The sequence below is a fragment of the Mus musculus genome, chromosome 3, assembly GCF_000001635.26.
Source record: "Mus musculus strain C57BL/6J chromosome 3, GRCm38.p6 C57BL/6J".
NCBI lineage: Eukaryota > Metazoa > Chordata > Mammalia > Rodentia > Muridae > Mus > Mus musculus.
In genome coordinates this window covers 96,555,411-96,791,747 of record NC_000069.6, presented here as the reverse complement: position 1 = coordinate 96,791,747, position 236,337 = coordinate 96,555,411, and the positions used below count along the sequence as shown (strand labels likewise).

At 45.7% G+C, this 236,337-nt stretch overlaps 12 protein-coding genes, 2 long non-coding RNA genes, 1 other non-coding gene and 2 pseudogenes across 49 annotated transcripts; 8 read left to right on the top strand and 9 right to left on the bottom strand.

Moving 5' to 3' along the window:
• Positions 1-592: 592 nt before the first annotated feature.
• Positions 593-64,151, bottom strand: Rnf115 (ring finger protein 115). 3 transcript variants are annotated; one of them, NM_026406.3, is made up of 9 exons: positions 63,838-64,137; positions 37,355-37,413; positions 33,714-33,771; positions 15,907-16,118; positions 8,029-8,100; positions 6,683-6,755; positions 5,724-5,817; positions 3,063-3,178; positions 593-1,873 (listed from the first exon to the last, which is right to left on the bottom strand). In NM_026406.3, the coding sequence occupies exons 1-9, from the start codon at positions 63,937-63,939 to the stop codon at positions 1,742-1,744; spliced, it is 918 nt and encodes a 305-aa protein (NP_080682.3). In that variant the 5' UTR covers positions 63,940-64,137; the 3' UTR covers positions 593-1,741. The 3 variants fall into 3 exon arrangements, with proteins under 3 accessions (NP_080682.3, XP_030108633.1, XP_006502010.2); XM_030252773.1 differs by lacking the exon at positions 37,355-37,413 and having other exon boundaries at positions 595-1,873; positions 63,838-64,076; XM_006501947.4 differs by lacking the exons at positions 33,714-33,771; positions 37,355-37,413 and having other exon boundaries at positions 600-1,873; positions 63,838-64,151.
• A 98-nt stretch (positions 64,152-64,249) lies between these two features.
• Polr3c (polymerase (RNA) III (DNA directed) polypeptide C) lies at positions 64,250-80,228 on the top strand. Of its 7 annotated transcripts, none has more exons than XR_867239.3 (15): positions 64,250-64,399; positions 65,749-65,914; positions 67,696-67,951; positions 68,049-68,234; positions 69,123-69,208; positions 72,183-72,287; positions 72,422-72,514; positions 74,981-75,081; positions 75,268-75,319; positions 76,054-76,114; positions 76,478-76,628; positions 77,388-77,489; positions 77,604-77,653; positions 78,118-78,267; positions 79,688-80,228. XR_867239.3 is itself a non-coding variant. In XM_030252855.1 (15 exons), the coding sequence occupies exons 3-15, from the start codon at positions 67,801-67,803 to the stop codon at positions 79,767-79,769; spliced, it is 1,350 nt and encodes a 449-aa protein (XP_030108715.1). In that variant the 5' UTR covers positions 64,250-64,399; positions 65,749-65,914; positions 67,663-67,800; the 3' UTR covers positions 79,770-80,228. The 7 variants fall into 7 exon arrangements, 5 of the variants coding, with proteins under 5 accessions (XP_030108715.1, XP_006502250.1, XP_006502251.1 ...); XR_375595.3 differs by having other exon boundaries at positions 74,943-75,081; XM_030252855.1 differs by having other exon boundaries at positions 67,663-67,951; positions 75,001-75,081.
• Positions 67,348-67,483, top strand: Gm22581. The gene has a single exon (XR_003954768.1). It is a non-coding gene; the product is annotated as a small nucleolar RNA SNORA5 (small nucleolar RNA).
• A 2,603-nt stretch (positions 80,229-82,831) lies between the features above and the next one.
• Positions 82,832-85,856, top strand: Nudt17 (nudix (nucleoside diphosphate linked moiety X)-type motif 17). Of its 6 annotated transcripts, none has more exons than XM_006502316.4 (8): positions 82,832-83,420; positions 83,612-83,756; positions 83,862-83,938; positions 84,098-84,190; positions 84,448-84,546; positions 84,702-84,838; positions 85,220-85,380; positions 85,505-85,680. In XM_006502316.4, exons 1-7 carry the CDS (start codon positions 83,229-83,231, stop codon positions 85,377-85,379), a joined length of 903 nt encoding a protein of 300 aa, XP_006502379.1. In that variant the 5' UTR covers positions 82,832-83,228; the 3' UTR covers position 85,380; positions 85,505-85,680. The 6 variants fall into 6 exon arrangements, with proteins under 6 accessions (XP_006502379.1, XP_006502380.1, XP_030108762.1 ...); XM_006502317.4 differs by lacking the exon at positions 83,862-83,938 and adding an exon at positions 83,939-83,964 and having other exon boundaries at positions 82,835-83,420; XM_030252902.1 differs by having other exon boundaries at positions 82,839-83,420; positions 83,862-83,964.
• Positions 85,678-95,387, bottom strand: Pias3 (protein inhibitor of activated STAT 3). Of its 7 annotated transcripts, none has more exons than NM_018812.2 (15): positions 94,553-94,672; positions 92,095-92,328; positions 91,911-91,989; positions 91,671-91,755; positions 91,480-91,530; positions 91,169-91,259; positions 90,328-90,462; positions 90,027-90,132; positions 89,501-89,574; positions 89,231-89,391; positions 88,089-88,222; positions 87,841-88,009; positions 87,556-87,689; positions 87,362-87,399; positions 85,678-86,899 (listed from the first exon to the last, which is right to left on the bottom strand). In NM_018812.2, the coding sequence occupies exons 1-15, from the start codon at positions 94,574-94,576 to the stop codon at positions 86,633-86,635; spliced, it is 1,782 nt and encodes a 593-aa protein (NP_061282.2). In that variant the 5' UTR covers positions 94,577-94,672; the 3' UTR covers positions 85,678-86,632. The 7 variants fall into 7 exon arrangements, 5 of the variants coding, with proteins under 5 accessions (NP_061282.2, NP_666247.1, NP_001159421.1 ...); XM_030252586.1 differs by lacking the exon at positions 94,553-94,672 and adding an exon at positions 95,217-95,387 and having other exon boundaries at positions 85,786-86,899; NM_146135.2 differs by lacking the exon at positions 94,553-94,672 and adding an exon at positions 95,217-95,373 and having other exon boundaries at positions 91,911-92,328.
• Positions 95,388-100,713: 5,326 nt separating this feature from the next.
• Ankrd35 (ankyrin repeat domain 35) lies at positions 100,714-121,617 on the bottom strand. 5 transcript variants are annotated; one of them, NM_001356540.1, is made up of 14 exons: positions 121,299-121,617; positions 113,481-113,615; positions 112,480-112,568; positions 112,054-112,118; positions 111,220-111,277; positions 111,051-111,121; positions 110,680-110,786; positions 109,537-109,721; positions 108,717-108,754; positions 106,574-108,565; positions 102,513-102,602; positions 102,238-102,303; positions 101,452-101,556; positions 100,714-100,909 (listed from the first exon to the last, which is right to left on the bottom strand). In NM_001356540.1, the coding sequence occupies exons 2-13, from the start codon at positions 113,495-113,497 to the stop codon at positions 101,497-101,499; spliced, it is 2,838 nt and encodes a 945-aa protein (NP_001343469.1). In that variant the 5' UTR covers positions 113,498-113,615; positions 121,299-121,617; the 3' UTR covers positions 100,714-100,909; positions 101,452-101,496. The 5 variants fall into 5 exon arrangements, with proteins under 5 accessions (NP_001343469.1, NP_001343467.1, XP_017175005.1 ...); NM_001356538.1 differs by having other exon boundaries at positions 113,485-113,615; XM_017319516.1 differs by lacking the exon at positions 121,299-121,617 and adding an exon at positions 120,482-121,284.
• Rpl21-ps11 (ribosomal protein L21, pseudogene 11) lies at positions 124,727-125,280 on the top strand (annotated as a pseudogene).
• Itga10 (integrin, alpha 10) lies at positions 127,229-146,164 on the bottom strand. The gene is made up of 30 exons (NM_001302471.1): positions 146,062-146,164; positions 144,557-144,668; positions 144,270-144,379; positions 144,031-144,122; positions 143,536-143,650; positions 142,589-142,716; positions 142,027-142,175; positions 141,197-141,347; positions 140,432-140,597; positions 140,252-140,325; positions 139,858-140,002; positions 139,517-139,665; positions 139,131-139,274; positions 138,786-138,989; positions 138,006-138,136; positions 136,861-137,027; positions 136,613-136,755; positions 136,130-136,243; positions 135,873-135,958; positions 135,455-135,596; positions 135,215-135,304; positions 134,976-135,052; positions 134,725-134,814; positions 134,237-134,321; positions 133,981-134,094; positions 133,709-133,789; positions 133,462-133,575; positions 129,829-129,924; positions 129,040-129,153; positions 127,229-128,783 (listed from the first exon to the last, which is right to left on the bottom strand). The coding sequence occupies exons 1-30, from the start codon at positions 146,111-146,113 to the stop codon at positions 128,718-128,720; spliced, it is 3,501 nt and encodes a 1,166-aa protein (NP_001289400.1). The 5' UTR covers positions 146,114-146,164; the 3' UTR covers positions 127,229-128,717.
• Positions 146,165-146,366: 202 nt separating this feature from the next.
• Positions 146,367-156,391, bottom strand: Pex11b (peroxisomal biogenesis factor 11 beta). Of its 5 annotated transcripts, NM_001162387.1 has the most exons (5): positions 156,005-156,318; positions 154,959-155,074; positions 154,416-154,617; positions 147,733-148,173; positions 146,367-147,312 (listed from the first exon to the last, which is right to left on the bottom strand). In NM_001162387.1, exons 1-4 carry the CDS (start codon positions 156,058-156,060, stop codon positions 147,768-147,770), a joined length of 780 nt encoding a protein of 259 aa, NP_001155859.1. In that variant the 5' UTR covers positions 156,061-156,318; the 3' UTR covers positions 146,367-147,312; positions 147,733-147,767. The 5 variants fall into 5 exon arrangements, 3 of the variants coding, with proteins under 3 accessions (NP_001155859.1, NP_035199.3, NP_001155860.1); NR_027845.1 differs by having other exon boundaries at positions 146,367-148,173; positions 156,248-156,391; NR_027844.1 differs by having other exon boundaries at positions 146,367-148,173; positions 156,009-156,318.
• A 1,565-nt stretch (positions 156,392-157,956) lies between these two features.
• Positions 157,957-161,820, bottom strand: Rbm8a (RNA binding motif protein 8a). 2 transcript variants are annotated; one of them, NM_001102407.1, is made up of 6 exons: positions 161,720-161,820; positions 161,387-161,446; positions 161,194-161,271; positions 160,746-160,882; positions 160,180-160,316; positions 157,957-160,059 (listed from the first exon to the last, which is right to left on the bottom strand). In NM_001102407.1, the coding sequence occupies exons 1-6, from the start codon at positions 161,784-161,786 to the stop codon at positions 160,014-160,016; spliced, it is 525 nt and encodes a 174-aa protein (NP_001095877.1). In that variant the 5' UTR covers positions 161,787-161,820; the 3' UTR covers positions 157,957-160,013. The 2 variants fall into 2 exon arrangements, with proteins under 2 accessions (NP_001095877.1, NP_080151.2); NM_025875.2 differs by having other exon boundaries at positions 161,194-161,268.
• Positions 161,821-161,928: 108 nt separating this feature from the next.
• 6330549D23Rik (RIKEN cDNA 6330549D23 gene) lies at positions 161,929-185,086 on the top strand (annotated as a pseudogene). The gene is made up of 2 exons (NR_003619.2): positions 161,929-162,290; positions 182,621-185,086. The product of NR_003619.2 is annotated as an RIKEN cDNA 6330549D23 gene (transcript).
• Positions 166,396-190,615, bottom strand: Lix1l (Lix1-like). Its single transcript, NM_001163170.1, has 6 exons — positions 190,275-190,615; positions 177,193-177,356; positions 173,007-173,147; positions 170,344-170,439; positions 169,528-169,605; positions 166,396-168,084 (listed from the first exon to the last, which is right to left on the bottom strand). Exons 1-6 carry the CDS (start codon positions 190,564-190,566, stop codon positions 167,842-167,844), a joined length of 1,014 nt encoding a protein of 337 aa, NP_001156642.1. The 5' UTR covers positions 190,567-190,615; the 3' UTR covers positions 166,396-167,841.
• Positions 190,616-190,648: 33 nt separating this feature from the next.
• Positions 190,649-192,166, top strand: Gm52628. The gene is made up of 2 exons (XR_003954672.1): positions 190,649-191,437; positions 191,531-192,166. It is a non-coding gene; the product is annotated as a predicted gene, 52628 (long non-coding RNA).
• Ankrd34a (ankyrin repeat domain 34A) lies at positions 191,622-195,820 on the bottom strand. Of its 3 annotated transcripts, none has more exons than XM_006501710.4 (2): positions 195,335-195,820; positions 191,622-194,382 (listed from the first exon to the last, which is right to left on the bottom strand). In XM_006501710.4, the coding sequence occupies exon 2, from the start codon at positions 194,264-194,266 to the stop codon at positions 192,779-192,781; it is 1,488 nt and encodes a 495-aa protein (XP_006501773.1). In that variant the 5' UTR covers positions 194,267-194,382; positions 195,335-195,820; the 3' UTR covers positions 191,622-192,778. The 3 variants fall into 3 exon arrangements, with proteins under 3 accessions (XP_006501773.1, XP_006501774.1, NP_001020022.2); XM_006501711.4 differs by lacking the exon at positions 195,335-195,820 and adding an exon at positions 194,777-194,853; NM_001024851.3 differs by lacking the exon at positions 195,335-195,820 and adding an exon at positions 194,940-195,112 and having other exon boundaries at positions 191,970-194,382.
• A 1,746-nt stretch (positions 195,821-197,566) lies between these two features.
• Polr3gl (polymerase (RNA) III (DNA directed) polypeptide G like) lies at positions 197,567-213,876 on the top strand. 3 transcript variants are annotated; one of them, NM_027241.4, is made up of 8 exons: positions 197,567-197,664; positions 209,493-209,660; positions 209,975-210,104; positions 210,845-210,913; positions 211,242-211,298; positions 211,659-211,732; positions 211,837-211,950; positions 213,160-213,876. In NM_027241.4, the coding sequence occupies exons 2-8, from the start codon at positions 209,535-209,537 to the stop codon at positions 213,244-213,246; spliced, it is 657 nt and encodes a 218-aa protein (NP_081517.2). In that variant the 5' UTR covers positions 197,567-197,664; positions 209,493-209,534; the 3' UTR covers positions 213,247-213,876. The 3 variants fall into 3 exon arrangements, with proteins under 3 accessions (NP_081517.2, NP_001280630.1, XP_030108671.1); NM_001293701.1 differs by lacking the exon at positions 209,493-209,660; XM_030252811.1 differs by lacking the exon at positions 197,567-197,664 and having other exon boundaries at positions 209,178-209,660.
• An 11,070-nt stretch (positions 213,877-224,946) lies between these two features.
• On the top strand, positions 224,947-235,980 carry Gm15441 (predicted gene 15441). The gene is made up of 4 exons (NR_040409.1): positions 224,947-225,049; positions 231,906-232,070; positions 233,351-234,462; positions 235,688-235,980. It is a non-coding gene; the product is annotated as a predicted gene 15441 (long non-coding RNA).
• On the bottom strand, positions 229,891-233,791 carry Txnip (thioredoxin interacting protein). Of its 2 annotated transcripts, none has more exons than NM_001009935.2 (8): positions 233,263-233,791; positions 232,784-232,859; positions 232,531-232,678; positions 232,313-232,415; positions 231,903-232,159; positions 231,654-231,810; positions 231,389-231,540; positions 229,891-231,269 (listed from the first exon to the last, which is right to left on the bottom strand). In NM_001009935.2, exons 1-8 carry the CDS (start codon positions 233,510-233,512, stop codon positions 231,219-231,221), a joined length of 1,194 nt encoding a protein of 397 aa, NP_001009935.1. In that variant the 5' UTR covers positions 233,513-233,791; the 3' UTR covers positions 229,891-231,218. The 2 variants fall into 2 exon arrangements, with proteins under 2 accessions (NP_001009935.1, NP_076208.2); NM_023719.2 differs by having other exon boundaries at positions 232,784-232,856.
• Positions 235,981-236,337: the final 357 nt, after the last annotated feature.

Below are 236,337 nucleotides of genomic sequence, written 5' to 3'. Positions count from 1 at the left end.
AGCACACACATTTTGGGAATATTGAGGACTGAACATAAGTCCTTATAGATACTAAGCAAGTGTTCTACATTAAGCAATACTCCCAGCCTCTTTTTTATTTTTTTATTTTAAAATAGAGTCTCACTAGGTGGTCTAGGCTGTCCTTGAACTCACTATGAAACCTAGGCAAACCTTTACATTGTGATCATCCTGTGTCAGCCTCCCAAATAGCTGGGATTACAGGAGCCATGCCACAGGACTGGTCTCTGAACCATACCTCTAATGACAATCTTTAGCGGCAGGCTATTATGTCAGCAGCCCTCACCCCGCCAATCTCCATCTCTTTCTTTTCACTTCCCAACTTCTTCATCCTCTAAAAAAGTACAAAAACATCTTTAACCCCACACACTTACCCCCAAATCAGACTGTGAGTCAACAAAACCTGGGGAAGGACTCCTCACCAAATTATAGCGCCCTTGTTCTGCTCATTCTGAACTATGAAGCACTATAGTCACTCCACACATGGAGCTGCTGCTCGCCTCCAGGCCCTTTCTGGGCACCAACAGCTCCTCTGCGGCTCCACCGTGCGTGTCCTTTTGAGACGCTGAAGCTTAATGACATGCTCCACAATCTCCATTTATTCCATTTCAAACACGTACAGAGTATGTGTATGAGCATCGCTAGAATGTAAAACACAATCTACCTTCCCAAACTAAGTTGTTTTGGCCATGATTACATTGATCAGATTGATTCCAAGTATAGCTAGAAGTGAACAGAACAGGAAAAGTTTCAGACATGAAAAATGAGCTTTACAAACTAAAACAAGAAACATACAACTTTAATTCCTAAATAAACAATGAATTACCAAAACTGTAAACTGGTATAGAAGCAGTAATAAAATAATCCTATTTTTAATGAAGGAATTGTATTTTTGAAGGAAATTATTTTATGAAGAAAATTATTGTAAGGTTTCTAGTATGAAAGACAATAAACAATGAGTTGACAGTCATTAAGAACATTTCAGTAGTAAAATCTCCCACATCTCCCGTCTATATGCTGCTCAATTTAATGTCACAGAGGAACCAAAATCAGATTTCTACCAACCCAAGGCTAAGTAAGACATGCCATGGTGATGTTTAGGGAAACTGTGCTTCCTGAACTAAAATAAGAAAATCAAAGTATATAGTGACACGGCATTTTTCCTTCCCACTGTAATTTTCTTGATTTGCTCTCTGATCATCAAGACAGAACAGCGTTAGAGTCTCAGACCCCTGAATTAGTCTTACCTTGCTAATGGGGCCAGGAGCAGATACTTGTACTCTTATACAATTAAGAAAAAAAAGACCTTAGGGCTCTGGCTTCTTCTCTATTTGCTGTGAAATCCACTAATGGTAGGATAGAGATTGAAGGAGGAGGTAGAGACATCCATTACAAGACAACATAACAGTAGAACCCTACCTAGACTTTAAGGAATTGATTCTACTCAAGCAGGAGAAAACTGACATAATTAAGTTTCACACTTATAAAACTATCACTCAATTCAGGAACAAGAGGCATTTGGTTGTCGATACAATTCCACCTGTAAGTCCTAACTTTAAATTTAGAGAAGAAATACACTCGTTTGCATTAATATTATGGGTTGGGGGTTTCTTACATGATTCCTAAATCCATCTACTATTTTGTTTGTTTAGTTTTGATACAATTTACAGCTATGATAACAGGACTAACGCAGGCAGCCCTGGTTCAGGTGTGGTCTTTAGTTTCAGAAAGTCCATCGGTCATGTAGCTGGCTGTCATTGCTAAATCTGTTGCTTGCAGAGGCCTCAGAGCTCTGGGTTTGCCGAGTAGAGTCCTCACCATTTAAGCTCTTCCTACATACTGGGCATGTGTCATGCTGAAACAAAATGATATCAATCCATGTGAACAGCATGACCTGAGAAGCTGGAATATCAAACCCTTAAAAACCCCAAAATCAAGCTGGGGAGATGGCTCAGTCAGTAAGATGCTTACAAACAAATGCAGAACCCATGTAAGATGCCAGTGACAGATGTTTGCAATTCTGTCAGGGGTAAGGAGGCAGACACACAGATCCCTGGGGGGTGTGGCCAGCCAGGCTAGTCTGATCTGTTTAGTTCTAGGTCAACCAACCAGAGACACTGTCTCAAAAATCAAAGCGAACAGTTCTTAAGGAACAGCATCTAAGGCTGACCTCTGCCTCCCCATGCACACATATGCCTGTGTACCCACATGACACCTCACCTCCAATTATGATTTAAGGAACCTACCTATAAGGTGACAACTAGAAAAGTGCCATACCAGGATATTTCATGGATAGAATTTTAGGCAGAATGGACAGAATTCTAAGCCAAGAAGTTAATAAAAGCTAACACATTAACATCAAACAAAAGTAACTGCTAACAGTGACTTCAACTGTGACAGAAAGGTAATTACCCACCATTTCTTCATGTAGTCTCGGTGAGACTAAACCAACTTTTTCTTTAAATGGACAGAGAGGGGTTGGAGAGCGGCTCAGCAGTTGAAAGCACGCACCACCCTTGCAGAAAAATGAGTTCAGTTCCCAGCACCCAGGAGTTACAATGGCCTGTAATCAAAGTTCCAAGGAATACAATCCCCTCTCCTGGCCTCCAAGGGCACCTGTACTCATGTGTACATACCCATTCCAACCACACACATAGATACATGATTAGAAAATAAAAATTAAACCTTTAAAGGACAGAAAGTTAAATGTTCTGGGCTCTGTAGGTAGGCTATTCTACATCAATTCTGTTACAGCTTTCCAACTCTGCCCAGTCACCATGGGGACAACCACAATCAGCTAGCTGTGCTTCAGAAGCTGCTGGAGTGCCATGGGGGGGGGGGGGGGGCTGTCCTGTGGCTAGAAGCACTACGAGAGGATGATAATTAAACAAAACAATGCCAGCAGTACTAGGGTCCGCAAGGAAGTTAAAATCTCATCTACTTGGCTCTCTGAACTGCAGCCACATCTTTACTCTGAACCAGCCTCGCCCAGCCAAAGCCAGCTGGGCCAGCTGCCCTGTCACGGGACAAGCCGCTGTACTCACCAGTTCTAACCAGGGCACGATGCAGCTGCTGTGAAAGAAGTGGTTGCAGGGTAACTGCCGGACTTTCTCCTCAACTGTGTAATCTTCTTTGCATACTGGACATTCTAAACCCGTATCTGTTGGAGGAAGATGTGCACTTTTAAAGTGACAAGCAAAAGGAAGGAAGGAAACAACCAAGAGCAGGCAAGTGATGCAGGCCTATAGCCCCAGCATGGGAGAGGCAGAAGCACGGATGGTCAAGGCTAACCTTGGCTACCAAGTCTACCTCATAAACAAAAAAGAACAAAACCAAACCAGATGTCTCTAACAACCCAAGAAACGTAGGTGTCCCCCACTGTACACAACAAGGGGATGGAGGAGAAAAGTTATATCTAAGTGGTTGGCAGATGAGACGTATGAATTGTATTCAAAATGGAGACAGAAATAGTAATAGACATGCAAATGAATGGGGCCAATCCCAATAGACCTGGTAGGAATCATATAATAGGCCCAATCTTTAGTGTAATGAGTTAGAAGAATTAGCAGAGCTGGCCCAGTAAGGTGGCTTAGCGAATAAAAGGGTTGCTATCAAGCCTGATGACCTAAGTTTAGTCCCTGGGACTCACATGATGGAAGAAGAAATCAACTTCCACAGTTATCTGACCTCCACACATGCACTGTGGTACATATGCCCACATACACAAAACAAATGGAGTTTTTAAGTTAAAAAATAGGTAAGCAGGGCTGGAGGGATGACTCAGCAGTTAAGAGCACTGACTGCTCTTGCAGAGGTCCTAAGTTCAATACTCAGCAACCACATGGTGGCTCACAACCATCTGTAATGGGATCTGATGCTCTCTTCTGACATGCAGTCTTACATGCAGAAAAAGTACTCAAATACATTAAGCAAATAAATAACTAATTCTAAAAAAAAATTGCCTAACCAAACAAAACAAGCCACAAAAAAAAAAAAAAAAAAAAAAAAACGGGTGAGAAGAAACTTATTTGTCTATTAAATAGGGAAAGCATCTTGCCTAATGTGTGACAGCCTGTCAGGCAGGTCCTGCCTAGAAAACAGTGGCAACCTGTCCACCATCAGGGACTGAGCACCCTTAGTAGTGGCTACTACCTGCCTTAACTACCTGTCTCCTGTGCTTTCCTTACTACGCTCTTCAGTGTAGCTGTCCCAAGGTCCTCTGAAGCTGTTAAAGGCTATACCAGAGGACAAGTACACTCAGGACTCCAAATCAATGTAGTGAGAGCTCCAAGTGGCAAATTCTGAATTGCAGAAATGTGGTTAATAGTATAATGGTTGAGCTATGCTCCAGGCCCTGATGATGATCAAGGAGGAAGCATTTGAGGAGAACTGCCCCTTAAGAGACTCTTCCTCCCTTCTCCTCCCTCCCATCCCTCATCCTAACTCCAGCTCTCACTCAACGTCACGGCTGCGACAACCAACAGCCTTCCAGGCAGCATCCCAACTCTAACTCTAGCAATCCAAATACACACAAAACCTCACACCAGCTGACTCCCCTAACACCAACCTCAAGACAGTCCCACTCAGTTCTACGTGGACTCTCAGCTAGCACCTCAAAATCAATAAATTCAGAATTAACTGTCACAGCATCTCAGCAGACCCAGGGCCAGTTCATGATTGTCCATCACTGATGGTGGCAGTGCTGCCTTTATAAAGCTCTGGAACCTTACAATCACCTTTAATAATCCTTTGCCTCCTTCATCTTACTATGTAATCAGTAATAAAACTAACTCTTTTTAAAATTGAACTTTTCTTTCTTCCTTGCTTGCTTGCTTATCTCACAATGTAGTCCTGGCTAGCCTAGAACTCACTATGTAGACCAGGCCAGCCTTGAACTCAGAGATCTTCCTGTCTCTACCTTGATAGTGCTGAGATTAAAGTTGTGTGCCTCCATGACAATCGGAAAATCACACCTCTAAATCTGTCTTTTCCTTTCTGTCAGCATTGCAACCATCACTAGAACACAATCTGAACTCCAGGTAGAGTCTCCCCAATTCCCACTTCTGTTCTCTCTCCTCTTCACTGCATCTAACATATTTCCAGGAGAACCTTCCTAAAGATCTCTCACACCCTTGCTCTTCCATCTGAGGACCCCCTATCAGAAGGATGAGGTCATGGAAGAACGCCAGCAGGGCTGTGTTGTTTGTTGATATAAACTATTCTTTTATTAGATGTGGAATGGTCTCTGACTTGAAGAGCAGAGAGACAGTCTGACCAGATAGGGAAAGGGGGGGGGGGGGGCTTGTTTAGAACACCTTCAAACTGCAAGACAAGTTTCAATTTTAGGCGGTAAAAAAGTTTTCAAACCATGTCTCTGTTTACCTGACTGGACCTTACATGTGAAATGAATCCTAGCCTCATATCTGTCTTCTTCCTATGGGATCATAGGCCCAACACTATTTTCTACAGCTTTTTTAATCACTTAGTGAGTTTTGGTTCCAATAGTAAGTTCTTGTACTAATTATAATCAAGTTTTGTACAGACAACTACCTATTTCTTGTGGGACCTAGAAAGCAGGTATGCTAACTAGGTCCTCCATAGCTGGTAGTCAGACAGAAATGTTAGGGAACCATGCCTTTAGAAGAGAAATGCACTGAGTGATCAGATGTCATAGGAAGACAGAACAAATATGAAAGTAAACTTACTGACTTGTTCCTGAGTTACTGTAACTGTTGGGAGAGATGTGATCTTCTCCTTGTCGGCTGGAGGGGGACCCGTGTTTTCCAGCTGTCCTAGAAGCTACAAAAAGAAGATGCAGCAATGCTCATTAGCTCCGTAATTGGGGAGAGCCTTTCCAGCTGAGGACAGACAGTAAGGCACTAAGAATGCTCGCTGCTCTTAACTTGTGCAGGACTCCTACCCGGGCTGGAACACTCAGAGCTGCTTTCCAATGTCAGAGTGACACCAGTGTAAGTCATGATTATAAGGAAGACTCGTAACTGAAGTTGGGCATAAAGCACATTTAAGATACCAAAAGAGTTGTGATGTCCTGGATAAAATTATAACTTAATAAAAACCAATATAAACTGATTAGAATTTTTATTCAGTCAGAAGGAAGGCGTGGGAGTATGGAAAGCAGCAAAAAGCCAAGAGATGGATATATTACTGACTATGAGAACACTTAGAAATAAACAACGTGCTTTCTATTCTCAACAGTCCACAGGAAAATGAAAACCAATCAGGTAACAATGAGCATAAACAAGTGGAAGCATTATACTGCATGGGAAGCTCTCATCTCTGCTTCCTTCCTCTACTCTGCTTGGTCTGGCAGAAACCCCTGCTAACACGGGAGACCCTATTCTTCCGTGAAATGTCTGTTTTTCACAGGACTGAACAAGAGGACAAATTACAATGAACTTCTTGTTACAGGAAAAGTATTTACTTCTTCCAGTGGTAAAGTCATCCTCTAGAAATCCTGGGATGCCTAGTAGGAACATGGAAATTATGGATGCCCATAGCCCATCCATCCTCTTAGTAAAAACAGAAACCCAAAAGCTCACACTATCTGTGAGAGAAGAGTGACTAACATTTCAGAAAGTAGCAGGAGTCTGTGGAACCATGAGACACATCAAACAGACACCCTCTCAAAAAGACAGCTCCTCACCTGGGTTACAATGGCATCAAGGCCTGTCTGACCCCAGGCATAGTCCCCAGGGTTGGAGTGCAGCATCCCGCTCCTATACGGGAGATGAGACAGACAGGATTAGGTGGGTGACCAGGCTCTCTGCCAGAATACAGTGGATCTAGCAGTGGAGTACTGCTCTCTCTGAGCTCCAAGTCACTAGCCCTCTACAATCCAGAGGCAAGCAAAGTCTCTGTATTTGAAAAGTTAAACAGATTATTTAGAGAGATGCTTTTATTCTCAACAATTTCTTCCCTAGCTGGAACAAAATGTGATACCCTCTAGCTGCTACAGCACTCTGTGCTTTTTTTTTTAAAGTGTGTTTTGGCTGGCCCAAATCTACAGCAGACTTCCCTCATTCAAAGAGGCGGCATGTGCCCTGCACAGTAAGGACTTTTGGTAGAAAAGCAGTCACAACAGTTCCTGTGAATCGTGGCTCAGCACTTACAAAGGGACTTGGCCAGACTTCTTTCTTGGTGCTGTTGGTGCAGTGCCTTGGGTGACAGGCACAGGCTCTAGCTAGGCCACACCTAAAGTTACCAGAGGCTGTAAAGTGGAGTAGATGAGGGAAGGACTGGACAGAAAGTCCTTCTGTGGCAATATTAGAAACCGCAAATAACTGCAGGAAAGATGGCTTTAGGAAGACACTGTCTGCAAGCCCTACCATACCTAAGTGTCACTGAAACTGAACTAAGTGTGGCTTTGTTTTTTTGAGAAACTTTCTTACTTTAAGAAAAGAAGGTAGGGCTGGAGAGATGGCTCAGTGGTTAAGAGCACTAACTGCTCTTCCAGAGGTCCTGAGTTTAATTCCTAACAACACATGGTGACTCGACTCACAACCATCTGTAATAGGATCTGATGTCCTCTTCTGGTGTGTCTGAAGATAGCTACAGTGTACTCATGATATATAAAATAAATAAATCTTTTTAAAAAATGTTTAAAAAAAAGAAAAGAAGATAAAATGATATGTTGATCTCAACTTCAGGAATTCTTTCTGTGTGGTCCATAAGAAAAACTTGCAAAACAGATCCGAAGCCTGGCAGGGACCATCTCATTCCCCACCCAATATAACTCAAACCAAGACAGAAAACAACCAGGCATGACAGCAACATCTTAGGGGACCAGGCCAGCTGCCCTGAACATCAACAAGGAAAACTGAGTTCTGACTGAGTTTGGTTTGGTTAAAAAAAAAAAAAAAAGTAATCCAATATCCCAGGCACATCCACATACTCACCTATGCAAGTTTTCTTTCTATATGGTACAGAAATGCTAGCACCTAAAATGGTACTATTCAAGTAATGCAATATAGAAAAAGAATGGTCACTTACCAAGAAAAGGGGTGTGGGGATCCAGGAATGGCAGAATTTGCAAAGAATCCTGCAAAGATCTGTTGTATTATTCTGTTAAGAGAGGAAAAGTGAGATAAAATAGCACATAAGAAGTATTCCACAGGGCTGGTGAGATGGCTCAGTGGGTAAGAGCACCCGACTGCTCTTCCGAAGTTCAGGAGTTCAAATCCCAGCAACCACATGGTGGCTCACAACCATCCATAACGAGATCTGACTCCCTCTCCTGGAGTGTCTGAGGGCAGCTTCAGTGTACTTACATATAATAAATAAATAAATCTTTAAAAAAAAAAGTATTCCACAGATAATTGTGGCTGACTAGACAACAATCAACACTCCAATAGTTTCCACTGCTTGTTATACAAAAGACACCAACAGAAATCAGTCCATTACCTATGGTACATCTGTTCATTGTTGCTCTTTGTGAGTTCTGCAATTTTTAGACTAACAAAAATTTTTAAATTAGGTTAGAAAATGACCTGATGTTATGATGTGGCTTTCAAAATATTTCCTTGGATCTTTGACACCAGGATGAGAAAGGGTCCAAAGGATGCTGCCCCAATGGAGTTCTGGACCCATTTCCTTTTTTAAAGGGGCATTAAGCTAATCAACATAACTTCAGTTATGTTGATTATCAGCCAATATCAGACTATTAGACAAATATGCCTACAAATTATCCAATATTTCTCTCCCTTCAAACTTGGTTAGACTTAGTGATCAACTTCTAGATAAGATATGACTGAAGTGACTGTGGCTTGCAAGATTATAATACCAAAAGTTATCATGATTTCTTTCCTTCTCCCTCTATCTATATTAGATCATCTACTCTAAAAGAGCTGCCAAGTCACGGGGACGGGGAAAGGGCTCTATGAAGAGACACATATGGTGAGCAAGCTAAGGCTCCTGCTAATTTTCAAGAGAAAGAGCCATCTCAGAAGCAGGTCTTCTATGTCCAGTTCAAGTATTCAAATAACTATCCCACAGAAGGCATGCTAGCTATGACCTAACTGGAACCCTTCGCCAGAACCACCTAGCTAAGCTGTTCCTCAATGCCAGAGCTGCAGAAAGAATGAGACGGCAAATGTAGGCTGGGGTAACTCACACAAGGCCCTCCTGCTTACTAGGAGCGCGTGGAGTCAGTTACCACACTGGTGAACTGACAAGCAGGTAAACAGTGAGAAAGCAGCGGCAGCCCCTGAAGCTCTGCAGGCAGCCTGTTACAAATGCCGAGTCTGCCAGGGTCACCTCCTTAGCAGGGCTCATTCTCATTCTGCTCCTCACCCTCTAAAAGTCAGAAGTTGGCTCAGCTTTATCGGAAGTACCAAAGAGAGACTGCTCAGAGCGGTCCCAGTAAGTTTTGTTCAGAAATTACCGTCAGCTAATAGACACACTCTTTATACTGACTTTTCTGTTATAGTTCTTGTGGTTACATAATTTCTTTTTAAAGGTAAATGTTAAAAGTATGTAAAAGTTTGCACTTTCAACTAGTCTACAGAAGAGCAAAATAATCCCACAAATGTAGAGGGGAGTCCCACGCTGAGCCCACAGGAGACTCCTCACACAGTTCCATGGTGTGCCTGGCTCATTCTCCCAGGCCTGGTCTCTGAGTTCTGTTTTCTTTTTTTCCTTTTCTTTCTGTTGTTTTTTGTTTTTCCTTGAGGCAAGATCTCATTGTGTAGCACAGCTTAATACTTGCTATGGAATACAGAGGGCTTCAAACTCACAGCAATTCCTCTGCCTTAGTTTCTTAAGTGGTGGAAATACAGGTATAGGTTGCCATGCCAAGAAATTCTATTTTTTTTCTTGACTTCTTTTTTTTTTTAATTACGTATTTTCCTCAATTACATTTCCAATGCTGTCCCAAAAGTCTCCCACACCCCCACCCACCCACCCATTCCCATTTTTTGGCCCTGGCATTCCCCTGTACTGGGGCATATAAAGTTTGCCTGTCCAATGGGCCTCTCTTTCCAGTGATGGCCGACTAGGCCATCTTTTGTCTTGACTTCTTCTTATATCCAACTTTGTAAATTAAAATACCACAAACAGGCAATAACTTCCATATTTTATTTCCAGCCAAATGTGCTGTCTGCTCACTACCTGCACTTGACACCTCCAAACACTTCAAACTCACCATGTCCCAAATTACAAAATCACCAATGTTTTCTTCCAAACTGTTCTTCTTAGTGCTTTCCATGTCACAGTGTCCCCACTTTTCTAGTCCCTCAGGCCAGCAACCTTGTGCCCCCCTTTTCTCTTTTTCTGTTACATGCTGTAGCCCATACTCAACGTTACACCCAAGCAAGTCTTTATTATTCTCATCTAAGTCACTGGCGTTTCTAGCTCAGGTTAAGGCAGTGGCTTCTTAGGTCGCTCTCCAACTCTCTCCCTGCCCTCAGTTCTCTACTCTGCTCTACAGAGTGGACAGACATAAATTAAACCTAAGGGTCCACTCAAGTAAAAGCCCTTAGATTCTGCATGTTTGAATATCTACCTTCCCAGCCACAAGCCAAAAACTTCCCTGAGACTTCATCTCCTAATACTCGCCTCACTTAATTCTGCTCCACACCGGTGTATCTCCTTGGGGGCATGTTCTAGCTCTGTCCTTCACTTCCTTTGTTTATTCACATACTTATTTAACCTTTTCAATAAGGCCTTTGCTGAGTCCTTCAGGAACCTTTATGTCTCCCACATCCCTTCTCTCCATTCCCTGCACGCTACCTCACACTCAGCACTGCTCAACACTCAACATTTTGCCTACTTTTCCTCATTAGTACTTAAAATCCACAAAAAGACACTTTTTCATGACTGCATTCACTATTATGTGCACAACATCTAAAAGAACCATTGGTAAGAGGAAAAGCAATGTCTGTTGGATTAATTAAGAGAACCCCCTAGATGGGGACAAACTGGATGTATATGAAGAGATATGTTCATATAAAATATTAATAAAACATGTATATGATTGAGCCTATTTCAACTACATACATTGTGTATGTCTATTTAAAAGTTGGTAAGATTACAATATCAAAGTCTAACTGGGGCTGCTTCTTTGTAATGCTGTCAGTCCCAGATGACCTTGAACTCTGAGATCTCCTTGCCTTAGTCTCCTGGAATTCATAGCCACTATGCCTCCAGATCTCCATGCCAAGATCCAGGTCAGAAACTTGTATCTCCCAGCCTCAAGATTAGGATCACAGGTGAGCCTTCCAATTCTGGATTGTAGTTCATTCCAGATATAGTCAAGTTGACAACCAGGAATAGCCACTACAATCTACCCCTTGTCAACTTGACATAAATAATATCTCATGTCCACATAAAACAATAACAATATGCCTAACATGACGTAACTGTTTCATGTACAGTTGAGATTGCATTTGTAAATTTACAATGGGGCAATATCCCTTGGGAACATTCTTTTAGTATCTCAACTTATATACCAATTGATGTTAAATTGGAAGAATAGGGCTGGTGAGATGGCTCAGTGGTTAAGAGCATTGACTGCTCTTCCAGAGGTCCTGAGTTCAAATCCCAGCAACTGCATGGTGGCTCACAACATCTGTAGTGAGATCAGATACCCTCTTCTGGTGTCTGAAGACTGCTACAGTGTACTTGGATATAAAAAATAAATATTTTTTAATTGAAAGAATAACTATAACAAAATAAAACAAAACTACATCTGGTGCAGCAGCTGCAATCAGAGTTACCACCTGATTTAGTTTTCGATAGTCAACTGTCATTCTCCATGATCCATCTGTCTTCTGCACTGGCCAGATAGGAGAGTTAAAGGGAGATGTGGTGGGAACCACCACCCCTGCATCTTTCAAGTCCTTGATGGTGGCAGTAATTTCTGTAATTCCTCCAGGAATACAATACTGGTTTTTGATTCACTGTTTTCTTTGGCAGAAGCAACTCCAAAGGCTTCCATTTAGTCTTTCCAACCATAATAGCCCTCACTCTACAGGTCAGGGAACCAATATGAGAATTCTGCCAATTTCTAAGTATATCAACCCCAATTATACATTCTGAAACTGGGTAAATGGCCACAAGTTGTGTTCAGGGACCTACTGTGAGTCAGACATCAGTCAAAATTCCATTAATCACCTTTCCTCCATAAATCCCTACTTTAACTGGAGGGCCTCAATGTTTCTTGGGATCGATCTCCTGGGATCATTGTCAATTCAGAACCAGTATCCAATAGACCCTGGAAAGTCTGATTATTTCCTTTCCTACAGTGTACAGTTAGTTACCCTTATAAAAGGCTATATAGGTCCCTCTGGGGAAGAACTGGAGAAAAGACTAGCAGCAGAAATTTTAGGTTTCCTATCAAGATCCTTCCTCAGGGGAACCTGGCCACCCCTTCATTCAAGGCAAACTGGTTCAAGTCTGGAAATTGATTCACTGGCTGAGACTGACTTTTGCCATGATCCAATGTAGCCTTCACTTCATTTATTTGAGAATTTTTCTGGATTATTTTTCATTCCAGATATAGTCAAGTTGACAACCAGGAATAGCCACTACACCGTCTTTTAATCCATTTAAAAAGTAAACACTAACATTTTTAAAATAAGGGGGGAAGTTAACAACCAATGTCAATTCTTAAAACCTAAGTTGTGACTGGTATCAAAAAGCTATGATGCTAAAATTTAGGGATGACTTCTTTAAACCATACTGTGTAGGTAAAAAGCTTTCTTAGATGCAGGATAACAATCAAAGGCCTTTCTGGGTGCAGATGTACCTTAGCTAATGGAGTGCTTGCCTTGCTTGCACAAAGCCCTGGGCTAGCTCAATCCCCAACACTTCACAAACTGGGCATGGTGGTGCAAGTCTGTAATCCTTGTAATCAGGAAGTGGACGCAGGAAGATCACAAATTCAAGGCCAGGCTGTTCTATACATATAGCAAGTTATCACAAAGAAAGGAGCTTCAGTTGAGGAAATGCCTCCATGAGATCCAACTGTAAGGCATTTTCTCAATTAGTGATCAAGGGGGAAAGGCCCTTGTGGGTGGGACCATCTCTGGGCTGGTAGTCTTGGTTCTATAAGAGAGCAGGCTGAGCAAGCCAGGGGAGGCAAGCCAGTAAAGAACATCCCTCCATGGTCTCTGCATCAGCTCCTGCTTCCTGACCTGCTTGAGTTCCAGTCCTGACTTCCTTTGGTGATGAACAGCAGCATGGAAGTGTAAGCCAAATAAACCCTTTCCTCCCCAACTTGCTTCTTAGTCATGATGTTTGTGCAGGAATAGAAACCCTGACTAAGACAGTGCTCTACGTCAGTGAACAGCCACAGGAAATGCATATTTCAGAGGAACTCCTGGTTAGAACACACTGATGATCTTCAACAGCTACTTTTTGAAAAGTACTGTCTATTGAAATAGGTGAACAGGATCTTAAGATGTAGGCCATGGAAAGCGCAGCCTGACAAGAAGATTTTAAAAAGTCTAATAGGAAGAAAGATATTAATAACCTTGTGTTTTAGTCTAAACAGAACAATGTGGGAAGATTATAAGCAAAAAAAGAAAAGATTATAAGCAATAGAAAATGTGTTTAATTCCATTCTAGAGGCTGGGGATGAAGTCAATAGAGCACATCCCTCTTCGTCCTCAGCATCAGCCACACCCTCCATCCATAACTTGGAGGGTGGTTGCAGCATCTGTAAGCATGACGTCTTTGCAAAGTAAAAAACTAGTATTCTCCTTGGATCTTCATAAGAGAGCATGTGTGTGTTGGGACATGCATCCCAGATTCCTGACAGCAGACTGTTAGAGTCCCATTAGTGAAAAGTAGATTCCACATCAATTCCCTACATCAAGAACCCTTAGCAAGTAATCTGGTATTTTCTGGTCATACATAGTTCAAGAAATAGTCTCCACTTGCTAAGAAAAGTAAGAAGAAAAAAACTGCTACTGACTATATGGTCCACGTTTGGGCACATAAAAACATGCAGTCTCACTTCACAATACAACATCTAAAATTGAAATAAAATTGAAAACAGGTGGATCTATTTAAAGATATATAATAGTGATTATATAAAGGAAAGAATTCATCAAGAAATAATTTAAATGACCAAAATGTACAAAACGGAGCCAAAATCTAAACTTACAAACCTACAATGAAAATAAATACAATAAAAATCCTCAGAAGATTGCTACACATTGAAAAAAATATTGACTATACAGTACAACTCACCTGATACATGCTTTTTATTGTTGTTTAGTTTGTTGTTTCATCTAAAGGCTTGTGGAGCCTGGACTAGCCTCAAACTCACTAGAGAGCTGAAGCCAGCTTGAACTCCTGATTCTCCCAAATGCTGGGGTTACAAGCATGTGCCACCAAACTCGGTTCAAACACAGTGTTTACTCTAGTCTAAGTGATCAGCAGGCACCGCAGCTGGCTAATCATAAACCAACCTCCACAGCACCCTCCTTGCCACCTCATAGTAAAGGATACAAAGTTAACTCTCTGCTCATTTAGCTCTCCTCACATCCGTGGGCAGGAAACATTAGGACACAGAGCTCAGGAAATATTCTGAGCACAGAGTAAGGGGCAGTAGAAAAAGATTCCTTTTCCTTTAACAAAAATGTAGTACAAAGCAGGTTTGGTGGCATGCACCTAGCAACTGGGAGCCTACAGCAGGGAGCCTACAGCAGGAGGATCTGGAATTCAAAACCAGCCTGAGCTACCTGGTAGATCCAAATAGCCTATTTAAAAAAAAAAAAATGGTTTTAAGATGGAGGGTATGGGAGAGGATATGCTAGAGTGATTTCATGTTAAGTGATTTCATATTAAGTTCTCATCTACTTAAATCTTTAAATCAGATCTCTGCATTCTGCAGTAGTTTGAATGAGAATGGCCCCCAATTGTTGGAACTATTTGCGAAGAAGTATTAGGAGGAGTGGCCTCGTTGGAAGAAATCTATCACTAGGGGCAAGTTTAGGGGTTTCAAAAGCCCAAGACATTGCCACTGTACTTTCCCTCTACCTCCTCCTTATGGATGGAGATTTGAGTTCTCAGTTCCAGCCATGCTGTCCCGCTACAGTGGACTCTTAGCCCTCTGAAAACACATGCACAACTCCATGCTTTCGTTCATAACTAAGACAGATCCCAATGTTATGGGATATACTTGGTTTACCTTTTGATATCCTTCAAATTTCTTTTTCTTTTACTTTTTTTTTCTTTTTATCTATTTATCTTCTTTTTTATTTTGGAGACATGGTCTCACTATATGGTCCTAGAATTCATTCTGTAGACCAGAGTGGCTTTCCAAAAATCCATGTACCTCTGCCTCTCCAGGGCTGGGAATAAAGGTGTGTGCTACCACATTCTTTTTGAGGCATGGTCTTAATATTTAGCCCAGGTTGGTCTTGAACTCATGCTCTTCACAGCCTGCCAAATGCTTACGAGCGAGAAGTATCAAACTTAGCCTTTTCTAAAATTTGACAAATCCCCTCTGAGATGTTAATAAAAATGCTATAGAAGCTCTCTATTTTATCACCAATCCTTTTTTTTTTTTTTTTTTTTGTCTTTTTTGGGGTTTTTTTGTTTTGTTTTGTTTTGTTTTTTTGAGACAGGGTTTCTCTGTGTAGCCCTGGCTGTCCTGGAACTCACTCTGTAGACCAGGCTGGCCTCGAACTCAGAAATCCGCCTGCCTCTGCCTCCCAAGTGCTGGGATTAAATAGCCACCACTGACTAGCTATTTAATCACCAATCCTTAAATGATAATTCTTGAGTATGACATTCAGTTTAGCTTCATTTTCATCCTGTTTATATTTCTGTCTTGTTCACAAAAGTCTGAGGACTTTATAAAGATTGGATTATGCCAGTAACAATCTAAACAGCCCTTAAGAACTCAAAACAACAACTCACCCTTCGATAGCTGGCGACCTGTCGGGACGAGTACTTCCGCGAGACCTGTATCTTCTTGTCATTGGCAACCTTGGAGGCCGACTTGGTCCCCAAAAGTCAGTGTGAGTTTGGTGACCTCTCTCATTGGCTCTATTATCTTGGTCCAGTGGATTGCTACTTAGAAATGGTCTAAAATCTTGTAAAAACATTGTGTGATCCAGATGGTCCCAAAGCTAGTGGGGGAAAAAAAAGCACATTAGTCTAGAATGTAGGAGGCTCAATCCCTTGTACTGGTTGATTGTAAACAAACACATTTTAAAAACTTAAAATAATTTTCTACATAATAAGAGAGCAAATGCCTAGCTCCTTTCCTTAACACTTACCTAATATCCATATCCACATGCCTTTGCAGTCTCCTCTCCAGAAATACACTATGAGCTAAAGGCCAGCACGGCCACCCATCCCAAGCATAACTACCAGTTCAAATCAGTGTTATACATTATGTTTTGTCACACTGGATCTGCATTCCCAACAAAACAAATGTTTTTCTCCACTTGTAAAGAACACTTCATCACTATGAAGTAGAGATAGATGTCTTTAAAATACATCTTTTGACTTGACTCTGGCATCAAAGACAGGCTGGGTCAAAACTATGCCAAAGCAGTGCAGCTATGACTGATGATAGCCTCTGTTGTACACATTTTCATCATTAATATGGGAGGGAGAGGGACTGGGTAAGCAAAGGGAAAAAGGCAAGGTAAATTAACTTTTTTAAAAGATTGGTTTTTTTAAACTATGTGTGTCTCTGTGAGTAGGTTTACATAGATGAATGCAGTGTTCAAGGAAGTCAGAAGAGGGCATAGGATTCCCTGGAACTAAGGTTGTGAGCCACAGAACACGGGTGCTGGGAACCCCACACCCATCCTCTGCAAGAGTATCGCGTGCTCCTAACTGCTGAGCCATCACTCCGGTCCAAAAAGAGACTCTTCTGCTTCAAAAGAATTTTATTTTCAAGTAGAAAGATACAGACACCAAACCCAAGCAACCCCCAACCACAGAAATGTTAGAAGCTCACAAGTTCCACCCAGCCCCTTCGGGGGCTACTGAGGGAAGCCGTGGAACCAGCTGTCTCTGTGCTCCTATCTGTGATTAAATGAACGGTCTCTGCCACGTGCTCCTACTACCAGGAACTGAACTGCCCCACCATGCCTTCCCCGTCATAATGAACTCTAACACTCTGAAACCGTGAACCAGAATAAACCATTATCCCCTTAAGCTGTCTCTGATAGATGCTGTAGTCACATAGATCCAAAAATAACTAATACAGAAACCATATATGTTTAGCTAACTGTAAGTATCATAAGCAACAAAGGCTTGCATTGCCTCAGGATACCACCACAGCACTCTTTTCAGTATCAATATGTCATGGATATTTTACATAATATATTCAACACATGTAAAATAGCACATGACTAAGATGTAGAGAAGATATAAGTCCATAAGCCATTTCGTTGTTATTGCCCTAAAGCTACTGAAATGCTATCCAAATATTTTGTTTATAATTCACTGGCTTGTTTTTTCTATTTGTTATTTTTAAATGCTTATTAGCATAAATTAATTATACATGTAGATAAAGACTTTTATCACATACACTCCCCATTACAGTTTATCTCCCTTCCACTCTTGCTGGTCCCTTCCTTTTCCCAACCAGCTCCCTTCTAATTAATGTCTCTTCCACTTTGTTTTTTAATTTTGTTATTGTTTTCTTTTGTATTGTATATTTTTTTGTTGCCCCTCTGAGTTTTAGCACGGTTGCTCACAGGGCATACATGATGTTATTTACAGACTTCCAGGCGCAGGGGCACATTACAGCAGTGTACCACGGAAGGCACTGCCTCTCCCCTCTCCCTCTCCCTCCCCCCCTCCTCCTTCTCCTCCTCCGTGGGGTCCCCTTCCCCCCCCATCCTCCTCCTCCTCCGTGGGGTCTGAGGACACCCTAGTCCTCACACTGGATCAGTGAGTGCTGTGCTCACGGAGCATCCCGTAGCCCGGGTAACTCTACGCTTTCGATTACTGTCAACTGTTAGCACAGCTGAGAAAATGGAAAAGCCAGAGCACCTTCAGCATCAGCTTCAGGAACTTGGCTACTTGTTGGGAAATGAAAAGTGGCACCAACTAATGCTAATAGTGTTTTTCTAGCCTACTTTCATCCCCAGATGACAGTGTGCCCTAACCACAGCACATAGAATAAAAGAGTACATCTCAGAACTTCATCCAAACCAACATGAAGGATAAGAATAGCTCCAGGTCATCTGTCTCAGAGCAGACTTACACAAGCATAAGGGAAAAGAACTCATTAACAGAACTGGGTCTTCAGGACACAACTTACTTAAATATAAACTAACTGAATGATTACAGAGTTTTAGTAAAACATCTGAAAGAATTTCATAGTTTGACAAATTTGGTCTTGAAAAATAACAACAAAATAATTTACTCTGAATAGAAGTAAAAAGACAAAGCTTCCAGTGTCATTATAAACAAGACAGAGCTGGGGCAGCTAAGCACACATTCCACAGTGAGGACTGGGGCCTGAATGTCAGCACCCATGTAACAAGCTGAATGCTCCAGCAAGCACTTGTCTCCAGCAGGAGGGCAGAGACGGGAGGGTTACTAGGCCTTGCTAGCATCAAGCTAGCCAAGAAAACTCTGACTCAACAGAAGAGGCAGTGTGATAAGGGTGACACCTAAGGGCCTCTTTTGGCCTCCACACATGCACACACCAGCACATTCATATGCACATGCACTCACACAGAGATGCATAAATATAAATCAGCAAACCTCTTAAAATATAAATAAAAATAAACAACAGGATAGATGATGTCTTCCACTTGACAGACCATGCTCTGAGACAACTGCAATCACATCCTCCACATACTTAAATGTTAAGGTGTTCCTCAGAGCTAAACAGTTATATGACACAAGAATCTCTATAAAAATAAGAGAGCTAAAACATATCACAAAGAAACATGTACAAACATATTAATAGCAGAACTCCTCCTAAAAGCCCAGTGTAAATGTCCAGTGTCTATGGGCTAACAGAGAGGCACACAGTAAGTCACATGGAGCTAGGCCTTAGCTAGTAGACGTCCTGCCTGCTGGATACTGAAGCTGAGGGATTGATTCCCAACACCAAAAGGAAAAGAATGAATGTCTGCACAATGAATGCAGCCACACAATGAAGGAAGTAGTAATGCATGCTACAACATGGAGAAACTTGAAAACATTATGCCAAGTAGAAAAAATTCAGTTAGAAAAGGTCACATTTTATATCATACTATTTATAGCTACTGTCCTACATAGAGACAGAAAGTGGATTGGTGTTTGATTAGTGTGGGGAAACTGTGGCAAAATAAGAAGTATAAATACTTAAAAGATTGGGGGCTAATAGAAGAGTTCTGGGGAGTAGAGAAAGAGTTCCTGATGTTTACTTATATGAAGTGTTTTGCAAGCACTGGACCTAAGTTCAATCTCACAAACCCACATTAAAAAGAAAAAAAACCTAAGTGTGAAATTATGCTAGCACTGGGAAAATAGAGATAGGCAGATCCCTGGAGCTTCATGGCCAGCCAGCCTAGCCTATTTGGTAAATTTCAGGCCAGTAGAGACCCTGTCTCAAAAGAAATGAGGGACACTGCCAAAAGAACAACACATACACACATCACACTCACACACAGACAAAGAGAGAGTGTGTCTATGTCTGACAGAGACACACAGAAAGAGACGGTGTATGCTTGAGTGTGATATGTGTGGGTGCTCTGGAATTAGTGGTAACTGCTATACAATGATGTGAACATGCTACACTGGTGAATTACATACTTTAAAAAAGTAAATTACACTGTATGTGAATTCCTTTCAATTTGAAAATATCACTAGACATAAAGAAACATATAGGTCCAGATACAATCCTAGCAACTTCATAATCTACTCTCATCAACAAATAGATCATCTAAACAAATTCAACACAGAAACTTCAAGGTTAAACTGTAGCACAGATCAAATGTGCTCATCAAATCTCTAATGAAGTCTGTCTACAGCTGCAGAGCACACACCCTTCTCAGTGGCCACAGAACAGTCTGTCTACAGCTGCAGAGCAAACGCCCTCTTCAGTGGCCACGGACTCCTCCAAAGCAAATCATATCTCAGACTGTAAAAAAAAAATTCTTAACAAATATAAAATAAATGAGTTTTTATATTTTGTCAGATGATAATGGAACAGGTAGAAATAAATGGCAAGAAAAACTACACATTCTATAGAAATGATAGAGACTGACACGCACTCTTGACTGATCAATGTCCCACTGAAAGATCATCGAACATAAAAGGGTCCTACAAGCAAATAAAAATGAAATTTACCAAAACCTTGTAAACTGTGAAGGCAGATCTAAGAGGAAAGCAGATAGGTGGGAGTGGTTATATTCAAAACAGGACTCAAATAAATGACTTGAAGATGTACCTCAAGGTCTTCGAAAAAAAGAGTAAGACAAATTCAAAATCAGTAGAAGAAAATAATAAAGGTAATAATACAGGTGATAAAGCAGACACTAAGACAATACAAAGAACCAATGAAGCATAGTTGAGAGATAATTAAGACTGACAAACCCTTATCTAAATTCATCAAGAGAGAACACACCAATAATATTAGATTCAAAATGAGGATACTTCAACAAATTCCAATAAAACCCTGGGATTCACAGTGAAATACTTGAAGAAAAACTTACATTCCAAAAAACTGCAAAATCTAAAAGAGATTTCTAGATTCATATGGATGAAAATTAAACCAAGAGGCTATGGAAGCCCAGGTGTGTCAAGGCTCACGCCTGTAATCTCAATCTTTCGGAAGCTGAAGCAAGGGGATTTCCTGAGTTTAGGCCAATCTGAACTACAAAGTGAATTCTTGTGTAAAAATGAAAAAGAAGAGAAACAGAAAAGACTTAACCTTTCCTATAACATGCTACTGAAACAGTAATAAGTTGTCTCCAATAAAGAGGCCAGGACCAGACAAACTCATTCAATCATACCAGAACTTCGAAGAACTAGAAGTTCTCAAAAATTGAACAAAATAGGGCTGGAGGGATGGCTCAGTGGTTAAGAATACTACTGGCTGCTCTTCTAAAGGTCCTGAGTTCAATTTCCAGCACCCACGTGGCAGCTCACAACTGTCTATAGTTGTAGTCACATTGGATCCAATGCCCTCTTCTGGTGTGCAGGTGTACATGCAGACAAAATATCCATACGCATAAAAGAAAAATGTATTTTTAAAAAAATCTATAAAATAAAAAGGGAACATTATCAAATTTATTCTATAAAGCTACCATTACTCTGTTACCAAAACAAGATAAATACATTACAAGAAAAAAATCTAGAGATTAATTTCCTTGGTGAACACAGATATAAAATTTGTAGGAATAAAAGTCAAGTGCACATTAAGAAGCTCACACTCCCTCTAGCTGTGGTGGCGCACGCCTTTAACCCAAGCACTCAGAGGCAGAGGCAGAAGCAGAAGCAGAAGGATCTTTGAGTTGTAGGCCAGCCTGATTTACAGAGCGAGATCCAGGACAGCCAGGGCTACACAGAGAAACCCTGTCTCCGAAAACAAGGAAGAGGAGGAGGAGGAAGAGATGAAGGAGGAAGAGGAGGAGGAAGGAGTGAAGAGGAAGAAAGAAAAAGAGGAAGAGGTGGTGGAGGAGGAGCATCTGCAGCAGCAGTGGCAGCAGCAGCAGTGGCAGCAGCAGCTCACACACCATGACCAAACTGGCTTCATTACACGATGCTATGATAGTCCAACATGTACAAACCAGTAAATGGAGTGAAGCATGTAAAGAGCCTTAAGGACAGAAATCACGTGGTTACCTTGATAGATACAGAAAAAAATCTTTTAAAACTACAGTATTCCTGCATGATAACAAGCTTTGAGGGTATTAAAAGAAACCTCAACATACTAAAGAATATATATGACAAACCTAAGTCCAATATTAGACTAGCTAAGGAAGAAACTTAAACCAGGATGTCTAGTCTCTGCTCTTACTCAATACAGTGCTTACTTCTTAGCAAGAGCAGTAATGAAAGAAGTAAATGGATGTAAACAGAGAATGAGCAGGCAAAACTAATCCTAATTGTAGATAACACAATCCTACACTTAAAAATTTCATCAGAACACTCTTTGAACTAATAAACATTTTTGCAAAGTAGCAGGATCCAAAACTAGCATTCAAAAATCAGTACTGGGGCCAGCAAGGTGGCTCAGTGTGTAAATGAGCTTGCCACCAAGCTAATGACCTGAGGTTAATTCTCACGACCTACATGACAGCAGGAGAGAACCAACTCCTGTAAGTTGTCCTCTGACTTCTACACATGTAACACTGCATGCTCACATGAAACACACACACACACACAAATGCATAAGAATGTAATTTATGTAAAGTAAATGTAAAAAAAATCTTAGTTTAAAATGTTCAGTAAAGTACTAAAGAGATGTCAAAGCCAGTATTCCTTCCTGTATTCGATCCCTAGAACCCATGTGAAAAGCTACAGTGACTTGTGCTTGTAGCCCAGGCAATGGAATAGCAGAGACAGGAGGACCCCTGGGGTCTGTGAACTAGCTAGTCAGGCAGAATCTGGCAAGCTTTTAATTCAACACTAGACCCTGTCTCCGAAACTGGTGGAGAACAGCACCTACATAAAATCCTGAAGACCACATGCATCTACTGTTGGGGCTGGGACAGGAAGGAGGATCACTGGGGCTTGCTGGCACAGCTACCACCAAATAATATTTGACAAAGATGTCAAAAGCATTCGGGGACTTTAGAGATGGTTTGATAGGTAAAAGCACTTGTTCTTGCAGACCTGGTGGCTCATAACCATCTGTAAATCCAGTCCCAGGGTATTTAATGCCCTCTTCTGACCTCCACAGGCAACAAGCACGCACAATGGTACACATACCTACATGCAGGCAAAACATCCATACACTTAAATAATAAAATAAGTCAATCTAAAAAGTACATTAAAATTTTTCAGCATTTAGAGAAATACAAATCAAAACCACTGAGACTCCATTTCACCCCAGTTAGAATGACTGTCATCAAAGAAAGAGATAACACCAAATAAGACAAAGATGTGAGGACATGAACTCAACCTCCAGAACTCTTATAAAAAAGCCTAGCATGGTGGTTCATACTTTTAATGCCAGACTGGGGGCAGGGGAAATCAAGAATTGATGTTAGATTTCATAGAGCACTTTTGTTGCAAGTTTTGAAATAGGATAATCTTTTTTTAAAGTATTAATACAGTGAATTATATTAACTTATTTTTGATTGTTGAACCAACCTTACATTCTTGGGGTAAATTCTACTTAATCTTGATTTATTTCCCATTTTATATATTGCTTGGTTCTATATATTTCTTGTCAAAGTTTTATCTACTTTTTTTTATATCTATATTTAAAAAGAGATACTTTCCTTTCAATATCTCTATTTTTGTTTTCTTTTTTTCAAGACAGGGTTTCTCTGTGTGTAGCCCTGGCTGTCCTGGAACTCACCCTGTAGACCAGGCTGTCCTGGAACTCAGAAATCCGCCTGCTTCTGCCTCCCAAGTGCTGGGATTAAAAGTGTGCGCCACCACTGTCCAGCTCTCAATATCTCTATTTTAAGAACTGAAGTTACCTTTTTTTTTAATTTTATTTATTTATTTATTTATTTATTTGGTTTTTCGAGACAGGGTTTCTCTCTGTGTAGCCCTGGCTGTCCTGGAACTCACTCTGTAGACCAGGCTGGCCTCGAACTCAGAAATCTGCCTGCCTCTGCCTCCCAAGTGCTGGAAGACTTTTTATTTTTGAAAAGTACTTAAACATAATTATTCACAAAGTCCCTTAACATAGTAAAACCAATTTCCATCAAGTGTATTTATACACCCCCCCCACACACACACACACACTAGTGCATCCTTTCACATTCCAAATGTCTGTCTTAGTTACTTTTCTATGGCTATGACCAAGGCAACTTATAAAAGAAAGCAGTTACTTTGGAGGTCCATGGTTCCAGAGGGTTACAGACCTTGACCATCATGGCAGGATATATAGCACCAGGCAGGAATGGTCTTGGAGCAGAACCTGAGAGCTTACATCTGGTCCACAAGCACAAGGCAGAGAGAAAAAAGCTTAACTAGGAATGGTGTGGGCTTTTTAAACCTCAAAGCACACACACCCCTAATTTTTCTCACACAGTTCCACCTCTTTGGGAAATCTGAGCCTATGGAGGCCATTCTCATTCAAACCACCACATCTCACTTCCTGGCCCCTACAGGCTTTATAGCCATATCATACTACAAAATGCACTGAATCTATCTTCAAAAAGCTCTACAGTCTGTCAGTCTCAAGTCTAAAGTCTCTTCTGAGACTCAAGTTAATCTCTAATTGTAATCCCCTGTAATAGCAAAAGCAAGAGCAAATCACACACTTCCAATGTACAATACAATACACATTATCATTCCAAGAGGGAAGAAAGGAAGCAAGAAGAGGAAATACTGGACCAGAACAAAACCAAACAAAATACAGAAGGGAAACCCCCAAATCCTGTAAGTCCAAGTCTGATGACTTAAATGCCTCGTCCTTCCAGCTTTGCTGACAACACACTGCTTCTCCCTCGAGAACTGTCTGCAGCTCTTCTTGGCAAATATTCCACATCTCTGACATCTCTGGCATCTCCAACACCCTAGGGTCTCCAACACAATCTAGATTCCACTTTCACAGCTTCATGTAATGGCCTTTCTGGTCTTCCACATGCCTGACCTCAGCATCTTTTCTTAACCATGGAGGACAATTCCATAGTCCCTGTACTCCTGTATCTTTCATGGCTCTAAAGCCAGAACCACTATGCTGCCAAGTTCTGCTGCCTGCTTGGGATGCAGCCTGGCCCCCTCCTGGAATTACATTCATATAAGCTTTCCTTTGTTGTCGCTCTTTAGGATCAGATAATTCCTTAGGCCTTTTCTTTTCACAGATTGCAGGCTTAGCTACGTGAGAGTCTTGCTCTGTGGCTATCACTCCCCTTTTTTCCATTTCTCCTTATCTCTTTCAGCAGAAATCAAGGCCCCAACATTAAATTTCCTGGTTCTTTCTTGTTCCTCAAAGAGTACATTTTATACTTCTTTTTGCTCTGCTTTTTCATTTTCATTGTAAATCTGCATAAGAGTGATTGATCACTAATAGTCACACATATCAATATGAGGTCATCTTGAAATCTACCAATGAAATTAGAACAAAACTCTTCAATTTAGTTTCAGACAAATTATTCAGATAAAAGCAAATGTAGCAACATTCTTTGCCAAATTATCACAAAAATGATCTCTAGTTCTTGGTCTCTAGCTAATGTTCATCTATGAGACCTCTTGAGCAGGGCCTTCATAGCCCACATGGCCTCAGCAATACTTACTGTCTTCCTAACTCCTACTAGGATGGCCCACTGACGACCACTTATAGGCTTACAGCATTCAACAACTTTTCTAATTCAAAAACACAAAGTCTTTCACATTTCTCCAAACAACAGCATGGCCAGGCCTGTTACAGCAATATAACACTTTGTAGTACCAAGCTGTAGCTTTATATCATGATCAAGGCAACTTATAAAAGAAAGCATTTAATGTGGGGTTCATGGTTTCAAAGGATTAGAGTATTTACCCATCATGCCAGGGAGCATGGCAACAAGCAGGTAGTCATGGCACTAGAGCAGCAGCTGACAGCTTACATCTGATGCACAAGAACAAGACAGAGAGAGAGCTAACTGGGAACAGTGTGAGCTTTTTACACCCCAAAGCCAGTGACCAACCTCCTCCAAAAAGGCCACATCTCCTAATCTTTTCCAGACAGTTCTACCAACTGCAGACCAAGTTTTCAAATATGTGAACCTATGGGGTCATTCTCATTTACACATCACAAATCCCAGCTTATGGAGTAAGTGATGTGATTACTATGTCTTTATAATGGCTATAGATGACACTGAAAGGTAAATAGCGTCAGAGTAGCTGTTCTGTGATGGTTACGGTGACTGCTTACCTGATAGAATCTAGAATTATCTAGGACATGAGCCTTTGAGCATCCCTATGAGGCAGTATATACACTAGGTGAGTAGAGGTGGGTGGCACCATCTCATAGGCTGGGGTCCTAGACTGAAGGGAAAAGAGAAACTAAACTGAGCGACACCACCCACGTACATGTGTGTATCATAGCCAGTTGCCTCAAATGCCTGCTCCAGACTTCCCCACACAGTGGACTTTTCTCCCTTAGGTTGTTTTGTCAGGGTGTTTTATCACAACAGGAAAAGTAACTAAGAAAGAGCTAACTTTCAGCCAGGTTTTAGATACTTGAAACTAAAACCACATCTTCATCAAGTTTTTATTAGCAAATGTAAAGAAGCAAGGAGATCCCATTTGTCACAGAAATAACACTTCTACTTAGCAATGGTTAGGAGGAAGGTTGATAAAGTCAGTTAAAAAGCTAAAAGTAGCCAGGCAATGGTGGAGCACGCCTTTAATCCCAGCACTCGGGAGGCAGAGACAGGCGAATTTCTGAGTTCGAGGCCAGCCTGGTCTACAAGTGAGTTCCAGAACAGCCAGGGCTACACAGAGAAACTCTGTCTCGAAAAACCAAAATAAATAAATAAATAAAAACTTTAAAAAAAATTTTTTTAAAAAGCTAAAAGTATAATTTAAAAATCTTGTGCTTTAAAAGGTCTAGCTCCAGAAAATAACTTATTCAAAAAAAAAAAAAAATTAAAAAGCCAGGCATGGTGGTGCACACCTTTAATCCCAGCACTTTAAAAGCAGAAGGGGAAAGATCTCTGTGAGTTTCAGGCCAGCCTGGTCCACATACTTAGTTTTAGGCCAACCATAACTATAAAGCTAGACCCTGTCACACACACAAACACAAAGAGAGAGAGACAGAGAGAGAGAGGGAGAGGGAGAGAGAGAGAGAGAGAGAGAGAGAATTTTTTTAATGTATTTTACAATAAGAAAAGAACAATGGGACGGTGAAAGTGAAAGTAAAACTAAAGCCCTGGGCTCCTGGAACACAGGGCATGGCCACTCACACCCATACCCTCCCACCCCCAGCACTATACTTGGAAGCAGGAAGATCACTGAATTCAAGGCCAGCCATTTTACATGGCAAGTTCCAAAGCAGCCTGAGCTACAAGAGAGTCTTGACCAGCCCTGCCAAGATAAAAGGAACATAAAAATTAAACTGTTTGTAATATTAAGGTAATAAAAGAAAAGGACACTCCCAAAATCATCTTAAGATTGGCTACCATCATGGCAGACTTGTTTGTTTGTTTGTTTGTTTGTTTGTTTTTCCAAGTCAGGGTTTCACTGTGTAGCCCTGGCTGTCCTAGATCTCACTCTGTAGACTAGTCTGGCCTTATATTCAAAGATCTGCCTGCCTCTGCCTCCTGAGTGCTGAGATTAAAAACGTGTGCCACTACCACCCAGCTAATTTTACTTTTTTATCGAAGATTTATTTTTAATTCTATATGCGTGTGTATCTGGATGGGTATGTACACACAAGTGTATCTGCAAGAGGTCAGGAGTCAGATCCCTCTAAAGCTAGAGTTAAAAGTGGTTGTGAACCACCCAGGCAGAGGCAGAAGTAGGGAGATGTCTGTGAGTTCAAAGCTAACCTAGTCTATCTACATAGTTGCGCACCAACAAGAGCTACAAAGTAAGACCTGTTTTTTTAAAAAAGAGGAAGGAAGGAAGGAAGGAAGGAAGGAAGGAAGGAAGGAAGGAAGGAAGGAAGGAAGGAAAAGAAAGCCTACTTAATATTGTTATATCTTTCAGTACTTATGTCACAGTATATCAAGAAGGAATCTGAAAATAATACAGATACAAAATACTCTTTGGGGGTTTTTTCTTTGTTTGTCTTTTCTCTGAGATCCACTTGCTTCTGCCTCCCTAGTGCTGAGGTTAAGAGAGTGGACCACCACGACCCAGCAAACGGAGATACTCTTAATACTTTAGCACCTTTGTTTATACACCATGATTTTATATTATAAACTATAATGCATCTTATGTGACAGAACAAATTTTACTTAAATAAACTTCTCAGAGTACCCTGTCTTCTTGTGCATACCTGGAAGCTCTTTTACCTTTCTTTTAGAAAATCTGAGGTAGCAGCTATAATCAATTCACTCAAACTGTGTCTTTGACTCTGACTCCCTCTCTCCCCCTTCCTCTCTCCCCAATCCACCTCTCTGTGGTTCAGTATGCATGCATGTGTGCCTGCTTGTATGCATGCATGTGTGTGTTTGAGCGCATGCATAATCTTAGAGACGTACCCTGAGCTTTACATCTCTAGTTTCAAAGGCATTCTTGCATGTAGTACAACCAATTTAAGCTTATCCCCAACTAGCTTACACACAAATGAGACTCACACTATGGTCATTTTATTTGGCTTTAACAATTACTGTGGGTGTAACCCCTATCCTACTCTTCTCACGGCAGGCCTGGCTACCTCCCCAACGGTGTTCCCCAGTTACTTACTGTTTCTCCTGACCATGTGTTCATCATCCATCTCCCCTATGGTAGCTACCTCTCTCCCCTCCTTCTTCCTCCTCCTTCTCCTGGTCTCCTCCTCCAACCAGGTTATTCCAACCCCACATACCTCTAACCTCTCCAGTAATAGGCTATAGCCAATTTTATTTAACCAGTGTTGATAGACATTGGCAGAGTGAGAGGCCATTGCTATTCTGAGGTTGCTAATAAAAACCTGAAGCAATGAGCTCAGTTACCCAGGGATGCTCTGATTACTTAAAAGTCCCTAACACCTGGTGACATCTGCTCTCAAGAGTCAGCTTGTAAGCATCTTAAATTCACCCTCTACTACCTCTCACATGTTACTCAAGTATTGTTGCTCTGTAACTGCTAAGCATTTTCCTGTCTTCTTTCCCAACTACCTTCCCCACTCCACCCTCTCTTGAAAGATAAATAAATATTAAGTATTTTGGAAACTTTCTTGGAAAGCTTTTTTTTCTAATATATCTATTTAGGGCAGCCAAGAGATGGCTCAGCAGTTAAGAGCACTGGCTGTTTTTTCAAAGGACCCTGGTTCACTTCCCAGCACACACATGGCGGCTCACAATTTTCTGTAACTCTTGTTCCAGGAGATCCAACACCCTCACTCAGACATAATGACAGGCAAAACACCAATGCACATGAAATAAAAATAAAGAAATTAAAATTAAAGAAAAAATTAAAATTCAGCTAGTGCACATGAAATAAAAATAAAGAAATTAAAAATAAAGAAAAAGCCAGGCGGTGGTGGCGCACGCCTTTAATCCCAGCACTTGGGAAGCAGAGACAGGCGGATTTCTGAGTTCGAGGCCAGCCTGGTCTACAAAGTGAGTTCCAGGACAGCCAAGACTATACAGAGAAACCCTGTCTCAAAAAACCAAAAATAAAATAAAATAAAATAAAAAAATAAAGAAAAAATTAAAATTCAGCTAGTTATACAAAATAGTTTCGCATTATCTAAGCAACTCAGTAAAGAAAAACACAGATACAAGAGGTTCCCAGGACCCAATGGGGATGACATTAGCTGAAATACCCAACAAGGGGAGATAGAACCTGTAGAGACCATATCAGTGGTTAAGAACAGCCCATGGTTGAGGGATTAGGCCACCCACCCATCTCAAAAAGATAAACTCAGAATTGCTCCTGTCTAAAGGGAATGCAGGGACAAAGAGTGGAGCAGAGACTAAAGGAAAGGCCATCCAGAAACTGTCCCACCTAGGGGTCCATCCCATTTGCAGACACTATTGCTGATACCAACAAGTACTTGCTGACAGGAGCCTGGTATAGCTGTCTCCTTAGAGGTTCTGCCAGACCCTGACCAATACAGATGCCTATGCTCGCAGCCAACCATCAGACTGAGCATGGGGACCCCAGTGGGGTTGTTAGGGGAAGGACTGAACAGTAACTCCTGGATACACCATCACACGGGAAAAGCAAGATTTGGATCTAAAATCATTTCTCATGATGGTGATAGAGGACTTTAAGAAGGACATAAATAACTAACACTCCCAGGATCATAGGATTAGAGGTGAGGAGGTCACAACATCTGCCCCAACACCGGGAGTGACTGGGACCAGCAGGACCCAGGCACCCAGGAACTCCACCCAACCAGTGGCACAGGTTCTTTCTGGTCTGAGCCGGTGTCCTGAGCAGACCTTGGGTGCTAATTCCGCAACCAGTCCCATAATACCCAGAGGAAGCTCCACTCCCAAATGCCCTAACATGCTAAGGTCCACAGGATCTCAGGGTCCCAGGATCCCAGAAGCTTGGTCACACCAGGATCTCAGGGTCCCAGAGGCAGCTTGACTCCCAGGAGCTCTGACACACCCAGGATCTCAGGATCACAGGATCACAGAATCACAGGATCAAATAGACAGCTGGACTCTGAGGAGCTCTGACACAACCAGGATCACAGGAAGGACAGGTTCCAGTCATATATAGTGAGGGCATGTAGCACTAGAGATCATCAGATGGCAGGAGTCAAGCGTAAGAACACAAGCAACAGAAACTAAGGTTACTTGGCATCATCAGAATCCAGTTCTCCTACCACAGTAACTCCTGGATACACCATCACACGGGAAAAGCAAGATTCGGATCTAAAATAATTTCTCATGATGGTGATAGAGGACTTTAAGAAGGGTCCCAGGGTCCCATAAATAACTCCCTTAAAGAAATACAGGAGAACACAGGTAAACAGCTAGAAGCCGGTAAAGAGGAAACACAAAAATCCCTTAAGGAATTACAGGAAAATACAATCAAACAGGCGAAGGAAATAAAATCATCCAAGACCTAAAAATAGAAACAATAAAGAAATCACAAAGGGAGACAATCCTGGAGTTAGAAAACCTAAGAAAGAAATCAGGAGTCATAGATGTAAGCATCGGCAACAGAATACAAGAGATAGAAGAGAGAATCTCAGGTGCAGAAGATATCATAGAAAACATTGACACAAAAGTCAAAGAAAACGCAAAAAGCAAAATATCCAGGAAATTCAGGATACAATAAGAAGACCAAACCTAAGGATAATAGGTATAGAAGAGAGTGAAGATTCCCAACTAAAAGGGCCAACAAATATCTTCAACAAAACTATAGAAGAAAACTTCCCTAACCAAAAGAAAGAAATGCCCATACATACAAGAAGCCTACAGAACTCCAAATAGACTGGACCAGAAAAGAATTTCCTCCTGTCACATAATAATCAAAACACAGGGCAGTTGGTACATTTCTGTATCTGTGTTTCCCCATCCACTTTATGTGTTTAAACTTGCTCTCCAACTACACTGTAATACTGTGAAGGCAAGGCAACAAGAAATGTGCTTCCTGCCCCTACTTGTTTTAGAAGCAATATGTATAAAAAGTTCTCACCTAATTCTTCAAATTCCTTGGAAATCTCAATAATATCATTATAAAGACATTTTCCAGTAATAAAATGTAAAACATCATTAAAAAAAAAGTTAACCCTCAGTAGACAGAGGCAGGTGGACCTCTGGAAGATGAATGGGGCCTGGTCTACAGAGTAAGTTCCGGGACAGCCAGAGCTACATAGGGAAACATTGTCTTGAGAAAAGGAAAAAAAAAAAAGAAGAAAGGGAAAGAGAGAAAATTAAATATTGAGGCATGGTGACAAGAAAACTCTACTGAGGAAAAATGTGGCATGATTACACCTTACTACAAAGCCTGTCACTGCTAAGGAACATGAACTCACAACCATGACTGTTGAAAAATTAGTACCTGAAGGGTAGCCCAGGTCATAGTGTCAGATATAGCCCTACTAAAGTTAGAGTGCTGACCACATATACTTTCCTTCTTACTCAATGCATTTCCTCCTCGTGAATCATACATACAAAACTGACAGATCCATCTATTTCCATTTCTAAAAGAGAACCAATGCTTAAAGAAAACCAAGTGAAGTTTCTTCTGCACATGCGCAATCAGGAACAGACTGTGCTCCCACAAACAGCACACCCTGCGAAATGCTGACTCACATCGAGAAGACTGCCAGGCTCACACAGAGTATACAGACTTTCAATGCTTCTCAATCTATCAACAAGAAAACACAAATGAGTGTTCAAAATATGATCTGTCTGGAGCCAGGCTCACATCAACTCATCTTAAAGTACTTAAGAACTGACTAAAAATCTTAGATGTTAGCAATAACCATAGCCATGAACAAAAGGAAACCTCCTAACACAATTCTTGACTATAACATCATCAACAAGGGGACTGGGGGGAGAGATACATTTACATCTTAAGATAATTTTCAAAAAAAGGAAAATTCAGTGATTTATGGGCTTATTAACTATAATTCTAAAATAAAAGGGAATTCTGATTATGGGATTTAACATTGAAAAATTGTTTTGGTCATATGTCAGCTTTTAGCTCCTAAAAGCTGTATGGCATCAGAGATAGATAAGTAAAAGAAGAGAGTAAAAGTGTTTGCTGTCCAATGAGCTTGGTTTTCCCATCTGGGAAACAGTCTCCAAACCACTACAAGCACGGAGTATCAACGCCACTGAACTTAAAAACAGTTTAAGATAGCCGGTCGTGGTGGCGCACACCTTTAATCCCAGCACTCAGGAGGCAGAGGCAGGAGAATTTCTGAGTTCAAGGCCAGCCTGGTCTACAGAGTGAGTTACAGGATAGCCAGGGCTGTACAGAGAAACCCTGTTTCGAAAAACCAAAACAAAAAAGAACTAGTCATAACAGCACATGTTTATAGTCTCAGCTTCTCCAGAGGCTGAGGCAGGAGAATCAGTTGAGCTTATGAGTTTAAGACAAGCCACGGAAAATATAGTGAAACCTTATGAAACCACTTCTCTTAAACAAACGGTTCAAACAGTTACACAAGCCAAAAAGAAAGAGGTCAATGAAAAGCCAAAGTATTTTGAATTGAAAAATAAATGGTATTAAAGGACACTGACTGTTTTCAAATAAGAATTCAGAGTTTTGATTTTCTAACTGAGCTGGTGCCATATGCCTATGAATCCTAGCACCCAGGATGCTGAGGCAGGAGGATTTATGGTTTCAAGGTCAACCAATGTTACATAGTAAGTATGAAGCCTGCTTGGGCCATATAGTGAAACCTGTCTCGGGGGCAGAAGGGAGGGTGAGGAGAGACAGAGAGACAGAGACAGAGAGAGGGGGTTAGAGAAGGAGAGAGAGAATAAGAAGGAGGGGCAAGGGGAAAAGAGAGAACTCATATTTAATATATGGATGCTACATTATACAAAAGAATAGAAGTTAATTAACTAAGGGTCTCATCTTAGGATCTGAAAGGTTATAAATATACTTATTTCACAGCAACTACCATGTTAAATTCTAGAAACTTGTATGATACAGTGTTATTTTAAAACTGCTGTATTGCAATTTGGGTAATAAGTCATCAGGGCTGCCAATGCAGCGGAGGCTGCAGCACCAATGCTCTGCAAACATCACAAGCTTTTCACTCATACACAGAAAGCAGCAGCAGAAAAAGAAAACACAACCAGGGCTGCAGCGGGATATTTTGCAGGCTCTGACTTTTTCCTCTGAAGAAGCAGGCCAAACCCTTAGCTACTGAGGACACAGATCTTCCCAGGTTACCCCTGACTGCACTCTTCTCACACATCCATCCTCAGTGATTCAGCATTAGGTGGTTGGTTATCTACCTCTTTAATCCCCAGCCACACCCTAAGCAATCTCTACTGCCGAGGAGCACCGTTAGGAAAACTTACCTCTGCAAAATGTGTCGCTGTGCTATTGTCTGTCCGGCTTCCACCACCACCTAAAAAACTAAAGAGAAAAGTAATGGTGGTGACTCTCTCCCTGGGATGAGCTCCCTCCCTTCCCAGAAGCTAAATATAGGTCGGGCCAAATGAGAACAGCGCTCAATGGGGAAAGTCACTCATCCCAGCAGGACACCTGCCAGACACACCACGCCTGTAAGGTATCTTAACACAGAGAACAGTAAGAGAGGCAAATGAAAACTGGCATACCAAACAACAAAATCAAGTGGTTTTCAAATAAATTAAAGCTACATCAAATGAAAACTTAGAGAGAGGGTCACTGCACAGAAAGAAAGGCTCACAGCCAGTAGTAACACAATTCAATTAGCCTAGCAAAGAAAGAAAAGTAAATATGTATCTTCAAAGAGTCTAAGAAAACAAAACTATTTCAGCACGAAACCATTTAACCAGATAGATGATCAAGACAACTGAGGTTAGTATCTTCTGGAATTACTAAATGTATACTATAAGGGGCCTAGTCTAGATTAGCAGGTTAGAAAGAATTCAGTATGTATTTCTTCTGTGAATAGGTTATCCTGTTCTTAGATTATCCTACCCAGCCTTCAGGGCTACCTCATCCATGAACTGTTTCTGACCTCACCGACCGAGTATGACTCCTCCACATCCCTCTGCGCTGACTCTGGTTCTAAGTTCTACCTGGCATTACTAATAGATAGGATTTGCCTCAACCATCTCAACCCTTTGATCCTTTCATAAATATAAACCGAAAGGCCAAAAACTGTATTTTATAATTAATACCTCACATATATACATTTATTATTTGTCAGATGTCAACTTTGAAAACCTGGTGATGGCATATCCTACACTTGTAACTGCAAAATAAAAGTTGCCGAATTAATAGCACATGACTAATTGATAAAATACCTCTTTTCAAGGACCCAAAAGAACAGAAAGAAATTAAATCCTGCTACCCATATGAAATTTGCGAGAAGAAAGTGGCTAGCACTTTTTAAAAGAGAGGAAGAACTGAGTCACAAAAACCTGCTAGAAAGCTCTTCCAGCAACAAACAGAAGCAAGCATCCTAACCAGAGCCCTTCTAAGGACTGAAAACTGCCTTCATCTTCAGGATTACAGTACTACTCCAGACACTGCACTGAGCTCACTGAGGAAACAAACATACCCTAGTTAAGTCTAAAACCAAAGCAAATATTGTTCTTTCTGTACTTGTCTCAAGCCTTGGTCTGATGAGAAACCATCCAAAACTTGTGTTTGTTTAAAAGGTTAAAAATACTTTTTAAAAAATTATTTTAGTTATGCAATACCTATACCAAATAAATACTTGTACTTGATTCCACAATGCATGGCTGTATAGATATTTTATTGCCCAACCCTAACAGACTTCTAAGGATTATCTTCCCTAGGTTGTGCAGTTGTTGGTAGAGGTGGTGGTGGTGGTGGTGGTGGTGGTGGTGGTGGTGGTGGTGGTGGTGGTATGTGTCTTGTTTTTGAGACGTGGTCTGACCTCACAGTTCAAACTGGCCCTGAACTCACTATGTAGCCCAAACCAGCTCTTCTGCACCTTAAAAGAACTAAGCATAGAGAAGACATAATAAAAAACAATTTTCTAATAAATTTTACAAAAATTAAGAAAATTTAATGATGTCCTCTAGCATGTGTGGAAGCAGGTGGGGCCCACTATCTTATATTTACATGCAAAGACTTCATCACATTGATTTATTTTTCTGGTTGAACCTAGGGCTTCATACAAAATAGGCAAGCATGTCTACCACTGAGCTACATTTTCTCTTCTTACTTTTTCTCTAGAGACCAGATCTAAGTGCCCAGGCTGACCTGAGAACTTTACAGCCCAGGCAAGCCTCATGATCCTAGACTCATCCTGCTTCCGCTTCTGAGTAACTAGAATTTCTGGTTTGCATTGTCAGTCTCAGCTTCAATAAATTTTTACTATTCACTATTAATCACTGCAATTGCCTAAGTACTAAAGTCAACAAATACTTACAAATTTTATAAGAGGGAATAATAATTCATTGTAAGACTCTGAGTCTAAGAATAAGATTTCTTTCCTCTTTAAAACCACTGACTTCACCAGGCAGTGGTGGCACATGGCTTTAGTCCCAGCGTTCCAGAGGCAAGGGCAAGCAAATCTCTTTGAGTTTGAGGCCTGACTGGTCCATAGAGTAAGTTCCAGGTCAGTCAGGTTTTGAGGGGAAAAAAAGGGGAGGGGTCTCAAAAAAAGAAAACCACAAGAAAAACCCCACTGATTTCATTCAAAACTGACAATATTTACTTTCCAATAGTTGCCACCACTAGCATCTATACAGGATAGTCTTTGACCTATACAGGCACAAATATCAGAGTTGAGTAAAAATAGAATCCACAGAGTTCATAGTAACCTGCCAAAAAAGTTTCTAGATTCTAGCTAGTTATTATAGCCAGGTATAACTGCACTTTGTATGAGAGTTCTGTATGTCTAGGGGAATATCCATTAGTCACTCCCCGACACCCAGTACACTCTGAGTTCAACACATGCAGAGCATAAGAGCTTAAGTATTTGAGGAAATTATAACAACACACAAAAAATCCCAAATTAGCATGCTATCCACACACTACTAATTTTGCTGTCATGCTAATCTTACAAGCATAATGCTGGCATTGTTATTTAAAGCCAAAACTGTTACACCAACATCCAAGTGTTTGTACCAAACTAGTTCCCATGCCACACATTGCCCCAGAGGCTCCAACCCATTTACACATGTAATCATCAACAATTAGAACAGTAAAACCAACAGTACATACTTTAAAATGTGCAGCTTTTCCTGGTTGTGGAAGAGACCTTCAACTTTAGATTCTGCCAACAGCGATGTAAGGGAATTATGAGCTGGCATAAAGCTCCAAAGTCGCTCCAAGAGCAGTTTATAGTTTGTCAAATTGTCAAATGCTAGAATTAAATTACTACAGTTTTATTCATAAAAAAAGAAATATATTATCACTTAGAGAAAATATTTCCTCTTCTTATCAATATTATACCTTTACCAAAGGCAAGAAAACAAACCCAAATATTAATATTACAGCAGCAAGATGACAGTCTGACAACAGTAATCTTCATCTGAACCAGGGGCCTGTGGCTTTCCAAGGCAAAGCAAGAACTCAGTTTCCTGGGCCAGAATATACTGTTTGCCTTGTTAGTGTCCTTCTCAGAAGTCACTCCATAGCCCACCAACTATGTACATCAGCAATTTAACTTCCAGCAACAAAGTAGTCACTAAGAATTAATTAGTAATCCAAGAGGAACCCCAAAGAAGCAAACGAAAACTTAGTAAGTTTCCTTTGATATGGCTACAGAGGTTTTCTAGATGAGGTGGATAAAATTATACCATCATATTGATTTCCAAATTTTCTTTCCTTTCCTGTTCTCTCTCTCTCGTGTGTATGTGTGTGTGTGTGTGTGTGTGTGTGTGTGTGTGTGTGTGTGTGTGTGTCTGTGTGTGTGTCTACTCAGGAGAGGGTAAGCTACAAAACAAATCCCTTCTATTCCACTCAGTCAACACTAAGGAAAAAACAGTTTCAATACTAGAAAGTTTGGCTTATCCATAAGCTTATACAATACCTGGAATCATCTGTCACTTCCTCAATAAAGCCTGAGTCACATCTGGGACATATATATTCCTATAAAAGAAAAGAATAAGTAAATAGAAGTTTTTCATTTCATTAGGAATCTAAGCATGTGGCTTTAGAATATCATGAAGCACAAAGCTGATGATCAGCTAGCAAGATGACCCAGAAGGTAGAGGAACTCTGCTGTCTGATGATCTGAGTTTGATCCCCAGGACCCACACAGCAGAAGAGAACAGACTTCTTGCAAATTGTCCTCTGACCTCCATACTTATGCCATTTCATGCACATAACTACACACACAATAAATAAACAAAAATGTAATAAAAACTTTAAACATTTTTAGATGTATTTATTTATGTTTATAGGTATTTTGTTTGTGCCTAATGCCCATGGAAGTCCGAAGAGGACAGTGAACCCCCTGGAACTGGAGTTACTGATGGTTATGAACCATATAGGTGCTACACACTGAACCCAGGCCCTTGCAAAAGCAACATGTGCTATTAACCATTGGGAAATATCTCTAGCCCCATTTAAAAAAAAAAAAATTAAAGCTGGTTTTGAACTGTACATACTTGCCAGGCAATGGTGGCACACACCTTTGATTCCAGCATTCAGGAGGCAGAGGCAGATGGATCTCTGAGTTTGAGGCCAGCCTGTTTTCCGGAGTGAGTTCCATGAAAACCAGGGCTGCACAGAGAAACATATCTTGAAAAACAAAATGAAATGAACAGGAAGAAAGAGGGAGGGGAGGGGAGGGGAGGGGAGGGGAGGGGAGGGGAGGGGAGGGGAGGGGAGGGGAGGGGAGGGGAGGGGAGGGGAGGGGAGGAAAGGGAAAAATGTATATACTTGCTAATTTCCAGGCTGTTTTGTTTTCTAATAAACTCTAGAAAAGAATTTCACAAGATATTTACAGAATGGTGGCATAACTACCTAAGTGGCTCTCATTGAGAGGATAAGAAGGAGGGAGTGTTACTGATTTCTCTTTCTTTGGTTGTTTCTGTTTGTTTTGTTTTTAATTTGGGATGATTTGCATTTCTATCTTTTTAAATGTTTTTGGTTTGTTGTTTTGGAGGAATGATCACAAAAACTGGGTATCTGATGTCCTGGTTAGTTTTATGCCAACTTGACATAAACTAGAGTCATCAGAAAGGAGTCACAATTAAGAAAATGACTCTATGGGATTAGGTTGTAGGCAAGCCTATGGGGCATTTTCTTGATTAGTGATTGATGGGGGAAGGCCCAGACCATTATAGGTGGTACCACTCCTGGCCTGGAGGTCCTAGGTCCTATAAGAAAGCAGGCTAAGCAAGTCATGGGGAACAAACTGGTAAACAGCACCCCTCCATGGCCTCTGCATCCGCTCCTGCCTCCAGGTTCCTGCCCTGCTTGAGTTTCTGTCTTGAGAGCTCACATCTGCTGAGAGCTCTTCATTCTTCAGTCTTTCAAATGTTTGGATTAAAGACATGAGCTAAATAGATTTCCTAATATATTTTCTCAGTAGCAGTGGTTCCATGTGAAACATAATATTCTCAGCCTTTAATGAACAAGAATTCAAAGGGTTAGAGTCCAGGATGGCAGAGCAGAGGCATGGCAACAGGTAAAGCTGAGAGCTCACATCATGATCCACAAACAGGAGGCAGAAAAAGACTAACTCAAAATGGCCAAGTCTTTTGAAACCTCAAAGCTGGCCAGGAGAGACTTGCTTCCTCCAGCAAAGCCACATCTCCTAATTCTCCTAAAGAACCTCCAACTGGAGAGCAAGTATTCAAACATACGCCTCTATGCGGGCATTCTCATTCAAACCACCACAGCATACAGCTGGGCAACCCTCAATTCCATCCCAGAAACCCACATGAACGTGAAGGGGAACCTAGTCCACAAAGGAGCTCCACCTCCACATGTGTGCCCCAACACAATAACAATAAATACAATGCTTCTTAGAGGAATTTAAGTAACCCAAACAGCACCACTAATTAGTTTCTAATTATCCTTCAATAATAAATTTTTCTTTGAAAAAGGTCTCAAAGTTTGGGGCTAAGAAAGATTACACCTTAGAGACTGCTTATAGTTTTTGCAAGTTTTACCTATTTAAACATACTTAAGAAAGGCATTTTCAACTGGTTCCTTGTTCCATCTACTTTCTGAACACTAAGCTTGGTTGATCTGCGGTAGATATAGTTGTTACTATCTCAAAAAAAAAAAAAAAAAAAAAGAAAGAAAGAAAGAAAGAAAGAATAGTAACTCAAATATCCAAACAGTGTCTCAAAAGTGACGAAGCAATTTCTCTCATCAAGATTAATTTGATGAGGAGTCAGTCAAACCAAGAAACAGTAATATTTTGTAAAAAAAAAAAAGAAAAGAAAGAAAGAAAAAAAAGTGCCTTAACAGTGGACAAAGGAACAAACACTAGACTTTATCTTGAGGATCTAGAGAAGGTATTTCTAAAACAGAGATCTAAGATATTAATCTATTCCAAGAAGAAGAAAATTATGTATATAGGACTGTAGTGATAAAAAAAAAATAGCACTTGTGAGTCAGGCATAGTGGCCCATGCCTTTAATCCCAGCACCAGGGAGGCAGTAGCAGCAGGAATCTGTGATTTTTTAAACCCAGCCTAGTCTATATGTTTACAAAGCAAATTCCAGATGAAGGTACATAGTGAGACCCTGTCAAAGGAAGGGGGAGGGAAAGGGGGAGGGGAGGGAAAAGGGAGGGAAAGGGGAGGGGAGGGAAAGGAAAGGAAAGGAAAGGAAAGGAAAGGAAAGGAAAGGAAAGGAAAGGAAAGGAAAGGAAAGGAAAGGAAAGGAAAGGAAAGGAAAGGAAAGGGGAAAGGGGAAGGGGAAGGGGAAAGGGAAGGGGAAAGGGAAGGGGAAAGGGAAGGGAAAGGGAAGGGGAAAGGGAAGGGGAAAGGGAAGGGGAAAGGGAAGGGGAAAGGGAAGGGGAAGGGGAAAGGGAAGGGGAAAGGGAAGGGGAAAGGGAAGGGGAAAGGGAAGGAGAAAGGGAAGGAGAAAGGGAAGGAGAACGGGAAGGGAAAAGGGAAGGGAAAGGGAAGGGAAAGGGAAGGAAAAAGGGAAGGAAAAAGGAAGGGGGAAAGGAAGGGGGAAAGGAAGGGGGAAAGGAAAGAAAAGAAAAGGAAAGGAAAGGAAAGGAAAGGAAAGGAAAGGAAAGGGAAGGGAAGGGAAGGGAAGGGAAGGGAAGGGAAGGGAAGGGAAGGGAAGGGAAGGGAAGGGAAGGGAAGGAAAGGAAAGGAAAAAAAAAGAAGGGAAAGAAAGGAAAGGAAATAGCAGGTTTGGAGATCAGAGAGTGTATTGGTTTGAATATGTTTGGCCCATGGGAAGTGGCATTATTGGGAGGTATGGGCTTGTTGGAATGGCCTTGTTAGAGGAATTGTATCACTGTATAGGTGGGCTTTGAGGGCTCCTAGTGCTCAAGCTCCACTCAGTATGGGAGACTCCCTCTTCCTTGCTGCCTGCAAAAGAGTCTCCTTCTGGCTGCCTTTGGATCAAGATGTAGAACTCTGGGCTCTCTAATACCATGTCTGCCTGCCTACTGCCATGATAATGGACTGAACCTCTAAAACTATAAGCCAGCCCCAATTAAATATTTGCCTTTATAAGAATTGCTTTGGGGGGCTGGAGAGATGGCTCAGTGGTTAAGAGCACTGACTGCTCTTCTAGAGATCCTGAGTTCAAATCCCACCAACCACATGGTGGCTCACAACCATCTGTAATGGAATCTGATGCCCTCTTCTGGTGTGTCTGAAAATAGCTACAGTGTACATAAAATAAATAAATAAAACCTTTTTTAAAAAAAAAAGAATTGCTTTGGTCATGGTGTCTGTTCACAGCAGTGGAACCCTAACCAAGACAGAGAGGAACAAGATAAAGGTGGATACTCAGGGCAGGTCTAACGGGGAGCTGGGTTATGGAAACTTCAGGTTATTTACCCTGTGGATCAGGAGCTCTCAACTTTTTTCCTCTGTTATTCACACTGAGGATGAGACACCTTCATAACAGGTATACTGTGAACTATTGTAAAAGTAAAACAATTGAAGTCAAATAAATCCTAAATCTCTCCTGCTCTTTGAAGCTACACCCGCCCAGGGACAGTGATTCAATTCCTTTCTCCCACTTAAAAAAAGTTTATGTGAATATAAATGAGGCTGATTTTAGAAACAACTTTAAAAAAATTCAACTCAATGCCTGCAGAGACTCACTCTCCAATTCTGAGATGGGATTTCAAGGCCTGATTGTTCCAGACTTGAGTATAATATAACCAGTCCAGGAATGGTGTTGCAAGATTGGCTGTTCCAGGGCTAGATGTTCTAAGCTGGATTTTTCCAGGTCTAGTTACTCCGTGTTAGAAGATTTCTGCATATACTCACCAGGCATACCCGATGACAGAATAGAGGCCCATGTTTTCTGCAGCTAAGAAGCCCCATGTATCATGCTGCTGTTATTCTTTGGCCAACTGCTATCCTATCATTTCTTATATTTCATTGTTTGTAGCTACAGTTCAAAAATAATACAAAGTTCTTGCATTGCTAGAGGCTTAGGTGTGTCTGTCGCTGACACCTTCCACAGAACACACAACCAAGTCTGAGAGAGCACAGTGCAGATCATCTGCTTCTTTACCTGGACTTTACTATTTGCCTTGTTTACTATGCTCTTGTCTTTTTCTTTTTTGGATGTTTATTTTTATTTTTTGTGCATTGGTGTTTTGCCTGCATTTATATCTGCCTGTGTGAAGGTGTCAGATCCCCTGGAACTAGAGTTATACACAGTTGTGAGTTGCGAAGAGAATTGAACCTGGATCCTCTGGAAGAATAGCTAGTGCTCTTAACCATGAGCCATCTCTATAGCCTAACTACTCTTCTTCATAGAACTAGGTAGCTATACTTTGGGACTGATGAAGGAGCAAAGCCATCCTGAATAGCCAGTCCAGGAAGGGAGGAAGGAAGAGGGAAAAAATACTTCTGCATGGATAACCATACTACAATCCCTACATACAACCCTAAAAAGAACAAAAACAAAAACAAAAAAACAAAACCACAACAACTGGGTAGTAAGGAGGGCTCAAGGAAGGATGATGCATGAATCCCCCTCAGAAGGGGAAACAAAATACTAATCAGAGGTGAATAGAAAGGGAACTGGGTGGGAGAGGGGATGAAGGGAAACAGGAATGGCAACCAGGTGTGGGGAGGTGGTGGGGAAAGGACTGGGGTGAGCATGGAAATCAGTAGGGAGCATCTCTGGTGACAACCTGGAGACCTGGGATGGGAGGAGGCTACGGGAAGTATATGAGGGTGACCCTAGCTGAGATTCCTACCAGCAGGAGATATGGAGACTGAAGTGACCACCTTCTGTCACTAGACAGGACTTCCGGTAGAGGGAGGGAGATACACCCACAAAACCTTCAATCCAAAATTTGTCCTGTCTACAAGATACACAGGGATGAAGATGGAGTAGAGTCTGAGGGAACAGCTAGCCAATGACTGCCCCAACCTGAGACCCATTCCATGTTGAGAGCCAACCCAACACTATTAATAATACTCTACCATGCTTGCAGATAGGAGTCCAGCATAACTGTCTCCTGGGAGACTCACCCAGCAGCGGATAGAAATAAATGCAAAGACCAGCAGCCAAACATCAGGTGGAGCTTGGGGAGTCTTGTGGGAGAGTGGGGAATAGAACTGAATGAGCTGGAGAGAGGATCAAGGACACCACAAGAAGACCTACAGGGTCAACTAACTTGGGCCCAGGGGGGCTCAGAGAGACTGAACCACCAACCAAAGAGCATGCAGGGGCTGGACATTTGTAGTAGATGTGCAGTTTAGTCTTCATGTGGGTCCCCTAACAAGTGGAGCGAGGGCTGTCTCTGACTTTGTTGCCTATAGTTGGATCCCCTTCCCCTACCTGGACTGACTGGTTGGGCCTCAGCAAGAGAGGATGTGCTATCCCTGCTGGGATTTGATGGCCCAGGGTGAGTGGTACCCAAGAGGAGGGAGTAGTAGGGGAAGAGAATTGTAAGGGCAGGACTTGGAGGAGAGGGGAGGGCTGTGATCAGGATATAAAGTGAATAAAAGAAAATAAACTGGGCTGGTGAGATGGCTCAGTGGGTAAGAGCACCCAACTGCTCTTCCAAAGGTCCGGAGTTCAAATCCCAGCAACCACATGGTGGCTCACAACCATCCGTAATGAGATCTGACTCCCTCTTCTGGAGTGTCTGAAGACAGCTACAGTGTACTTACATATAACCAATAAATAAATCTTAAAAAAAAAAAAAAAGAAAGAAAATAAACTTATCTCTGCATAAAACACCTCAGCAGATGACATTTGTAAGGATGGGTATTTTCTTCCAGTCCACAAATCACAGGCATTAGTGAAGAGTCTCTATAATGCTTTGGAATAAGGTTGGATTTGAGAGAACACACCAGATCCATTCTCATGTTATAGAGATGGTGGAGGGAGAAAAAAAAAATCAAAAACCTGCAGTCTTTTAAAAAAAAAGGGGGGGGGGCTGCTGGCGAGATGGCTCAGAAATTAAGAGCACTGACTGCTCTTGCAGAGGTCCTGGGTTCAATTCCCAGCAACCACATGGTGGCTCACAACCATCTATAATTAGATCTGATGCCCTCTTCTGGCATGTCTGAAGACAGCTACAGTGTACTTATGTATAGTAATAAATAAATCTTTGGGCCTGAGCAAGCAGGGCCAACCAGAGCGAGCAGAGATCCTAAAAAAATTCAATTCCCAGCAACCACAAAATGGCTCACAAGCATCTGTACAGCTACAGTATACTCATATACATAAAATAAATAAATAAATCTTAAAAAACAAAAAGATTGTGGTGGTTGAATGAGAATGGCCCAAATAGGCTTATCTATTTGAATATTTAGTCCCTAACTGATGGACTGTTTAGGAAAGAGTAGGAGTTATGTCTTATTCAAAAAAGTGTGCCATTGGAGGTGGACTACAGGTTTCAAAAGAACATGCCAGGCCCAGTCTCTGTCTCCCAGTCTGCCTGTCTATCTATAGCCTGTATCAGATATAAGCTCTCAGTACTGTTCTAGGACCATGCCTGCCTGCCACCACCCCCCTTCCACCCTGCCATGATGATCATAGACTCACCCTCTGACACTATAAGCAAATGCCTGAGTAAATGCTTCCTTTTGTAAGTTTCCCTGATCATGCTGTTTCAACATAGCAATAGAACAATAACTAAGACAAAGCCTAGGGCTTTAAGACTTAACTATGGATGAAAGGTCTTAGAAACACATGAGGTCCCATGTAAAATGACAGAAAACTGCACTGAGTCCTTCTTGGTAACAGGAAGCAACCAGCCAATGCAGCCTATCAGCCTAATCTAAAGTGATTTCCTGTTTCCTAATTTCTCCTATGACGTTCTTACCATTCCTTTATGGCATGGAGTACAATTTACAGTTGTCTCTGTTTCAGAGTTTGTTAGCATCTTTCTCCACTTAACAAGCTGTTCCCTAATGTCAGGGCCTGGTCAGTTTTGTTTAACACTAAAATGTCCAAGGCAAACAAGTGTTAAGCACAGATTTGCTGAGGAAATATACATGAAATTACAAACTACACACCTTACTACTACAAAAAGACAAAATATCTGGATCTTGTATGGTCAGAGAAGAGGCAGCATAGAAGTAAAGGACTAAAAGATCTAAAAATTTAAGTTATGGCCTGATTATCACATGACAATAGAAGCCTAACATTTCAAAGCTAAAGCTATTAGAGATAATTACAAGGTCTAAGATATGGCTATTTCAGAAGTTTGTCTCTAAACCAGAATATCACACTTACCCAAGAAGGGGTTTTGAGATCATCTTGTTCCATGAAATAGAATGGTAAGGAGCACTACCAAACTCATTCTATGAAGCTAATATTACTTTGATACTGATTCTGACTCCACCAGAAAACGTCTTAGACCCGATACTTCTAGCAAATACAGGATGTAACATTTACAAAAATGGTGTTTCAATATTTTAATAATGAACTTGCCAAGAATGAGACTACTTTTTAAAAAAATTCTGCTCACAACATTCTCAAAAAATAAATAGGGTGGAGGTGCTGAAGAAATTGGCTCAGAGGTTAAAATCCTTGCTGCTCTTGCCTAGGACCCAGGTTCAGTTCTTAGCATCAACATGGTAGCTCATAATCAACACAGTCTGTAATTCTCGTTCCAGGGAACCCAAGACTGCCTTCTGGCCTCTGTGGGGGCTGCACACGCATGATGCACGTACATACATACATACATGTGAAATATTCAAACACATATAATAAGGACAGACACGGTGGCATGCACCTTTAATCCCAGCACTCAGGAGGCAGAGGCAGGCGGATTTCTGAGTTTGAGGCCAGCCTGGTGTACAGAGTGAGTTCCAGGACAGCCAGGGCTATACAGAGAAACCCTGTCTCAAAAACAAACAAACAAACAAACAAAAAAAAAGCTTAAACAATGAAGTTAAAGTTCTATACAATGAAAACCGTAAATCACTGAAAGAATTACAGAAGACACTAACAGATGAAAAGACAGCCCATACTTATACACTGGCAGAATATTGTGAAAATAGTTCCATTACTGAACGTGATCTATAGATTCAATGTATTTCCCTATCAAAATTTCAATGACATTTTTTTAACTAGAAAAGAAATCCTAAAGTTCATATGATAGTACCAAAGGCCCTAGATTGTCAAAGCAATCCTAAGCAAAAGAACAGTGTCAATGGTATCCAAACAACAGAGCATGCTACCAGCACAAAACAGATGTAGAGACAGTGGAACAGAATAAACACAATTACTGCCAACGACTCTTTGGAAAAGGTGTCAATACAATGTACTGGAGAAAAGACAACGCTTCAACAGGCAGCGCAGGAAGCACTAGATGTGACCATGTAGATCAAAGAAAGCATATTCCCATTTCTCACCCTACATAAAACTCAAGTCAAGCCAGGCGGTGGTGGCGCACACCTTTAATCCCAGCACTTGGGAGGCAGAGACAGGTGGACAGAGAAACCCTGTCTCAAAAACAAAAAACAAACAAAAAAACACCTCAAGTCAAAAATGAATCAAAGATCATAATGTAAGATCTGAAATTCTAAAACTGATTAAGAAAAACAGGCAAAATAGTCCAAGACACAGAGGCACAGGCAAGAATTTTGTGAAAAAGTTCCCACCTGTAAAGAAAATAACCCCCAAAATTAGATGGGGATACATAAAATTTAAAAGCAGTACTCACCAAAGTAAAATGGTAGCCTGTGGAATAAGAAAAAAAAAATCTTTGCCAACTACATATCTAACAGAATTAGTATCTAGATTCTATAAATAACTAAAAAAATAAACACCAAAAAATGTCCCCAAATTATCTAATGAATAACTGAATTGAATACCAGAGAGAGAGAGAGAGAGAGAGAGAGAGAGAGAGAGAGAGAGAAGAAGAAGAAGAAGAAGAAGAAGAAGAGAGAAGAGAAGAGAAGAGAAGAGAAGAGAAGAGAAGAGAAGAGAAGAGAAGAGAAATGAAGCGAAGCAATGTTAGAAAAATATGTTCAGTATCCTTAGCCTTCGGGAAAATCCATATCAAAACTACACTGTGATTCCATCTTACCCTAATCAGAGAGAGTACATCAAGAAAATAAGAGGCTGTAAGATGGCTCAGTGGGTATCAGGCTTGTTCTGAACCCTAAAGGCCTGAGTTTGATCCCCAGGTCCCACAAAGTGAAACCAAAAAACCAACTCAAACTTGGAAAGAAAACAAATGCTGGTAAGAGAGACTGTATGTAGAAAAAAGAAAAAGAAAAAAGAAATCCTTACGCAATGTTGGTGGGAAATCATGCAATTTCCTCAAAATACTAAAACTTAAACTACCATGGGATTCAACTCAAGCATCTGTCAGATATACTCAAAGGAATCTAAACCACACAACTGCACATCTCTGTTTATGCTGACAATAGCTGCGCTATTCGGCCATAGGAAAAGGAGGATGCAATCATATAATTTTCAGGAAAGGGGATGGGAAATTAACTGGGGAAAGATCCCAACTACCAAAGTCATCTTGCCCTTCCTATCCAAGAGAGCAGACAACCCACACAGATCTCAGTCCCTTCTGACCATGGCTAGCCATAATCAAAAGTCAGAACTTCAAGTTTGCCAGGAGTATCTTAGGAGCAAGGTTGGTAGAGCTGCACGCTCTCACGTAGCACCAAGTTCGGACTATCCAAGGAGACAACATTTCTTCAAGGTTTAAACAGTCTCAAAACAGTTTCTCAGCCTCTACTGACTGACCCCAAACATAGCAAAGGCTTTGCTGAAACATTTCACTCAAAGACAGACACAAAGGCTTCACTTTACATGTCACTACACAATTATAAGAACACGGGAGAATGCCAAACACTGGTCTTTGGCAAGGGAAGGAATAGGAATTGAATGCACTACTTTCCTTTGCCTCCAACCTTTTAGGGATCAGTTATGAAAATACAGGACATTTGACAGGACCTATTTATGTCAAGTCCTATATTGTGAAACTTCCATCCTTATACAAGTTTGTATCAAGTGTTCAGTATATTAGTATAGTGTTATGACTACATTAGCAACTCGAAATGGTTTTCTTATATCTAAAACAAAAGGCCTGTTTTCTGACCAGGCTGATAAAAGTCAAGTTCTGAGGTCCTAAGCAAACACCTTAATTCCAAGCCAAGTGATAACTGCAGGTCAAAGACCCTGCTCTGTTGCAGAATCCGGTTCCATGTTACCTTTCAGGCCAGGCTATATTTTTATCTTTTCAAGAGGATCAACTGAAAGGGCTGAAGAGATGGCTCAGAAGTTAGCTCTTACTGCTCTTGTAGAGGACCAGAGTTCCATTTCCAGCACTGTGTAAGGCAGTTCACAACCACCTGCGGCTCCAGCTCCATATCTGATGCCCTCCTCTGGTTTTGAAGGACACACACACATACATGTCAATACAAGTAAAAATGAATCATATATTTTTTTAATTTAAAAAAGGAACATCAGCTGAATTTCAAAGCAAAACAAAGACCTTCTGCATTCTATCCCCAGCTCCACCAGTGCCTAAGGGAACAGGAAAGAGATATTTCAACAACATAAACATCGTCCTCCAGACTGTTTCTCACAAACCCTAAGAAAGAAAATACTAATCGTATCTTTCTCATTCTTGCATCCAACCACTTACTTAAAGAAAAAGTGGACATGGTGTCTCACGCCTGCAATCCCAGCACTTGGGAGGGGAAGGCAAGAGGACTACCACAGGTCTGAAGCCAGCCTGGACTAATAGAGACCCTACATCAAAAAATAAAAAGCCAAAGTTCCAGGTAAGCATTTTCAGTTTTGACACTCCAAGAATAGTAACATTCACAATGTTCATTTTATTTCTCCATTCCATGTCATGACTGAACACTGACATCAGGACCCCAAACAAGACGGTATAATCAACTAACTTCCTTTACCTCACTGTGAAGAAAGAGAAAAGCAGGTCACGGGATAAAGTATTACTGGACTCAAGCCTGGTTGGATGGACAATAAGCCAAACTTTCTTTAAAAAATTAAAAAGCTAAATGGTAAGAATTAATCAGAGAAGAAAAACAAGCAAACAACAACAAAACAGGGTGGTACTCATCTCCAGCACATGAGGTTAAAGGGGCAGGCCTGAGAATAAAAAGGTGGAAAGCAAAGCAGAAGAGCTGACTTCACATCCCAAGCATCCACTTCAGAGAGAGAGAGAGGGGGGGGGGGGAGGGGGGAGGAGAGGAGAGGAGAGGAAAAGGAGAGGAGAGAACAGGGGAGGGGAGGGAAGGGGAGGGAAAGAGAGAGGAAGGGAGGGGAGGGGAAGGGAAGGGAAGGGAGGGGAAGGGAAGGGAAGGGAGGGGAGGGGAGGGGAAGGGAAGGGAGGGGAGGGGAGGAGAGGAGAGGGGAAGGGAAGGAAGGGGAAGGGAAGGAAGGAGAAGGGAAGGGAAGGGAAGGGAAGGGAAGGGAAGGGAAGGGAAGGAAGAGGAGAGGCAAGGAAAGGCAAGGCAAGGCAAGGAAAGGAAAGGAGCTGGACACAACTGTGTGCCTATAATCTTAGTGCTGGGAAGACAGAGACAGGATAGGAGGATTCTTGGAGCTGGCCTCTATTGGTATGAACACACACACACCTAGAAAAAGTTAACTTCAGGGCTAGAGTTAAGAACACTAACTGCTTTAGAGGTCCTGAGTTTAATTTTAAGCAACCACATGGTGGCTCACAACCATCTGTAATGGATCTGATGCCCTCCCTCTTCTGGTGTGTCTCATGAGATCTACAGTGTAAATAAATAAATACATTTTTAATTTTAAAAAAGAAAGAAAAAGAAGAAGAAAGAAAAAGAAAAGTTAACCTTATATAACACAACACAGTCAGAATTTAAACTTATTATTAATGTGAGTGAGCACATGTGCCATAGTGTCCACGGGAAGGTCAGAGGACAACTTTGTGAAGTCAGCCTCTCCATCCACCTTTACCCAGTGTGATGGCTATTCTGGTTGTTAATTTGACTATATCTGGAATGAACTACAATCCAGAAATGGAAGGCACACCTGTGATCCAGATCTTGAGGCCGGAAGACTCAGGCTTCTGACCTGGATCTTGGCATAGAGATCTTGAGGCATAGTGGCCATAAAAAGCTTAGGCCCAGGCAAGGTAGTACATGCCCTTAATCCCAGGAGACTAAGGCAAGCAGATCTCTGAATTCAAGGACAGCCCGGGACAAAACAAGTTCCAGATCCAGGCACGGTAATACACACCTTTCATCTAGGCCACACCTTCTGCTGGAAGCCTACATGAGGACACTGGAAGATGGAAGACTCTCACTCGTTCACCTGCTTTCATTTACTTGCCATTGCCAGCACATCTGTGGGAAGCTACCTCTTCAGGATTCCAGCTTCTACAGAAGACCAGCTGAAACAACTAGCCTCATGGGACTGAGCATACTAGATTCTTAGACTTCCATTCACAGCTGCCCATTGTTGGGTTAGTTGAACTACAAACTGTTAAGTCATTACAATAAATTCCCTTAATATATAGAGACATTTCATAAATTCTGTGACTCTAGAGAACCCCCATTAATATACACAGGTTTCCCAGGAACAAATCAAGTTGTTGGGTTGGCACAGTGCGTGCCATGGAGCCACCTCACCACCCACAAGAGTTAATTACAATGTTTTTGCTTAACACAAGTTAAAGTAACAACTCAGTAATAGAGAATATGGTAACCAATACAAAAGAATAAATATCCCATGTTTTTTAAACTCCTGATTGTCCTGCCTCTACTTTCTGAGTATAGAGGTTACTGGTGTGCTACAATACTCAGCTAAAACATATGTTCCATAGTAGTTCAAAGACAGATTTTAACCAGTTTAGCTAAAAAGAAACTTTTTTCAAAACTGATAACATTTATTCACTCAGCAAAATATACTGCAAACCCTGTTTCCTAAGCACCGTTCAGAAAGAAAAATAGGAATTAAAAGTCACTGAAATCATCTATTAAGAATACAGCTGTGCCGGGTGGTAGTGACGCATGCCTTTAATCCCAGCACCTGGGGGGCAGAGACAGGCAGAATTCTGCGTTCGAGGCCAGCCTGGTCTACAGAGTGAGTTCCAGGACAGCCAGGGCTATACAGAGAGACCCTGTCTCGAAAAACCAAAAAGAAAGAAAGAAAGAAGGAAGGAAGGAAGGAAGGAAGGAAGGAAGGAAGGAAGGAAGGAAGGAAGGAAGGAAGGAAGAAAGAAAGAAAGAAAGAAAGAAAGAGAGAAAGAAAGAAACCAACTAGCTTATCAGGCTGGAAAGATGCTTCAGGGGTTAAGAGCACTAGCTGCTGAGTTTAATTCCCAGCAACCACATGGTGACTCACACCCATCTATAGTGGGGTCTAATGCCCTCTTCTGACATGTGGGTGTATGTGCAGATAGAGCACTCATTCATAAGAGAAAGAAAAGAAAGAAAGAAAGAAAGAAAGAAAGAAAGAAAGAAAGAAAGAGAAAGAGAGAGAAAGGAAGAAAGACTAAAACAAAGAGAACAAAAAGAATACATCCTATCATTAAGATAGAGGAGACAGTGAAATGGGTAAAATGGAAGTATAGAGGGAGAATACTGGGGGTGGAAAGGCTCAAAGATGAAGAAGGATAGGGAATGAAGACATGAGGAAATGAGGGAAGGTAGGGTGTGTGTAAAAGCTATGTGGAAACCTACACTCTTGCAACCAAATGAAAAATACAATCAGAAGGGGCAGTGGAATCAGTAATATGAAGGAACAGGGAGAATATTCCAGGTTAAAAACTGCATGGAGTTGAGGGTAGGAGATGTGAGTAAGCAGGAGAAGCATATGGGTTAGCCAAGACAAAGAGGTCTATGGAAACCCAATAGCTTGTAAGCTAATTTTTAAAATATAATAGAGACTAGAGATATGGCAGTTGGGAAGAACCTATAGGTGTTGTTTATACCCACAGAGTTGTGCTGCTCTCGAATGTCAGCTTCTTCCATCCAAGGCTCAGAGAACAAGGAGGAAGAGTGAGCAGATGAGAGAGAACATGGGAAGGGGAAAGCTGAGAAATGCTGTCTTCTACATATAACATCAACAACACACCAACTCTAACAATATGCCTACTTCATAGCAGCTGTGATTGTGTACAAAACCAGTACAAGACCAAGCCAGTCAAAATTCCATCTTGGGGGCTGGAGCGATGGCTCAGTGGTTAAGAGCACACACTGCTCTTACAGAGGATATGGGTTTGGCTCCCAGCACCTACCTGGTGGCTTATCACCCTCTATAATTCCAGTTCCAGAGGATCTAACACTCTCTTCTGACCTCTACACAGGCATGCAGACAAAATACTCATACACATTTAAAATTTATATATTAAACATATATATCTTTTTTTTTTTTTAATTCCAGCATAGACTAGGGAAGAACTCCTGAGGTCCAACTCTGAGGTGGGGAACCACTGGCAATTGACAGCAGCTGAGGAGAAAGTCACTTTTTTTTGAGGATGTGGCTGCTAGTAGGTTGCCCATGCCCCAGTGAATGGCCCACACTAATGACCATATGGTCAACACTAACTGCACTACCACTAAAAATAATAAAAGAAAACATGAAGTTAGAGGGAGATCAGATGAAAGGGTCCTGGAGGAAGTAGGAGGGAAGTAGTAGTTGGTGGATAAAATCAAAATGCATTATACATGAGGACTGGAAAGATGGCTCAGCAGTTAAGAACACTGGCTGCTCTTCCAGAGGAGCCATGTTCAATTTCCAGCATCAACACAGCAGCTAATAACTATTTGTAACTCCAGTTCCAGGAGATCCAATGCCTTCTTTTGGCCTCCCTGGACACCAGGCACACAAGCAATGCATATACATATATGCAGGCAAGATACCCCCACACATGCAACCACAGCACTTGGAAGACAGAGGCAGACGGCCCTCTGTGAGTTGAAAGCCAGCCTGTACTTCACAGAGTGAGTTTCAGGACAGCCAGGACTACACAGAGAAAGTCTATCTCAGAAAAAAATTTAAAAAATTTTAATAACAAAAACAAATATGCCCAAAACACATGTTATATACATATGACATTTTTCAGAGTAAATTTTACTCTTTAAAGGTATGGTAGCACAGTCTTTAATCCCAGCACTTGGGAGGCTACATGCAGATCTTTGTGAGTTTAAGGACAGCATGGTCTTCATAACAAGTTAAGGACAGCCAGAACTACTTAATGAGACACTGTCTCAAAACAAACAAAAAATATGTTCTATAAAAGCACACTTTTAAATATACTATAGAAGTTAGGGAAGTAAAAGCACACAAAATGAACTTTTCTGAATATCCCCATTTTAGGTACTTTACCACAAAATAAGAATTGAACCATGTTTCTGAACAGCCTAAGCTATCAAAAGTAAGGAATCTGAAACTACTCAAAGCAGGACTGGTTATCATTTCACTGTGTAGGTGCATATCAAAGCATTATGGTGGTAAACACCTAGAATTCTAGTTCTAGGCAACAATGATTCCCGCTAGTCTGAGATCAGCCTGCCCTACATCAAGGAGCTGGAGAGAGAGCTCAGCAGTTAAGAACACTGGCTGCTCTTCCAGAAACCCTCAGCTTGGATTCCTAGTGAACCCATCTGTAACTCCAGTCCCAAGGGATCAGATGCCTTCTTCTGGCAGTCATGGGTACTTCATGCACATGGTTCACAGACATTCCTAACTCAGGTTCCAGAGGATCTGATGCCTTCTTCTGACCTCTGCAAGCACCAATCACACACATGGCACACATACATATGCACTACACTCACACACATAAACTAAATAAATTTAAATAGAAAAACAAAGGGTATAATACACACACAATAAGTAAGTAAATGTAATTTTAAAATCTTTTCAAAAAAAAAAAACTTTTGAGCTACCAACAAATTAAGAAAAGAATTATATAAATCTTTTGGCCTTTAACCTCAACTTACATATTGGAAACTCTAAGAATAATCTGAAATATTTCTACTTTGATAAGGGTCCTTCCTTCCTTCCTTTTTAAAGCTCTTTCCTTACAGTGTCCATGTACTTCCTTTCAATTAAGATTACGCAGCTCCATTCCTAAGACAGACCTACTTCTCTCTGGGCACTAGGCAGGTACAGAGCATTGTCAAATACTTTCAAAATCTGTTGTGACTGCTGCTAGTCCTAAATTCTCTAAGTTTATATTGTAAGCACTCTTCCTTATGTTTGGTTTCCTGAAAATAACAAGAACACTAATGACAGGACACTCTGACTCACTAATTAGTCATTCTTACACTCTCTTTAAGTTGCCTTGAGCAAAGCACTGTCAGTCAAACAGTACTACAACTGATGATTGGGTCAAAACAAAAGCATCAGTGACTGATTAGTGTGGGAGGAAAGGTGGACTGCCAAACAAACAGTGTGACAATGAAAACACCATCTCCTAGCCTACAGACTATAGACAACAGGGGCTCAGGTTCACTCAGAGTCTGCTAAGAACCTTCCTGTGCTACCTCCTCTAGTATTCCAATGTAAGGCCTAAAAACGAGTTCTACTGCATGGACAAGCTCAGCTGGAAACAGAAATGCAGCAGGGGCAAGCAGCCATGGACAAAGCCAATCCATGGGTACACTGAGAGTTGCACAGTACTTGGCAGCTGCACCAACACAATCATGGCACTGGGCCTGAAGTGCAACTTGTACCTGGGTGCTGTCTGTACTTCCAGGTTGACCTTAACCTTAAACCTCTCAGCTCCAAGCAGCTTCTGATCCCCAATCCTGGGTTCCTGTACAGTCTGCTTAAATAGGACCAATACCTGGTTTCTGAGCACACTGAGTCTGGCTTTCCAGTACAAAACACCCACAACCATTTAATAGCTGAAGAAACAGCAGAGACAGAGGCCCTGGCAAAGAAGCACCTGCCTAAAGAGATCTCAGAACCACTGGCTGCACCCACAGACCTGCATTCACATTGTGCTGCCCATGGGATTCTGTTGGGGATCTCATTCAATTACAAGATCCTGCCTTGGTAGGAGGGGATACCTGCACCTATGCAATCTTGGCTGCACACAGTACCAGTTCCTAGACAATTCTCTATATGTACCCAGGACTGCCCTTCATGCATCCTGGCTGTCTACCTGTTGGTTCCTAACAGTGGCAACAGTTTAAGAGGAGCCAAGGTAGAAGGAAGGGAAGTGGAAACAGAGACCACAGGAGAGCAGGAAGCTGGTAATGGTTATTAAGGAAGCAGAGAGAAAACCTGCAGGTGTCAGTCACCATAAAGTTCCAGAGAGCTGTGAAGTCTCCAAGGCCAATCTCAGATATCTGAGTTCTATAACAATGGCCTTCTGAAAAGAGCCAAGGATTCCAATACCCAAGCTGGCATTCAGACCTGTAACATTGGGGTGCCACTTGCCAATGCTTCTGCCTGACTACTACTGAAACTTGCTGCTATCTATAAGACACTCTGTAAATAAAGAAGCTGCTGGCCCTGCCTGCCTCCCATTATCTCTTTCCAGGTGGAGGAAAGACCCCCTCAGCAGCTGACTCCAGCTTCTAACCGGTATCTCTAAATTCACTTTCTATCACAAGAAGAATCAGTGTTAAAAGGAAGACTGATAATCAATTCACCCTTTCAATGAGGAGTTTAAAGAACTAAAAACTCAAGAATACCATCTCCTGTGCATCTGAAATGTTTGGAGAATTGTGAGAGACAAAAGAACACAATACTAACATAAATGACAAGAAAAAGTTACTAGTGCTCTATTTTTCCTTTTGTTTTCAAACTGAATTCCCAAATGTTTTACTAAATTACTCACACTTACTAAATTTCCAACCAACAAAAAATTGGGGGGCTGGTGAGATGGCTCAGTGGGTAAGAGCACCCGACTGCTCTTCCGAAGGTCCGAAGTTCAAATCCCAGCAACCACATGGTGGCTCACAACCACCCGTAATGAGATCTGATGCCCTCTTCTGGTGCGTCTGAAGACAGCTACAGTGTACTTACATATAATAAATAAATAAATAAATCTTTAAAAAAAAAAAAAAAAAAAAAAAATTGGATACTTTTAGGTTACAGTGTGTAATCTTAGGTGAGTAATTTAATACCTCTGGTCTCACTAAGCTCAGAGAGAAAAGGAACCTAACAGATCTGCTCTCATGTAATGGCAGCCACCAGCCACCCAACTCCAGTCCCTGTCCTAAAAATCATTTCCCATGAGGGCTCTGGCAAAAATTATACTGTCTCAATTATTTTACTGAAAATTCTCTTCAGGATCTCAGGTCAGAAATAAAAACCTACCCTGGGGAAAAAAAAAAAAAAAAAAAACCTTAAGTGCCACCCGTACACACAGACAATGCCCACGGATTCATCCTTTTGTTCATTATCAGGGTTTCTCACAGCCTCAGCACTCTTGACATTTGGGCCTACAGCAGGTTTAGGAGCAGCTCTGTCTGCTACTTACCAAATGACAGCTGGAGTCCTCCCTCTTCCCCCAGCTATAAAAGCAAAACTGTCTACAGAGATTACTAAATGTTCCCTGAGGAGCTAAACAGCCCCACTCAAACTCCACTGATATAGTTCTCCTTCATTTCTTGGAACTAAGCTAAAAAACAATGAAATACACACTTATTATTAAATCCTTAATAATTTAACAATACGAAGAAGAAGAAGAAGAAGAAGAAGAAGAAGAAGAAGAAGAAGAAGAAGAGGAAGAGGAAGAGGAAGAGGAGGAAGAGGGGGGGGAGGGGGAGGGGGAGGGGGGAGGAGGAGGAAGAGGAGGAAGAGGAGGGAGAGGGAGAGGGGGGGAGAGGGGGAGGGGGGAGGAGGAGGAGGAGGAAGAGGAGGAAGAGGAAGAGGAAGTAACCCAGCTCTCCTTGCAAGGTGGCTGCCTGAACCTGAACAGAATAAAGGTCAGTAAAAGCCAGCTGACCATAAAGAAACACAAAGTATGACTATCCTGTCAGCATTTATGCTCCCAAAGGAGCTTTACCTACAATAAACTTACAGGGTTTCTTTTCCTTCCTCATACTGAGAAAGTCCTCCAAAATTTCCCAGTATACACATATGTGCTAGTTAGAATATTGAGACCATAACTAACCTCCCACCCTCAAAAATACAGATTTGCTAGGCAAGGACAATCCTAACACAGATAAGAAGACTGCTAAGAGTTCAAGGCAACCTAGGCTACATATTGAGATAATGAGTTCCAGATCAACCTGGACTACAGAAACACTGTCTAAATAAACAAGTAGAATGCATTGGAGCACATCTCTAATCCCATCACTCTTGCTGAGGGAGTGTTGGAGGTGTAGGCACAGGACCTTGGGGTCAAGGTTATATCCTGAGTTACACAGTGAGTCTAAAGCCACACAAGCCTGATGACCAGAATTCAATCCCTGAAACTCACAAGAAAATGAACTAGCTCCCAAAAGTGTCATCAGACCATCACACATGTGCCATGATGTACATGTCCACACATACTTCTCATACACACACATACACAGGAGACAAAATAATATTATTTCTTGATCAGAGGTGGAATGCAGTTGCTGCACTTTATCTTCAAACTCAGCATTGTATTTTATTTTTACTAGAGCCTTGTGGGGAGGTAGAGGCAACAAGGTCACATGTGTCCCAGGCTGACCTTGAACTCATTGCATAACAAAGAATGACTTTGAATTCCTGATTATCCTGCCTCTACCTCCCAAGTGTAATACAGGCATACAGCACCATATCCAGCTAAAGTTAGTAGGGATTGAACCCAAGGCCTTGCACATAGTAGACAGGAGCTCTGCCCATTAAACCATATCTCCAGCCCCTATTACAGCTTCTTAAAGATCCCAAAAGAGCAGTGTGGTATCGGTGGTAGTGGTATTAGTACATCTGTAATCCCAGGAGGAGATAAGAAGTTCTAGACCACTCACCACTATAAGTTTGAAAGTAGCCAATTTACATGTGACCCTCTCTCAAAAAAATAAATTATGGGCCAGCAAGATTGCTCAAAATATAAAGACACTTGCCACCAAATCTGACAACCTGAGATCAATCCCCAGGACCTGAATAATAGAAGGAAGGAACTAAGTCTCACAAGTTGTCCTCTGACCTCCACACATACACCATGGCATAAGCACACTGACACACACACACATACTCACTCTCTTTCTCTCTCTAAATGAATATATAAATAAATAAATAAATGTAAAACAATTTTTAAACAAAATATAAAAAAGCTCTCAAAATACCAACATTATCCCTGATAGATACTAATCATGTAGACAGTACAGATTTTAAGTCACAGATAATAGAGTTCAAGGTAATCCAATGATTAGCATCTTTGAAATTTATCTCAAATCAATAATTTTTCCTCTAGTTTAGTAGTATGAATTTTTGAAGAAGGACACCACTTAGCTCCCCTTATTATGAGATGATCAGAATGTTTTCCTACATTGGAGCCATTGTAAGTACAACACAATGATTAATACCTGGGTAAGTAGCTGGGAAAGAGCCAAATAAGATAGCATTACTTACTAAAAAGGACATTTATTAGCTCAAAGAAGATGATATAACAGAGAACTAGGAAGTGAGAAGCCCACCAGTCCCTTCTGGATGAGCCAGAGGTGAGCAACATCCCAGCAGACTTTAATTAGACTTGTCTTTCATCTGGATTTCCATGGAACACTTAAGAACCACATTAGTCTCATCAAAATGCAAAGCAGGCTACTCTGCTACATAATTATCACTCTGGAACTCCACCTTGAAAGAGCATAATTTAAAGAAGAATGGGGTACTGATAGTATGCGGGAGAAAGCACACCTTTACACCCCTTCAAACAGTCCTGCGTGGGGTTCTGTCCATCACTGTAGTGTAGTAACTCTATTAGTTTTGGCCCCATATTTGCCTCTCAATAAAATAGTGAGATAAATTAAAAGCTTCTGGAAATTTCCTTCAAATATTTCTTCTATCATCTGATGATTGATACACACACACACACACACACACACACACACACACACACACCACACACATAAAATGTCATTCTACCCTGTCAATCTGGAGCTGGGCAGTGGCACAAACCTTTAATCCCAGCAGTCAGGAAGCAGAGGCAGGCAGATCTCTGTGAGTTTGAGGACAGTCTGTTCTACATAGTAAGTTCCAGGACATCCAGAGCTACATAGTGAGACCCTTTCTCACAAAAGGAGAGAGACAGACAGACAGACATGAACTATGCAGGAGCAGCTCTACCATCCCAGCACTCTGGAGGCAGAGACAGGAGGATAAGGCCAGCCTGATCTACATATTAAGCTCCAAGACAGCCAGATCTACAGAGAGACCTTGTCTCAAAACAAAAATACCCACCCCCAATCCCAAGTATGCTACTTACCACTTTTTGCTAGAATTATTTTCATCATAAATATGAAAACTCATCTAGAAGAGCAATTCCTACATGATTCATTTAAGAGAGTCCTCTTTGAGGCATAAGGAGGTAATAGGGCTACTGAATATACTTTTCTTTTTAAATTCCCTTTAATGCTTTTTTCTCATTCCATGGTACCATATTTCTAAAGTAACCTTCTGTCCTCTTCTTGGGATCATACAAATTAAAGACAACCAGTTAAGAGAGGGGAGATGAGGAAGAGCAGTGAGAAATATTCATTCCCACCAAACGAAATGACCTCAGCTCACATGACTGACCACATAGCATTAGGGATACTTCATTCTCAGTCCAAAGTAATGAACCCTAAAGTTTGTTAGGTACATGTAGCCTCCAGAGAAAAATGATAAACAAAACCTAAGGGCAGTTTCAGGGATAGCTTTGGATAAGCTACTGCAGTTGCCTTTCAGTACTTAAAAATATATCAAGAAATAGGCGCAGTTGATGGAATGCTTGCCTGGCATGAATAGGCCCTGGGTACCACATAAACAAGGCGTAACAACAGCATATGCTTTATCTAACACCTATATCCTAGCATTTGTGAGATGGGGCAGGAGGACCAGAAATTCAAGGTCATACAGAATTTGAGGCTAGCTTGAGCTATGTCAGAATCAATCAATCTCTCTCTCTCTCTCTCTCTCTCTCTCTCTCTCTCTCTCTCTCTCTCTCCCCCTCCCTCTGACTCTCCCCCTCCCCTTCCCCTCTCCTTTCCTCTTCTCTCCCACTCTTCTCTCCAACATATAGGAAGGAAGGGAGGGAGGGAGGGAGAGGGGAGAAGGATGGAGGGACAGAGGGAGGTGGGGTGACAAACACACCCTAGATTGGGAAGGGAGAAGAAGGGAGAAGAAACAAGAGCTGTGACCCTTATAAGCTCTCAATTGTAGAATACTTGCTTAGCATGTCTGAGACCTAGAGTTCAATCCACAGGCCCACCCACCCCATAAAGCAAAGATAAGGCTAATGTAAGGTGGTGTCCAGTCAGTGCATTAGTAAGTGACGGTTCTGGACATCCAGCTATTACAAGGGTCAGTGTCCTCTCAGTATCCACTAGGGTTGTGAACTCAGTTAAGACAATGAGAAACTGTATCCATGATACATTGAGTCTGCTTATCCTCAAAGGACAGTCAGATTCCCCACACCATTCACCCGATTTAAGGAATTATGCATGCCTACTTAGTCTGGGTCCCTGCAATGAGATTCAAGTCTACAATAGAATTTATCTTTTTCAAACCCTCCCACGTGCCCTCTATAGATGTAACCCTATGAAGACCATGTCAGCAGGGTTTGAGTCAGTTCACCAATCACAGCAGGGTTTGAGTCAGTTCACCAATCACAGCAGGGTTTGAGTCAGTTCACCAATCACAGCAGTGTTTGAGTCAGTTCACCGATCACAGAGACAGACTTGTACTCAACTGACTTGTATTTTCTGATAAACGTTTCCAAGATAACTGCCTGAGACTACAGACTTAAAATGCCCACGAAACAAAATCAAAGCCACTAGCTCCCACATAAATCAAAACTAAATCTGGCCAGGCATAGTGCCACACACCTTTACCCTCAGCACCGGAGTAAGGCAGAGGCAAGAGGATCTCTGAGTTCAAGACCAGCCTGGGCTATATATTGAGTTTTTTAGGCCAACCAGGCTTATGCAGTAAAACTCTGTCTCAAAAAACAACAGCCAGACACAGTGGCATCCACCTTTAACCCCAGTACTTGGGAGGCAGAGGCAAGATTTTTCTGAGGGTTGGAGGCCAGCCCAGGCTACAGAGCTAGTTTCAGGACAGCCAAGGCTACCTAGAGACCCTGTCTCAGGAAAAGCAGTAAGTCTGACCTTATCACACCTTTTCCTGAAAACACAGAACAACACTGATTAGCTACTTACTGAGCACCACAGTGACTAAAAGTAACATAGACGTTAAAAACAGCTAAAGCAGCAGACTCAGTGAAAATCATGTGAGACAGGGCTGGCTCGCCAAGCCTCCCCCTCTGAGTTTGACCCCCACAAGATCCATGTGGTAGAAGGAGAGAACTAACATCCAAAAGCTGTCTTCTGGCCAGTGGCACTATGGTACACATTCATACACATAAACACACACAACAAACAAATGAAAATAAAAACTGAAAAGAGGAAGATAATATATGTTAAACTCAAATAGTTTGATTTAGCCATTCCATGATGTACTCATATCAAATATGATGTACTCCATAACTACAATTCCTCCTGGTCTTGCATATTCTCAAGCTAAATTATACCTATCCTTGAAAATTCAATCTAATTCCATCCACCTCATATGTCATAGGTCTCCAATAACACCGATTCAACCATGTCTTCCTTTCTGAAACTGAAACCATGTATTATCTGTCCTCATTTATTTTGCTGCAGTGACTTTGGATAGACTACACAGGGTAATTCCACTAACAGTCAGGTTGCTGGGGTTGGAGTGTAGGGGTGTTACCTGTAATTCCAGTAACAGGAGGCTCAGACAGGAGGTTCTTGAGTTCAAAACTAACCTGAACTATATAAGACAGTTTACTGATAGAGCTCTTACTTACCTAACAAGTACGAGGGCCTAGGTCAGCCCTCAAACCTACGTTGCAAGTGACACTGCATCCATTTTAGTTTATCTAAGTAGATTCTGCAAAGGCTGCACAAGGATGAAAATCACCTAACTGTATTTCTCAGAACTTGTCCCCATCCTTAAACAACGCATGATGATTGCTAATTTTTCCATGTTTGCCTTGTCTTTCAAAAAAAAAAAAAAAAAAAAAAAAAACCTAAAACTGCAGTCCTTAAGATCAAGACCACATCTGCTTTCACTCACCGCTAGGGCATCCTGTAGAGAACCCTGTCTTTTGCAGGCAGCCTTTGGTTATATTACACACTGATAAGCTTCAACTTACAAGTCAGGCTTAACAAGCAATGAGTCAGAGTTAAAAAAACAAACAAACCAGCAAAGATCATCCATTCGTCTAACTAAGTCTTATAAAAATACCTAAAAAGCCTTAACCAAATTATCCTTTTGAAGTGAAGATTTCAGGTAAGAAAAAGAAAAAGACATTTACATTATGTCTTCTCACTCTGAAAGGCAAATCCTTGAGTGCACACTTACAGATCCAAGGGCTAATGTTTTAAACAGGGCATCCATCACATTCAATAACATGTCACTGATCTTACACACACAGTGGCTCAATTCCAGACTCCCTCTCTAGAGTGTGAGTTCTAATATATGCTGGGGGAAAAAACTTTCCCAAGTTGAAATATGGCAGACAGCACATCAGCATAAAGCAAAGGCAGCAAATGAAACCAACCCACAGTAGATATAGCTAATTATGACACAGAAACTTAGTCGGCCTTCTCTTAAGAGTGTATTCAAAGCCAGGAATGGCGGTGCACACTTTTAATCCCAACCCTAGGAAGGCAGAAGCAGACAGACCTCTGTGAGCTCTAGGCCAGCCTGATCCGAATAAGCAAGTTCCAGGACAGCCAGGACAACATGGTGAGACTTTGGTGCAAAAAGCAAACAAAAAACAGAAAGACACCATGTATTCAAGATACTGTGATTATAAAATAAATTATGACATAGCCACTCGTTTTAAGAAATGTCGCCACCGAACAAGAAAAAGGCTTATTATAATTGGGGGCGCTGGCACTGGCTAGCATGCTGCAGAAACCTTTTCTTAAAGCATAGCCCTACCTCTCTATTGGCTGACAGCCTGGCAGAGCCAATTTTATATCAGAGAAAGCAGTCCCAACATTCTGTTCTTTTTTTGTTTTCCTGGGCAGAAAAAAAAAAAAAATGGAGGGGGTGGGCTAGGAAAGTGGAGCTAAAGACACTGGCAACGTGATATCCAAAATAAGTTGAGACAGTACGTCCTACCTTCTTCCCAAAGCCATTTCCTTCGATAGCAACAGGGAGCGCAGTCTGCAAGTCATTGGTACACTGCTATTTTCACTTTCACAAGAACCCAAAAACCACTGAAGAACAAAATCTCCCTCTTCCCTGTTACCTTCCAAACCTCCTCTTTCTGTACTTCAACAAAACCTACTAAGAAGTCCTCAGCAATATGCTATTTCGGCTCACTGAGGATGCAGAAGGGGGGAGGATCTGGTTGAGAAGTGGGAAGAAAAATAAAGAGTAGGTGAGCCGCAAAAACGGAAAGAGTACAGGGGATAGGTCATCGCGAAAAGACAAGGAAGGGGACTGAGAGCAAATTGGACGCAGATTTGCCCGAGAATTCACCGAGGAGACAAAAAAAGATGGGGGTGGTATTAAAGAGCGGAAGCGAAATGAGGGGCTGATTGGAGACGCCGCGGAAATGAGGGATAGGCAGGACCCTGGCCCTGATGCCCAGGGTTTGCGACCAGTGCCCGGAGACAGCGGGCAGCAGGTACCGAGAACACCGGTGTCAAGGGAATCACGGGTGTGCGGGCAGCCTAAGACCCGGTTTCCAGCCCTAGGAGCCAAGGACCTACGCGGCGCCGGAGCGCGGGACACACGGGGCTCTTACCGGTAGTTTGGGATTGACCTCGCCCTTACAAAAGTGGCAGAAGAAACGGTGTGCGGCGACAGCGGAGCCCGCGTCCGCCCCCGCCGCCGAGGCCTCCGCCATGTTTCGCCTCCGCCGAGGATGTCCGAAAGGGCGGCCGGCGGTCCCTCCCCAGGCCGCTACCTCCCGTGCTGCGGTCGCCACCGCCGTCGCCGCCTCCTCTGGGCGGCCCGCCGCTCCGAGGCCCGCAAGGGTCACGTGAGTCCGCCCGGCCCCGAGAGGCCCGCCCGCCAGCGGCCACGCGACCCGAGGCCCGCCTCCCGGCACCAAAGGCAGAGGAGAGCCCGCCCGCCGGCACCTCAGACAGCCCCTGGCCGGTCCTCCAGCCTCCCAACGAGAGGAGAGAAAGAGCGTCCCCGGAAACCACCGACACTGTCGGCTAGAGCGGCCCGTGCTCTGACCCTTCCGCGTCCGCCTGGATGGTGCTCTACTTCTAAGAAGGGGCGATGGGAAGCTCATGAGCTGAGGCTGCTGGCCTCGGGAGGACAACATTTGGAGCTTCTAAATTAGCCCCGACCCTGAGGTTAGTGAAAACGCTGCCGGAATGAGGAGGCCCTGACTCAGGGCCAAGAAACAAAGTCCGGAACAGAAACTTGCATGAAGGGAGAGGAGCCAGGAAATGCATTCAAGGATGGCAACTGGTCTAAGGATGTTTCTCCAAAGACGTGTGTGTGGCTAAGTGAAATAGTCTTCTCTGCGACACTGTGGCAAGAGGGACAAAAATTTAGGTTCGAGAGAGTTGGAGCTTGTGATAGGGAGGTAATTTCAAAATCAACTACACCCATTCCTGCTTGTGTCTCATGATGTAAAAATTTAATATGGTTCTCAATGGAACATAACTTCATCTCCTAATTGAAATACCCTAAGAAGCTCTTTTTTTACTTTATCTATCTAAGTCGTGGTTTATGGCTTGGGAATAAGTTGTACCCCACTGGGTCATGAGCCTTAGGTCTTTGTATCTGTGACAGAAAGTTATTCGCACTTTCCCTCCCCCTTTGCTTTTAAAGGTCTCACTCTGGACCAGATTTGCTTGGTATTTATTATGTAGCCCAGGCTGGCCTTCAGTTTATGACAGTCTTCTAGCTTTAGTGCTGGAAATACAGATGTTAGCCACCATACCGAGATGAATCCAGTCTTTAAAGATTATTGGAACCACAAACCACATATATTCCCATTAAAATAAATGGCATATATAGGGGAGGATGGCTTGCCTTTTTTTTTTTTTTTTTTTTAATTTTAATAGGATCTCATGTAGCCAACCTGGTTTTGAACTCAATATGTAACCATGAGCTCCTGACCCTCATACTTCCACCTCCTAAGTGCTGAAATTGTAGGCTTGCACCACCATACCTGGCTTTAGAAAACAAATTTGATGTCTAGTTTTCTAGTTCTTTGTTTTGGTGGGTGGTGGGTGTATTACCCACCAGAGTCTTGCTGTATAACACAGGCTGGCTTTGAACTCACTTTGTGCCCAGGTTGACCTGGAACTATTGATTCTTTGACTTTGGTCTCCTGTGTGCAAGAATTACAGGCAGTGTACACCATCATATCTGACCATTGCAATTACTAAATGACAACACATTAGGAATATTTTATGGTAGTTATATTGTATGAAGTCATTTTAAATGTTGGCATAGTATACTCTCTTAAGGTTATACTATAATTTATTGATAGATGCTAGATTATTTATGTCAATGCCAGTATTGTGAAGAGAACTCATGGCATGGTTTTTACTACATCCTTGGAACAAAGGATCTCAACTTATAAATATTAAGGCAAATATATGCCTTAATATATAGAGGGTTTGATTTATATTGTCAAGTTGCCCTCTAGAAAAAAAATATGTGAATTTATATTGTTGTTCTTTCCTAGTTCTGAGGCTCTAAGAACGATGACTCAAGCAGAGATTAAACTGTGTTCTTTGTTGCTGCAAGAGCATTTTGGTGAGATTGTAGAAAAAATTGGAGTCCACCTAGTCAGAACTGGAAGCCAGCCACTTAGAGTAATTGCCCACGACACAAAAGCATCCCTGGACCAGGTATGTTTAGATAAGAGAGTCTGTTCCTCTTCAACTTCTTCAATCATTTCCTTCAAGTACCTTTGGACAGGAGAACTCCTTCCCCTAGAAAGTATGAACAGAGACCGTCTGCCCTGTGGTCAGTACCACAGTGGGTGGGGTGGGGTGTGGTATTGTACTTAGGCCCCGTGTACTGCCGCTTGTGGTGTTCCTAGCTCATCTTGGCTGTTCCCATGCCACACTCATTTATTCACAGTAAGTCTACTGGTGGGGTATGGCCTTTAAGGAATACAGTGATAGAACAAAGTAAGCTGGGCTGCCCATCCTGGCCCAGAATGTAGCTCAGTTGGTAGAGTGACTACATTGTAGTGACAGTTTGAGGATTTTGGTTTCTTTAAAAATACAAAAATAGAGCCGGGCGTGGTGGCGCACGCCTTTAATCCCAGCACTCGGGAGGCAGAGGCAGGTGGATTTCCGAGTTCGAGGCCAGCCTGGTCTACAGAGTGAGTTCCAGGACAGCCAGGGCTGCACAGAGAAACCCTGTCTCAAAAAAACAAACAAACAAAAAATACAAAAATATTATAAGAATATTTTTTCATTTTAATCCCAAGTATGCAGATATGGGGCTGCTTCAGACTGTCTATGATTTGCCTCATGTTCTAGCAGAGGCATGGTTCTGCCAGCTATAGATAGTTCCTGTGATTGTGCAGTGTCTGGGATTCTGGGAACTTTTCAGAGTGTGTATAAATGCCAGCCCCAATATGTGGAGTCGGGGGGTTGGTGGTCATTTAGGGAAGTTGTGATTTACTAGTAGTGTTGGTCAAAGAAGAAACGAAAGAAATTAAATTCAGGGATTTTCCTAATTCCTCCTTGTTTCTCTCTTATGAAGTGTTAGAGGGTGAAACCCGGGTGGGGATGGGAGTGGGAAGGGAGTATCAAGGGTGGGAAAAAGAAGAACCCACAAAGTAGCAAAGACCATTCACACTGCATAGCAGCTAAAATGTCCTGCTTTGATCTCCAACACTGTATAGAACTGGGTGTGTTTATGTTTATGATCCCACGACTTGAAAGGAGGGGCTGGGAAGTTCAAGGTCACCCTCAGATACACAACAAGTGTAAGGCTTCCCTGGGCTCCAGGAGAACCACATTCAAAACAGAAAACTAGAAGAAAGATAAAGATCAGACAAAATAAGCCGGGCGTGGTGGCACACAGGCCTTTAATCCCAGCACTTGGGAGGTAGAAGCAGGCGGATTTCTGAGTTCGAGGCCAGCTTGGTCTACAGAGTGAGTTCCAGGACAGCCAGGGCTACACAGAGAAACCCTGTCTCGAAAAACCAAAAAAAAAAAAAAAAAAAAAAAAATCAGACATAATAGGAACATCACAGCAAAGAATTCTCTTGATTTCCTGCACTGACATTGGCTACACTAACCCACAGAGGAAGTAAGATTCTATATGCAGTCAAGTCAAATTCAGTCCCTGCCCTGTCATGGTGGGAACTGGCCTAGATGGCTGCCACAACAAGTTCTGCTGCTCATGGGCCCCGGGTCTCCTGTCCTGGAACCTGGGGATAAGTTTGGCTGCAGACACTATACTCTAAACATAGGGGTTCTCAGGACAGACAAAAGGCAAGTCCTGTTTCAACTCAGGCCCAGTTGCTTTAAAAAATAAAACTAGAAAGAGATTCACTAGACTCTGCTGGTGATCTGTTGCTTACTAGGCTCTGGGAGGTGTGCCGTGTTGCCAGCAGTAGGGAGCTATATAGCGTCAGGTCTCTCCTGTCTTTCTTTTGGGTCCTATCTAGGTGAAAAAAGCCCTTTGTGTCCTCATTCACCACAACCTGGTCCTCTATCATGTGCACAAGCGCGGTGTGGTGGAGTATGAAGCCCAGTGCAGCCGGGTACTGAGGATGCTTAGGTATCCCCGGTACATCTACACCACCAAAACGCTGTACGGTGACACCGGAGAGCTGATTGTTGAGGAGCTCCTGCTGAATGGCAAAATGACAATGTCAGCTGTTGTGAAGAAAGTAGCCGACCGACTCACAGAGACCATGGAGGGTCAGTACTGGATCTAAGCTCTTAGCAAAGCCAGAGGTCGGTTAGCCGCTCTATTGTCTTGGGCCCTCTCGCCTCCCTCGTTCCTCCTGTTCTACAGATGGCAAGACCATGGACTACGCTGAGGTATCAAATGCATTTGTGCGACTGGCAGATACTCACTTTGTACAGCGCTGTCCCCTGGTTCCTGACACTGACAGTTCTGACCGTGGGCCACCGCCACCCGCCCCAACCCTTGTCATTAATGAAAAGGACATGTACCTAGTTCCCAAACTGAGCTTGATAGGTAAGGACTTTACATCCTAAAGCTGATTTGCCTTAATTGGGGACTCTTCTTTGCTGATTTTCATGTCAATGAACATCTTGATTGTTTACCAGTTCCTTGGTGTGTGCCAGTCATTGTAGTATGTAATAATGTAAAAGCCATGATCCCTGCCCAGAAGACATTAATCAGCCACATAGATATGTTATACAGGGTCTGAAGAGATGGCTCAGTGGTTAAGAGCACTGGCTGCTCTTCCAGAGGACCCAGGTTCAATTTCCAGCACCCACATGGCAGCTCACAACATCTGTAACTCCTGTCCCAGGGAATCTGACTCCATCACGCATGCAGGCAAAACACCAATGTACATAACATCGGAAGAAAAAAAGATATGCTATGTACTTGATAAGAACTCTGGGAGAGCCAGCTATTACAAAAATATGTAAGGAAGGACTGGATTTGTGCAGGGCGTGAAGGGTTATGTTTTTCTGAGAAAGTGGAATTTGATCTGGGTCTTAAAGCAGAAGTAGGAACTACCCAGTGAAGTGACAGAAGATGGGTATTTTTTAGGACTAGTGTGCAGTAAGAAAAGGACATAGAGCATTAGAGAAAGTGAAAGGTCAGAGTCACAACAAGGTGAGCAAAGCTCTGAGAAGCATGGGAGAAGGCTGGAGAGGGGAGGACCAGGCAAACAGGACATTGCAGGGCATCTGCTCTCCAACCTGAGCAAAGGAGGCGGCTCAGACGGGAAGCAGGGAAGCCACAGGCTCAGATTTCTTATAGCTCCTCAGCCTCCGAAACAGCACCTGAAACAGGCAGCTGCAGATGTCTTTGAGATGAGGGGGTACCAGCTTTGCTTCCTGCCATCATATGATATATATAGTCTAATTGTTCAGTTATTTGATTTGGCAGGAAAAGGTAAGAGGAGGAGATCATCTGATGAAGATGCTACTGGAGAGCCCAAGGCCAAGAAACCAAGATACACAGATAACAAGGAGGTAATGTGGCCTCCTGATTAGCAGTCCTCACCCTAGAGCGAGCGGTCCATAAATAGCCCTCAGATAACAAGCTCAGACAGAACCTAAATGTCCCTTGCTAAGAAGCAGTAGGATTGTGAACTTCAGTCCATTGCTCAGGGGCAGACCAATGAGGACAGAGTGCTCCTGCTGTCTCTGCCCACTTCTCCTGCCCCCTTTATACTGAGGAACAGTGAGAACCCTGGGAGTCTGGGGCACTTTCATGGAAGGAGTGCTCTATTTTCCTTCTGAGCCCTAATGTATTTCACTAAATAGTCGTACTAACTTATTCATAAGAGAAAGCAGGGCTGGGTGTGGTGGTGCATCCCTTTAACTCCAGCACTTGGGATGCAGAGGCAGGAGGATCTCTATGAGTTCAAAGCCAGCCTGCTTCTACATAGTACAGTGGTTCTCAACCCGTGGGTCACAATCCCTTTAGGGTGAAACAGCCTACAGGGATCACCTAAGACCATCAGAAAACACAAATACTTACATTATGAATCATAACAGTAGCAAAATTACAGTTATGAAGTTGCAACGAAAATAAATTTATGGTTGAGGGTCACCACAACACAAGGGACTGTATTAAAAGGTCACAGTGTTAGGAAGGTTGAGAACCACTAACATAGTGAATTCCAGACCAGCCAAGGCTCCATAGTGAAACCTTGTCTCAAAAAACAACAACAAAAGGGGGGTCGGGGGAGAGGGAGGGAGAGAGCCCTTTGGCTGGGGATGTAGCCCAGTTGGTAAGTTGCTTGTGGCATGCAGGAATCCCTGGGTTTCATTCCCCAGGACCAAATAGAAGCAGAAATGGTGCCCAGCGTGATGACCTATGCCTTTAACTTTGCAACACTTGGAAGGCAGAAAGTAGCAGATTTCTGTGATCTGGAGGCTAGCCTGGTCTAGAGAGTGAGTTCTAGGATAACCATAGTGAGGCCCTGTCTCAAAAAAACAAACCAGAAATGGCACTACATAGCTATAATTCTAAGACTCTAAGGTAGAGACCAGAGAATCAGAAGTTATCCTTGACTGCAAAGTAAGTCTAAAGCCAGCCTGGCCTACATGAAACCCTGGCCCCCAAAAAACAACAAACCAATCAGCTCCTAACAATCCTTCCCCTTACAATGCTGGAGTTCCAGGCAGGTGTGAGATCATACCTGGCTGATGATGTGAATGCTCGGAGCCAGACTCAGCTCCTTACGGTTGCACAGCAAACGTCTTTAACGACTGAGCCGTCTCTCCTGCCTCCGGGACTGTCTGTCATCTGTCGGCAGCACTTATCCAGAACTCTCCTCAGGGGGCTCCCCTCTTGCATTCTTACCTATTTAGTGGCCAAAATTACTTTTTAGCTAGATGTGTAGTGATAAATGCCCATGATCCTAGCACTTGGAAGGTAAAGGCAGGAAGGTCCAGAGTTCATTGTGACCCTCGATTATTTAATAAGTTTGATGCCAGCTAAGCTTCATGAGACCCTATTTTTTTTTTTAAAAAAAAGAAAGCAAAGGTAAGATTGTATTAAAATATGCAAACATGATCTATCAGACGTGTTTAATCTGCAGGCCCAACACAAATTCACAGGAAGGTCCTGGGGCTCACCAGCCATCTTGGCCTACTTGTTAAGTTCAAGCCCAGGGAGAGATCCTATCTCAAAAAATAAATAAAAATAGATGTCTAGGACGTTGAGAGATGGCTTAGCAGTTAAGAGTACCTCCTCTTCCCCCAGACGACCAAAGTGTGGTTCCTAACACCTGTGTCTGTAATTCCAGCTCTGAGAGAGCTACCACCTTCTGGCCATCTCGGGGCCTCTGCGCACATGTGGCAGGCACATATACATAATATGAATTAAAGAAAAAAATCTTGTAGGGCTAGAGAGATGATTCAGCAGTTAGGAGGACCCAAGTTCAGTTCTAAACACCCTATCTTCAATTCTAGGGGATCTTATATCCTCTTGTGGATCCACAGGCTCCAAGCATGACACTGGTGCAGATGCAAGTACACAATCACACAGATACATAAACTCAAAACTAAATCTTTCTGGTTGGATGTGGTGGTGCGCACCTTTAACCCCAGCACTCAGGAGGCAGAGGCAGGTGATCTCTGTGAATTTGAGGTCTACATAGTACATTCCAGGACAGCCAGGGCTATGTAGAGAGACTTTCTCACAACAACAACAACAAAGAAAAGTAGATATTTAGCTAGTCCTGGTGTGTCGCAAAGCTTTAGTCCCTGTACTTAAGGAGGTAAATTGAGAAAATGTCCTATTATGTCACTGAAACAGTCAAATAAGATCAGGCCTGGGAAGTATCCTCCAAGCTTAGCCACAAGGAGGCTCTTGAGGACAGTGGTGGGTCTGGAATACCAGTAACAACTGAAATTTCATAAGAGAGGTGGCTGAGCAAAGCCAGAGCTGGCATAGATAGCCAGGAGGGAAAGGAAGCAGGGAAGCATGGGGTGGAAGGAGAAGTCATGACCTGCGCAGGGTAAAAGCTGATGAACAGAGCAGTACAGGAGCCTTGCAGCCTCAGGACAGGAAGCAAAGGGCCTGGATCCTGAGGCCCAGGGGAACGACATGATCTGAAACAGCAGCATGGCCCTTGCCCTTAGGTAAAAGGACAAACGTTCTCCTGGAGAGAGGGAAGAAGGAAAGTGGGGGATAGTAAAGATATTTACACAAAGTTAAATGAGTTCTGGCCTCTATTAGAGGAAAGAAGGTGTCAAATGAGAGATTGGAGAGTAATGGAGAAGAATTAACCAAGGAAGAAGGTGACTTTGTGGAACCTGAAGTTAGACTTCCTTGGGACACACTAATCCACACTCTTGAATGCTTTTCTCTAGCCCATTTAATTGCTACAGTGTGACAAAACAAGTGGAGCTTTACTGTATAAACAAAACAAGCAGAGCACCCTGGGGATGGCGGGTGCTGCATCTCACCGCCTCTCTATCCTCCTCTCCCCAGCCCTCACCAGACGATGGGATTTATTGGCAAGTCAACCTCGACAGGTTCCACCAGCACTTCCGTGACCAAGCAATCGTGAGCGCAGTGGCAAACCGAATGGACCAGGTAATATCCAAGTGGGTCAGCCAGTGATCAGCAAGGAACAAGGTCTGTCATTGAGATGGATGTCAGATGTAGCCACTGGCTCAGGGCCAGGGCCAGAGGCAGTGAAGGTATATTCTGAATTGTCTGTTTTTCAGACAAGCAGCGAGATCGTGCGGACGATGCTCCGGATGAGTGAGATCACCACTCCCTCTAGCGCCCCCTATACTCAGCCGCTGTCCTCCAATGAGGTACGCTTCAGGGTTCTTTCTGGGGGGGGGAGGAGTTGTTTTGTTTTGAACTTTCTGTGTAGCCCCTGGCTGTCCTGGAACTCACTACTGCTGAGCTTAGAGGTGTGCACGCCTGGTTTAGCTTTGTATTTCTGTGCTAGCTTTCTGCTAGGCGTAGATATTGTAGCAGTTATTAGACGTGACTTGTAGATTTCTGATGCCTGTGCCTTGCGTGAAAAGGAGGGTTTTGTTGCTTGCAGTGGGGCAAGGATTTCTTGGAAATGTTAAGCACTGAAATGTTTGACCACCTTAGAATCCAGCTTTTAAAAATGCTAAGCCATGGAGACTAAAGAGATAGCTCAGCAATTAAAGGAACTGGCTGCACTTCCAGAGGACCCAGGTTCAATTCTCAGCACATACAAGGCAGCTCACAACTGTCTGTAACTCCAATCCAAAGGGGTCTTTCTCCTGGCTTCCTTGGGCACTGCACATACATGATACACTTACAGTCATGCAGGCAAAACACATATACACATAAAAATAAATAAGTAAAAGAGAGAAAGTCAGGTGTGGTAACACATACCTTTAATCCTAGCACTCAGGAGGTAAAGGGAAGTAAGTCTCTAAGTGTAAGGCCAGCCTTGTCTACAAAGCATTTTCTAGGACAGCCAAGACTACACAGAGAAACCCTATCTCAAAAAAACAAATAAATAAATAAATCTTTTAAAAAAATGTTGTTAAGCCATTAAAATTATTATAGTCAAATATCTGTCAAGTACAGTTTATTTCTAATTATTTTAAGAATCTACTAGCCAGGTGTACTGGCAAATGCCTGAAATCCTACCTAAGGCTTCAGGGATTGCCTGCCTGAGCTCAGGAGTTCAAAGCCAAGCTGGGCAACAGCATTAGCTCCGATAAAGGCTATCTTACAATATATACATGTTTGGCCGGGCGTGGTGGCGCACGCCTTTAATCCCAGCACTCGGGAAGCAGAGGCAGGCGAATTTCTGAGTTCGAGGCCAGCCTGGTCTACAGAGTGAGTGTTCCAGGACAGCCAGGGCTATAAAGAGAAACCCTGTCTCGAAAAAAAACAAAAAAACAAAAAACAAAAAACAAAAAAAAAAAAAACAATATATACATGTTTGGATTCTGATGAAAGTCTTGGCATTTAAAAATTACTTTTTTGTTGTTGTTTTGTTTTGTTTTTTTGTCTTTGTTTTGTTTTGTGTTTGTTTGACAGGATTTCTCTGTGTAGCCCTGACTGTGTCCTGGAACTCACTCTGTAGACCAGGCTGGCCTCGAACTCAGAAATCCACCTGCTTCTGCCTCCTAAGTACTAGGATTAAAGGCGTGTGCCACCACTGCCTGGCAACATTACATTTCTACTGCTTTTATAATTATACTTACTTAAATATTGCTATTATGTTTTATATTGTTTCTAAAGTTTTTGTAGTTGATTGATTTGTTTGTTTTAAAGACAGGGTCTCTGCTGGCCTCAAACTTGCCCTGTAGACCAGGCTGGCCTCTGTCTCCCTAGTGCTGTGATCAAAGGCCTAACTTTCTGAATTCTTGTCCCTTGTAAATTTCATGAGCTTCTTGAGCCTTATACGTTGTAGCTTCCAGAGTCTTAGAAGCCTCCCTCCAGAGTAGAGTGTTTACCTTTGGAGGCCATAGCTACGCAGTAACCCACAGTCTTCCTCCCTAGCCTCTGGGGAGCTGGTGTTAAGTACAGGCATATACCACTACACTTGGTTGTAGTTTAATTAATTATTTATCACTGGACACTTGGGTTTTTTCTCCTTCTACTCTGTTTCTGTCAGGGTCTGACTGTGTAGCACTGGCTATTTAGAGCTCACTATGTAGACTAGACCCCAAATACAGAGATCTACCTGCCTCTGCCTCCCAAGTTTTGGGATTAAAGTTGTGCAGCCCTCTTGGCCTCTTTACTCTTATAAGCAATGATACTATGAATATTTCTTTTTTTTTTTTTTTTTTTTTTTTTGGTTTTTCGAGACAGGGTTTTTCTGTGTAGCCCTGGCTGAATATTTTTTTAAGATTTATTTATTTTACGCCGGCATGGTGACGCACACCTTTAATCCCAGCACTCAGGAGGCAGAGGCAGGCAGATTTCTGAGTTCAAGGCCAGCCTGGTCTACAAAGCGAGTTCCAGGACAGCTAGGACTATACAGAGAAACCCTGTCTCGAAAAAAAAAAAAAAAAAAAGATTTATTTTATGTATATGAGTACACTGTAGCTGTCTTCAGACAGAAGGTGGCACTGGATCCCGTTATAGATGGTTGGGAGCTACCGTGTGGTTGCTGGGAATTGAACTCAGGACCTCTGGAAGAGCAGTCAGTGCTCTTAACTATTGAGCCATCTCTCTAGCCCATGAATATTTCTTAAATACTTTTATGTTTTTGAAATCTAAACTTAGGACATCTTGTTTCAGTTACATTTAGCAATTCTGCGTTCTGACCCTGTTTCCAGCATCTCCTTCTGTCCCACAGATCTTCAGGTCCCTGCCCGTCGGATATAACATCTCTAAACAGGTTCTCGATCAGTACCTCACGCTGCTGGCAGATGACCCAGTAAGTCTCTTGCCCCCTTAGTCTGATCACAGTTTCTCTCCTATAGCCTTCTTGTGTACTTAGCCATCCCAGACAAAGTCCCTTCACCCAACAGGAAAGCTACCTGCTTCAGTCTCTTGACCAGATGTGCTCCGTGGGAAAGAGAATTATGCAGTTAACACCGTTCACTCTCTTTCTTCTTAACAGCTAGAGTTTATTGGAAAGTCTGGCGACAGTGGCGGAGGAATGTTTGTCATCAGTATCCTTTCAGCTGCCTGTCCTGTCAGGACCTCTGAGTTAGGAAGCAGGGCCTGGGAAAGATTGTTCTGGGTTTTTGTTGAGACAGTCTCTGTAGCCCAGCCTGGCCTTGAACTCACTGTGTAGCCTAGAAGTTGGCAGTAAAGTCCTGATCCTCCTGCCTTTACCTCCCAAGTGCTGAGTTAGACACATGTGCCACCTTAAGAAAAGAGTTTGTCAATGCTTAATATACTAAACAAGTTTTAAAAATGAACTTTCTATTAAGTTTTCTGTGAATTTCAGTGAGTTACATTAATGAAAATAAAAAAAGGCTCCAGCTGCCACTCAGTAGCACCACACTTACTGTTCTAGGTTCTGGGCCAGATCACCAGCATTGCCACAGACAGGAAGAGGGTGGGGTGGGCGGGGAGCTAAGAAAGGGAGGAAGCTGGGGAGAGGCCAGTGTGGTAGTAAACCCTTATAATCAGAGCAGTTTAGGGGCCGAGGCAGAAAAGTTTAATGGTCAAAGTCAGTCTGGCTACATAGCAAGACCCTGTCTCAAAAAAGAAAAGATTTAAAAAGAAAAAGAAAAAAAAAAAAAAAAAAACACTTAAGCAAACCCTACATATCAGACCTGAAATGTGAAAGCAAAATAGCAGTTAATTTTTAGTTTTAAATTAGGAATTTAGTCATGAAACTAAGGTAATAGTGACCAGGCTAAAACATTACTAGATGTCCTTAATCCTCTACCTAAAGACCTCCATAAAGCATTAGCGTCCCTAGCCACTGCAACTCTGGAGTCTGTCATCCAGGAGAGGTAAGAGGCTCCTTGACTGGGGTTGGGCTCAGACACTTGCTATCCACACCCCACTGAACAAGTCATTAGGTTTTTATGGCATACCCCTGCCACACTTGGTCTCATCTCTCCCATAAAGTTAATTCCTAGTTAGGCAAATTAACCAGCCACCCTAAAGCTCTGTAATACAAGCACTGTGGAGTAGGTAGGAGTAGGTAGGCATCTGGTAACGAGTTAGAGGAACAGTGCCATCACCAACCTCAGGAGCTGTGTCAGAACGGATGCAGTTTTCCTCTCGGGTCCCGATTCCACACGTAGACTAGTACCTCCACGCTCTGAGACTAGGAGCTAAAGCATGCCACGCGCTTCTTTGTCCCTTTCCAGATTCGGGTCTCGCTGTGCCAGGATATTCCGTCTGGTATTGCAGAAGAAACACCTTGAGCAGAAGCAGGTGGAGGACTTTGCAATGATCCCTGCGAAGGAGGCAAAGGACATGCTGTACAAGATGCTCTCGGAAAACTTCATCCTGCTGCAGGTGACCACAGCCCCAGTGCATGCTGAGCAGCAGGGCTGACCTTGACAGCCTGGGCCCCCAGACAGACACCATAACCACCTCTGAAGCAGAAAAAAGATTAACACAGACATAGCAAATCCTCCAAGGATCATGTAGACTTTAACTGGCCTCTCAGAGAGACAGACAGGGTGCACCAAGAAATCAGCTCACAATTATAACTTCCCTGCTCTTTCTAGCCTCCAGCCCATTATTCCTGACCTCTCTCAGCCTAGATCTTTAATAGAGTAACTTGTTCAGCATAGCTTGGATTCTGTAGTTCTGTATTGAGGACCCTTTGAAGACGTAGGTTGATAGATTTTGGAGTCAATTCACCAAGCAAGTCAACTACCATCCTCTTCATATCTGTAAAATGGTGGTGGCTGCTGAAATAAAAGCAGTGCTTTGCACCAACCACAGTAATGCATACCTATGATTCGGTACTCAGGAGAGTAAGGCTGAAGGACTGAATTTATTTATTAATCACTGTCACAGTTATTAATAAAGGCTTGTGTAGAGTTTGCTCAGTAAATATTAGTTGCCTTTCCTTTCTTCCACCCAGGATGCTGATAGACAAATGGAAACTGGGCAGCCTGCTCCATGTGACTGATTATGTCATAACCATAGCCCCTGATTGGCTAAGAAGGAAAGAAGATCAGTGCTGACAGTACCAAGTGGATGGCTGTTTATCTTGCCCATTCCAAATAACGTACAATTTCTCTCTTTATTTCTGTGGACAAACAGGAAATTCCTAAGACGCCAGACCACGCCCCGTCCAGGACCTTCTATCTGTACACTGTGAATGTGCTCTCAGCTGCCAGGATGCTGTTGCACAGGTGCTATAAGGTAACGTGTGGGCCTCCTCCTCGTCCCTCACACAGTCGCGCCCTTTACCTCCTTAGCCCACTCTACCCACTTAACAGAACGGCGTGCATTTCTCTCTGTCTTCTCTTTCCTCAGAGCATAGCCAACTTGATAGAACGGCGACAGTTTGAAACAAAGGAGAACAAGTGAGTGCAGCCTCCCGTGAGTCATGTTCAGTTTGGTTTTGGGTTTTAAAGCTGATCCAATAACTAAAAGATGATGTGGTCCATTTCTCCTTTACCTCGTACCCGTGGGCCCCAACACCCACATTAACATTTCCAAGGTCCAGAGCCTGAGGGAAAACTTGCTACAGAAATGGAGACCATAGCCCAATACCCAGTCTAGTTGCACTGAGTCATAGGTTTGCATTGGCATAACCATGCCTCAGTTTACCCTTGCTGACCATACCACCAACTAAATTACCTTGCAGATTTATGAGGCATGTGCTTGACCCCGAGTTTTAAGTGCTACTGAGAGGCAGTAAATGTTTCAGAAACAAAGTTCTATTTGTAATTAGGTTTATGGAAAATGTCTTTAGAGGAAAGATAGAAAGAGCTAGAGAACCCCACAGTTAAGGAGCGTCCCTCTCAGAGCTGTGTCTGTCTGATAGGCGGCTACTAGAAAAGTCTCAGCGGGTGGAAGCCATCATGGCATCCATGCAGGCCACGGGTGCAGAGGAGGTGCAGCTGCAGGAGATAGAGGAGATGATCACAGCCCCCGAGCGGCAGCAGCTGGAGACACTGAAACGCAACGTTAACAAGTAAGCCTCTCGAGTCCAGACCTGCACTTAGCATTGCCTTTCAAACAAATACGGCTTCACAGCCCAGCCTTCTGCACCTTAATGTGAGCTAGCCTGACTACAGCTTCGCTTTCCCTAGCCTAACTAAGAGAATTGAACCTACCAGCAGTGATGCACACACCTTCAATCCCAGCACTCGGGAGACTTAGATCTTCCAGTTCGGGGCCAGCCAGGGAGACCCTGTCTCAAGAGTATGGAACCTGCCTATTTTTTGGTCAGCATTCTGAGGCCATCACGCTTGGCTATAATCTCCAAGTACTGAGACTTTTACCTCAGTCTCGTGTGGCATTCCATCTTGGCCCTTGCACAGACTTTCATTATCTCTTGCCTAGAACTTTGCAATTACCTCATCCTACAAACCATGTGTCACAATGCACTCAAGGTAGGGGTGTGCGTGTGTGTGTGTGTGTGTGTGTGTGTGTGTGTAAGCACACACATGCCATGCATGCATATGGAGGTTATTCTGGGACTCCAAGCTCAGGTCCTCACACTTGATGGGGGCATTTTACCCACTGGCCCATCTCCCCAACCCCAAGTTACTTACTGTCTTTAAAGTCATAGGTGGCAAGCATCACTCTCCTAGTTAAAGTGACTTACTGGCTTCCTTGCTGGTGTATACGTCCATCTGGCCATCCTTCGGATGGGGAAGCAGTTATGTTTTTGACTAAAGGTCTCATAGTCCACATTGGCCTTGAAATGATTTTACTGCTCAAACCACCTCCACCCCCAAAGTGCTGGGGTCACAGATGTGTATCGCCCACCATAGCTGGCTGAGACAGTTTATTGGTTTTTGGGTTTTTTTTTATACAGTATGAAATCCAAGTTCATTGCTGTGCCGTGGGACCTTTCACAGTTTCATAGCAGTGACCTTGGTTTCCCTTACTCAGTGGGGATTATGTAAATGTATTAGTTGGGGGAGGATTATTTTTATGGATTCCTAGAGATTGTCTGTATTTGTGAATAGTTCTACCTCTTCTCAATCTGGATTCCTTTCTGCCTAATTGCCTTGATTAGCACCTTGGGTAAAAGGCTGTGCCCCTGATGGAAGGAGGAAAACTGAGTTTCTCACCATTAAGTGCAGTGTTAGCTGCGGTTCTGATTCCTCAGAGTACGGAAGTCCCTTCCTCTTCCCAGGTGGCACTAACTCTCTGATTGCTCGTGGCTGTAAAGCACTCCACCTTTGCCTCTCCTTTCCCTGTTCTTTCTCATGGTTGCAGGTGAAACGTTAACACTGTCTGCGGCCTCAGGAGCTCTGTGGCACCTGGCATGGGAGGGATGTAATGGAATTATCTACTGGGTAACTCACCTTCTGTCTGCTCCAGTCTGGAATATGGTAATGAGCACTGCTGACCCCAGCAAATGCTTTCACTCTTTCCCTCAGGTTGGACGCCAGTGAGATCCAGGTGGATGAAACCATCTTCTTACTGGAATCATACATTGAGAGCACCATGAAGAGGCAGTGACCCAGAAGAAGCAATGCTGGGATCAAACTCAGGGCCTTTCACATGCTAGTCAACTGATGTTCCACTGAGCACATCCCCAACCAGAAACCAGCATCCTTCTCAGAAGATCTAGCAGATCGAGGAGGACGAGGACGAGGAGGAGGAGGAGGAGGTGGTGACTAGATGAGTTCTTTGCAGTGAATTTTTGTTTGTTTCTTTTTCGAGACAGGGTTTCTCTGTGTAGCCCTGGATGTCCTGGAACTCACTCTGTGGACCAGGCTGGCCTCAAACTCAGGATCCTCCTGAGTGCTGGGATTAAAGGCGTACACCACCATGCCCAGCTCGGCTGCAGATTCTTGTACTGACCCCCTATTCCTGACTTTCCCAGAGGCTCATGATAGACCTGAAAGAGTGTATTCTCCTCTCATCAAGTCCTCACAGTATGAGGAACCCTAAATAAATGAGAACAATCATAAATTATATGTATCTGTTCTTAGCAAGAAGTCAGCTAGGGGTCAGCACGATAAGGAGACGAGCTACTGGGTACAATACTGCTCAGGCATGAGAACATGAGGTCAGATGCTCAGGAGTGTGTGCTGGGGACCCTAACCCTGGGAAATGGTCCTATCTCTGAAACTCATTGGCTAGCTCTGAAACAAATTGATGAGCTTCTGGTTCAGTGAGACCCTATCTCAACAAATGAGGCGCAGGGCCAGCAAGATGGATGGCTCAGTGGATAAAGGAGCTTACCACCAAGGCTGATGACCCAGCCCAGAATCCATATGGTAAAAGAGAAAAAACTAACAGTTTGTCTCCTAACCTCTATCTGGACACCATGGCACATAAATACACATAAATGTAAAAATAGTAAGGAAGCAATCAAGGTAAGATGCCCAAATATTGACTTCTGATCTGAACACACATGCTCACACCTATACAACACATATATACACCACACATACAAAAAGAAGTCCACCACAGCTGGGCATGAAGACACCTGTGATCCCACCAATAAGGATGACGGATGACTGCAAGGTCAAGGCCATCTCGGGCCTCTTGATGAGTTTCAGGCGAGTGGAGGCAATAGAGTGAGAACTTGTCTTAACAAAACACAAGTCAGCCAACCCCATGTTGAAACACCCCTGATTTACTCTTCTTTATGATAAAATATCGTGACCAAAGAACTTGGAGAAGACCCTTATCTGGCCTTACAGTTCCAGAGTGACCAAGCTAGCTCAGTCAACAGGTTCTTCAGGGCAGGAGCAAGAATTAAAGAGAAAAATGACAATTAGACAACACTGTAGCTTGACTCCAGCCAGTTCTCAGGCTGAGGCAGGTTTATTTTTTCCCAATCTGCTTTTGTAGCATTTTAATTACATGTAAGTAATAAGGTCAATTCTGAGTTAAAAAACAAGGCCATAAACAAAGTCCCCTGGTCACTGTTTCTAGGGCTCATCAGGGTGATCAAGACATCTGAGCCTACTTCCCTGTCCTAGCCCAAAATTATATTCTTGCCTGAAGCCTACTTCTTGTTCTAGCCAAAATCAGATTCCTGCCTGAGCTTACCTCCCTGTCCTGCCCATTATCAGATTCCTGCCAAGCGGCACCAAAAGCTCTCCACACAGAGAATCAGAGTTCAAGATTGTGGAATGAAGGCATGGTGGCAGGAGCCGGAAGCCTACCCCAGTGACATCCTCCAGCGAGGCCACACTTCCTAGTCCTCCCACATAGTGCCAGCAATTGGGAATCAAGTGCTCAAATGCCCAAGGGAAGCCGTGAAGCATCCCAGCCTCGCACACTTCTTCCTAAGCAACAATCCCACTTGCTTATGTCTTGTTCACCGAGTTGTAACATTTAACACATGTGCACACGGTGTACACAATGTCAAAGACTGCTGTGGAAGGAAGCAAAATACTCTTTGTTGTTGGTTTGGGGTTTTGTTTTGTTTTTGTGACATGGTCTTGCTCTATGGCTAAGCTAGCCTGGAACTCACTGTAGAGACCAGACTGGCCTCACACTTGCAACGGTCTTCCAGCTTCTGGTGCACATATACTAGGGTTAAAATGTGCACTGCACACCCCGCAAGAAAACCAGTGAGAGTCCATTAGAAAACTAAGTTTTTGCCCTTGCACACAGTTATCAATTGTGATAGCTTCCAGGTTAAGGATGGGGCATGTGTCTACTCCTCAGAGTCATCTGGCTTAGACCTGCACAGGTCCTGTGCATGTAGCCGTCCATAATCTGTGAGTTCATATGTGTGCCAGTCCTGCTGTGTCAGACAGCCTTGTTTGCTTGGTGTCCTCCACCCTCTCCAGCTCTATGATCTCCAGCTCCTCTTCCACAGAGTTTTCTGAGCCCTTAGGGGAGGGGTTTGATACAGAAATCCCATTTAGGACTGAGTGTTCCAAGGTCTCTCACTCTCTGCACATTGCCTAGTTGTGGGTCTCTGTATTTGTTCCCATCTCTGATGATGGCTGAATAGGACACAAACCTAAGAATATACCAGAATGTTGTTAGTAGTCATTTTATTGCCATGTTCCTTTAGCAGATTGTAGTATTTGGTTTCCCCACTAGGTCCATGGCTTACTGGGTCTCAGGTTCTTGGCCATCCCAGGAAGCACTGGGCGAAAACTCCAGCTCATGGAGTAGGCCTTGATTCCAATCAGACAGCGACAACCTGAGGTTCCCCCCTGGACTCACATTATGGAAAGAGGAAACCAACTTTTCTGACCTCCACAGCCTGCCATGGCTGGTGCATGCCCGCCCTTCCCCCACATTGACATAAATAAATGTGATTGGATATTTTAAAGGTAAAAGGTTGTGTCTGCCTTCAAGCTACTCACCATCACTTAATAAGCATGGATGCATGAGGCCCGGGGGTTTGAACCTCAGAACTGCACAAACCGGCCATGTGATGCAGAGGGACATGGAAGCCAGCTAGTCAAAAGGCCAGCCAAGATCAGTTTTGGCTACACACGTTTGAGGCTAGCCTGGGTTACAAGAGACCCTGCTTTATCTAAATAGATAGATAGATAGATAGATAGATAGATAGATAGATAGATAGATAGATAGATAGATAGATAGATAGATAGATAAGCAAGCCTGTTAGTGTATGACTTGGGAGCATAATTAATTTGAGGTGTTCCCTGCTGAGAGGTGAACAGAGGCTTAAGTGAAGGTCAGTCAGCCCTGGGCTGGTGGGGAATAACACGCCAGTCCAGAAATCATTCTGCCTGGAAATTACTGACCAAACAGAGAAGTCAGAAATAACTCTAAAGGAAGTGAGAAACTGGAAGATTTATTTGTGCTTTATGAACATTACACCCAGGGATTGTCCCCAAAAATTATCTAAATTTCCAAGCGGGACTAGAAAGCCTGGCTGGCGTGGGCCGGCCGGAAGCTGCACGCCTCCGCGAGCTGGGCCACCAGGGGGCGCCAGGCAAGCGGTGGCCAGAGCTGCGCGGTGACCAGAGCTGCGCGATGGCTGCCGCACGGTTGCTGTTGCGCCTCGCCGGGCGCCTGGAGTCAGTGAGCTTCACACAGAGCGTGTGTGGACTCCTGGGTGCGGGGCAGAGACCCGGGCCGTGGCACACGCATTGCAGCTTGGAGCGAGGACAGCTTGTCCTCTCTAGCAATCCATTCCCCGGCGCTTCGGAGAGGCTTCCAATCCAGGTTGGGACAGGGAACCAGCAGGGAACGTGAAGGCAGTTTGGGGATGGGACGGGGCGAGTGGCGACAGGCCAGCTCCCACCGTGGGCACCCTTAATTTATGGAAGTGCCATCCTGCTTCCGAAGTCTTAGCCCGGCCAAACCCCTCTTGTCAGAGACCTCTTTTCTGCCCTTTTGCGGCTCTGGACCAGCAGCCTGAGGTCTCCAAGACAGAGCCGCTCACAAATAGAGGTGTGGATCTGGGTGTGGCGGTCATTCTTCAGTCCAGTGACCAGACTGTACTGTTGACCCGAAGGACATGCACTCTCCGCATTTCCCCCAATCTGTGGGTCCCTCCAGGTGAGCACCTACGAACAGGGTCTATGGGAGACAGGTGCCCTTTCCCTCCACAATGTTATTGGGCAGTTTCATACAGTGGTGACCCAACGTCTGTGTCCATAACAGACTTCCTCTGCCCACTGGAGAATGGGGTCCCTGGTGGAAGACAACAACCGTTCACATTGGGCCCACTCCTCTTGCAGGTGGGCACATGGAACCTGATGAGGAGGTACCGGCCTGCCGACCCAACCAAGAAACCTGAGTGGAGTCACCTTGGGTGTGGGCTGAGGGAGGGAGGGACAAAGAAAAGGACTTGGTAGGTTGAGCTTTGGATACTCTGACCGGCTCCCTTTGACTTCCAGATACTGGAGTGTGGATTTCGAGAGCTCTGGGAAGAGTGTGGACTACAGCTGCCCAAGAACCAGTTTTCTTGTGTCCTTCTGGGGTTATGGGAGGTGAGACAGAACGACCCCCAAAGCCCATTGAATAATCCTTGCCTGCCTTGGGCACTGGGAAAAAGTGTGGATGGACTGGAGTCCCCAAGTCATAGCTCTCACTCATGTCCCCCTTACCTGTCACCTACCACCCACTGCTTTGGCTTTGGACCAGCATTTTGTCTTCCTAAAGCCTCTTAACAAAGTCTCAAAGATAGTCGGTTTCTCAATATGCTATATTGGCTTTGTCTGCTCTTGTTGATCTTTTTCTTCTTCAGTCTGCCTACCCTCCTAGGCTGAGCTGGGGCTTCCCCAAATACCATCACCTCATTCTCTACGTACTCGTGATCTCCCAGGAGTCCCAGGAGCAGCTCCAGGTAGGCTTGGCGGTAGGGAAGACGGGACATCTGGCCTGGCTGTGACTGTGAGTAGAAGGGGAGGGAATCAAGCACCAAGCTGCCCTGCCCTGCGCCTGCCTCCTCCCCACCTGTGGCCTCTCCCTTAAGTGAAGAATCAACATGTCTGACCCCAGGCCAGGATCCAAGTAAACCCAAATGAGGTGAATGCTTTTATGTGGCTGGGACCAGATGTAGCGGCAGCTGTGGTTGCCACAGAGGATGGGACAAGGACACCCGGACTTTTCTCCCAGGACCTACCACTCTCTGTCTGGTGAGAACTTTTCCTTTAGCTATCAGCATATGACATACATACATAAGCATGCGTGGGAGGGTGCAGTTTAGAGTTTCGTGTTGTGAAAGAGATTTAGGGAATGAGTTTGTCTACTGATAAATCAAAAGACCATCTGAGATCAAAGACTAAATGTTAAGGGTTTGTGCTCCGACTACTAGCTAGCATTGAAGACCTTGGTTTAAGCCCTTACTCTCCCATAGGACAGAGTCGCTTAAACCTCCTTGAATGTGTTTCCTTTCTGTCAAGTGAGGTTAACACTCACTTGCCTTCTGCAATACTTGGGAGGATTAAACGGCTCAATATACTAAAGTTCGTTGTAAGCTACAAGGCACAACCCAGACAGAAACTGTTATAATCCAGTGCAACCGAACTGAAGGACGATGGAGGAACCCAACCTCTGGTCCTGCCCATGCCCACACTCATGCGGACAACCCCAACCACAGCAGAGGAGGACAAAGAGAGGATCGGCGCTGGAACCAAGTTTGCCCTCCAGCTCTGGTTGCAACATCTGGGCAGATGAGGTAAGGACCGACTTGCGGGTAGCATAGTCTTGGTACCAGATGATGTTTTTAGGGACATCAAAGAAACAAAGAGAAAGCAACTGCTCTTGGCTATGCTTGTGCGAATGCCCACACTCCCTCCCAGGTAAAAGTGACGTCCACACAGACCACAGACCAGCAAAGGAAGCCTGTCAACCCAAGACCTGGGATGTCCTTCGAGATGGAAGGAGAGGCCCTACTCCATAAAGCTGCCCTCTGACTTCCACGTGCAAAACCATGGTGCACGTGCCCGCATACACAGTAATAAACACTTTAAATGTTCTTTTTTTTTTTTTAAGTGAAAGGATGGAACATGGACCCTCTGCCCCACAAACCCTGGGTCTGGAAAGCGAGGTACAACATCCCTTCCCCTCCATGACGCTCACAGAACATTCACAACCTTTATTGTAGGCGAGAACTCTGCTACAACTTTGGGAATAAAAGTAAAATCACATCACAGGGCCTTGGCCCTGAAGGAAGGGGCCTGAGTATTGGGGAGGAGAACACAGAGCCCCCATGTCCCACAAAAGGTGCAAGAGTAATCCAGGCCTGAACACAGGCCACTAGACGCTTCGCCCCTTGGCTGTTTAGCATAAAAACATTGTGAACTTAAATATATAAATAGAGACCCAGGCAGCAGACAGGCCACGCCTTGCTCCCCAGCCCCTGGGAATCACAACTAAGGCCTTGTTTCCTCCTCGAGTCACACTGGGGAGTGAAAGGCAAGGGATTTCATCTTTGGATGCTTTGGAGTTTTCTTATTTATGTACAAAAAAGAAATCTGCAATCCAAAATAGAGTTCTCTGTCCATCTCTGACCTGTCGCCCGACTGTATGGTCAAAGAGAACGGAATGGATGTCAAAGACCAGATATTTGGGTTTGGGTAGGGAACGGAGAGTCTTGGGAGAGGAGGCAGGAAAGTGCCTTTCCCCAAGAGGCTGAAGATCTGGTAAAGGCTAAGGACCCCCTCATCCCTCAGTCCCTATCCCATCTGCCTCCCACTGCCTAGGTTACCATACCCAGAGGAATGTGCCACCATAAAAAGGTTAAATGTTAACCCTGTGAGTACTGGCCTGTTAGGCAGCGATAAGGCCAAAAGCAGGTATCCATGAAGCTCTGGCCTGGCCTTTGGCCAATGACCCCTGAGGGATCAGAGCAGCCAGGGGTTCGGAACCCACAACGTGATCTGCTCAGTGCTGGGGCCAATGGAGATTGATTTCATAATCCAAAAAGCTCAGTCCAAGGAAATGACGTCTGACCGACAGCCAGTCAAAGAGGGACCTGAAGGCAGGGGTCCTCCATGCCCTTCCCTCAAGGAGCTCCCAGGAGCCACAATGCTGCTGACACGACCAGGAGGGGGCGCTGGAGTGGAGCTGCGGTGAGAGCTCCCCAGTGTGGGGGCCAGTGGGCCCAGGAAGTGGGAAGGGGTTCCCCGGTACTGGAAGAAGTGGCCAAGGGTGTCCTGTTCATCTAGCGAAGTGATAACTGAAGGGCCGTAGTGCTGGAGAGATGAAGGGCACAGCTTGACGTGTTGTCTTGACTCAGCACCTCACTCACCTCAGAACCACCTCGTGGGGTACCAGCCCTCAGGGATCATACAGCATTCTTGAGAAGAAAAGCTGGGAACCTCTGCCTCCACCCTACTCCCCCAGACCCTTCTCCTGTGCCTTGCCTTGAGACAGCCCCTTCAGACATCCAGTTCTTGGCCTTGTGGGTGTCTGAAATGTGTGGAACATCCACTAGGGAAGGTTCTGAGTCCGTGTGGGGGTGAGTGAGCAGGAAGAGTGGGGCTACGAAATCACAGGTGTGACTATGGAGTGACGGGGGCAGGGAAAGGACCATGTTCTCCCCTCACAGGAAAGCATTTTTAAATCCCTAGGGACACTGGGCAGGGGAAGAGCACATCATGTGTCTAGAATGGACTCTTCCGAGATCTTGGATCTTCCTAAACATGGCCACTTACCTGACTCTCAGTCTGAAGGAAAGAAAATAAATCTAAACCTGGTAGGAAAAGAAAAATCAAAATCAACTCCCTTCTGACTCCTTCACCACAAGGGGAAAAAAAAATCCCCCTGTCCCTGGGGCTCGGCAAAGAAACAGGTCTGGAGAGGGTGACAGGGAACGACCCTCCCCTCCACCTTAGGGTCAGTGTTCTACCTTGGATGTCAGCCCCCAGTGGGAAGGCAGGTGGGTACTCATGTAGCGGGAGACTAGACAGGAAGTCACTGCCCAGTGTGCCCATTGCAGGGCTCCGCAGCACCGAGGATGGCTGGTGACCAGAGGTCAGGGCTCTGTGAGTGGAGAGAAAGAGCCGGAGAGCTAGCCAAGCGCAGATGCCCCACGTCCCACTCCGCCTGCTCTTCCCTGTCCCAAAGCTCGACCTGTGGCCAGAAGGCAGTTCTGACTTCTGTCCCTCTGCTATGGGAGCAACCTTTCTCATACCCTTTGCTTCCAGGAAGGGCTGGAATGGCCGCTGAGGTGACAGGGCAGTGCTTCTTGGTGGGGGGCAAATCCTCCTCATCTGATGAGCTTTCGATGGTCAAGTCAATGACTTCGACCCTCTTCTTACTCTCTGGCTGAATTCCCTCCTGGACTGCGCTGTACTGGAGACCTGTGGGTGGTTAAGAAGGCTGTCTCAGAGAAAGGGCCAGCCATGACTTAGCTCAATTGGGGAGCAGGGGGTCACTCACCATCCAGCCCATACCCTGGCGGGGGGCAAACCTCTGATGCCTCCTTCTTGGGTTTCATCGGACACCAGGATCCATCTTCCATGAACTGGATCTCATCACAATCCGAACAGGAATTAAGAATTTCCATGAATAAACTAGGGAGGAGGACATGTGGATTCACGAGGCTGGACGCGGCTGGAGCCACCCACGGTGTTCTGACACTCACTTCCTATGCTTTAGTCACCTCATCTGCATCACCCACCCTCCTGGACCTCCCTGAGCTGCTGCTGGGATAGAATACAGCTGGGACTGTAGCTCAGTAACAGAGCACCTGCTTAGCCTGCAGGCTGAGTCTGATCCCTAGCACTGTGGGGGAGAAAGGATGTAAGAGAGCTTCAGAAAGCTCAGGCCCCGCCTTTAATCCCAGCACTTGGGAGGCAGAGGCAGGCAAATTTCTGAGTTCGAGGCCAGCCTGGTCTACAGAGTGAGTTCCAGGACAGCCAGGGCTACACAGAGAAACTCTGTTTCGAAAAAACAAAACCAACCAAAAAAAAAAAAAAAAAAAAAAAAAAAAAGAAGAAGAAGAAAAGAAAAAGAAAAAGCAAGCAAGCTCAGGCCCAGGGTTAAACCTTCCTAAGAGAGAATGTGTGAACCCTAGTAGAGGAAGGGGAAGGGAACTAAGGTCACTTAGGACCAAGAATATCACTTGCTTATTAGGCTAGGGTGAAAGTCTAGCTATATAAGTACATCCAGGACCTCAAAAACAAAACAACAAAAAAAAAAATCCTTATTTCATCAATCTAATAAATGCTTTTGTAATAGGAAAAATGAAGAGGAGCCCAGCCACTATGCTCTGTGGGAAGGTCGGGTAGTTGTCAGCAATGCCGTGGAACAATTCAATGCACTGCTCTGTCACCTACTCATGTGACCTTCTGCCCTAGGTTCCTTTCCTCATCGATCGTGACGGCACCTATGTCGTGGGGCTATCATGAGGACTGATGAGAAAATGCATTCAGGGTGCTGAAGTCCTTAATGTCACACACATGGTGGATGGTAGAGGAGATGGAGGGGGTGAAAGCTGTGATTTATGGGAAGTAAGCCATAAAGAGGGGAGGGAGGCCTTAGTGACCGTCCTAGGAGAGAGGGAAGCTGAAGAGCCCTACCCATCAATAATCAGCGACTCATAGGGAGCCTTCTTGTCACACACAGGACACGTCCATGTCGGCTTCTTCTCATTCATCTGTAGATAAAGGGCAGCATCGAAACTCTGCAGATGGGCACAGGTGAGGGCACGACACGGGACAGTCAGGCGCATCTTCCCTAGCTGAGGAGAGGAGAGTTCACGCTAGCAAACCTTGCTCTAGTATCCAGAGAAACCCTCTTCAGAATGTAACCCAACCCCCCTCCCACTTCCTATCCCGCCTCGTACCCACCGGGCACATGAGTGACACCCGGAGACTTGTAGTAGCCACTTCACTGTCGGGGTCAGCAGTCAGTTTCTCCTTGACTAAAACAAGAGCAGGGCTAGGGGTCAGCAAGGCCAGCAGCAGCCTGGCAGCAGACAGCCCCAGCTGACAGCAGCTGGGTAGAGGCGGGGACTCATGGTATATCACAGGAGTGGAGAAGAGATGTCTGCGTCCCTGAAGATGCTTAGACAATGCAAGGTAAACCATGGGCTACATTAGGGATGATCTAGATGGGAGGGAAGCATCATGGGAAGATCAGATGGAATGAACATCAGGGCTTTTCAGTACAGAGAACTCAGATCTTAGTAGGGTGGGATTAGAGCCTTTGAGATACAAAGCTGTTGTGTGATTGGCAATGCAAGCTCTTCCCACTCCTCAGCTGAGACTGAGGAGAAAACCAGGGAGACCATATGAAAGAGCTGTTCCTGATAAAGCCTGGAGGACGGCAGGAAGCCCTGAGCCCAAGCGGAAGGAGGAAAGAACGGTAACTCACTCAGTGCCCGGGAATGGTCTGGATTCCGGATCCCCTTGGCTCTGAGTTTTTGTAGAAGGGTCCCTGCAGTCAATTGCCTCACCAGGTACACGGACAAGGAGTAATTCTACTTGGGGAAGGGAGAGGGACCATTAGCTTCTGCTTCCCAAGCCGCCTCTTTCCCCATAGCCTTTGTCTCGCAGAGACCAGAGATGGTAGCCTTTATCAGAGAGGCCTACGAAGAGCAAGATGAATCCCCAACCCAAAACTAGATGGCTCCCTGTAGCCTCTCTGCGGGCCTTACAGCCTCAGATATGCTCACCCGTCCAAACTCAGATGACCAATTAACTACGATGGTGTTGGGGACAGTGGCTGAGAGTCGAGCCAAGGGTGTGATGTTGATCGGACGGCTGGGCCTCTTGGGCTCAGCTCCATTCTTGGTTGGAGGGAGGTAACCCTGAGGAAAGGAGGGATTTGTTAGTGGAGAGGGAGCACTGGGAGGGGTTCAACTCTAACAACAGAATTCTGGTCTCAGATTACTCTCTGGGGGGGAGGTCAGCTCACACACTAGCAAATGAATAGGAATCTGCTGCACAACAAGGCCCTCATGGGGCCAGGCTGTGTAAGGGGTTCACTTGAGGGGTAAAAGGGGGAGTTTATTGACCAAGGAACTAGGAACCCAGTCACTGAGTCCCATGGGTCCACTTCATCTGCTGTCACCTTTTAGAGGTCTTTTCTAAACCTTTGTATTAAACTGGTGTCCCTCTCCTGGGTTCTGACAAAAATTATTCAGTCCTATTTTATTTCACTCATATTTTTTTATTCTTTGAGAGTATCATACAGTGTGTTTTGATCCTATTCACCCGGTCCTCAATTCATCCCAGAGCCACCTCTCTTTTCCATGCACCCAACTTTGAGCCGCCTCCCTCTTATTAACATATCAAGTACAGTTTGTATTATCTATATACTCTTAGATAGGTGGCCTATCACAGGAGCACGGTCGACCTACTCGTCAGCCCTATTTTAATAATCTCTAGATTATACTGATTTCCTCAATAAACTGAGCAACTACTACGTGCCAGGCACTACTCTAAGCAGTTCTTTTCATAAGAGGTTTTTACTTAACATTTATCCGCTGCCAAAGGGAAAGACTCTTTACCTACCGGCAGGGGGCAGAGTTTCCCATTAACCTTAACAAAGAGGTTAGGGGGGAAATAGTCCTCCTGAGGGCAGCTGGTCTCACAGAGACAGAATCTGGCGAGAAAGGACAGATGAGTGGGGTAAGTGGCAGTTTTCTGAGGTGAATCTAGCACTAAAGAAAACTCCAGAAAAAAAGGAAAAAAGAAAATCAGTCATAGTTATTTGTAGCCATCAGCATCCAGAAAAGTCTCGGGCCAGAGTGGACTGGGGCTGGGGAGGAGGAGGATGCCCCCCCCCCTTGTCCAGCACCCGCCCTTAATAAGACGCAATTCACCTGAGCTGCACTTGTATGGTGTAATCACACTTGGCTCCTGGCAGAACCTCCCTGCAACAAAGAAGAGCGATGTCAGTTCAGAGGGTGAGCAGAAGCTGTCCAGGGCACAGAGAGGAGACAGGCAAAAGAACGAGACAACACAGGACAGAGAGGACAGTCCCCAGGGACAAGGCAGAGGATGAGAGATGTACCTGGACGTGAGAATCTGCTGCAGCTGCTGGGGAGTGAGCGCGAAGGTGAAGTGGGCTTCCTCGAACCTCTGGCTGGAGGTGGACGCTGCGAACACAAAGACACAGTTAATCCCAAGCCCGCGCCTGAGAAGCTTCCGGCTTCCATCCCGTAGTGCCGATCCTACAAGGGTAAAACCTAAGAGGAAACACTCCAGCCTGAGCCAGAATCCAGAAAGCCTGAGGGAGCATAGTCAGCCATACCAAGGGTGGTGGGTCGGATGAGCTCCCCATAGACTTCATAGAAGGGCAGTGGCTTCATGGTGACATCGGGGTGCACAGGCTGCGGCAGAGGAGGATGCATGTCCACCTCACGCTTAGGGCCTAGCAAGGTGCCAGGGGTCAGAAGGGTGGGAGGGATGGGAGCAAGGGGGCCGGGGGAGCCTACAGGAGAGGTGCCAGGGGGCAAAGAAAGCAAGGAGAGATCAGAAGGCCCCAGGGTCTTCCGGGGAAAGCGCCTGCGATAAAGTTCTTTGATCTTCATCTGGACGCTGGGGGCGCAGCTAGACTTGAGGAGGTGCAGGGCCTTGGCCAGCAGCTCGTGTTTCCGCCCACTCTTGTTCCTGCCAGCGAAGCCGAGGAGCACCTGGAGCTCAGACACTCGGAAACTCATCACCATGTGCTGCGGGGAAGAGCACAGAAACGATCCGGCTTCAAAAGGGCCTGTCCTGCTGGTGACATGGAAGCTGAGCTACTGGGCGGCAGTGCCGCTCCTCTCGGTCCCCAGTGTTGAAAAGTGCTCTAAAGCTAGTGTACCACCTCTGAGTACCTCTGACCTGACAAGCTGAACCCACAAGCACCACCTAGCCCCCATCCCTACCCCTAATCCAGAGATTCCCTTAAGCTGATTATTGTCTCTCAGGGCTCAGACTCTCAGAGCCCTAGCCTCCTGGGAAAAAGATAGGACACAAGGAAGGAGAGGATTCAGGGCAGACAGCCCATGAGAGAGTGGCCAGGTGACAAGAGGATTGTATCCCACGGCCACCTCCCTATCACCTGATCCATCCTGTTCTCCCCGTGCTTCTGAATTGAAACTTTTTAAAGTCAGGGCTTTAAGCCAGAGTTCAACACTCCATCATCATCATCATCACCACCATCATCATCATCATCCACACCTTTTCATTGCCTACATGCCCATACTCCTTTAGTCTTGTTTACTAGAAGATAGCTACCAAAATGTGTAGGGGAGAAGTCCCCAAGTCTCAGTAATTGGCCAGACTTACTCCATCTGTCAGTGATCGCTAATTTCTCTGCCAGTGAAATGAGCCAATTCAAGCCAAATTAGATTAGATTAAAGGTAAATTTGCCGGGCGTGGTGGCGCACGCCTTTAATCCCAGCACTCGGAAGGCAGAGGTAGGCGGATTTCTGGGTTCCAGGCTAGCCTGGTCTACAAAGTGAGTTCCAGGACAGCCAAGGCTACACAGAGAAACCCTGTCTCGAAAAAAACAAAAAAACAAAAAAAAACAAAAACAAAAAAAAAGTTAAGTTTATTAGGAAGCTGTCCTAAGGGAATCGCCATAGGGTGGAGGAAAGGGGGGGGGAACGCACAAAATGTCTGGATTATATAGGGAAGAACCTTGGGGGAAGGGCAGCCCAGCCCCTGGGCTGGAAAGTTTAGGGTTGAGGCCTTAGAATGCCAGGTAGGGACTGAGGGATGCTGGGAGAACCTGGAGGCCAGGGCTGCTTTGAGATGTAAAATATGCACCTCAGCCCCCTTGTCCTGGGGTCTGAAACCAAACAGTCCAGAACTACCATCTTCCTTCTTTCTCTCATACATGGTATATTCATAGATAGCCACCAGGGTGGGAACCAAGGCAAACTTCTCAACAGAGACCCCAAGAGAATGAGAATGGGGTCTGTGAACCAAAGCACAGAAGTCAGCTCTTAAACGTGGATGGCCCAATGGCTAGAACTCAGGCTTACTCGGGACAAGGATGGGGCGAAGCCAGAAGATGGGGGAATGAAGGTCTAAGGTTCTGTAGGATATCTTCTGGTGTGGTTCCTTGGAGACTGTGTTGTGGTGGGGCAAGATCTCTCTCCTTCTAGGGCTCCCTTCTGTGAATGTCTAGAAGACCTAGTCACGGGTGGACCATTAGCTCTCCCAAGTTCTTTTCCTCCTGGTCTCCTTTTCAGGAATGTGATGAAAACCTTGTCCTTCTCTCTACCTTTCCATCCTTGGCTCCTCCTACTTGTTTTTATTTCTCCACTGGCTCAATAACTTTTTTTCTATCCAGTGGTTCACACTTCTCTACCTCTCCAACCACAGGACCTCATTAGGACAGTTCCTTACTCTAAGCCTCCAGGATGCTCCTGCCTCATCTCTTAAGGTACGCTCCTGTACAGCCCCGCCCCCTTACGTCTCAGCCCCCCTATCGGTACTGCCCAAGGCTCGGATGCCCACAGCAGCCCCAAGCCTAAGCTTCAGGTCCCCGGGAGCTTGATAACATCTGGTCCTCGGGTCCCATCCCTACGGCTCCCCCTCACTGTCACACCTCTTGGCCTGATGGACTCACCCCTACGCCTCTAGAGGAGCTTTCCCTCGCCCGCCTGTACCCTGCAACTACCTACTACTAAAAGCGGCTACGGCCCCGCGTCCCCGCCCCTTGTGCCTCGGCCCTCCGGGGCGACAATTCCCCCCTCCGCCCCACCCCTGCATCTGCCCTGCGGCCCCGCCCCCGGGGCGCCACCGCAGCCCCTTTTCGCGGCCGCTGCCCGCGCATCCCTGTAGCCAGTCCCTGCCACGTCGCCCGCACCCACCCCATCCCGCTGCGCCCAGCCTGGTCGCCTCCCCGCCTCAGCGGGCAGCCGAGCGAGTCCTGCTGGGGCTGGGGGAGGGGGCCGGTACCTTTAACTCGCCCAGCTCCGCCATCTTGAGACATCGCAGGCGCCCCAGCCCGAGCCGGAGCTCAGGCCCAGGGACCGGCGCAAACTCTCCGCCCCAGCGCCGGCCGCAAAGGCCGCCTGCTCCGCCCCGTCCGGCCCCCTACACCTCCCCTTCCCGGCCCCGCCCGCCGGGCTCCGGACCGCCGCCGGCCTCGCCCCTTCTCCTGCAGCCGGATGGCCGGGGCAAGTCTCCCGGCGGCGGGAGACACGGTGGCCCCGCAGGGAGTGTGCAGCCCGGGGATCTCGGGGCCCTGCGGGTAACGACGAGAAGGCGGACCCGAAGGGATGGGCTTTTAGGCAGCCAAGGATACTTGAAAGATGGAGGGAAAGTATCCGGAACTGCCGGAGCTCCGAGGGATGGGGGAGGGGCGGCGAAGTTGGAGCCCCTGTCCCCCGGAGATCTCCGCCGCAAGTTTAGTTAGCGAAATCCCAGAGTCCCGCCAACTCTGAAAGTGATGCTCTCCTGTCCTTTTTGGGGGAAGTTGGGGACTTGCGAACTGTTGGAGACGGCTGTTCCGAATTCTTCACCTCCCCCGAACACAGCAATTACAAGCTTAGGTCCTGCTAGCGCCATACGACTCAAGGCTTGACAGGCAACAAAGTTGGGTGCGGAAAGCAGGACTTACCCGCAGAGTTGCGGGGGTGAGCCCCGGTGCAGAAAGGGCTCGCGCAGCTCCGGCAGTCTGCTGCACGGCTGGAGTTCAGTCGGGCAGCTGGACGCTGCAGCCGCAGCACCGCCCGGGCCTGAGCTCCGCCCGGCCAAGCGTTGCTGCTGGGGCCGCCCCCTCCAGGGTAAGCCCGCCAGGACCTCGGAGAGGGGAGAGGGGCGGAGCCCAGGAGCCGGGCGGGAGTTATTAACTCCTCTGAGCGCTGAGGAGAGAAGAGATTCTGGGCATTCAAAGTTTGAGTAGTCCTTTGATCCCTTGCGGGAGGGAGTGTAGAGCCTGGACTGGGCTGGACTGGGACTATGTGCATTGGGACTCTGGTTGTTTAGAAAGGTTATAGGATGAGATCTCCATCTATCTGGGGGAAAACCTGGGCTACAAATGGAAAATAAGCAGCCCAATCCCTACAGATAACCCTCTATCTCCCAACCTCCAAATATGCTTTCAGTAACTAGGGATCCCACAGTTGGTGAACACAAGGAGATACAGGTACAGAAGACACACTTCTGCCCCTCTTTAAAGTGCCTACTTCCTCCTCCAAAGCTTTGGACCCTCCAAAGGGCCCTGTTTCAACCAAGTTGGTCACTTAACCTGACGATTTGAGTAGTTCATTTCTTTGTTTGTTTGTTTGTTTGTTTGTTTTTCGAGACAGGGTTTCTCTGTGTAGCCCTGGCTGTCCTGGAACTCACTCTGTAGACCAGGCTGGTCTCGAACTCAGAAATCCACCTATCTCTGCCTCCCGAGTGCTGGGATTAAAGGCATGAGCCACCACTGCCTGGCTGAGTAGTTCATTTCTATATCTATAAAGATAGCTACTTTAAGGCACTGTTCCTTATACTAGTTATCGTAAAAACTCCACATTTTATAGTTGTTTGGGGCCTCAGGGATAATGTCATTTGTCCAGTAAATATTTGTAAAGGGGGGAGGTAAATATTAAAGTGGCAATCAGGGATTGCTAGGTGCTGAGGGCTTAAAACCATTCGAAAGCTCAGTCTGGCATCAGAGGCAAGTTGTACAACAAACATGCAAAATAATAAAAAGCTCTAGTAAATACTAGGAATAATCTCATTTAGTTTAAGCCTTCAGTGTAATCCTTTCCATGAGCCCCAACCTAAGCTGCAGGCCATAAAGTGCTAACAATATTTCTAGTGCCTGTTAATTATACTTGACTACTTCCTGGTTTTGTTCCTAGGGAAATAACCACCCTCTCCTAACACTGGGGATTGGGGAAGGGAGTTGTTGCTTGCTGTTTGAAATGATGGGCCCCTCAAGCTAAATTTAGGCTTAAGTACTTGGCCCTAAATCTCATCTGCAGCTCCCCGCATGCTAATCAGGCCCTGGTACTTGTCTGTTCTGGGGATAGAACCTCAGACTTTGTGCACTGGGATGTTGGCACAGCCAGCTGAGCTCATTGCCAACCATATTGTTTTGTTTCTTCTTACACTTGATATTGTTTTTGCCCCAGACATTTTTGTGACTCCAGACCAGTAAATGGGCATATCAAGATAAGTATATGGGGGCTGGAGAGATGGCTTGGTGGTTAAGAGCACCGAGCTCTTTCAGAGGTCCTGAGTTCAAGTCCCAGCAACCACATTGTGTGACTGGTGACTCACAACTATCTGTACTGGGATCTGATTCCCTTCTCTGGCTCGCAGGTTTAGATGCAGATAGAGCATTCATATACATAAAATAAATAAATCTTTTAAAAAATAAGCATATAAGTCAGGTATTTACTGACTATAAACCATAAAGATTTTTCTAATTCTTTGGTATACATATAACTTCATCATGCATTAAAGATGAAAGCAGTCATGTGTGGTGGAACACACCATCCATAAAATGCCAATTTTTTTGATGAAACTCAAAAACTCAAAAGAGCAATTTTTTTAAAAAGCCAAACTTTCTAACAATGCAATCCAAACATACATTAATTTGATGACACATTCTAGGGAGTTATGATAGGAAAGTATTTAAAATACTTATTTTCCATAAGTAAGCTATTATATCTTTATAAGAATAGAAACTTTTTATGGACAGTTTTAAAAAACCCATTGTCATTCATAAACAGTAGTCTTGAGTCTGAACTAGGATGTTTCAGACAGTGTTCGTTGGCACTACCTGTCATGATGGCGTGTTCAGTACAAAGTGCTTCCAATACTGGAAATCTGAGTATATCAATTAAACCTCAACAAAGCTATAAAAATGTACTACAGAAAACCAGCCTCTTCTTAATTCTTAGTAATTTAATGAAAGAGAATCTCCTTAAAATAATCAATTTGAAAGTTGGACATAGAGGGAGAAGAATCTGTGGTCAGGGTGCAAAATAAATAAATAATAAAATGTTTAAAAAGAAAGAAACAAAGTTGGGCATGGCTCACATCTGAAATCCCCACATGCCAACGGCAGGCAAATCAATCAAGTTTGAATACAGCCTGGGCTGCTTGATGAGTTCCACTCCAGCCAAGACTAGATGGCAAGACCCAGTCTTAAAACAAAATTAAAAATAAAAATGAGCCAGATATGGTAACACATGCCCTTTAATCCTAGTACTTGGGAGACAGAGACAGGTAGATCTCTGTGATTTCAAGGCCAGCCTGCTCTACACGGTAGTACTATATTGTGAAATCCTGTCTCAAAAAAAAAAAAAAAAAAAAAATTGGAGCACTTGGGAGATGAAGGCATGAAGATCAAGAGTTCAAGGCCAAGCCAGATATGGTGGAGGACCTTCAATCCTAGTTCTCCACAGATAAGGCAGGTAGATCTCTGTGAGTCCAAGATCAGCCTGGTCTATGTAGCATGTTCCAGGACAGCCAGGACTACATTAAAAAAAAAAAAAAAAAAAAGTTAAAGGCCAGCCTGAACTACAAGAAACCCTGGGAGCTGGGACAGTAAGATGGCTCAGTCAATAAAGGTGCCTGATGACTGGAACCCATTCTCCACATGGCAAAAGGAGAGAACTAACTTCCAAGAGCTGTCCTCAGACCTCCACGCCAGCCAGCCGGGTAGAGAACAGCACTTCCTGCACTTGCGGAGAGCCAGAGCTCACTTCCCAGCACTCACAGCCACCTGACACTCCAGCGCCAGGAGACCCAGCACCTTCTCCCGACCTCTGTGGGCACCTGTACATGTACGCGTCGGGAATAGAAGGAGCATCAGGATTACGGTAGCAAGCAGGCACGGCAACTATGAAACCAAGGAGCATCACTCTTTGGGTTTGACGTTGACAGTTTAGGGGACTGTACAGGTATAGTTATGTCAGGAGCAGTCTACTCCATTGTGAGAATCACTGACCACTCTCTAGCTGCCATCTTGGGATCAGCTCAAGGCCTGCTTTTCGTGACCAAAACTACTTCCTGACATACTTGAACTTAGTCAAGTGGGACTCTCCCTCTCTGGATCTTTCTCTCTGCATTTTCTTGGTTTTCCCACCAATACTTCCGAATATAACGAATGCACCGATTCTTGATAATCTCTAGTGACTGAGAGGAAGGGGGGAAATATTCTATTCCTCTTAAGAGAAATTCTTGAACCCTTTCAGTGCCGTCCTCCACCCCACCCCCCACCCCCAGCAGTTTCCGCTTCACCATAGTCTTCTCTCCGTGAACCTCAAAGCTAGTCTGGTCCTTCTCTATGATCTGATCTGTGTATCTCAGCTGCATTCCCCCTCAGCCAAACTCTGGACCAGTTCCTACAGCCCCATGTGTAGCCCCAGTTTCCCACAGTAAAGAGTCTTTCTTTCCTCTTTCCTTGGAGCCAGACTCTACTGGCAAGCCCCTGCTGTCTGACCCAGCTTAACCCAGCAGAGGGCGGGCTGAGGGAAGGGATGGGGAGGGATCTGCTTGCAGGTCTCTGGCCTGTGGTCCAGATTTTGGAGAAACTCTTTCTCGTGGAGTAGCCAGGCTAGAGGAGGGTTGGGGAGCTGAAAAATCAAATTTTTCTGTCCTAGAACCAAACCTGATGTCCCTTCCTTCTTTCAAGAGTCAAACATTTCTCACTGTGGACCTAAGAGTCACTTGTATATTGAAAACTGCTCTAGGATATATTTGGGTTATTTTTTTTAATTCAGATTTTAAAAAATGTATATGCACCCAAAACAGAGAATAGTGATTTGAACATGTTTGTCAAATCAGCACACACTGTCACAGGCATCCATGGGGTACATTAGGGCCTAGACAGGTTTGCAATGTATGTACTCATCACAGTAGTCACGGTAGTCCTATTCTATTTAGGCAAGAATTTTTTTAAATTTTTATTTAGGCAAGATTTTAACAGAATTTTTACTTTTTACATTTATTTTGTGTGTGCACTCAGTGTGCATGTGACACCGGTGTGTAGGTGACAGGACAATTTTGTTGGCTCTCTTCTTCCCTCACGTGGGATCAGCCGATTGAGGGCAGGTCTTTAAACCCAGCAACAAGCATGCGTGCTACCAGAGCTATCTGCAGGCTCAGACTATTGTTTTAATTGTCTGTGATAGAGCATGAGTACCCTCTGAGGTCAGAGGTATCCAATTCCCTTGACGTTGGAATCACAGTTGGAATCTGTGAGTTCGAGGCCAGCCTGATCTACATAGTGAGCTCCAGGACAGCCAGGACCACACAGAGAAACCCTGTCTCAAAAATAAATAAATAAAAATGTAAAAGGCCAGAAGCTAGGAGAGGGAAGGAAGCAACAGGCAGAGCAGAGCATAAACAATCCCTATGACTGTAACTCCTGTGATTACTGTGTGAGCACTATCATTGCAAACCTGTCTAATGAGTAGCTGCTGCTATGGTCTATGAAAGCCTGTGCAGTGTGTACTGTCACAGTTACAAATGTATCACTCTAGTGAGGAACTTTGCTAACAGGGGAAGAGAAAGGATGTAGTTTGCTTGTTTGTTTGTTTGTTTGTTTGTTTGTTTGTTTTTAGACAGAGTGGCAATTGTAGCCCAGGCTGATTGGCCTCACTATGTAGCAAAGGCTGGTCCTGAAATTTGCTCTCCCTGCCCCCACCTCCCAAGCACTGAGATTAAGGTCTATACCACACCCAGCTTATTTTTTAAATTGTTTGATCAAGATTCTTTTTTTTCCCCTGGGCTGGAGAGATGGCTCAGTGGTTAAGAGCATTGGCGGCTCTTCCAGAGGTCCTGTGTTCAATTCCCAGCAACCACATGGTGGCTCACAACTATCTATAATAGGATCCGATGCCCTCTTCTGGTGTGTGTGAAGACAGCTACAGTGTACTCATATACATAAAATAAATAAATAATTCTTTTTAAAAAATTCTTGCCAGGCAGTGGTGGCGCATGCCTTTAATCCCAGCACTTGGGAGGCAGAGGCAGACGGATTTCTGAGCTCGAGACCATCCTGGTCTACAGAGTGAGTTCCAGGACAGCCAGAGCTACACAGAGAAACCCTGTTTCGGGAAGAAAAAAAAATTCCCCCATTCCACCCTTTTTGACAAAAACCACAACAATAGGACCATCTGTTTTCTGCTTTATTTTCCACGGAGCTAATTTACATCCACAATTCTGGTCTCATCTGTGCTGATTCCAGGGTCCAGGTTTTCAGGTCTGGAGTTCGTGTGTCCTGTGAAGCCCCACCCACAGCACCACTAGTGGGTAATCACCGTCCACCCACCTGCCCACCACAGCTTGATCGAGCCTCATTATTCCCTAAAAGAAGAAATTCAAAGATGAATTCTGTATCCTCGCTCTCCTCCTATCCACATTGACGTGTTAAAGGGTCTGCTTGTCTTTCCAAACTGGAAAGAGGGCTGCCCACAAAGGGGTAGGAGGGAGGCTGGGAGATGGTTGGATTTTGAGTGAAGGGTGAGAAAGCCTGAGGTCCGTAAAGTTCCGCCCTAGGGAACAACTGTCCCACTACCCTTCATTCTTAACTGGCATCTCTGTACCCCAGACTTTAGGAAAATATTCCAGCCATCTTTACTGTCTGTCCTATCCACAGTCATCCCGTTAGTCACTAATCTTGTGCCACCTGCTCACAAGGTCCTGACTCCCCCTAGTGACCCACACTTTATATTTTCAGTTAACTTTACTTCAATGCTCTATGCCCTACAGGACTCCCCAGTGTCAGCCACCAGAGAGGCAAACAAAAACAAAAACAAAAAAGCCACCCCATCCTTCTATAAGTGTCCCTTCCCCCCAAGTCCTTTCTCCATAGCCCCAGCCCTCTTTAGCCTCCACCCACAACTCACAAAAGAGAAATGCCTTTATCCCTGAGGGCACACAGTGAGCCTGCCTCACTCCTGCATGCTGAGGATTCGAAGTAGGATGTTGTAGACGTCTTGTTCCATGTAGCCCTGGGGGTAGCAGGAAGGATATAAAAGATGATGGAGTGCAAACCCATAGGGAGAGGCAGATGAGAGAGCAGTTTTGTAGGAGAACAGAATGCCAGTCATTACCTCTTGCAATTACATAATCCTTAACTAATTCTGCTGGCCTGTCATGTCACATTTTTTGGTCTTCGGTACTTGTGACTGAACAGGGCAAGTACTTGTCAATGAGCTCTGCCCCTAGCCCTCACTTGTATTATTAAATAACTCTTCCATGGCTGCTTTCCCATCTTCACAAGGAGGGGAATGCTATCCATCTCTCAGGATTGCTCTAAGGGCCACACCATGAATGCTAAATGTAGCTCTACCCCCTTATCATCCCTAAGAAAGGAGCAGGCACACTCACTCTTCCTTGATTAAGGCAAAGTCACCTCGGAGGAAACTGGGGGGTGCGGGGTGGGGATGATGGGGACAGGGAAAAACCCTCACAATGGATTAGGGAGCCAGAAAGAGAAGCAGAAGCGGCTCCTCCTCCCATTCACACACAGCCTCTCTGGATTTGCTTAATGAACACCCGAGACCGCGCACGGGGTCCAGTGGGCCTGGCAGAATGACAAGTACATAAAGGGAAGAGAAGGGACGGGACAGACGTGATATTCCTTCCTCAGCCCTGTACCTCTGCTGCCTCCCAGACTCCAGCAAGCTCACCCGAGCAGCATTCAGTAGATGACTCCTGTATGTGGAGATGATCTCTTCGTGGTTCTTCTGGGAGTCCTGGAAGGGAACGCCCATTGGAAATTGCATGTCTACCCTTCCCACGCTCACCGCTCACTGCTCACGGAGCTTGAGGCTGGCTCTGTGGGCCCATCGCTGGTCCACCCCACCCCCACCCCCTCCACCCCCGCTAGTCTCCGGACACTCCCCACTTCCACTCCGCAACCCCCTCTTCTCTATCATCATTCATCCTGCAGGCCAAAATATACCTGCAGCTGTAGGGCGAGGTGGGCATTCTCGCCCCGGACTTCTAGAACTTCTTCCGAAAGCTGCTCGAGCTTCTTCAGCAACTCCTTGATCTAAGGCCAAACGGAAAAAAAGGGAAGTGTAGGCGAATGTTATATTTTAAGTTTACATCACTGTGCTCAAGATCTATAAAACAGAAATGCCCCTAACCTGCGCTCCCCACTTGCCTAAGGAGAGAGAGCTTCCTGGGATGCCCGGGGCTGTTCATCTAGGAAAACAAGCCACGTGTTCTCACGTCTGTAGACAAGCTTGGTTGTCCCAACTGCACAGCTTGTGCTTGATCACAAGTAGGTGGGAGGTATGAAGGCAGGAAATGTCAGAATACATGCTTGCCCCCCAGTTGGATGAAGACAGAAGTCCATAGCCTTGTGGGGTTTGCCTCTGTAAGCACCTAACATAATTCACAGTTATTCTCAGGATATTCTGGGGATGGACCCAGCCAGTGTCCCTCCTCCTGACCAGTATTTAATAAAGCTCAACTCAAATTTGGCTAAAAAAGGTAGTAATGGTCTTATTCTCACCCTATGGGGCTAACAGGGACTCAAGTCATTTTCCCCAAGATGGCCCAGGGTCAAGGTCAGGTTTTCTTGACGAGTGTTTAATATGTGCCAGATATTCCTATATGCATTGTCTTATATAATATCCAATCCAGCCCTTCTTCTAAGAACAATGCTTCTCTGAGGAAAGGACTATTGTCCACATTTTATGGGTAGGAGCCTGAGTTTCATAAGTCTTCAAAACCATGCAGTTATCCCAGGGGGGTGGTGCACACCTTTGAGCCCAGCAATTAGGGACAGAAGCAGGCTGAGTTCTGAGAGTTTGAGGCCACTTTGTCTATATAGTGAGTTCTAGGATGACAGCCAGAGCTGTGTAATAAGACCCTGCCTAAAATCAAAACAAAACCAAAAATCACACAGCTAATAAATCACGGTTTAAACCAATTTCTCCTTGGCTCTACTATAGTTTATGAACTTTTGGGGGTTTTTGTTTGTTTGTTTGTTTTTGCTGTTGTTGTAGTTTTGGTGTTTTGTTTTGTTTTAAACAGTCTCACTGTATAGCCCTAGGTGGCCTGGGCTTGCTAAATAGACTAAGCTGGTCTCAAACTCACAAAGATCCTCCTGCCTCTGTCTCTAGAGTACTGAGATTAAAAGGGTGTTGCCACCATATTTTCTACTGAGTACTTGACACGTACCCCAAATTATTCCATGTATTTTATTTTGTGTGTATGCGTGTGTGTTTTGCCTGCATGTATATAAGTATACATTCCACCCGAGTACTCTTGGTGGCTGTGGAGGCCAGAAGAGGACTCCAAGTGCTCTGCAATCAGAGTTACAGACAGTTGTGAGTTACTGTGTGGGTGCAGTGACCTAAACTGGGGTCCTCTGGAAGAGCAGCAGGCATTCTTAATTGCCAAGCCATTTCTCCAGGCCCAATAAAGCAATTTACCTTCTTTCTTTCTTTCTTTCTTTCTTTCTTTCTTTCTTTCTTTCTTTCTTTCTCAGAAGACGGTGCTCAGGGATGAACCAGGACCTTTTTCATTCTAGGCAAATGCTCAAATGCTCTGCTCTATCATTAAGCCATTACCTCAAACCTTTTTTTGGGGGGATGGTGGTGGGAGATAAGGTTTCTCTGTGTAGCCTGCCTGTTCTAGAACTCACTCTGCAAACCACACAGAGATCCATTTGTATCTACCTCCCAAGTGCTAGGACTAAAGGTGTATGCCACCATGCCTGGCTTCCATATCATCAAACTCTTCTGAGTATTTATAATAATTTATTTAAACAGGGTCTCTTAGAAATCAAGCTGGTCTCAAACACAAGGATAGTCTTGAGAACCTGATTCTCCTGTATCAACTTCTTTTTAAACTTTTATTTATTTGTTTGTTTGTTTGTTTATTCATTCATTCATTTATTTATTTATTTATTTATTTATTTATTTATTTATTTATTTAAAGTTTTTATGTGTATGGATGTTTTGTCTGCATGTGTATCCATGTATGGTATGCATGCCTGGTGCCCTCAGAACCCCTGGAACTGACATTACAGATAGTTGTGAGCCACTGGATAGGTTCAAAGAATTAAACTTGGGGCCTCTGGAAGAACAGCCACTTGGGTACTGGGAACTCAAGTCCTCTGGAAGAGGAGTCATTGTTCTTAACCACTGAGCCATCTCTCCAGCCCAGGGTCTTAATCCTATTGAAGAGAAAACTGGGTTTCAACCAGGTAGTGGTGGTACACATCTTTAATCCCAGCACTCAGGAGGCAGAGGCAGGCTGATCTTGAGTTCAAGGCCAAGCCAGATCTACAGAGCAAGTTCTAGGGCAGCCAGAGCCACACAGAGAAGCCCTGTCTCAAAGACCCAATGAAACAAAAACAAACAAACAAACAAACCCTGGGTCTTTGAGATGTTAAGAAAGTTGGCAGGTGTGGTGTCACAAGCCTTTAATATCAGTACTGTGACAGAAACAGGCTGATCTCTGTGACTAAAATCTTCATAGTGACACCCTACCTCAAAACACAAGGTTGAGCCTGGCTTGATGGCACATGCCTTTAATTCCAGCACTTGGGAGGCAGAGGCAGGTGGATTTCTGAGTTCGAGGCCAGCCTGGTCTACAGAGTGAGTTCCAGGACAGCCAGAGCTAGACAGAGAAACCCTGTCTCAAAACAACAACAACAACAAAAACAAACAAACCCCCACAAGGTTGGCTAAGATCAGTCAGCTATTAAGTTTTTTTTTTTTAAAGATTTATTTATTTTATATCTAAGTACACTGTAGCTGTCTTCAGACACTCCAGAAGAGGGAGTCAGATCTCATTACGGATGGTTCTGAGCCACCATGTGGTTGCTGGGATTTGAACTCAGGACCTTTGGAAGAGCAGTCAGTGCTCTTACCCGCTGAGCCATCTCACCAGCCCAGCTATTAAGTTTTATTTGTTGTCTTGTTATCAATGCTGGGGATAGAACCAAAGGCCTGTACACATGGTAGGCAATCATTCTGCCACCGAACTATATCCCTCAACCTACCCTGTGTGTCTGTACACACGCATGTGCTCATTTGTGCCACATTCTCAACTACTACATACACCAAATCATCCTTGCCAAATTGTATTGGCTTTCCTGCCATTCGTTGACAAAATGCCTCTTAACGCCCTCCCATGATGATGCCTATTTTGGACAACAGTTCTTCTGTCTATGCGTTATACACAAGGTATATGCTGTTTATATTCTTCTGTTGTTCTAAATCTGGATATGTGTACAAGTGTTAATAAGAAATCTGCATTCATTCCTTTAGTGGGTAGTCCCACAACATCTAAATTCATATGTAAATGAGTGGTTTAGAATATATAAAATATGTCTCCTTGCCTGACAGCACTAAGAAAATAGTGGCTTTCAAACTCTGTTGTGGCTTGGCTTTGCTTGGTGTCTTCAAACAGGGTCTCATGAGCCCAGGGTGTCTTGGAACCAGCTCGGTAGCCAAAGATGACCCTGAGCGTATCTCCTGCGCACTCCTTCGAACTGTTTTGTTTTGTTTTATTCTTATTTTTCTTTGCTTTGGTGTCTTTTTTTGGCCAATGGGAATTGTTTGTGGGGGCCCACTGTGAATGGACCTGGAGGGAAGAGCAGCTACAGTTAACCCATTGGACTCTGAGTCAGCCGAGAACTTCAGCCAAACCACAGAACTCATTACACCACTAGGCTGGGCTAGTGCAGGATTAAGATAAAACACTAATTGTCCACGGTGTTCCCTGGTGGTAGCCCTAGGGGCATACATAACTTCTGAACCCTGAATATTAAATTGTAGTACCTACGCTGCCTTCTCTCTTGTACTATGTTATTTGTTTTTATCTCTTTCTTCTATCTGCACTCTACCTCAGCTCCAGTCTCAACCTCAAACCTCTTGCCCTAGGTGAGCACAAAGCGGTCCTTGCAAGAACTTTGTTTTGTATTAATCTGATCTTCGGTTCTGCAACCTTGCAAAAGCACCTCCGCTCCCGCTATGCTCTCAAGGATACCTCGGTGCTCACCTTGGCTTCCTTGTCCCGGCAAGCCCCGATGAGGTGGTTTGTCTTCTCTTTCAGGAGCTCAGCAGTTTTCTCGAACTGCTCCGAGCGCCCGCGCATCTCGCCAGCCTGGCGCTCCTGCTCCGCCGCCCTAGCCGCCAGGTCCTCGCTGCGGCGACGTTCCTCCGCCACAGTGTCCCGCAATCGAGTCATTTCCCGACAGGCTGTGTTGTACTTCTCCAGCACGACTTTGAGCTCCTGGCCCCAAGCCTGTGCCTGGGCCACCAGCGAGCCTCGCGTCTTCTCGTGCTGGCGCAGGCTGGCTGCTTCCCGAGCTCTCAGCTCGGCCACTTCTTCCGTGGCTTGGTAGAGCAGTTGTTTCAGCTTGCAAATCTCCTGGCTCTTCCCACTCATCGTGGCCTGCACGGCCCGTAGCTCTTCCTCTAGCATTCCCAGATCTTCCTCCAGGGCGGCCACTTGCGGGGATGCTGTAACCTTGAGGGAGGCCTCTGGTTCCCCACAGGGAGCCAAGGATCCCCTCAGCTGCTGGTTTTCCTCTTCCAACCGAGCCAGCACCCGTTGAGCCTCAAGGTGCCTATCCACCAGGGTGCTGATGCAGGCCTGCAGCTCCTCCAGGGGTTCTGCAGCTGTACTCTGTGTATTCCCCTTGCCCACGAGGTCTGGGGGTAGGCATTTCCACAGTCCTTGGAGGCCGCTAGTCTGGGAGGCCAGTAGCCTGCGCAGCTTATCTGTGGCCTCCTTCTCCATGGCCAGTTCCTCTGTCAACATCCCCACGCTCCTCCGCAACTGCTGTAGCTGGACCTGTGCCTCGGGCTTGGGCACAAACTCCCGGTGTAGCCTCTGGGTCAAGGACTGCAGCTCTCCCTGCAAGCGTTGTCTCTCGCGCCCCAACTCTCCCAATTCCTCCAGCAAGTTGCTATTGCTCAGTCTCAAAGCTGACACCTCTTTCTCCAGCTGTCCCTTTGCCAGGCCTCCTCCTAAGGCCTGTTCTTTTCCAGGGGCCCCTAAGGGCTCTCCTCTGGTTCCAAGAGCCTTCTTTTCTTCCTGCTCTTTAGAGCATCCCGGGACTGCCTTCGGGGCTCCGTCTCTGGACCCCTGGACAGGGACCTCAGGTTTCACATGCAGTCCCATCTTTGCTCCATCTAACCTTACCAGCACCCTCTCAAGCCTGGCTTCCATCTTTTCCCAGGCAGCTGCTGCAGCCTCAGCTCTGGGAGTCCCCAGGGCTCCCTCCAGAACTGGTCTTGACAAAGCCCCTCTGGCAGCATCCTTTTCTCGCCACACTGCAGCCAGCTCTTCCCTTAGCTGTAGGAGGAGCTGATTCATGGCTATGCCCACTGGTTCTCCCACTGTGCCTGCTGTTTCAGTCCCTGGAGCTGGGGTCCTCTCCTTCTGGCCAGCACACACCTGCTCAGTGTTCTGGAGGCCAAGGTTCTGCCCCCCATTGGTGTTTGGTTGCTGTCCTGTGGCTTTCCCGGTGGTTTCTGAACTTGGGCCCTGGGGCAGCCCCTGCTCTGGTTGGGACTTTCTGTGTACTTCATGATGGATCTCAGCCGGGGCTAATTCTTCAGCTCTCTTGGGAACTAATGTTGGGTTTATTGTAGCCAGTGCCTTCTGCTGCTTCTTCAGCTCTTGGATCCGCTCAGCCAGCAGGTTCAGGGGACAACCCTCCTCCATACCATCTCCCTCAGGCCGGAGACCAGGGCCTTGATTTCCTGGAGCTCCCGGTTCTTGCACTAGGAGATGGCCTAGTTCTTGCGCTTGCTCTCGAATCTGCTCCTCTAGGCTTGAGAAGGCTGCAGCGTGAGCCTTGCACTCATCTGTCTTTCGCACGAGCTCCTGCTCCAGCTGATGAACTTTCCTCTGCTCCTCCTCGAACTTCCACCTCCACTCTTCTGAGCACCGCTCCTCCCCCTCCTCCTCCTGCTCTTCCTCAGGCTCCACTTTCCGTGAGTTCTTAGGAGGAGATCCCACCCGAGGCTCACATGAAGAGGCCTATGTTAAAAAAGAGCAGTGATGTGAGGCTGTCTCTTCAACAAGCCTCTGAAAGGGCCCTGCTTCTCTAAGAATGCCTTGGTGCCCACATACACCGGAATTGCTTGGTGCTAAGTCAGAAACAAAAGGGGGAGACTCTTAGGGGTCATACCTGAGATGGGTGATCTGGGTGTTGAACCAGTCCATGACCTATAAGAAAAGACATGGGGCAAAGGAGAACTCAGCTCTCTTCTAATTTTCAGAGTGTTTTCAGAGAAAAGTGGTGACTGTCTTATTTCATGCATCCCTAACTACCCTGCAACTTTGGTTTCTTCTTCTTCTGTTCACTAGCCTCTGTTACTGATCACTGTGCTGGTACTATGAAGGCACTGGAACATCAGTGGTGGGCAAAATGGAAATCACTTGGATGACAACAATAGCAAGAGTCATTTAATCCCAGCACTCGGGAGGCAGAGGCAGGTGGGTCTCTGAGTTTGAAAACAGTCTGGCCGGTGGTGGCGCACGCCTTTAATCCCGGCACTCGGGAGGCAGAGGCAGGCTTTCTGAGTTTGAGGCCAGCCTGGTCTACAAAGTGAGTTCCAGGACAGCCAGGGCTACACAGAGAAACCCTGTCTCAAAAAAAAAAAAAAAAAAAAAGAAAGAAAACAGTCTGGTCTACAAAGTGAGTTGAGTTGCAGGACAGTTAGAGAAAACCCTGTCTCAAAAACAAAACAAACAAACAAACAAAAACCAATAGAAAGATATTAATAGTCAGAGTTGCAATGAATGAAGGCTACACTGAGGAATGTTGTGACCATGTTTATGGAAACATGGGGTCACATGTTCCCAAAATGCAGCAGCACTGTAAAGCCTTGACTAAGGCCATGGTCCATTCTTTCAGATGGACAGCCTCCATGAGAGTGGGATACTAAGAAACATCTTTAACTCTTTGGCTATTGAAGAGACTCTTGAGAGCACAGAAAGACTTTTACCGCCTCTCCGCCGCCGGTTCAGGGCCTGCTGTAACAGCCTCCACAGCTCCTTGTCTTGTGTACGCAAAGCATAATGAAGAGCGTTGTGTCCCAAACTGTCCACCGCTCCAGCGTCCGCTCCATGGCTCAGGAGCAGCTCGGCCACCTCAGCGCTGCCTTTCTCACAGGCCAGGATCAAAGCTGATCTGAGGGTGGAGACAAACCTGGAGCACCGGCTTCCCCTCATGGTTTCAGAAATTCCACTCACAGAGTAAGTCCTCACTCAGTGGAGTCAGAACAACACACCAACGCCAGCCAAGGACAAAGCCTTAGACCAGAGCAGGACTTTTCCCAGTGCAGGACGTTTCTTGGAACTGCAGCATCAGAAAGTGGGACCTCTGGGAGGGCTCCATTTTTATATGCTTTAGAGAATGCTGAAGTTCTGCACGTGCACATGTACACGCATACACACACACACACACACTCACATGCACACACACACAGCACAACATATATGTTCATGATCCTCCTGCCTCAACCTTCTGAGTAGCGAGTGGACTACAAGCATACACCACCACACTCATCTGCATACATTTAAAGGAAAAATGTTTAGGACACAGCTTAAAAACTAGTAAATTGGGGCTGGCAAGAGAGCTCAGCGGATAAGACTGACTGCTCTTCCAAAGGTCCTGAGTTCAAATCCCAGAAACCACATGGTAGCTCACAACTACCCATAATGAGATCTGACGCCCTCTTCTGGAGCATCTGAAGTCAGCTACAGTGTACTTATGTATAATAATGAATAAATCTTTGGGCCAAAGCGAGCAGAGTTGACCAGAGTGAGTCCTAAATTCAGTTCCCAACAACCACATGAGTACAATGTACTCATATACATTAAATAAATAAATCAAAAAAAAAAGAGAGAGAGAGAAAACTAGTAAATTAAAGCAGTGACCCTCAGGCATAGCCATTCCTCTTGTGGCACCATCTATGCAGCATGGCTCCCTTAAAACACGGCAAAGATGTTCTGAAACATCCCTGGAAAAGAAGTGCTGGAAGAACGGGGCGGAGCCTATTCTCCCTCCAGTGTGTGTGCTGGGCCCAAGGCTCCTTTCTAGACTGGTAAAGAACCAGGAATTGGGAGAGGACATAGAGATGGCTCACTTGTCATCCTTGTCTGTGACATTAACTCGGGCACCTCTCTGCAACAGCTGTGAGCAGATAGCTGCATGACCACCCAGCGATGCAATCATCAGGGGTGTGCGTCCATCCTGCAGAGGTTGAGGGAAGGTGTGGGGGGGAAACATTTGATGACTCAAACCCCACCAACTCTCCTTCCCCAACCCCCGCCCCTGCTGAAACAAGCTCTGGTTCTGGGGTTAAGCACTACGGTGGTTCAGAGAGTTAGGAGCTCCCCAAATGATAAGGAAAGGAGGAGTGATGGAGGAATGGTGATAGGATCTGGCCAATCAAACTCAGAGAAGACGGCAGCCTCCTGGTGTGAGACGCCACCCATTGGCCCATCTGATACTCACATTATCCAGCACGTCCAGGAAGGCTTCGTGGTCACACAGCAGGAGGACACTTGAGGCGCAGCCAGAGGAGGCTGGAAGAATTGAAAGACATTTGGATAAGAAGAGGTCTGAGAACATCTGTTGTTCCCGCACAAAAGCTAACCTCCCATCCTGCTCCCCAGGCACACACCTGCCCAGTGTAATGGACTGCGATTTTCTGCATCCACAGCATCTTCATTAGCACCGTGCTGTAAATAGCCACAAAGAGAAGCAGATGTGAAGCACCTCATAGCAAGCCGCCAGTTTCCATGGTAATATGAAAAGGAACTGGAGGACCACAGCTCTGAAGAAAGCTAACTACTAGGCAAGCAAGCCCAGTCCCTCTCTGCAGGTGATGGGCAGCCTTGAAACGCAGTCCTACTTCCTAACTAGGGCCTTTGGAAAAGACCAGGAGTAATAAAGGTAGAAGAGTCAGTATGTGCTCAGTGGCTTATGGGGCGATGCAAATTATCCACCACTATAACCCTCTTCCCCGTTTTATTTTATTTTTTAACTTGGGGAGGGGTGTGGATATGCTCATGGAGGCCAGGGGACAACTTACAGGAGCCGGGTTTCTCCTTCCATCATGTGGGTTCTGAGGTTCTGACTCAGGTCATTAGACTTGGCAGCAAATTCTTCTACCTGCTGAGCCCTCTTACTAGCCCCTCCCACCAAACACATTTTTATTTGAACATTCCTGATTTTCTTCTACATAGCGGTTAGTCTCTGCAATGGGCTCTACTACTGGCCGAACTCAGTTGTCCTTGGGTACCCTGCTTTCTGGCCTGCCCCCCAGAGACAGACAGCATCAAGCATGGTACAAGTACAGAGTAGATGCTAAACAAATGTTCGTGAGCATGTTGATAAGTGACAATCAGCTGCGCTATTTGGAATGAGACAATATTGTTGGTTACTACAAAACAAAGTTGGGAACACGCTGCATTTCTTTCTAGCCTGCACAGGAGCACCAACGGACTGCCTTTACCTGAAGCAAGACCTTCACACACTGTGGCTGACAGGAGATGGTGGCCAAATGAAGGGCAGTGCTTCCTGGAAAGAGAAAAGGAGAGAGGGGGGGTGTGGCCCCATGAATGCAGATGACTCACAGGGAGGGAGAGCAAGAGACGCACAGATAATCAGAGGGAGATTAGGGACAAGAAGCTGTGGGCCACACCGGGCCAGAAATTCCAGTTTCTTGAGCAGCTGGTACCCTCCTTAATGGAGGTGGGAGTGGGGTGAAATGTTCCTGGCTTAAAGGGAGGGGAACCCCAAGAGAGAGGCTAGCCAAGACTGACTGAGCAAAGAAGGAAAGGCCCACAGCTGGAACCTGCATCTGGGCCCAGCAGTGGCCCCTCTGCAGCCAGAGACAGACCTGCAGCACACTGGGCGTGCACAGGGTTGGCTGACTCACCGTCCTCGTTCTTGCTGTTGATATCAGCCCCATTTGCAAGCAGTATTGTCAGACACTCTGTCAGGCCTTTGGAGGCTGCCAGATGGAACCTGCCAGGGTCAAAGCCAAGAGACAGAGAAGGATGAAAGACCAGGAGGTTCTTTCCTTTCTAAAATCATGTTTAATATTCTAAGTCGTTCTGATCAGCTTCAATCTAGACGTTTTTATTTTGGCCTTGTATGTTTGTTTGTTTGCTTGCTTGCTTGCTTGCTTTGAGATAGAGTCTCACTATATAGACCTGTGCTTGATCCTCCTGACTTGACCTCCCAAATTCTGAACTTATAAGCAGGTACCAGCACAGCTGATAAAGGAAGCTCTAATAAGCCCTGCTTCCTCTGCTTCCTAACCCAAAGCCAATTCCAAGAGCAGAGAGGGAGGCTCCCCTAGCCTGCCTTGCTAAAAGGAGGATCAAGCCTGTCTCCATGACCTACAGCCACGAAGCCAGAGGATGCTACCAGAAAAGCGAGAACTACAAATCTCAAGGTATTTCAGATGTTGCACGGATGTCCAGGGCACACATAATAGCCTGCCTCTCCCAACACACAACCTGCAGCATCCTGGAGTCAGCCAGACCCGAACAGAAGCCTGGCAGGAGGCATTATCTTCATCCTGAACACTCCCTCTAGCCCCGTGACACCCCCCGCCCCCAGACTTGACTTCTTCATTCCCAACTTCTCAAGCATACATCCCCTCCTCCTTTTGCGATGAGGAAACTTTGTTTAGCAATGAGTTGTCTGTTGGTTTAATGAGCTTTGTATCTTTTTCAAGTCAGTGTGGCTTGTGCGGAGGCTGGAACTATGGGACAATATCCTCCTCCCTCAGTTGCTCTGTGCTTGATACATGGCAAAGGTTTAATGCATATACTCTCCAATTCAAACAATAATAGGGTTCTGAAGTTATAGGCCTTGCCTGATTGTTCTGAAGTTCGAACCACATACCAGGGTGGGGTCAAAAAGACTTACTTACGGGGACTGGCCATTTGAGTCTAGTTTGGTGGGTCGGGCTGACTTCCTAGAGGCCAAGGCAGCCACGCGTCCCACGTCCCCCCGCTGCACCGCCTCCAGCAGCTTCTGATCACGTCGGTTCCATTTCTCCACCTAGTCGGGAGTTACAGATTATGTGAACACTGGGGCTAGCAATGGTATGGGGAAAGAAAAGTGATATTAGATGCCCAGCAAGAATAAAGGAGCCAGGCAGTGACTGACAGAAACCCTGTCTCAAAAAACCAAGAGTAAAGGAGCATTCTAGAGGTCCTTGCTGCTTATTATCACTTGTTCTTAAGGGGGCCAGCAAAACACTAACCACTCCATGTGTCATCAAGAATTATCCATAGCAACCGTCAAACATAGACCTAAAGGTGCTTAGGGGATCTCTGAATTAAAAATTACGAAGGTTGGTGTGGTGGCTCAAACTTTCCACATAATACTAGTACGCCAGGAGGTAAAGGCAGGAGGATCTTGCCCAGCCTCAGCTACATAGCCAGCTTATAGGCAGTTTGAGATTCATGAAGCGCTACATGCATGTGTGTGCGCATGTAGATGCAGATATATACACACATATATATGTATTGGCAGGCATACAACACTTGAGAGACTGAGATGAAAATCTCAAGTTTGAGGTTAATTAACTAAGACTCTCTCAGGAAAAACATTACTTTTTATTACTTTTGTCATTTTAGGGCTTGCTGTTGTTTTGTTTTTTGTTTTTTGTTTTGGTTTTTTTTTCTTTGTTTTTCATGACATGGTTTCTCTGGGTAGCCCTGACTGTTCTGCAACTCACTCTGTAGACCAGGCTGGCCTCAAACTCAGGGAAATCCTCCTGCCTCTGCCTCACAAGTCCTGGGATTAAAGGTATGCACCGGGCTAGAGAGATGGCTCAGCGGTTAAGAATAGTGACTGTTCTTCCCTAGGTCCTGAGTTCAAATCCCAGCAACCACATGGTGGCTCACAACCATCAGTAGTAAGATCTGACTCCCTCTTTTGGAGTGTCTGAAGACAGCTACAGTGTACTTACATATAATAAATAAATAAATCTTAAAAAAGAAAAAAAAAAGCATGCACCATCACCGCCTGGCTAGTTTTATTATTTCAAAAGTGTTTTGTAGCCAGGTGTGGTGGCTCATGCCTTTAATCCCAGCACTCGGGAGGCAGAGGCAGGCAGATTTCTGAGTTTGAGGACAGCCTGGTCTGCAAAGTGAGTTCCAGGACAGCCAGGGCTACACAGAGAAACCCTGTCTCGAAAAACTAACCAAAAAAAAAAAAAATGTTTTGTTTGAAACAGAATCAAGCTAGTCCAGGTTAGTCTCAGAGTCTCTATGTAGCTGGACTGGCCTCAGACTCAAGAGCCTCTTGGTTCAGTAGTTCTATGCCATACAAATAATCAAAATTATTCATAATGGTGAATGTCTAACATTTTAGGACTTTATTTATGTTTGTTTGTTTTTGTTTTGGAGTTGTGGTTTTTGTTTTTGTCTTTGGCAGGGTTTATGTAGCCTTGGCTAACCTGGAACTCATTATGAAGGCCAGACTGGCCTTAAACTCATAGAGATCCACCTGCCTTTGTCTCTTGAATGCTAGGATTAAAAGTGTGTACCACTATACCTGGCAAAATTCTTTTCAAATTATTTATTTATTTTATTTCATGTGCATTGGTGTTTTGCTTCCATGTCTGTCTGTGTGAGGGTGCCAGATCCCCTGGAACTGGAGCTGTCATGTGGGTGCTGGGAATTGAACCTCTGTCCTCTGGAAGAGTAGCCAATGCTCTCAACTGCTGGGCCATCTCTTCAGACCTTAAATTTACCTTTTAAAATAAATTTTAATTTAAAACTCCCACCAAACAAAACCAAACCAAACAAAAAACAACTCCCACCAGAGACTAGGTTTCAGTCTTAATACCATAAAACAAACAAAATCCACCCAGGCCAAACAATGCACCATCAGGACAAATGCTAGATGTCCAGTCTGAGGACAGCCCTAGCAATGACTTTCTCCCTTAGTGCTTCCTGGGTCTTCCCTGAGCAAACCAACCTGCACACTCCTGATTGGTCCTTGGAACTTCTCAATGTCTCCCCGCCAACCCCCCCCCAACCCCCAACCCCCAACCCCCCAACCCCCCATCCCCCATGCTGCTCTGCCTTTTGTCTTTAGTCCTTTATGAAGTAAATCAAGGACTCAGCTTTTCAGCCACAGCCTTACCTAGTCACTCCATCTCTACCTATTGACTCTGGGTCCCAGATTGTGGGTGGGGTGGGCGGTAACCTAGAGCCTCTGCTTTCCTACATCTGGTTGTCTTCCATTAGTGTCTCGACCTCATCACTGGAAACAACCAGCACAGGCAGGCCAGTTTCTAGCTGTGCTTAAGGAGGCTGCCAGAAGAAGAGGCAGAAAGAAAGGGACTCCCCCCCCCTCCTAGTTTCCCTGGCAGGGAGCAGCTGCCCCAGACTGCAGCCACGCCTCAGCATACATTGTTCCAACCTTCCAGCTCAGGTTTTGAGGGTGGAGGAGTAATTAAAATAATTGAAGTATTACAGGGCATAAAAGAGAGAGCTGTAAAGCCACCTAGGGCTGCAAGCACAGAAAAGCCTGGTTTGAACCAGAGATAGGAAACCTACTGGAAGAAAGAGGAGAATGCAAAGATCGTTGGATAGGAAGAAAAGTCTTCAAGATGGGTCTTCATCTGGACTGAGTCTGAGACTGGCTCAGCTACACTCTCAGCTACGTGACCTAGAGCAAGCCATTAAACACTTTAACCTGTTTCCTTGTACATAAAATGTAGGCAGTAATAACCACCTCACCACAATGTATTAAACAAGCGAATGTAGGTAGACCACATAAATGGATGGCATCCTTACAACAAAACAGGAAGTAGTGAGAAGTAGGGCGTGGCCTAATGTACTTTATGAGGCATAATCTCTACAAGAAAGAGGTTATAGCAAAGGGTGAAAAAAAAAGTCTGTGGAAGCCCAATAATTCATTCTCAAGTACTGTTTATATAGCCAGGACAAATTGTTAATCACCATGTCAGGAAAGATTGAAAGGTCCAAGCTATAAAATTGTCTAGGATAGATGGATTCTGAGGTAACGCTCCCGTAAAACACTCGTAACTTCTCCTGGTCCTTCCAATTAACCTCTAATAGCCCTCCAAAATAGTCAGAGATGATAGATATTATCTTGTGTCATTCATTAAAAAAAAAAAAAAAAAAGCCGGGAAGTGGTGGCACATTCCTTTAATGCCAGCACTTGGGAGGCAGAGGCAGGCGGATTTCTGAATTTGAGGCCAGCCTGGTCTGCAGAGTGAGTTCCAGGACTGCCAGAACTACACAGAGAAACCCTGTCTCGAAGGAAAAAAAAAGGAAGCACACATATGTTAAACATCTGTCTGGGATCACATAAAAAAGTAATATAATAGCATTGGTTTTAGAAATAGCTCAGGCTTCTTGCATCCAGGCTGAATTCCTGTGTCCGACCACACTGTTACAGAGCTATGGGAAAAGGATGACTTATGTCCAGATAAAGTTTGCGATGCCTCCAGGGCAAAGCTACTCAGTCTCGGCTGTTACTCCCTGTGTGTGGAAGAGTCTCCAAACAGGTTTGTTCTCAATGACAAAGCAAGCGAACTGACTCCTCCACAGCCCGGCAGGTCTGGACACGCAAGAACAGGCATTTTTCAGTGCCCCTTGGGAATCAGGTCATCTGATGGAAAACAGCTGGACCAACGCCTCCCCCACTCACTGCGGCCACCAGCTGACCTTGGGGGGGGGGGCTCCTCCTTCACAAACTTAAACTGTCTTCCCTCTTCCTATGGTGCCCTTGTTCTCCGTATAAGTCCTCCAGAGTGCTGGGGTCCTAAGTGTGTGTCACCAGGCCCTGCTCGACAATCTTCAGAGTAACGCTTTGTCTCTGTGTCAGGTACGTACCAACGTCCTTGGACCTCAATTCGCTAATGATTTAAGAGCAGACAAAGCATGTAGTTTTGTGTCTGTTACTTAGTAGACACAGGATAAATGGAAGCTCCTATTCTCATCCCCCTTGGCTTTGCTGGGTGCACTTTGGATGTTCCCGGGCTTAGAGTTCTCCAGCTTGGTGAGTTGGAAGGATCTTGGTTATACCAGCCTATGAGCTAGCCACGCTGGATGGGTGGTAATTTGTGTTTTAGCACTGTGGATATGTATGTATGTATGTATGTATGTATGTATGTATGTATGTATGTATTTCCAGCTGGGTCCTTCTGACTCCACCCGGCTTATTTTCTACAGTCTCGGTATACCAAGGAGACTATAGAAAAGGTAGAAATTCTTCATAATAAAACCACTGGAAAGTAGAGGACGGGAGGGCTTCTTCCAAAGTCCAGGACTCAGTCTAGTACCTGCCTCAGCACCCTGGAAAGGACACGCTGGATTAGCAGCACAGCCTCCAGGGAGCAATCAGCAAATTAATCACCAGACTCCCTAACAAGGACAAGCCATGCCATTTCTACCGATGAGATTAAGGAACCCGTGTGGATGTAATTGTGCCCTCTCCTATCTCTGACTGTGAACTCACAGGCTTGCTGTCAAAGATGGGAGGACAAAGACACCAACAGGCCATGGAGGAGCAAGTGGCTTCTGCTGAAGATCAGGTGGATGGAAATGGAATGCCTGCCTTGGAGGGATGAGGACCTGGTGATTAACACTTTAAATGCAACAGAAATTCCTCTATGCTGAGCTGGTGCCAAAGCTTCAAAGCTATTTACCAGCCTGTCTCTTGGTCTATGTCCTGCCCAGGCAGAGTCAGCCTAGGTCTCTGCCTCCCTTGAAGGCATCATTGACTCTGAGTCAAATAACCCGAGATTAGAGGGCCTGAGCTTTTGTCTTTTTCCTAGACAATATATGCTGTACATTAGATTTTGCTGATTTACTACATTATTATTATTATTATTATTATTATTATTATTATTATTATTATTATTATTTTGGAGACAGGTCTCATGTATCAGGCTGGCCCCAAATTCCATCTGTAACAGAAGATGGCCTTGAAGCTCAGATCCTTTTGCCTGAGTACTGGGATGGCATGCATGAGCTACCATGCCCACTTTATGTGGAGTTGAGGATTAAACCCAGGGTGTTTCAAGCATGCTAGGCAAGCACTTTCTCGACTCAGCCACATCCCCAGCCCAACGCAGACTATGTGTTAAATGATCACTCCATCCTTGCCTCAGAGGAAGCTTCCTCATGCAAAAACTTGGATTAGAATAGCAAGAGATGATTGGCTGGCATAACTGGGAAACTGGGCTTCTGGGGTTTCCAAAAAAAGCTGTCACAGGATCTGCAAAAGGCTCTGTGTGGTAAGCGGGGGACATCATCTTGGGGGTTATGATAATAGGGTTTCCTGAGGAACAACCCATAGCTGAAGCCAGACAACCTATTTTAAAGTCTTTGGCAAGTCTAATTTGAGAAAAGACATTCTCTCAGGCTGGTGAGATGGCTCAGTGGGTAAGAGCACCCGACTGCTCTTCCGAAGGTCAAGAGTTCAATTCCCAGCAACCACATGGTGGCTCACAGCCATCTGTAATGAGATCTGATTCTCTCTTCTGGAGTGTCTGAGGACAGCTAAAGTGTACTTACATATAATAAATAAATAAATAAATAAATAAATAAATAAATAAATAAATCTTAAAAAAAAAAAGAAAGAAAAGACATTCTCAGTCTAAGCATGCAGTTCTAAGTGTGCCTTTCATGCCCTACACTCTTGATAAACTCTGATCTTGCAATACTAGGCATTCAGATGAGTGGACGTTCCTCATGGTCAAACACGTAGAGAACTAGGGCCATGAAGGATGAGGGAGGGTTCTAGATCCCAAGATCTAGCCCACCGCTCACTCCAGCATCTAGGAAAGGAGGCACTCACTGCCCAAGGACTAGAGAACCAGAAAAGGCCTAGGGCCATATCACCTTGAACTTTTTGATTTCAGGATCTAAGCCAGGGTTGGGCCTGGTTAGTACCAGGATGGAAGAATCAAAAAAGAATGAACTAAGCCAGGAGTGGTAGCTCACGACTGTAATCTCAGCACTTGGGAGACAGAGGCAGGCAAATCTCTGAGAGTGGGGCCAGCCTGGTCTACAAAGGGAGTTCCAGGACAGCCAGGGCTACACAGAGAAACCCTGTGTGGAAGGAACAAACAAACACAAAAACAAAACAAAACAAAACAAACAACAACAAAGAATGAAATAGTCCCCCTCCTAAAGAGAAACAGACTCCATAAATCTGAAAGGGAGAACAATTCTGGGAACTTTCCATAATTAGGGGAAAGTGACCATGGATTAGAAAATCACTGAGAGCTAAGCCAGTGTGTTAAGAACCCAGGTAGCCGCAGTTTCTGTTATCTGTAAGAGTAAAGGCCCTTACTGTTTGGTCAGTGTGTAGAAACTCCATGCAGAAGCAAATGTAAATGGGACAGAGACAGGCCTAGACAGTTCTTACTCTTGCTTCACAGGTTTCTGCCAGGTTTCTGTGGCCTGCCAGGCACAGTGAGATAACCAAACATTTCTCACATCTGCTTATGAATGAATGACGCGTCAACTAAGCAATATTAGTACCAAGGGACTCATACCCCCAACCTCCTCAGAAGACGCCATTCCCTCCACAGAGGGCCACTCCGGAAGAACTCTTTAGAGAAGGACAACTGTATCCTCCCTGAACCACCATCTTCCAAAATCTTTGTTTTGCTCTAGAGGGGAGAGAACGGAGAAGAGAGTAACCCTTGTCAGGAACTCTCTCATTGTGATCCACTCTGTCTTCTCCTTCACCATCTCATTCCCCTAACTCAATCAAAGAAAATGAACACAAATGCTAAACAAGACAAAGGAATAATTGGGGGTGGGGTGGGATGGGGGGAGAACCAGACAGAACTTGATTGGTCCCAAGAACCAGTCTGAAGACTAGACAGTACAGAGAACTGGCCAGGGTAAATTCTGCAGGCAACTCACCCAGGCTCTTGGGGATCAGCCAGGAGACTTGTCTGTCCTCTGACAGCGTTTGTCTGGCTAGCTAGGTTGCAAGGTTAAGCCACTGTAAGCAGGCAGGAGGTCCAGGCAAAAGGTAGAGGAAGTAATATTGAGGAAAAGGTCACTGGAAATTAAGAAAACAGAGGCCCCATGTTGGACAGACGCTTGGAAAGAGATTTGGATTGGTGCTTGAGAGAGTGGAAGAGGCAGTGTCATGGAGTGGAAGAGGCAAGTTTGGTAAAGGAGGCTGTGAAGAAGGGTTGGAAGAAGGCACTGGGGTGAGAATACTTTGGGGGCAGAAAATACTGTTAGGGGCAGAAAGCAAAGAGTAAAAATGGAGCTATGTGAGAGAGAACGTTGTGAGAAGGCAAGGATGGAAGTGAAGCTATAGGGCAGGAATTAGGGATAGAAGTAGGAACGGATTTAAAGGCTGGGGTGGGGGCGGGCAGATGTCTGGAGGTGGGTTGGTACTGGGAGCCGCAGCTGAAGTAGAGACCAGGGTCATTGGAAGAGAACAGAACTTTAGAAAGCATACCAGAAGCTGGAAGCCAAATATGTTGGGAAAAGGAGCCAAGGGGAAGCACCTTGGGAAGGAAAAGATTAAGGGACAGGGTTTTAATAACACCCATAAGTTCAGTTACCAGGGCTGGCGACCGCATTATCAGAACTGCTAACATCGCAGGAAAGACTGATGCAGGCAGGGTTAATGCGATCATCCATGGAGATGGGACTCAGGACTTCTGTCAACACAGGGCTTGAATCCCAGCCACAGCCCTTCTCCCACACATTTGGCACCTACCGCCACTTGTGAACTGGAGCAGGAGAAGATGCGCTTCATGGCCGGGGCTAGGGCCACGGGGGGACGGGGACGCGCAGAGAGCCGGGCCACAAGTTCCTAACCCAACTCGGCTACGGCTGTGCCGAAAGACAGCTGTCAAAAAGCAGACTGGGTCCCGCCCCAAGCCCCGCCCCAGATCCCACCCCGCTCAATCGTAGACGTTCAACTGAAGGCTGGGCTTAAAACCCCGCCTCTGGCCCTGCCTAACCCCGTCCCTGCAGAGGCAAAAAGCCCGCAGTCTTTTGCGGCCACCCTGGCTGGCTCTCAAGTTCCGCCCTTCAGCCGAAGCCCGCCCCCTGTAGTTACCTACCGAATCCAAGAGGGATGCTCGCAGCCTCCGCACCAGCGACTTCCAGGCCCTAAGTCCCCCGTCTTTCTGCTTGGAGCTCCACCCCCAGTTCCGCCCCCGCCCCCTCTCAAGGACCTCCACAAGCTTCGATGTCACCAACCTCTTTTACCAGTTAATGACTCTTAGTCATAGCCATGACCTGTGTGTGCTTCATCCCCTCCCTCCCAACGCCCCAAGATCTTCTATAGAGTTTGGAAACGTGATGCACTAAGCAGACTTGATCACCAATGGGTGATTTGTGACCCACTGCAACCAGAGGTTGGACAAAACTCAAAGGATCAAGCCGATCACTAACGCAGATCTTAGAAAGCAGCAAGGGGAGAGTTTTTACTGTCTGCTTCCCCACTCCAAGAAACAAACAAACAAACAAAAAGTCCGACCTTCCTTATCCTTTAGACTCACTTCTTAGTAATTCTTGTTTGACAAGTATTAGTTGCAGCCAACTGGTCTGGCCTTCCCATCTCTCCTTTCTCCTCCCTGTAAACCAAGCAAGCCCACCCAAATACTCATGGAACCCTATGGAATAAAGCCCAAAATTCTTTTTAGAAGTGTTTTACATTAATTCATTTACTGAGGCATGAGTATGCGCTAAGGGTGGGCACCCTTGTGGAGGTCAGAAGACAACCGGCGTTGGCTTTCTCCATTCACCTTGTGAATCCGGTGCTTGAACTAAAGTAGTGAGGCTTAGCAGCAGACCCCACCCCCACCCCCGCCCCCCCAAGATGCTATAGGCCCAAAGTTCTTTTCTTTTTTCTTTCTTTCTTTTTTTTTTTTTTTTGTTTGGTCGAGACAGGGTTTCTCTGTGTAGCCGTGGCTGTCCTGGAACTCACTTTGTAGACCAGGCTGGCCTCGAACTCAGAAACCTGCCTGCCTCTGCCTCCCAAGTGCTATTATTACAGGCATGTGCCACCACCGCCCGGCTTAGGCCCAAAGTTCTTAACATGGTTTTCAAGGTTCTTCTGAAACAGAAGCCTGAAGAAGGTGTGGTGACGCATCCGCCTTTAATCTCAGCACTCCGGAATCAGAGGCAGGTAGATTTCTGTAAATTGAGGCCAGTCTTGTGTGGTGGGTCTACATAGCAAGTTCCAGGACAGCCAGAGGTACATAACAGAGAGATCCTGTCTCAAAAACCAAAACCAGAAGCCTGCCTTCACTCTCAGTATTTTCTGGCAAACTTCCAAGTTTAAACTGTTGTAGCAGACCATTCATTCATAATGCCCTTTGCAACTTTTTTTTTTTTAAGATTTATTTATATGTAAGTACACTGTAGCTGTCTTCAGACACTCCAGAAGAGGGAGTCAGATCTCATTACCATGTGGTTGCTGGGATTTGAACTCCGGACCTTTGGAAGAGCAGTCGGGTGCTCTTACCCACTGAGCCATCTCACCAGCCCCCCCCCCTTGTACTTTCTTAATCCATGTAAAGTGTTTTTCATTGTTGTAAAATTTCCCTTAAAACTCTGACAACCTGCCTATCAGTGTGCATTTTGGTGTGTGCCTTACTGGTCATTCTTACCATCACCTAGATGGCCCCCACCTTCCTGTTGTCCGTTTACATCTTTGTTTTTCCAATCAGGTGGGGACTCTCTGATGGCAGTGGTTGTGTTTTTGGTTTTTTTTTTTTTTTAATTAGTCCCCTAGCTTGGCTCATAGTAGGTCTTTAATGTCTGGTAAGTAAATGTGTGAATGTATAAATGCATGAGTGAGCAAAAAGCAACAAGAAAGGAAGTGTCTAGTGTGGAGAAGAAACCATTGTTTCTATAGTTGCTTCTACACTGGTTTTGCTTCAAAAGACTAATGAACTTCTATTCTGAAGAATAGACCGAGAAAGTCGGGAAGAGCCCTGCTCCTGAGCTTAGGACATTGAGGAGGCAGATATGTCCTTGTTGGAGGACTTAGATAATACACTTGATCTTAGCCAACGGTTAAGAAATGACAGAAATAGGGGGAAAAGTTTTCTTTCAAAAAATTTATTACATTTCTTTATGTCTGCGTGTATGTGTTTGTGGGGGTTGTTGCCATGGCACAGTTGTGAAGACCAGAGGACAACACACAGGGAAGAGGTTCACTCCTTCCGTCATACATACCCTGGGGGGTCACCTGTGTTCTATGGATCAGACTCAGTCTGTCAGGATTGTGGCAAGCACCTTTACCTGCTATTTGCCAGCTCCAAAGTGTTCTTTTAATCATATGGATAAAGAGGAAGGGGGTGGCGGGGTAGTGGTGGCGCACGTCCTTAATCCTAGCACTTGGGAGGCAGAGGCAGGCAGATTTCTGAGTTCGAAGTCTACGGAGTGAGTTCCAGGGCAGCCAGGGCTACACAGAGAAACCCTGTCTAGAAAAAACAAAACAAAACAAAAAAAACAAAACAAAAACCAAGAAGAAGGGGCTGGAGAGATGCTCACTAGACAAGAGTACTTCCTGCTCTTCCAGAGCATCCAAACTTGTTTCCCAGCACCTATGTTGGGCTCTTTACATCCACCTGTAACTCCAGCTCTCTCATGCCCTCTTCTGGCCTTTGTGGGCACAGACCATATGTGGCATACACTCTTCTCAGTACATGCTCAGAACCCAGGTTGTCTATATAGAACTGCCTAGAAAAAGCCAGGTGTGGTGGTATACACCTGTAATTCCACCATTTGGAAGGTGCAGGTAGGAGGATCAGGAAATCAAGGTTAGCCTTGGCTATACAACGATTTCAGGCCAACCTGGGCTGCAGAAGATTGTATCTCAAAAACAACCACCATGGCAACAGACAACTAAAGGAGAACCAGAAAACACGCAGGCATTTAAAGAAATCAAGTGGATTTGACTTTTACCACCAGAACTTTTACCATGTTAATCATCAGTTAATCATCACCACAGAAGCTCAGAGCCCGCTTCACAGGACATGAAGCACAGGGTAAAAGATTTAGTAGGAGGAGCAAGTAGCTTAAAGGAAACCAATCAGGGCCAGGAGCCACTTCACACTTCAGTAGATCTTCTACTCAGTCCTCACAGCACATGGAACAATAGATTATTCTATAACAAAATATTTTTGGCTTTCGGCCGCCGCAGCCATCTTCCAGTAACTTGCCAAAATGACAAACACAAAGGGAAAGAGGAGAGGCACCTGGTACATGTTCTCTAGGCCTTTTAGGAAACATGGCGTTGTTCCTTTGGCCACACACATGGGAATCTACAAGAAGGGTGATATTGTAGACATCAAGGGAATGGGCACTGTTCAAAAAGGAATGCCCCATAAGTGCTACCACGGCAAAACCGGAAGAGTCTACAGTGTCACCCAGCATGCCGTGGGCATCATTTTCAACAAACAGGTTAAGGGCAAAATTCTGGCCAAGAGGATCAATGAGCAGACTGAGCATATCAAGCACTCAAAGAGCAGAGACAGCTTCCCGAAGCAGGTGAAGGAGAACGACCAGAAGAAAAAGGAAGCCAAAGAGAAGGGCACCTGGGTGCAGCTGAAGCGCCAGCCTGCGCCACCCAGAGAAGCACACTTTGTGAGGACTAATGGAAAAGAGCCTGAGCTGTTGGAGCCCATTCCATAAGAATTCATGGCCTAATGGACACAAAGAAATAAAATACCAGCACCAGGGAAAAAATATTTTTGTAATTATGGTTACTATTTACTAAGTATTTGCTACATGGTTGCCTTACCTGGATGGTCTCATTTAGTCCTCTAAACATGAGAAGGCTGGGGCAGATGTTAAATCTGACTCAGGTCACGTACGTTTGAAACTGCATGGCCTACATGCCCAAATCCTATCCTATCCTATCCTATCCTATCCTAAACTATACTACTGTGCTATAAGTTCTCTCTCTCTCTCATCTCACCTACCTCTATCTATCTATCTATCTATCTATCTATCTATCTATCTATCTCTGTTGTTTCTAAGACAGGACTTCCTTTTTTTTTTTTTTTTTTTTTTTTAAAGATTTATTTATTCATTATATGTAAGTACATTGTAGCTGTCTTTAGACACTCCAGAAGAGGGAGTCAGATCTCTTTATGGATGGTTGTGAGCCACCATGTGGTTGCTGGGATTTGAACTCCGGACCTTCAGAAGAGCAGTCGGGTGCTCTTACCCACTGAGCCATCTCGCCAGCCCCAAGACAGGACTTCTTTGTGTAGCCCTGGCTGTTCTAGAACTCTCTCTGTAGATAAGGCTGGCCTCAAACTCAGAGATCCATCTGCCTCTGCCTCCAAGTAATGGGATTAAAGGTGTCCACCGCCGCCACCACCACCACCACCAAGCCAGAATTTCTTGGTGTTATCTGAACCTCCAAGAAATTATGAACTGTTCAAGATGATATGGCAACAAATGAAAGGCACAGACTTCAATCCAGGTCTGTGTGTTTTTCTCAGGAAACTTTAAACGGTCCCGGAAGCTGGTGAGGATTGTGGGATGATGGAGCAGATCTCCTGGGAAAGAAGAGTCACAGAAAACATTCACAATAATTGTAAAAGTAATGTTTATTCACCTGCTGTAATTGTTGTCTTGAAGGCTTACTTCTGAACAAGCTCACCCTTTAACCCTTTCTAGCACTTTCTGAACTCTGGCTGGCTGGGTCAGCTCAGCTGTTCTGGCTCAAACCCCTCTCCAAGCTGACTGATTCAATCGGACTTCTCTTTTTGGTTTTTCTTTTTTTGGTTTTTTGAGACAGGGTTTCTCTGTGTAGCCCTGGCTGTCCTGGAACTCACTTTGTAGACCAGGCTGGCCTCGAACTCAGAAATCTGCCTGCCTCTGCCTCCCGAGTGCTGGGATTAAAGGCGTGCACCACCACGCCCGGCTTTAATCGGACTTCTCTTAGCTTCTCAATGAATTTCTCTACTTGGCCTCAAACTAACTCTAGCAATCTAATCTTCTGGTTCCTTCTCATTCTTTGGCCTGTTCTGTCTTCACCAATGCCTACTACCGTGTTCTCTTTGCAACCTGTCCCTGTAAAACTGTTCCTTAAAAAACCACCTCTGGCCGGGTGGTGGTGGTGCATGCCTTTAATCCCAGCACTTGGGAGGCAGAGGCAGGTGGATTTCTGAGTTCCAGGCCAGCCTGGTCTACAGAGTGAGTTCCAGGACAGCCAGGGCTATACAGAGAAACCCTGTCTTGAAAAAAAACCAACCAACCAACCAACCAAACAAACAAACAACCAAAAACCACCTCTGAATTCTACAAACTGACCTGCCTCTCAACTCACTGGATTCCCAATTCAAATGAACTGCACTCACTGACTTGACTAAACAGAACTCAGAGATCTGCATCCTCTGCCTGCCGAGTGCTGGGATTAAAGGTGTGTACCACCATGCCTGGATCTTAACTTTTCTTTACCTGGGACTTACTCTATACTAGACTAGCCTTGAACTTAGAGACCTGCTTGCCTCTGTCTCCTGGGAGTAAGGCATGTCAGTATTCCATCCAGATCACAGGGATCTAGAAGGTCTTTGGATGCGATCCTTTTCAGGGCAGCCATGTTGCTGTATTAAAATGCTGCAAACACTATCCATGGGCACTCTATATCCCAGGAAACTCAAACAGAGCCAGAAGTCATTTGATAACTGGATTTTATTTGTTCTGACCATTTGCTCACCATGACAGTCCCCAGGAGGGACTCTCTGCAGAAGACCAGAGACACCAAAATAAACATTGCAAGCAGACTCAGAACAGCCTGGGAAGACCGGTTCTCTGGCTGCTGGTCAACTGCTCAATCAGATTTCCTCTCATCACAGTCTAAGAGGGCCTCTGTCAGAGCTAAACTATGGAGATCAGAAACTGTCTTTGCTGTTCAAAAGTCTTAATTACAATAAACAACGAGTTTCCCCGTTACTATGAGAATTACACTTACCCATGAACCAAAACATAGGACAAAAGGGAGAGGGTTTAGTCAACACGCAATTTCCAGAAAAGGTGATCAAGAAAGGGCTGAAAAACTCACTGCAGCAGAGACACCTACAGCACATGACAGGAGTCTCAGAATGGTCTTCCCAGGCTATCACCGCTATAGCGCCAACACTGGGCAAGAAGGTGCTTACTCTCCAGACACCTGATGCCAACCATGTAGGCTTCCTCCCAGATGCAGATTCCCGCTTGTTTGGATCTATCTCAGGGGGCTGTTGTTACCCAAACCTGGTGCGGTGAAAGGGCTTCTTCCTGCCACCGTGAAGCTTTCAGTTACGAAAGCCCCGAAGAGTAAATGGAGAAAATTGTCACCAAGCTCCCCTGCTATCCCAGCTTGAACCACTTGGGGGCCTCTGGCTCCGGAAATTTTAGCATCAAGTCCTGGCCTTGCTCCCAGAGAAGGATGAGGGTTGGGATGCCTCAGCCCGGAGAGCCTGGGGGCAGCTGGGTTTCCCTAGCACCTGAGGGCGGAGTACTGTGAAGTCTCAGGTTTCAGCCGGCTGGCAGTTGCCGGTCTGAAGGATTCTCTGTGCCCTGGAATTGTACAGAATGTCTCTTGTGGCTTTTTCTCCTCCCTCCTTTTTTCCTGTTGACTCTCCCCACCCAGATCTATGAATCACAGGACTCCACGGGAAAGCAGCAGATGTTGACTTTTACTTCTTTTAAGCCAACGTCAGCTCTCTCCTGTGGAGTGGGGAGCAGGCAGGAAGGTGAGAGAGTGTGTACGCGTGTGCGGGGGGGGGGGGGGGGGGGCGGGGCGGAGGATAACCTTCTTTTTGGAATTGAGAGGGGGACAAAGGGAATCTGCAAGGAGAGTCGGGAGCAAAATCATTTGACTCCTGGTAATGGGGAAGATAGGGTCCAAAACAAAGAACCTGTGCTAGCTGTGGAAGCCGTCGGGAAGGGGGACGCACAGGGTGAGGATATTATGTGTTTTGGTGCCAGCCCTTCTCAGCTAAGGCAAAGCTTCATCTCTTGCCAGAAGCATCGCCATGGCTCAAAAGTCAAGTCAGGCTGCAGGCCTGGAGACACATGCTGGCAGCATCTTTTCCCCTTTGAGCCTCCAAGCCTCCTTTGGATACAGAGTCTCTTGAAAAGGCTGCCAAAGTGGGCTTCTGAGCCTCCTGCAGTCAGTCAGTCACTGCTCCAACTTCTCCTCACTTTCTTCTTCTTTGGGGATTTTCTTACGGGTAAAGAAGCCAAGCTATAGAGGAAAAGATACCAGTCATTGCCAGATGTCCCGGCTGGGGGCCTTGCCAATAGCCCTCGCTTATCTGAGGTCTTCGCTTCTGTTCTGTTTCCAAAAATGAGATTCAGATTTATTTTATTTGGCTTAGGTTGATTCAACCATCATTTGTGGGACAGAGTCAAGGAGAGCTGAACATGGCAGCCCCCTAGCCCCATCCTAACTAACACAGAGCCTGTCCTTTCTTTCCAACAGAATAAGATGCTGGCCTTACCTTCCACAGGCAGAAGACAAGGAGAGCAAGCAGGAGCAGCCCCCCCAGGACACTGCCAACGAGGATCCACAGGGAGATGAGGGTCGGGTGGGTCTGAATCACCTCCAAGTGACTCTGCATAGCAAGGAGAGTTTGTTTTGTCTTTTCTTGCTTGGCTTTTGAGGTGGCTTTTTGTGGCTTGGTTTGTTTGCTTGTGTTTGAGGCATTTTTATTTCATGTCCCAGGCCAGCCTTCAGCTCATGGCAAGCCTCCTCTCTCAGCTCCCCAGTACTTGAATTACAGGCAGGCATCACCACCCCTGACCTGTGTTTTATGTCTGCCCTTTAACTCAGCCTCAGTCAACATTATAACAAAGCCAGCCCTAAATAGAGTAAAAAATAAATAAATAAAGCAAAAAACCAAAACTTCTTCCTACTTAAAAACACTGAAGCAAGAAGCAAGACTCATGGAACCGCCACTTCTGACTGTTGGACCCCTGCCTGGTGGACTGTCGAGTGGATATAATTTTGCTCTGAAAAATCCCATTGTTGGGTAGGAGAGATGGCGCCATGGCTAAAAGCACTTGTTGCTCTTGCAAAAAGGTTGCAGGTTTGGTTCCCAGCACCCATATGGTGACTCAAAATCATCTTAGTTCCGGGGGATCCAGAACTAAGAGGTTCTGACCTCTACTCACGGCTCACTTGCTTGCAGGTAATACACATAGATTTTAAAAGCTAAGTTGAAAAATAAGAGGGAGAGAAGGGCCATCCTTTTCCCAACCCATTGCCACTCTTCCCAGCTCCACCCTACCTCACTCGAGCGGGAGGCTTCATTCAGTAGTAGGACACTGCCCTCCTCAGTTCCTAACTTGAAGGTGCTGACCACTGTCACAGACTTGAACTTGGCCTGTGGAATGAGCAGTTAGGAAACCATTTAAACTGAGCCATCATCTGGTAGTATAGAACCCCAAGAGCAAGGCTGAAGTTCCGTGGGCACAGTTACCAGGGCCCCGAAGACCATAAGATGCTGTTGGAAATGGATGGGGAAAGAGGAAGGGAAACTGTCGGGAGGGATGGTTTTGTGCACTGTGTATTCAGAAGCTGGTGACTGTGCCCAGAGATCTGGTTGCAGTTGGGATGGTGACATAGTCAAGCATCTCCTGTCTCCATGTTGTGTAAAAATTGTTTCCCATCATCTCTGATTGGTTAATAAAGAGCTGATCAGCCAATAGCTGGGCAGGAGAAGAGGAGGCAGGACCTCTGATCCCAGTGGGAGTCTCTGCTGTGGACCAAAGAGAAGATTGTCCTGCCCCAGGAGATGAGAGGGAGGGGATGGGAGGAGGGAGGGGATGGGAGGAGGGAGGGGATGGGAGGAGGGAGGGGAGGGAAGAGGAGGGAGGGAGGGAGGGAGGGAGGGAGGGAGCCAGAGAGAGAGAGAGAGAGAGAAAGATATTGAGATTCATTATCCAGACTCAGAGGTACCCAGCCATGTGGCAGGCATAGAATAGCATTACAGGTTAATATAAGATAAGAGCTAGTTAGAGAGCAAGCCTAGCTTAAGGCCTAGGCATAAACAAGTCTCCATTCAAGTGCTGAGGCAGGCTTAGAAAACCCCGGTATTTTTCAGGAAACAGATAGAAAGCCTATTCTGCAAACACACAGTGTAGAACATTCAACTTCCCTTTCTGTTCAGGAGCCTCATGGGGCTGAACCTTTCTATTCTGAGATCAGAGACACACTTTTTACCAACTCCCACTGACACTAGGAGCTAAGGGTGGGTTGAGGTCCTTAAGCCTTCATGTTGAATCTTGGTGTCTACCGCAAGATATTAAGAGATATAAACTTTGTCCAACTATTGTGTTCACCGGTGGGGCCTTTGGGAAGTGCTTGGGATGAACGTCATCAGAGGAGTCTTGAGGAAGAGGAAGAGGAAGGAAGAGTAAGAATGGATACAACAGGCTCAAGGGCTTATGCCTTGACTCAACAGAGACCCTACAAAAGCTGAGCTTAGGAGAGCATGCCCGTGAACCTACTGTAGCTCCTGTTTACAGCTTCATCTCTGTCCACTGGCCTGTAAGATCCTGGAGGTTAAGGACTGTGTTTGATTAGCCTTTGTGCTGCCAGTGTCTATGACAATTGTGTAGCGGTGTGTGTGTGTGTGTGTGTGTGTGTGTGTGTGTATGTGTATGTGTGTGTGTGTGTTGGTGGATGTGTGGAGATCAAGACAACAATCTTGGGTGTTAGATGCTTACTTTTGTCCTTTTGTTTGAAACAGGGTCTGCCATTGACATGGACTTTTTTTTTTTTTGACAGTTCTCATCAGCTGGCTGGCCTTGAGCTCACTGAGATCAACTTGCCTCTGCCTTTAAGTGGCCTTTGTTTGTTTGTTTTAACTTTGTCAAAAAGGTGAGACTAGCTGGCGAGTAAGCTTCTGGGGATGTGCCTGAATCGCTCTCCTACATCACACTGGGATTACAAACACATGGCACTTCATCCAGCTTTCTATGTGCGTCCTGGGGTCATGCTTTACTTACTGAGTCATTCCCCCCCGCCCCCGCCCTCTAGTGGCTTCTTAACAATTTTTGCTATCATCATCATCACGTCGTTATGGTTACACACCTGTAATCCCATCGCTGACAGAATCAGTCAGTTCAAGGCTAACTAGAACAACTCACTGAATCCTGGGGGTTGGGTGGAGTGGAGAAATGGTTCAGCTAGTAAGAGATTGCTACTCTCAAAGAGGACGAGAGTTGAGTTCCCAGCACCCAGGTAACTGCTTGTAACTTTAACTCTAGGGCACCCAACGCTGCCTTCTATTCCCTGACAACACTCACACACATGTGCTCACACATGCATAAAGACACACACACACACAAATAAAAATAAATGCTGAAAAAAAATAAAAAATAAAAAATAATAAAAATGTCTGGGGGTGGGCAGTGGTGTCCCAGAGTCACACACAACGGAATCAAACAAGATGATCAAGAGAGATCAAGAGAGTACCAGACTTGGAGAAGAATTCCTCAGACTTTACTTACCTAAAACATACTTATAGCTCAGAGAGCTTACAATACTGAAGGTAGCTGTTCTGTGTAAATGTACAAAATAATCTCCTAGTGCTTAATAGCCATTTATAATTAAGATGGCATTCCCCTGCTCACACTGACTTCTGAGTGCCTATCATATAGTGACTTCAGTTCGGAGACCCTCATAGTCTAGATCCCTCTCTCAACTACGCAATCTTACTTTCCACTACCCCATAAAAATCAGACAATACAATAACAATTATTGTAGTCCTTTGTTTGACAAGAAAAGTAATTCAACACCTGCAATGTGTTAGACACGATACACCTGAGGACTCGTGTTTTTGGTGTTGACTTAACACAGAGTCACTCCTATAACAGACACTTGATGAAGTGTGTGTGTGTGTGTCTGTGTATGTGTTTACATGTGTGTGTGAGTGTGTGTGTGTGTGTGTGTGGCTAGCTGGCTGGCTGGCTGGTGTGAGATTTGCTATGTAGACCAGGCTAGCCATGAACTTTGAACTCAGAGCCAGAGAGCCACCTGCCTCTTGAGTGCTGGAGTTAAGGATGGATAGCACCATACCTGACTTGGTGTGTTGTTAAATGTGGGCATTCTATTAATTGATCTCTATGGTGGTGCTAAGAAGGGACACTGTGATGGTTTGTACGTGCCCTACTCAGGGAGTGGCATGATTAGAAGCTATGGCTCTGTTGGTGTCAGTGGTGTGTCACTGTGAGCATGGGCTATAAGACCCTCATCCTAGTTTCCTGAAAGGCAGTATTCTGCTAGCAGACTTCAGATGACGATGTAGAACTCTCAGCTCCTCCTATACCATGCCTGCCTGGATGCTGCCATGTGCCAACCTTGATGATCATGGACTGAACTGCTGAACCTGTAAGCAAGCCAGCCCCAGTGAAATGTTGTCCTTATAACATGTTGCCTTGGTTATGGTGTCTGTTCACAGTAGTAAAACTCTAAGACAGGCACTAAATAGAGGAAAATACAAGGGTGGATGCTATGTTCTAGTTAGGGCTTGCCTTATGTTACCTCATCTTGTTACCTCAGAACGATTCCACAAGCTAGGTATCATTGTTCTCATTTTAAAAATCATGAAAAGATCAGGCATGGTGGCTCATGCCTTTAATCTCAGCACTTGGGAGACAGAAACATATGGATCTTCATAAGATCAAGGCCAGCCTGGTCTACATAGTGAGCTCCAGAACAGCCAGGGCTATATAAAGAGACCTGGTCTCGAAAACAAAACAAAACAACAACAAACAAAAACATCAGGAAAAAAGATTAGCGAGATAAAACCACTTGCTTCTGTCAAGCAGAAGGAGGCTGAGTTTACACATGAGTTTATGTGCCTCCAGAGCCCGGTTAGTGTTTCAGAGAGAAGCAGAAAGGAAGAACGGCTTACCCTCCGAAAGAATTCATTGTGAACCAGCCTCAGCAGCCTGACAGAGATCTCAGTCCCCTTTGCCAGCAGTCCAAGGTGGCACCTTACCACCTGACATCGACTGTTACTCCCATTCTACCAGAACAGATACAAATCAGGACTCTGGAATGGGACTATCCCCCCTCCCATTGCCACGTCCCACCCACCTGTCACCAAACTGCAACCTCTATGTGCATTCCTGTCCCAGACACCTTCCTGTGACTCCTACCAGTCTGCTTGCATGCTGAAGCTCCTCTGGGTGCACAGGGAAGCCCGGGGGCTCAGTCAGGTTCTGCACCGTGCAGCTTGCCTAGAGAAAGGTCCAACTTGAAAGACCTAGACAGGCCACTCCTACAACCCTTCTAATGCAGACGCCCTTTTCTCCTCCCAAGCTACATATAAGAGTGGTCCCAGGAAGAGGAGCCCAGAGAGCAGTGAGCCAACAGATGGGAGTCCACTAATTCAAGATGGCAGGATCCACATGCTCTGGCCCAGACTCACATTGCCAGAGATGACTTGAGATAGTGACAGGAAGTAGTTACCCCCATGGGCTACAGCTGGAAGGAGGGCGGAGATGACGAGACCACTGACCACATGGCAACCAAGATTCTGAACCTGGGAGAAGAATTTAAATCGGGAAGAGGCAAGAGACAGAGAATCTGCTTCATTTGCTCCATCAGCCTCTCCAATCCATGAGAGACTCTTCTGTCTTTCTCCACACCACCCCTAGGATGCCAAGACCCCTCTAGCTTCTCACCCTAAGAGTGGTCTTGAATTCAGGGCCAGGACCCATTGGGAGAGTCCTATAAGGGTGAACCTCATACCGATGCAGAGTGGACTCACTGTGTAGACACCAAGCCAGGAGGTGTAAGGTCACAGCCATGACATAGACACAGGACACATGATCAGCATACAAACATGGATTCAGGGAAAGTAGGGTCAAGGATAATGAGATAGGAGGGGATAAGAAGGAAATTAAATATCACAAAGGTTTGATTTTGAAAGAAAGATGTTTGGCCATAACCCTACATTTGTTTATCCCAGTTCTAATGCCCAGGACCTGACAACAAGATGCTTAAGAGGAAAGGTTGACTATGAGTGGGAGTGAGGACCAAAAGACTGAGTAGCCCAAGGACTGTGTTCCTGGGAACGCTAAAGCACAAGGAAGGACAGCAAGAAAGCACAATGGATGCCAATCTGTTCAATCAGGGTCAGAACGGGGCATCAGCCAGGAGCCAGCCATACCTGGAGAACACGAGGTGAGGTTCGTACCGGATGTAGGCAGAGGTCTGAGCTGTGTTATCTTGAAGGGTCTCATTCATCTCTAGGCTACTGCTGCAGGGCCAGGGAGAAAGTTTCACATCCCAGTCCCTTCTCAGGGACCCTCTCTGCTACCAGAAGAATCAGAGGTGTTTCTTCCAGCCACCTACTTCTCTTTCAGCGAGTGCTTTGAAGGGGGTGGGTAGGGATTTGGAGGAAGGCCCCTTTGTTCTCACCTACTGGCAGTCAGCCTCACAAAGACCTGGCTCAGGAGGAAGGTGCAGCTAAATTCAAACTCTAACAGGAAGCTCACCTGGAGCCAAAAGACAGGGATGGAATAATAATGAACTCTTCCTTGTGGGAAACCCATGGAGGGACAAGAGCCCATGTCTCTCTCCTCCTCAGAACTCCCACACCCCATGGATCCCAGACCAACTTTCTCAGCACCTTGCCCTCATTCTGAACCCATGCTCACCTTGGCCCCAGTCTGGAAGACCGGATGCCCCACGGTGCAGAGCCGGGTATGGGGGGAAGGGACTGCGCACTCCACCTTCACTGATTTGGCCTTCTGAAGGCAGAGGGATGGAAGTTAGAGCTGGAGCCACTCTTACACCCAAACTCTACACCCGGAGCCTTTCTCCACAGCACCCCATAGCCAAGGTCCTGGTCTCCCTCCGCCTTTCTTCCTTCACCTCAGTCCCCTCCTCCAAGGTACCTGAGGAGTAAGACTGGCCAGGTGGAGGTTTCTAGAAAAGCTGAGACTCAGGCTAGTGTTGTAGGCATTCTCCTTCTTGTTCTCCAGGGTCGCAGACACCAGCACTTTCTGTCGTCCACCTTGAACCACAAATGGGGACTTCCTAAGAGTGAAGACAAAGCAAAGACTAAGAGGCAAAAGAGAATCAAAAGTCTCATTTCCAATATGGTATCACATGCTTTTAATCCCAGCACTTGGAAGGCAGGTGAATTTCTTCGAGATTGAGGCCAGATTGGTCTAAATAGCAAGCTGCAGGCCGTCCAGGGTTACATAGGGAGAACCTGCTCCCCACCAGAGCAAAACAAACAAAACTAACAAGCAAATAAACTCTCTCCAGCTCCCCGAGGCCTCTGGCTCGCCTAGTCCATCTCCCTCTAACCTGGAGCCTCTGATGTCCATGTCAGCTTGAAGCACCAGGTCTGTGACACATTCATTGTCAGGGCCACAGTCCTTTGAGAAGGGGATCTAGAAGAGAGGTAAGGGTCTGAGAGGAAGGAAAGGAGGAAGGACTGGGATGCTTTGCTCAGCAGAGCCTGAATCAGATTTCACCATTTGTATGTGACCTCCCCTTGCTCATCAATTCACTAGGAGGGCAGTACTGAGACCCCGGATGGAGCAGCGCATAGCACTGCTAACCAGCTTCCGTATAGTCGTAGAGGATCCTTCCGCCAGCACAGGCCCTGGCTTCGTGGTGTTGTCCAAAGCAAAAGTCACAGTCAAGGCCACTGGCCGGAGGTAATCCGATGTATCCTGAGGGAAACAGAGTGAAGGGCAAGTTGTGGGGAACCAGGATTGGAGGAGAAGCCAGGCATCTTCAGAATATGTTAAGCGTGGTCGTCTATGGCCTGGGCACTGTCCCCAGGTTTTCACAGTATGATGGAATGAAATTCAGATACAACTCCTGTGAAATAGTTATCAGTATATTTCATCCCTTTTTAGCAAGGGTACTGAGATGTGGTGGCTAAGTGACTTGGCAGAGTCCATGTTGACAAGTGACAGAGCTAGGAGTCCAATCCCTATCATCCTGACCCCCAAATCTGAATGGTCTCAATCTCTCTGTTTCCATTTTATCACTGATCTGGTTGGAACAACACAAAGCAGTTCCTACCCCATCCTCACCAGTGCATGGAAGTGCAGCTGTTCACAAGTGACATTGCCAACACTAAGCTGGAGCTGCCGAGGGGACAGGCGCTGACCAGAGCCATCGAATACTGCACGTGCCCCAGCGGTCCACTCATCCAGTGATGCTGAGAATCTTATGTCTGAATGGGAGAGGCAGGAGGGGCAGGTGTGAGAGTGGAAGCAGATGCAGACACCAAGAAGGGCCAGGGCTTGAAGGTTGTCTTGGATACATTATAACCACTCACAGAATCTTCTATCCCAACGCCCAGGAGTTTGAGACACTACTTGGAAGCAAAGGGCTGCGGTCAGACAGGCTGCTTCCTGGCCTCGTCTTTTACAGTCCTTCTGAACCACACTGATGTGGGGAGGCATCACATCCAGGGTTGGAATCAGGTGGATGATGGGCTGGGAGCTGGGAACAGGGTGGAAAAGAAATTCTAAAAGGAGCAGGTTAAGTTCCCCCTAAAAGTACAACCCTAGCCTGGGGATGGAGCTCTGCCGCAGAGCTCTGGAGCATCTGGGCTTGCGCTTCAGAACCAGAAGGAAAGGAAAAGATAAGAGTAGCTACCTTGGCACTTGCCTCTGTATGATTAAGTAAGTAAGTAGATAGATAGATAGATAGATAGATAGATAGATAGATAGTCTGAATGTGTCACTCTTCCCAGAAGCCTATGACGGGAATCATATATAATACACTCAATTCAATAAACCCTAATGTCAGACTGGAGAGACCACTCAGCAGTTAAGACCACTGGCTGCTCTTCCAAAGGTTTGATTCCCAGCACCCACAAGTAAACTCAAGGCCAGCTGTAAAACTCCAGTTCCAGGGATCTGATGCTTTCTTCTGGTCTCCCCAGACACTGTACACACACACACACACACACACACACACACACACACACACACACACACACACACAGAGTGCATAGATATACATACAGACAAAACATCCCTACACATAAAATTAAAATAAAAAGCATTATAAAAAACTTTACGGGACTATCTTGTTTGATATTTACAACAAGCCAGAAAGGTAGTGGCAATTACTTTCATTCTATGAACTAGGGATTTAGGCATCAGACTAGCTGACCAGGAGACCCAGATCTGTGACCTTTGTTCTTTTTTTTTTTTTTTTTTTTTTTTTAAGATCTTTTTTCATTTATTTATTATATGTAAGTACACTGTAGCTGTCTTCAGACACTCCAGAAGAGGGCGTCAGATCTCGTTACGGATGGTTGTGAGCCACCATGTGGTTGCTGGGATTTGAACTTCAGACCTTCGGAAGAGCAGTCGGGTGCTCTTACCCACTGAGCCATCTCACCAGCCCCGTGACCTTTGTTCTTATAAGCTGTGCCATGCTGCCCACTGCTACTTAAGCTGGGCTCCTCACCTGAACAGAACGGCTGCCCCGTGGGCACCCACGGCAACATCTACAAGATCATCTCCATCCAGATCTAAGCGGCCATCCACACTTCGGCCGAAGTATCGGAGGGCCTGTGGCATGGAGACAGCAGCAATCCTCTGAGGAGAAGAGAGAGAGAAAAGAGAGAGGAGACTGAGGAGGGACTCCTGTCACCTTCCTGTCTCCTGTCATGTTCTTTCTAACATTTCCATCCATCAAGAGAATAAGAAAGTTTTGCCTGGGCTGGAGAGATGGCTCAGGTTAAGAGCCCTAACTGCTTTTCCAGAGGTCTTGAGTTCAATTCCCAGCAACCACATGGTGGTTCCCAACCATCTGTAACGGGATCTGACACCTTCTTCTGGTGTGTCTGAAGACAGCAACAGTGTACCCACATACATGAAATTAATAAATATTTAAAAAAGAAAAAAAGGAAGGAAGAAAGTTTTGCCTATCTCGGTTTTGCCTCATCCACCATCCCATTTTTCAACCAATGAAAAAATTTTCTTTTCTTTTCTTTTCTTTTCTTTTCTTTTCTTTTCTCTTTTCTTCTCTTCTTTTCTCTTCTTTTCTCTCTCTCTCTTTCTTTCTCTCTTTCTTTCTTTCTTTCTTTCTTTCTTTTTTTTTTTTTTGATAGCATCTCACTGTGTAGTCTGGGTAACCTGGAACTCACTATATAGATCAGTTTGGTCTGGAACTCACAGAGATCCACCTTCTGGAAATGAAAGGCCTGTGCCACACCACACTGTTTCTTATCCCTGAACTGCTGACCTGGGTAGGATGCGGCCTGATTCCAGTCTGGGTTCCATGATACAGGTACAACGCTCCCCGGTGTCCATCCTCCAGGGGTGCCCCCACCGCTACATCAGTGAAACCATCATGGTTCAGATCAGGAAGAGCAGCCATGGCAAAGCCAAACCGAGAATCCTGGGAACGGTCTGGCTGAAGGGTTCCTTGGAGCATTAGCAAATTTTGCTTGTAATGGAGAAGAGATTAAAAGGCATTGCTTATCTGGTGACCTTTGCCCCTTAGCAAGCTCTCAAATATGTGTGCCTCCCTCTTCCCTTCCTTTCACCATCACCCACACACATCTTTTAGGGTCTCACTGATTCTTACCTGGCCCACCATGTACACATAAACGCGTCCGGTCTCCTTGTTCTGGGGACCCAGGAACATGGGAGCCGCCACAAGTAAGATATTAGTTATTCCGTCCTTATCTGTATCCAACGGGCAGAGCTCGCTGCCAAAGTATGAGCCAATCTGGGAATGATGGATGGTGAGGATCCAAGAGAAAAGGGAAGGTGATTGTGAACAGCTGCACTCAGCAGGAAGCACTTACCCATTTGCCAATCTGATCCTTACATCCCTGACAGACTGCTACCCAGAATTCAGCGCGGGCTTTCCAGTCTTGCCTTCCCTTCTTGTCCAGTCCCTGGGGGGTGGGGGTGGGGGTGGGGGTGGGGGAAGCGGTCCAAGGGTCCCACCCTCTGTTGATGTCATACCTGATCCCCCTGGAGGCTCTGGGCGACCCTCACAACCCCATCTTTCTTTAGCTGGAAGGCGATAACTTTTCCTCGATGTCTAAACCTCGGTGCCCCTGAGAGAAAGAGGCGGCGTCCACCGGGAAGAAGCATGGAGGAAACAGAGTAACCTAAAATGAAGAGGTGGTGATGTAAAGGAAGAAGGTGAAGTCAGAGAGGAGGGTTTCCTGAAGGCATAAGGCGAGGCCTAAAGAGATTTAAGGAGCTGAGTGACAAAGTGCATGAGCTAAGGGGGAGTGCCTCATACCCCCTTGCTGGGTCTCCCCTACTCTCCCAGTTCCCTGCCACTCTCTGTGACTCACCCAGGTAGGCCGCATGGTTCTGCAACGCAGGGGGGAACTCATCTTCCAGGGCAGCTTGTGGTGGGAAAAGGCGGCGACCTTCTTCAAGCCATAGCACGGAGCCCCCCCAGTCATAGGCCCCCACCATCCCAAAGAGAATCCCATCCTGAAGAGTAGAACCAGATGTGGGCAATGAGAAGACAGTGGGGAATCGGAGGAAAAAGAACTTTCTTGTGGTGAGATGCTCACATACAGGTACACTGTGGTCAGAAAGGCATAGAAGGTCAGGATGTGGGCTAGTTAAAGGAGAAATCAGGAAGGGCCTTGGGGTTGAAGTTATCTGAATTAGAAGTAGGGGGCTTATGAAGAGAATGGAGAGCTAGGGGGATGTTGAGAGGGTCAGGGTCTATCCAACCTGTAGTCGGTGGATGGAGAAGCCAATCTCAGACATTTCTAGCCCAAAGGAGCTTTCATTTTCTCCACGGGACCCTTGGGCATGAGAAAATTGCAAGGTGCTATCAGGGGAGCTCGCTCTACTGAACTCACTCCAGAAGAACCCCAACCGGGACTTCTGTTTCGCCAGGATACTCATTACCTTCAAGACCAAAAATTCGGTCCCCCAGTGCATCCACAATGTCTGTCAGCGCAGCTTCATCGGTGACATTGAAGAAGAATCGCTCATCTGGATCACTAGCAATAGCTCTGATTTCCCGAAGAAAAGAGCTGGGGTCTCTCTGTCGCCGGAGATAGTGACCAAGGACCTGGGTTTAAGATGGGGGTACATTAGTTGTGTGAAGTAAGGTGTCAGAGCTGATACAGAACATAGCCAACTAGATAAAGCCAAGGGAGGGAGATAAGGACTGAAGTCCAGGCAGTGGTTAATACTTTCACATCCTGAAAGTCTTTTTTTCCTCAGTCTTTCTAGATACAGAGTCAATTCTTGGTCTGGGAAGATGACTCAGTGGGTAAAATGCTTGCTATGCATGCCTGACAACCTGAATTTAGATCTCCAGACCCACACAAAATGCTGGACACAGTAATACAAGCTTATCTGTAAATTCCAGCATGCCTCAAACCAAGAGACAGGAGGCTGAGACAGAAGACCTGCCCAAGACTTGTGGGTCAGCTAATCTGGCTTATTGTATGCCGAAGTGAACAAGATATCCAGTTTGGAACAAGATGGAAGGTGAGGACCAACATCTGAGGTTGTTCTCTGACCCGCATATACACACTATGGTATGTGCACTGATGCATGCACACATATCACACATACACACACACACACACACACACACACACACACACACACACACACACGATACAACACAAAACAAAACAACTGGACTTGATCAAGTCTCACCGCAATCCCATAACGTGTCACTCTGCCAGCCTCACAGGCCTTTAGCGCTGCTGGAAGTTCCTCTCCATCATGGGACTCTCCATCAGTGACAACTACCAGCAGCCTAGCGGCCTCTGGTCGTCCCCCCCGGGACTGACTGAACCCTTCTGTGCTAAGAAGAGAGATAAAAGAATGCTATATGGTCATATGTATGTGTGTGCATATGCATGCACATACACACAGGCTTGCATGCAGGCATGCCCGTATAGTGTATTTAACACTGTCAGCAGTTCACTGAGGTCAGATGTCTTCTGCACCATTCCCCAACAGTATCTAGCATGCAAACTGGCACAGAGTCACAACTTGACTGTTTAGATGGCACGGAACATATAAAATAATCTGTCATCAGTGTAAATATGTACAAGCATTATTTATTTATAGATTCATTCAGCAAACACTTGGGTTGACAAGATCAAGGAACTGGAGAATAAAGACAAGTCAGGTCATGTAGCCTCCCCAGAGGTTTAGAGTCATGTTTGAAAAGAATACTAGGGCGTGAGTGGTTGAGAAGCTAGGTATCAGAATTGACGCAGGAGTAGAAGAGGAAAGATGGAGTTCTGTGTGCAGAAACAGAACAGACAAGGAGAGATACACCCACAGACACCGTAAAATGCAAATACAGTAAGAGAGAGTATGGTGACAGCAACCTAGCCTTCCTCCACGAACTTCTGGCATGCAGATAAAGATAAGCGCCCAGAGCATCTTGTGATGTATACACTACACTCCAGACCCTCTCCCTCTCCCTGCTGATCCTTCCTCCTCCCTCACACGACCCCTTTACCATGTCTCACCATGCCACCATGATCGCTTGGGCGGTTCTCGTTTCTCGCCCTTCCCTCCGACTTAGGTTCCTTGCTGCTCTCACAACTTCTTCCTTTGTTCGGAAGTCTCCCAGGGACCACTCATGCACAGGGTTCTCCCCGTACTGTACCAGTCCTACCTGAGAACAATAGACCATGTGCCCACATGGGATGTATGAAGAGCGTAGAGAAGATGGAGCACAAAGGATGAAGGGGAAGTGAACCCCTAACAGGTGTGTCCAACCTGCAGCACGATGAAGGGGAAGTGAACAGGTGTGTCTAACTTGCAGCTCATGGCATGCATTGCCCAAGCAACTACAAGCAGCAAAGGGAAGCTCTGAGTGTGGCCCCCCACACAATCATAAACTTACTTCAAACATTATGAAATTTTTGTGACTTTTTGGTAAGTTAATTGCACAGTTCTTGAGCATGAGTTCTGTAGAAGACAATGTCCCAGGGTGTCATCAAGAGGCTGGACATGGCTGCTTACATCCAAGGGTCCAGGAGTGTTTACTTCTTTCCCTCCAATCCTATCCACATATCTTTCTCTTACCTGTATCTGCTCCGGATCGATGAACAGTCTTCCTACCAGCCTCCGAAGGAAAGTCTGAACTTCTGACCAGGGATAGATACTGTTGGAGCCATCCAAAACAATGACGACATCCATGTATGTGGGACAGCCTAGAAGGGGGGCATAGTGATGGGAAACAAAAACATGGAAGGATGTGGGGTGTAGTCAGCAAGGGAGAATGTCCCAGGAGGACGCTGCAATGCAGGCACTTAAAAGGGAATTCTCTCTTAATTACCAGGAAAGTACTATGCCAGGTCCCCAGTGTGGAAATCAAAGAAAGAAGAGATGGGCAGATGTAAAAGAATGAAATATGCACTAGCGAGAGGCCTACCACTACCCTGTGCTATGGAACACTGAGAGAGCCTCACTTTCGTTTGTGTGTGTGTTGTGGGGGAGGGGCAGTATTTGAACTCATGCCCTACCAATGTGCCACAGAGGGGCATGTTCAGCAAAGGCCAGGCAAGACAATGCATGCCTATTATCCCAGTACTTGAGACTGAGAAGCTGAGGCAAGCAAATTCCAAGATCAAGGACAGCCTGGGCTACATAAGACTATCTCCCAAAAGGCAGTAGATAAGAAAGTATATGAAAGGCATGAGGGGAGAACCCAATAACTGAGTGCTGACTTGGCATCTATAAGACCCACAAAAATAAGATATGGAGGACACGTGATGGATGAGGGATAGGCTGTGCACAGGATATGCTGTTTTGTTTTGTTTTTAAGTTGGTAAAACCAGATCCTGGTGTCTTGAGGCTCTCCTAAGGAGTCTGAATTCTAATCAGTTAGCAAACAGGAGCCTCTTCTGCAAGCACACTTGGGAATGATGAGGATAGCCATGCAGACCCTCCACCAAGTCTTTTGTCCTAGTTTTTCCCACCCAGCATCCCTATCTGGGAACTGAGCTTCCAGGGCCCTTCCACTGGCTCACGTTGGGCGGTGGGTGCCAGGCTTCCCTGGGGCCGGAATGAAGCATCCACACGGGCACATATTCCAGAACTGAAGACAGAGCTGCCGCAGGCACGAGACCAAAGAGGGGCACAGGCCTGGGTGGATAGGAGAAATAGTTATCCCCAGGCTTGAGAGGGCCTCTCGGAACACACACCTAGTTAAAAGAGAGATGGAGAACACTCCATGGGGAACCCTGCCTTGCTCTCTAGGGTTTTGAATTCCTTGTCTCTTCTATACAGACTAATTTCCCTTACCACGGTGCTTTTTCTGTTGTTGTTGTTTGGTTAGTTTTGGTTTTGGGTTTTTCAAAACAGGGTTTCTCTGCATAGCCTTGGCTGTCCTGGAGCTCACTCTGTAGATCAGGCCTGACTCTGCCTCCAGAACACTGGGATGAAAGGCCCAAGCCACCACTGCCCAGATACCATAATGCTCTCTTCCCTGCTGTGAACCTTCTGAGGCCCTTCTTTCAGCTCACCATGAATCCCCCATCAGCATCTGTCTCTAGTAGAGACATCCCTAGGTGCATATTCACAGCAGGCTGAGAGGAATTTCCAAGTTGATAGTCACCTGGTTGGAGGAAGGGTAGAAGAGAATGAAGTCATGGGGTCATAGTTCGGCTTCTTTAGTTCAGGGTCATTGACAAGGTCCAAGGGGTCAGAGTTACTAGATGTCAACATCAGGAATTAGCAGGGGAAAGGTCAGGCTTCTTCTTACCCAGGTGGCCTTTGGTACATGGAGCACTGTGGAATCCCCCTATAGAGCAACGATAAACATCCCCTCTCCGGTCACCTGATGGCCCATCCCAGGGGGCACCCACCAGCATCCTGGAAGGAGAATATGGATATAAAGATCCGGTGAGCATGGTCCTTAGTATAGTGAGAGGGAGAGTGCATGAGACGTCATGGAGCCCCAGGCACTTTCAAAGGCCAGCTTGGACCGGTCCTCCCCTTTATCAGTGAGTGCATAGTCCCGATCCCACGGTCCTCTGTTTTCCCTCTCACCATCGCTGTCCACCCCCAACATGCTGTAAGACACTGTATCCAAATTCGGCCTCTGGTGGCCCTGTGAAGAGTCGTGGGTGGTGTTCATCCAGATTAAAGGAGGAGCAGAGACCTGAGGGGTGAGGATCATAATTAGCATCCACCAATCAGTTAATGAAGGACTGGTGAGGCTTAGTGGGAGACAAGACAGGAGGGAGTGTTTCTATCTCAGCTCTCCTGCTCTGTGTCAATGTCATGTCCTCAGAACCCCAGGTGGGATGATTGGATGATTCTCTTCCTGTGGGGTGGGGGTGAGGGATCCTAAGGCCCTCGGCCATGCTGAAGCACAGCTGTATTTCCATTCTCATTCCTGAAATCTCATTCACAGACACATCTGGATAGGTCAAGTTACTCTTTCCACATCATTCCTCCTACACATTCTCCTCTCTAAGCCTCGAGAGTCCAAAGAGGGAGAGAGGGCTTTTCTGAGGATGCAGAGTCACCACCCTTTCCTAATTCTTCCCAAAGCCAGGGCCATGGGAAGAAACGATGGCAAGGAGCTCCCTGCCCGGGTGTCTCCTCTTTCTGTTTCTTCTTGTCACACTTGCACTTTCTCCAAGGTTGAGAGTGCTGGCTCCTTCCAGCCCTGCCAACCTCAACGCTAATTAAGTGGGTGGAACCACCGGCCTGCCCACACACAGTTTGCCATCTATCCCTGTTAAGGGTCCTATCACCCCCAAGACTCCCCCCCACCACAATCTCCTCATCTCATCCACCTTACAAACACCCCTTGCCTACTCCCATAGTTTCCTCAAACTTTAGTCCACGCTTGGGGTCCCCATCTGTGCCCTACTGATTCCTTTCTCCTGACCCCAATTCCCATAAAATCAGAGCTGTTATTTTAGGAAACAAAGATTATAGGGCACTAGCAGGGAAAAATTCCAAGCCTCTTATCCCTCCCATGATTCTCTTCTCTACTGTCTTGCTCTTTGCATCCAAGCAACCCTCCATCCCCCAAAATCTAACTTCAACTCACACTGTGCTCATTTTCAGAAAAGGTATTTTATATGTGAGCCTTTTTTTTTTAATCCAGGAAATTGGCAGGGCTATGAGACCAGAAACTGTAGCTCGGTCGTTAGGCGAACCCAGAGTTCTGACCACATAGTAAGGCAATTATGCCTCAGGCACCAAGGAGCACCAATGGCAGGGAGAAGCAGGGAAGGTAGGAATCAGTGTAACCGAATGGAAGATGAGAGACACGTCTCTTTTCTGTGCCCTCATGTCTGTGGAGTTTAGGACAAAGGTTTTAGATAATTAGGTACAAAGGTTTAGATAATGAGGTACAAGCCAGAGGAAGTTTTGGCCACTGCCATTTGGGTGTCTAAGAACATGAGTGCACACAGGAAATATAGCATCGGTATTAACCTCCGACCTGAGCGCCCGAAGAATTTTAGCCATAATGGTCCCAATTATAAACAATCCACATAACTTCCATTCCCAGCAGAAACCAAGTTTGCTTCCCTCACCTGTCAGCAACGCCAGGGGCAGGAGCAGGTGAGGGATGGAGAGAGACTCCATGGGCGCTTGTCCGGTCCAGTCCGAGAGGCTCTGAGTCGCTCTGTCCCTCTCCTTGGCTGTTTTCGTTACTTTCCCTCCTATCCTGCCCCCTCCCACTGGCAGCTAAAAATAAAGTTGGATGGAATGGGAGTGGTGGTGGAAGGGAGCTGTGGGGAGCCCAGGACAGGAACACAGAGCAGCCTTAGTCCAGCTCTCTACCTTGGTGCTGCCCCCTGGAGGCCTCAGCTAATATTCAAAGAAAACACAAATTTTGACCCTTTCTGAGGCTACTTTTATGCACGGTTTATTTATTCAATAATTTCCTCCAGTTTGGAACAGAAAGTAGGACTTAGAGACAATATTTTTTGCCTTATTAATCTTAACATGGGATATGCAAAATAACAGCTGACAGCAGTGACAGCAGCATTTTCCTACCTACTGTGTGAAGGGCAGTCCTACTGTGTGACCTTGCCAATCCACTGAGTTATGGTCATGCTTGTGTGTGTCTAATAGCTTTTGGGGAGTCACTGCCTGTAGACAGGTGTGCTTTGTGGTGTCAAGATAATTACTTTGGTTGAAAACATCTCACCCCTAACTTGAGGCTGTTCACGGATTGTTTTGAATTGGGACCATTATGGTGTGTCCGCACCTTTCCCCCAACATTTAAATTTTCAGTGAAATCCTGTAACCATGTTAGCTGCTAACGCCAAGGAAAGCCATCCACAGTCAGAGAGCTAAGGCTTACAATGACCAGACCATGAGAGACCAGATGTCAACGAGCAGCTGGACACAGTAACACTCACTGTAGGCTACTCAGAAGCCTAAAGCAGGGGAGCTCAGAGCTTCAGCCCTGCCTAGGTACCACAGTGAAAACAGGCAATCCGTCCCCCCACCCCACCCCCGCCATCTTGAATTGAATAAAAAAGTCAGTGAGCAAACTGATCTTTAATTTGTTAGCCTAGAAGGCTTGCTTGCTCTGTGGGCAAGGACCAGTTATTTACATAGAATCATTGTACAGTATTTACAGGAAGAGGCCAGACATGGCATCAGCCTGGGTAGTCAGAGAAAGAGCAAGAGCCAAGTGCGGAAGGAAACTCTAATATCAACGTGTACGCAGAAACTGGAAAGTGTGGAGGCAGTCTGCTGAGGCAGACCCAGGGGAGAAGCCTCAAACAGCCTGCAGCGGTGTGAGCGAAGAGACGCCGGGCATGAAATGAAGCCTGGGAAAGTATGGAGGGTGGAAGGGAAGAAAAATGCTACATGAGGTTTCAGAAAAAAAGAATACAATTAGCACTTTGCTATCCATAACTTAAGCTTCCCCTACCAAAAAGTAACCCACCCCCCTCCTTTTAAATATCTGGCCAGGAGGCTAAGAAAGAGAATTCTGTCTCACGGTAACAAATTCTTAACTAGACTCAAGACAGAGAGATAAAGGGAAGAGCTATGAGATTCTGGCAATGGGACTGAATGAAGCCCAACTGCAGAGGCCTGCAGGAGCCTTCCCTTAGCACTGCCTTCCTGACCCGTCTTTGGCAGGTTCTTCCCCTCATCCCTAAGGATCTGGATTTTAACTTCAGTCAAGGAGTTGAATTACAATGAGGTTGGCACACAGTGACCATCTCAGCTTCCATCTCACCCACCTGGGCTCCCTCCTTATCTTGTACCACAGTGTCAGTCAGGGCTTGAGTCGTAGCCAGGGACAGATTAGGGTGAGAATAGACAGAATGGAGGATATGAGGCCACACAGCCCCACAATCCCAGGGCCACAACGCCAGAGGCCTAGTTTGTCCAGTGGGATGAAAAGGTCACAGGCATTTCTGAGCACATCCAGCAAGAGAGGGGGATGACCTCGAAGGACACGAGCCAGTAGCAGGATTCGGAGCCGAAACTTCAAAGCCAGTTGTGGCAGACTTCCTCCTGGAGTCCCTGGTCCTCCAGGTCCCACAGTTTCTACTCCTCCTGAGACTCCTACTCCAGAAACCTTCATTCGCCTGCTGTAAGCTGAAGTCTCTTGTTCCATCAATAGGCGAATCTCATAAGCATCACGGCTCAGATTCATGATGAGGGAAAACAGATAGTATCTGAGACACACAGGGAAAATATGTGAGTTAGAAAGAGCACAAATGTCTACTGAACAATTCTTCTCATAGACTGGAATGGGATTCCACATTAGAACACCAGAAGTGATTGCTATACTCCACTACTAGAAATGTCCACGCTGGGGCTGAAGAGATAGCTTAGTCGGTAAAGGCACTTGCCATCCAGCCTGAAGATCTAAGTTTGATCCACAGAACAACTGACTTCCCCAAGTTGTCCTCTGACTTCCACAGACACATTAATGTACTTACATGTACCCACATACCCAATATAAACAACCTAATATATTAAACTACATATAAGAAGATGAATAGATAAATCACTACTTTTAAAGCTTTATTTATTTATTATTTTATGTATATGAGTGCACTGTAGCTGTACAGATGGTTGTGAGCCTTCATGTGGTTGTTGGGAATTGAATTTAGGACTTCTGCTTGCTTTGATCAACCCTGCTTGCTCTGGTGGGCGCTTGCTCCTATCAACTCTGCTCGCTCAGTCACTGCTCACTCTGGCGCAAAGATAGATTTATTTATTTATTTATTTATTTATTTATTTATTTATTTATTATACATAAGTACAATGTAGCTGTCTTCAGACACACCAGTAGAGGGCATCAGATCTCATTACAGGTGGTTGTGAGCCACTATGTGGTCGTTGGGATTTGAACGCAGGACCTTCAGAAAAGCAATCAGTGCTCTCATCCACTGAGCCATCTTGCCCAGCCCGATAAATCACTTTTTAAAAAAGTTTAAAAAAACATATATCTTGGACTGGAGAGATGGCTCAGTGGTTAAGAACACTTCTCTTCCTGAGGTCCTGAGTTCAGTTTCTAGCAACCACATGGTAGTTTACAACCATCTATAATGAGATTTGGTGCACTCTTCTGGTATGCAACCAGAACATTGTATACATAATAAATAAATAACTCTTAAAAGTGGGAACCCCTAGAAGTGGGAATGTCGCTCACTGGTAAGAGTACATGCCTTCCATGCACAAGTCCTGGTTTCAATATCAGCAACACCAGAAAAGAACTGTCCTTTCTTGACAACATAATAGGTTCAATACATCTGATACAGAAAGACTCACGATCTCACTTATGAGTTAAATCTAAACAGCCTAACTTACCAAAGTATGGAATAAAACTGTGGTTGCCAGGATTGGAGGGGACAAGAAACAGGAAGACCTTAGCTAATGGGACAAACATTCAGTTCGTTCTATATATCTAATGTGGTGACTACAGTTAATATATCAGTTAACATAATAACAGTTAATATAATCATGGACTTGAAAGTTGCTAAATGGGTCATCGATTGATCTCAGCACATGTTCTTATCATTAAAAAGATGTCACCATGAGGTTATGAGCATTTTTAAAATATTTATACTATGTATATGGGTTTTTTGCCTGCATGTATGTCTGTGCACTATGTGCATGCCTGCCACCCAAGAAGGCCAGAAGAGGGCATGAGACCAGCTGGAACTGGAGAAACACTGGGGTTGAGCCGGTCCCCTCTGGAAGAAGAGCTAGTATTCCTAATTGCTGTGTCATCTCTCCCACCCCATTAGAAGGATGCTGCACTCCTGACTCTGGTGATCACCTCACCATATACATATACAAAACACCACACTGTATGCTTAAATTCATATAATTATATCTCTGAAATAATAAAGAAAAAGCAACTTTCCTGCCAGTCTACAATGTGCTTATGTGCACCTTAAGGTCCTGGTTTAAAATTTATGAGTCATGAAATCTGCCAAGATCAACTCCAAATTCCGTTTTTGAGACAATCTGTCTGATGCACCACACTCTGCACTGGAGAGATGGCAGTGGTCATGTGCTTGCCATGCAAGACTGAGGCCCTAAGCTCAGATCCCAGAGTCTATGTCAATGCTGGTAGACATGAAGACAGGGACTCCCAGAACAAGGAGGCTAGTCAGACTAGCATTGTGTAGGTGAGCTCTGGGCTCAACTGAAAGACCCTGTGTCGATGAATACAGTGGAGAAAGACAGAGGGAAAATTCCAAAGCCAACCGTGGGCCTCTAGATGCATACATGTGCCCAGACATTTGCACACACTTGTGCAAACACACACACACACACACACACACACACACACTGAGGGAAAAAAATACACTTAACTTGACCCTAGTAATGCAAACTATTTTGAAAGCACACATTTAGTTGTACAAGAGACACATACAATCTCTGAGTTCAAGGCCAGCCTGGTCTACAGAGGGATTTCCAGGACAGCTTAAGCTACACAGAGAAACCCAGTCTCAAAAAGCCAAAAGACAGAGGACAGAGGGGGAAAGAGAGAGAGAGACAGACTGACAGAGACAGAGAGGAGACAGAGAGAGACAGGGGAGTTAGTATTAGAGTTAGTTACAGGCTGAAGTGGTGGTGCATAGCTATGATGTCAACATTTAGGATCAGGACTTCAAGGACAACCTGAGCCACATGAGACCCTGCCTCAAGAAAGAGAGAAGAAAACATACTTATACAGACTTTAGATCCAATCTCTTAGAAAAAAAAAAATCAAAGAACTCTGCAAAGGTCCAGATATATCCAGTAACTGCTAGAGATACTAGATTATAAATTTTTAAAAATTTTTTTAAATTTAAGATTTATATTTCTTTCATGTATATGGGTACACTGTCACTGTCTTCAGACACACCAGCAGAGGGCATCGGATCCCTGTTACAAATGGTTGTGAGCCACCATGTGGTTGCTGGGATTTGAACTCAGGAACTCTGGAAGAGTAGTCAGTGCTCTTACTCACTGAGCCATTTCTCCAGCCCCGATTATAAATTTTTAAGCAGAAAATAAATATACTTTTTGGAACAGAGTCTTACTCTGTAGCTCTGGCTGACCTGGAACTCACTATATAGAGTAGGCATACCTCAAATTCACAGAGATTCCCTCTGCCTTTGCTTCCTAGTGTAGAAATTAAAGGCCTGCATCACCACACTTGGTCCAGCTCAAAACTTTTTACATTTTTGTTATTTTGGTTTGAGACAGGATGTATTTCACTATGTGGTTCAGGCTGGCCATGAATTTTTTTTTCCTGTCTAAATCTTTTTAGTGTTGGGATTGCAGGTATACATTAGCTAAGTCTTAAAGCCTGTGTGTGTGCATTTGTGTGTGTGTGTTACAAGGTATGCATATACAGAGGTCAGAGGTAGACATCAGATGCTCTCCTCTACTGTGCTCTGCCATGTCCTGAGGCAAGGTCTTTCACTGAACCTGGAGCCCCACTTGTCGGATAAGACCCTGGCATCCTCCTTTCTCCACCTCCGGGCAGCGCAGTACCAGGCTCTCGGGCATGAGCAGTGCACCTGACTTTATGTGGATGCTGTGGATCCTTGTGCTTATCTGCAACAACCACTTTTCATGACTTAGACACCTCTGCAGCCTGTTTTTGTTTTTAATCTACTCTAGCTACAGAGTCTCTCTGTGGCCATTCTCGCCCTACCCTGACTGCTGCTGTTGATAAAGAAGCTAGGAGCATGAATGTAAATCACAGCATTACATCTGCTCTTAAAAGTATCCACTTCCCCTCCTTTTTTAGTTTTCCGAGACAGGGTTTCTCTGTGTAGCCCTGGCTGTCCTGGAACTCACTCTGTAGTCCAGGCTGGCCTTGAACTCAGAAATCCGCCTGCCTCTGCCTCCCAAGTGCTGGGATTAAAGGCATGCGCCACCACTGCCTGGCTCACCCTTAGTCTTATCTAATAAGAATCAACCCTAGATACCTCAGCTACACCCTTAGCCCTTTAATGTAACCATGTATCATTCTTTTCATAATCACTAAAGCCGTGTGTGTGCACATGTGTGTACACGTGGCATGTGTGCATGTGCGTGTGTGTATGTTCCTGTGTGTAGATGAAAGTATAGGCAGGTACACATGCATGTGCCTGAGATGGAGACCAAAGGGACAAGCTCAAACCCAATTCCTGGTACTGCCTACCTTATTTCTGGAGACAGGGTTTCCCACTGGTCTGTTTGCTGTTTGTTGTGAGTGATTATCTGCTTTAGGTTTTTTATTTAAGATTTCTTTGTTTTATGTATATAGTTTAGCCTCAGGTACCATGTCTTGTGCACCATGTACATGCAGTGCCTGCAGAAGCCAGAAGAGGGCATCAGAGTCCTTTAGAACTGAGAGTTACAGATGGTTCTGAGCTGCCTTGTGGGTGCTGGGCTCCTAGTGCTCAAGTTCTGCCAAGTACAGAAGAGGGGGTCTCCTGCGTCTGCCTTTGCATCAAGATGTCTCTCAGCTCTTCCAGCACCATGTCTGACTACAGGCTGCCATGCTTCCTGCCATGATAATGGACTGAGCCTCAGAAACTGTAAGCAAGCCCCAATTACATGTTTGCCTTTATGAGAACTGTCTTGGCCGTGACCTCTTCACAGCAATAAACTCTAACTAAGACATCAGGTTTGCTGGTTTTTACTCACTGGGTCATCTTAAACTTTATGTTTCAAGGATCAGGCACCACATTTGTCTGGCTTTTGCTTAACCTCCTGGCCCATAGTAAGAAACCGAGAAACGTTTCTGGAAAATCCAAGCACAGTGAGAGTGGCACGTGCTTATGGAGTCCCAGCTGCTAGGGTGGCCAAGGTCGGAGGATGCTTCTAGGAATTCTGTAACAGCCTGAGCAACAAACCAAGATTTCATCTCTTTCATGTGTGGAGGTACAACATGCATGGGTATATACGTATATGTGTGTATACACATATGTGAAGCCCAGAGTTCAACCTGGGGGTCTCTCCTCAGGTGCTATCCACTTTGTTTTTGAGACAGGATTTTCTCACTTGGCCTGGAACTTGCTCATTTTCCCAGGCTGGCCGGCCAGAGAGCCTTAGGAATTGTCCAGTTTAACTCCACACTGCTGGAATTGCAAGAATGTGTCAGTATGCCTGGTTCTTGGTTTTGTTTTCTTAACATGGGTTCTGGGAAATCAAACTCAGGTCTTCATGCTTATAGAAGAACTGTGTTATCTCAGTCCTATGGGACCCCGACCCCATTATCGCAAAAGAAAAAGAAGCTAGACATGGTATCACATGCCTGTAATGCTGTCCTAGAACCCGGGCACCTAAAGCAGGAGAATCCTAAGTTTCAGGCAAGACTGGGCTACATAGTGGGACCTACCTAAAAACAAAACAAAACAACAAACAACAAAAACACCACACAAGATGACTCAGCAGGAAAAAGGCATTGTCACCAAATGTGATGACCTGAGTTCAATCTTGAGATCTAAGTGGTGGAAGGAGAGAACCAACCCTTTCAAAGTGTCCTCCATACAGAGTGGTAATGCCACATCCCTCAGAGAAACCCTGTCTTGAAAAATTAAAAAAACAACAAAAAAAGTAAACAAATAATTTACAGTCAGTTCATCCATGGAGGATCAACTTCAGGATCTTTCCCCCTGCTCGCCCATCCAATTCTACCCAAACCCACAGCTGCTCAAGTCCCTTAGATAAAGTGGTATTGCATCTATACATACTCCACACAATTCTCTGTATCCACCTCGATTGTTTATAATATTTCATACAATATATGTGCAATGTTTAAGGAATAACGACACAAACAATTTTCATGTTTAATTCAGATGCACTTTCCCCTCAACATTTCCAGCCTGTGGTTGCTTGAATCAGCAGATGTGGGAACAATGGGCGTGAAAAGTCATTGTACACTCAAAAAAAAAAAAAAAATCCTGAGACCCCTCTGTCTCATATATAGCAGGTTATGGACCAGGAGGATGGAAGTGGAGCTGGGCCAGGAGGTGGAAGCTCTTGCCACGCAAACCTAATGGCTTGAGTTTTATTCTCAACCTGAGTTTGATACCTGGAACTCACAGTAGGAGAAAACCAGCAACTGAAAGCTGTTGTCTGACCTACAGATGTGCAGCACCTACAATAGTAACTTTTATTAATGTAAATATATGGGTCTAGAGTGATGGTTTAGTGGTTAAAAGCACTGGCTGCTCTTCCCTGGGACCTGGGTTTTGATTCCCAGAGCCCACATGACAGCTCACAACCATCTAGAACTACAATTCTGATGCCCTCTTTTGGCCTCTGCCAGCACCAGGCACACAAATGGTACACAGGCATGCAGGCAAAATACCCATATGTGTAAAGCAAAATGTTTACTATTACAAGCGATGCAAGCTTTGCAAGCTTTGCAGAATGAAGGCTACACATAGTCTTGTAGGATAAAAGGAAAACCAACCTGAATGAACGCTGTGCCCACTTTTCCTGGTCCACTCGGGGAGCTAGCCCAGACTTTCCAGCCCATAGGACATTGTCACAGGCAAAGTACAAGGCTCGGTTGAGGTGACTGACAGTGATGCAGAATCTCAGAACGACATCTGACAGGTGCACAGCCCTTTTGGCTGACTCCAGGGCATCTGTTGAGTTCCCCAGGCGTAGCACTTGTAGAGATTAACAAGGGAAAGCAAGGGTTTGAAGTCCAGAGGCAGGGGTGGGGGTGGGGAAGAGAAAAATAAAAGTTGAGCAAGCAATAATAACATACAGGAAGAAAGAGTAAAAATAATTTGTTCTTTTTCTTAACTTCCAATCGTAATTCATTTTTGTGCCAGTTTAGTGTTCTCGTGCCGTGTTTTTCCAATCAGTGCTAACTTCCTTATACCTGTTCTCTGACCTCAACTGGAGGCATGCAGGAGAGTGGCAAATGATGGCGAACTGGCAGAACGGGAGGAGAGGCCATGGGCTACCAGCTGAGGATGATAAGAGGAAGGTCTGCTTTACTTACACTTTCGTCCGAGGCTCAGATGACCCTCCAGTTGTCGAATCTGTTTCTGTAACTCGGGACTAGCCCCATGTCTCTGCAAAGCATGGCCGAGAAGGGAACAGGCATACTGGGCGGCCCTGGAGGGGAGGACACGTAGAGTAAGGGACAGGCCTCCCTAACCCCTCTGCCAACCATATCCTCCGTGGGCTGGTGAGGCGGTTAAGAGCACTTGCTCTTGCAGGGGACCCGGGTTCCACTCCCAGCACCCACACGGTGGCTCATAACTGTCTGTAACTCTAGTTCCAGGGATCCACCACTCTCTTCTGTCCTTTGCAGGCACTAGACACACATGTGGTACACATACATTCTTGCAGACCAAACACTCAGACAAATAATAATTGGTAAACAAAAACCCCACCAGGGACACTTCCTCGGTTTCACACCAATATCTTTCCATTTTTTTCCTCAAAGCCAGGGGAAGGGAAAGACATGCGAGGAAAATAAAGCCTAGAAGATGGTGGAGAGCACTCTTTGGAGTTAAGAGACTAAGAGTTTTGAAAATGATGAGGCCTAAAGTTTAGGGCCAGTAAGCAGCCCGGGGTTCATCGCAGACGTCCACACTGCGATTTTATACATGAAACACGACAGAGGAAGATCTAGTTGAAGGGCAGATTAGTTCTCCGGGTAGGTAAACTAAGAGATAGATTAAGGTTCTTGGACTGATGGAAACCGAAGAAGAGCCGAGATAGCGAGGCTCCTAGGTCACAACTGGTGAGAGGACGCAGAACCGAGAGGATCGCCCCTCGTGCCACCACAGCAGCGAGGAAACTGTTGCTCTCTGTGGACACAGTAAACCTAGGTGGCCTCCCCGCTGGCCCACTCATGCCTCAGTTTCCCCATCTTTCCCTTGAGCAGGGAAGAATCATCTCACAACCGGCTGCGGAGTACGCCTCCGGGGCCGCGCGGGCCCCCGTAGCCACAGCTGACCCTTAGGGACCCCGTAGCGCGCCCGTCGCCTCGCGGGACCCTGCTCTGCCCTCCCGCCCGCGCTCCTCCGTCGGCCGCACCTACACAGCCGCTCCCGGGCTTGGCTCTGAGCACTGAAGCGGACCCAGGCGTCCATGACAGCGGCAGCCCGGGCCCACGGCGCAGCGGCCCGCCTGCTTCCAGCCCCAAGTCACGCCTCCTGGGCGAGCAACGGGGCTTCGCGAGGGACAAACGGCGGCAGGAAAGCCAAGCAGCCGGAGCCGGCCTTGAAGTGGAATTTCAGGACGCGAAGCGAGATCGTGGGTGCATTTCCGGCAGCTCACCCTTCTCTGGGATGGTCTCCGGCTTTTAAGCACGCCCCTAGGAGCACATTCTGCTTTAAATTCTCAGCAGCAAGGGGTGGGGCCTGCGGGAGCCAGGAGGCGCTGTAGGTTGCCGCCAAGGCGCACACGCCACCCGCCCCAAACGCCCAGAACAGCAGAAGCCTGTCCTAGACTATTTGTCCTAGGGAAAGCGGATGTAATGAGATGCCGCTTGACAACGATGGTCTGCTATACTCAAAGATTGGTGCCTAGCCCAATTGTCATCAGAGAGGCTTCACACAGCAACTGGTAGAAACAAAGGCACAGACCCACAGCCAAAAGTTAGGCAGACCTTGGAGAATTTTGCATAAGACAAGGGGAAGGACTGTACAAGAAAATGCACAGAGTCAAGTAAACTGGGCCCATAGGGGCTCAGACTGAACTGCTACAGGGAGCCTGCATGAGACTGCTTCGCACATGCTATAGTTGTGTAGTTTGGTCTTCTTGTGGGACTTCTAACAGCGGGAACAGGGGCTGTCTCTGATTCTGCGGGACCCTTTCCTCCTGCTGTGTTGCCTCATGAAAGACTTAATCAAAGAAGGTGCCTAGTCTTACTGCAACTTAATATACCATGCTGTTGATACCTAACGGAGACCTGCCTTCTTCTGAAGAGAAATGAAGTGGATGGGGAGAGGCAGTAGGGGGGTAAACTCCAGGGGATCCAACACCCTTCTCAAACCTCAGCAGGTACCAGGCATGAACATGGTACACAAGGAAAACACTTTTACACCTTTACACATTATTTAAAAAAAAAAAAAAAAAAAAAAGCGAAGCCGGGCATGGTGGCACCCGCCTTTAATCCCAACACTTGGGAGGCAGAGGCAGGCAAATTTCTGAATTTGAGACCAGCCTGGTCTACAGAGTGAGTTCCAGGACAGCCAGAACTGCACAGAGAAACCCTGTCTTGAAAAACAAAACAAAAACAAACAAACAAAAAAAACTTGCCTGTAGCAGCAATAGCCTGACTATAGTTGTGAGGAGGAAAAAAACCAAAACAACAAAAAACCTACAATATCACAAACAAGATCTCTACAACCACTATAAAAAGAAATCTAGGGCTGGAGTTGGCTCTGCTGCTTTTCTACTGGCTGCTTTTCCAGAAGACAGATTGAATCCCCCATCCACATAGCAGCTCACAGCATCTGTAACTTCTGTTCCAGACGCTCTGGAGCCCTGTTCTAATCTTCTCAGGCACCAGGAACACAGATAGTATATAAACATACATGCAGGCAAAAACCTCATTAGATATTTAAACCAAAACCACTGTGTAGTGGTGGTGCATGCCTTTGATACCAGCCTTGGGAGGAAGAGGCAGGTAGATCTTTCTTTGTGAGTTCCAGACCAGCCTGGAGAAAGAAAGTGGGGTGGGGGTGAGGGAGGAGTCTGGAGAGATGGCTCAGTGGTTAAGGGTACAGTCTGCTCTTCCAGCTCACAACTGTTTCTAACTCCAATATATCTGACATCCTCACTTTACTTTTTTTGTTTTTTTTCGAGACAGGGTTTCTCTGTATAGCCCCGGCTGTCCTGGAACTCACTTTGTAGACCAAGCTGGCCTTGAACTCAGAAATCTGCCTGCCTCTGCCTCCTCTGAGTGCTGGGATTAAAGGCGTGTACCAGCCAAAATTTGAAAATTTTATGGTATAAAGAATGACATTAGGAATAGTAAGAAATTGCCTTTTTTTAAAGATTTATTTATTATTATATGTAAGTACACTGTAGCAGACGTTAGACACACCAGAAGAGGGCATCAGATCTCATTCCAGGTGGTTGTGAGCTACCATGTAGTTGCTGGATTTGGACTTAGGACCTCTGGAAGAGGTGGTTCTTACCCACCCGCTAAGCCATCTCACCAGCCCCAAGAAATTGCTTACTTCTTTAAGCTCAAGTTTTAAAGTCATAGTATGTTAAAGAGGGTTTCTACTGTACATGGTTAAGTTCTGTATAAAGAAGGGGAGTTAGAAGGTCACACAGTAAATTGATGAGGTTTCCCCCCTTTCCATCCCCTTTCACCCAGGACAAGATCTCATAGGCTAATCCTCCACCTGGCTATGCAGCTGGGGATGACTTCAACTTATGATTCTTTAGCCTTCACCTCCCCAGTAAGTGCCAGGATCAAAGGCAGGAGTGTCGTACCCATTTGGTCCTGTTATAAAGCCTGGGGCTGTGCATACTAGGCAGTCATTCTACCAACTGAGCCACATCTCTAATCCCTATGAGCTATTCTTATTTCTCAGAGTAAAGCCAGAAGAGCATCTTCCCAACTACGTGACCATACCCTTCCTATCCAGGCAGCTCACCTACTGGTTCTCTGGCTGATACTGTTTACCAGCCCTCAGGACCTCATGCTTACTCAACTCACTCTTCCAAATACCTTACAACAGCTAGAAATCTGAGAACCAGGCGTATCTTCCACAAAACCAATACTTATTTAATCTACCTTCTCAGAAACCACCAAGGCATCCTAAACCCTGCAAATCTCAACTAAGATATATTCTTAACCAATTCAATTCAAACCCCAAGCAATTTATCAAAAGGAAGAGAAGGGCCAATAGCATCTGAAAAAACGTTAAGTTTAATATTTGCCATTATGCACTGGGGAGAGAGAGACAGGAACATCAGTCTGAGGCCAGTGTGGGTCACATAGGGACCTACACAAACAACAAACCAGCTGCTACAGACATACCAAAAAATAATTTCAACTAAAAACTATGATAAAAGCCGGGCAGTGGTGGTGCACGCCTTTAATCCTAGCACCTGGGAGGCACAGGGGAGACAGTCAGGGCTACACAGAGAAACCCTGTCTCAGAAAAATTAAAAAAAAAAACAAAACCCCCCCCCAAAAAAAAAAACAACCAAAACCCTATGATAAAGGGATAGCAATGTCTTTTTTTCTTGAGACAGGATCTCTCTGTGCAGCCCTGGCTATCCTAAAACTCTCCTGTAGACCAGGTTGGCCTTAAACCAAAAGATCCACCTGCTTCCCAAGTGCTGGGATTAAAGGTGTGCATATTGTTACATAGTACCCAAGCTGGGTTTTTTTTCTTAAAAAAAAAAATTATTTATATGAGTATGTTGTAGCTATCTTCAGAGGGCATGGGATCCCATGGTGAGCCACCATGTGGGTGCTGGGAATTGAACTCAGGACCTCTGGAAGGACAGTCAGTGCCCTTAACTACTGAGCCATCTCTCCAGCCCATCAAGCTGGGTTTCTTTTACATTGTAAGAACTAATAAACTTCACAGTTCAGCACCATATTCAACATAGAGTAGGCTAAGCATCACAAAGCCCCTGAAGTTCAAGGCCAGCTGCACAGGCTCTGACAGAGAAGCAAGAGACACTAATATAACATCTGCTCACAAGAGTTATGCAAAATACATTCCTTAATTCCACAAGAAAAATCTCATTATCCCTACCCTTATCTTCTAAGACAAAGAAATGCTGAACAGTCTCCATGAGCCTTTCTAGAAACTTAGAATGCCACGCCAGACAGAAGGATCTTCACAATCATTCACAATGCCCCACTGTAGTTGTTCAGTTTCCAGAACAGTAAAGTAATAAACATAGAAAACAAAATGGAACATTTATTTTTTTCTAAAACTCAAAAGCAATGCCAAGTAGATAGGGTAAGAAATTAAATATAAACACAAGGTCCGCCCTAGCCCTGTTTATCCAAGGCAGCATAACCAAATGGACTTGTAGAGAGACCACCCAGTCGACAGAGGATTTATCAACGGCGTCTCCGGTCTGGACTCCTGCTTCGTCTTCGGCCTCCTCTAAGAAAATGAAAAAACAGAAGGGGAATATCAGAGATCTAATACTGAATCCTTATTTATCTTGCTCATGTTCCCTTTACTAAGATAAATAAATGTACAACCCCCATCCCTTCATCTTACCTCCTCTTGCCCTTTGGTGGTCCACGAACAAAACACCAGTCCACACTGATTGGCTGCCCCATCAAATCTTGACCATTTAGTCCTTCCATGGCAGCCTGAGCCTCTTTGTATGTTTCATATTCAACTAGAGTATACCCCTAGGGGAGCATATAAAAGTATCAAAGCTTAGCCAGGCGTCACACACACACTTTTAATTCCAGCATTAGAGAGGCAGAGTCCAGCCTAGTCTACAAAGTGAGCCCAGGACAGCTAGGGCTCTGTTATACAGAGAAACCCTGTCTCAAGACAAACAAACAAACAACAAAAAGTATCAGAATTTTACTTCACCAACCAAGTACTCTTTTCCTTAAACCAGAAATGCATAGTTACAAGAAAAATTTCGCAGCTATACACCACATATCCCCATTATATACACAAACATGCTCATTCTGTTTCTGTCTCTTTCATGTGGGTAACAAAATCAATTTCCAATGTCATTTCACTTCCTACCTGTGCTTGATCAACTCACAAAAACAACATAATCAATGTATCTAAGAGTTGTAAGTGAGGGAAGCAAGAAAATCTACCTTCAAGTATCCCGTGCGCCTGTCCAAATTAAGGTGAATATTTTTTATTTCCCCATATTCAGCGAATTTGTCATGGATATCTTCTTCAGTGGCTTCTTCGTGGACTCCAGTGACAAAGAGAATCCAACCTTCAACAGCTGTTGGGTAGGGAAAGTGTTGTATGAACATGTAAGCTAAAAAGCCCAGTATTCAGGAGGCAGAGGCAGGCAGATTTGTGAGTTTGAGGCCAACCTGGTCTACAAAAAGAGTTTCAGGACAGCCAGGGCTTAACAGAGAAACCCTGTATCCAAAACAACAACAACAAAAAAACCCAAAACCAAACAAACTAAAAAAGAAAAATTCTGAAAAGAACCTACAATAAGCAATTTTCTGAGACTGGTTAAACAACTCTTTACTTTGCATTTGAGTGCCAGTGCACACAGACTCCCCATAGGTCCTATTTACTTACAGCGCTGTGGTCCAGGTTCATCGCCGTCCTGCTCCACACTGTCGTAATCCTCCCGCATCCGCGCTCGGGACCCCTCTTCTAAAAGAATTCATACCAGATCACCGAAAACTGTCCTCCAAATGTGTCCCCCTCACACTCCCAAATTCGCGGGCTTCTGCCTCTTAGACCACTCTACCCTATTCCCCACACTCACCGGAGCCAAAGCCGCGGCCCTTCCGTTTCTTTGCTTTTTCTTTTAGTTTGTGGATGCTTTCTAGAGTTCCAGGTGAGAAAATAAGAAGCAACAAAAATAAGAGTCATTTGAAAAAAAAAACAAAAAAAACCTGTCGCGTTTCCTAGACTATCTGGAAGCTTCGACACAGACTCCAGCTTCAGTCCCTTCCCAGTTCCGCCCCTAATTCCTTTCCCAAGGGGGAGGAGTCTATCTTTTCAGACCCAGTTCGTGGGGTGACGTCCCAGGAAAATTTCTACTGCATTCCCCTCTCGCACCTTCCCCTCTTCCCGCAGTCGCCTCCACTCTCCTCACCGTCCCCATCCTCATCCATGGCGAAATCTTCGCCCCCCGCCTCGTGAAGATCCAGCACGTCCGCCATCTTGCTTCTCTCGGCGCTTTCTGAGTCTCTAGAAGCTAAGCACCTCGGGAAGCTGTCGCAGAAGAAAAACGTCACGAGTTAGGCTGACCAATTAAAGGTTGCCTCCAAGTCCCGCCCTCGGCGCGGTGAAAATTCGCCAATGTAGGCGGCCCCACTATGAAGCGCTAGAAACGTCCAGCACTCTGGGACCCCGATGGAGCTCTGCGAGTATGAGGCCGTAGGCTACATGGTTTGTGATTGTGTTTTGTTTTCTTTTCTTTTGAGGCAGGGTCTCTCTATATAGCCCTAGCTGGGCTCGAAGTTACAGATATCCAACTATATTCCCCTTCCACATGCTGCTGGGATTAAAAGCCTGTGCTACCACGCCGGGCTCCAAGGCTACAGAATGAGACCCTTTCTCAAAAACATAAAAAGTAAAATAAAGTGGTTTCGGAAGTTCTACAGCCAAGTTGATCAGGTAGATTGAAGGTCCGGAGCGCAGCCGCGTTGGGGCAAATTTAAAGGGTGAGTGAAGTCAGTGACTTTCTCATAAAACTTTCAACTAGCAAGAAATCCTTTGATACATATCTACATATATGGGTTTATTGAAATGACTTACGGGCTGCAGTCCAGCTAATTGGAGAATAACTAGATGTGTCCAGAAAGTCGAAGAATCTAGTATTTGCTTAGTTCCACAAGGCTGGATGTCTCAGCTGGTCTAGAATCCAGAAAAAGTAGGCTCCAGTGCCGGTGAAGAAACGGACTTATGAGCAAGGCAAAGTGCAAAAGTTTCCTTCATCCATGTTTTTATATAGGCTTCAGCAAAAGGTGTGGCCCAGGTTAAAGGTGTGCCTGCCCGCTTTAATCCCAGCACTTGGGAGGCAGAGGCAGGCAGCTTTCTGAGTTCGAGGTCAGCCTGGTCTACAGAGTGAGTTCCAGGACAGCCAGGGCTACACAGAGAAACCCTGTCTCCAAAAACAAAAACAAAACAAACAAACAAAAGATTAAAGAAAAGCCTGTGTCTTCCTGCCTCTAGATGTAGCTCAGAGGTGTTCTTTCCTACCTAAAGTCTGGACTAGAAGTGGATCTACCCACTCCACCAAACAGAAAATCACAGGTGTGCCCCTCATTTCTGGATTTGTAGTTCATTCCAGAGAGAGTAAGCCTGACAACTGAGAAGAACCATCTCAGGTGTTTTTGTTTTTGTTTTTTTTCTTTTCAATACAGGGTTTCTCTGTGTAGCTCTGGGTGTCCTGGAACTCACTCTGTATTTCGAGGCTGTCCTCGATCTCAGAAATCCGCCTGTCTCTGCCTCCCAAGTGCTGGGATTAAAGGCATGTGCCACCACTTCCCCGCTCAGGTGGTTTTTTTTGTTTGTTTATTTTTTATTTATTTGAGTACACTGTAGCTGTCTTCAGACACATTAGAAGAGGGCATCAGATCCCATTACAGATGGTTGTAAACCACTATGTGGTTGCTGGGATTTGAACTCAGGACCTCCAGAAGAGCAGTCCGTGCGCTTAACCACTGAGCCATCTCTCCAACCCAGTTTGGTTTTTTTTTGTTGTTGTTTTTTTTTTTTTGGGGGGGGGAATTCTGGTTTTTTTTTTTTTTTAAGATTTATTTATTTATCTATTATATGTAAGTACACTGTAGCTGTCTTCAGACACACCAGAAGAGGGCATCAGATGTCATTACAGATGGTTGTGAGCCACGATGTGGTTGCTGGGATTTGAATTCAGTACCTCTGGAAGAGCAGTTAGTGCTCTTAACAGCTGAGCCATCTCTTCAGCTCCTGTTTTGCTTTTAAAGAGTTGTCTTGGTCATGGTGTCTGTTCACAGCAGTAAAACTCTAACTAAGACAGAAGTTGGTACCAGAAACTGGGGTAATAGCCTGACCATGTTTTTGGAAGATTGTGGATTTGGGGACTTTCGGTTTGAAAAGCCATGGAATGTTTTAAGTGGGGCTTAATGAGCCATGTTAGTAGGACTATGAAAGACTTTGTTGCTGTTATTTGAACTGTGCAGACCTGGCCCAAGAGGTTTCAGTGGAGAAGAACTTAAGTATGTGGCCTTGTCTCTGGTAATTCAATGCTGCCACCTGGCCCTTGTTACCTCGGGATCCAATTAAACCCATTGCATTTAATTCATCTAATTGAGCAACAGCATCTCCACCCCTAAGGTCTGGCACGAGAAAAAGGACAAGAACAAAACTCTTCAAATGTGCTGGTGCCCCTCTCACCAGTTTGGGTCTTACAGGATTCCTGAAGGGCCTGTTTTCTGGGCCTTCCCATTGTGGAGGATTAAGCTTTACACAATGTATCCACTCTAGTACTGCAATTTCCTTGAGCCTTAAAATCCCTTCCTCAACACTAAGCCAAGGGATATCAGGTATCTTCAACTCCTTCTCAGTAGGCCATCTTTTGATAATTGCTTCAGCCAGCCATTCAAACTTCTGACACCTTTTTTTTTTTTTTAAAGATTTATTTATCATTATATCTAAGTACACTGTAGCTGTCTTCAGACGCACCAGAAGAGGGCGTCAGATCTCATTACGGATGGTTGTGAGCCACCATGTGGTTACTGGGATTTGAACTCAGGACCTTCGGAAGAGCAGTCGGTGCTCTTAACCACTGAGCCATCTCTCCAGCCTCTGACGCCTTTTTTAACTGTGCGAGTTTCCATATTAAACCTAGAATCTGGGGCTGGTGAGATGGCTCAGTGGGTAAGAGCACCCGACTGCTCTTCCGAAGGTCCGGAGTTCAAATCCCAGCAACCACATGGTGGCTCACAACCATCTGTAACAAGATCTGATGCCCTCTTCTGGAGTGTCTGAAGACAGCTACAATGTACTTACATATAATAAATAAATAAATCTAAAAAAAAAAAAAAAAAAAAAAAAACAACCTAGAATCTCCACTCAGAGGGCCCATGTCTATAAACTCAGCCTGATCTAGTTTTATGTTCCTTCCACCATTATCCCACACCCTTAAAATCCCTACCACACTTAATCCCCAGAGTTCTGCTTGAATGAATTAGCAAACTCATTAAGCTCCTTAGTATAGCGAATTTCCTCATGGACTACACTTTCTACCTTCTTGGGGCCTGCTTGGCCTTGAGTCTGGTTACAGGTCTAGAAGAAACTGTTGGTGGGCCTTGAGGAACGTCAGTATTGTCTGGCTTTTTCATCAGAGAAAGTCACTGCTGGTTTATCAGACTCTGAGGGATTAATTTCCTTAAGTGAAAAGGGCGTTATTTCAAGGGGTGGGGCTGAGAGTACTACCTCAGGTGAGGTGAACCCTTGAGAATCTGAGGATTCAGAGTTCTCAGTTTCAACAGGGTCCTCCCACACATCCCCATCCCAAGATATAGGATCCTTTTCTTTGCCTATTAATGCCCTTACTTTAACTGCTGACCCCCTCTGAGGCTGAGACTTGAATTTTCGCTGTAATTCAGCCAACCTTAGCATGAGGGCTTCAGTTTGATTTCCTGCAGCTTGAGCTCAGTGGCTGCTGGAGAAAAGACGCTCTTCAAGGGCACACATAGAAACCTTTAGACGGTTTACTTTGCGTCTGGAGCGGTTCAGTTTTATCATACACCTCATTCCTTTCCTTCATCAATTTTTTTCCCAGAGATACTAAGCAACAAGCCAGCAAAATCATTTTCCGATTTTAACCCCAACATGGCCCTGACTTCAGTACTTGGGAAGTAGAGGTAGAAGGATAAAGTATTCAAGGCCAACCTTGGCCACATTTGGAAGCCAGCCTTGGCTACACAAGATCCTGTCACAGGGGAAAAAAGTCATTCTGGCTTACTAGACAAAAAAACATTTTTAATTGTGTAAAATTTTACATAGAAAATACATAGAAAGTACGAAAAGGATAACCAAAATCTTCAACGTCAAAAGTGGACAGAACAATTTTTCCCATGTTCTTTGGAGTCTTGGATTTTTGAGAAAAATAATTCCAGGGGGTACAAGGACAATTCTTCCCCAAACTGATAACCCTTAACCCATCTGACACAAAGAAAGGAGCACAGGAGAAACTGCAGGATTCGTGGCATCGAGGTTATAACTATCAATTTAAAACGTGACACATGCCTTTAATCCCAGCACTTGGGAGGCAGAAGCGGGCAGATTTCTGAGTTCGAGGCCAGCCTGGTCTACAGAGTGAGTTCTAGGACAGCCAGGGCTATACAGAGAAACCCTGTCTCGAAAAACCAAAAAGAAAACCCAACAAAAAACAGTGACACAAACCATGTAATGCAGGAGCCTCTATTCTAACCCAGTGTGTTTTATGAAACAAGAGACAGAGCTAAGCTAACTAAAGGAATCCAAGTACCCCTTTCTAAGCAGTGACACTATTTTAACTGGACACCCTACCCTGACCCCATGTGTCCTTGTCACAAAGATGATTTCAAAAGCAAGAAAGCTGCTTTTCACCTTGTTCCGACCCAGGGAGCTAACTGATCTAACTCTGCTCCCCTCCCTCCTCTTCCTGCCAAGTGTCTTCTCCCCTCCCCTTCCCTCCCCTCCCCTTTTTGCAGTAGAGATTAAATTCAGGCTTCACATGCCAGGCTGACTCTCTTCCACTAAGCTATATCCTCAGTCCTGTTTTTACTTCATATTTTTGAGATAGAGTCTTGCTAAATTACCCAGGTTGCCCCTGAACTTGCTCTAGCTGGGGTAGACCTTGAATTTCCAATCTTGCCTTGGCCTCCTTTGTAGCTGAGATGGCAGACCTGCACCACCAGACCCAGCTCCTAACCTAAAATCAAACTGCAATTGTCACATGGGAAGTCGCATTATAGTAGCATTAACTGTCCCAACTTGATAGAAAGTGCACTGAACAATAATACAATGTAGCAGAGACCACAGAAAGAAGGGAAATTGAGCTTACTACATAGAATTCTCCACAAATTCAGAGTTACAGCTCAGTGGACAAGAGAGGAACATGGTTCTCTCTAAACAGAACAGCTACCGTTTCTAAAGAACAAGATGCTTCTTGTCACTGAGGGGAGGATTAAGGCAGCTGCGGTGGTAGTCACTGTAATCCTAGGGAGAGGCTGATGCGGGAGGTCTGGAGCTCAGGGCCATTCTCAGCCAGAAGAAGAGTTTGAGACCAGCCTGGGCTACATGAACAAATGGAAAAAAGTGTGTGCTCACATGTGCGTGTACCAGTATCAGCCTCAACCCTTACCCTCTTCTCACACCCAGAAAGCTAGACTGCTAGCAGGGGTAGGTAAGCTCAGAAGCAGCTCAGGTAGTGCCACCTACCCACCCCATGTGAATTGAGTGTATCATTCTCTTGTTCCTAGGCAGTTTCTCATTGTGACCCATGCCTATGATTTCAGCAGGATACAACCACAAGCATGAAGCCCTCCTAATCTATAGGATGAGTTCCAGGCCATAATAAGATGTCTCACAAAACAAAAGGAAGCCAGATCTTCTGGATAAGGTAGGGAAGCCCCCAAATGAAGGAGCACTTAGAGGCAAGGAAGGAGGAAAGTGAGCAGGGGAGGTGGATCGGACGGTCACTTCAAACCAAAACCTGACGCTCCCACCCTGTTTTCGTCTAGTAGAAACCAAGAATATGGGCGGTTTTATGTGTGGGAGAGAGGGGTCTGAAACAGGATCTTACACACTGTAGCCCATGCTGACCTGGAACTTATTATGTAGTCCAGGCTGGCCTCATATTCACAGCAATACTGTCTCAGACTGCTGAGTGCAGAGAGCATAGCTGAGTCATCACGTACCTGTGTGCTGCTGTTTCAAAAGAAAGAGATATGAACACTTAGAAAACTGTACATGTTAATGACTTAGATAATCTAAAGGTTTAAGAGCCAACCACGCTATAAAATGGATAGTGATATTTCAAAGGTAACTACATCCCCAAACTGGAAGTTAGAAAAGGGATCTCTTAGCAAATAGGGAGCCAGGTGTAGAATTTATACATATATATCTATATTTTAAAGTATAAAATTGAGAAAGTATATACAGAAATCATCATCCTAAGTCTTAAAAAGGAGACATACAAAAAAGGGGCCTGAAGAGCCATGGCGAGTAGAGGGTAGATGCTTAGCAGCTGGAAGAATGCATATTGCCCAACTGCCCAGCAGCCAGCATGAGAATATCTTTCTTCTCCTTGTGGAAGCGCAGCTCCTTGCCCGCCAGCCGGGCTTCATCGAGTTCCCGTTCAGTGGAAGCCAGCTCTCTTGACAGTGCCCCTGGCACACTCTGCTCCCGGCTCACCCAGTCCAAAGCCATTTGGTGGCGAATATCATCATCCAGGGCCCGATGTGAATAATGAGCCAACACCTCCTGGTCAGAGAGGAACGCAAAGATCACTGAGAAGGTTAAAAGACATACATGTCATTTAGCACAGTGACCCTGATGGATAAGACGTATGTCCTATATCATATAGCACAGTGATCCCAATAGAACTTAGCCTTGATTGTCTGACCTGCTTTGCACATATGTCCTATAAAGAGTTGTTTCCCCCTGTCTTATAAGAATTTATGTAAAGCAGAAGGGCGTGGAGCAGGAGGTTGAATACATGCACAGATCAGAGAAGCACAGGGCCCTGCTGTGGGGAGCACAGTGAAGTTCAGGCTCAAGGACAGGTCACACCTTCCAGTACTCCAACAGCATGTAGAAGGTGTTTGACTGGTGGAAAATGTGGCCATCTTTTTTGTTTTGTTTTGTTTTTCGAGACAGGGTTTCTCTCTGTAGCCGTGGCTGTCCTGGAACTCACTCTGTAGACCAGGCTGGCCTCAAACTCAGAAATCCACCTGCCTCTGTCTTCCAAGTGTTGGGATTAAAGGCGTGCACCACCACGCCCAGTGTGGCCATCTTTTAAAACTACAAAATCTAAATGTGTGAAACCCTCAGCACACTATCTCCTTGGTTGTTTGGTTAGACAGAGTTTCTCTGTGTAGCCCTGGCCATCCTGGAACTTTTTCTATAGAGCAAGTACACTGTATCAAGCCACCACTGGCCCTTGCTCAAGGGTCTGTAGGAATGCCCATAACTTGGCAAAATTATGTTAAAAATGCAGTGACTATTTTATCTCTTCTGTTCCAGCTAGCTCCTTGTTCTAGAAGGAAGGGGAGGGTTCCATGAAACAATGGAGACTGATCCACAATTAGTGTGATAGATTTGGTCCTTCCTGAGTTCTTAGATACTCAGAAGGTGATCGTTTCAGAGTTATCAGCCTGTCTTAGAAGGGAGGCATAGCAGAGCAGACTAGTTCATGTCATAGCAGCCAGGAAATAGAGAGGACAAAAAGGTAGGGCTTTTTGTTTGTTTTATTTTGTTTTGAAACAGGGTCTCACTGTGTAGCACTACCTGATGTGGAACTAGCTAGAACTCAGATCTGCCTGCCACTGCCTCCTAAGAGCTGGGATTAAAGGTGTGAGCTACCAAGCCCAGTTTAGCCAAAGAGTTTCCTAAGGGAAACTTTATGGTGGAGAAGCATGGCAAAAGGAGCCCAGTGACATTCAAAAAGCAAAGACTACAAGAGCACACCAGGCGCTTGCAGAAGGCAGAGATGGGTGGATCTCTATTCAAGGCCAGCTACTCCCTGCAGAGTGAGTTTCAGGACAGCCAGGGCTACACAGAGAAACCTTGTCTTGAAATACACAAAACAAAAAAGAATACAAGAGCAAAGATGCTAGAATAAGGCCTTCAGTAGTCACAGCCTAGTAACCATTTAACAGCCCAAAGTAGTTTTCCTCCTGCCCTTTTCTCTCGGGTGACTCTTACCTGTCGAGAGCACTGTCTTTCCCTCATGGCCTTAAGGCTGCCATTCCAGTGCAGCAGCTGAAAAACTGTCATCAGCTCCTGAGAAACGAGAGGAAACACCAGCGTGAAGGCCATTTTTTGTTGTCAACATGATGATGACCCCTGGAACTAATTAAAACCCAAACTGCTGGGTATACTTGTGAGGGTTTTTTCTTGATTGGATCATTTGAGGTGGGAAGACACTCCCTTAAGTCTGGGCCACACCTCGGGGCAGTCTCTATGAAGGACTTGAAGAAGGAAGCTTGTTCTCTGCCTGTTTGCTCTTGCCTTTGCCAGGAAGTCCATTCCTTCATTGGCATTATAGCCTACGCTTTTGGGATTCTGGTGTATACTGAAGAGCAGCTGAGACATCCGGCCTCATGAGCTGAACGCTGCTGGATTCTAAGAGTCAGTCATTTTTGGAAAAGTCAGACCACAGCCTATAAGTCATTCTAATAAACTGTGTGTGGGGGGTACACATACATTCATTCTGTCAGTTCTGTTTCTCTAGAGAACCCTGACTAATACAACCAGGATAGTGAGTTTAAGTTAGGAGACTGCATCAGAATTACAGGGGAAAAGTTTTACAAATCATATTGTGGAAGCATCTATAATTACCAATTCTGGTATGCACCCCGAGGGGGAAGAGAGGTAATTGTGCACTGTAAATTTTAACCACATTTTCTCCCTGTGTCTTTTTCTGAATAAGGAGGTAAGGATTAGTAGGTGGCATTAAAATTGCTGTGTCTGTCAGGCTGCTCTGCTTTATTAGAGCCAGGGATGTGAGTGGAACTGTACCTGGAACTCCAGCATTGACTTGCCCTTGTTAGATTCCAACATGAATCGGAAGGCACCAATCCCCGTATTTGGGTTGTCAGCTTCCTCTCTGTTACCCTGGTAACAGGAGAAAGAAAATGACAAATAGATCTTTAGTCAGATTATTTTGACTGGCACTATCCAATAGACACTAGTCACATTTCTGTGCGTGTGAATATGTATGTGCATGTGTGCAGCGTACTCATCTGGAGGCCGGAGGCTAGTGCGTGCTATTCCTCAGAAACACTGACCACTCCTGTCAGACAGGATGCTTGGCCTGAGGCTCTCCAGGCAGGCTAGACTGGCTGGAACTATCCATGAGAGCTACCACACTCAGCACTTTAAGTGGGCTTTGGGGATCAAAATAAGGGCCTTGTGCTTGCAAGGCAAATGCTTTACTGCTAACTCATCTCTAGCCCTTCGCACACTTCATCTCAGCCAAAAGGCCAAGGAGTGATATCTCTAGCCCTTCATGAGCCACATATTTAATTTTTAAAGATTTTTTTTCCTTTTTTTAAAATTAGGTATTTTCTTCATTTACATTTCCAATGCTATCCCAAAAGTCCCCCATACCCTCCCCCACTACTCTCCTCCCCCCTCCTAAAGATTTTTTTTTTTAATGTGTGTATGTTTGTGTATCGTGTGAATGTCAACAGAGGCCAGAGGAAGGTAGCAGCTTCCCCTTGGAGCTGGAGCTACAGACAGCTCACCTGACATAAAGAACTGAACTCCCATCCTTTTAGAAAGCAGCAAGTGTTGGGGCTGGAGAGATGGATCAGAGGTTAAGAGCACTAACAGCTCTTCCAAAGGTCCTGAGTTCAAATCTCAACAACCACCTGGTGGCTCACAACCATCCGTAATGAGATCTGATGTCCTCTTCTAGTGTCTGAAGACAGCTAAAGTGTGCTTATGTATAATAATAAATAAATCTTAGAAAAAGAAGGCAGCAAGTGCTCTGAACTGCTGAGCCATTTTACCAGCTCCCATACGTTTAATTTTAAATGTTCAGTTGCCACATTGAAATAAAAACAAATAGTTTAGCTGGGTGGTGGTGGTGCATGCCTTTAATCCCAGCACTTGGGAGGCAGAGGCAGGTGGATTTCTGAGTTCGAGGCCAGGCTGGTCTACAGAGTAAGTTCTAGGATAGCCAAGGCTATACAGAGAAATTCTGTCTCGAAAAAAACCAAACCAACCAAACAAACAAACAAATAAATAAATAGTTTAAGAGTCTCTGTGTATGTGTGGAGGCCAGATATTAATTCTCTTTCTCTCTCTCTCTCCCTCCCTCCCTCCCTCCCTTCTTCCCTCCCTCTTTTATTTGTTGTTTTTCTCTTGTTTGTTTTTAAGATTTATTAACTTATTTTATGTATATTAGTACCCTGTAGCCATCTTCAGACACACCAGAAGAAGGCTTCAGATCCCATTATACATAGTTGTGAGCCATCATGTGGTTCTGGGAATTGAACTCAGGATCTCTGAAAGAGCAGTCAGTGCTCTTAATCATTGATCCATGTGTCCAGGACCTTGTTTTGGGTTTTGTTTTTTTGTTTTTGTTTTTAAAATTTGTTTTTTGATGTCTCTTGTGAGACTATGCCAGGGCCTAGCAAACACAGAAGTGGATGCTCACAGTCAGCTATTGGATGGGTCACACGGCCCCCAATGGAGGAGCTAGAGAAAGTACCCAAGGAGCTAAAGGGATCTGCAACCCTATAGGTGAAACAACATTATGAACTAACCAGTACCCGGGAGCTTTTGACTCTAGCTGCGTATGTATCAAAAGATGGCCTAGTCGGCCATCACTGGAAAGAGAGGCCCATTGGACTTGCAAACTTTATATGCCCCAGTACAGGGGAACGCCAGGGCCAAAAAGGGGGAGTGGGTGGGTAGGGGAGTGGTGGTGGGTTGGTATGGGGGACTTTTGGTATAGCATTGGAAATGTAAATGAGCTAAATACCTAATAAAAAATTTTTAAAAAAAATTGTTTTTTGAGACAGTTTCACTGTGTATCTCTGGCTGTTCTGGAACTCAATCTGTAGACTAGTCTGGCCTTGAACTCAGAGATTCACCAGTCTCTGCCTCCTATGTGCTGGGATTAAAGATGTATACTACCACCACCCAGCTGATAAAAAATTTTCTTATTATTTTTGTTTGTTTGAGATAGGTTTTCTCTATGGTCCTGGTTATCCTGCTACTCACATGACCATCATTATAAAAAAAAATGAATTCCACAAAGCTCAGATTAAAAATATCATGATACCAAAGAAATATAAAGACAAATCAATAAACATAAAAACACGGGTAAGGAATTAAAGACAGACTTGGAGCGCGGGCACGCACACACACACATTGGTAGAATAAACAGAATAGAAATGCAGACAAAAGGGCTGGAGCCATAGCTCAGTCATTAAGAGCACTGGCTACTGCCCCAGAGGACCAGGGTTCAATCCCCAGCACCCACATAGCACATCAGAACCATCTATAAATCCAGTATCAGGGACCTGATGCTCATCTGGCTTCTAGGCACTGCATGTATGTGGTACACCCATATATACAAAATAATCAAATACAAACAGAAAAGAACAAAAATGGATGGGTTCCTTGCCTCTCCCATTCCCCATGCTCCCTCCCATTTCCAAGTTCCTTACATTGAAAGATGCCAGGGCCTCTGAGACACTCTTCTCAATAAACTCATCAGTAATTCTTCGGGATGGATGCTCATTAAACACAGAGTTCATTAATGCAATCTTTGCAGCACTTCGCCGGGCCTCAGCTTTTGTGGGACAAAACTAGGCAGGAGAGAAAGAGTGAGAATATATACACGTGTGCATCTCAGAGGGGGAGGAGGAGGAGGAGCAGCAGGGAGGACACCACTGAGGAGGGAGGAGGAGCAGCAGGGAGGACACCACTGAGGAGGGAGGAGGAGGAGAAGGGAGGACACCACTGAGGAGGGAGGAGGAGGAGAAGGGAGGACACCACTGAGGAGGGAGGAGGAGGAGCAGGGAGGACACCACTGAGGAGGGAGGAAGAGCAGCAGGGAGGACACCACTGAGGAGGGAAGAAGAGCAGGGAAGACACCACCAAGGAGGGAGGAGGAGGAGCAGGGAGGACACCACTGAGGAGTGAGGAGGAGCCGCAGGGAGGACACCACTGAGGAAGAGGACATTTGGACACCATGGATGAATCAGTTGCATTCATCACACTTTCCGAAGCTTTAGTGAAAAATGGCATGGTGTTTGGAAACAATTTTGACTCAACATCCTGAAGTCATTAAAGAATTGGAGATGACTACTCCTACAAAATTGAATGCAGAGCTAGGAAAGCTGCCGAAGTCAGCAGATAGCCATAAGACATGGAAAATGCCTTTATGTAAAGTGTCAGTGGACTAATTACTCAAAAGCCAGTTTGTCAGGCAAGGCTCTCTGAATTCTGGGTAACCCAAGATTTAAACAAGGCCATGCATGACCTGTTGGAAGCACCCATCTGGGATTCTTCCACGTTCTTTTAGCTGTAAACAGGCATTTTCTACAGCAGATCAGAGGAGCTACCTCCATAGGAGCTAAGGCTGAAGATGTCTTTTTTGCTTGCAGTAAATGCAGGGAAGATGGGTCACAGAGGGAAGGAATGATGACTGAGGAAAACAAGGGAAACAGCTTTTTAAAACTAACATGGTCTTAGGGCAAATCTAGTGTTCAGAAGTCAGATCACCCTGACTTCAGATCCTTAGGCATCATGGCCTTCTGCTATAGTCTTTAGCAGGTGCTGAAGAAGCCTCTGCGCCTTGGTCACTCATGATTAAGAAGAGTGATATAGCTGTTTGCTTTTCTGAGATAAGGTGTCTGTCTCTCTGTGTAGCTCCGGCTGTCCTGGAACTCACTATGTAGACCAGGCTGACCTTGAACACAGATCTCTCTCTCCCAAGTGCTGGGATTAATGGCGGGCGTGTATTACCACATTGGCTTGATGTTTCAGCTTTCAAAGGGACAGTGGGAGATGATGTCACTTAACTATATTGATAAGTCCTGGTTTCCCCTGGAGGGCAGTTCCCTCTGAGACAGCATATGGAACTTGATATATCCACACTAAGATTTTTTGTTTCTTTAGTTTCTCTATTTCTACTTTATTATTAACCTGTTAACTACTTTATCCCATAATATTACTACTAAAAAAAGTCGGTGTGAAGAAAATCACTAGGAAAATTCCACCTGCCAAGGGGAATGTAAAATAAGCTAAAAGAAGCCAAGAACAGATAATTTGACTTTCAGAAAATAACAAATCAAAGTAAAACTCAGCCTGCCCTTCAGATGGTGATGGGTTGAGAAGGAGCCATAATACTCTGAGGAAAGAAAGGGGGCTGAGATGGGCCAGTGTTAAAGGACTTGCTGCACAGGTGTGACAGCCAGAATTCAGACTCCCAGGTTCTGGAACCCATATACATGATGCCTGCCTGAGGTTCCAGCCTCTGGAACAGCAGAGCTGGGATCCCCAGAGCAAGCTGGCTAGCAAGAGCCGCCATGTTGGCACACTGTAGGTTTGACTGAGAAATTCCGCACTGATGAGGAAGGTGGGAGAGTAGCTGAGGATGTTTCTCTATGTCAGCCTCAGGATTCCACACACACAGCAGGCGTGGGTACATGCACCCACACTCGTGCACACCACGAACGAAAATGGGAAACTAAGTAATCGTTAGTCATCCTGGGCTTATATTTATCTGAAATGGCTCAAGTGTTGAGCCAAAAGGCTTAGTCGTCTGATTTAAAACAAAGCTACCAAGCCAGGCATGGTGGTGTACACCTTTAATGCAGGCAAATTTCCATGAGTTCGGTCAGGGCCAGCTTGTTCTACAGAGTGAGTCCCAGAACAGCCAGGACTACAGATCCCGTCTATGGAGGGGGGTGGGGGTGGGGGGGACTGAGGTTGAGATTGAGAGATTTCCTTAGGAAATCTCTGTTTAAGGCAAAAACTGAGCTATAGTGGGAGTGGGTTTTACTCATGCGATAGGTAAATTGTCATCTATGTACTCTGAATGGGTGGCAAGTTTTTAATACTGACCAAGAAGAAAGATAGTTTGCAAGGTCCTGGGTTCAATCCTATGTGTATACACACACATATACACATATACAGAGGGGAAAAAACAGATACATTTGGGAATCCTTGCAAAGACAAGCAATAATGATATATTGTAAGTCATATGATGAGGAAACCCAAGGTGCTATAGACACAGCAAGGGCTCCAACCATATCTGATGGTGACACAACCACATGAAAACTAACCAAAGGTATCTATTATCTTCTTTTAATTCTATCCAGACTCTTTAAGGTGGCATTTTGGAAGGCTGCCTTCCTCTCTGAAATGGAAAAAAAACAGTTCTTGATAATATTCATAGAATCTGTATAATTTATTTTTAAAGATTTTTATAATCTGTTTTATTTGTGTGTATATATACATGTATGTATATGTATGTATTGTGTATGTATGTATATATGCTTATATACACACACACATACATACATATATATGGGTGTGAGTGCCAGTAAAGGCCAAAAGGGAGTGTGGGATTCCCTGGAGCTAGAGTTACCAGTGGTTGTAAGCTGTCTGACATGAGTGCTGGGATCTTAACTTGGTCCTCTGAAAGAGCAGCCAGCTCTCTTAATGGTTGAACCACCTCTTTAGCCCCTATAATTTCTCACTAGCCTACAAAGTTCTCAAGTATTGCCTTTCATCTCTGTATAGAACCTTAGCAATAGGAAAACTGTAGAAACAGTGTAACTGGGAAGCTAGGGCTGGCTGTAGCTCAGTTGTAGAGTGTTTGCCTGGTGTGCTGGAGGCCCTAGGAGCAGCCCCCTAAGCACTTCATAAATGGGGCATGATAGCTCTATGTCTGATAATCCCAGCACTTGGGAGATGGGAACAGGAGGATCAAAAGTTCAGCATGGTCATCCTTAGCTACATATTTTGAGGCTAGGCTGGACTACATGAGATCCTGTCTTTAAAAAAAGAAAAAAAGGAAGAGGGGATGGAGAAACGACTCTTCTTGCTCTTCCAGAGGACCTGAATCCGGTTCTCACACACAGAGAACCCACATCACAAGGTTTATAACCACCTGTAACTCCAGCCCCAGGGGCTTGCTATCATCTTCAGGCTTTATACACATTCCCCCAACATACATACATATACATGTAATTAAAAATAAAATCAGAGCCAGGTGGTTGTGGAGCACGCCTTGAATCCCAACACTTGGGAAGCAGAGGCAGGCAGATCTCTTCAGTTCCAGGCCAGCCTGGTCTATACAGCAAATTCAAAGACAGCCAGGGTTGTCACATAGAGAAACACTATCTCAAAAATCATCATTATTATCATCATCATCAGAGCTGGAGAGATTGGTTGGAGCACTAGCTGCTCTTACAGAGGACTCAGGTTAGATTCCCAGTACCCACATGGCAGCTTAAAACACTCTGGAACTTTATTCCAGGGTATCTGGGCACTCCTCAAATGTTCTACACAGCCATAGAAGCTAGCAAGACAGCCATACAAATTTCAAAAAGAAGAAATGCAAGGAGTTGGGAGTGCGAGCGTGGAAGCCAGATTAAAGCAAAGGTTGGCGTTGGGAGTGCAGTAACTGCTCAAATTTGAAATGGGTTTGAGTTGTAGGCCAAAACAAAGTATGCTGATTGAGGCTCCTCTGTGATCTCACGAGCCTCAGGTGCTTGCTGGAAGGATTTGCCCAGAGTTAGTCCTCATATCCATGACATCAGGCAGAGACCAACGGCCAAATGATACAAGTCCTTACTAGCACTTACACATTTACCCTTTCTGCAGCCTCATGAGTCTTACCTGGAAACTCCCGAAGCAGCTCCCCCCAGGCAGAGTGACATAGCAGACGTAGGGAGGGCTGTTGGAGGGGACCATCTCGTACACCACCAGAGCCCCGTTCTTCAAGTCAGCGCCCCGAGACTGTTTCATCTGCCAGAATTCCTGAAGGGCCTCCACCACATTCACTGCAAGAGGGCAGACATAGACTAATAAATCAGCATGCCAAAGTTGGGCTTCTGTCCTCCTTTTCCTCCTCCTCCCCTTCTTCCTCCCCAATGCTCTAGTTCCTAGCTTCTTACAGTATGGGTTGTAACCTTGTATGGGGTGAGGTAAATAAATGGGAGAGTGGGAAACTGGAAACAGAAAAAGGCTCCTGGATGTGCTGTAAACAAAATGATTCAAAATCAACTGTGAAATGAGCCCACGGTATTTCTGACAATGCCACTGGTGGAGGAACATAGAGCAACGCAGCAGCCTTGGTGCCTTGTGACACGTCAAAGATGGCCGAATCACTTCTGCTCAGATTGGAGATGCTTATAGGTCATGAACTGCACTGTCTCTAGCATGAAGTTTTTGGATCTTATGGAAACATAATAGTTTCTAAATAGTTCCAAAAATAGTGTATTTTTTATTGTGTTAAAATGTTCTATTTAAAAATTGTTTTGTGGGACTGAAAAGATGGCTCAGCCATTTAGAACATTAAATGTCAGATTTATCTTTTATTTCTTTGTATGTTTATGAGTATTTTGCCTGCACGTATGCCTGAGCACTATACATGTGAGGTGCTGGTGGAGGTTAGAGTGCACGTCAGATCCCCTGGAATTGGAGTTTGGGTGGTTGAGAGGCACCATGTAGGTGCTGGGAACCCAACCCTAGTCTATTGAGCTCTCTCTCTAGCCCTGCAATGTTTGCTTTTAAGAGTTGTTGGTTTAAGTTTGATTAAAATAGATAGATGGAAGCCAGAGTGATGGCTCAGCAGTTAAGAGCTCTGACCACACTCTTCCAGAGGTCCTGAATTCAATTCCCAGCAACCACATGGTAACTCACAACCATCTGTAATGGGACCCAATGCCCTCTTCTGGTGTGTCTGAAGACAGCTACAGTGTACTCATATACATTAAATAAGTAATATTAAAAAATAGATAGATGGATAGATGGATGGATGGATACATAGATAAGTGGAGGTAACCAAGACGACTCTTCTTGAGCCTGGTGATATAGTTCCATTTCTGAAATCCACATAAAGATGGACGAGAACTGACGCCATGGAACTGTTCCCTGACCTCCATGGCACAAATGCCCATAAATGTGTATCATGCACACATATAAATAAATAAGTACAATTTTAATTGTTATGTGTATTTTGGCTTGTGATTAAAAGTTTTCTTTTAAAAGGCTTATTATTTTTGTATATGGGTAGATGTGCTTGAGTATGTTTGAGCACCCTGTGTGTGCAGGTGCCCATAGATCTAGGAGAGGGTACTGAGTCTCTGTACCTGGAGTTGCACATTGCAGCTCAGGACAGAGTTTTTAACAATTTCTGGAACAGCCCTAACTACTTCTGCCACTCTGTACTAAGTACTACCATAAATCAGCTCTCGGTATTGATGATGATGGGTTCAGAGTATCAATCAACTTTAAAACTGTTGAAGATGCTCTATGTCCACAGTGTCAAATGCTCATCCTAGATTTATTTTGTTAAGAAATAACAGGCCGGGCAGTGGTGGCACACACCTTTAATCCCAGCACTTGGGAGACAAAGGCAGGCGGATTTCTGAATTGGAGGCCGGCCTGGTCTAAAGAATGAGTTCCAGGATAGCCAGGGCTACACAGAGAAACCCTGTCTTGAAAAAACAAGAAAAACCAAACAACAACAACAACAAAACCCCACGGGTAAATGAACAAAATAAGAAATAGATATACAGGCTGGGGAGATGGCTCATGGATTAAGAGTACTGTTAACCTCAGGCTTTTCTGAAGGTCCTGAGTTCAAATCCCAGCAACCACATGGTAGCTAACAACCATCTGTAATGAGATCTGATGCTCTCTTCTGGTGTGTCTGAAGACAGCTGCAGTGCACTTACATACAATAAATAAATCTTTGGGCCGGAGCAAGCAGAGGTCCTGAGTTTAATTCCCAGCAACTACATGTTGGTTCACAACCATCTGTACAGCTACAGTGTACTTATATGTATAAAATAAATAAATAAATCTTTAACCCCCCCACAGATTGTAATGCTTTAAGTTAGTATCACCAATAAAAACTGACCAAAATAAATAATAGCAGCACATGCCTTTAATCCCAGCTCTTGGGAGGCAGAGGCGGGCCAGCCTGGTCTACAGAGCAAGTACCATGACAGCCAGTGCTACATAAAGAAATCCTGTCTTGGAAAAAAACCAACAAACCAATAAGTGCAAATAAACAAGTTCGACTATCTCATTAGTATGCATATTTGTCTTAATCTTTAGTAAATGGTAAAGTATATGTATACTAAATAACTTTTATTGTATCTGTGTGTGTGTGGTTTTATACGTGTGTGTCTGGGTGTGAGTATAGGTACATATGTCACAACCTATCTGGGGACAAAAGACAATCTTGGTTTATTAGTCCCTCGTGTCTGACTTGTTTGAGGGAGGGCTTCTTGTTCATCACTACTAAGCCACACTAGCTGGCCTGTGAGCCTCCTGGGATTTTGATTCCATCACTCGTCTTGCCACAGGCACACTGGGATTACAGATGTGCTGCACTGCATCCGCCTTTCTGTGGATTCTTCAAACCTGAGCTCTGGTCCTCACACTTGTGTGGTGTGTATTTTATCACTGAATCATCTCTCTAACCCTAAAGAATTGCTTTAATTCTAGTTTATTACCAGGAAATGCTTGATTTGTATATCTCTTCTATATACCTATATTCCCAAGGTTTCAGAACAATTTCTTGGGCAAAAAGAGTGTGGCCAATGGAAGAGTTTAAAAACCCCTGCTTTATCTCACATTTTGATTAGTACTGGATACCAAAGGAGCTTAACTTAAATACTATAGGTGGTGTTTCCAGGGCCAGCCAGCCATTATTACTGTGGATAAAGTACACGTCAGGTATTCTACAATTGGTCGACTGGCCTAGGAGAGTGACAGCCATCACCAGTAAGTAGCTCCATCACATTCATGGAGTACTTACTAAATATCGGGTGCTGTACCCACCAATCATAACCTTACGAGGCCGGTCCTTTTGTCATTACCATTTTACAGATGAGGAATAAGACAGGGAAGGATTCAATAGCTGTGCTGGAGAGATGGCTCAGGGGAGAAGAGCATTGGCTCCTCAGTAATAACAGTCCCTGGGGATCAGATGCCACCTTCTAGTCTCCACAAGACTTATACATAGGCAGGACACCCATACACATAAAATACAAATAATTACAACATTTTTTAAGGCTATGAACTACTGAACCATCAGGCTACAGAACAAGAAGCAAACCTAGCTAGGTGTGGTGGTACACGTCTGTAATCCTTGCACTTGGGAAGCTGTGGCAGAAATTTAGGGCTGTACTGCTTATGTTTATGTCAACCTGACACAAGTAGGATCATCTGGGAAGAAGGAATATGAATGGATAAAATGTTTTGACTATACTGGAGGCAAATCCATAGGGTATTTTCTTGGTTGATGGTTTATGTGTGAGGGCCCATCCATTGTGGAGGTGCCCCCCCCCCCATGCACCTGAATATAGGAAAGCAGGCCTAGCAAGCTATGTGGAACAAGTCAGGAAGCAGCACTCCTCCATGGCCCATGTTCACAGGTTCCTACTAGGTTTGAGTTCCTGCCTTGTAATGGTTGTTCTTGGTTGTCAACTTGACTGCATCTGGAATTAAAATCCAAAGTGGCGGGAACTCGGTGAGGGGTTTAAAAAAATTTTTTTTTATTTTCGTTTTATATACCTTGGTGTTCTGCCTGCATGCATATCTGTGTGAGGGTGTCAGATCTTAGAGTTACAGACAGCTGTGAGCTGCCATGCAGGTGCTGGGACATGAACCTCTGGAAGAGCAGTCAGTGTTCTTAACCACTGAGCCAGCTCTCCAGCCCTCCCCCACTCTTTGCTTTGTTTGTCCTTCACTGGCCTTAACCCCTACTTATTCAGGGTTCCAGCATCTATTCAAGACTAGCTGCGACACCCAGCCTCATAGACTAAGCAAGCAACTTTTGAATTCTTGGTAGCCATTGTTGGATTAGCTGAACTACAATCTACCTGTAAACCATTCTAATAAATCTCCCTCCCTCTCTCTCTCTCTCTCTCTCTCTCTCTCTCTCTCTCACACACACACACACACACACACACACACACACACGAGCAATATGAGAGAGAGGTTCATTATATAGGCTATTACTCTAGTGAGTCCTGACTAATATATACCTTGACTTCCCTCAGAACTGTAAGCTGAAATAAACCCTTTCCTCCCCAGGTTGGTTTTTATCATGATGTTTTATGACAGCAATGGGAACCCTAAGAGAAAGGCCATCCTTTAGAGGGGAGGGGATAGGAGAATGGTTCTTGTAGTTATAATACTTGCTGTGCAACACGAGACCCTGAGTTTGGCTTCCTAGAACCCAAGTAAAAGCTGATATGATATTGTCTATATATAACCCCGGTGTTGGGGAAGGGGGAGTTGAGTAGAGACAGGTCCCTGGGCTCACTGGCCAACCAGCCTAGACAGAAGGAGAAGCTCTAGGTTCAGTGAGAGATCACTGGCCTCATAGGCACACATATGGGAAGTTCACCAGTGTACACAAGGTCATGTGTATATGACAAACTGATGACCTTGGTTCCACAGTCAAATCATTTTTTTATTGTTGCTGTTTTATTTTTTTCCCCTTACTTACAGGGCCTTACAGATAAGTACTCTACACTAGAGGCTTTAAAAGGTACTTTAGAAAAAACTTAAAAAAAATCTTTATGTGTGTAGATGTTCTACCTGCATGTAAGCGGTGCACATATCACATGCCTGGTACCCTTGGAGGCCAGAAGAGTATTGGATCTCCTGAAACTTAAGTTCAGATGGTTATAAGTGGAATAGAATCCAGGTTCTCTAGAAGAACAGCTGAGGCTCTTACCCTCTGAGCCATCTCTCCAGCCTCTTAGTTGTACATGTTTATTTCTGTTCCAGCCTCCTAATTTCTGGAATTACAGGCACAGCCAACCTAACTTATTGTCAGCGTCCTGAAAACTTTAGACAACACTGCCATTCAAGGAAATATGACCCTCAAACTTGACCCTCAAGTGAATAAACTAATGGGCAGAGTTTCTTTCTGTTTTACAATGTTATGTGTATATTACAAGAGAGAATGGAGCGTATGGATTCTCTTCTGAGGCTTTTCCTGGGTATTAATTTTTTTTTTTTGAGGAACCTTATTTTGGGCAATACACCCTGAGGGTCTCTTCTCCTTCACACCTTGCAGGGTTTGTGGCAACACTGCAATGCCTGCCCTCTTTTTCCATGGGCCACTTCTCAGGACTGTGTTTGCAGGAAGAGGGATGCAATGATGCCTACAAGAAACAGCAGGCATGCTGCCAGCATAGGGGTTCACATCCCCAGCATTAACAAGGCCGAGGGAATAGGACTGCCTCAAGATGGAGGCCACCTGGGCGACAGTAGCCATCCCAAGCAAGCCTCAGCTGCTGAAGTGATATCTTGTCTCACAAAATTAATGAATGACAAAAATGAAAAGAGCAAGCGTGCTTAGTGCTTATTATAAAATGGAAGGTTCTCCAAGATCAGTGTGCCTCTCTCATGATGCGGCCACAGCCTATGCAAGCATCTGCCCGAGCCTTCTGCATCAGACTTAGGGAGCACGAAGACTGTGTCTGTCAAGAGCTCTGAGGAATACCAGCGGAAGCACCTGGCTGCCCATGGCCTGACGATGCTATTTGAACACATGGCCACAAATTACAAGCTTGAATTCACAGCGCTGGTGGTGTTTTTGTCACTGTGGGAGCTGATGGTCCCCTCACGAGAGACTACAACACCCTGCAGGAAGCACTGAGTAACATGGATGATTATGACAAAACCTGCTTGGAGTCTGCATTAGTCAGCGTTTGCAATATTGTCCAGCAAGAATGGGGTGGAGCGATTCCTTGCCAGGTTGTTCTGGTGACTGATGGCTGTCTTGGTATTGGCAGGGGGTCACTGGGACACTCCCTAGCTACTCAGAATCAAAGAAGTGAGAGCAACAGGTTTCCACTCCCCTTCCCTTTCCCATCTAAGTTATATGTCATGTGCTTGGCGAACTTGGAGGAGCTTCAGAGCACCGATTCCTTGGTATGCCTTGGTATACCATAGACTTAATGGTGAAGGGCAAATTTTTCTATTGATGGCCCCCTGTGTTTGAAAAATGTGCAATCTATGTTTGGAAAGCTGATAGATCTGGCGTACACACCTTTCCATACTGTTCTCAAGTGTGGCCACCTAACGGCTGATGTACAAGTCTTGCCAGAGCCTTTTGTTATAGATGAAGAAATTGACCCCATCCCTAAAGTCATTAACACAGACTTGGAAATAGTGGGCTTTATTGACATAGCTGATATTTCCAGCCCCCCAGTTTTGTCCAGGCATTTGGTCTTGCCCATAGCACTTAACAAAGAAGGTGATGAGATGGGTGCTGGCATCACTAATGACAATGAAGATGAGAATTCAGCCAATCAGATTGCTGGCAAAATACCCAACTTCTGTGTCCTGCTCCACAGCAGCCTGAAGGTGGAAGGAATGGTGGCACTTGTCCAACTAGGGCCTGAATGGCATGGAATGCTCTACTCCCAAGCTGACAGCAAGAAGAAATCAAACCTCATGATGTCTCTCTTCGAGCCTGGCCCAGAACCTCTCCCGTGGCTTGGGAAAATGGCCCAGTTGGGGCCCATCTCAGATGCTAAAGAAAATCCTTATGGGGAGGATGACAACAAGAGCCCCTAACGCAAACAACAGGGAAAATACTAGGGTGGATGAGAAGGGGGAGGTGACCATAGGGAAGGGCCATTCAAAGTTTATGCTGGTCTCATATCCAGCTAAAGCAGACCCTGGCATAGACAGCACAGGGCTGGGTCTTCATAATTCCTCAAAGCCAAAGGTAATGGGAGCTAGTTTAGGTAATGCTGAGTTAATGAGAGCCCGAGGAAAAGGGTTTTGTGTTTTGGCTTGGGGTTTGGTTTGGCTTCTTTTTTTTCCTTTTTCTTTCTTTCTTTCTTTCTTTTTTTTTAAGCAGCTGATTGTGATCTACATTTGAAAATGTTCCTAAGTGATGCTGTGATTCGGGGAAGCTGGAGCTCTGGGGCTCAAAGCCTGCAACAGAATTGCAGCATGAATCTAGAGATCCTAAGGGCAAGGTTCTTCCCAGCTTGGGAAACCTAACCAAGATCCAATCTATGTCTGAGCCTCAAAGGGCCTCATGAGTCCCCTAAAACTTACAATCTTACAATGTGTGTACATTGTTTGAGTTTGTACATGTATAAGTGAATAGCCATAGGGTTTTGTTTTGTTGTTTGCTTTGTTGTTTTGTTTTTCAAGACAGGATTTCTCGGTGTAGACCTGGCTGTCCTGGACCATGCTGAACTCAGAGACCCATCTGCTTCTGCCTCCTGAGTGCTGGGATTAAAGGCGAGTGCCCAGCAGGGTTTGATTTCGGTTTGTTTGTTTTTTTTTTTTAAAGCAGATTTTCAGTAAGGAATCATGGACATAATGGTTTATACAAGATATTAGAAGAACAGGATATATTTGATAAATGCAATGCTTTGTGGAAGTTACTGACAGATGCTGGGTTGAGATAAAGACCAAACTCATGTTTAAATGCTTATACCATGATGCTGCGAACACAAAAGGGAATATTTGGGTTTTGTTTTTTACTTATAGGAAATAAAACATTAGATGACTGTCTAAATGAAATGTTGGTGACAAATGATTTCTTACTAAGGATAAAGACATTAAAATAACACATCAGGCAGAGGCAGGTGGATCTCTATGAGTTTGAGGACAGCCTGGTCTATAGAGTTTTCCAGGACAGCCAGAGCTACACAGAGAAACCCTGTCTTGGACAGAGAGATGGGATACACACACGCGCTCGCGCGCGCACACACACACATGCTAATTAAGTGGACCTTTAAAAAGACAATAAATATAGAATAAGGACGCAGCTCAGTAGTAGAGTGTTCGCCTAACAGGCCAAAGCGCTAGCTTGGGCTCAATTCCCAAGCACCAGGGAGGAATGAAGAAAGTAACATAGGAAAAACAACAGTAATAAAAGAATAATTCCAGGACCAGGGGTGGTAGCATACATCTCTAATCCCAGCCCCAAGGGGGCTAAGTCAAAAGCCAGCCAGGACTACATGAGAGCCTTCCTCAAAAAACAAAGCAAGTGGGGGCTTAGTGAGATGGCTCAGTGGGTAAGAGCACCCGACTGCTCTTCTGAAGGTCCAGAGTTCAAATCCCAGCAACCACATGGTGGCTCACAACCATCCGTAACAAGATCTGACTCCCTCTTCTGGTGTGTCTGAAGACAGCTACAGAGTACTTACATATAATAATAAATAAATCTTAAAAAAAAAAAAACAAAGCAAGCAAACAAACAAAAACTCAAACCAGCCAAAGGCAGAGAAAAAGATTAAAGACAATATTGTGTGTGTGTGTGTGTGTGTGTGTGTGTGTAAGGATGAAGGGGTTAAACAGCATGAAGGGGTTAAACAGCAGTAACTAGGTAGTGCCACCGAGAGGTAAGGGGTTTCCCTGATCATTCTAGTTTGTGAGAATACGCTGGCAGAGGTTCATCCAAGATATTATGGAAACAGGGAAGGTGCTTGACAATATTTTATCAACTATTTCCTTTTTCGGTTTTTGGAAGACCATGAATAGCCTAGGGTGCACAGAAGTCTTTGAAGGCCAGCACTGCGGAGTAGCAGTGACTTTGGTAGGACTCTATCTACTGAAGCTAAACAATGCATCCCGACAACCTCTGCGTATTCAGTCTTTGGAGCAGTGAGGCTACCTCATGTGCCAAGGACTTTGCAGATGTGTTTACAGACTCTGACTCGGGGAGTGAGAGATTATACCACTGGCATGGGGAGGCAGAGGCAAGGGGATCTCTATGAATTCAAGACTAACCTGATCTATATTATGAGTTCGAAGCTAGCGAGAGCTACACAGCTCTACAGATACAGCTACTGCCTGCTTCAAAAACAAAAAGAAACAGCAACTGTGAGGGGGAGGTTGGAGTTGGCAAAACAGAAGAGAAGACATCAGAGGCAGACACTGGAGTGCTGCAGTTATGACCAGTGCTCAGGAATGCTGCTGCTATTAGAAGCTGGAGAAGGCAAAGGAGACTAGACTTTCTGGCAGGATCCTGCTAATACCCATTTGGCCCAGTGATACTGATGCTGACGTTTGGCCTGCAGAACTGTAGAAGAACACACACTATTTTGCTAGGGCTCACATAGTCCAGCTTGGCCTCAAAGTCCCCATGTAGCCAGGGATGGCCATGAATTCCCACTGTTCCTTTTACCTCCATCTCCCAAGTAAGGACACAGATATGTACCACCACACCCACTTAATTTCTTTTTTGTTTTTTGTTTTGTTTTGTTTTTCGAGACAGGGTTTCTCTGTATAGCCCTGGATGTCCTGGAGCTCACTTTGCAGACCAGGCTGGCCTCGAACTCAGAAATCTACCTGCCTCTGCCTCCCGAGTGCTGGGATTAATTTCTTTTGTTTTAAGCAGCACAATTTACGATGCTTTGTTATGACAGCCACAAGAAATTAACAGAGGGTCTGATACAGTAGTTCTAAAAATTATAAATGCCCACACCAGTTTAGCTCCAGTGATATTTAGTCTATGGTTGTAATGACAAAGAGTAGCTAATCAGAAAATACCATGCAAAATTCACTTATTCATGGGTGAAGAAATGACTTACTGGTTTAAAGCACTTGCTGCTCTTCCAGAGAACCCAGGTTCAATTCCCAGCACCCACACAGTAGCTCAAAATCATCTGTGATTCTAGTCCCTGGGGATCCAATGCCCTCTTCTAGCCATTGTGGGCACCAGGCATGCACATGGTACACAGACATGCATGCAGGCAAAACACCCATAAACAAAAACATTTAAAAATCAAGACAAGTGTTATAATGCTTATTCTGCAAAAAGTCTCCAACTTAAGGAACAGACCAGAAGCGGCAGAGCCAGGATAAAGAACCAATAATTCACTTGGTTCCAAGACAAGCCCTCTTTCATATTATACTGCCTTGCTCTATTGTGACATTAAGCTTCATGCATGCTCTAAAGCAGACTGGGCTCCATCCACGTAGAGACTAAACATGTGACTTGTTCACCACTGCATCTGGTGAGCAGTAAATATTTATTAAATGAAAAAAATGGAACAGATAAAACTAAAAAAGAGTAAGCAATATCTCTGGAATCCCAATGCCACTGCATGACAGGACCAGGTCCCCAGTCAATGTCCTTCATACCGTACTGTGAGTGGAGCTGAGAATCAACAGCAAGTCAGGCATGATGGCGTACACTTGTAATCCCAGCAGTTGGGAAGCTGAGGCAGGGGAATCACCATGAATTAAAAAGCCTGAACTACACGGTAAGTTCCATACTAACCTGGGCTATAACCAAGAGCTTTTCTCAAAAACAAAACAAAACAAGACAGCCTACACAATAGTGTATGTGTGACTTTTGAGCAGGTATGCGTAGAGGAGTGGGGAGTGGAAGCTAATGTACAGAGGAGGGGACAACAGAAGAGAGGTGTGTGTGTGTGTGTGTGTGTGTGTGTGTGTGTGCTGGGACCCCATGCTGGTGAAGATAAATCTAAAAACTCAGTACTGGAAATGGTGAGCTTAGAGTCTTCAGGAAAAGGATGAAGGATGTGAATTGAAGATGGCATGTAAGGTATCCTCAGATGAGAAAGCGATCTGGACCGAGACCAAAGTAAATTGTATTCAGGGCAACAGAGCCATCCCCTGAATATCTTGCCATCAGTCACAAGGGTACATGGGTGTATGCCAAGGGCAGCTTTGCCTATTAATTGAAGCAGAGTAAGTGATTCCATGTGGTGAGCGACTTTGAGCCAAATCAGCAGAGAGCCAAATTCTCCTACAGCCCTGGCTGGACACCCAGACTGGAAATGAGAAACTCAAGAATAATAAGACGATGGTGGGAGGTGGGGAGACTGAAGGGGAGATGCACCACAGACTCTGAAGCCTGATTGTTCTCGTCAGCACAATCCCTTTGTTCCTTCGTCCTTTCTTAGGAAACTAAAAAGGTTTTCCAGACACTCGGTTTAGAAGCCAGATTAGAGGTTCTTCGGGGCATAGAAACATGGGTGAGGGAAGAGTACATTTCTCTATCATGTCGATAAGTGCCTGTAAGTTTCCAAGAGGAACTCTTTAGACATAGGGTAGCTAGTTCTGGTTACTACTACACCCGAGGCAAAATGCTTCCCTCAGAATGAGATAAAAAAGAGCCGGACATATTTATGGTGTAGCCATGTTAAACCTTGTTTACTCTAACCGACCTGGAAAGTAACTCTGTTGACTCAGTAGCTTCAGAAGTGCATCCATTTGTAGCCCAGCACCCTACAGAATCCTAGCCTGGCTGCAATTCAAACTGGTTAGAGAGCAAAGAGAAGGGGAGAATAAATGAGCCATCAGGCGTGCAGCAGAGTGGATCTGAACGTTCAACTTCACTGAAATCTTCCTGTTCACAAAGACACAAACATTTAAGAGTAGAAGAAAGTGAAACATGGTCTCAAGGAAGAGATGACCAGAAAATCGGGGCTAGCAATCATTTTAAGTGCCCAATCTGTCATCAATGTGCACAATCCTTGAAGAAACTGCTGCTCAGTGAAGTTATGAGACCCTTTGCCCAAAGACAGAGCCGGGACTGACAGGCCTCCGAAGCCTGTCTGCTCTTTTCACTGAAGCTTCCAAAAGGAAGCAAAGAGTGGGGCGGAAGGAGGTCAACCAACAGTCTGGAAAGAAAGAAAGAGGGTGGGGTGAGCTGTGCAACTTTTCTCCTAGAAAACAGCAAGGAGGCAGTCACTTTTAGACCCAGGAGGACCTGATCAAGGAAACAGAAGGGATGTGTTGGAAATTCCAGACTTAAAGTCTGAGTCATACACCCTTCACTGTGTGTTCCTTGTCGTTTAAACTATGAATTTGGAACCAGGATTCTGACAGGAAATTGGTTAACGTTGCCTAAACAAAAACAACAAAGAAAATTCTCACATCCCTCTTCCCAGAAATTAGGCATCTTTAAGCCGGCAATTTCTAAGCAAAATAAGGTTGTTGCCTGGCTTGTTTCCACAGAATTTAGCATTGAGTGAGCCAGGGCCTGAGATTTATCCTCAGTTCCTGGGCAAGGGCCAGGAATACAGCGCCAGACAGACAGAGGCCCGAGTTGTGAGGCTCCAAACTAAGACACTAAAGCGAGGCACCAAGTCACAGGAAGCTGGCACGGCCTCAATGGTGTGGGTTCAGATTCAAAGGAACAATTATTGTGAGTGACTTTTGAAAGCACTACCTAATAATTCTCCAGCAGATCTGAAGTCATGGTGGAAATTTCATGGTGGGAGGTGGGGTGGGTAAGTTAAGTATGTGAAGAACTAAAAAGTCGAGATTCAGAAGATGAAGTACAAGGGCTCAGGAGATGGGAGTACAGGAATTGCTGAGATCAGAGAGAGAAGACAGAGAAGGGTAAGGATGAGAAATGCCCTGGGTCTGAGATAAAGGAGAGGATCCCACACAATAGGGGCGGGTTCTTAAAGGGAGAAGGACATTAAAATCTTAAGCCTGCTGACAGAGAAAAAGTTGGGAAGAAAAGAGAATTGCATCTGAAAACAGGAGTCCCTGAAGAATGCATTAATAACTCGTGTGTGTGTGTGTGTGTGTGTGTGTGTGTGTGTGTGTACACGCGCGCGTGCGCGCTTGTGTGTGTGTCCAGAAGGAAACTCCCCAAAAGGAAATGCATGCGAAGGCTGGACGCCAAGCGGAGCCACTGTGAGGACAGTGGGAGCTGTGGGAGCCAGGCTCTTGACTAGAGGGTGTCCCGCAGGAGGCCAGTTCCCGACACTTACCTCGACCGTAGCCCTGCGTGTGCTTGGCGAAGCTCCTCACCACCGCCTCCACAGCCTCGCGCAGCACCGCAGGGCTACCCGCGGCGCCGGGGGGCAGGGGCAGCCCGGGGGCCCCAGCCAGAAGCAGCGGAGGCGGGGGCGGGGCGGGGGGCGGCGGGGCGGGCGGCGGGCCCACGGGGGGTGTGGCGGCGCTAGTCGGGGCCCCGGTCACCCCTGGCCGCAGCGCTCGCAAAGTGCCTCTCCCACCGACGCCTACACCGGGCTGCAGCCGCTGTGCTCGCATCGTCTCCATCCCGGTGGCCGGCGGAGCTGGGCCCCGGAGCCTGCCAGCCTGGCGAGCTAACGGTCCCAGCTACCCCAGTGAGCAAGAGCCAGGGGATTGAGGGCGGTGCCGGGATCCAGCTGTCAGTCAAGAGCGGGCGGGACGAACCAGATGCCATGCCAATCACTGGTGGAGAGGGAGGAAAGGGGTGGGCTCCTGAGCCACCTTAGGCAAATGATTGAGGAAGGCGGAGGCACGGGAACCAATTGAATAAAGAAAAGGCTAAATCGTCTAAGAGAGAGAGCTTCGGAGCATCTTTGGGAATCCTGTGGTAAGCGATAGAAATCCGGCCAGACCCCTGGGGCGGGGCTTGAAGGGAAAATAGGCCTGGATGCAAGGCTGGATAGAACTGTAGCTGGAGAGGTTTCTTAAGGACCATTTGTCTGATCACTTTACTTTCTAGATGTAGATGCGGTTCAGAGAAGTGATGTGACTCATCTTTAAGTTCATACACAATTGGTGGTGGAGTGAAAACTGAGTATAGTGCTGACTTTAGTGAGAATATGCTATGTCATATACTTGAGTGCACTGCCTTATTTAATAGCTGCCAAGTACAAACCAGGTTTTATTTTACAAACAAGAAAAGTGATGCTCAGGAAGATTAGATACATGAAATGGCTGGATGGCAAGGGAGATTCAGACATTAAGTGTTTTAATCCAAATATTTTCCTTTTTTCACTATTTACATTCAGGAATGGTTTTCTGACTTCAGCTACTCACTAAGGGAGTCAGAGAACGTAGAATGTGTTTATCACTGTACAGAAAGAGTGAGCTAGAATACACTCAGAAACCTATCAAACAGAGAAATTCAGGACATAGATGGAAAGGGTGCTTGATCCAGGTAAGTCTGGGTTCCAACAGTTGTTCCCAGCAGACATCCATGCACACAAGCTGCGACACCCTTTTGTTGACTGACCATTCCTTTTCCCCTTAGGTGAAGTTACTAGCCCCACCCCCTCTCCTAGGGTTGGCTAAGAGACCTGGGACTATGGAGGTTAGAAGAAAATGAATAAAGGCACACCTGGTGAAATGAAATTAAACCCTGTATTTAAAACAACAACAAAACCTGTGTGGTCAAGATGTAGGAAGTAGCATCTGCTTATGGAGAAGAGGGGCAGTAAGAATCTTAAATCATTAAAAGTCAGGCATGGGGAGGCTGGGGGGAGGCCCACCAAATGCCTTAAAACCTCAGAACACAGGGCCCATTTGCCTTTTCTTCTACAACCACTACTGGTCAGTTGGTCTCCTGGAAAGAAAGTAGCTGCAGCCTCTAGATTGGCTCCCTGAGTAGTTGTGACTGTAAGTCTCACCCTCCCATGCCCTCTCTCTTCACCCCCCCCCCCAACCCACACTTTCAGGCAGCAGTGACAAAACAGACTTCTGAACACATTTATTTGACAAGTGGTAAGAGGACTGACTTAGGCTTGCTCCCCACTTCTACCTGTGGGGGGTTGTTCATAAGCTCAGACACACAGAAGAGCAACTTTGAGCCCATGACCTACCCCTGGGGTAAACAAGACAATCTGGAGTGGTATATGTGTGTGTGGGGGGCACAGGGAGGGAATAAAAAGCAGGAAACTGAGAAGTGGAGAGCGTGGAAGGCAGCAACAGAAGTGAGATTGGGAGCTGCTTTGGGAACCCCAAGAACAGTGAAGAAGACATCCTGAAAAGCGGATGGGAGCAGGGTGTGAACAAGGAGCCAGGCATGGAGAAGCAAGGCCTGCAGAATGGGGCGAGATAGTCATGAAGAGAAAGCAGACTGTGCGAGGGGATGCTAGGCCACGCTGCAGGGCACACAGGGAAAGCAAGGGTTCTTCAGGAGGGGCAAAGATACAGGAGACCAGCCATGAGTGGGGGCTCCCTGCTGCTTCGGAACAAATGTGAGTCTGGGACCCTAGCACAAGTGGTCCTCTGTTGGTGTGCTGTGCCTATGGGTCCCCAAGTAATCCCATGTACTTGTGACATGACCAGGGCACGATTGCGTGGGTCTACACACCCGGTAAACACAGTATTTATCCTTCTCGCTAGTAAGTGTACTGTGCTTGTGGACAGACACATGCTTACCCATGTGTGCGTGCACAGTGCCAGGAGCACATGCAAGAGATCCCGTGTCCGAGGTATCAGCTGGTTCTCCCTCTATCAGGGTACTGACCCTCCCCCTCCTTGGCGCCCCTCATTTCCTTCAGCGCCCGGGTTCCCCAGGCCCACCTAGACTCTGAAACCCCCCTAGCAGGCGAATCTGCTCAGTCTGCATGGAGTGGCGTCTCACCAACTTGCGCTTGGTCCTGGGAGACCCTGGTGCCCCAGAGGGTGGAGGGGCAGGCAGTGAGGGTGCCCGACCTCCGGGTTGGGGACGAATGTCGGGGATGGGAGGGTGGGGACTGACGTTGAGAGGAGGCAAGAAACCTGGTCGTGTTTGCGAGATGTGGTCCAGGAGCAAGGTCCCGGAGCCCCTTCTCTCTAGCAGCCCTGGACTCCGCCTCCGTCCGCTCAGCGGGGATACAGCCCCGGGCAGACTTTCCTGGGACTGGCGTGGGGAGGAAACTGAGCCCGCTGGAGGGAGGGTCAGCGGAGAGGCGCTGTATCGCCGGCGCTCCAGGGATAACCGGCTGGACTCGGGGGAGTCAGGGCAAAAATGTCCAGGGGTGTCGAGCTCCACCGGCTCCATGCGGCTCAGTTTTTGCCTTAGCCCTGAAGGAAGACCAGACTCCTGAGCCTCGGGCGCAGTGTTTCGGCGCGAGAGAGGACCCCCACCCGTCACTTTCTCCGCCCATGGGGGCGGGTCCTCCGGGCCTTCGGTGCTGTGACGCCGAGAAAGACGCGGTCTCCCGGTCAGGGTCAAGCCATTGAATTCAGCAGCCAGACGCTCCAAACCGGGCCTCCCTTCTGCAGGAGGAACCGGTTGAGGAGGAGCCACAAGGCCCCAGGGCTCGGAATTGAGCCTTTTGAGTGGTTTTGGAGGATGTCGAGGTGGCTTGGGGAGAGGCTCGGAAGGGGAAGGGTCATCAGGGGGCTTGGGAAGAGGAAATTCAAAAATGTCTCTTTTCTCCTCTTCTTCCTGGGCGCGAGGGGATAACAACCCGCGCCCTCCTCCTGCAGTCTGCAGTTGGACTTCTGAAGGCGATGTGCAGACCCCTGGACTAGGAGGAGCGGGTGCAGGGTCCTCTACCCCTGGGGACGGTGGGGAATTAAGATACTGCCTGGTCTTCTTGGTGCCCGAGGGCGAGGTATCCGTCGTTATGATGATGACCTCCGTGCCCTTGGCCTTGCAGGCGTCCAGCAGTGTGGCAAGGGTCTCGCGGTCCCCTCGGTCCAGGGCGTGGACAAGCGCCGAGGCGCCAGCGTGATCTCGAACTGAAGGGTCTGCGCCGTGGGCAAGGAGCAGAGAGGCCACTGCGGCTCCCCCACCCCCGGCGCAAGCATGCATCAGCGCGGTACGTCCTAAACGGTCTGCGATGTTGGGATCCGCGCCTTGCTCCAAGAGATAGCGTACCATGCGCGCCTTGTTCTGAGGGTCGTCGTAACGGGCCCTACAGGCCGCCATTAGCGCAGTCTCCCCCTGGGCATCACCCTCATTCACGTAGGCTCCTCCCTCCAGAAGCAAACGGGCCAAGCGTAGCTTACCCTGTCCCACAGCTCGAAGAAGAGCGTGGCCCTCGGTGTGCAGCATAGCTGCGGCTCGGGCAAAAACACCGATGGAGCCGGGACTGGGACCTGCCGAAGATATCTAGGAGTATGGGGGTGGTGGTTGGGAGAGGCCTGAAGTCTCGGTAGTGAAGCCTATCCCTGTGAAAGAGAGAGAGAGAGCTTACTGACAGGCTCAGCAGGGAAACTGAGGCACCGATGAACGAACCTGATGTATGACGGGGGGGGGGGGATAAGTGCAGTCTTTCCTTTTGACTTCTGTCTTTGAGCGGTCCCATACCCCCCCCCCCCGCACACGCATGCCAGAGGAGGTGGGAAGGGTGCACCACCCGCACTGAAGGATGAGAGCTCGTGCATATACGTACATGCACGCGCACAGATATTCCCACCCCCCATTCGCACCCCACGGCTTATCAGACCTTTCCAACATCCCCCTTTTCTTATCCACACTTGGAATCCCCCTCTCTAGGATACTGAACGCCACCCACCCACACACATGCACCCGTACAGTCATACACATATTTCTATTCCTAACCTCTTTTAGATTGCCACATCCCCAAAAACTGAGGGGGGGGGAGAAGCAGATTGCAATTGGGACCTAAAGGGGTGGAGGAAGAAGTGGGGTTTCTTTTGCTTTTGCCATGTTCCCCATTGCTCCTTGTTCTTCCCCCTCCCAGCCTGTACCCCCAAATAGATACCTGAATGTCCGCATAATCTCTGCCTGGCCAGGATTGAGGCCGGGGCCATGGGGGCCTCTGGGTTGGAGGAGCCGGGTACCTGGGGACCCACATGGCGTGTGTGGGGGGGTACCCGGATTCCCTTGGTGTCAGTATCTGTGCCCCAGCGCTGAATCCTGGTCCCTCCTCCCGGTGCGCCCCGGGCACAGCGCCGGCTCCGGAGGAGAGAAGGGGGGCGGAGCTCTTCTGTGCTATTTATAGCCCAGTCTCTGCGGGTGGGGGCGTCCGGCACCAAGCCGCTCCCCACCCCCATGCGCACACATATAAACCTATAAACCCCTAAGGGGGAAAAAAAGCACCTAGCGCCTCCAATCTTGACTTCCCATTCTTATCCCACCTCCCCAGCCCAAACAAACCTAAGCGCTCCTTAGGGGACTCTCCCACGACCCATTCAGGAACCATCCAGATTCTTCGTTGATCTTCAACAGATCTCCATGAGCTTCGGTATGCCAGACCTGACTGCCACACACGGCATATGGCACACTGTGCAGAGGGGTGTAGGGAGGCGGTTGGGATCTGCAGCGGCGTCCACAGAGCAGAGAGGCAGGAGATGTGGCTCCCTTCCCGTAGTTTAAATATCAGGGAAAGTATAGCCTGGAATCAGACAACAGTCTATCCCCGCTGCACCCCTCTCAAACATCACACACCATAGAGACACTTGGATCTCATTTCCCTTGGGTCCCATTAGGAATGTAAGGAAGGTGGTTTTCCCAGGGAATTTTTAGGGCAAGGGGCCGTCCCAAATTCCCTCTTTACAGTATTTTAAGGGGTGTGCATAGGAGGTAGAAAAAGGCAGAGTGGTGACCGGCCCCTGTTGCACAGATGTGTTCATTACATCTCTACTCCCTTAGACTCATTCTTCCCTCTTCCTTGAAGGTCCCTGCCTGAATCACTCATCTCTTCCTATCTGTTGCTCACTGCCTCTGCCTCTCCGTGCCACCTGCCCTGTCTCCATGGTTACCAAGGCTTCCATCTGCATAGTTTAGGGATGAGTTTGTGTCCAGCTGGAAGGTACCAAGGAAAGTGGGGGCATCGGATGGGTATTAAGGGTTTGGAAAGCTCACCGAGGGTCTTAGAGGACTCAAATGGTGGACGCCACCAAGTACAGATACAAAAAGTCACGTTCCTGGGAAAGGAGGAGAAACAGCCGGAGGGAAATCACCCACTTTTATTAGCTATTGATGTGTGCCGAGAGATGTGCATACATACATCATCTCCAACCCTCACAACTCAATGAGGGGGGAACTATTGTCTTCCTGCAACAAATGATAATGAGGTTAAGCAAGTTCCCCCAAAGCGCTACAGCTATGTTTTTATACTATTCCAAAAACGGAGTATGTGTCATCCACATGCAACTTCCCAGTCTAGAGGCCATTTTCTCTGACCTCTGTCATATTCTTGTTGACTGACTCCTAGTTTTACATCCATCCTGAAGTATTTCCCTTTACTTCTACTCTGTAAAAAAAATGACTCTTTCTATTCTGCCCTCTTTCCTTGAAGGGGCTTGAAGGGCAGTGGAAAGTACAGAAAGAAAAAACCCACTGGGTTCCTGCCTTCTCTCCCCAATTACTGCTCTGGTCCCAAGCCCCCTTCTCTCCCTCACTTCTCAGACACCGCAACAATCCGCATTTGGGGCCTGAGCTTGGTAGCAGAGTCAAGAGTATCAAGAGTTCAAGGCCAGCCTAGACTGGGTAGCCAGACCCTGCCTTTAGAGAAAAAAAATCTTTTAAAGATTATTTATTAGTAGTGCTGGTGACTGAGGAAGAATAATAAAGAGGGTGTGTGTGGTATGTGTGTGTGTGTGTGTGTGGTGTGTGTGGTGTGTATGTGATGGCCTAAGCCAGAAGAGGGCGCGGGAGTCCGGTAGTTGGGAACCTCCTGGAGTGTTTCTCTGTGTGTGTGTGTGTGTGTGTGTGATGTGTGGTGTGTGTGTGTGTGTGTGTGTGTGTGTGTGTGTGTGTGTGATGTGTGGTGTGTGTGTGTGTGTGTGTGTGTGTGTGTGTGTGTGTGTGATGTGTGGTGTGTGTGTGTGTGATGTGTGGTGTGTGTGTGGTGTGTGTGTGGTGTGTGTGTGTGTGTGTGTGTGTGTGTGGTGTGTGTGTGTGTGTGGTGTGTGTGTGTGTGTGTGTGTGTGTGTGTGTGTGTGTGGTGTGTGTGTGTGTGTGTGTGTGTGTGGTGTGTGTGTGGTGTGTGTGTGTGTGTGTGTGTGTGTGTGTGTGTGTGTGTGTGTGTGTGATGGCCTAAGCCAGAAGAGGGCGCTGGAGTCCGGTAGTTGGGAACCTCCTGGAGTGTTTCTGGGAACTCCTGCAGGCACAGCTGTTAACAGATGAGCAGTCTGGTTTCTCTGACCCAGGGCTACATTTCCCAGCAGCGGTTCTCCTCTTCTGGCTCCGCCACGTGTCTGGATGAGCTCTGAGTAGCAGGACATCTTAGCCATCTAGTTCGGTCTGGGCATAAGAGGTGAATTCTGCAGCCCCAGGTCTCAGCGCGCCACTTCCCAAGCCTCAGTTCCGGTTAAGCTCGCTCCCTCCTCCTCCCCTCCTCGCCCGCCTCCGCTCTCGTCGATTGGCCAGGAAAACCCACCAATGGAGAGCTCGGGGAGGCGGGCCTAGAACGAGGGCTGGAAGAAGAAAAGCAAATTTCAAGTTGGCGGCTGCGTGGGCCCTGAGTGGGGGAGGGACGGCAGGTAAGGCTTCGACCTGGTGGCTCTGACCCGGTTTGGTTCGGTACTTCCCGAATTAGTCCCTCGGCGCCGACAGCGACGTAGATAACGCTTTCTGTCAGCCTGTTGGATCAGCCCCCTTCTAAATCCCTCCCCTTTTTCCCCGGGCTCTCACTGCTGTCTTGACTGTACGCCGGAGACAGCTTGCTGTCGCGCCTGGGGACAGATATTAAAGCAGGAGAGGAAGGTTCATTCTTGTAGCTCAGACTCTTCTATGGTACCAGCTTCTCCCGCACCCATTAACGTAACATTAGCCCCCTGTCAAGAGCCTGACAGATTCTTATTACCTATCAAGTCAACTGAACCGCTACCCTCTACCCACCACTTTCCTAGACCACCGTGAAGAATTTATTGATCCCCGACCTGACAAAGTCCGATTATCACTATTGGAATCTCTTTAATTTTTAAAATTACATTATTTGTGTGTGTGTGGGGGGGGTACGTACAAGCCATGGCTTACGCAAGGAGGTCAGAGGACAACTTGAGCTAGTCAGCCTGTTTCCTGGCCACTTGGCAACACGAGTATTTACCATCTCACGAGGCTGACTTTTTCCATCCCTCCCATGCTTTTATCGGCAGACTCTTGCTATGTAGCCCATACTGGCCTCCAGTTTGCATTCCCCCTGCCACAGTACCCCCGGTGTTAGGATTATATGTTCTCTTTCACTGTTTCTATTCTATGAACGGAAGGTTTGATGGGACAGATTGGGGTACTTAATACATTGTGTTCAGTAAGCGTTAATCGAGTGGAATTGATTTGTGGGAACCAGTGCTCTTGTCAAGGAGGACAAATTTAAACTCCTGATATAATTAGGGAACAATAAAAGACAACATTATATAATTAGGGGTCTTTGAACTGGTGGTTTATTGCATTAATGTTTTATAGTTATTCTCAGACCAGAGAAGGAAAACAACAAAAAGAACCAGAAGGGAGTCTTTGTGACTCACAGAGTCTGTAGACACATGTTCAAAAGACAGATATTTACTGAGAACCTACTACATAGCAGACACAGTGCTAGACAACCGGGATCACAATGAACCCTCTGATAACATCTATTCAATAAATTGTTATTTAGTATGTGGGAAAATATTTTCGAAACCAGTTCTTTCTATGCAGGGCAAACAGGCTGACCTCCAACTTATGACCCTCCTGCCTCACCCTTTCTGGGATAACAGGCTTGTACCACTGCACCCCAAATAAGCTTTTTTCTTTTAAATTGAGAAATGTGAGTCCGGTCTTACAAATGCTAAGCATTCATTCTGCCCCTGAACTACACCCCTAGCTCTGAAACAGCATCTTTAGGAAGAGAACTCACTAGCTCTTTTCAGGTCGGTCCACTCTTTCACTTTTTCCTTTGAATTTATTCAACTTAAACTTACTTATTATTAGTGGGCCTGGGTGGAGTGTGTACCATGGTGCATATGTGGAGGTCAGGCTGGCCCCAAACTCACCATGGAACCAAAGATGAATTGAAATTTCTGAATGACAGGCTTGGCCCAAGGCTTTCTGCTAAGCGAGTGTGTTGTTGCTGTTGTTGTTGTTGTGAGGGTTTGCTTATTTTCTTTAACTGGGGATTGAATTGAGGCCCTAGTGATTTGCTAAGTAGGGTTCCACCACTGAGCTATAGCACCCACTCGTCCTCTGAATTCTTGTGTGTGGGTGGGCGTTTGGTCTGCATGTGAGTCTTTGTACCACTTGTGTGCTTGAAACCCTCAGAAGGCAGAAAAGGGTGTTGGGTTCCCTGGGACGGGTTACAGACAGCTGTGAGTCCCTGTGTGGGTCCCGGGGAATCGAATCCCAAGTCCTCTGGGAGAGCAGCCAGTGCTCTGAGCCACTGAACCATTCTCCAGATTTCCCCTGCATTCTTGAAAACGAAGCATCCTTTTTACTTGTTGATTGTAGGATATACATTTATTCCACACAACTTTCAAACACATAGTAATATAAGAGTGTGCATTATTTCATAGCCCTAAGGTAATAATGATGGTAATTAGTATTTTACAACTTTAAACTTTATTGTTATTTTATGTACTTGCACACTGGTGCCACCGCATGCATGTCAGCGTCAGAGGACAGCTTTGTAAGGTTATGTCTCCCTTGCACCTTAGTTGGTTCCAGGGATGGGACTCAGGTTCTTGGACTGGCACTGACTTTATCTGCTGAGCCATCTTGCCTGCCCCTGATACTAGTATTTAGACATATGTACTCTCAGTTTATTCTGTATATATGCAAAACTTTTTGTTTTATAAGTAAATAGAGCCACACTATAAATTCAATTTTGTATCAAGAATGAAAACATTAAAAAAACAACAACAACAGATAAATATGACTTTATATTGTAGTCTCCTTCACCCCTAAACACTCCATATTATTAACCTCCTCCCTTGAAAATGGCTTGTTTGGGGGTTTTTGTTATTTGTTCTGGATGTTGTTGTTGTTGTTGGGTTTTGCTTTTTTGTTTTGTTTTTTAAAGATGCACTTATTATATTTATGTGAGCTCACTGTAGCTGTTTTTCAGACACCCGAAGAGGGCATCAGATCCCATTACAGATGGTTGTGAGCCACCATGTGGTTGCTGGGAGTTGAACTCAGGACCTCTGGAAGAGCAGTCAGTGCTCTTAACCACTGAGGCATCTCTCCACCTTTGTTTTGGTTTGGTTTTTGGTTTTTCTAGACAGTCTGTTTCTCTGTGTAGCCTTGGCTGTCCTGGAACTCACTCTGTAGACCAGGCTGGCCTCAAACTCTAGATTTCTGCCTGCTTCTGCCTCCTGAGTGCTGGGATTAAAACCAGGCTGTTTTTGGTTTGTGGTTTTTATCATCTATTATTAGACCACTTATATCATTTCAGAATTTGTTGTTTGAAACAAGGTTTCACTATGTAGTAGCCCAGGCTGACCTGGAACTCCATAGATACCTCAGACTGACCACTTTCTGCCTTAGCCTTCTTTTTCTTCTTTTTTTTTAAAGATTTATTTATTTATTATATGTAAGTACACTGTAGCTGTCTTCAGACACTCCAGAAGAGGGCGTCAGATCTTGTTACAGATGGTTGTGAGCCACCACATGGTTCAAATGGTCCCATGGTCCCATGTGGTGGCTGGGATTTGAACTCCTGACCTTTGGAAGAGCAGTTGGGTGCTCTTACCCACTGAGCCATCTCACCAGCCCTGCCTTAGCCTTCTTGAGGTGAGGTGAGAATCACCATGTCTAGTTTATTTCAGAACTTTTGCTGCCATAAATAGCTCTTTAGCAAACATTGTGATACTTTTATTGCCGAATATGTGACTATTTAGGACAGATTTTAACAGTAGGATTTCTAGATTAAGAATAAAAACACAGCCTGCTAGTGGTGGTGCGCGCCTTTAATCCCAGCACTTGGGAGGCAGAGGCAGGCTGATTTCTGAGTTTGAGGCCAGCCTGGTCTACAGAGTGAGTTCTAGGACAGCCAGGGCTACACAGAGAAACCCTGTCTCAGGAAAACAAAAACAAAAACAAAAACAAAAAACAACCAAACCAAACAAAACAAACAAATAACAACAACAACAAACAACTCAAGAGATTGTTTAGTCTTCCTTGGAGGTGTGCTTCTGTTTTAGTTGGCTTCCTATTGTTATGGTAAAACACGAGGAAAGCCTTTGTTAAGGGAGGAAGTGTTTATTTGGTTTACACTTCCCACTCAGTCTTTGATAAGGGAAGCAGAGGCAGGAACCTGAAGGCAGGAACTGAAGCAGAGGCCATGGAGGAGATGGAGGAGAGCTGCTGATTGACTGCTCTCTAGAGCTTTCTCAACTTCTTTTCCAGACAGAGCAAGACCATCTGCTCAGTGGTGGCACCCCTCACAGCAGACTGTGCCCTCCCACACCAATCATCCATCAAGAAAATGCCCCACAAACTTGCCCACAGGCCCATCTGATGGAGTCATTTTCCCAATTAAGGTTCCTTCTTCCCAAATGGCCCTTGCTTGCATCAATTTGACAGAAAGCTATCCAGCACAGCCAATGTCCATCTGAAGGAAATCTCACCACAGTCTGATTATAATTGTTTAACTTTCTGTTAGTTCCTTATTAGGTAGAAAAATGGTTTTATCAGGCCAGGGAGATTGCTCAATCCATAAAACCTGGATTCATTTCCATGGAACCTATGTTAAAGCAGGGCAGATGTGGTGGCCTGAGCTGTCATTCCAGCACTCCTATGTTGAGATGGGAGGTGGAGACTTGGTGTTGGGGGTGGGGGGGATATACTGGAGAAGCTCTCAGGCCAGCTGTGGCAAGCAAGAAAGAGCTGGCCTGTAAAACCAACCAGGAGGTGAAGACCAACACTCAAAGTTGCCCTCTGACCTCCACAAACGTCAAACACTCACACATGGGTGAATTATACACACACATACACAGGTAAAAGTAACTTTTATTCACCTGAATAATTGTTGTCTCAGAGGTGTACTGCCTCTCTCTGCTCTCTAGGACTAGTCCTGGAAGCTTCTAGCCTCTGTAGAATCTTTTTTGGTTTTTGTTGTTGTTGTTGTTTTAAAGATTTCTTTATTATTAGAAGTAACCACCTTATTTAGGTCTAGACTTTTTTCAGCCTTAGGCCTGTTACTGAATAATCTCATCCTTTTATTTATTTTTTTGTTTTGTTTTGTTTTTTGTCTTGTTTTGTTTTTCGAGACAGGGTTTCTCTGTGTAGACCAGGCTGGCCTCGAACTCAGAAATCTGCCTACCTCAGCCTCCCAAGGGATAATCTCATTCTTTCTAGCTCTTTCTGAGCTCTGGCTGGCTGTTTCAACTCAGCTGTTCTGGTTAAAACTCCTCTCCAAGCTGGCTTATTCAAACTGGCTTCTTCTCTGCCTCTGAATTGCTCCGCTTGGCTTCTAACTAACTCCAGCAATCTTTTCTAATCTGGCTCCTTCTCATTCTCTTGCTCATCCTGCCTTCACCTGTGTCCAGCTTGTTCTCTCTTCAATCTGTCTCTGTAAAACTCTCCTGGTTCCTCCTCCCTCTCTGCTGCTCCACTCTCCCTCTCAATGCTACTGCACTGCTCTCCCCGGACTCTGCTGTATTCCTGCGCTGCACTCTCTTCTGAACCGTCTGTCTCTCCCTTAAGTAGCTTCCCTTTCCTCTCTTCTCAGTTGGGAATATCCTATTCTGTCAAATCTTTCTCTAATTCATCGCCTTGTCTGCCACTCAATTAGACATCACTCTCAAACATGGGTGCTTCCTTCTACAAACTAACCTTACCGTCACTGTTTGGAATTAAAGGTGAGTTCTAAAGTTGTGGCTGTGTATTCCAGCCGGAGGGGTTAGAGGTGTATAAGGGCTGAGCCACCCCCTAACTGGAAACAGGTTCAAAAGCCTGTAACATATATACAATACATACACACATACATGCATATATACAATTATATTTTTTAAAGCAGAGGCTCAATGATTGGAGGGTGTACTGTTCTCCATTTCTATTTCCCAGCACCCATCTGCAACTGCAGCTGCAGGGGACCTTAGGCCTCCATTTGCAACTCACATGCAACACCCACAAACACACAATACACATGATTTGTAATTAAAATAAATATAAAATTTGAAAGAAGGAAAGAGACCAAGTATGGTTTTAACTCTAGCACTTGGATGGCAGAGGCAGGCAGACCTCTGAGTCTGAGGCCAGCCTGGTCTACATAGTGAGTTCTAGGACAGCCAGCACTATGTAGAGAGCCTGTCTCAAATAAATAAATAAATAAATAAATAAATAAATAAATAAATGTGGCTTTATCAACCATTCTTTTGTCAATTTTCTGTTCATATTTTTTGTCATTTTTTGTTGTTGTCTATCTGTTTTGAGTCAGTCTTCCTATGTACCCATATGCAGAACAGGCTGGCTTTGAACTCACAGAGATCTGCCTGCCTTTGCCACAAGTGCTAGGATTAAAGGCAATAGATGCCGTGTCCAGCATTTGTTCTTTTTGTTTTATTTATTTATTTATTTATTTATTTATTTATTTATTTATTTAAAGCCTAGGCTTGTCTAGAGTTTGCAATACCCCTGTCTCAGTTTTTCTGGAGCTGGAATTACAGGCATGTTCCACATGCCCCTCTTACTTGCTGTTTTTCCCTCTAGTGCTGGGGATTGGTCCTGGGGGCTTGCTCCTCTTGGGGAAGAGCTCTGTCATGGAGCCACATCTCCAGCTATCATCTCTCCTGGGGGGAGAGGATGGTTTTTTCCCATTTAGATCTCCAAGAGTTCTGACACAGAACTGACTTCTTAACTTATTAGAAATAGAGGACCAGAGTGCCCACAACCGGTCACTCCATCACCTCCTCGAGGGGCCTCATCCACTCTTAGTTATAAGCTCACAGGTCTGCCAGAATATAAATTCCATGCAGGAGGCACCAGGGGTGCACAGGAGTTTCGTTATTGTTTAGTTTTGCCCATTTTACTCTCAGCTTTATCAACAGCATTCAGCATTGGTGTGGTCATTTGAATGAGCACGGTTCCCCAGAGACTCATAAATTTGAGGCTTTTTCCCCAGTTGATGGAACTGTTTGGGAAGGATAGGGAGGTGTGGCCTTGTTGCAGGAGGTGTGCCACTGGGGGGTGGGCTCATTGTTCCTGGTTAGCTAGTGCTTTCTCTGCCTCATGCCTGTGGATGAGGTGTGAGCTCTTAGCTATGCTTTTGTGCAGTGCCTACTGCTGCGTCCCTGCCATGATAGTCATAGATTCACCCTCCGAAACTGTAAGCTCCCAATAAACTCTTCTAGGAGTTGCCCTGGTCATGGGGTCTTTGGGAAGGAATTTAAAAGTAACTAAGGCAATAGGTTTATTATTACTCCCATTCTAAAAACAAAGAAGAAACCAAAGTTTATGTAGCTAGGAAATGACAGAACTGGGGCTGGCTGGCTGGCTGGCTGGCTGGCTGGTTGGTTGGCTGCTTGGTTTTGGTGTTTTGAGCCAGGAACCTATGTTGCCCAAGATGGCCTGGAACTCACTATGTAGCCCCTCCTGATCCTGACCCAGGTCAGCCAGCTTTCACCTCTCACGTGATCACAGGCAGGTTGTGCTCCCTCTCCTAGCTCCGCCTTCCTTAAGCTTCAGGAATCTGTTGGTGGTTTTTTGCATGTTGTGTTGAAACATGCCCGTTAGTAGCTTCTTCTACAGTGCAAAGGAGGCATAAGTAGGCACGTCTGTCCTGTGAGCACTGGAGTGTGGGCAGATCACAGTGCACAGGTGAGCCCTGGGGAGGAGTGATGGTAACAGGAGCAGATCAGGCTCACGTTATGGGAGACTTCAGATGCCTTCCAGGATCTCCTCTTACTGTTTTTATGAGTGTATGTTAATTACATAGCAGCAGATTTCATTATGACATTTTCATAGATGGATGCCAATCATCTATGTTAAGTGTATTTCTTTTTTGTTTTTGTTTTCATTTTGTTTTGTGTTTCAAGACACGGCTTCTCTGTGTAGCCCTAGAACTAGCTCTGTAGAGCAGGCTGGCCTCAAACTCACAGAGCTCTACCTACTTTTGCCTCTTGGGTGCTGGGATAAAAAGCATGTGTCACCACTGCCTCTCTCTCTCTCTCTCTCACGCATGCACAACATCACACACATAATGTGTGGTCACACACACATACTGTGGGATCACGCCCAGTCTTAGACTGATTGAGTGCAGTTCATCACAGGTGCTGTGAGTTCAAGGGTTCAGCCCTTTCCATCCTCCTGTGGAGTGGGTGAGAAAGATATCCTATGTACAGCTTGACAACCAACAGTGATGTATTCTCTATATCTTGACCAGTCTTCAGAGTCACTGCTGCCTGTAACAAAAGGAAGCTTTGCTGACCAAAGCTGACAGCAGCACCCGCCCAGAAGTTAGAACCCTGTGTTTATTTAGAAGGCCTCTTACAGAGTTACAGCAGTAGCTTCCCGCCTTGGTCCTTGGTCCTTGGTCCTTTGATCTCTGTAGCCAGGAGCTTTTGAGTATACAGTGTCATTTGTTATAATGGAAAATGGATTCATTACAGATTCTCAAGCTGAGAAGGGAAGACCAGTGCCGTCTAGTGTCTGCCCGCCCCCTAATGCCTGAGTTAGATAGGGTTCACCATCTCTCGGTCTGCATCTCTGGTGGTCAGTTGTGTGATGTGGGAGTCTGTGATGTTGGTTAGAGTCGGCTAAGCTCCAAACTCATGGCCTTTTTTCTTAGCTCCTGGTTGCTCTGTGTCAGAGCATCTGGCTTCTGCACAGTTGGAGCTGTGGGAAAGAAACCTAAGCCAGCTGTCTTTTTTATATATGTGAGTACACTGTTGCTGTCTTCAGACACACCAGAAGAGGGCATTGGGTCCCATTACAGATGGTTGTGAGTTACCATGTGGTTGCTGGGAATTGAACTCAGGACCTTTGGAAGAACAGTTAGTACTCTTAACACCTGAGCCATTTCTCCAACCCAACATTTTCACTCTCAATGGCAATTTTCCCCTTCTATTATATTTTTATAATAGTAGTTAGACTCCTAACTCCTCAGATACAATCTTCTTCCTGCTATAGATTATTAATCTTATATATGATTTTGTATATGAGATATATAATATATTTACATTTAGTTCAATTTTTAAACTTTTACTTTATGAGAGACAGAGAGACAGAGAGAAAATCCTCTAAGTCCTCTGACCTCATCTGTCCCCTCCCCCACCTTATTGAGGCAAGGGTCTCTAACCCCTGAGCAGTGAATGTCAGGCTAGTTAGCCTCTAAACTCCCAGTGATTCTCTGTTCTCTGTTTTCCATCAGTTCTATGGATCAAACACAGGTTGTCAGCTTGCATGCCAAAGGGACTATGCTTGCTGAGACATGTCATTGGACCCCCTAGTTAAAATTTTAAGTCAATAATTTTATTTATTGGCTAGTCATGTTGGCATGTATCTGTAATCTTAGAACTTGGGAGGTAGAGGCAGGGGGATCACAAGTTTAGAACTTTGTGTGTAGCCCAGGCTAGCCCTAGATTCCTTGGCTTGGCCGTTCTCTTTCCTCAGCACCATGAGTGCTGGGATTACAGGCTAAAGGCACAATGCCTACCTAATAATTTTCTCTTATAATAAAAAAGTATTGATATATTATAGGAAAAATTAATACACAAACAGGAAGAAAGGAGACAACCATGAAGGCCTATCACCTGGAAGAAAAGTATGTGACAAGGCTGGGCATGTAGTTTGATGACCAAAATAATGAAACAACATTTTTAAAAAATAGGTTTACAGAAAATCTGAGCAGATAATCCCCAGAATTCCCACATATCCCTGGCACATAGTTCCCTTTTATTAATGCTTTATATTACTATAATTTGTTTCCTATAATTAGTGAACCACTAGTGATATATTGTTATATCTCAAGGCTCATTTTCCACTCAGATTTCTTCACTTTTTATATAATGGCCTTTTCATGTGTCATGATCCTATCCAAAATACCACAGCACATTTGCCTCATCTCCTTGGGCTCCTCTGGGCTTGGACAGTTTCTCTGTTTCTTATTTTTTTTGAAGTGAACTGATCAGGTGTGCTGTAGGCTATCCCTTTGTTGGAAGCTGTTTCTTCAGTGACTAATGTGGACTCAGGAGCTTGGCTATGATGATCACAGAGGTACAGGCATCATTTTGGATCTGGGACAGGCATGGAGGTCAGCACTTGGAAACTGAGACAGTAGAAATAAGTGTTCAAGGATAGCCTGGGCTCCATGAGACCTTGTCAAGGAAGGATGAAAGGAAGGGAGAAAGAGGGAAGGAGGCACATGCCTCTGCAGTCTCAGCACGTCCAGACCAGAGACGACAGATTAAAAGGTCACGCTCGTTGTCTGCTGCACAGTTAGTTTCAGGTCTACTGGGTTACTTGAGACCCCGAATCAACAAAACAAGAGCAGAAACAAATGTGTCAGTGCTCATTAAGAATACATATTGTCCAGAGTGAGTTCCAGGACAGCCAGGACTACAGAGAGAAAGCCTGTCTCAAAAACAAACAAACAAAGAAAACCCACTCCAATTGTCCTTGTGAGTCTCTGCTATTCATGCTGATGTTGGTCACTGGCTACACTGATGTCCCTTAGAAGGTACCCCTACACTCCAACTTGTCAAAAACACGAGGAACAAAATTCCCACTCTTATGAATCAGGAATTATGCTCCTTTGCTGTTACATGGACTGTCTACATGCTTTGTTTATGTTTTAGCTTCGGCTATCTACACGGTTTATTTAGAATTCTGCATGAGACATGTGTCTTTTCCTAGTCATTCATATTATGATGGACTCGTAGGCATTTACTTTGTACTTTGGGATTATAATCTAATATTAATTTATTTTATTTTGTTGGGAGCTGAAGTGATGGTTCTGTGACTGAGAGCACTGATTGCTCATCTAGGGGACCCAGGTTTGGTCCCAGCACCCACATACGGCTGCTAACAACCATCTGTAACTCCAGTCTCAGGAGAAACCGTGCCCTCTTCTGGTCTTCATGGGCACTGCATTCAAATGGTGTGTGTGTGTGTGTGTGTGTGTGTGTGTGTGTGTGTGTGTGTGTGTGCGCGCACTCTGCCTGCCTGTCTATCTTTTTGTCTGTCTGCCTGCAAAACACCCATACCCATAAAATAAAAATAAAGATCTCAAAAAATAAACAGATATGTCTGTTTTAATTATGGGTCTGTGTGTATCACTGTGTATACACATGAATTCAGGTGTCCATAAAGGCCAAAGGCACCGGACCCCCCTTCCTGGAGCTGGAGTTATAGTAAGCCCCCCATGTGAGTGATGGGAGTCAGAGTCGTGTCATCTGGAAGAGCAGTACCCCACCACTGAGACATCTCTCTAGCTGAATTGTTTTAGTACTTTAAAATATTATTTACTTTTACTTATTTGTATGTGTACCACTTATGTAAATGTGCATGGAGGCTGTGGCAGGCGTGGATTCTCCGGGAAGTAGAGTCACAGGCAGTGGGAACCACCTGATGTGAGCAGAGGAACCAGACCCAGGTCCTCTGCAAGAGCATGGGATACTTTTAACCACAGAGCCATCTCTCATGTTTTAAAACATATTTTAAAAGTGTGTGCATGTGAGTGCAGATGTCCATGGAGGCGAAATAAGGGTGTTAGATTCCCTGGAGCTGGGTTTACAGACGGTGTGAGACACCAGACACAAGTACTGGAACAAAACTCCATTCCTCTTCGAAAGCAATGCACATCTTAACCACTGAACAGTCTCTCCAGCTTTGTTTATCTTGAGACATGATCTTGCTATTTATCCCTCAGTGGCCTGGAACTCTATGTAGACCAGGCTAGCCTCAAACTGATAATCCTCTCGTCAAGTACAGGGCTCGGATTACAGGTTTGTGGTATCACTCCTAACTTAATGTTTTATTTATTTTTTAATTAATTAAGTAGTTATATTTTGTATTTATTTTGCTTGGTTTTTTTTTTTTTTTTTTTTTTTTTTTGAGACAGGTTTCTCTGCATAACCTTGGCTGTCCCAAAACTCATTCTGTAGACCAGGCTGGCCTCAAACTCAAAGTAATGCCTTCCTTTGCCTCTCAAGTGCTGAAACTAAAGGTGTGTCCCTCCACTGCCTGGCACATCAAATTTCTAACTGTCACAGAAAAAGGGATTGGAATGTAGCCCAAAGTAGAGTACTTGCCTAGCATGAGAAAAGCCCTGGGTTTGAACCGGGGCACAGAGGAAAACGTCACCTCCCATAGAACATCACATGATGTGCTGTGCGGCTTCTTGGCGTCATATCTCTTCTAGTACACTTCTTTATCTCTCTGTTTTTGTCTTTATTAGGTTTTTCTCACTGGATCTCTGCATATCCAGGCCCCCTCCACCATGGCCAGCCGGGGTGGGGGCCGGGGTCGTGGCCGGGGCCAGTTGACCTTCAACATGGAGGCTGTGGGCATTGGGAAGGGTGATGCTTTGCCCCCACCCACTCTCCAGCCCTCTCCACTCTTTCCTGTGAGTGTCTCCCTTCCCTTCCCAAGCCTCCCATGTGAGCCCCCACTGAGCCATATGAGCACAGAATCCTCCTGGCCCATCTCGAGCCATCTGCACCTTGATTCCGTCTATAGTCGCACCTGCCCCACGGGCGGTGTTTTCCCGGCAAGGAAGTGTTTATCTTCACTCTTCATACCGTCCACTCTCCAGCTCTCAGAATGCCCTCCTCCATCTTCTGGCCTTCCCAATCTTACTGAGAACACTGGATTTTACTTGGGGGAAAGGCCTTTTAAGGTTTTATTGCAGCGCTCCAGACTAACCACTGTACCCCTCAGCCCTTGGAGTTCCACCCAGTGCCTCTGCCGGCAGGAGAGGAGGGGGAGTATGTCCTGGCACTGAAGCAAGAGCTGCGCGGGGCCATGAGGCAGCTCCCCTACTTCATCCGGCCAGCCGTCCCCAAGAGAGGTCAGTAGAAAGCTAGCATAAGGATTCGGGCCTCCTTCTGTGGGCAGTGCCCATGCTAGCACGCTCAGGGCCAGAGAGGCTTAGAAGTTTCCTGTCTAATGGAAAGAGCATTAAATGTCCCTCTGTGTCTGAAATGTATCACCTTACTCGAGATTTTAATTGAACCTCAATCTTGGGGCTGGTGGGACATTAAAGCATCAGCATCTTAGTTCAAATAGGGGGGGTACAAATGAATTTCCAATTCATTAACTGGAGAGACCTTGATGCTGGGCCTCTGAGCACCCCACCTGTGCAAAGCTTTCACCTAGCGAGAGCAGGAGACTGGAGACGGCGGGCGGGGCTGCTGGCAGGCTTGGGAGAATGGTTACTTGCCCTCGGTGAGAAGTATTGACAGTTGATGCTTTTCTACTGAGCCCCTGGGAGCTGAGGGCTCAACACTGGAAGAAGACTTACCAAGCTAACCAGTTAGTGAGAGGGAGACAGAAGACTGAACCCTGGTTTTTATCCCAGGGTGTCCTGTCCAGTGAAGCTCACTGCTTCTCAGAAGAGGATTCTGGGCAAAGATAAGAATAGCAACAAGGCAGGCTGAAGGAGAGGCAAGGCTGACCCCAACTGACAGCTCTGGGCTCTGGGCTTAGAGTAAGGAGATTGATAGATAAGAGGGGCAGACCCTTAGGACAGATGTTCTAAGGTTAAAACTCTAACTCACGGGCTCTACCCCCCCCCCACCCGCCCCCCAGATGTGGAACGTTACTCAGACAAGTATCAGATGTCTGGGCCTATTGACAACGCCATCGATTGGAACCCTGGTAAGTGACTGGCCCCTCCTCTCCGAATGCCCTCCTTTCAGATTCTTTAGGTACCTCAAACTGTCACCTTCCTTTCCTGTACATCTAAATCTAGAGTCTTAGATGTGCTCTGCAACACTCTCGCGTTCTACGTGGAAACCCTATTTGTAACAACAGTGCCCACCTCTCCAGAAGCGTCAAACCTACAATTTTATTCTGAAAAATCTTCAAACCAACCCCCATTCCGTCCTTCCTTTTAAACACTCCCCTCCCCCTTAGCGCCAGCCATCACTCCCAGAAGCCTCCAGCCGGCCAGGGTCCTGCTGATTTTCACTCCCACTCTTCCCAGATTGGCGGCGACTCCCCAGTGAGCTCAAGATTCGAGTGCGGAAAGTACAGAAGGAGCGTGAGTGGATCTGCAGGAGGATGAGGGCTTGTCAGCCGGTGCCACGGGGACCACAGGAGGGCAGCAGACCGCCACATTTTGCTGCCGGAGACCACACGAGGGCAGCAGAGTGCCGTGTTTGCTGCAAGAGGGTGGAGTAGGCTCAGCTAGGATGGAGGGAGAGATGGCTCAGCTGATAAGAGATGCCAGCCACCAATCCACAGGACCCACTGTTGGAAGGAAGAACTCATTCTAACTTCCGCGTGTGTGTCACACACACACGTACACACACACACAGACACACACACACCCCAAATTTAAAACCCCGAAAGAAAGCTAGTAGATGTACTAAGGCCTCTCACTTTTTGATCCTCCAAACAGGGACCACCATTATCCTTCCCAAGAGGCCCCCTAAGAGCACAGACGATAAGGAGGAGACGATACAGAAACTAGAGGTGAGGAGGAAGTGCGATAGACAGCTGGCCTCCCGGTCCCTTGGAGCCCCAGCTCTCCCTGCATTCTGTGAGTGAGTTTCTCTTCCTATTCATCCTCACATGAGACGCTAGAGAAGAAGGAGGAGGAAGTGACTTCGGAGGAGGATGAAGAGAAAGAAGAAGAGGAGGAGAAGGAAGAGGGGGAGGAAGAGGAATACGATGAAGAGGAGCATGAGGAGGTGAGGGGGCTTTGCTCCTCCCCACCCCACCCCTCCTTTCTCCCTTACAAGTTGTAGGCTCACAACTCTTTTTTTTTTTTTCTTTTCAAGATTTCTTGTTGTTGTTTTATTTTTGGTTTTGGTTTTGAGACAGGGTCTCCATTATGCAAGCCAGGCTGGCCAGGAACTCCCCAGAAGCCCCCCTGCTTCTATTTCCTGCTGTTGGGGTTACATATGAGTCTGCCTCCAGACTTAGCATACAAGACTCTGTATGATTGCATACCAAGCGTGTTCTGGTGCCTGAGGAGGCCTGAAGAGGGTCTCCAAACCCCTGAAGCTGGGCGTTACAAGCAGGTGTGAGCTGCCCAAGTTATCTGAACTCCGAAAGAGCAACAAAGGCCTTTAACATCCAAGCCATCTTTTATTACATGTGTGCATGAGTGTGTGTGTGTGTGTGTGTGTGTGAAATGTGTGGAGGTCAGAAGACAACTTGCAAGAGTTGGCTCTCTCTTTTCCCGTGTGGGGTCTGGTTATTGACCACAGGTCCTCTGGCTTAACAACAAAGGCCTTTTGTACTGAGCCATCTCACTAACCCTGGGCTCTCAACCCTTACACGGGAGACATTCTCAGAGAGTTGCAGTGCCACCAAAAGCCTTTCTCCAGTTCATCTATCCCTGACCTATCCTCAAAACACGGAACATGGCGGGTGATATGGCTCAGAGGGCAAAGGGGCTTGCTACCAAGCCTGATGACCTGAGTGCAGTCCCCAGAACCCACAGAGTGGAAGGACTGACCCCTGCAAGTTGTCCCCTGACTTCCACATGTGCACCAGGGCACACTTGGACACACACATATAACATACATATACAGGCAAACAAATACTTTAACTTGTATAACATGGAGCAGGAGTGACGACTCTTGGTTAAGAGCGCATGCTGCTCTTCCATAGGACTCGAGCTCCACTCTCAGCATCCACATGGTGGCTCACAACAACCGGTGACTCCAGTTCCCGGGCATCTGACGCCATTGTCTGGCCTCCGAGGGTTCTAGCACGAAAGCAGTATACACATACATGCAGTCAAAGCACCTATACGCATGAAAAGGAATGAATGTAACAGCAGGTAGAGGTGTCCCAGACCTGGAAAGGTGTGTGTGAGAAGAAAGAGCCTGGAGACAAAGAGAAGAAAACTCTGACATCACCCCTGATCTTTGCTTCTTTTTACATTTCAGGAAACTGATTACATCATGTCATATTTTGACAATGGAGAGGACTTTGGAGGGGACAGCGATGACAATATGGATGAGGCCATATACTGAAAAACCTGGGCATAGACTGAAAACCTGGGCCATAGACTGAAAACCTGGGCCCATATATCATTCTTGATTTGAGATACAGGAACTAAATATCCCTATGTACTTAGGGGTTTTCCTATTTTTGTTATTTGTTTTGTTTTGTTTTGGTTGGTTGGCTTGGTTTGTTTTTTCCAGACAGGTTTCTCTGTGTAGCCCTGGCTGTCCTGGAACTCACTCTGTAGACCAGGCTGGCCTCAAACTCAGAAATCCGCCTGCCTCTGCCTCTGCCTCTGCCTCCCAAGTGCTGGGATTAAAGGCATTCGCCACCATGCCCAGCTTTGTTATTGTTTTTTGAGAGAAGATCTCATGTAGCTCAAGCTGGCCTGGAACTCGGTATGTAGCTGAGGCTGGCCTTGAATTTTGGACCCCCCCCCACCCCCCCAAGCCTTGGGATTACAGGGACGCGCCACCACAGCAGACTTACTAGCATTTACTTCTGTTGAGAAAAAATTGGTTAGAATCCAGGTGACCTGTGTGATCCCTGGGGGCTGTGATGCGCAGCCGTTGACAGTTTAGGGGAGACTTGGGGTGGGAACAGTCAAGAGGAGTAAGGCCTGTTTTGTACTTTTAAATAAAATGTTTGTATCTGTCTAACATGTCTAACAGAGTGATGTGTACTGGGAAAGGGCCGGAGGCAAGGCTGAGGGGGTGTCCAGTCAAGCCATTCTTACCCCTGCCACGCCCCCTTTCAGAGGACTGAATTTACAGCCATGCAAATGCTAAACGGGTGTTCCATCACTCAGCCATGCCCCCATCTCTTTTTATATATTTGCTTTAGAATTTTTAGGCAGAGCTTTTGCTAAGTTGCCTAAGTTGGCTTTGAACTTAACCCTGTAGCCCAAACAGGCCTGAAACTGTCTCAGCCTCCCTAGCTGTGGTCCCAGGTCTGTGCCACCAGTGTCAAATCTCTGCGTGTCCAGTGTGACACGGGTGTGTGTGTGTGTGTGTGTGACCGCCTTGACCCTTGACCTTTACTTCTCAGCTCTCCCTTGGAGGACATTCAGGAACTCATCTGCAATGCTGTCTGAAAGCAGCGCTGGGGAAAGCATAGGCTCGCCCACAGACTACCCTAGCCTTTGGCCTCCAGCAGCACAGGGACATGAGCCTGCATAGTCAGGCACATTTACCAGGACACCAGCCCTCTCCTTTCTCACACTTGACCTTGATGGTGTCCTTATTTACAAAGAGTGATTGCAGCTATTTTTGTGCAGGGAGTCCAGAAAGCCAGGGGCCGGGAGAGAGGAGTGACTCACTGCTTTCAGCTTACCGTCTTCCAGGACCTGGAGAGCCCACTTTGAAAGGCATATTTAGGATCTCCCTAAATATACTGTTCTCTACAGACAGCCGGGGTGTGGCTTGCAGCTCCTTCTTTTTTGTTGTTCTTTCCTTTGTGGAATTAAGTTAGCCTTTCTCACTCCACTTTGGGGAGGGGGTAGGCGGTGTTATCTTCCAGGAAGTAAGGAGGGTGGGGAGGAAGGGAGTGATTTAGGGACACTCAGCTCTAAGAGAGGCTTCCTCGCCCACACAGCGCTCCCTTGGGTGAGGTCACTTCCCTGGCCTCTGATTGGCTTCTAAGGAAGGCTTCCTCGAGCTGATTGGTTGCATGCACTTGCCATGCCACAGCCACGAGTAAGTTGCGTGTCCAGTATAGAAACAGAGTAAGGAGACCTGCAGAGACATCTGCCGTGCTACCACGGGAGGCCCCACTGAGCATTTCATAGTCTAAGGATGGACTGTGTGAGAAGCGTCCAATAAGCTTCCCAATCGCTTTTAGACAGGCCGACCGAATTTCCTACAGCATCGTGGGTTAGAGAACCGAAATCCAAGGTCAGGTATTTCTGACCCCATTGTACAGGGCAAAGAGGGGCTTAGACTCCATGGAGGAGAAGCGCCTTCAAGGCCTCGTTTAAATGTGGTAGCAAGTGTTGGGATAGAAGCCCAGCCAAGAAAGCAGAGCCGGGAACAGGAATAGAAGCGAACATTCCAGAGTTATTGAGCAATTTGTGGTGATTGATGTGTTTCCTTTTCTAGCTCTCCGAGGTGAGGGAAGGGCGGGGCCAGGAGACTTGTCCCTGGGGTTTCCCACAGTTCTACAGCCAGCGACTGTAGCTAGGGAGGAAACAGCCGAAAACAAAGATCCTGAACGGTTTGGTTCTGTTTTGTTTACCTGTTGTCTTTTCCTACGTTGTCCCGTGCACACACAGTGGAGGGGAGACACCATCCTAACCCTCATTACTTAAGTCCAGGTCTATGTTGAGAGACACTGCCACAGGCTAGCCCACCTGATGCTCCTCTTTTTTTTTTTTTTTTTTTTTTAACATTTCATTTATTTGGCCAAGGGTGTACAAAATGGCGTGTGTGGGGAGCCCAGAGGACAGCCTGCTGGAGTCAGTACTCTCCTGCTGCCATATGGGTCTGGGGGCTCACATGCAAGGCTTGGAGGCAAGCACCGAATGAGCCAACTCACATCCCTGGGAACTTGGTGGTGGGACCAAAGATCCCGAACTAAAGGTGGTAAAGGAGGGCAGGACACTAGTCCCCACCCATCTTTCCACAGTTCCGTCCCTTCACGTTGCCTTTCCCCTGGCGCAGGAGAAAGGAGGACAAAGGTTGGAATGACCACTTGGGATCAGTCATGCTACCTCAAAGACAAAGTGTCATAAATATCAAGTCATTCTTGGACTCTGCCCTGCCTGGACTCCTGCCTTCCCTGGCAGGTGACCTTGTTGGACAAAGCCAGTGACACGAGACACAGCAGCTTCCCCAAATTCCTAATTGGTTCCAGGCAATAGCTAAACCATGTCCACTGACCTTTCCCCAACTTCCCACAAGCACTCCCAAACAGGCAGAGGCTGGAGCCTGGGTCCAGCAGACAGGGTCAAAGCCGCTCTTCCTGGAGAGGCAGGCAGCACAGCAGTTGAGGCCTGGCCTACTAATTTACATAGACCTAGTCAGTGTTTGCCACCCAGGTACATAATACCCATTAGGAACAGTTCTTATTGTCTAAATTGCTCCAATGCCTGGACTGCAGACTAGATTTTACAGCAGGAAAACCTAACCCATGTTCCACACCTACCCTCCCAGGCCTCACCTCCTTAGGTAGGACCCGTGAAATGGGGAGTCGGTGAACAGGTGCAAGGACTCATGTGGTTTAAGAGAGGACCAAATAGAGATCTGGATGCAGCAAATTTAGGTTGAGAGTGGAGAACAAAGAAAACTGAAGGCCAGAAGGCAGGTGGATGGAGCGATTAGGCACCGCGGTTTGGTAAGGGAAAGGTAGTTGGTTTCTGCAACTTACTTTTATGGTTGTTTGAACTTTGAAAGTAAAGAAGGGTGTGGGCTGGTAGAGAATAAAGCAGGGTGTGAACTGGGGGTGTAGCTCAGTAGTCAGAGCACTTGCCCAGCATACACAAAGTCCTAGACTTTATCCCTAACACTACAGAACTGAGCATAAAAGCGTATGCCTCTAACCCTTGGTTCTATGGAAAATTTGAGTCCAAGCTGGGGCACAGGAGACACTGTCTCAATGGAAATAAAAGAAAAAGAAGCTGGGCATGAAGTGGGTCTACAGAGTGAGTTCCAGGACAGCCAGGGCTATACAGAGAAACCCTGTCTTGAAAAACCAAAAAAAAAAAAAAAAAAAAAAAAAAAAAAAAAAAAGAAAGAAAGAAAGAAAAAAGAAATGAAGAAGCTAAGTCAAGGGGAACAATTGTCATCTCAGATAGGCAAAATATCACCCCAGGGCTTTGGTGTCTTTACTCCATAGTCTTGTACCCTTGGAATGTTGTGTCATGACCCCCCCATGCCTCAGTCTCATGTCTGGTACACGAATCTGATACATGAGCTGTCTCCTGAGACCCCCTACTCCACAGTAGGGTTGGTGTAGACTCACTTGTAAAGGTACAAATGGAACCGGGACTCCAGACGTTTGCTTGGTCCAACAAGGTCACCTGCCAGTAAAAGCAGGAGTCCAGGCAGGGCAGAGTTCACATCTGACTTGATTTGTATGACATTTTGTCTTTGAGACAGCACAACTGATCCCCAGTGGTCACTCCAACCTTTGTCCTACAAATGGCGGGACATGCCCGTTTGGCCAAGCTGTCATTCGATCTCCTTGATCTTCTCACCTTATTTTCGGCCAGGCAAGCTAAAGATACCTCAGGCACATCGCCAGTTGTTTCCAAGAACCTTTGCAGCCAGGGTAGCTGGGGACCAGCAACTCCCACAACTAGTAAGAAAGCAGGAAAACCTTATAACCGAGAGTTCAAGGTTACGACCTGCGAGTCCGGAGTCACATCAAGGACACCACAGAGATTTCAGACCAAAGAAGCGGCTGCAGATACAGGTCCTTCCTATCTGTCCTTAAACACGTCTGGCCAGAGGTGAGGAGATAAATGAGCTCGACAGGAATAGTTCTGTTATGTAATCTGACCCAGGCTAGTGTGACCTTTTCTCCATTGACTTTTCCCCTACTGAGACTCACATTCCCCCCAAGGAAATCACAAACATAGAAATTTGAAATCCCGACGCAGAATTCTAGTTTCGAGTATTATCAGCAAAAATGGTTCGCCTAATCCTTAGGATGTAATGTGTCTCTTCTGTCTGCTGCCTAGCTATAGCTACCCCAGTGGGAGTTAGCAGGCACGCACTGACCTCACCCCAGACCAGAGGGGTGAAGGTTTTCCATGATCATAGAGTCTGGGCTATTTTCTATTCAAACCGCCTCATGTCCCAGGACTATCAGCTATGGGCTGTGCTTCCTACAGCTCAGACCCCCCCCCCCCCCCCGCCCCAGTGGACACAGCCCTATGCTTCTCCCTCTCTGGATTTATGGTAAAGAGGGAGAAACATCCAAATTCACCCTGTCCCCAGCACCCTGCGGTACCAGTGCCTGCCAGGAGGATTAAACCCATGTGTGTGTTTGGCTTTGTTCATTCCCAACAGGGTCTTGGGGAGCCCAGGCTGGCCTTAAACTTGATCATGTAACACTTAAACTCCTAATCCTTCTGCCTCCATCTCCCAAGTGCTGCGATTCCGGGCACACACCACTACTTCCGGTTTGCTTTTGTTTTTATTTTATTTAAGACAGGGAATTCATTGTGGATTGCAGGCTAATCTCAGACATGTAATAATCTGTCTGCCTCAGCTTTCAAAGTGCTCGGATTGCCAGGCACAGTGGCTCATGCCTTTAATCCCAGTACTTGGGAGACAGAGGCAGGTGGATCTCTGAGTGAGTTAGAGGCCAGTCTGGTCTACAGAGTAGATTCCAGGACCACTAGAGCTACATAGTGAGAGCCTTTGTTGGAAAAACAAACAAACCAATCAACAAAAACAACCACCAACCCCTCCCCTCCCCCCCAAAAAAAAACCCAAATAAAACCAAATTAAAGTGCTATAATTATAGGTGTGTACCACCACACTTGGTTTATTCCTATCTTGATGTGAGTTTTTCCGTTTGTCCGTGTGCATATGTGTGCTCATGCATGTCTATAAGTATAAAGGACAGAAAGCAGCCTAAAGTGCTATTCCTTGTGTATGGTCTACCTTGTATGCATTTGAAGTAGGATGGCTGGACATTGATCTCAGCAACCCGCCTGTGTCCATGTCCCCAGTCCTAGGATTGCAGGGACTTCATAGGTCCTCAAACTTGCACACAGCAAGCACCTTGCTGACTGAGCCACCTCCCCAGCAAGCACCTTGCTGACTGAGCCACCTCCAAATCTTCTTTACGATTTTTTTTTTTTTTTTGGTTTTTCGAGACAGGGTTTCTCTGTGTAGCCCTGGCTGTCCTGGAACTCACTCTGTAGGCCAGGCTGGCCTCGAACTCAGAAATCCGCCTGCCTCTGCCTCCCGAGTGCTGGGGTTAAAGGTGTGCGCCACCACGCCCGGCTCTCTTTACGATTTCTTTGAGACAGGAATTTGATCTCAAATTTGAGAGCCTTCTGGCTCCTGAGTGCTGGGGTTAGGATTACATGTTTGTGCTACCACAGCCAGCAACGAAAGCCTGTGAGGTTGAGGCAGGGCAAGGGACAACCAGGAACTTAAGATCTCTTAGGCTACATAGTGAGTTTGAGGTCAGCCTGAGCTGTAAGAGACCCTGTCTCAAAACACACACACACACACACACACACACACACACACACACACACACACACAAACCAACCAAACAAAAACAGGAAAAGGCTGTCTAAATCGGATGTTTCTTTTATCATGGAGATGCCTCCCACAGTTCCTTAGTCAGGAAAGAAGCCTTCTCGTTCTTCTTCCCTTTGCCCTGCTGTGGCCTCGGAGGCAACCATTTTGAGAGGAAACTCCCTCCTCCAGCGAATGCTTTTGCCAGGCCATGGTGGTGAAAGGAAGTAAGCAAAGATGGGCGTTCTGTGGGAGAGCCACTCCTTCTCTGAGAGAGAGAAGCAGCCCTTCGCAAAGCTCCTTCCCCCAGTCCTCTCTCCTGGCACCCAGATAACTTTTTCGCGCCTGACCATACTTGGATCTGGCTGCTCTTGGCCCCTCACCTCTCCCTTACTTGGCCTGGATCCTGTTTTGAGTCTTGTTTTCCAGCCCAAGCCACCACTCTCACCTGTCCAGGGTGTTGGTGGCTCCTCAAACCTCCCAGGGGATGTTTGCGGGCCTGGCCAGGAGAGGCGGCTGTACACAAGAGATCTTTAGACTTATCCTTGAAGTCCTTAGGGTGCGTCACATAATTTCCTCTTGTATGTATGTATGTATGTATGTATGTATGTATGTATGTATGTATGTATTGTATGTGTGTGTATGTATGCATGTATGTATGTGCAGACAAGGTCTTATGTAACCCAGGCTGACCTGGAACTTGCTATGCAGCTGAGAATAGCCTTGAACTCCTGATCCTCCCGCCTCAGCTTCCCTAGTGCTGGAATTCCTACCCCCCTTGGATTTTGGGGTGTGGTGTAAATGCAAGCACATTTGTGCTATGGTGTGCACGTGGAGCTCAGGGGACAACTGTGCACTCTGTTGACTCCTCCCATCTTTTCCTGGGTTACAGGGATTGAACTCATGGCACCAGACTCAGGTGGCAAGTGCTTTTACTTCTAAATTGTCTCACCTTTTTTCCTTCCTCCCTCCCTCCCTCCCTTCCTCCCTCCCTTCCTCCCTTCCTCTCTCCTCCTCCTCTCCTTCTTCTTCCTCTCTCTCCCTCTCTCTCTTTCCTCTTTCCTTTCTTGCTTCTTTCTTTCTTCCTCTCTCTCTCTTTCTTCCAACAGTGTCTGGGAGCAGCCTGTTACAGTATCAATTTTGTCCTGGTAACTGTTAACCCTCCTGCCTCAGGCTTCCAAATGCTGGGATTTCAGGAATGCAATGCCACACAGGCCCTAAAATGTGGTACTATAGCTTCTAAATGTTCCCAGCCAATTCAGACTCTGAGGAAGAAATAGTACAGGCTTCTAAACATCGGCAAGTGGCTTTGGCGTGTGTTCTGCCTCGGGCTTAGCATTTCCTCTGTTGTGCCCTGTTTTGTCAACGTCAGCTAAAGTCAGCATACAAGAAGAGACCCGAGAACCATAGCACAGTTAAGCTGGGGCTCTATGGCAAGCCAAAGATCCGTCTTCCCAGCCCTCGGGCTTCCTGTGCTGAGGACTCCTTCCTTTGCCACAAAACAGGATATAAAGTATCAGAAGAGGTGCTGAGACACAGAAAGAGACAAAGGGAGAGGAGGGTGAAGTCTTTGGTCTGTGGTTTTAAAAGAAGGCCAAGATGCAGGGTAGTGGTGGCACATGCCTGTAATCACAGCACTTGGGAAGCAGAGGCTGTGTCTCTGAGGTCCAGGCCAGCCTGGTCTATAGAGTGAGTTCCAGGACAGGCAGGCCTACCCAGGAGGAACCCTGTCTCAGCACACACATACACACCAAAGGAAAAAAAAAGGGGTAGGGGGCAGTCAAGAGAAGATACAATGAAGCCCATTTGAGAATTCCCATAATTTTTCTCTTCCCCGCCCATTTCCATGCCTGTATCCAGGACCCTCCTCCCATAGTCAACAGGCTCTCCTAAGCTCTCTGTTAATTGACTGCTCCCCACCCCCCTCCATCTCTCCAGTGACCTAGATATCTAGGCGGCCGTGTCAACATGCCACCATTTTCAATCTCTGACCTCCACAAGCAAACATCTCTTCTGCGTTCCCAAGGTGTATAAAGCCCAACCCTGGGTTTCTCAGTCTTAGATTCTGTTCTCAGGAGTAGGGACAGTAGGGTCCATGAGGTCTCAGAAGAGTTTAGAGCCCTCCTACAGGCCAGTCAAGGAGGCAGCATAGAGAGCTCAGGTGCCGCTGCCGGCAGGACCACCTCTTTCTCCATGAGGAGAAAAGGACACGCCCACTGGTCTATGGAGGTTTGGAAGGGAAAATTTTGAGTGTGGAACAAGAAGCTAAGCTTCTGCTCTAGAAGGTGCGGCAAGTATGAAAGACCATGGGTGCAGAGAGAAAGAGCGGGACGCAAAGCAATAGCTGTGAGTCTGGGCGGCAGGAGGAGGATCTCGGCGGGAGGAGTTTTCGTACTTCTGTAGAGCCATTTAAAGGGCGCCCCTTCACTTGCCATCCTCTCCCTGCACCTGGAACTCTTCCTCTCTCCATCTGTTCAGGAAGTTAAAAATACCCTTGACAAGCACCTAACCAGACGTTTCCACGAACCTGCTTACTGACCGCTTGGTGGACTCGAAGATGTCCGCTCAGCAGTTCCATCACGCAAAAAGAGAGAATGGCCCTCACTTGACATCCTGAGATGCAGGTCACATGAGATTCACAATGCTGTCCCCATGGCTCTGTCTCTCTCCTTCCGTCACGCTGTTGCCTGGAGATGACCAAGCAGCGGGAACACAGAAACACCGCAGTGCACTGAGTTCGTTCATTCTTTCCTCTTTATGTAACAGGCTAAAGAAAGACTAGAGAAGGATCAAGCCCCGGGCACGGTCAGGGCAGGACAAGAACAACTGACCTGGGCCCGGAGGATAGGCTCATGACTCTGACCCTTGTTCTACCCAGCTAGGCCCGCTCTGGTAAAAGAGCAAAATACCTTAGGACTGGAGTGAGGGCTCACGGGAAGAGATGGAGGGGGGTGGGGAGCACTCAATTAACAGAGCGCTTAGGAGAGCCTGTTGATTTTGGGAGGAGGGTCCTGGATACAGGCATGGAAATGGGCGGGGAAGAGAAAAATTATGGGAATTCTCAAATGGGCTTCATTGTATCTTCTCTTGCGTCTTACAGAGGACCAGGTTCTGGTCTCAGCACTCATGAGGTGACTCACAACCATCTGGAACTCCAGTTCCAGGCCCTTTTTGACCCCTGCAGGCACCAGCCATGCAAGTAGTGCACATACGTACATACATGCAGGCAAACACTTATGCACATAAAAATTTCAAAGGAATGTAAAAAATGTAAAAAAGAAAGACGCAAGGGAGGAAGGAAAGAAAGGAAGGGAGGAAGGAAGGAAAGAGAAATAAGAGACTCGTTTATTATGTTGTATGTCTATGTTCTTTGGCCCTTGATTTGCCACACTAAATGGTAGAACGCTTTCCCATAATTGTGTAAACTGAAGAATTTAGAAGATCCCATTACAATCCACTTGCAGAGGTCAAAGAACAATTTGTGGAAGTAGGCTCTCTTCTGGACAGAGTGGGCCTCCGCCTGCTCAGCTGCTCCTGCTTTGAATAACAAGCGCGCCCTGTGCTAGCAGCGCCCACATGCACCCTTCCCTTACTACACTTCATCTTTTTAAAAAGATTTGTTCCGCTCTTAAGCCCTTGCTCTCTCCTTGTCTCTTACCTCTCTCTCTCCTTCTTCCCTTCCCCTCTCCCTTCTCTCCACGTGGCCATGGCTGCCCTTGACTTCTCTTCTCTCTCTTCTCTCCTCTCTCTCTCTCTCTCTCTCTCTGCCTTTCTACAATAAATGCCTTCAAACCATGAACAAACAAAAACAAAAACTCAAAAAACAAAAAAGAGCCAGGCGTGGTGACGCACACCTTTAATCCCAGCACTTGGGAGGCAGAGGCAGGCAGATTTCTGAGTTCGAGGCCAGCCTGGTCTACAAAGTGAGTTCCAGGACAGCCAGGGCTACACAGAAAAACCCTCTCTCGAAAGACAAAAAACACAAAAAAACAAAACAAACAAAAAAAGATTTGTTCCTTTTTTTTTTCTTTTAGTTTATGGGTCTGTGTCTCTGTGAGTGAATACCACATGTCTATGGGTGCTCCGCGAGACCAGAAAGGGGCTTCAGAGCTCTTGGAGCTGGGGTTTATGAGCTGCCTGATAAGTGTGCTAGGAACTAAACCCAGTCCTCTGAAAAGCAGCAAGTATTCTTAGCCACTGAGCCATTTCTCCAGCCCCTGCATCAGTGTGTGTGTGTGCATGCACACATGCATGTGTATGTATGTGTATGCATGTGCGCATGTGTGCATAGGCACTATGGCATGCCTATAGTCAGAGGGTAAGTTTTGGGGAGTTGGTTCTCTCCTTCCATGTGAGTAGTGGGGAGAGGTTTGGTGGCAAATATCTTTACCCACTCCTCACTATGCATTTCTAATCTTCATAACACCTATGGGGGCAGTTCTATCCCTGGCTTTCATTTTACAAATGAACAATCGCAATTACAAGTGGCAGTACATGTCTGTCTACAATCCCAACATTTGAGAGGCAAGAAGATTGTGAGTATGAGGTCGGTATGGGTTATCTAGAGACTCTTTCTCCTAAATAATACACACACACACACACACACACACACACACACACACACACATACACCCTGGAAATGTAGTTTACACCTGTGATCCCAGTGCTCAGGAACCTGAGGCAGGAGGATTGAGTTAAGTGTGAGGCCAGTCTGGTTTACACAGTGACATTCTGACTCAAAGATAAAGAAACAAATAACAAGTAAATCAGGGGGGTTGGTAAAGTACTTGCTATTTAAGCTGAAGCACCCACATAAAAAGCCAGGTGGGCTGGTGTCTGACTGCAGTTCCACTGCAGGAAGGCTAACAGGAGGGCCCCGAGGCTTGCTAGCCAGTCTGAGAGTTCCCAACTTTCAGTGAAAGACCTTGTCTCAAAAGTAAGATGGAAATTGTAAGAGGAAGACATCTGACCGACTTCGTTCTCTGTGCATACACATGTTTTACTAAACTTCCTGTTTGTGTGTGTGTGTGTGTGAGAGAGAGAGAGAGAGAGTGTGTGTGTGTGTGTATGTGCAATGCACGTGCTCCCCTCTAGCTCCCAAAGGCACCAGGAAGGCACATAGAGCACAGACAGACAGACCTGCAAACACAGACATGCACACAAAATAAACTACATAAAACTTTACATCAAAGCAGTATTGAATGAACCGCCTACGGTGTGGAGAGTTTAAATAAGCAAGCCAGTATCACATGCTGGCAGGTGTCACAGGAGGTGTAGAATTTAGTTTGGTTTCAGGGCCTGCATTCTCAATAACTAGCTCTCCTAAGTACCTGTGGTGGTGAGTGTTTTGTTAACCCCAACTAAAGTCATCTGGGAAGAGAGAGCTTTAATTGAGGAGATGCCTCCATCAGACTAGTCTGTGGGGCATTTTGATTAATGATTGATGTAGGAGGGCCCAGCCAGAGGTAGGTGGGGCCATTTCTGGGCAGGTGTTCCTGAGCCATATAAGAAAGCAGGCTGAACAAGCTATGGGGAGCAAGCCGATAAGCAGCACCCCTCCATGGCCTCTGCATCAGCTCCTGCCTCCAGGTTCCTGCCCTTGCCTTCCCTCACTGATGGACTGTGATCCGGACATGTAAGCCGAATAAAACCCTTTTCTCCCTGAGTTGCTTTTGGTCATGGTGCTTATCACAGCAAAATAGAGAAAGCAAGGCAGAACTCTACGGGAAGGCTAATCACGGCGCTTTTCCAGGCTCTAGAGCCATCACCTAGTGAGCCAAGGCCTGCAACCCTGAATCTGTGGCTGTCTCTGAAAGGTTGTTTCAACCTCCAAAGTACTGTGGATAGGAGGTCTTCTCCTGTCAGGGTGCTTAGAACAGGAGAGTCAGTTAAACGTGCGCTTTATCTCCCTTCTGTGTTCTCACTTAGAGGTGATTCAAGAAAAAAATACTCTAGCAGGACTCTGTGGACTGCTCAAAAAAAATTAGTCAAAGGAAGGCTGGGAGCTGGCTCACTCAGTAACATGTTTGCCACACAAGAACAAGGGTCTGAGTAGGAGCCCAAACCTATTTAAAATGCAGAACATAGTAGCTAATGTTTATAATCCCAGTGGTGGAGAAGAGCAGACAAGGGGGGGGGGGCGCTGGGGATGCCTGGCCAGACAATGTAGCCCCACTAGGGAACTTCGAACTCTGAGATATCCTATCTCAAAAACAAACAAACAAAATGTGCACGAAGTCAAAGCAACAACACCCAAAGTGAGAGTGCGTGTACACACACACACACACACACACACACACACACACACACACACACACACGAGACAGAGAGAGAGAAAGAGAGAGAGAGTCAGAGAGTCAAAGGTCTTCATGTGTGATTAGTTCCTGCTGGCCATATGCTTAGTTTCATCTTCTCTCCACAATTTTCTCTCTCAATGTCCCAACTCTAGTTGGATCCTTTCATTTTCTTTACGTTTAGAGAAGCCCCTTGGCTTTTTGTTTGCGTGTTTGTTTTTAAGTAACTACCTGTAGCTGCTGTTTTTGGAGCCCACCTTGGCCTCAAAGTCACTACTGTGACCCTGAGGATGGCCTGGATTTCCTGATCTACTGTCTGCTTTTTTGAGGCAGGGTCTCATGTATCCCAGGCTGGCCTAGACTCACTACATAGATATATATGGCTTGAACGTTTGAACTTCTGTGATCTTCCTGCCTCTGCCTCCTAAATTTGGGGATTACTGGTGTTTACCACCAGGCATTTTTTTTTTTTTAATATGCTGCTAAGGTTCAAATTCAAGGCTTTGGCTTTATGCATTTTAGACACTCTCCCAACGGAGCTGTGTCTCTAGTCTTTTTGTTTTGTTTTGGTTGTTGTTGTTTGTTTGTTTCAAGACAGTTTTTCTTTGTATCTCTGGCTGTCCTAGAACTCACTGTGTAGACCAGGCCAGCCTCTAACTCACAGAAATTCTCCTGCCTCTGCCTCTGGAGTGCTGGGATTAAAGGCATGCGCCACTGCTGCCGGGCTCCACCTCTAGTCTTAATAACAAAAGCTTTCTGTGTACCCCAAGCTGGCTTGAACTCTTGACCTGTTTGCCTCAGTCTCCCATATATGGGGTGACAGGCCACCAGGCCCTTCTCTTAACTTAATTTTCTTTAGGGTGTTCCCCCCAGCTTTCTCCCCCCCCCCCCCCCCGCCACTTCTCACTATTTCTTTTTGACTTTTCTCAGCTCTTCCCGTACTAGACTGGACCTAATGAATAAATAAATAATACTCAGAACTAGATCTCTACTAAAGGCGGTGGTACGTGGGGGTTGTTGTTCTTTAAAAATTGAAAGCCATTTGAGAAGAGCACGGGAAAATGAGACCCAGTGTTAAATGGGGAAAGAGCTGCCCAGCAACGGGGAAGTGGCACAAAATGAGCCTTCAGGCAGGAAATGTCCCAGGGTGAGACAGATTGTGCAGAGAAGGCAAAAGGAAGTGGAGGGCAGCCTGCTGTGCCCTCAGGAGGGATGGGTTTCCTTTTGGGGAGCAGATCCGGCAACTTCCTTCCTCAGAGTTAGCTGCGAGGCACGATATGGCGATGACTCGTGACACAGTGCTGTATAAGTCTAGATTAATTAAACAGAACTAAAAATGCCATTTTTCAGTCACAGTTTGATGGCTCCACAGCACAAGGTTCACACAGAATGTCTGTTGTCACAGAAAACGCCTTAGTCCAGGTGTGCTGAGTGACACCTATAAACCCAGTGCTCAGAGCTTGGGGCCCCCCGTGCAGAGTGAGGTCCAGGCCAGCTTGGGTGACAGAGAGAGACCAGTCTCGGAAAGGAAATAAAATCTTGTCGATAGTGCTAGATGTGGTAGGGCTGGGGCTGGGGCTGGGATACCAGGAGAGGGGGCATATGTTCTGCCTCTTGCAGGATCAAATCTCTTGAGTGGCCTTGGGTGTTGTTATCTGTCCTTCCCTGGCCACTCAGTTCTCATAACAAGTCTGTGTACACAAAGATGCAGACCTTCCTGGTCTCTCCATCCCTTAGCCTGGCCCTCTTTCTCATTCTTGTCCCTGCTCCAACCCTCAAGTCCCTGGAAACCCAGCTGCATAAAAAACTTTTCCGTCAACTTTGACCTAGTTTCCTGATCGCAGCATTAAAGGGGAGGGGCTACTAAATGTTTGAACAGGTGAGAAATGGGGGAGGACTTCAGGTGAGAGTTTTCACAGCAATGGGGAGAGGTAGGTACCAGCACACTGTAAACAGACAAAAGGATCTCATGAATCTAAGATGCAGATCAGTTGGCAAAGTGTTTGCCCAGTGTAGACCGAGCCCGATTTCAGCCTCCAGCAGTGCATAAAGTGAGCGTGGAAACACTCGAATGCCTATGAATCCAGTGCTAGGAAGGTGGGGCCAGAGGGCCAGAAATTCAAGGTCACCCTGAAGACACAGCCTAGACTAAATGAAACCCAGTATCAAAAGACAAAGAAGGAAAAATGTCACCTGGCTTGGATAAAGGCACAGGCTGTGAGCTTGGTGACCTGTGTCTACAGAAGTCCTCTGACCTCCTGGGCACTGTGGTATACAGACACAAATGATTGTTCTTTTTATTTATTTATGTTTTATTGTTTATTTTATTTTTTGTTTGTTTGTTTTTGTTTTTTTGAGACAGGGTTTCTCTGTGTAGCCCTGGCTGTCCTGGAACTCACTTTGTAGACCAGGCTGGCCTTGACCTTAGAAATCTGCCTGCCTCTGCCTCCCGAGTGCTGGGATTAAAGGCGTGCGCCAGTGAGGCAGGAAAGTGACAGGTGCGCTATAGCGAATGAATGATAAAGATCAATTACTAGCGCAGAAAAGGATTTCTTTTTTTTTCAATTTCTGTTCAGTTCTGTGTTCACAGCTTTTTTTGTGTGATGTGTGGTTTTGTGGTTTGTTTGGGGGATAAAAGTGCTTGCTCTGTAGCCCTAGCAGACCTGGCGGTACCTGTGGCCAAGGCTGTCTTGAATTCTTGGCAATCCTCCTGCTTTTGCCTCTCAAATGCTGGGTTTTAGGTGTGCATGACCACAGCGAGCCTCCCCTTGGTTTCTAATACAGTGCTTCAGAGAGTGTACTGGTGTGTGGAGAGCTATGGAAAACCCATTTTGACGAAAAACATTTAGATGAACCAAAAACCAGAAAGAATGGTGTGATGTATTCTGCCATCTTTGTTTCTCATGTGTGTAGCTTTTTCCTGAACAAAATAACTTCAGTTAGCAGTGAAATGGTTTATCAGTCATCAATACCCTTCTAAGAAATAGAAAATTCCAAAACAGGTCCCAAGGAATCAGGGTAGACACTGAATTCTAATTATACGTTGAGAACTGTAAAGAGTCAGGCTGTGGTGGTAAACGCTAATCCCAGCATTCGGGGGACAGAGGAAAGTGGATCTCTGAGTTTGGGGTTAGCCTGATCTACAGAGCAGGACTACAGAGAAACCCTGTCTCAAAAAACACAATAATCTATAAAGACAGAAAACTGTAGCTGCTTCTAAAACATTTAATCCCTGTAACTAAAACCAAGTCTGAAATAGTTCCTCTTTGCAGCTTATAAACCAAGTTTATATTGGGGGAATTCTCAATAAAAACCAAGTGATGAATGAGACCGTGGTCTTCTAACCCCAGTGCTCGGGAGGCTGAGCCAGATTGCTTCCAGGTTAAGGCTAGCCTGAACTTGTCTCAAACCAAACCAAAAACTCCATTGCCACCAGTCATCCTGTTTTGGGGTAGGGTGGGCTGAGGCCTCTGCCAGTCAGAACCCATTCTCACTCTGGACTGTCTGCTGAGCTTTAGGGAACATCAGATCCACCGGAGCACACCAGGACTGCTTCCTGCCTCCCATCTGAGCAAACACCCATTTAATTTCCCTCACATTAATCTCCCAGTCCCTTTTCCCCACATCCTCCCTGCGTTTGTGTAAACAAAAGCTGCTCATTTGGATTTAACAAAAATAAAAATCTCACCCTGTCCCTTCCAAATCCCCTTAGTTATTTTTAAAGAATTCATAAACAGGGCAGAGAACTGGGCTCAGAGATGGCTCAGCAGTAAAAGACGCTTTCTGCGAAGCCTGAGGTCCTGGTCTCAGGGTCCCACAAAGTGGAGCTGACTTTTGCAAGGTGGGTTCTAAGCACCACATTCCCACCTGCATTCACACACACAAACTATGAAAACCTGAGCATGACACTGCGTGCTCTTGATGGCTGCACCAGAGGTTCAAGGCTATCCTCAGTCCCAGGAGCAAGCCTGATCCTGAAGGAGTTTTCTGACTATGGACGTGGTTAATTAGCTTCTACTACCAGACCCTACGGATTCCTCCGTCTGAACAGAGGCCAAACCAGCCGTTATGTCACTCAGCGTCAAGAGACTTCTCTCTCCACGGGCTTTCAGTATTGAGACAGGGGAACACTTTCTAGTAACTTCTCCAGTATCTCATAGACAAGAAAAGAACATTTATTTTTGTCATTAAAAAACTTTATTTTTTTTTACAAAGGATAACCCCACTTTGGGGTGAAAATATATTTGGATAAGTAGAAAATATAGTTTTTAATCATACAAAAAGATACACAAAATACAAAAACAACAAAACCGAAACCTCCATCAGCTCGCAGACATTCTGGCTGCACAGTTCTCAGGTGGAGCTGACACAGGACAAAGTGCTAAGGCTTAGTGAGCTTCCGAGCCAGGGCTGAGGCCACAGTGAAAGCAGCACTTTCTCCCAACACTGGACAGGAAATGGGGTCTGGGGGCTTCTGTGCCCCGATCAGTGCTGGGGCATCTCAATGTAGAATGTCACCCAGGCTCCAGCTGTCAACCACAACCCTTCACAGGATTAGTGTTAGAATTACACAAGTCTGTGCGTTGGGAGAAAGCCTCAAAAGCAATAACCAAGCTGGGCCTTTGATCGCAGCACTCAGGAGGCAGAGGCAGGTGGATCTCTCAGGCCAGCCTGGGTCTACAATGTTCAGGGATAGAGACCCTAACCCCCACCCTCCAAGTCACTGGGCTTAATCCTTAAGAGACTGGTGGAGCTTACATCTATAACGGAGACTAAAACAAAATTGACAAGCTAAAGTGCTAAGAACATCACCTTAGAATCAATTCCAAGGGGTTACAGGGAAATAACAGATTCTCCCATCTGATTATGCTTACAAGAGAACACAGTGCAACTGGCTGTAAAATGGCTTTTATGGCCGTCAGTGGGCACAGCTACTACTGCTCCCAGGGTGAAGTCAACTTGGAGCAGCTGCCCCGAATTTCACAGGCTGCGTGCTCACCAGCCGTGGAAGGTCTTTTCTTTGTAAAGATATAAAAAAGGAACACTGACTTTAAAAAACACACAAAAACACTCCTCTTACAAAATTTTGGCCATGACTTGAAATTGGCTCTGTCCCCCATGGCACAGATGATGGTCTACTGATATTTTAGACAATTTAAAAGTCCCTTTAAAACAAAAACCTTGGAAAGACAACGCCAGAAGGTCAGCAGTGCCCTGACTCAGTCAACACAAACAAGTTCTTCATTTCCAACATCCGAGAAAGTGGTCAGGTCTCAATTTTTCTAAGAGTGTTCTGACATCCACCCAGCAAACACTCCTATGCCACAGTGCGGGCACTGGTCTGCACCACTTGAAGCCGGAGACCCGCCTACTGATTGCCACCCATCTTGAGGAGTCAGCGGCTGGGGTGTACCCGTTCCCCGCTGTAGAGACTGAGTCTCTGAAACACTGGAGTTCAAGCAGAGAGGCAGAAAGAAATGCGCTAATACAGATGCTTCATTTCCTGCAGGCTCACTGCACGTTGTTGTTGTTGTTGTTGTTGTTAAGGACGCACGGATCCACCTGGAAGGGGAATAGAGAGGAAATTTTCAGGTTTTTTAGTTAAGTAGAAAACCCACATTAACCCTTCCTTCAAAAGGCCTAGGACAAAATGTTGACCCTGTGAGAATAGCAGTTCTCACCTCAGTGTAAGTGGGTGGGGGCATGAACTGGAACTCAGGGGCGTACATAAAGATAGGGCTGTCTTGAGAGTCGTCCACATCGTCCAGCAGAGGGGTGGTGGGGCTCTCTAGTCTGTGATCTTCAGGAATGATGTCCATATAGCAAGGAGGAGCTGAAGAGAGAAAACGGTGTCAGAAGTCCGACTAAGAAATAAATGCCAGGTCACCCCAACTCCACAAGCCCAAGCAGATCAAAATAACTCGAACCTATCCGGCTGCAGCTTACCTTCTGGGGTATCTGGGATGTTTAGGTCTATCCAGCTCATCTCAGAGCTCGTCCGGCTGGCCATGCTGGATGTCCGGCTGCTCAGACCAGACCTGCTGCCAATCACTAGGGGCAGATCAAGGATGACTTTCTTGGAGCCAGGGACACTGACGTAGATCTAGAGAGGAGGATGGCAGTTTGTTAGATGGGTTGAGTACAGAAAGCACTGAATTTGTAACCAGGTAATTGTCTCTCTTCTCACCCACTCACCAGCAAGGAGTATTCGACTTTGAGGATGTTGCAGCCCAGGATGGATGGTCTGATCTTCTGCACTCTGAGGCTCTTGCCACGCCACGATGCGCAAGTCCCTGAGATAATGTGATTGCCTCTGACTGAGGACAGCTTCTGAGTGAACACTTTGGTCTGGCCATTGGCAAGGTAAGTGTGTCGGGCCACAATAGCCGCTTTGGGGACCACGATTCGGGAACACGTGTTCTCAAAGTCAGCATGGATGGAGATGTCATCACCTAGAGTTAAAATAAAATGAGGAAGTATGAATAGCCATGCAAGTTAACAGCACTTCCTCTGCCTCTACCCTACGACCCTCTCCGTACCACCCCCAACCCCCCCACCCCCAGTTCTGGCTATCCTGTCTAGCATTTGAAGCAGTATGTTTTTACCTTCACAGAATCCTTTTCTGTCAATTCGAGCAGAGACTGACACACGTCCATCAGGAATGAACATGCAGGAAACTTTCTTCTCCTTTTTGGCAGACACTGGTGCCTGTGTAAAAGGAAATAATGTTTTGAGATATTTCAACCCCCATGCATCTAATTTATTATCCCTGACCAAGAAGAATTTTAAAACCTTTTTAAAAACAAAAACAAAAAATCCTCACCATTAGGTCAGGGGTATTGACATCCACTAGATCCATCACTTCGAAGTTTTTCTTTGCCTCTTGAGTTGGCTGGCTGGGGCGATCGAGAAAAGCCTTCACCCAGTAGTCTACGCAACCATATTTTCCTTTAAAGGATGTTCCCAGGGGCCTGTGTCAAAACAATGAACCAAAATTAAGGCTAAGAACTGTAAGAGATCAATGGAGGGGGAAGACTTAGAAATAAGAGTGCAAGGTGCACACGGTGGATGCCTACCCTTGAGGAAGCTCGAAGCCGAACTTGTACTCATATTTGTTTCCAGGCCTCATGATCACCATCTCGTTCTCACCTGCTGGGAAACAAAGACAAGGGGCCATTAGGCTTCTTGTTACATTTTGAAAGCGTCAATGAGGAGTGCCTGGGCAGTAGACTACCTTACTTCACTTCCACTTTCATCTCTTACACTATGGAAGAAAAGATCCCAGAGCACTTTCTTGGACAGAAAGTTGCGAAATCCACAAATACATTAATCTTTAAGTAGTAGCTAAGACAACACTTTCAGGAAACAGTACCTCAGAAAGTGTTCAAATCACTCTAGGGGGGTGAAGGGTAGTGAAAAACTTGCTAATTACAAAGTAAAAAAATATAGGGACCAACAGTTCAAACCATTCAAACGAACAACTCGAAACATTTAGTGGTGCCCTCCCCGACCCACAGACCTCCCAAGTCACCATCAGTCCTGCTGGGAGCAGTACCTGTAGGCTGCTCTTCTAGGAGAAGTGTGTCTTCATAGCGCAAGTAGTCCAAAGTCTGTTTGCACTGCTGAGACCCTTGCATCCACAGGACCTTGGCCACGCCGCAAGCCAGGATCCTGACGGCTTTGACTCGGGTAACTTCACACACTTCCACTATTACCCGTCCGGCCACCTTCTCCCCGCTGCCGTACACCTTCTCGGGGTCGTTGAAGACCACCTCAAAAGACTTGATCTTCTTGAACATCACCATGATTGAGCCGAGTGGGTTCAAGAAAAACGAAAGCCGGAGAGGAAAAAAATCTTTAAGAACCCTTCAAAGCAAACGAAGAGCTCGCCTCCGTAAAGTCAGGGCTTGAAAACCCAAACGAAAATGTAAAGAAAGCTTCAAACAAACCCTAACAACTTTTCCAAAAGGTGCCTGGAAGTTTCAGCCTGCCGGCTGTGCCAAAAGCTTTCAGGAGAAAAATAACAGCTGTCTTCCGCAACTGGAGAAACTCTGGAAACCCCGAGACCAGAGGAGGAGAGTGTCAAGCGGCTGCCGGAAACGGCTTATATAGCCGCCTGGCTTGGCGCTCCACGCGAGTGCTGGCCTGGAGGCTCGTGCAGCCCTCGTGCACAGTTCTCCCATTGGCTACTTGGCCCTTGTTTACCAGGCCTCCAACCAATCAGCGAGGCCGCCGGGGCGCGTGGACACGGTGTGCTCCTAGCGGGGAAAATGGTTGTTGTTCGGGTGCGCAGCCTTGCCAGCAGGAGGGGCGGGGCCCGGGGCGACGGGTGCCCTCCCTCCCCCCGGGAGGCTGGGACCCCGGGACCCTGAACCTCATCCAGGGGACTCCTCTTGGGAGCTGGGTTATTTGGGTGTGTGCTTTGTTTTTTTTTTCCCCCTTCTTTTTTTAGGTGAAAGAAAAATGTGCTTAGGAGAGGATTTCATGACTCGCCTGAGCCAGCGCAATTCATTTCGAGGTGACCATTTATTCCTGGCTCACAAGTTCGCAAGTCTTGTGAAAAACAATCCCATCGCACCGAGGATACTCCAGGATGGAGCGGAGGGCGAGAGTGCAGTCGTGTTAGTGAGAAAGAGCCCACCCGATATGCTCCTATTGCACTTCTATTGAAGAATAAAAGGCTGCGGTCTCTCCAGACGAGAACTTGTCAGATATTTTAAAGTCTGGCTTTCAGTCCTTTCTGGTGAATGCTCTGGTGGGTTCCCCTCATTTCCCCCTCATTTCATGCCCCTATGTGCTGCTACTGTTCCTCGCCCATTACATTCTATTCTGTTCTCTGGAGCGGAAGCAGTAAGGGAGTGTCCACATCCTGTTGCTTATCCCCTCATCTCTTCAGTGTACCTGTGAAGTTGGGGAACATTTTGTATATGTTCCCTTGTTCCTCACTGCAGCTTTGTGAGGTGTTTACTTTCACACTGATGGCTCCCCCGTCCTTGTTTCTCCAGGAAACAAGAGGTGGACAAACCAAAAAAATAAAATAAAAGAAAGAAAGAAAAAGGAAGAAAAAGAACCTCACTCCTTACTTTGTTTTCGAGTTCCTGTCATTCTTTTCCCCCCTCTGTCCTCTCTCCAAATTCACTAAATGAAATGCATGTCCCTAAGCCTGTTTCAATTTCACCGGCGCTGGAGCTGTGTTAGTTTCACTTAGTTATCTGGCAAACCTTGCTGAGAGATGCCTCAGGAGCTGACTAGAGAAATAACTCTTAAGTGTGCAAAGAAACTCTTGTGTGAAGGATTACCTGCAACCCCCTCCCCCTTCGCCCCCTACTCTATTCCCCACCCACCCACCCACTCCCACCCCCACCCCCACCCCGCGCCGGAGCCTTGTCATTGAGTCCTAAACTCCTTCCATATTTGGGCAGAATTATTAGGAGACTATCTATCTCCTTCCTTGCGCAGGAAAATAAAGATGATATAGCCCTGAGATTAAGATGGAGAAGTAAAAAGCGATTGCATGCCTGTTCACCGCTGTTCATAAACAACACCCCCAGCCCCCACCCCCGCGCGCCCTAACTGGGTTGACACCCTAAGGCTAACAAGTTACAACTGAACCTTAAGCAAGCACAGAGATGAACATCACACGGTTCAAAAACATATACACAACACCAAGGCCTAGGAACACCTTGATCCTTAGGGTGTGTTTGTTCCAGAAAGTTAACTAACTAGGCGTCAGGTGTTTTCCAACGATAAACAGTATTTATGAATACTGTAAGGGAGGTAGGTCGCTCACTAACTTCAGTTTCTCAGTGCCTGTAGCAGGCATCTGAGAAAACCTTAGCTTGATGGTATGAAATATCAAAATATACCGAAAGTTCATATATCGATGTTGTTAAATAGTGTGGTATGTAGCAACATAAGATTTAAAAATTTTGTAAGTATATGGCTGTTATTTTCTTCTACCACCTGTGTGCTTGCTGCAGGTGTCCGCCGATGCCTTAGAAGTGGAGTTAAGAGTTGTGAGCTGCCGTTTTTTGGTTCTGGGACTCGAACTCGTTTCCTCTGATACTATCAACCACCAAGCCATCTCTTCAGCCCCAGCTACATAAGACTTCAGGAGAACCAGAGAGATGGTGCCAGGCCTGCCAACCTGAGTTCAATAGCAGAACCCACACAGTAGCAAAAGAACCAACTCTGACCTCCCCTCTCCCCCTCCCCTCTCCTTCCCCTCTCCAGTAGTCACTCCAGAGACACCCAAAATAAAAAATTTAAATGTAAAAAAGTTCTTGTTTTTAAACCTTGAGGTCAGATGAAGGAGGGGAGGCTGCTAAGGGGTGAGAGGGTGCTGCCTTGGGCTGTCTCCTTGGAGGCAATGCTGATAGTTATTCGGTGTTGTCTATGGAGTATTGAATTCTTTAATTAAGGAAAAACCTGTGGACAGTTCTGTGTCCTGTCCCCTGCACGGCTATCGTTTCTTAATTTGCGGCGCTCAGCACAGACCACTTGTTTGTTCTGCGTTAGGCCAAAAATCTGTTTAACTCTGGCAGTGGCAGCTGCTTCCTGGGCCTATAGCCAAGGCTTGTTCTGAATTGGCTGCCTCCTGGAGTGGATTGTTTATAACCTTTCACCTGGT

Bases quoted from the DNA above. Each gene is read 5' to 3' on its own strand.
- Itga10 (NM_001302471.1), bottom strand. From the start codon at position 146,113: ATGGAGTCTCTCTCCATCCCTCACCTGCTCCTGCCCCTGGCGTTGCTG. The intron at 142,176-142,588 runs GTAAGAGAAAGA...TATTGTTCTCAG, and splicing joins TCGATCCGGAGCAGATACAG to GTAGGACTGGTACAGTACGG. The intron at 136,756-136,860 runs GTGAGTGGTTAT...TCTCCCATTCAG, and splicing joins GCGTTGGGATAGAAGATTCT to ACATAAGATTCTCAGCATCA.
- Rnf115 (NM_026406.3), bottom strand. From the start codon at position 63,939: ATGGCGGAGGCCTCGGCGGCGGGGGCGGACGCGGGCTCCGCTGTCGCC. The intron at 33,772-37,354 runs GTATTGTATAAG...TTTTCTCTTTAG, and splicing joins GAAGTGACAGATGATTCCAG to TTTTTTAGGTGGTGGTGGAA. The intron at 8,101-15,906 runs GTGAGTTGTTGT...CTCTCTTAACAG, and splicing joins AGGTCGCCAGCTATCGAAGG to AATAATACAACAGATCTTTG.
- Nudt17 (NM_001162925.1), top strand. From the start codon at position 83,229: ATGGCTGCCGCACGGTTGCTGTTGCGCCTCGCCGGGCGCCTGGAGTCA. The intron at 83,421-83,572 runs GTTGGGACAGGG...CCCTCTTGTCAG, and splicing joins CGGAGAGGCTTCCAATCCAG to AGACCTCTTTTCTGCCCTTT. The intron at 84,547-84,701 runs GTAGGCTTGGCG...GTCTGACCCCAG, and splicing joins AGTCCCAGGAGCAGCTCCAG to GCCAGGATCCAAGTAAACCC.
- Polr3gl (NM_027241.4), top strand. From the start codon at position 209,535: ATGGCCAGCCGGGGTGGGGGCCGGGGTCGTGGCCGGGGCCAGTTGACC. The intron at 209,661-209,974 runs GTGAGTGTCTCC...TGTACCCCTCAG, and splicing joins AGCCCTCTCCACTCTTTCCT to CCCTTGGAGTTCCACCCAGT. The intron at 210,105-210,844 runs GTCAGTAGAAAG...CCCGCCCCCCAG, and splicing joins GCCAGCCGTCCCCAAGAGAG to ATGTGGAACGTTACTCAGAC.
- Ankrd34a (XM_006501710.4), bottom strand. From the start codon at position 194,266: ATGCTGCACACCGAGGGCCACGCTCTTCTTCGAGCTGTGGGACAGGGT.
- Pex11b (NM_011069.3), bottom strand. From the start codon at position 156,060: ATGGACGCCTGGGTCCGCTTCAGTGCTCAGAGCCAAGCCCGGGAGCGG. The intron at 154,618-154,958 runs GTAAGTAAAGCA...AATCTCTACAAG, and splicing joins TCTGAGCCTCGGACGAAAGT to TGCTACGCCTGGGGAACTCA. The intron at 148,174-154,415 runs GTTGGTTTTCCT...TGTGTGTCTCAG, and splicing joins TGGGCACAGCGTTCATTCAG to ATACTATCTGTTTTCCCTCA.
- Pias3 (NM_001165949.1), bottom strand. From the start codon at position 94,576: ATGGCGGAGCTGGGCGAGTTAAAG. The intron at 91,531-91,670 runs GTACATCTCTCA...TCTTTGTTGCAG, and splicing joins CAGCAGATTCTCACGTCCAG to GGAGGTTCTGCCAGGAGCCA. The intron at 91,260-91,479 runs GTGAATTGCGTC...CTTTCTCGCCAG, and splicing joins ACCATACAAGTGCAGCTCAG to ATTCTGTCTCTGTGAGACCA.
- Polr3c (XM_006502187.4), top strand. From the start codon at position 65,768: ATGACTCAAGCAGAGATTAAACTGTGTTCTTTGTTGCTGCAAGAGCAT. The intron at 77,490-77,603 runs GTAACGTGTGGG...CTCTTTCCTCAG, and splicing joins TGTTGCACAGGTGCTATAAG to AGCATAGCCAACTTGATAGA. The intron at 78,268-79,687 runs GTAAGCCTCTCG...TCTTTCCCTCAG, and splicing joins CTGAAACGCAACGTTAACAA to GTTGGACGCCAGTGAGATCC.
- Lix1l (NM_001163170.1), bottom strand. From the start codon at position 190,566: ATGGAGACGATGCGAGCACAGCGGCTGCAGCCCGGTGTAGGCGTCGGT. The intron at 170,440-173,006 runs GTAAGGAACTTG...TCCTGTTACCAG, and splicing joins AGGCCCTGGCATCTTTCAAT to GGTAACAGAGAGGAAGCTGA. The intron at 168,085-169,527 runs GTAAGAGTCACC...CTCTCTGACCAG, and splicing joins AAAGACAGTGCTCTCGACAG to GAGGTGTTGGCTCATTATTC.
- Rbm8a (NM_001102407.1), bottom strand. From the start codon at position 161,786: ATGGCGGACGTGCTGGATCTTCACGAGGCGGGGGGCGAAGATTTCGCC. The intron at 160,883-161,193 runs GTAAGTAAATAG...CCTACCCAACAG, and splicing joins TGAACCTGGACCACAGCGCT to CTGTTGAAGGTTGGATTCTC. The intron at 160,317-160,745 runs GTAGATTTTCTT...ATGCTCCCCTAG, and splicing joins GGCGCACGGGATACTTGAAG to GGGTATACTCTAGTTGAATA.
- Ankrd35 (NM_001081139.1), bottom strand. From the start codon at position 121,337: ATGAAGCGCATCTTCTCCTGCTCCAGTTCACAAGTGGCG. The intron at 111,122-111,219 runs GTGTGTGCCTGG...CAATTCTTCCAG, and splicing joins CAGTCCATTACACTGGGCAG to CCTCCTCTGGCTGCGCCTCA. The intron at 110,787-111,050 runs GTGAGTATCAGA...CAACCTCTGCAG, and splicing joins TCCTGGACGTGCTGGATAAT to GATGGACGCACACCCCTGAT.
- Txnip (NM_001009935.2), bottom strand. From the start codon at position 233,512: ATGGTGATGTTCAAGAAGATCAAGTCTTTTGAGGTGGTCTTCAACGAC. The intron at 232,416-232,530 runs GTGAGGATTTTT...CCTTTTACACAG, and splicing joins TCAATACCCCTGACCTAATG to GCACCAGTGTCTGCCAAAAA. The intron at 231,811-231,902 runs GTGAGTGGGTGA...CCTCCTCTCTAG, and splicing joins AAGTCGAATACTCCTTGCTG to ATCTACGTCAGTGTCCCTGG.